The sequence below is a fragment of the Nannobrachium achirus genome, assembly GCF_963921795.1.
Source record: "Nannobrachium achirus genome assembly, chromosome: 19".
Taxonomy (NCBI): domain Eukaryota; kingdom Metazoa; phylum Chordata; class Actinopteri; order Myctophiformes; family Myctophidae; genus Nannobrachium; species Nannobrachium achirus.
The window spans coordinates 42,871,770-43,097,805 of record NC_137826.1 but is presented as its reverse complement, the minus strand read 5'-3'; the positions used below and the strand labels follow the sequence as shown (position 1 = coordinate 43,097,805).

Sequence of the window (226,036 nt, the reverse complement as noted above, 5' to 3'; positions counted from 1 at the left end):
TGCAGGCAACATTTGTGTCCCAACCATCCAACAGCAATGTAGCCTGAATACATTTAGTGAAACATTTACTGTATAGTCAAAAAACAAAAACATGTCAGGCAGAAGCATGGAGACATAAAGGATGCTTACCTCATGTCTTCTTCTTGACTTGGTCTACATGTGCAGCTAAATCCATTATTCAGTCAAATCCCACCAGTCACTCATCGAACATAAGAAACTGTCTGACATGATTAACAATGTTTATAGGTCCGTTCCATTTAGCATCTCGGCTTTGAGGTTTAAATGAGGTTTACCTGTGGGTCCTCCTCAGTGGCTTTCTTTTGGTCTGTGATTTACACATGTGCCACTGCTGCATATGAGTAAGTTAAATACTTAACACTTGCTGTTTGACCAAAACAACAGCTTCACTTTCATTGTTTCAGAGGTGGAAAAAAGCCAGGTGATTGCAGAGAAGCAGGCAGTCAGTCTAACTTCAAGAAACTATCAGGTGCGTCTAAAATAGCCTAATTTAGATATAGCCAATGCTAGGCACAGTTCATCATTATTTGTATTGCACCAGACTGTGTGTTTTGTTGCTTTAGCAAGAAAACTTCCAATGCTAGCATTGTAACATTCTCTGAATGTAAACAGGGTGCATGTATCCCATGAGCCCTTACGTGAAAGTTAGGCATCACTTCCTGTTCCTCTTAGCTGTTTCATTCTGATTGGTTGCTGTGAGCCTGTGACACCTGAATCTCTGCATGGTGATTACTTGGTGATTGTTAAGTGATTTGAATCAGCTGTGTGGAGAAAGTGAAGCCCACATGAACACACACCCTCTACTAAGTAGATTTACCTGAGTACTGTACTTAAGTACAATGTTGAGGTATTTGTACAGTACTTGAGTATTTCCAATTTCCAATACTTTTACTTCTACTCCACTACATCTCGGATCCAAATATTGTACTTTTACTCCACTACAATTACTACTTTTGGTACTTGAAGTACTTTTTGAAGCCAATACTTTCATACTTCTATTCAAGTACATTTTTAATTCCAGACTTTTACTTGTACCAGAGTACATCTACTCTCTTGCATTAGGGTGCCCTCACACCAAAGTACCTATGAGAGTGGAATCTGCGTTCCGCCAATGCATTTCAATGAGAGTGAAGCGGTTTCATGCCAGCAGAGGATTTCTGCAAAAAACGCTCCCTTGTCATTGAAATGCATTGGCGGAACGCGGATTCCACTCTCATAGGTATTTTGGTGTGAGGGCACCCTTATTGATTCTTTTACTTAAGTAAAGAATGTGAGTACTTTTTCCACCACTGCCCTTTTCCCCAGTAAGCTTGTTGGGATTGGGAACTTGTGGATGTATAGGCTTGTATTCCCCTCCTGTGGTGGAAGAAGTACTCAGGTATTTTAGTAAAAGTATAGCAATACACTATAATATACAAATACTCTGTTACAATTAAAAGGCCTGTGTTCAAAATATTACTTGAGTAAAAGTACAAAAGTATTGGCATCAAATTGTCTCTAATAATGTGTGTCTGCAAAGTAACGAAAGTTTTCAAATTATTGTAGTGGAGTAAAAGTACAATATTTGCCACTGAAAGGCAGTGGAGTAGTAGAAGTAAAAGTATAGAAGATTACTACTACTAAAATACTCCAGTAAAGTAAAAATACCTCAAAATTGTAAGTACAGCACTTGAGTAAAATGTACTCAAGTATTGTACTGTACTCTATTAGAGTAATGTTAACTCCATAGACATACTGTATACTAAACAGTACAATGGAACCACCTCTTTAACTGTGAATGTGTTTAGTTTAGTTTTACACTGGTACAGTATACCAGCATGGACAGCTTATGTACAGTTAAAATTCATGCGGGCATAAAAGTGAAACCCAATTAACATTAATACTAGTAAGACGCCTCAGGGCGACCAGCGACCTCGAGGTCGCGCCATAGTGATGTGGACATCAGGGCTGTGGACATCAGGGATCTCCATATATGGGCATAAAAGGGATTTGTTCCCCTGGCATCACAGAGATCTCCATATCTCCATATATGGGCATAAAAGGGATGTGTTCCCCCTGGCATCACAGCAATCTCTCTAACAGGGCATCATTAATATTGGTGACATCATGGAACTCCATATATGGGCATATATGGGATTCTGTGACATCACAGTGAAGCCAGAGCATGATGTCAGAGCGGCAAACCCATTCAGAGTGGTTCCCCTGACATCACAGTGACATCAGAGCATGATGTCAGAGCAGCAAACCAATAGACCGTAAAAATGTGTACACGTCTACACGGATGGACGGACGCGGACAAGCTGTGCCTTTTCTCATCGTAAACTGCGACCTTTGGTCGCAATTACCTTCCGGAGTGTTTACCAGTCAAACAAAGAACCAATTCCACCTGTTGAGAAAAGCCAGTTTGTACATTTTTTACATAGTTCTCTCTTTCAGCGAACCCTGCTGTTATTAATAATTGATAGAAAGTAGCTCACCAGTGTGAGCTGTGCTTCTAGCTGTCTCCTATCAAAGAGAGACTTACGTTTCTCATTTTGTATTCATTCATGCAACCCCTGAAATACTCACCTGCCCTCAAGAAAAGAACATTGACTTTATTTGACGGGGGGTCCATCTGCATCATACAGCCTACTGTGTACAGACCCACTTGCCGTTATCAACCTGATAATTGTGTGTGTGCGGATTGACTATTCTATGACTATGATGCCTTTTATTTTTCTGACAATCCTGTGAAAAGCTGAAGGTCATAAATAAAAGTACAAAGAGAAAAACCAAGAGGCAGATCAAATCAATTACATGGACGTCAGGTGGGGAATTATAAAAAATGAATGCCAAGTGCCAACATAACAAGTTGAGTACACTGAAGCATTGTGAGCCAGATAACAAAGTGCTTTGAACACACTTTCTTTGATAAAATACTTTGCCATCTAGAAGTTGGTGAAGAATACCCACATAAGTAACGTTCTCGCACTCACATACACGTACGTGTAGCTTTTTGTGATACTATGACGTACACACGTATAATAGATATTTGTGTACTTTTGCCTATCTGTAGAAATAGGCCTCTATGCTTATATAACAGGCCCATGTAAGGCCTATATGTGTAAGCACGCACGTACACGCACACACGCAGAAACACACATAGACACACACGCGTGGCAATGATGTGAGTCGTGTACAATCTCAGTGCACCTGCAAAACAAGGCGGCACTGACGATTGAGCTGCTGCAATACTTTGTTCCTCATGGCCATCAACATGTCATTCTCAATGGCTCCCGCGTCACTACAAAAGCCTTGTGTGCAGATTGGCTCCCGTCCTGCCGGCAGACAAATCTTCCATCATTCCATTACAGGTTACAAAGGTTCGGTACAGTTATTTGTGAAAGCAGAGAGCGTAACTCACTCTGTGTCTTTGTTGCCCAGTCGGACACTCAGGGGAGACGCTCTCTTGGGCATGGGCGGTGGAGGTGGGCCCATAAACTGCCACACACACTCTCCACCCATCGCACATGGCATAGCATGTGAGCCATGCTGAAGGCAAAGTGGGATCCCCAGCGATTGTGGAAAACAGCAGCACATCCATCAGAAAATAGAAAATATGATGAAACAAAGCAAACTGGGGATGGGGGGAGATGGAGAGACTATGAAAAAAGTGGAGAGAAACTGATGTAGAAGGGGAGGGGGTCAGGAAGAGTAGAGCGAGAGCGAGAGAGGCTCAGAAGAGACAGAGACAAAGACAGATTCAGACTCGGAGGAATGTTAACATGGCTCTCTTTTTCCTCCTCTCCCTTCAAGCCACAAATGCTATGCTGGATGTACAAGACGAGGGATACACCCATACAGTATACTGTAAATTATTACCACAAGTTCTGAGTTCAGAGTACGTGAACAATATGCTGGACGGGATCGACAACTTCTGAAGCCTCCTCCCACAGGAAGGGACAGGGCAAGCTGTTCTTCCCGAAGAGCCTCACATCTTCCAATTATGTGCAGCAGGCTGCTGCAGATGTTCCACTAGTCGCTACTAGCCACTAGGCAGTGTCCTCTTCCTTTGCATGGTAATTATATACATTTGTGCAAATCGTGCCTAGATAGCTATCAGGCTTTTGTACACCTTTCGGTCATGACCCACACATTTGGTCCCTATCCTGTCACGTCATGTGGGTCTATCATCATCATCATCAGCAGCAGCACCGCTCATTTCACACTGGTGTGATTGTTTTTTTTATGCATAAGTATCTTGTACATTTATACCTTATTGATATATAGGATATAGGCCTACATACATTATGTTAACTTAGTCAAATCTTTTATTCTTATCTCTCTCTTATTACCTCTCCTTTGCTTCATGCTTACTGTTGCTGCTACGACGCCTGCATTCACCCACAGGGATAAATGAATGTTTGTCTTATCTCATACACACAGTGCCAACATTGGAGAAATGGAAACTATATGTATGGATGATTCTGTTACGCCTAAACAAATTGACTTTATCCTTACTTTTTTATACACTTACATTTGCTCTAATTGAATACATTAGTAGTATCCTGTACTTTGAATATGCTAGTGTAAAAAAGTATTCAAATAGTTTTCTTTTTCTTTTTAAATCTTCCTGATATCCTAACTGGAGAAAAAACAATTATGATAGGCTATATTGTGTAGCTTGTTCCTGTAACCCAAGCAACACGACACACACACACACACACACACACACACACACACACACGCACACACACACGCACACGCACACGCACGTGCACGCACTCTCTCTCTCTCTCTCTCTCTCTCTCTCTCTCTCTCTCTCTCTCTCTCTCTCACACACACAAACAGGCACACATGTTAACTTGCTGACAGTATCATCACTCTAATCAGAGTCCTAATTAGTCTGCTAGCGGCGTCCTATTAACATATATTCCTCCTAATTAACCAGACACACACACACACACACACACACACACACACACACACACACACACACACACACACACACACACACACACACACACACACACACACACGCGCGCGCGCGCGCGCGCCACACACACACACACACACACACACACACACACACACACACACACACACACACACACACACACACACATACGCACACGCTAGAAGATGCTGATATACATTATTGCATTGGAGTTGGGGGAAAACATGCAAAATGGAGGAAATAAAAGAGCTTTATCCTGTGTAGATGGTGCTATTCTACACAGAAGTTGCAGTTTGAATTCCTCCGTCTACACAGTGTTTTGCCACAGTGGCTGTCATGAGGTGATGTGATTGAGAGCCTACCTGGAGCTAGCAGCTTGTAGCACACGGCTCAGTGCCTGGCAGATGGTCAGCTCCACTAAGATAAGATAAGATAAAGCTGTACTGATCCAGGCAGAGGAAGATGCAGGTGTCACAGCAGAGAGGAGTGAGAATGAAACACAGGAGAGGTAATATAGCGCCGTTGTCGGGTGAAAAACGTGTATGTCCAAAACCGTTCGTTTTGCATTTATCATTTTAAAAATGATTTAAACTAGTGAAAACAGCCGATCTACAAGCACACAATGGCGTTGTGTGCTTGTAGATCTGCTGTTTTCACTACTTTTGTGCGACGGCCTTGTACGATGAAGCAGGGATTTACTTTGCGAAAAAGCGTACACATTTGAAACTTGGAGATACGAGGTTTCTGCCCCACAACGACGTTAGGTAAGAGTCAAGAACCAAACTAAGATAGATAGATTGAATACAAATAAAAATTGAGAATAAAGGTCAAATAACATACTGAGCTGCTGGCCCTATATGGATACTATTAACGCACTCACTTTATCCCTTGTTATAGTTAATAGTTAAGTATTGTTAAAAGTTTGATACTAGTTATTATTGTAAAGTTACTTACTGTACCAAGTTACATTTCCCCATCATTATGGTCAATGTCAGTTCAATTCAATAATTAAAGGTATTGTAAGTGGTTTCATTTAATTCAAATAATAACAAAATGGGTCTACTGTATGTTCTGATAGTACTAGTTACTATAGAGTGTTTGGTCCATATTTTGACTTCAGCCTTAAGGCCTCTCCATACTTCGACCGAAATGTTCGGTGAGTTGTGTTTTCCGACGTGCAAATTTCCGAACTCTCGTTCGGTCCAATGCTTTTCAGAAGTCCCGAGGGATTTAATTTTATGGTAGAAAAGGACCTTTTGACCGAAAACGGCGGTTTCGGTCAAAGTATGGACAGGCCTTTATCCCCTGTGAGGAGAAAAAAGCAGTTTCAGTTGCTCCACCAAAACTGTGGATAGAGTGGGGCCTTAATCCTCCAATCATGGTCGAGTGGGCACTGGGCACCAAGGCCCGCCTATCACCTACATGAAAACTGAAACTGAAACTTAAGTGAAATCACTTACCCTACCTTTAAACATATACAATTATCATATAGTTCATGTGCATAGGCTTAAGATTAACAAAACACACATGTGGCACACCGCACATATGTTTGTACATTGTGTGAAAAAGAAAAAGAAAACATATCGTCACTGTCGGGCAGAAACCTTGTATCTCTAAGTTTCAAATTTGTATGTTTTTTTTTTCATAAAGTAAAGCCCTGCTTCATCATACGAGACGGTCGCACAAGCCTAGTGAAAAAAAAAACAGATCTACAAACAGATCTACAAGCACAGAACGCCTCTGTGTGCTTGTAGATCGGCTATTTTCACTAATTTAAATATTTTTTAAAATGATAAATGCAAAACAAACAGTTTTGGACATACAAGGTTTTCACCCGACAACGACGATATTGTATATATATTTTATATTTGTATCACTAAATGGAAATGCATTTGCCTTAATTTTAGACTCCTGGTAAGACTCAGATGCTCTGACACTGATCTCTTAACACTGGTTCCAAGGCTAGAACAAGAAGGCACGGAGAAACAGCAGCTTTTAGCTATTATGGTCACATTATTACACCGCCTTCAGAACAGCCTGAAGAGTGCTTAACTATAGTGATTATCAATTCATTATTCCCCACCACTCAATATCATTCCATCACTGACATTTCACTGACTTCCATTCCTTTGCCAAAGAAAAACCAATCATAGTTTTAAATACGCCAAATTATTTCCATTTACACCATTTCACCCAGGTCAAATGCATTTTTTTATTTCCATTTACACCACTTCGCCCAGGTCAAAGGCATTTTGTATCGACATTGACATTGAGCCAGTGCTTACGATATCAGATAAAACAATGTTCCTCCATTCCTTTTATGACCCTGAGAATATCTTGCAACCCACTTGAGGAGACTGACCTTCAGGTATAGTGGTCCGGAATGAAATGCCAACCAACCAACCCTGAATGAAGAGAAGACTTCACCGGTTTGCCTTGTCAGCGTCACTTTTCAGAAGCTTTCCATCACTGTCAAGTCAACCAATTTCTCAGGCTTATAATTCCTTCAAGTATCTGTTTGCTGGAGCAGTCAAGTGTGGAGTGGATCTATTCGGTATCTGTGAGAATTCTAAGTCTGTGAAATGATATCGCCTCACTGTGGATGGGTGAGTTGGGTGACCCTCACAGCGTAAATTATAAAATTGGACTTGATGTGGTGCAAAAGTCGTGTTTTCCAATAGGGAAAGGGGGTTTTAATAGTCCCCAGTGGAGAGGACATTGCCCTTTTCTGCATTTACCCAGCACATGGCTACTAGATGGCTCAGATGGGTGGAACTATAAGGGTCTTGCTGGGGCATTCTGACATGCATATTGAGCGAGCCATGGAACAAACTGACCAGCCTCTCTCAGCAATATGGACGCCTTATAACCAACAAATCCTTGTTAGAATTACACGTTTAACATTTTCCAAGACACAAGCCTGTCATCCCAGTTCTCCGGTACATCTGGCCAGCTCGTTGGTACTTTGCACTCCTGCGTCTTTCTTGAGTACATGACATCCACGTATGTTAACGTGGGACTGCCTCGTGGCCGATGCCTGCGTGTTGGTTCCCACAGCAGCAACACTGGCTTTTGATGTCTTCAATGCCCTCTCCTGTTAGAGCCCTGTTGCATAAGAAGATGGCGATGGATCGGTCACACACTACGCAAACCATTAATGTTCAAGATAAAATAGCACAATTGTGTCTCTTAGGAGAGCTGTGGACACTTCAAAAACCTTTCTGCCAGTGAGATCATCGTTAGGCAGAATTTATTTTAAATATTTTATTATCACGAGAACAATGGCTTACATTATAACATTACAACTTTTCAGGAATTGAAAGCCTGCTGTTTCTATTAGCTTGGATTCCCCATCGATGGTGTCACTGGTAGACGGGTTTCTGAACTGCCCCACACAGCCCTCCTATCTATGAGACACAAACAGAGTAGAAAAAGATCGTGCTATTTTATCATGAACATTAATGAGGACAAATTATATGAAGATAGGTTGAAAAGTGGTGAAGTCCTCCTTTAACCACTTATACTTACACAAACTCCCAACACGTGTAGATCGGCAGTTTTGCTTTAATTAAACATATCCCCACACCGGTGATAAAACTGGGGGAGGGGGTTGGGGGAATATCGAAAGCAAATAAATGGATTTCTCTCCATCCACCCCAGCAAATCAAACCCTGTTAACATTCCATTACACCCAGCATGGATTATACAGTAGGAACTAGTAGAGAGAGAGAGAGAGAGAGAGAGAGAGAGAGAGAGAGAGAGAGAGAGAGAGAGAGAGAGAGAATGTGTGCATGTGTGCGTGCGTGCGTGTGCGTACGTGTGTGTTTGTGTGTATGTGCGTGTGTGAGAGATGCAAATTAGGAGTAATGCTGATGTATTCAGTTTCATGATTACAATCCACAGTGTACTCATAACTGAAAAGTTATGAGTCTCACGAGAATTTTCTACTTTCGGAATTAGATTTACACTCCAGATAGGAACTGTGCATGAAAAATAATGCCTCTATAGCAGTGGTAAGTTAACCAACCTTTTTAAGCCCACAAGCACTTTTTCTTCGAAAGTGTAAGCCGAGATCTACCGCCACAATATGCTCCAAAAAACACAATTGTAAGACATCATATTTACTTTTGCAATTTCTGACAGGCTTAATCTATTTACATACAGTACATCTCTCCCTCTCCTCCCAGCTGTAGCAGAGTTCTGTTTGGCCGTGTGGTTTGGGTTCTATTTAGATTTCCTTTTCAACTTACCGGTATTATAACTTTACATTCTGTGTCACATTTTATTCACCACTGAGTATACATTTTTGGGAGAGAGAGATAGATAGCTTAGTTAGGTATAGGCCTACTGTAGTGATGCGCGGGCCGACCCGGTGCCCCCACCCGCCCGCCAACCCGCCCGCGTGCGGGTGGGTGGGTCAAGGTTTGAGACTCAATATTGGCGGGCGGCGGGCGGGCGGGTTATCACCACTCTCATGTGCAAAAAATAAATAAGAATAATCACCTGTTCTTATTTGCCTTTTATTCTTAACTCTTATACTGCTTTGAACGTTCCTGTTCGCCCCAATCCCCAAGAGACCTCTGTGCCAATACGCCCGTTCGTTCGTTTGATGTTTTTTATGGATTATGATAAAAGTCGTCCTTGCGCAACTTTTGAATGCATAATTGGTCGTCTGTGTCATTTTGAGGACAGCCGGAAACCTTTCATAAAAAAAAAAGTAAACAGACTGTCCTGGCTCCGCCTGCCCAGAGCGACTAGCTGCCAGGGGCGTCAATTGGGTATGGCAGGGGTATGCAGCTGCCATACCTTGACAGGGGGAAATAATAAAAATGTACTTTTCATCGTGCCTGTTGCTAAGGTATGGCAACATGACTGGTGTCTTCACCAGACACCAGTCATGTTGCCATACCTTAGCTTGTTCTGAACTGACGCCACTGCTAGCTGCTAGCAGCATTGAGGGACTATATTGTTTTATGCATCGGGCTGTTAGTAGAGAAAGAGAGAGAGAAACGTTGGTAAAAGCGATCATTTTGTCGGAAATCAGTTGTTTTATAGTATTAGTAGTATAGTAATTGTAGTAGGTAGTAGTATTTAGCAGTACTAGAATATTGAGATGTATTAGGCCAACTCAGCCTCAACTTGCTGGTATCATTCCGCCGAAGTGCGACCCAACCCCCCCTGACCGATAGAAATAAACTTTGTTAGAATTAGGATTACACAACCTACCCGTGTTGGTGACCCAGGACCAGCGCCCATGGTGGTGGTGGTCGTGATGATGACGATGATGATGATGATAATGATGATGAAGAAGAGAAAAAGATCACTGTAGCCATTGTTATTGAAGATAAAAAGATTGAAGAACGTAGGACGTCATCCGCTCCCGACCGGATCAAAAGCCCGAAATTGGAAGCGATCCCAGACTAAGATGGTGCCAGTCGCGAAGAACCGGGGTCCAAAAATGGATCAAGAGCCTCGTGATATTGTGGAAACCGATCCCGACGGAGCTCGACCCCCGTGTAGGATGGATCCCCCCGCCCGGGGGCTCACATCGCCGCAGCAGCAGAGACCCATGTACCGCCGCGAAAAGACGGACAAACTGGGCGATTTGGCCAATGAAGAATGGCTTCCGCGTAGAGACCCCTCGGAGAACAGAGGCCACGATTCTACTGTCCAAAGTAAGACTTCCAATCCAGTGCATGTATGTATTGTATAGTTGTATACTGTATATAGTTGTATACTGTGTGATAACAGAGCATCCGTGTGGAACTGGAAGCCTGGGATGGGGGGATGGTCAGTGGGTAACGGTTTTCCATTGCGACGTGTTGCCACTCCGACATTGGGATCCGGTCTAGAGCCCGCCTACTGCATCCGGCTATTTACACGTACACATACATGCAAGAAATGTTTCCGTATCCGGACCGGATCAGTAACTTGATCCAAGCAGTTAGGATCCACGTGCTTTGTTTGTTTTTGTCGCTACTCAGGACACACGTGGAGTTCCTATCACGCGCGTGCACGTACCGCGTGTAGTGTACGTGCACTGCACAGCCTACTAAGATTATTTGATGGGAATTTAGGATTTATTGGCTTAGTTTGTGTGTGCGTGCGTACGATGCGTGTGTGTGTGAGAGAGAGGGAGAGGTTTCTTTTTATCGTCATCATCATCATCATCATCAGTAGCTGATGATGTAGCTTTTCAGTTCAATTCAAAGGAGCTTTATTGGCATGAGAAAACATACGTTTACATTGCCAAAGCAAGTGTTACAAATAAAAACTGTTGAAAATGGGGAACATAGTTGGAGGGAGTACAGCTTTGTGTAAACAGAGCTATGTTGCATTGTGACATTTTATATAGGTATACAGGGTATAAAGGGAATTTCACTGTGACAGTAAATGCATGGTAACTATTTACTATAACTGCATTTTATGTTATATATGAACTTATTGTAAGTCATTTGCTAAATGTCAAAATTGTAAATTGATTTGTTTAGATATAAACTATTTGATATTTTCCTGGCTATGATTTTAGATGATGAGTCGACGATGATGATGAGCCTACTTCTTCATTTCCACATCGTGGTCGTCCAAGGACAAGGATAGGTAAAGAAAAAACAAACTTTTTTCTGTAAATCAGACTTAGCACCATGCACATGCTCACATAGACATCAAAGGGGGCTTGAGCCCCTGCCCTTTTATCCATCTGTAAAAAGTGCCCTCTCCAGACCATGAATGCTGTTTTTACATAATTACTATATATATATATATATATATATATATATATTTGTGTGGTAAGCAGGAAGTGCATAGAATGTTAGAGAGGCAGGGGTTGACATTTCTAAAACGGCCTTTTGATGAAAATAGTAGGCCCCCAACCTCCACGCATTCTGCTGTGACGCGTTGTGAGCTTGAAGGTGTACTATTTTTCATGTATTTTATAGTAATTATGTATTTGTATAATTTACAGATCGACCATGGGCTCGTGTACGAGTCACACAAGGATGTGTGTGTGTGTGTGTGTGTGTGTGTGTGTGTGTGTGTGTGTGTGAGAGAGAGGGCGTCACGCATTCTGCTGTGACGTGTTGTGAGCTTGAAGGTGTACTATTTTTCATGTATTTTATAGTAATTATGTATTTGTATAATTTACAGATCGACCATGGGCTCGTGTACGAGTTCAGCAGACCCGGTGGAGCCCTTCCGGAGGAGCCTGGCTGGAGTGAAACAGAATGGAGCCCCAGGCCCTGTGCAGGCTGAATGACACACACGCACGCACGCACGCACGCACGCACGCACGCACACACACATATACACTCTGTAGACATGTAGTGTCACAGTGAGATAAAGAGAACCCTGAAAGCTGAAGCAGGATTCAGGCTGAAGCTCATGTCACTGTGTCAATGTTCTGCACTGCTCTTACTACTGCTCTTACTTCTCTTACACACTAAAAGTGTGTAAAAAGACACTTTTTCTTGTTTTTATTTTTTTGAATTTGTTTGTAAACAACCACTGATCATAGGTGTGATGTTACTGAAGCCAACAATAAAAGGCTAAAGAGAGATTTCTGCCTGAAAATGTATTCTTCACAAAAATGCATTTTTCTCAGCTTTATGTTCTCAAAGAGCTGTTTTTAGGCCACATTCTGCAGCTTCTAGCTAATGAACAGAACAAGATAAAAGCTCGAAATCTTTTTCTGTTGCAAAGTAGACATTCTATTCTACGTTGCCATATAATTGTTGTCTTTATAGTCGAAACCAAATTTCTCCAGTAGGCCTTCAAAGATGAGCGACAATTCTGGCAGTGGATGGAGCTTTTTGTTAAATTCTGTGGCAGTAAGAGAGTTAATAAGAGTAGTCCTATAAGAATAAGAATATAATGTTTGAATACGAGCATGAGCGAGCGAGCATGTTTTAAAATGCGCCAGAGAGGAGCGAGGTTTCTCCTCCGCTCCTTGGTGCGAGGACCGTCCCAATTCCGCTCCTGTTGGGCCCGCGAACCGCATTTTGCCAACATTTGACACAACGTGAGCACAGCAGAAGAATGCACAAACAATTCAGCAGGATTTCACTTACCGTATGTGTCTCTGTCATCCACACAAGTCCGTTTATAGCTAAATACTTTGTGTCGGGTAAGTTATAGACTATAACCAGCCAGTCAACGGATACGATTTGAAACACAACTTTCGCAAGTGAGACGGATTTTTTGACTGAATGAACCAACCACGCTCGCCTCGAGAATTAAAAAAAGTATAAAAGCTATTTGAGATGTTTATAGATTAGAATCTTTACACACCTGCTCCCAAATAATTAATTATATAATTCCAGTTCACTGCGCATATATTATGTAGGTCATTTCAATTAAGCTCTCGCACTCAATTGTGTCAGCGCTCGTCTGAAAAGAGTCGAGCAGCTCCCGCCTCCCTTAGTTTAAACTAGGTTATAAAATGACATAGGCCTATAGGCTATATAGAATAGATTTTCAGCCAAGAAGTGAATGAAAACGTAGGCCAGTGCTTTCTTATTGTCCATGCTGGATTATTATTTCTTCAAATTGACTGCATCCATCCTGGATCACACAATAAGAGGTAACATCCAGGTCTTTATTATCCATCATGCTTTCAAATCAAACAAAGTAATCACTCATAGGCCTATGTGTGATGTGTGAGACCAAGTTTAACATCTTAAACATCACATGCTGCGCATCCAAAGTCAGCCGCCTCTCCTCCTCTTTCTCTCCTCCTCCTGTGTGTCTCCGCTCTCATATAGGCTACTAAATTGAACAGCCTTTCGGACTTTAAGTCACTCGGACTTTAAGGCCATCGAAAATCACCATGCGCCCACCTCGAGTCGCTCCCATGATCCCATCTCTCCAATCTGGTGAATCAATAACCAACAGAATGTAATATTGTCCGTCTTTTGCTGTCTGCGCTGTATAAATATGATTGACATAAAACCTGAAACGCCATTCTTCCCCGACGATGCCCCAGAGAGAATGAACTTCTTTGAATGAATGTCTTTTAGGCTAAACCCCAATTTGAACAACACGTTTGTTTATTTAGCCCATGACAATATTGTGCTACTGTAAACCTTTCTGTAAAGCGACGTTGGGTACTTAGAAGAGCCGTAATACAGATGAGCTATTCTGGAGATGATATACCATCTTTTTTTTAAAATGCGGGTTGCGGGGCGGGTGGATTCGTTGATTTGTATATTGTTCTGCGGGGCGGGCGCGGGCGGGTTACGTTTCGTGCGGGCTGTGGGTCGTGCGGGTTATGAAAAAAACCTGACCCGCGCATCACTAGTATACTGTATATATTTTTTCTATGTTACCCACTAAGTGAACCTTTTAATTTCTTTACACACAAATCTGCCATACATAGCCACCCCCCCCCCCAACACACACACACACACACACACACACACACACACACACACACACACACACACACACACACACACACACACACACACACACACACACACACACACACACACACACACACACACACACACACACACACAGAATAGAGATTCCAGGGTTCAAGTGGCTAAATGAATAGCCCTGATTTTTGGCGTTATATTCCCTTGCTAGGTTTCACACAGCAGGGAATACGTTGTTTGAATAGAACGTTCTGCTCGGGAACACCTCAGTGGTTTCTGGGGAGGGGTCACTGCTTTAAGCCCTCCCACCCCAGGGAGTGAACAACAAACACAACAATTTATCCAAATGTGGCTGGAGTTCCGACCCGTACTGTATGGGCCACAGAAATGCTTCTGCTCAAGGTATTAACGTATTCAATTAATCAAAACCCTACCACAAACCACTGTCCCATGCACTGTAATACGGCGTGTTATGGGCTCGTAGATCGTCTATTTTATATGGGACAAATAGGGTTAGAATGGTCCTTGGACCCCACTTTGAGAACCACTGATGGTCGGGTAGCAGGAGGACCATGTGCTACAGGCTGCAGCTCCAACTCTCCTATGTCCTTTCTGAAGGCCAAAATTAGCATTGCTGTTGTGCAGACTTTCTTTTGAACTCTTCATGTGGGAGGCATACGTTGTGGAGGAACACACAGGCCAAGGGAACTTCTGAAAAAAGAAGAAATCAGGCGTAACCTCCAGTGCCTTGAATAAGTTGGCTTTCCTGACCCCAAATGTTCTCTCAGTAAAACAACGGGCCTTGCCACGCAATTTGTATTAAAGTACTCTTGCATCCTCCCTTCTAAAGGGCTTATGATTGTAATTGGAAGCTGAAGACAGCGCGTAGCAGTCTCCATCTCCCAAGAGAAATAAAACAGGTGTGCAGGGGAATGAAAATAAACAGTTCCGTCTCTCAAAATGTGTGTCGTAACCTTCATAATCAACAGAAACGTACACAAAGCTCTCAGAGAGGTCACAGGTGCCTTGAAGTTGAACGGGGTGAAACTGTTTGCGATACAAAAAAATATAATCTATCTGATTATGTTTGGGTGGTTTAATGTGTATGTGACAGCCATCTATGGCTTAGTGAAGGCCTCGTGCTGTGCCAGCTGTCTGCATCCTCTGCCAACATCCTCCAATGTGTTTGGACCATGGAAGCTGATCTTAGACTTGCATCTGCAAATCTCCTTGGCAATCCATTATGCACAACTCTAAAAATGATTGACTTTGGCACATCAAAAACCCCATGCTGTCACATTGCAAGACATCCACGAAACACAAATACGGAGCTCTAAATGATTGAAAGCATGCATGCCTTAATCCTGAAGCCAATCTTCACGTCTTGCTTCACATCTGTGTATGCATCCTGAGGACACCTGGCATATAGGGCGTGTGCTGATATTATGTCCACATTTACAAAGAAACAATACATTAACAAGGATTCAAGAGGGCATTTGTATTCCTCCACAAATCAGAGGAATACAAGTGGTAATGTTACACTATTAGATGTTTTCAGTAGTTTGTTTCGCTTGTGTTTTGCAAAAAAAAAAAGTAAATTGTCCACTCTGTAAGGCAAGAGTGTAAAATATGTGCTGTTGCAGCCTCAGAAATGCTTCTGCTCAAGGTGTTTTGTATGCAAGCGCTTACAAGGTCCATCACCTTATACTGTAGGTTAGTCAAAGTGGCTTTGAATATGGGCTCTCTAGTGTGTAGGATTCTATTCAGAATCCTTCAGTGGTTATTGGATCAGTGTACAAAGGATCAATATTAAAGAATGCTGAGCACTTTGATATTGAAGTTTCTGATAAACACTTGCATTAAACAAAATGTGGAAAACTCTTCTGAAAAGTAAACTGGCAGAAGATGAGATTGTGTCCGATGAAGATGTAAATTATAAATGAGGTAAATTATAAATGATACTGCATAAACAATATGAGTCATGAAACCAAAAGTAATCGAAACTGGAACACTGTGAATTAAAGCTGATAAACAAGGGAAAGACGTATGTACAGTATGTACTGTATATGTATGGATTTTTGTGCTGTTCGGGAAGAAAAGTGACATGGTTGATCCGAGGTATTGTAAGATTTAATGAGCTTCAAGGATGAAGAACTTCTCTCACCTTTAGCCAATGTCACAGCGAGAGCGAGAAGATGCACCCTGAGAGCTATGCTCAAATTGGGGTAGATGTCAAGGACATTTTCCTCATACGTAACCAAGCATCTCAAGCATGGCGATAAGACGGGTGTGAGGAAAGCTCTGACAGCACCCATAACCTCCAGCACCAGATCCTCTGCATCAATGTCAATCTATTGTTTTCTCCAGTCTGTGGCAGCCACTCATCCAGTTTCCCAGTGCACACTGCTTCTCATCATGTCAAGGATGGGAGTAGAGAAATCCATACAGTTTATAGAAGTGTTTCCAATATAAGAAAACCTCTCTTCCACTGCGATCAGAGTTGTCTATAAAGGGCAGGGAAAACTCCCCTTTTTGAAGCACTTCTCTGCAGTTGACACAGTTTCTCTTCCTTCGTACTCAAACTGTCTCGCTCTTTTATTTTTGCTGGCACACTTCTGGCCAACTCATGTCCACCTCAAGGCATTTCGCTATCTCTCTGGCATTTGTTTTGGCAGAGGTGAGACCGTGCTTGCGATATTCCTGTAGGTTTTCTGACACTTCCATGGTTTTCTTTTTCTCAGTGTCTCGATTGAAACTTTTGGGCCCTGCAGGGACTTGACTGCACTTTGTTGATATGGAACAACATATCGCACTAAACCACGGTTCCTAATCAGAAAAGGCCATGTCTGCCTCTCCTGGCAGATCTATCTGCTGAAACAACATCTGCCTCCAGTTTTCTTGCCGCATGTTTCTTAAAACCCATTTAGGCCTAGAATTATTGATTGCTTTAACTATTGAAAAATAGCAGATATACAAGCTCACAGCGCGGCACCGAGTGCCGCGCTGCGTGCTTGTAGATCTGCTATTTTTGAAAAAGTCGTGAAAATGTGTGCAAATCTTTGAATATATGTATTTTTAAAGCGAACGTTTGTAACTCAAATTTTGCTTCTGGGTGGGTCCCTGGAACTAGATATTTTGAGATGGGGGTCCGTGGCCAAATAAATATAATTTTGGGGTCCTTCACATGAAAAGGTTTGAGAACCACTGACATAGTAGTCTCTCAAGAACAGACTAACTGAGCTCCAGTTAAGTGAAAAGGACCTTTTATTTGACGATGGCTGGCCAGATTGCTGACATAGAAACATAGGTTTTTCAAAAAAATCTTAGAAGGATTCAAAAGACACTTATAGAATCGGGTCAAAATTCAAATTTTCACAATAAAAAAAAAATAGCAGATCTACAAGCTTGCAGCGCGGCACTCGGTGCCGCGCTGTGAGCTTGTATATCTGCTATTTTTCTATGGTTAAAGCATAAAATAATGATATAATAATATATTTATTATTAATAATATAATAATGTGTACTCGTTCTAAATGGGTTAAGGTATAAGTGTCCCTTATCGCTTTTGCCTCTATTCTCCACAGAGGACAGAAACACTTTGCATCCTCAGGCAGAGTGAAAGCCTGATTGGCCGAGGTAATGCGTTAGTTTGAGGAACAACCAAGAGGGCCCTTGTCTGATTATATCTCAGTTTCTTTTCCGGAGACAACAAGGATATCAAAAATGTAATTATAGCAGCCTGGCCTTCCAAGGCTTTAAAAGTCAAAAAATCTTAAACTGAATTTTGACTCCCTCCCTGGCAACGAGTGAAGAGAAACAATAGGAGTGGTGTAATATGGTCATGTTTCATAGAATTAGTTAACAGTATAGCAGCTGACTTTTGCGGCAGTTGGACTTGGAGCTTCTTCTTTTTTTTTTTTAACAAGCATTATTTCTGTAAGCTGATTATGCCTGTATCTTGAGTGGAGAGGCCAGTCGTTAAAGAAAAATGTTCAATTAATATCAACTGAACTGCAAGAGGCTCTTGCTTGGGGATTGCAGCGTTTTGATATGCTGCAGTGACACGAAGAGAATGTTAGAGAGGTAGGGTCTGAACTTACTTAAAGGGTATGGTGAAAATATTGAAAATAGCTGATCAAATAGCCACTCGCAAGCTCACAACGCGTCGCAGCATGACGCGTTGTGAGCTTGGGGATCGGCTATTTTCGGTGCGTGATACCACACTGAGCTAAGCGTATAGTCAAACCAATACTCGAGATGTGTCGTATGGCATGGATTTCATCTACACAAGGCAGTTCTCTTGAATGCTGCCTTCAGATATGGCATGGAAAGGGGGGGGGGGGCATCAGCATCTCTTTCACCATAGAACAATGTGGAGCAGTGCATTTGAGCAGTTCATTTCATTGAACTATCCCCTGTCTCTCTCTGTGTGTGTGTGTGTGTGTGTGTGTGTGTGTGTGTGTGTGTGTGTGTGTGTGTGTGTGTGTGTGTGTGTGTGTGTGTGTGTGTGTGCTGCACCACACAACACACATAGGGACACGGAACACACTAAGCCACGAGTAGGTCTGCATTCATGGTCTGGAGAGAGGGCACTTTTTACAGACGGGTAAAGCCCGGATCATAGTCGGGTGTAGTCTTTTCGAGTCTTTTTGAGTCATGAAACTACAACGTTACATCATTCCTCGCGGTGGAGAGCTTTCCACCGCGAGTCCCAACACATCTCTCTGTTTTTACTATCAGACAGACAGGCTCTACACCCCGTTCACTGATTGGTCGACCTGAACTGGTCTAGACGGGGTAAAGGACTTCACCGTGGGCCGTGACTATGATGGCCTGCACTCATTTTCTGACTTGAGGTGGAAAGCTTTCCACCTCAAATTTGCGGTGCATAGCTCTCCACCGTAGACTCTGATCCGGGCTTAACAGGACGGGGGCTCAAGCTATGATGTCTATGTGTGCACGTGCCTGGTATGCTGGTTCTGGGGGACCCCCCCCCTCTAACAGTGCACACAGACATAATCCCATTCCCTCTTTGCAGACTTTTCATTGCATATTTGCTGTTCCCTCCTCACATGTTTAATGAACCATGCCCACAAGCTATTTTACAGAGTTAAACACTGCAAACCTTTGACGAGACCCCTTGCTCAGGCCAGAGGATCACCGCATAATGTTTCCGTCAAACCAACTGTGCCCTCATTTGACCTTTACAACAGTACGTTTCATTCAAAACAACATTGTCTCTGACCTTTTATGCCAGAAGTCATCTTCTGCTTGCGCTATATATACAGAAAGTGACAGTGGCTGTTAGCCTGTCACCATGAGCCTGAATCCCATGCACAGGTGCCTACAGATTATCAACAGCACTTCCACAGCCACTGATTAGACACAGGGGTGTCATTTCAGAAAAAAAAGGGGTGGCAAAAAAAAAAAAAAAACATAACACTTACGACCTATTTAAAGGTTCGCAAAATGAGCCGGTGTACAAGTTCACAATGACGCAACACATTCCCAAAATAGGGACACCAGATTGAAAGTGGCAAATAAATGTACCGGTATGGTTGCAGACAAGAGAACGCGTGTCTATATAACTTGTGTCGAATGTCACATGATTTATTTATGTGATCTCTCCTCCCAGCCCCTTCCCTCTCTTTCTCACCAGGGGGCGGAGCAGAGGCGATGATTGACAGGCAATTTCTTTTCAGTTAAAACCAGTGGTGGAAAAAGTACTCAAATGTTTTACTTAAGTAAAAGTATCAGTACTGCAATGTAGAAATACTCTGCTACAAGTAAAAGTCTGGAATCCAAAAAGTACTTGAATAAAAGTATGAAAGTTTGTCATCAAAAAGTGCTTAAAGTACCAAAAGTACAACATGTTTGAAAATAGCAGATCTACAAGCAACGTCTACAAGCAACTACGCAAGATCTACAAGCAACTACACAACGTGTCGCATCAACTAGCCTAGGTATAAAATAGGGCTAAAGTGGTTAATGTATGTTTTATAAAGTTATAATTTTGTACCTGCAAAGTAACTAGTAACCAAAGCTTTCAAATAGTGGAGTTAAAGTACAATATTTGGATCCAAGATGTAATGGAGTAGAAGTAAAAGTACTGGAAATTGGAAATATTCAAGTAAAGTACAAAACAGTATTGTAATTAAGTACAGTACTTAGTAAGTAAAATCTACTTAGTTAGATAACACCACTGGTTAAAACCTACTCGTTTAAAGGACCATGACTTTTATGTTTAGTTAAAACAGCATGTCATGAGACCTTTATTGGAAAAAAAAATGTAATGCTCCCCATAGAGAAAGATCAAAAAGCAATACAGATGAGCAGTTAAGGGTACCATGTGTTGGTCAGATATTCACTAAACATTTTCAGAGAGATGAGAGTCATTGGTAGATATCTCTCCAACCCTGATGTAAAGCAACACATGGTGCATCTGCAAGGCTGCTTTGATCATGTTCATGCAGGGGAACGGACCCACCTTTGGTGGATGTATTAGTATGTATTAACATACTAATACACACGCGCGCGCACGCACGCAGACACACACACACACACACACACACACACACAGGCGCGCATGTGCATGTTTGTCTGAGTTGCTTGGCCGAGGTACAATCTCCTACATAGCAGAAGGGCACATATATTGTTGTCAATGCTGTCCTGTGTCTATAATATGTGTGTGTCTGTGTCTTAATATGGAAAACCACTATACCAATCAGCATCATGTTTGATTTGTACGCCGTCATTAGAGCCAAGGAACTCAATTCCCGAATACGGAGTGGGAGTCATGGAACTAGCCAATCACTCCTTCCTTCGTCTGAAGCCCTGCATCTATTGCCTCGTGGTTGATTATCTGTGCAGCATGTAAAACATGCATTCTCAAGTGTTTGAACCTCCAGCTAATCTCTTAGTTACACCAATATCGATGTGGCCAAGCAGTGTTTGCCTCATTGGTCAAGCTGATAAAGATGCCTGTCTCCCACTGACAGCACCGCACACCTATGACACTTGGGTGCACAGTCTGCACTCGGCTCTGTTTCAGATTTTCAGAGCCTAATTTGGGCCTGCATGCACGCCTATACAGTATGACGCGCACACATCTGCACGTTCTGTACAGTTCTGTAGGAGACAGAAGCAGATACTGCGTCAAACACCTGGTCAAGATTCCACACAGCTGAACTCCCCTTTCTAATATTATCTATAGCAGGGGCCTTCAACATTTTCAGGCCAAGGACCCCTTAGTTGAGAGAGAGAGATGAAGCAGGGACCCCCCACAACCTTTCCGTAGATTCCATATAGTTTCATCGTTTAACAGCACAATCATCAGTGCATTTTGGATTCCTGTCAATTTGTGTTTTCAGATATTTAACCACTTGAACTGTCATTACTTAATACACTTGACCTTTCACTCTATAGTTTGCTCTTTTACCACTCTACACCAATAAATACAAACCTCTTTGCTGAAAACAGCCGATCTACAAGCAGCGCAAGGCGTTGTGAGCTTGTAGATCTCCAATTTTTGGCTAAAGTTCTCAGAATATGGATGCTATGCTAGAGTTCAAGCGTTTAATATAAAAAAGGAGAACAAAATGTTCTATCACACAAAGATTTGGAGGACCCCCTTTAGTAACTCTGAGGATCCCTTAGGGATGTTGAAGCCCTGATCTACGGTATAGTGTATGCATGTAGACTGCTATCATCATCAATTCACAACACAAGGCCATGAAACTTCATAATTTATATTACCTGTTCAATATCTATAAGGGTCTATTCAATGTAGAAGCATGTTATGTGTACTTGTCTCAAGCAATTTCACATTCCCTCTGTCTATACATTATGCAAAAATAATGATTTACTGTCAAATTGCTGTTATGGTTTGTCATTTTGTGGCTCAATTCTTTTGCACTCTTTTTACACTTACTTGACCTTGTCTAGTTTTCCTAAAAGTTGAGGCAACCTTTCTTTATTAGTGTACAATAGCTCATAGTGAAGTCAGGCACTTGGTGTGACTCATTTTGAAAACAAAGTTGTTAGATTTTTTACTGTTTGTTTTATGTTCTGTGTTGAAACTTTTAACAAGAACAAGAATGTATGCTCTTCCCCATTCTCTCTGCCTCTTCTCAGCAAATCAATTGGGCTACAGAGAGAGAAAACATCGACCCACAGGTTTTAGAACTATGTACAATATTTATTGACAACATACTCATCTCCATAGTTTTTTTCCATGTAGTAAAGACAGACTTTATTCTAGGGTATATATTTTAGGAAGGTACAGCTCTGGTTTGTCTGGGAATGTTCTTGTGAGCGGCACATAGAAGATAGGTAAAGGTGTTGTGGAGGGGAGAGGAGAGGGTAGATCCTGCTTGGGAGTGAAGTCCGGGGCAGCAGGAGGCTATTGCTTAATTTATACTCTGTTGTAAGACAATATCGCACCCCCAACAAATTGCTGATCCACAAGCTCACAATGCACCGCATCGATGTGCTTGTTGTGAGCTTGTAGTTGAGCTATTTTCGGCGCACGATAGCATCATACAATGAAGTATAAATCCAGCTTAAGGCTTCTTTAGTGAGTGTGTGCAAACATACACTGGAACCAGGAGGTGTCATTTAGTCAGTCCATCCATATCTTTCACCCTAGACAAGGACTCTTTTTACTGCTGCCGGGCAAAAACCTTGCATTTCCAAAAATATCAACATGTTAGCCTATTGCGGAAAGAAAGAAAAACAGAAGAAGTCATATTTTTTTATGATTCACATTTATAAGTTCTTGATGATGAGTGACGCAAGCCAATCGTCAGAGAAAAAAACATTACTACGTTTATGCAAACCACTGGTTTGTCGAATGTTTTAAGGCAATGGTTCTCAAAGTGTTGTTCCAGGGGGTCCCCAGCAATTCTTTTAAATACAATTTTACCCTACAGTATGTACACCGGCTAGATCTGGAAGTTGCAAAATGCAAGCTGAAAACACGTCGCATCGTGAGCTTGTATAAAAACATTGAATACAACTCAAATCTTGTATGGGGTCAAAAAAAAATTCAGGTGGGGGTCTCCCAAAATTATATACAGTATATAAGTTTAGGGGTCCCTGACTTAAACATGTTTGAGAACCACTGCTAGCCAAACGATTGCCCATGCCGAGCAGAGTTATGGCACTGACGACTCAATGCCATCTGATTTGCTAACAGACAGGATGGAAATCAGTTATAATCTACTTTGAAATGATACAAAATATTTTGATCCAGGACGAGTTGACATGATCCGCATCGGGAAACACTCTGTCAACCATATACTGGACGACGAGTCAAACTGAACTCGGCCCAAAGGGGAGGACTGTGTAAACTTTCTGTATCGAGCAAAACTGAACTAAAAGGTGGAGGCGCTATAGTCTTTTTTTTTTTTAGCCTGACAACAGTATTGTTGCTTTGATACATAGGAGTATAAGAAGTATAAAAATATCTGACAGAAATAAAGTGGTGAGGTACAAATACAAAGTGAAGAGCCTTGTTTTATGAAACACAACAGTTGTTTTTCTGGCCGACATACATACAATACACTCTCTGACACTCTCAAACACACTGCATACAGTATAATAATAATCATAATCATAATAATAGGCCTAATAATAATAATAATAGTAATATACTGCAAATGCAGAAATAAATGTAGAAATAAAACAACAGTTAATACAGTAGCATTACTGGGCAGTGATTGAGATTGGTCTATGGCAGGCATGGGCGTTACTGTATTTGGAAATCCATTTAAAGCAAATCTATGTTTAGTCGTCGTACTCCCATAAATTACTTCCATTTATACCATTTGATCCTAAATTAAATTTCTGGTTTTGTTAGAGTGACTCATGCTAACCTGAGATGGGAGGATTTAATGCTCTGTGTGTGTGTGTGTGTGTGTGTGTGTGTGTGTGTGTGTGTGTGTGTGTGTGTGTGTGTGTGTGTGTGTGTGTGGCTCTAGATTGTGCCATATTTAGCTGATCATTGGTAACAGAAATGCTTATATTTTGCACATTACAGCTCATTATGTTATGTTTGACAGCTCATATTAATATCAACTACATTCTTGATAACATTTTATGATTTGGCAAAACTAAAGATGTGGTTAGACTAACAGTTATGTAGAGCAAAATTAAAAAGAATATATTTCCTCTGGGTGATCACGCTTTATAAAATATGTACATTATTTGTTTTACAACGTCTTCGACCATGAAATTGCTTTGCATTCCCCTTACATTACAGTATAGTATAAATGACTTGGAAATGTCCTTGTATCTTTTCATTAGAAATCTCTGGTATTTATTTACAAAGCTGCTATTCTCCAATTAACGATTAAGACACTATTTCATACAAACCTGGGTTCGACCAGTTTTGGGATGCGTTATGAGACAGAGTCCAACACGTCCCTATGGGTAAAAAATGTTAACATTTTACAATACCAATTTTTTTGAAGAATCTGGAATGTCGCTAGCTATATGGGTGTAACTGTGACAAACAAACAGAAAGAATATCAATGATGATGACTGTTCAAATTATAATGTTCACTATAATTGGTTTGTGCGGTTTGCTATTAATCGCGATCAACACATTGTATTAGAACGGGAGTCGCTCTCCATTCGACATGTCGCCACTCCGAAATTGACTTCTAATTGTCGGAGTGGCGACACTCCCATAGGGGTTAAGTTTAGGGTTAGGGTTAGAGATAGGGTTAGTGTCGGAATGGAGACATGTCGGAAAGGAGACATGTCGGAGTGGCGGGATGCACCCTATTAGAACTGTGATGTATCCGTTGAAAAAAGAATGTGTTGGTTGCCGAGTTGATTTTAAATCATAATGTGGAGTACGTTTGGTTTGTTTAATCACAGCAGACGTGAGTGATGATGTATAAAGTACAACTGTTACTGTTACAAAATGGCAACAGTAGGAAACAAAGTAGCTATTTAACTTGTATGAGGAGAAAACATTAAACAGAACAATCGATGAAATATTTTGCTATGCCACACTTGAAACAGATTTATTTATACTAAATTCTTATGATTTGGAATTATGAATGAATATATTATCATAGATCTAATCCAAAAAACAATTCATACTGTGGTTTATTTTAAGTAAAATACAAATATTTATGAGTGTGTGTGTTCCTCTTTTGTGATTTTGTCTCAATATGTTTGTTACTGGTTAAATAAAGGTTAAATAAAATATAAATAAAAAATGAAATGGTTAACGGCTAATCTGCTATGATAAATCCCTATTGTTTTAGGTATAAGAATCATGTGAGACAAGGCTACAGTTATAATTGTCATTTCAATGCAATTTTGTAAAGACCTGATGTCCTGATGTCTATTGATTACTCACCCAATGGATACTTGAATAAATGGATATAGTTTTTGTCACATTCCTAAACCAATAATTTGAGGAGACTCTTTGTGTCTCCATAAGGAACAAAACAGGCTCTTTGTGCCTCCATAGGGAACCACTGTCATCAAATTATTGGCCCATGCCCACATGGTACCCAAGTAGCCCACCTCGTACCCATGCGGGGCCCATGTGGCTGGGTTAGTACCCATGCGGGACCCATGTGGCTGGGTTAGGAAGTGACAGTTAGGAAGTGACAAATACAAATAAATATCCATGAATCCAAGTCTCCATGGGTTAGTAATCGATAGAAAAAAGGCACATTTTTGGGAGAGCTATCCCTTTAAGATGAACTGAAAACACATGACTTCTCTCTTCTCTATTTTTCCTTTCAATGTCACACGAATAATTCCAACGTTTTCCATGTTGGCGTGAAGAACCACTTGCGCTGTGACAAAATTCTGAATTTGGTGCCCCCAGGTTATGTTAAAATTGTGGTTAAAATATCAAGTGTAACCGTAGCCATGTTAAATCATGTTTATTTCCAGGCGGACGCCATATTGAGGGCAACAGGCCAAGGGCTCACCAGCACCAAGTATTTACAGTGGTGTAAAGTAACTAGGTACATTTACTTAAGTACGGTACTTAAGTACAATTTTGAGGTATTTGTACTTTACTTGAGTATTCCCAATTTCCAATACTTTTACTTCTATTCCACTACATCTGGGATATGATTTATCCACTACATTTAGTTACTCGTTACTTTGCAGATATAAATTATAATATTATAAAACATACATAAACCACTTTAACTACCAGCTTGTAGATCTGCTATTTTCAAACATTTTGTAACTTTTTGTACTTTAAGTCCATTTTGATGCCAACACTTTCATACTTTTACTCAAGTACATTTTGAATTTCCAGAATTTTACTAGTATATCTACAGTATAATGCATGTATTGATAATTTTACTTAAGTAAAACATCTGAGTACTTTTTCCACCACTGAGTATTTAGAACAATTACCATACAGTACAGCCACTATGGCTTTCAGGAATTTATGTGCAATGTGTGTGCAAAATGTTATATAAAATCTACCTATCGTATAGTCAAAGGCAGAGCATCACTATTCATTAGATCACTCTCTCAGCTGTGAAAACTGTCATTTTCATTTGGGTTACCAACCCCAACTGTAATTTTTAAATAGCAGAACAAACAATATTACCATATATACTGGCTATAGCTAATTATTATATAAGAATTGTAATAATCTGGCAGGAGAAGAATATATATGACCAACAAAAAGGAACGTGTCACCTTGACATAAAAAGATGACACTTTCTTGTCAGTAGATATAAGAAATATTGTGCTTTTCCGTGCACTCTGGTCTTTCTGTGGATCAAAAACAGGCTTTACCTTCCATAATGTGTACAATAATATTCATTGGGACATATTTTAATTGACTCTGTAAATCACAATTTATATCCAAAGTTAGAGCTGACATAAACTTTACGGGTTACATTATCAATATTTATAAAAAATCTTAGACAGAGGATATTTATATGTACAGTGGCTCAAGGAATGAGGAAATTAATTTCTTTCACATTGTTAAGTGCTGGCGCAATGGGAATTAGTCCTTTGAAAAAACAAAAACAAAAAAAAACACCTATTCTAATGGTTGAATGAAGCCAAATTTGGCTTGATAGGATATACTGTGAAAATTAACAATATAGGTAAAACAATGTGTCACATATAAATTATGTTTAGTAATTATTTCCTATAATATTTTCTATATACTATTATTTATGTAATTTATTCTTAGCTTTATAACAATTTGACACAGTGGACAGGATCACCCTTCTCTAAGTAAATAGATAACTAATCAAACAATGCAAACATTGTTTTGTTTTCTATTCATCTCTTGGCTTTTCTGTATTGAGGCAATTCATTTGTTGGCCATCAATGAGCTTGTATGCTAGTTGCACCTACACCTGGAATGTTTAGTATGGTCTTTGTTTTGTTAACTAATGTCGTCATAAAACTATTCAAAAGGTTTTATGGAATCCTGATAAATGTTAGAAATAAATTATGCAGTGTACGTGTCTTCATTATAAGTAGAAAATAAATGTGCGTTTCACAATGATATAACTTTACATGGCATTGTAAAATGCAAAACAGCTTCAGAATATCAAGAAGAAAACAATTCTAATATAGATTTTTTTTCTGTCTTTTAAATAATTAATCTTAAAGAAGAAAATACATCAACTTGAAAATTGTTGTACTTGTATTCTCAAGTGCTGATTAAAAAATATTGGATAATCTAAAACCAATATCTGTGTAACTTATTCCTTACTAAGATTTTGGCAACAGATTATCTTTTCTGTAGAGTTAGCAAAAAAGAAAAGAAAAAGAAAAAAGAAAATTTATGCAAACAAACATTTTAAAATGGCAAAATACACAATTCACAAAAAATAATCAAATTATAAACAGTTACTCAGGAACAGGCACCATGTAATGTTTTTTAAATCTCTCCCTATAAGGTTTCTATGTGTTAGCCAGCAATTGTGGTGTTCCAACTTAACCCCTTGAACCCCATCATGCCTGTATTCTGGGGGGAACATTCGCCAAAATAAAGAAAATAGCACATCTAAAAGCTCACAACACGTCCCAACGTGAGCTTGTAGATCGGCTACTTCTTTGAGCGAAGAGATTTGGTGTAGACGGGGAGAAAATAAAAATAAAAGTCCAACTACAGATGCAACTCGGGTCCGTTTCCCTAAGACTTCAGGGTTTAAGTGGTTAAGGTGGATCCAGTCCTGACATTAACCTATAGTAAATACGTCTTGTCTTGCAAGATCGCACGCAAACAAAACAAACCAGATACAAAATGGAAACGAATAACATTTTCTTGTTTTTTTGCCCTTATGAAGTGATTGTTCCCCCCCTCTCTTCCCTAATTAACATAATAAAGCCAATAGACAACATTGAAGAAGGAGAAGACAGTGGGGAAGATGATCCTCGACCACTTGTCGATAGAGTTTACGTCGGCCAGGTCGGGGATGTTGACCTTGAGCTGCGAGGCGCGCCTCCGTAGCCGGCTCTTCTTCTGGGTGACGTGGCGCTCCATGGCGTTGCGGCCGAAGTTGTGCCTGGCCAGCCCCGCCTTGCGGTACTGCAGGGTGGAGCTGTCGTACGTCAGCATGGTGTTCCGCGGGTCGTTGAGGCCGAGGGCGAGCTCTGATGGCCCCATGTCGTTCTTAATGTCCAGGGTACCCAGGAGGATGTTCTCATGAGAGTCCATCTGTGGGTGGGAAATCAGCTCATTTAAAGGACAACTTTGGTTTTTTACAACAAAGTAGGTCGGGAGTGGCTTATTGTCGGTATCAGCCGGTAACACGCGGGAGTCTGTACCCGTTACAATGCGCTAGACCCCTGGGAGATGGACTGCCGAGGTGGAGCGCCACACCTACCATCAGCTCCCAGTACTTGCCGCACGACTTGCCAAGCCGTGCTACTCATAAGCTGAGTTGGCGGTGCCCGGAATCTAACCCATGACCTTGTGGGCCAAAGGCGAGAGCTCTACCGACTGAGCTAACCGGGCACAAGGGTACAACAAGGGTTCATATTTTAGATTGTAAATAAAGAATATAAAAGATGAGAAGTAAATGATTTCATTTTACTTCTGCGTACAAGTACTAAATATGTCATTTTACACAGAATAAGCCCATTACCAAGATACAACGCAACCTTTCATGGTTGGATGTGACTTATGGGGGCTAGTAGTGTTACTGTAAATAGCAATAAAGAAACTGCTGGCTTATTGTGTCTAAAAATACATATTTAGCCACTTGTACGCATGCCCCCAACCCCCATGCTACGCATGCCCCACATTTTAGCACGGTAAATGCGATAAAACGATACAAATGAAAATATTTTAACACTCACCGTTTCTTTTCCCTGATTACTATCTAAAATATGAACCCTTGTTGTAAAAAACCAAAGTTGTCCTTTAACAATCATCACTGAATTTGCAAATGGCACATGCAATCACTATCTACAGTAAGAACAAGAATACAAAATCAGTTTAATCACAGTTTTAAGACCACAAGTTACGTTGCAAAGACACTGAAATAAAAGGGACATCAATTCACCCTTTGTCAAGTCCCGCCCATTGTCACATCCCACACCCATTGGTTGCTGTGTCTTGGTGGTTGCTTCTTATGGTTATTTTGTGGTATTCAATTCTCATTTTAAACTTGGTTTCAGTAAAAAAGGAGCCTCTTAGGTACAGTATAGTGACTTCGCATAAATGTTTTTATTTCTCCTAAAATTATGTTTTAGCTAATTCAACATAAAAGGGGCAGAACCAGGGCGGGACAAGGCAGAAAGAGCCTGCTGGTTGGTCAGTCAGGGACCAATCAGAAGGCTGACAAAGGGTGAATTGTTGCTCCAAAACACTGGCATATTACTGTATGTGAAAACATTATCACCACTGTTGGGACAATTGCAATCACTGTGGGACGATAGTATTTTTTAAAGATTCATGTCTCGCATTAGGCTTTAGGCTTTATTTCAGATAGGTCATGGTAATTAGAAAGGGCACGGAAAGAGGAGACACATTTGAGACAAGGGTCAGATTCAAACCAGACTTCATCGATGGGGTTACAAAGATTATGGTCTGTGCACTCACTGAGCCATCAGGTACCCTGGACAAAACCTCTTTTGAGCTTGAACCAATACCTTGTTCTTTGGATCGCTTAATCCTAGTCCTGCATCGTCCATAAAGATTGGCTCCCACATTGAGTCATGACCATCCAGGTCCCTCTGTTTCATTCTGGCATACAGAGTATCATCCCGCCCGACCACATTCCCCACCAGCCACTGTAAGCATACAAAATTGTCATGGTTATTTGACGTTGCAAAGGGTAAAGGAATGGGGATGAGTTCGGTGAGCTGTAGTTTAGTACAGTGATATGAATAAATTCAAAAGGTAATCACTTTCTTCATCATCTCCGACACACTGGGACAGGCAGGTACGGAGATTATGTTTTCACGCCTGTCTGTCTGCGCGACTGTGCGCGCCTGTTTCCGAAGTCATTCTTGAAAACCACTAGACCAATCAACAGCCGATTTTTTGTGTTTTGTGCACATTGCCAGTAGCCCAAGCACAACTCACAATATACTGTATACTGTTTCCATAACTCAGGCAGGCAGCCTTACTACATTAAAATTGCCTAATGGGTGGGTGGAGGGGTGAGTCATTCAGTCTGCCCCCACAGGCCCATATGCACATATAATTATGGAGGCAAATGCTACATGCACCGACATCAGACACAACATAAAGCTAAATGTTGCCGTTGGGGGCCCCATTCACATGCACAAATATGGACTCCAATGCATTGATGTCAGACAACAGAAACCATTCAACATGGACTGATGTCAGACACAACAGAAACTCCTACAAATAGAAGGATCGATGTTGCAACAGAGGTGAACTCAACCCCCATTTGGAAATGCACCGAAAAGCGCTTTCTTTCACTTCTGACCATAGGCTGACAGAGACGATGCACAGTTATAGAAAGATTATTCTCCGTCTGTAGTGGGTGGGCGTTGCTGATAGCACATACAGTATACTGAGCACAGATTCAAAATCAATGGAAAATCATTTAAAACGGTGTAAGCATAATCAAAGTAAAACATAAATACAATGTAAAGAAAACCACACTGAAAAATGTGATACAGAATGTTCTTTGCAAATGCATTGTTTTGATTCTAGATTTCAAACTAACTACTACAGTGTACTAAATCACAATAACTGCTACAGGATCCAACGTTTTCTTCTTCAGACTTTTTTTTACGGAAGATTTAAAAATGTAGGCTAGGTATTCATCCATTATATATTTAAGGTCCATGGGAGAAAAGTAGCCGCTCTCTGTATTCAACAATAACTTGTCAGACCTACAAGCTCACTGTTTTTATATAAACTTCAGTACAGTAGACATTGTAATAATGTTGCTCTCATGAGAGAAAACTCACATTTCTTACAGTTTTCTCTAGGGTTCTGCTTATCTGCACACTTTTAATTCTATCCTTGCATAAGCTGTTAGTGTTTTGTATCTACAGTATTGTTTTTTTAAAAGAACGTATTTTGCTTCAGTTCAAATCTCCCTTATGTCTTGGCTTATTGTTTTAGTCTTTGCTCAGTTTTAGCCTTTTAACTTTGTTCTCTCTTAATAAAGTTGTTTATTGTGTTTGGGGTTTGGGTTTGTTAAGAGACTTTGGGTACAATGAAAAGTGCTTTAAGTCCGACATTTTGACTTGTTATTTTGTTTAGCTCCAAAAGGAATATAAAAATGACTATGAGCGTGATACATTAAGACAAAGTGTCAGACAGAACTCTCTTTCAGATCCCAGTGTGTCTCATCAGTATTTCAAACATGGGCAGTAAAAGCTTATTATACTGTCTTTTCTTGGCACAGGGGGACAGTCACTAATTACTACCGCATAACTTGGTTTTACTGAACTCCTTAGACAGTTGTGCAATGAAAAGAAAAACAAATACATTTGATTAGTGCTTAATGAAGCCAAAACACTGCTTTAAAAAAATAAGAAGAAAAAGAAGGGAAATAAGACAAAAATAATGTAAATTTCTGTGCTAGAGTATCTTTCTTCTTGCCGGCATGTGTATATTGTTAATAGTTTATTTTATATACTTTGCAAGAACAAAGTGACACAAAATCTTTAACCCATGACCCAAAAGATAAATGAGACGTTTGCCCGGGACCCAAACTAGTGAAAATAGCCGATCTACAAGCTCACAACGTGTTGCTTCGCGCCACGTTGTGAACTTATGGAATTTCAGATGTGTGTGTTCTTTTTTTTTTTTTGGAGGAAAATACTTTTAGATTTTTACTCGAGTCGTGACCCATAGAAATTGGTCCGTGACCCACAAATGGGTCGCGGCCCACTATTTGGGAACCAGCATACAGTACTGTATTCATGAGAAAGAAGCTTTGTTGCTACCTGGTAGGAGCTAGGGCATTCACGAATAGTGATTTTTAGTATTCGGATTATTCAACCTCAAAGTATTCGAATAGTCGAATATTCGACAGGACTGGCCAAACTGACAAATATTAAGTAAGCAAGAGGCGAACATTGTGAAAATAGCCGATCTACATGCTCACAACGCCCCGAGGCGTTGTGAGCATGTAGATCTGCTATTTTCACAATATTTATCTGCGGAACCGAGTCACATTAAATGTAATACCTACAATTCCAAGTGCTTGTCAGGGTGGGGGTCCCCAGTTCAAATATGATTATTTTGGGGGTCACGGACTAAAAAGGGTTGAGAACCCCTGGTATAAAGCATTAACAAATTCATCCACCAGGGGCATTGTCAACTCATTCTTATGATTTCCTATCTAGCCAAGCTTTATAAACTATATAAAAACAATAAAAAAAAGAAAAAAAAGCGAATATTCAAATTCGGTGAACAACGTCGAATAGTGACTTTGATATTCGAATATTCGAATATTTGGTGAATGCCCTGGTAGGACCTACCTTGTTTGGATCCATCCTCAGCTTCTCGTTGTTGGCCAGTGCCGTCTTCTCCGCTGCCTTCTTCTGGCGCTGGGGGCCGCGTCCAAAGAAGATGTAGTTGACAAACGCGTACTCCAGAAGGGCCAGGAAGACGAAGACGAAGCAGCCCATCAGGTACATGTCGATGGCCTTGACGTAGGGGATCTTGGGGAGCGTCTCTCTCAGATGGGTGTTAATGGTGGTCATGGTCAGCACCGTAGTGATACCTGGGAGGGGGAGAGGAGAGAGGCAAGGCCATGTTCATTTCAAAACAGGAGAGGTTAGAGAGATTTAGGATGTATCTGTTTGTTTGGGATACCAACTGGCACAAAGAGAAATGGGACACTAGCCAGTTAACTAGCCAGTAACTCATCAAAATGCAATAGAGGACCAGGACTGGATTAGCCATTGGGTCGGTGGGGCCAGGGCCAGGGGCCCTTGGCTTTCAGGGGCCCTTGGGGGAACTGGGTCGCGTGGTCATCGACAATTTACTAAAATGAAATGTACTGTATACTGTAAGTTAATCAAATATCAAATGTGTGGGCCCCTCCACTGTTGTCTACAGGTGCTTTCTTGACCCACAGATGATCATCATGGCTTAAAAGTTTCGGCCCGGGGCCCTCACAGGGGTTAATCCGTCCCTGTAAGGACATAAAGTAGGCAGTGCATTCAATTTTTTTCCCCTTGAGGAAGAAGCGTAACTTTATGCTTCATTAGGAATGGGTTCTCTTCAACCTTTTCCGTTCTAAGTTAATGAGATGTTGACATTGCGGAGAACTTATTTTCAAGCTCAGTATATGAACAGCATACAGTAAGACACTCCTGAATGTGAAGCACCTGCGTGGTCCACACAATAATAATTCTCCACCTGATTAAGTCTGCCACGGCCAGTGTAATCCCTCAGTGTTGCCCTGTGAGTTTAAACTCTGCATGCGAGATAGGGCATTGCCGTGGCGCACCTTAAGTGATTAAAGGATTTGAAATTCATATCTAAACCTTGGTTCTATGCTCATTAGCAGCAAACCCCTGCAGAGAAAATGTGTTGCTCAAAACCTTCAAAAGCCTCAAGCTCGCCCTCAGTGAGGGCGAGCTTGAGGGGATAGTTACTGTCAGCCTGTGTCTCTGCGATTCAATACATTGACTTTGTAGTTACTCTGACTGACACCATATGAGCCCCCACTGACTATCAGAGGGCTGTCGAAGGCCTCAGCTTTAATTAATCTGTAAAAATGAAAACTGAGAAGAGGAGCAGCTTGTCACTGAAGTTTGTGAATACTTAACAAATGTGCTGTAGTCATCAAAACTGCCTCATTACTGTATTTGTTTTGCCAGCTTTAGGTTTTTTGGGATGAAAGTATTCCCTCCTGGCTGCCCTTAATCCTATATCTCGACTTCCAAAAGCTGTGCCAACTTCATCAGTGGCTATAAATGTCATGATAAACCTTCTTCAAGACACTGTCATAGATAAAGCTACCTAATCCATTCCAGTGTTTTCCATTCCAGCTAAATCAAAGCAACTTTTTTGTTTCACCTCGACAAATGCGAACGTGTGTGTGTGTGTGTGTGTGTGTGTGTGTGTGTGTGTGTGTGTGTGTGTGTGTGTGTGTGTGTGTGTGTGTGTGTGTGTGTAGGCCTATATAATATCCTGCCATGCTTTATTATCATCTGTGTCCGTGTCATCGCTGCTTTAACTTTCGACAACTCATTTACACATGAAAGCAATGCACTCTCAAAAAGTTCAGTTTCAAACGAACCTTTGATGCACAGTTCTCCCTCCTATGCCGCCCGCATATTGTACTGGAAGGCATCGAGCACTGTGTACTGGGTGTACTGGAGCTGTCAGTGGAGTGTCTGAGCAAACAATGAATGTCTCAATCTTCCCATGGTTGCCATTCAGCCAACAGGCATCAATCTTCAAAAACAGGATTCAGGCAACATTCCCGGGCCGGCTGTGTCTGTGACAGCCCAACAACGACAGCAACAATGAAGTTGCGGAGCACACTGCGTGCCACGTGATCCAGCCTCCGCCGAGAGGCCTTCTAAACGCCTTGAAAACTGGGTCAAAACAAAGTGGCTCCCGAAACATAGTTTGGATCGGAGGTGACCCAGCGTCTCTCGATATCGCTCCGTCCACCAACCCGCCCCACATTAATAGAGCATTACTGCTATTATTATTTTTCATTAAATCCCAATGCGTGGCCTCTCTCTCAGATCACTGAATGCAGGCCAGTCTTCAATCAGCGAGATTGCCTCCTCGTCTGAAGCGAGGCCTGGATGGAAGTCCGGACGGACAGACGGAGAGGCGGGTGAAGGGAGGAAAGGAAAGAATCTTCCTATAAACACAGAGCCAGAACAACACAGAGCTCACGGCCCGGGCTACACGTGCAGTTCTTACATAATGGCGGATGGCCGGGGTGTGTGCTGGTGCGGGGGATGGTGAGGGGACAGGGGACGTTTGAGTCTTCCAAAAACCCATGTACAGTATATAGCAGAGTCCCAGATGGACTTTAGTGACCTCACTGTCTGCAACATGGGATCTTTTATGCTGTTCATAAGAAGGTGAAAGGAAAGCATTTTCTTTTCTTCCGACGAGCTGAGGTACATATGCACAAAGCATGTATATCTGCTATTTTTGCAAAATCTTCACCCCAGAATAGGGACACTAGGGGTCATGTAGTTTAGTTTAAAAATGTATTTTTGTTTAGCTTATCTTATCCTCAATCCGTGTTACTGATAACTCTCGCTGTCGGCCTGTGGAGGGTGTACTGTGTAGTCCAGTGGTTCTCAACCTTTTCAGGCCGTGACCCCCAAAATAATCATATTTCAACTAACACTGCCCCCCCCCCCCCCACACACACACACACACAGTTTAATGCCTCAACTCTTAGTGCTCGTCAGGGTGGGAGGGTCCCCAGTTAAAATATGATTATTTTGGGGGTCACAACCTGAAAAGGTTGAGAACCACTGGTGTAGACAACTACAGAGTCGCCAGCTGCCTCTCTTCAGCCGACAGCGAGGGGTTTCATAGGGAGAGTGTAAAATGCACTCTCACTCTCCTTTCCCCAGTCCTGAAAAGCAGAGACAATTTGAAGTGGAAGTGCTCAGAGGTGGCTGCGAGCGCTCCTGAATCATTGAAAACCGAATGCCTCGTGGACACATAGCCTTAAGTGTTTTTTCTTATGACCTGCGCTGCGTTTCAAAAGTGCACCGCAGGAAGCTCACCTAGAGCCACCCTGGCGGCTGATGCATCGTAGTTGATCCAGAAGGAGACCCAGGAGAGGATGGTGATCAGGATGGAAGGCATGTAGGTCTGCAGGATGAAGTAGCCGATGTTCCTCTTCAGCTTGAAGCTCAGGGAGAGACGAGGGTAGGAGCCTGGCCGAGGAGGAGGAGGAGGAGGAGGGTGGAGGAGGAGGGTGAAGGAGAACACGAGGGAGGAACACGAGGGAGGCAGAGGGAAAGGGAGAGAGAGCGAAAAAGCAAATAGAATCATCGTTAGATGAGGGAACATTTCCCCTGACCTCGGGTCTCATGGGCTTCACGTATCCAGGTTATGCAATCTCAGACCCCTATCGCTCTCAATATATCGTCGGGTTGTCGGGTGGAAACCTTGTATGTCCAACACTCGTTCGTTTTGTATTTATCATTTAAAAAATGGTTTAAACTAGAGAAAATAGCCGATCGGCTATTGTCATTCGTTTTGTGCGACAGTCTTGTATGATGAAGCAGGGCTTTACTTTACGAAAAAACTTACACATTTGAAACTTGGAGATACAAGTCTTTCTGCCCGACAGTGACAATATCCAACCTCTCAGGAGCTGTTATTGACTTCCCTATACTAAAATAGTCTAGGGGTGTAACGTTATATAAACTGCATTGAAATATCGTTTTTTAATTAAAAAAATCGAAGTATATCGAAATGAAAACAGCTAAAATCGAATCGTATCGTTTGATTTTGTATCGTATCGAATCAGTAGTGCAAATAATCGATTGTATCAATACTACCTACTTGTGCATTGTATTTAGCATTTTTAAGAAGAAAAAATTAAAAAGAGGGGTTTAATTACTTTCCATATAGCTACAGTACACTGGTATATCGATAAATGTGTGTAATCTCTGGGTTCATGTCAAGGTGCAGGTTTGTCCATAATGTGTTCAAATACGATGTCCATGTATTTGCCAGATAATCACTGTGTTTATCCATAATAATACATGTTTCCCTTAAAAACCTGCACTATCCACACTTTTCACATATATTTAATTTCTCTGCTAAATATTTACTATCGATTTTAAATCATTGAATCGAATCGTATCGCCATGAATGAAACAATATCGTCCATATATCTTATCGTTAACCATGTATCGTGATGCGTATCGTATCGCTGTTAAAATGTATCGTTACACCCCTAATAACCAGTGTTTCGACTGTGCCTGCCCACCCGTGCCCTCCTCACATCTTCTCTTATCTCATTTGCAAAAGGCGTGACACAGCAGCAAGGTTTATTCTCTCCTAAACACAGTGGCATCAGCACTCAGCAATTTCCGCCAATACTTGCGCGTTTATGTACAATATTGTGAGAGAGGGCTGTGGGCTTCTCTCTCTCGAGGGATCCTTTTTTTGTTTTTCGCTTATCTGTGCTCTATCTGAAATATGTCCCTCGGCAGGTCCTCCTCGGTTAAGGCAAATTGTGTAAGTTCGCACCTTTTCTGTCCCGTGGGAATTGATGGGACTGTTGGTATCTCTTGTCTGATCGAGTCAACCGAGCAGAAATCCTCACAGGGAGTGCATTTTTTTTAAAGGTGTCCAAGCGTGGCCCAACATAAAGTCAGTGAGCTAGGCAGAAACAGAGGAATGAGCACGACTAGAATTAAATGATAATTAATAATAATTACCTTTGGGGTAATTTGTCACTGGGGTAATTGTTCATTTAAACATACATTAATGTGTCCCCTGCATTTACCCATTCCTAAGTGTATTGCTCAGGGACGCACACTTTGGAATTGCACATCAGTTCAGGGCGGAGCCGCTCGTTTTCAACACCGTCGGCAGGTAGCCTCGCGTAGCCAGGCTTACTCATCTGTGATGAGAAAAGCCTGGTTACGACCATAGGCTGATACGGCACAGAACGGTGCTACTTCCGCCGGGAGAATTTCACCAGAAGTTGTATTTCGACCAATCACAGTGTGGTGTTGCTGAAAATCTATTCCTCGCAGAGACGTTTTCTGTTCTCCCTCACGCCTTTGTCCTTTCTGCTCTGAGTTCTCGCACAGTAAGCGGCAAACATGGATTCTACCAACGTTACACGTTTCTACTAAACGTTTAGGCTTCTACTTAAGAGCGAGTTGACTTACGAGCTGGTCAATGGAGCTATGTTTTGTTTCACCGGGGAATGTAAACAGACTGCAACGCATGATGTAACTTCCATTAACCGCAGCCCTTCCGCCACTTTCGGTGTCTACAGGTTCATGCCATTCACATCACATATTGTTGCCAGGGTGGTCGGCAGGTTAGTTAGTCACCGCCGTCAGCAGGTTAGTTACTCACCAGCGTTGGCAGGTTTGCTACTCACCAGCGTCGGCAGGTTAGCTACTCACCAGCGTCGGCAGGTTAGCTACTCACAAGCATAGTGTCACTGAGGTTAGGGTTAGCGTTAAGGTTAGGTTTAGGTGGTCACACCACTCAGCACCTCTGCACGGTCCAAGCAAAGAAAAAGGAGTGCTCCCTAGCTCCGGTTCAGCCAATCAGAGGCTTCCATGGGTGGGGTTTGCCCAGAACTGGGTGTTTCCCAAACAGTGTTTCTGGACCTATTTGTTAATGTAAATAAGAACAAATAAGAACTAACAAACTAATAATAATTCAGAAATAATGAAAATAGACGCAACAAGGCGCAAAGCGACGTGTTGTGCGCTTGTAGATCTGCTATTTTCTAATGTCTAATGTCTCTTTTGGGTCTCGATCTGAAAAGTTTGGGAACCACTGCTTTAGAACACATAATGGGTGGACCATGTGGTGACCCGGGGATCTTCTGATTTCCAAGACCACCTCTCTACCCATTCATCTATGGTCCTCTCTACCTATTCAGCTATGGTCGCCCCTCAATCATGTCTGTGACTTGAATACATATTGATGACATATTTAAGGTCTTCTGTATCCACTTTTATGTAAAATCGAACTTGTCATGGCATTATGCAGATAACTCATGAGCACCACAGTGGAAATAAGTCTGCGACTGTATTAAGTCATTCTCTGTTTTATACTGTATGTGTATTCTATTCACATATCATATTTTTGAGAGGTGCTAACCGCTACATCTGTCTTTGTCCGTTTGCATTTACGTATGTATGTCCAACACTTGGCTCGTTGGCCAAGCGGCGCGGGGCGCTTAATGACAATAAGTCATAAATAGCACCGCTCACTTCACACTGGGTGTGATTTTTTAAAATATGATTAGCTTTTAATTTGTACAACAAAATACAATCATGTCAAATATACTTGAAAGCAGCTGCAAACTCCGGTTCGGCCCTACCAGTTCATTCAGCTAAAATATCACCACTTAGCATTTGTCGTTTGGGTTTGTCGTTTGGGTTATAGCCATGCTAAGCCACCAGCTGCATCGCTGAATGATGTCCCGGCGAAGGTAATGGGCCAGTGGGGACAGAGAGGGTGGCTGTGGATGCAGACGCAACAGCAAAACATTATTATTCATGAGGCAACAAGGACATCGTCTGTCCTCAGAGTCAAACAAGGCTCAGGTATTGGATAAATGCCAGAGTGCTTCTGCTGATGCCTGCCTTTCTGCGCGACCCCGGGGTCGGTCCCTTCACTGTCGCAATAGACAGCACGCTAAATGGGAATACCCCCTCCCCTCCTCCCCCTCCCTGCTCTACTCCACTCCACTCCATTCCACTCGCCCGCTCAAGGGTGTCGCATCAATTTCTGGGCCCTGGGTACAAGGATTCACTGCGGGCCCCCCATGAATGTTCTTCAAAGGGGGAGGAGGTTTAACCCATTTAGACTGGGAACGCATCGTTAAGCATTATTGTGTGCTTTAACTATTGAAAAATAGCAGATATACAAGCTCACAGCGCGGCAGTCGGTGCCGCGCTGCGAGCTTGTAGATCTGCTATTTTTTTTTTTTATTGTGTCATTGAATATTTCAAATCCTTCTAAGGTTTTTTGAAGAAAAAAAAAAAGGTTTCTATGTCAGTGGTGCTCAAACTTTTTCATGTGAAGGACCCCCAAAATGAGATGTATTTGGCCACGGACCCCCATCTCAAAATATTTAGTTCCAGGGACCCCCCGGAAAACAATATTTGGGTTACAAATATTCACTTAAAAAAATACATACAGGGTATATTCAAAGATTTGCACACATTTTCACAACTTTAAAAAAATAGCAGAACTACAAGCTCGCAGCGTGGCACTCGGTGTCGCGCTGTGAGCTTGTATATCTGCTATTTTTCAATAGTTAAAGCATAAAATAATTAAGGCCACTCCACCTTGGGCCCTATAAGTCCCACTTTCCTCCCCCTTGTGACGCCCCTGTGCCCGCTCTCCATCCATATCCTGGCACAACATAATAGAGACAGCCTGGAACTATACACACAAGACAAAACAGGTTCCACGCACAAACAAACACACACGTGTCCACATAAACGAGCACACACATACATGTACAGCACGCACATTTTCCATGCATCCAGAAGAAGCATCATGTTATTAATGTGAAGGGGGTGGGGGAGGTGATGGCTGTGCATAGTGGCGGTGGTGGAGCCAGCACAAACGAGGTTAGCCCTTGAGACTTTCAGAGCTGGAGTGCGGTGCCGCGTTGTTGTGCCGAATTTATGCTCCGTCGTATGCCAGTGCAGCAGTGCGGGGGCGAAAATAGCCGATGTACATGCTCACAGCGCGTTGCGGATGCGACGCGTCGTGAGCTTGTGCATCTGCAGTTGCTGGCGTGCAGTGTTGTTTTTGACAGCAAATTTTGATTTAGTTTTAGTCAGTCTTTTGAATAACATTTATTTTAGTTTTAGTCATAATTTAGTCACCTGAAAGGTTTTAGTTTTAGTCTAATTTTAGTCAACTAAATACCATAAGATTTTAGGCGACTAAATCTACAGTTGATTTAGTCACCTAAAATGTATTTTGGCAGGCCTTGATGATGTGGTAATGGCTGATTTTACACTTGGTCGCATGATGAAAATAGACGATCTACAAGCTAGTTGTGAGCTTGTAGATCAGCTATTTTCAGCAAGCAACACCTGAGAGCAACCTAACATAAAATGACTCTCGAAATTGTCAATATATGTAGTCTTAGTTTTAGTTATCACAGCTTAGTTTTTTTTTTCTTTTTTTTTCTCGTTTTTATTCAGTGAAAAAAACGCAGTCGACAAATATTTTTCGTCATAGTGTTAGTCGACGAAAGCAACACTGCTGGCGTGCGACGCCAGTGCGCAACAAGGTATGGATCTGCCTTTATTGTATTAATGTGTCGCTTTCATCCAATAAGAGTACAAACGTTCCCATACTGCGCTCCGCAGAGGCACTGACCCTCTCTCCCCACAGCCTGTATGATAAATTCATGAATATGAAAATGTAAAGGGAGATGAATAAGTCATGGTGTCAGACAGCATTCTTTTTTTTTTTGTTTATTGCTGTTAAATAAGTCATGAAGGTCCTCCTGTCTCTGAGGCGGACTGCTTGGAATCTAATCTACATTCAACGCAGGATTTCAACTCTTAGGTAATTAGCCGACGCTCTCATCCGGGGCAATAAGTGCAAATGAATATGGAGAATGAGTAAGCATTTGCATACTGCCATCTTTGCAAGCAATCTGATGGTAACAACATTACCAAGCATAATGTGACGGGTGGGAGGAAAGATTATTTGTTGAAATGAAGGGAGACCATGAAGAGAACTGTGTGTGTGTGTGTGTGTGTGTGTGTGTGTGTGTGTGTGTGTGGGCTAGTAACTAGTTTGTGTACATGTTCATGGTCACTGAGCAAGCTGCAAGATTACACACACACACACACACACACACACACACACACACACACACACACACACACACACACACACACACACACACACACACACACACACACACACACACACACACACACACACACACGTTTAAACCATGCATCAAATGCTTGCCCTTGCCTCTGTCTAGGTGCACAGTGTTGCATAATACATTGAACATGACGCCTCAATTTCCACCAGCGTCGCTGAACGTACGGGGCGCGCCAGACGCTTCCGATACACTTCCACTCTAGACAACGCTAGTGATTCAAACACACGTTTTAGACTCGTCCCAGAAGTGACCTTGTGTGCACCTTTTAACTCATACAGTGCCTCTCCCGAACTAGTTCGGGATATTCGGGATCAAAAACAATTTTTTATTTGCTATTTTACTTACCCCGAGCTGCTTGGAGCAACGTGGGTGGTCCCGGCTCGCTAGCCGCTAGCCAGCAAGCCATTCTACTCTGTCCGACGATATATTCCATTGAAAATGGTTTAAAATAAAGTTTAGACCCCCCCAATGTTCACCCAATGTTCATTGTAGGCGGCCTATCCCGAACTAGTCCGGGATATTTAATGAAATGAATAAAAATGATAAGAGGCCTTCTGAAGCCTGGCCTGATTTTTGTAGCTACTAGCCGAAAGCTAGCAACGTCCCGGCCGGACGTTATTTGCGAACGCAATCGCCAATCTCCGCCTAATCCAATGAAAGACCACATCTTTAAAGGCTTATATCTCTGGATTGTGTCATAGGGAAGCGGCGCGAGGTTTATTTACGGCGAAATCGCCCAAAAATGATCTTTTAGATGACAAAATGGGAATAGCCATTCTGTTAGCATCTTCATCCGGGACATTTCCATGCCGTGCATGAACGTGAGCACGTCAGGTCCTGGAAGGTGAAGTCCTGGAAGCTAAAGCGCTCGCCTATGAGAGATGCGCTGGCATTCTTTGGCCCCTAGAGGGCGCTGGCACTCAATGAGTTAATTGCTTAATTGCTCCCTTTGAACTTCAAAGGGGTTTTGAACTGTGGTAATTGATTGAGCCATACAAGTGTCAATAGCTCGTTAGTCACTGAAAGCATCAAAGACTACGACCTGTCTAATGTATGTAATGAGAGTGGAGGGGGGATGTGTTTGTATTCACACAGACTCGCCTGATTGGCTGAATGGTTTTGAACCAGGCCACCACCCACCACGTGCCCCAAGCCTACAGCCCTGATTGGCTAACCCTTTCTGGTGGCTGGTGGAAATAGAATCTCAATCATGAGGGGCCAGACCACACTACACCACCACTACCACCAGGGGGTGGTGTCGTGCGGTCTGGTTTATTAACCAGGCTAGATGTAATCCGTTACAAGTAAATGTCCAGAATGTAAAATGTACTAAAAGTATGAAAGTATTGGCGTCAAAATATACTTAAAGTACCAAAAGTAAAAGAACAGAATGTTTGAAAATAGCAGATCCACAAGCTCACAACGCGACGCGTTGTGAGCTTGTAGATCGGCTATTTTCAAATAGCCAGGTATAATATAGTGGTTAAAGTGGTTAAAGTATGTTTTATAATATAATGTACATCTGCAAAGTAAAGTTTTCAAATAAATGTAGTGGAGTAAAAGTACAATATTTGCCTCTGAGATGTAGCGGAGTAGAAGTAAAAGTACTGAAAACTGGAACTACTCAAGTAAAGTACAAATACCTCAAAACTGTACTTAAGTACAGTACTTAAGTAAATGTACTTAGTTACTTGACACCACTGTACACACCTGGATGCGGAATGCAGCCAAATAAACAACACTTGGCATATTGACATTGATATTGCCTTATTTAGCCTATTACTTATCACTACTCTTTGAGTACCTGTATCAACAGAATGTCGTAGGTGACTGAGAAGTTGCTCCAATTTGGCAGTGGTGGAAAAAGTACTCAATTTCTTTACTTGAGTAAAAGTATCAATACTGCAATGTAGAAGTACTACGTTAGAAGTAAAAGTCTGTAATTCAAAATGTACTTGAGTAAAAGTACGAAAGTGTTGGCATAAAAAGTACCAAAAGTAAAAGAAAGTACAATATGTTTGAAAATAGCCGTTCTATAAGCTCACAACGCGTTGCGATGCAACACGTTGTGAGCTTGTAGATCTGCTATTTTCAAATTGCCAAGGTATAAAATAGGGCCACAGTGGTTTATGTATGTTTTATAATATCATAATTTATATCTACAAAGTAGATAGTAACTAAAAGTACAATATTTGGATCTGAGATGTAGTGGAGTAAGTAAAAGTATTGGAAATTGGAAATACTCAAGTAAAGTACAAAATACCTAAAAAGTGTACTTAAGAACAGTACTTAAGTAAATGTACTTAGTTACTTTACACCGCTGCAATTTGGTGCAGTAAAACCTGAAATGTGTTTGCCAGTGATAGAATTATGACCTTCTGACATGGTTTGAAAAGAAAAAGTTAACTGACCTACTGATGAATTTGTTTTTCGGGAAAGGCCAAAGTTCAGATAGAAATGTACATGTGTTGAGTTTTGTGGGTGATTATGAAGGGAGAGTTTCTCCAATTTGGTGCAGTAAAATGTTCCAATATGTTGAAAGGATATGACCTTCTCTCATGGTTCGACAAGAAAAAGTGAACTTTTTGTTTGGCCCAGCAGAGAGGCAGCTTGCTAACCCCAGGGGGTGAGAGCGCACGGTGCACCACATTTTGGGAATCCCTGTAGAATCGAAAAATGCAATTTTACCACTTATTTTCCATTGCTAATTCGCTCTCCAAAATGTTTTACATCACTTTGAATCGTGCAGGCTGCTTTCAGTGTCGAATATGAGCCAGGCAGCAGCTGCTTAAAATGACAAAAATAAAGTTAAATAGACCTTTATTGATCCCGCAGGGGAATGATGTTTCCAGAGACAGCACGGCATTCAGAACACAGGGGTAGATACGTAGGAAAAAGTAGGTGAAGCTACATTAGGCCCACTGATGTGCAAAACACTGTAGGTGGACTAATTCTGCAACTGTGTCAAACTTCAAAACCCACTGATTGTGTGGGCTGATACATATTAATGCTTACTGCCCTCAAACCACAGGCCACAAAGTGTTCCTTACAAGAAATAAACACGACAAGGCTAATCTAGTTGAACGTCACACGTCCTTATTGATTATTAAGGAGACAACTGATAAGTGTGTTTCGTTTTTGCTGAAAGGAAGAAGGAGGGCCTAAGATATAGTTTCACTCAGCACTCAGTACATGTGATTGCCAACGGGAAAGTCAGATCCACAACAACACGGGGGCCAAGCAAGCCCTGGACCTCAGCCTGACCCATAAATGAAAGCCGCTTTAACAAGGTATTATTGGAGTGGGCCAGGGGGTCTGCACACAGGCATGCGCACATGCACTCTCCAATGTCCATTTTGCTTCCATTTGCACTGAGAGTTCAAGGAACACTTGTGATTTTAAAGTGTACTGAATGACTATTAAACGGCTAATTTAAAATGGCATTTCATAACACATAGCACAGAGACCAGCTGAGCCACAGGAGAGAGAGGGAGAGACCTCTTTGCATACGCACAGTGGTTTATGGATATCAACATTCAATATGCGTATCATGTTAGTGTAGGGTGACCAGACGTCCCGTTTTACCCGGGACAGTCCCGTTTTACCCGGGACAGTCCCGTTTTACCTGGGACAGTCCCGTTTTCAAGCTACGTGTCCCGGTGTCCCGACAAATATCTCTAAAACACTATTATGTCCCGGTTTTCAACATTCACTACAAAATTGTCCCGGTTTTCGCCAGAATTAAAATAATAGTAGCTGTTTTCAGTGGTTGCATAGACATTTATCATGTTCTTTTCATGAAAACATGCTCACCTAACCAATCAGAAAAAAGGAACAAATTCATTGCGTGTCTGAAATCACTCACTGCCTGTTTGCAACCCTGCGGTGCGTGTGTGCGCGTGCACGAACGTTAGAGAATGGGCACGCGCTGTGCGCGGTAACGTGCGCATTGCTTTTAGGGTCCCAGTTTTAGGCAACCAGCATTCTTGTGACATCACCTTTATGCAGCTTCCTCATTGGCTAAAAGCAGTTTAAGCTGCTTTCTCATTGGCTAAATGTTACTCCAAAAACAAATCGGTGACGTATGCCCACAACATCAAAAGCAGTTTTTGCTGCTTCCTCATTGGCTAAAAGTTCCTCTATAAAGTAACCCCATTGACTTGAACGGGAAAATGCATACTATACTTGCAACATCCCAGAATTGCACCTTTCTAATTTCTTTTTAGCTGCTTGCGCAAGCAGAGGGTGCAATAACTGCATTTGGTGTTTCCATTTCTGGCGGTATCTGTGTGTCCGTGTTTACGCCCGTAGCCAATCAGGGAGCAGCGTTCTTGGTGACGTTACCAGCAACAAGTGCGACCTGATATAAATAACAAGGCACAAGTTGGCACCTCGGCAGAGTGCCAACTTACCCACCCACATACTGTACATACAGACAGCACCGGTCGCAGTGCTTGCGCGCCTTGCTGGCGCACAAGTAGGCCACGAGTGCACATGGTGCAAGTTGGCACATCAACAGACTGCAGTCTAGTTTTGTATTTGGCACAATTTCAAGGACTACCAGTTTGATATGCATTAGATCACAGACCCCATTTGATACAATGTGTTATTGTTGGGCCCCAAATGTACAAGTTGTTCATTTAACTCCACGAGTGTACAAATGGAACCTAATGGCTAATTTAACAGTTGGTTGTATTTCTTCAGTCTCAGAGTTACAGTCACATAAGGGTCTATTTGGTTCACATCAGGCATTTAGCCGGGGACTACCTGGAACCCCTCAAGGACCCCTGGGGGGAGTCCACGGAAACCACATTAAGAAAGTGTGTCTATAGCTGCATGCCATCCGGTAGTATATAATGTACAGGGTAGACGGTAACTGTGAGGGGAAAAAACAACAAAATATTTGCCATGGAACATTACCTGTGGAAAAGACAACATTCTTGGAAATGAGATTGTGGCCCACTATAGAGAACTGGGGCAGCTCTATTCTCTCCACGCCGGTCACGGCGCTGTTCCCGCCTCGCCAGTAGAACTCGATGTCGTCTGTGGTGTAGCCATCTGCGGACGGAACACACAGAGCAGGGCGATCAATACATGAAGACGCTACTGGGTATTGTGTTCGTTCATGCACGTCACAACATAACAGGGAGATGTGGGTGAAACCATCAGAAATATAATGAAAGACATAATAAAAAAAATAAAAAAACATAATTCCTAAATGGCTTAACCATTTTCTGCCATGTGGACCACAATGGAAACAAGCCCTCAGGTATTTTTGTGTTATACCTTTAGCATTGCAAACTGCCTAGAATTATTGACTGCTTTAACCAGTGAAAAATAGCAGATATACAAGCTCACAACGCGGCACCGAGTGCCGCGCTGAGAGCTTGTAGATTTTTGAAAAATCGTGAAAATTAGAATTTTGACCCGACTCTATAAGTGTCTTTTGAATCCTTCTAAGCTTTTTTTGAAAAACCTATGTTTCTATGTCAGCAATCTGGCCAGCCATCGTCAAAGAAAAGGTCCTTTTCACTTAACTGGAGCTCAGTTAGTCTGTTCTTGAGAGACTACTATGTCAGTGGTTCTCAGACCTTTTCATGTGAAGGACCCCCAAAATGATATGTATTTGGCCATGGACCCCCATCTCAAAATATTGTATCAGGGACCCCCCAGAACAAAATATTTGAGTTACAAATGTTCACTTTAAAAATTAGATATTCAAATATTTGCAAAGATGTTTATGATTTTTCAAAAATAGCAGATCTACAAGCTCGCAGCGCGGCTGTGAGCTTGTATATCTGCTATTTTTCACTGGTTAAAGCATTCAATAATTCTAGGCCTAAATGGGTTAAAGTATTTCATGCTCTGAAAATATCAAATCTTCAGTGATAGTATAGCGGTGAACTATAAATCAGGATTTTCATTTCCAACGTTAATCTATCACACAGGATGGGCTCACTTCAAAGAGAGAACATTCTGTGCTGTTGACACCCACTTGACCCCTTCTAGCCTGGCTCCAGACCACTCCACTGAGTGGGCCAGCGCTAGACACAGCTGAGGGGGACTCAAATATGCAAGGAAGAATACTTTAGAGGGAATTACTGTATAGCACAACCTGAGAGGAATCGTTATTGTCAATATTGTTATCGCCGTCGTGTCCACCATCATCGCCATCTGTTGTGGTGTTGAAGGGCATATTCAAGGCTCTGAATCAATTTGGTGATTGAGCCGGGGCTGCCGTAGCCGAGTGGGTTTCCCAGACATTGGGTCGGGACCCATTTGTGGATCGCGAGTAAATATCCCCTTTTAGTCCTTAGGCTCAGACTCAACATTTGACATATCGGTACCACCTGGGGTGGCAAATTCTAGTTGTGATTTTTTTATTCCTATACATCTCTAGATTAAGTTTTGATATGATAGACCTTGCAGACAGGTAGCTTAAGTGGTGCTATCAGCTGCTAAAGTTACCATCCCCCTTTGAAAATTTGCATTTTAGACACAGGTACATATATTTTTATTAGCTCATGTTCAGGACATATTGTAATGTTTTATATTATATGTTTGGTATCATTTTTAAGGGGACACCTTGAGCTTTCATTCAAGGCCTTTTGTGAATATGTATGATAAGTAGAGTGGTCACTGGAGCTCTTCAAACCTTTAATAAACAAATACAAATAACTATTTCCGCCTAAACCATATATTTTCTTTTAGTTCTGTGCCATCAAGAAACATCAGAGACTCAAAACACAACAACTGGAATACAGAATTGACCATAAGCATTCAGGAAATGTATAATTTACCCTCAGTATTTCATTCTGAGGTGGTAATCTTCAGCCTTATCTTAAACAAGCACTTTTTATGAGAAATAGACAGGTCAATAGGCCTATATGAAATAATAGCACTAAACCTCCCTAAACATTGATACAAAAGGGATACAAATTGATTCTGGTACCTTTAGGCATGCCTGAGAACATCCCAAAAATCCAGGAAAATATATTTACCATAAAGGCCACATTTTCAAGATGGCACCCAGGATGGCTGCCAGCAGCTTAAAATGGCTATATCTCAATTGTTATGCAACCTAGAAAGGTGGTTTTGGTGTTTAACCCAAGGTTTTGGGGTTCAAGGAATGTGACTGAATCAGTGAAATTAACACCAGTTAATCATTTATTGCCAAATGCAAGATGGCGTCCCATTATACTATATTACATAAAAACAATAAATAACACTAACTCTCACATTTAATGTCAAAAGTAGGAAACACTTTTGGAAGCATGTATAATATGTATTAGTATTTTAATCACTTAAATAACCACAAAGTAGTCAAGTTATCCTGTAAGCCAGATCTACTAGCCCTATAGGCACTTATGTCTTATGTACGCACTGTTCGTTGCCATATTCTGACTCCACTGGAAAAAACCTATACGGATTGTCACATTTCTTAAGAAGTTGACATGGTCCACATACAGTAGTACATTTACATACAAGAGCAGCAGATATGAATGACCTTCATGAGACCGTCTAGGCTAGAGAAACATTCATTCAGGTTTCAGCCCCAGCTCATGGCTACCATTTCCCTCTACCTTTCCCATCCAGACCATAATGGTAAATGGACTGCATCTACATAGAACTTTACAATGTACTTAACATTCAAACATTTACTCACACACTGATGGAGGAGGAAACCATGCAAGGCACGAACCTGCTCATCAGGTGCAATTAGGGGTTCAGTGTCTTGCTCAAGGACACTTCGATACCAACTCCGGGGAACCCGGGTTCAAACTAGGAACATTCCATTTCCCAAGCTGCCACTCTACCTCCTGAGCCACTGCCGCCCAATGATGTGTTAGTATGCTCTAAGACAGTGGTTGTCAAACATTTTAATGTCAATAACCTCAATAACTCTGAGAGGGTACAATGTAACCATATTGTGTTTCCATTAGGTTCTATTTGCACATTTCCAGAGTTACAGACATAGAAGGGTCCATTTAGACTCCCTCTGTGGACCCCACTTTGAGAACCAGTGCTCTAAGAAAGTTGGTCATTTGGGGCAGATGTTCAGGTGTTATAATGCTAACCTTCTGGGGAATATGTGGACTTTCCACCCAAGAGGGCATGGATGAATTCGAACCCACAACCTCTGTGGTGATGGGCAGGGACTTTACCACTGTGCCAGCCAAACACCTCCGGGCCGATGTCTTTTAAATGGTTGCTGTCATACAGTACACTTCAAAACTGCCATCTACTTTGGACAAGACTACTTTCCATAAGATTGTAAACAGAGACCCTGTTCTCCATCCATAAGGCAATGGATGGCCATAGCTGAGAGACCACCTGGGACACTGAAGGTCCCACGTCCGATTACTGGCCCCGGCTATGTGGTGTGAATGAGCAAGGGTGTAGCTGGAAACAGATTTTCCAAGTGGACTTAACCAGGTCTCCTCTTTGTGCCAACACATTCACTGTACCAAACCAGACTGGTGATTGATCACCTTGGGTGCCAAAGTAATGGCTCATATATTCAAACAACCATGCAATATAACTCCTTCTGTAACTCTGGGAGTGTGAAAATGGATCCTAATGGACACATAATGTGGTTACATTTGTACCCTCTCAGAGTTATAGAGGTTCTTGAAATTATACATTTTGAGAACCACTAGTTTAGAGCATACTACCAGACAGGGCAGGAATTTCAGGGAGGCCAAGAAGGCCATGGCTGTCGTTGCACCTCGGTTTGGCTTTGTGCCCCTCAAAAAAATGGCATTCCCTGATCCCAAGTGTCCTAAAATGAGGAAATTCCAAGCCTGCTATCTAATGATGGGGCGGCAGGCTCAGGAGGTAAAACGGTAGCTTGGGAAACGGAAGGCTCCTAGTTCAAACCAGGGCTCCCCCAGAGTTGGTGTTGAAGTGTCCTTGAGATATATAAGATATATATTATTCTATTTTTTATTCTATAAATGGAATAATTGAGATATAGCCATGTTAAGCTCCCAGCAGCCATCCTGGGTGCCATCTTGAAAATGATGCCTTTATGGTAAATATATCTTCCTGGATTTTTGGGACGTTCTCAAGCATGCCTAAAGGTACCAGAATCAATTGTAAAACCTTTTGTATCAATGTTTAGGGAGGTTTAGTGGTATTCTTTCATATAGGCATAGGCCTATTGACCTGTCTTTTTCTAATAAAAAGTGCTTGTTTAAGTTAAGGCTGAAACCACCTCAGAATGAAATACTGTGGGTAAATTATACATTTCCTGAGTCCTTAGGGTCATGTCTGTATTCTAGTTGTTGTGTTTTGTGTCTCTGATGTTTCTTGATGCCACAGAACTAAAAGAAAATATATGGTTTAGGCGGAAATTGTGGGGAAAAAATGAGTTATTCAAGTTTGAAGAGCTCCAGTGACCACTGTACTTATCATACATATTCATAAAAGGGCTTGAATTAAAGCTCAAAGTGTCCCCTTAAAAATAATACCAAACATATAATATAAAACATTGCAATATTTCCTGAACATGAGCCAATACCAAGATATGCATGAATGAAAATCCGCCTATAGAGGAAAATAACAAACTGGCAAAAAATATGAAAAGCTACTCCTATGGAAAGTCTATCATATTTTAATTTACTTATATTGACCCTAAAAACAATTTAGTATAGGTAAGGTTTTGCCTCCTCAGCGGTACCGATATCTCATCCAGCCCAAGGACTATTTAGTTTCGTTTCCTATATCAAACTTTTTAGGAGGTTAAACAGAAATGACTAAAACTTCTCATCAGTTAAAAGGCTACTCTGCCATTTTTCAAAAGTATTTCATGAATAAAATCAGAAAATCGAATTTAAGAAGTGGTGAAAATATGTCTAAATGATACAAAAGGTTTGGGAACCACTGCTACAGAGGCCATAGGAATCGGAATGTTGAGCGCTCAAGGGGTCACTTAACCCCTAACAGCTCCCCCTGAGCGGTGTGCGTTCAGTCCTGGCTACCAGTCCCCGGCCAGTGAACACTCCCCTGGCCTGCCCTGAATAATAAATAGCCGGGGATCCAGTCACCAAAATGGGAGGGGACCTGTGATGTTCTGCCGCACTTTTTATTTCTGTTTTATCTATTAGTTTGGTCATTAAGGTCCACAGAATGAGAGGCCTGCTCTGCCGGAAACATCGCAAAAAAAAGTTATGGACATTTGTATATTTCTGTCCCATTGACTCCACTAGAAATATTTAAAAAATAAAAATAAATCTGCTTTAAGTAGCATGTCAGGGGTCAAACTAGGGGTTCTTCATGATTCTGAATCCATTGCAAGCATTTGTTTTGCATGAAGAACATTCCTTGGGCAAAATGTTGCCACCCAGAACTGTGAAAAGTGGGAAAAAAGTGATGACTCATCACTTTTCACAGTGTTTAGTTGCCAATATTTTGCCCAAGGAATGTTTTTCATGCAAAACAAATGCTTGCAATGGATTCAGAATGACGAAGAACCCCTAGTTTGACCCCTCACATGCTACTTAAAAGCAGATTTATTTTCTTTTTTTAATATTTCTAGTGGAGTCAATGGGACAGTGAATATACAAATGTCCATAACTTTTTTTCGCGATGTTTCCGGCAGAGCAGGCCTCTCATTCTGTGGACCTTAATGACCAAACTAATAGATAAAACAGAAATAAAAAGTGCGGCAGAACATCACAGGTTCAACCCTATTCCTTGAGCTTTTGGGCATGTGGATCCCCGACTAAAAGAAACAATGTCAATTGATAATTTATTAAAGCAGCTTTCATACGGTAGGTGCAACCACAGAAACGCTGCAGGAGCCGTGAGGGCTACAACATGACCCAACGCACACCACGGGAACCAATCTGTTTGTCTTTTGCCCCGCGTGCCACTAAATGTTTAAACACCAAAACCGAGCGTCTATTCTCACATCTGAAAAAGGAATGAAAGAAAGAAAGAAAGACAGAGGAAAAACAACCAAATCAGTAAAGACACGCGCATAGTCAGTTCCCCCTCTCTCTCCACCCCCTGTGCTTAAACTTTCACTTGTTTTCACCGATTCGGTGGTGGACATGTCAGGCAGGCTGAACACACACCGGGAACAATAAATGATTGAGTGAACGCGCTGCAGCGTAGAATCACCGATGATGATGATGTACTGTAATAAAAAATAAATAATAACACGCGTCGGGGGGGGCAGTGAACTTTCATCGGACCGTGAAACTGGGCTCTTGCGTAATCCGCTGGAATTTCTTAACCCCATTAAGACCTAAGGGCCGCGATTCAACTTTTCTGGAAAAAAATCATGTTGCTGTATCAGTGGTTCTCAACCTTTTTTCATGTCAAGGAGACAAGGACCACCCAAAGGTATGTAATTGCCTGCAGACCCCCATCTCAAAACTATTTTGAGAATCCAGGGACCTCCAGAAGCAAAGACATGAGTAAAGGTCTTTGCACACTGCATGCGTTTTTGGCCGAACATTGGAGCGAATTTCGGAGCACCTTAAAAAAAAAAAAAAAAAAAATCATGTTATGTCAATCACGTTTGCACAACATGCATTTCCGCCCGCTTCGTATTTATTTTCGGACCAGGGTTGATTTTTTTCCGATTTTCGCAACTGTTGCCACTGGTTCCCTTGCTCTATCACCCTCTGATCTCTCTCTCCTTGGCCAGAAAAAGGTTTTTGCATAATTCGAATTTCCAAAACGCAACGAAAAAAACACAGCAGTGTGCAACCAGCTTTAGAGTGTAAAATATACATATATTCAAAGATTTGCACAAATCTTCAAGATTTTTCAGAAATAGCAGATCTACAAGCTCATAGCACGGCACAAAGTGACAGGCAATGAGCTTGTAGATCTGCCATTTTTGAATAACCAACGTATTAAAGTGGTTAAAATGACCATGATGGAGACTTGAGTTCAATAATACTTTTTTGTATTTGTCGCATTCCTAAGACAAAAAATTGATTATAGTACATTTACCGCCATTGATTCAGGTCCCCATCTGGAATCAATGGAGGTACATTTATTGTAATCAATTTATTGTCTTGGGAATACGACAAAAACTAAAAGATATCCATGAATTCAAGTCTCCATGGCGTGAGTAATCAATAGAAAGAAAAAGTCATTTTGGGTGTGAACTACTCCTTTAACTAAAATGACACAGATGCTTTCTGTGTTTTTAACGGGTTAAAGTCTCCCACACAGAAAGGCAAATTATGCATGTGAGTTTCACTGCAGCCTGTATGTGTGGTTGTGCAATGTGCATCTGTGCTGGAAGGGATCAAATCAAATAAACTGACACATAAAGAGGCAGAAATGTGGCTGCAGAAACCCTCCGTGGCAGTGTAATTTCCTCTATGCTTATCGTTGTTGTCGGGTGGAAAACCTTGTATGTCCAAAACCGTTCGTTTTGTATTTATCATTTTAAAAATGATTGAAAATGGTGATCTATAAGCACACAACGCCTCACGATGCGAGGCGTTGTGTGCTTGTAGATCTGCTATTTTCACTTGTTTTATGTGACAGTCTCGTATGATGAAGCAAGGGCTTTACTCCACGAAAAAGGGTACAAATTTTAAACTTGGAGATACAAGGTTTCCACCCGACAAGGACGATATGCAAATGTACAACTGTGTTTTTGTTCCATCCCTACTGTACATGTAAGAAGGAAAAAAACGCATTTATTTGTCACGCTTCTGGCAGATATAAACATTGTGCGTGCTGCTGTGTTGGCATGTTTGCCGTCGTGTGTGTTTATCGAATTGCCCGAGTGAATATTTGCTTTAATGTTTTAAAGCTTGTGTTGTGCACGTGCCACGTGTGTGTGTGTGTGCATGCAGCAACGCATTACTGTACGTTTTTTATTTTGTTCTTCTTCTATTAGTGCATGTGTTTGTGAGGCGTGTCGTGTGTCAATTATGTGAGTGTTGTTGTGTGTGAGGAAAAGATAAAACAGAGAGCGTGCTGTATGAATGTACAGTACATATATTATGCACACGTACAGCGTTGTGGGTGGATAAAGAGGCGACAGATGTTTGACGTTGAACTCCCATATATACACTGTTTCAGTGATTACTACTGAATGCACATCTCCATGCCTGCCTTTATCATTTTATCTCCATTTCCCTGTCTCTCTCAATCTTTAGCCTGCCTGCCTCCCTCCCTCTATCCTTCTCCCTCTATATATCTCTCTCTTTCTCCCTCTATTTCTCTCCTCCCCTCTCTCTCTCTCCCCCTCTCCTCCTCCTCCTGCCTCTCACATTGCCTCCGTTCTCCTTAATTAATACTTGTGTGACCCATTTAGCTGCTTTGAATTATTAAAGCCACCCCTTCGCTGACTGCATCCGCCATCCTCCTCACGCTATATGGCTGCCTACGGTTCCTGTTGGCTAGCAATGAAAGTATAGTGAAATCCTGGCACAAAGCTTCTTTTATAAGTGTCCCTTTAATACATTAACCGTGGTCGTGGTGTCCCTGTTTTAGTCCAATATTCAAAAAAATGTTCACATTTCAAACCCTGACAAGCTCACACTGCATCTCCATGCGATGCACTGTGAGCTTATGATGTCTTAATTACATGCCAAAGGTAATTAGCCAGGAAAAATACCCATCAATTGATACATTCAAAATACTATTAAAGTATTCTGAGGCACCCCTGGACTGGTGTCACGGCACACCCTAGGGTGCCACGGCGCCCACTTTGAGAAACCCTGGTTTTCTGCACAACAGTGCATGTCTTGCGGTATTCACCACAGCATTGTCATGAGTAAACAGGCTGGGGGTTGAAGAGTGACACGTGTGTCATCCGTATTTGGAATCCAGGCTGTGATAATGATATGGCATATTTTCAAAATGTATTTAAGCTTTCATTGGAAAAGCTTGCTGTAAAGCCTTTTCGAGGCTTGAGAAAATGCAAAGTCACCCACCCATCTGTTTTCAAAGCGTCCATAGGGAAACTCTCATGACCCAAGGCATTAGATCCAGTAGCTACTGTATAAGTTCCCCCGGTAGCGTAAAATGCTGACAACATCAGTTACCCTGTAACCGTGACATTTTACACAGTCGTCTCATATTCAAACTGGCTTAAGGGGGGACCGGCCGGGGGGCCACTTTGTCACGCTCATGTCATTATTATGACTCAGCTATAACCATGTAAGGAGTTGCCATGGACTCGAGGAAGTGGTGCCTGCCGTCAATATGTGGGCATATACTGTCTGATGACATCATTGATCTCCATATATGGGTATAAGAGGGACAAGGACTGCCACATACAAAGATCCCCATATATGGGCAATGGGCATGAAAGAGACACAGGTAGACAGACAGATAGAGAGATCTCCATATATGGGAACAAAAGGGACACAGGCAGACGGGTACAACGGTATAGTGTTTTGAGAACCATTGCCATAAACAACATGGTATTGCCCCCTTTCTACTCTAAACATGGTGCCTACATGACGCTATGCCGAGCTACTGTAGGCTAGCTGCTACATCACGTCTTGTGTTTGATAATTTAAGTCTCGGTTCATTGCAATGTGGTGCAGGTTGTTTAGCTCACTAGGTTAGCGCAATGGGGTAAAAACAACTTGTCGATTACAAGCGGACACTTAATACACATAGCACTATACAACAGATGCCAATGTTGATTTGATGCCAGTGATGATAAACAAAATAATGTGTCTATGAGATAATTATGTGCTGTCTGTTTTTACAAGGACAAATCACTTTCATTAACTATTCTTAGCCACCAGCAGGGAACAATTATTATGAGTAATTTCCAAATAATGAGTGAGATATGAAATTCTTCCGACTCAAAAACCCCTTTCTTAAAGATCTTCCCCGGTCTTTGGGCTTGAATTGTTGAGTTGCACCCCATGCACTTGATTCCATTGTTGAGCTGAGCCTGACTAAATTACCTTTTGCCTCCATTCCCTCTCATGGTTATTATCAATCATAATATCAATCACAGATTTACAAAGAATCACACCTGTGTGAAGTGAGCACAGGTATCAAACACGACACACATGCATGCATATCTCCTTGTATGGGCCGGTTAGTTTACTAAGTATAGAGGGTTTAAGTGGTTAAGGGGGAAGCTGAGTGAAAGCGAGAGAACTCTCCCTGATATGTACTGGTAGCCTATAATGCACCTCAGTCATTGAGACTGCAAAGTCAGACTGTGAACAGAATGACAAGTGATGACAGATAGGAGAGGGAGTGGAAGAGAGGGAAAGGAGAAGGCAGAGTATTGCAGAGTAGCCCTGCTTGAAGACTAGCCTTAATATCTCCCTTGACCAAAGGGCTTTGGCTAAGGCTTGGTTTAGGGCTTGAGACTCAAAATGGAATTCAGGTAGTTACTTTGGGGGTCCGGGAAGAGAATAGTTCAAAGGGGGGTGAAACTCCCTTGGCTAAGGAGGAATTTTGATGTTTGGTTTCCAGTGATGTAAAGTAACTAAGTACATTTACTTAAGTATAATTTTGAGGTATTTGTACTTTATTTGAGTATTTCCAATTTCCAGTACTTTTACTTCTACTCCACTAAATCTCGGATCCAAATATTGTACTTTTACTTCACTAAATGTATTTGAAAACTTTAGTTACTAGTTACTTTACAGGTATAAATTATAATATTAAAAAACATACATAAACCACTTTAGCCCTATTTTATACCTTGGCTATTTGAAAATAGCCGATCTACAACGTATCGCGCCACGTTGTGAGCTTGTAGATCAGCTATTTTCAAACGTTTTGTACTTTTACTTTTGGTACTTAAGTACATTTTGATGCCAATATCTTCGTACTTTTACTCAAGTACATTTTGAAGTACTTCTACATTGCAGTATTGATACTTTTACTCAAGTAAAAAGAAATCTGTACTTTTTCCACCACTGTTGGTTTCCCATGTAGGAGACCTGGGTTCCTGCTGTACTTCCAGACAGGGTATGCTTGAGTCTGTCAGTGGCAAGAGATTCAGAGCCAACCCAAGACATGATGAACTCAGAGATGTGATCAGGGATATGCTGGGCCCCTGATTCAGCCCGGGAAAAACAGTTGTAGAGGCCCTCACTGCGCGCTATAGAGAGAGAGAGAGATCTCTCTCTATAGCGCTGCTGCTACTCAAAGATTTGCCATTTCAGATCATGACAAGTGACAAGCCAGTGGGCCAATTTCATGAGTTATATTTCGTCATTTTCGGGTGGAAACCTTGTATGTCCAAAACCGTTTGTTTTGTAATCATCATTTTAAAAATGATTTAAACTAGTGAAAACAGCCGATCTACAAGCACACAACGCCTCGCACCGCGAGGCGTTGTGTGCTTGTAGATCTGCTGTTTTCACTACTTTTGTGCAAACAGTTTAATTTTTACTTTTGTGCAAACAGTTAATTATTTTCCTAATGGCCGGCCTGGACCGGCCGGGAATGAACCGGCCGTTCGGGAGTTGTCCCGCTTTTCCCAGTGGCCAGCACGTCCCTGGATGTGATGAAGCAGTATCCAGTGTTGCAGACCAGAAGCCTAATAACTACCATGGCCAAGGATAATTCTGCATTTGGATGAACATTAGTTCATGTTTGGTTTCCCATGTTGGAGACCTGGGTTTAGATCACAGTGGTTCCACCATAGCGCAAAACCTTCCTCTCAAGGATTCCAGAATCTAGGCTAGGGGAACAATGAATGGGACCTAAAAATAAATGGATTTGTTCGCGATAGCATCAGCAGAGATAACAAAATAGGAAAGAAAAGAAGAGGGGGAGGGGAAAAAAAGCAATTTCACTGGGATTCTGGCATATCTCACTTGGTAAATCTAACTGCAGGCTTCTTCTACAAAGCTTATGAAATAATGTCTCAATTGATTTGATTTAATGGGCAAAGGATGGGTTTTAAATGGAGATAAAAATGTTGTCTTAAATGATAATGTAGCTTGGGGGGAATCAGATTTTTTGAAGACACTTGACCACATTTCCTCCTCCCCAAAATTAAAATTAACCACATTGAGATATTGACAGATTACTTATTGTTATGCGATAGCATTTTCAGCGGTAGTAAAACAGATGCAACTCTTCTTCCCTTGCAAACATATGGCCTTTTTTCACTCAAACAACAATCAGCAGAAAACAACAACCCCAAAATCAAAGACCCACAACTGGCTTGATTCTCTCTAATCTTAACATTTGTATGCGGTGCCAGCAACCATGCAACTCCCTGAATTCATCTGGATAAGTGCATTGGAGATTCGGGGCGGGGAGAGCCAGGGGCAGATGGCAAAAACACGGCGAACAGAACAAGAGATGCTGTTGAAACCTCCCAAGAAGACATGTTAACAGTGAATGCACCGGGAAGGTTTGTTGTTTCCACAGTAACCTGAATGCGTGGCAAGAGACTAGAAGTGCACACAGACATGTGTGTGTGTGTGTGTGTGTGTGTGTGTGCGCGCGCGCACACAGACAGTCAGACAGACACACACAGTCAGTCAGACAATGCAACAAATCAAACTTCTGACTAACGGTTCTTGTGAGTGTGTGGCCGCGCGTGCGTGCGCGCGCTACGGCGAAGGATATGCCACTTCTAAACAAGGCTCAAATGAATGTTTTATCAGCATGCAGTTCAAAGCAACTTTAATGTTATTCCCGGTGTCCAATTAAAAAGTATCTCCAAACTGTGTTGCAATGTGCGCGGTGGTGAGCACAGCCTGGTTCGTGTGCCTGGCTGCCTGGGCAGGAACAGGAACATCTAAAGCCAAAACAGATAAATAAATAACCCATACAAGCCCCAGGGTGTGAAGCATTCGCTCTCCGAGGACGTCTGCAGTTTCCAAAAAAAAGAAAAACTGTGTCTGATAGCGATGAGATAGCAGGCGGGGAAAAGCGGTGGAGGATCTGTCCATATGATGTGGGTCACTGGTGTGGAAAATGTGACTATTACTTTGGTGGGGATGCTGTGATGAGATGATAGTTTCACGGCAACAACATTGACAGCCGCTGTAAAATAACCATCATAATGTGGCAAAGATAGAGATAAAACAACACACATGTGCGTGTGTGCGTGCGCGCGCGCGCGTGTGCGTGCGTGCGTGCGTGCGTGCGTGCGTGCGTGCGTGCGTGCGTGCCTGCGTGCGTGCGTGCCTGCGTGCGTGCGTGTGTGTGCGACTGTGCGTGCGTGTGTGTATGTGTGTGTGTGTGTGTGTGCACGCACATGCTTGTGCTTGTGTTTATGTGTGCAAATGTGCATTGTGTGTCCATGACCTTGTTTGTGAGCTTGTACGATCGTTCATGAACAAGTTCATATTCTGGGCGAATGTGAACTGAACGTTCTTTGTTTCCGCTTGATGAACGTTATGAACGTTCATTCTGACGTCCGTGAACGGGCGCAACGGTTAGAAACTTCTGCCTTCACAATAAGGGTGTAGGAAGACTGGGCACTGGGCACCTAAATATTGTGGGCACCTCAATATGGTGTAATTGCTGGGTGTTGTTCTATACGGGCTGTCACTGTGTCAATGATTTTGACAATTAATAGCTTGCAGCAACGTCTAAAAAAATAAATACATTTGAATAGCCAAAAGTATAAAAAATGTATGGTTAAAAAAAGAACTAAAAAGAACTAAGTTAGTTCATTTTGGGGAACCATGAACTTTAGTTCAAAATGTTGAATTATGAACGATGAAATGAGGTAGTTTATTTTAGAAGTTTTGAACTTGAACTAGTTCATATATTAAGTGAACTTTCCCAACACTGCCGACACCACTGCGGTCCGACTCCTCACTCTCCACTTGTTCAAAAGCAGTGGTATTTGAATGTCTCCAACCACATGAACGGCAGCGCGGCCACAACTCAGGACCAAACACGCCTCAGTGTTCTGTTGTTAATGCTTGACTGACCCGCAGGCTCATGATGATTTATTGAACAGGTTGCCCCCAGCTGCTAGACTTGTGAAATCAATGTTGCATCCACTTTTTAGAGCCAGCCTACTGTGAAGGTGGAGCGACAGCGATGCATATTTCTTGTAAAACTACGTACATTATCGTAACACTGACCCAGACCACCAGGAGTTTGACATTTTTGAATGATGCATGTGTGTGTGGGGGGGACTTTTGCCTGCAGGCAAAGTCTTGTGTGGCCTACTGCACTCAGTGGAGCCCCCAAATGCACATGCATTATGGATATTCTGGGTAAGGCGAAAGTAAACAAATGCAGACTGAGAAGGCTAAGCATGTCACAGCTTCTCTCTCGGTCTTGGTTCCATAGTCATTGTGTCAAAGTTGCAATCTGCACCTTATTTCAAAGACAAATATGCCATTTTAGCCAATCTGTATGGTAGAGTATGTTATTAACTGTTTACATACAGTTTAGTATGTGAACCGTCACAGCTCGACCGTATCTCTGTCTGTCTGTAATGCCTGACACTGTGGTTCCTCTGACACATCACTGTGACATCACAGGTGACATCACACTGATCACAGTGATGTCAAATACTCAGGGATCTCCATATATGGGTATAATAGGCTGAACCTCACTGTGACATCACAGGTGACATCACAGTGATGTCAGATACTCAGAACAGGGATCTCCATATATGGGCATAAAAGGGATTATGTATGACGTCGGACAACACAGAATCCATATATGGCCAAGAAAGATGGCACGACCTCGCTAACTGGTATAATATCTGTAGTGGTTACTTGGGGGTGATTTCCCTACTCTTCCATTGGGAAGTTTAGACCCTGGTGTCAGGTAGGACTCCCACTGGTTAACAAGTAGTACTGCTTGAAGCTCATAAGTGCAATATGGGGATTCCTTCTTAAAGGGGAAGACCACTCAATTTCAACATTGAACTATGTCATTAACACAATGGAAGCCAAGGTTTCTAAAATTTCTAGCTGTTGCTGCTGCCGTCGTTCACTCACGCTTTAATTTTGAAGAGCCTCGGAAGCTTCGTGCGTGTGCACGTGAGTGTCCACTGACGATTGAGGAAGATAATCCATTTGTTTACAAACGCTCGCGAAACTAAAATCCAAACCGGGGCCGACCATCGCGGTAAAGTGTCGCCGTGAAAACAGGCAGATCTCTGGTTCCCTGGAGTTCTTTGCACCTTATTCATAGATAAAGCTGTCTTTATGTTTCAGCCTAGAATGGAAGTGTATGCAGCCTAGATCCTCCATTTTGTTTCTGTGCGAGCCAAGGTATGACGTATGGACCAGGGTCTTTCACAGGGTACACAGGACGGATGCAGCTGCACGTAACCAAGTTAACCCTTTGTCTCGTTGAGGGACGAGACAAATTAGTTTTGGCACAGCGACCTCCAGTGGCCGTATCTCGTTACTGAACGAGTTTGGCCCCCAAGTTGTTAATATACCTTTAGAGGAGTTGTGTGTAAAAAAAAAAAGAAAAAAGAAATCCCCCCCCTTCAGTGTTGCCTAGAACTGGAGGATTGATTTGGGGTTTGTATTGTAAATCACACCGAGATGACATCACACCGGTGTGATTTACAAACCCCAAAATCAATCCTCCAATTCTAGGCAACACAGAAGGGGGGAACTTTTTTCACACAACTCCTCTCAGGTGTATTAATGACATAGTTCAATGTTGAAAATGGGTGGTTTTCCCCTTTAATTGAGCGTTTATGTTTGGTCTTCATGTGTTCAAATCCCGGGTAGGACATACAGCAACACTTACAGCTTAAATCTATATCCAATCTCAGATTATGCTCTGCCTGTCAAGTGTTTACACTAGCTTGCCTATTTGGACTGCTTACCTGGTTTTGACCCTTGCCTGCCTCACTAAAACGTTCATTGTCCCCCTTTTGCCGTGTCAATAAGCTTACTGTATTTGAAGCAGCTCTGCCTCCAGCTGTCTGCCATAGGGCAAGTTCACAACGCGTCGCATCGTGATCTCACCACTGACAGCTGGTAGATGTGCTACTTTCTAAACTTTTCAAATTATGTTGGAAAAGATAGAGACAGCAGGTTGAAAGTGGTTACGCTTTGCAAGGTCACACACTGGATGTCAGCTGAGGTATCATCTTCTTTGGCACATAATAAATACACCGGTGTTGTTTGTCTTACTTTTTTAAATGAAATAAGAGAATCTTCCTGACAGAGAGAACACAGATCGATAGGTCTACCCGCTGTGTAAATGTTGAACACAGTACACCCAAACACATCAATAAACAGGAGGAGTGAAAATAATAACTCCTCACGTCAATTTCTAGTCATTGTTTATTGATGACTCCATTTACGGTTCTTGTGCGGGAGGGAGCTACGATAAACATGGACTACATCTGCTGTGCATTACTGCATCCCTCTATATCAGGTCAGTGTATTATAGGCAACCCTTTTCATTTCAAGGATGCAGTTTTATATGCAGAGACACACATTGTATATGGGTCTTTATCTCTGGGATCCCAATCTACACTGTAAAGTCTTGATTCATACAGGTCCATTTGGGGTTTGAGAGTGTACAAATGGAACCAAATGGACCCAATGGATCGTCGCCAGCTAAATGATTGACAGTTAGGAACCCAAAAGGACCCTTACGGGAAGTGTCTGTTTGGTTCCATTTGTACACTCTCAGAGTTACATAACTGTAAGGGTACATAACTGTTCGGTTAGACTAACTATCAATCATTTAGCTGCCGATACCCTGCAACCTCCTCGAGGACCCCCGAGGACCCCCTCTAAGTTAAACATCAGAACGTTCCACAGGTCAGAAGAAGCAGAGCGTTAGAAAGATGTGTTTAGAAAGATTTATGTGGAGAAAGGCTGGTGTTTGTACTGCAATAGATCAAAGCTACGTTTTGTATATAAAATGTAATATCTAGGTGTCAACAAGTTCAATCTATGATTAATTGTCTGAAGTTTCAGGTGTCCCTTTTCAGACTTTTCAGAGAGAAATGTTGTTTATTGATCCTGTGCCAAACAAGTAAACTTTAAAATTGAGTCGAAATCCCTGTAACAGTTGCATCACTGTTGTTTTGGGCAATGTGTATTGATTGCGACCGTAGGTCGCTACTTACTGTAGAAACCACCACAAAGTGTAACTCCCTCCGTCTGTCTGTCACACCTCACACGTCACACTCTTGCCCTGCTCATATCTCCGCAACCGTTGCCCCGATCCATGCCAAATTTTGCACACACGTTCCTTACCTGCCAAACTACAACCTCCAAGGACCCCCGGAGCTCCAGGGACCCCCAGGTCCCTGGGGGACCCCCAGATGTAAAAAATGACCAAATGTGCTAAACTGACCAAATGACCACCCCAACGGGGCTGCTCACGGGGAATTCCCGGGGACCACCCACTCCTGGTGCTCCAGAATGGATGCAAAAGTGGTGGCGCCCCCAGTGGAGGACCCCCTACACTGCAGCTCACATAAAATGCCGTAACTCCGGCTAGGAGCGACCGGGACAGCCGGGGCCGGTACCTATTCGTCCGCCTTGCCGGCGCGGAGACCCCACCCCTCATTTCTCACATGGCCCTCTTCTAGCGCCACCATGAGGCCGATTCTTGCAAAACACATTTTTGGACACTGCTCCTACAATTTTTGCCCTAAAATCACGCAAATCGGTACACAGTATGTCTACACTCATCCCATCAACATGAATCTCTCCCATATAGCGCCACCTCCAGGCCGATTTTTAAAAACACATTTTTGGACACTGCTCCTACAGATTTTGCCCTCAAATCACGAAAATCACTACACAGTATGTCTACACTCATGTCAGCAACATGGATCAGGAAGATTTTGGCAAAACACATTTTTGCCCTATTTGTGGAGATAAGTGACCTACGGTCGCTTATCTCCCGATTAGGGAGTCTTACTGGTAATAATTGGCGATTAAAGTAAAGTTTATTTGTAAAGTACCTTTCCAGAGTAGTGTCAGAAAGTGCTTCACAAGAATATATCTAAGAAAAGGCAATAGAACAATAGAAAACAGGACATATTTAACAAATACACAGATAACTATGCAAAGATTTTTAACCACTTATCATACCACATTAACAAGACAAGGTCTAACGATTGCATGGCTTCCCTGTGGATCTCTGATGTCATGTGCATACGATGTCAATCATCTAGTGGGTTGGCTTAAGAAAATTATCGAAACGAAGCGACCCCTCACATCCTACTTGAGGCAGATTTTTTTCTGGGTATTTTTCTCCTGTATAGAAAGTCGATGGGAGCCCAACTTGATATGGATAATTCTATGGGTAAACTTCAAAATAAAGTTTGGTACCCAAGGCTAAAATCCATCGTTAGGTCCTAAAGAAGCCTCAAAAAAAGTTTGGCGCTTTTATCCGCTTCGTTTCGAGTGACTGACTAACGTCAAGGACAGAAAGGTATCTATCTGTCTAGAACGGCCCATACAAGGAGATATTCACGTGTGTTGTGTTTGCACCGCTCACTTCGCACTGGTGTGATTTCTTTAGTCAAGTTTCAGCCCATATCAAACCTCCATAGATTTCAAGAATACTGTCAAATTGAAGTTCTCAAAATAAAAAAAACATTCCAAATATTGAGTGATTTTCTTCCTCAGCCTATATAGTGTATAGGCCTTACAGTGTGCACAATAAATGTGGCTCCGTGCAGGGGTTTGCAAGATTAGCTGAGGGCACACATGCACAATTGGTGGTCTATGGCTCTCCAAAATTGGGATCAGCATCGGACTCAAAACTCTGACATCAGTCGGGCAGTAATAATTATTAAAAGAAAAAGAAAAGTTATTTGAGGTGAAGTTGGAGATCCAGGAGCTTTTGGGATTGCCAGAAAACGCTACATCCTTTGACATTTGTGCCAGAAGCAACAAATACAGTCATTCATCCATGGGAAAGATTTATTAGGGGCCGGGGGGATCTAATCTAGTTTTTAAAAGACGGCACTACTAAAGCTACATCACCATGAGAAATCAGAACCGAGCTTGGATCAAAGGCTGAAGAACATTTCCCAGCAGAGAGGCGGTTTAGGATGTGAGAGCGAGTGTAACCCATTTACAGGGTAGATCGTCCAAATTAAAAGACCAATATCGCACAGAACACATTAATGGTCGGTAAACATCTCCTCAGAACAAAGTGCATCATGGTTGTATGCCGCCGCCAACCAGTTGCACTCAACATCACATATCTGTCCAGACTAATTAATTGTAATGGTGATGTTAAGACATTTAGCAGTGAAACTGCTTGTAGCATCTCCCACATGAAGGTTGTTAAAAACACTAACAAAAATACATTTAGCATAGAGGGCAGTCTCTGGGTTCACGCAGGAAGGAACGATGTGAGCCGGGAGGGACAGTAAATTAGAATGCGATAAAAAGGATTTAATGTCCAACTTTAGTCATCTGTAACTCAGACGAGGAGAACAGCCCACAGCTCATCACCCAGCATGCAAAACAGCCCCTGGGCAACACAGCACGTCCTCCATCCGTCCTTTGTTTCTGGGAGTGCTGCTAGCACACGCATGACTGAACAGGTCATTTTGACCTTTTTTGAGATATAGAAATGGAATTAGATTGCTCCGGAAACACTCAAAAATATTTATTTCATATTTACAAAAACACTTCTCAAATGGTATAAAAAAAAATCGAACCTCTGTTCGAAGTGGAGCTGTGTGTGTGTGTGTGTGTGTGTGTGTGTGTGTGTGTGTGTGTGTGTGTGTGTGTGTGTGTGTGTGTGTGTGTGTGTGTGTGTGTGTGTGTGTGTGTGTGTATTGCAGTTGATGCTCAGGGCAGGCTAGACTCAACAGCACCTCTCTGGTCACCCAGGGTTACTACATACAGGCTACATACAGACCCACCCACCCACATACCCACATACCCACCCACATACCTACACACACGGCCACGTATAGGGAGCTTGTGTTCCACACAGCTCCAAAAACAAGACTTGGCTTGTGTAGAAAGGGCAAAATTCTGAGAGTTTCCTGAGCAAACCCAAACCACCTTCAGCCAGGTTTTGACTCAAATAGATCAGTGATACTCAACTTTTACAATTTCAAGGATCCCAATTTGATATGCATTAGGCCAACATCGTTTATTGCTGGCTCCCTTCCCAGTCTATTGAACATATTTGATTGTTAGATATGATTTGGTTTGTTATGGTCTGTCATTTGGTCAAAAATTCCTTTACTATCTATGTACTTTAGGTATAGACATGTGTTGTCCTGGACAGTCAGCTCTCATTCAAGACACACTTTGCATCAGGCACGACCCGATCCTGTAGGTTCACCCTTCCTCAGCCCCGTCAGCCCAGCTCCTCATCCAGACATCAGTCATATCAAAACTCGACCACTGTAACTCTCTCCACACCGGCCTCCCAGCATGTGCACTTGGGCCTCTCCTAATAATCCAAAATTGGACACGATCTATTGGCCGGTTGAAGACTGTAGATCTAGCAGATCTACAATCTATCTCACAATGTGTCGTGATGCAAATAATTGTGAGCCTGAAGATCTGTTATTTTCAAAATATTTTGAGAATTCTCAAATATTTTGAAAAAAAAATAACTTCTTCCACACTGAAGAAAGGCAATCATCAGGAAGGACAGGTCAAAGGCAGGGCAAGCTGCCTGGGAGAAACCATCCACTTTAATCCAATCAAAACTCCCAGGAAACGATGGGCCAAGTTTAACAATACTCTTCACTTCCAAAGCCTCCTCAGCCTCAAATTCACCTTGCCAAACCAATGCGCCGCCAGCCCCCCCTCCCTTCCCCAAACACACACACAAACACAAACACATCCTCCTAGGGCAGAGGCTCATGCAGGTATCCAAGCAGAGGGCATGTCAAGAACAGTCTGGTCTGGTGATCAAACACCAAACACACCAACAACAGTATACATACATCCTGGACAAACAGCAGTGCAAACAACACAACGACACAGAGGGAGCGTAGGCCCAGACGAGGCGGGGCAGCCACAGGAGCCATCATCATTGCCGACATCAGCAGCACAGCAAGAAACTGCAATCCCCGAATACACTGTGCAAACAAACAGTACAACAGTACATCTGACTCCATCCCACAGGGACGAGAAGCTAATTTTGATCTTTTAAACTCATCTGCCCAAGCGGAGCAGGAGTGTGCTGTTGTGGCAGATGTAAAGTATTTTATTACAATGGAATCACACCCTAGAGAGGGCTTAGTTACTCTAGATAAAATAGACAACGCATTCTAATTGTGTTGTTCCTTTGAGCGCTCTCATAATGCAGATTACCCAGAGACGGACGGTGGTCAGTGATTGCTACCGCCGTGGGCAACACTTCGTTCATCATCACACGTATTCTGTAAAATCTACTTTAGAGATGCCATTTGAGTATGTTAAACTCAACTATCACATCATCTGTAGTGGTTGGAAGTGGCATTTCTACTCAGTTTCTTTCTAATCTTGACCCGATAATAACTGGCAGTGGTATTTTGGTACTTGGCACTTGGCAGTGAATGTGTTAAAAATAAGAAGAAAAAGAAAATCTCCGCCTAGAACAGGGGTGGGCAACTTTGATGATGGAGTGGGCCACTATATTTTCACACTCACTCCAGAGGGCCATAATGTACAGATAGCCAATATTCAAGCTCAATACGCGTCGCAGTGTGACACATTTCGAGCTAGTTGATCTGCTATTTTTAGCTATTTTTGAATTGGAACCCTGAAAAGTAAAACTTTTATTGAATTTCAAATGCATTTATATGTTCTTATGTTAACTTTGTGAACTTAAATACAAATGCATTCAACATAAAAAAGCACTAGTCATTAAGCTACAAATATAGATGAAGTAATTAAAGCGGGCCATGTTTGCATGTTTGGAATTATAACAACTGAAATCTATAATATATCACACTGGGATGGGCATGCCGATATTAACCTGTGGGCCACATTAAGTGAAGGTGGGTGCCGCATGTGGCCCCCGGGCTGCCAGTTGCCCATGTATGGCCTAGAATGACATGCCCATAGGGACACCAGGGTTAATATATGCATGGTTAACCCTCTAAGGCCCACTGTTGTAATATTACAACGTTTGTATTTTATCCAAAAAAAGGTTTAAATCGTTTTAGTTTAGCTCCCCCTACCACCTAAATATCACCATTGGATTCTATTGTTTAGTATTACAATGCCATTGGCCACAATATTTGCATATAAATACCCCCCACAGGGGCTGACATTCACACATATATTTGGGCCTTAGAGGGTTAAACATTATTCTTTGGGGCCTGTTGTGTCTGGGAGTTACTGAGAGCACATGGGCAGTCTCCCAGGGGTATTTAAGACCTGGCATGTCCTGTCCCAATGTGTCCCATGTGTATGAGCTCTCCTCTCTTCTCTTCTCTTCTCTTCTCTTCTCTTTCTCTCTCTCTCCTCTCCTGGCATCATGTTCCTGTTTGGCTTCAGTCATCTTACTAGTTTAGGTTTAGAACATTCAACCACTCATCCATCTGTTGACACACTGGTGGTAATACTGATTGAAACACCTATTAGCTTTAGTATGTTTTTGGTTATTGTATGTTAAAGCTGAAATCTATAACCTTTTTTGTGTCAATGAAATGTTATTTTAATCTATCAGTTTCGACATAATAGATATTTCGATATTGTGGTTATTATATTGTGGTTATTATTCACTTTAAAAACTGCTTCTCCTGTTTTTCCACATAAGATAAGATCATTGCAGGGTGTCAGCACAGACAAATGAGGAACAGGCAATGCAATGAAGGCAGGACATTAAAGCTACCGTTATATTACATACAGTAAATTAAGGAAGAAATGATATGGCTGCTTATATCTAACCTTTACATTTTACCATAATACTTCTACAATACATTATGATACTGTATTTGGCAGCTTGTAAAAATCTACATGTCTCCACTAGGCCTGTTTATGTTACAGCCTATCTTATTATGGTTCAGTTGGTAACATATCGGCACTCCGACACATTGCTATTTCGACCACCTAAACCTAACCTCACCCTAACCTCAGTAAAACTAACGCTGGTGAATGCTAACCTGGTGAAATGCTAACCTGCCGAAGCTGGTGAATTCTAACCTGGTGTTCGGAATGGGGTTTGTGTCGGAATGGAAACCCGTCACCGAACAGTTTACCCTCGAAGCAACTACAGTATATGTTCTGAGCCCTGTGCCTCTTGGAAGAACTACCGTACCACTGACATGAGTGTTATTGTACTTCTCCATTAAAGCTTAACCATGACCATGCGTCACCAGGCACCACCATGGCCTCATTAATTACGGCTTGATCCAGAATTCCACTACAAAGTTCTACTGGACATTATTTTATGCTCTTTGGCTCCATCTACTCTATACTGTGTAATGGACAATGTGCCCTTTGAGTTGTTTTTGACATTTCTTTTCCTCCTCCACGCCGCCGCCTGAGAGCAGGACAACAAGGACATCTTCAACATGATTAATATTCCATTCCTATGACTTTTGTTGCATATGCGGTAATTTGATGATGGTAACAAATGCGTGAACTTTCTTGTGGAACTGAAACGTGGCGGACTCATCGCTATCCGTTGCACGAAATACCGTTGCTGATTCAGCCACAACCGCGCTGAGACAGCTCGTTTTCAACTTTTGTCTGACTCTGAAACAACTGGAAAAGGTCAGAAGGGATGGATGAAAAGCCTGATCCATAACCGAGAGTGCATGGAAGTTATACTCAACTCAACCTGTCAAGGCTTGTTAAAACAGACATTCAGTGCATGGCTCAACTCCAGTGGCTCAACTCCAGACTGAAGCCGAGCAAAGTGTGTGGGCTCATCAAAAGTTAACCGCATGAACCGCTAGTGTCCCTGTTCTGGGGCTTGTACTTGTGAACGTTCTTCGAAAATAGCAGAACTACAAGAACACAAATCATAGCGAACGTGTAGATCTGCTATTTTAGGGTGAACGGTTTAGGTGTGGAGGGAAGAAACTATGGAGAGAGCTATTCATTCTAAACGGGCTTGAACATTAAGGACCGTCCCTAACTGGGCCCTAACTGGGCCCTAACTGGGCTCTAACTGGGTCGGGTATGGTTGGGTTTGGAACAGTAATACAATAATAACAAATATATATTATTTTCGATTTTAAAAATATATATTCAAAGAATAAAGTCACGATTTCTCAAAAATAGCAAATCTACAAGCTGTACAGATCTACACTGTGGCACACAGAGCTTCTATATCTGCTATTTTTCAATAGTTAAATTAAGCCTAAAAAAAAAAAACATACACAGTGCTTAGGGAGCAGAGCTAGATGGAGAGTTGCATATTATGTAGAAAGTCCACCCTCAAACACTGGTGTCAGAAAAAGGTTGAGAACCACTGCTTTACTTGACTATTTCCATTGATACTTGTACGTCTATCCCACTACATCAAAGGCAAATATTGTAGGTCTACTTTTTACTCCACCATGATTATTTGGAATCTTGAGTTAATAGTTACTTTGTAGATTGGGATTATTAGAAAACGTACATTAACCACTTCAGCCTTAGTTACACTTTGGCTATTTGAACATAGCCGATCTACAAGCTACAATGTGTTGCTTTGAGACATGTTGTGAGCTTGTAGATCTGCTATTCTCAAAAGATTTGTATACATTTTATACATAATAATTATGATGACTTGTGAAAGGATACGTTCTGCATAATGAGTACTTTTACTTTTGGTATATTTTGATGCCAATACTTTTTTACTTTTACTCAACTAAATTTGGAATTTGGACATTATAGTATTGCTACTCAGTGGTGGAAAAGGTACTCACATTTTATACTTAAGTAAAAGTGTTGCTACTGCAAAGTAGAAATAGTCCGGAATTCAAAATGTACTTGAGTAAAAGTATGAAAGTGTTGGCATCCAAATGTACTTGAAGTACCAAAAGTAAAAGTACAAAATGTTTGAAAATAGCAGATCTACAAGCTCACAACGTGTCGTGATGCAAAGCATTGTGAGCTTGTACATCGGCTATTTTCAAATAGCCTAGGTATAAAAGCCTATGCTAAAGTGGATAATGTGTATTTTATAATATTATAATTTATATCTGCAAAGTATCCAGTAACTAAAGTTTTCAAATAAATGTAGTGGAGTAAAAGTACAATATTTGGATCTGAGATGTAGTGGAGTAGAAGTAAAAGTATTGGAAATTGGAAATACTCAAGTAAAGTACAAATACCTCAAAATTGTACATAAGTACATTACTTCACCACTTTTCAACCTGTCTTCATATAATAGGTCCTCACTAATGTTCATGATAAAATATCAAAAAGAATTCTACTCAGTCCAAGTCTCCTAGGAGAGCTGTGGGAAGTTCAGAATCCATCGTCTTGTGACATCATTTTCCCAAAAAAAAAAAAAAAAACAATATTTTAGAAAAAGATATTTTTATTTTTATTATTGCGAGAACAATGGCATCCACTTTAAAATTGCAACTTTTCAGGAATAGAAAGTCTGCAGTTTCTATAAGCTGGATTGGCAATCGATGATGTCACAAGACAATGGGTTTCTGACCTGCCCACAGCCCTCCTCTGAGAAAAAAAGAAAAAAAAAAGGAAAAGCTATTTTTGAGTGAGGACCAATTATATGAACATAGGTTGAAAAGTGGTGGAGTGCCCTTTAAGTAAATGTACATAGTTACTTTACACCACTATTGATACTTTTACGGAGTATGTCTGTATTGCAGTATTGATAATCCACCACCACTGGATATTTCCATTTCTCTTAGAGAAGAGCGCAACAAAACAAACAAAACATCGTGTGAGCAGCTGACCTCGACCAGAGGCTGCAGCACTCCTAACCTACCCAGCTCACCAGGGGATTAAAACAAGACTAATAGGAAAGCGTAGTTCAGCCGGACCCTGAACACAGTTGTTGTTTTTTGATCTAATTCTGTTCGGCTGGCAGGGCTTGTTGTATACTGGATGTTGAATCATTCTTTCGAAACTGTCTAGAGCAGGGGTGGGCAATTATTTTTTTCCATGGGGCCACATGAACAACAGAAAATATTGTGGAGGGCTGGGCAAAAAGGCAGTGCTCCCCGCAAGATGTGCTCCCCGCAAACTAAACACACGGCTTTACCTTTGACTTCAGTAAATACGGTAAATACTTAGCAGTCAAATTTTTTTTTAAACTCGGCATTCAGCATCGATTTTTTGCCACTTAAGCCATTTTTGATGCGTAAAGTAAGGCAGGTCGTCTTGACTTGTGATCAGTCTGACCACCTGCTTGTTATTGAGACAACGATCCAATAATATAGAATACTTGTTGAAGGAATCGCATGGGTCTTTTCAACAATTTAACATAATGTATAAATTGACAAAAATCGAGAATTAACATGTGTAACGCCCGGGATTCTAACCCGGGTCTCCCGCGTGAAAGTCCAATATCTTAACCATCCCTTTGGATCAATGTTTAAGATATTGGATATCCCACTTTCAAGCAGGAGAGCTGGGTTCGAATCCCGGGCGTTACACAAGTGCAGTTTTATACTAAGCGCTGTACTGTACAACAGTGTCAACTGTATGAATCGAACAACTCATCAAGATTTATTTGTATGCCTGCAGGGGATAATGATCATTAATTGAGTTTAATTGGGATACAGGTACTGTGCTTCAACAGCGGGCATCAGTCTGCCAGTAACATAACAGACATTCAACTTTTCTAGGCCAGCCCCAGGGTCTGGTTTAGCAAAGGAAAGAAAGGGAATTAAAAAGAAGGAAAGAAAGAAAGAGACAGAATGAAGGAACAAATGGAGGGATGACTCACAGCTCTCTATCTCCAGAGTGCAGTTCTGCTCGTCCAGTGGATATCTCCTCAGGTCCATCATACAGGCAGCTGTGGTGGTGATCCTGAACACAGACAAGCACACACTTTTAGGACTAAAATACAAGTTTAAAGTTAACAACATGAACTGGGAACATTGCCATGCTGGCTTGTGGTGGCCATTTTTGTAAAAATTAAAAGACTCTCTAAATTGGGAGATAAGCGACCGTAAGGTCGCATACACAAACTTTAGAAGGCAATGGTAGCCAATCAGGAGGGAATATGGGAAATGGGACAGATCCATGTTGATGACATGACTTTAGAGATACTGTGTACCGCTTTGTGTGATTTTAGGGCAAAATCTGTAGAAGCATGCAGTGTCCAAAAATGTGTTTGGAAAAAATGGGCCTGTTTGTGGCCCTAAAAGGGACAGATCCATGTTGATGACATAAGTCTAGACATACTGTGTACCGCTTTGCGGTGAAAAACAGGCGAGCATTTAGTGAAAACAGCAGATCTGAAAGCTCATAAGCTGCTGCTTGTATCTGTCATTTTCACTAATTGATGTACAATGAAGTATACGTAGCCTATAGGAGTGAAATGTTACATCAGACTGACATTTTGCTTACACACAGTAAAATGGACCCTTATGAGCCCATTTGTCCACTAATTAGCACTGTGCAGGGGTGCAACTGTGCATCAGTAATTTACCTTCAACCCTCCTGGTCTGCAAGAAACCTCAGCATTGATGTGCGCGCGCGCGTGTGTGTGTGCGTGCGTGCGTGTGCGTAGTGTGGGCCAAAGTCAGATACTTTGCTAAAACACACTGGATTTCATATAGTTAGGCTTGGTTTTAGCTGTCAAATGCAGTGTGACACAACTAATGTACTGTGCATAACAAGCACTCCAACTAAAACCAAAAGGCGTTCACAACAAGTCAACAAGTTGCTCGAGTTGGTCGAGTTGTTCTCCGGTGATGACAGAAACACCAGGCCTACGCTGTAGTTACTCCATAATTGCACAAGTGAATGGTCATAAGCATAAGCATAAGAGCCCCCCGACCTCCACCTCCACCCGCCTCCACACCGCTGACTCAATCATTATCTCAAGCCTGGCAGCCCTGGGCAGATAACTGCACCCTCAAGACAAGGGCACATACCGCATATACTTAATCGCTTCCTGCTTTTTTTTATAGCCTCGTCGGCATTGGCCTCCTTAGCGAGCCGGGGCCCATATCTTGTCATTGCATATAGATAAAGTTAATAGCATGATGGGGAAGATGATAACGCTGCATGGCGAACCTCAGCTGGATCATCATCGTTGGGATGGCAGTTAGACACGTTTAGATAATCGCTGCCCTGTTCCGCAATCACTGTCTGCCGCGACAGACACTTAGGGACCCAGTCACAATTAATGAGATAGCAGCCTTGGAGTGAGTTTAGACACGAGCGCACGCTCCTTCCCTCAAGCTCCTCCGACTGACTGGCTGCCATGTTTTACGAAATCCTTAAACTTTGCGTCGAGTGATGTCGACGGGGCGAGGGAGAGGGATGCAAATCCATGTCTACCAAATCAGAGGAACGTGCCGTATCCGTGAACGTTGATACTAAGCAAACAAGCCTTGTACACGGCTCATGCTACATTCACGTGGAGGCCCGGGAGGGGGGGCCTTTAGGGATTACAGGGCAACAGCTAATCCCTGTCCCAGTTCCAGCATTGTTTGGATAATCCCACTGGTTCTCCGCAGGGCCCTACAGTACCTGAGAGGTATGGCTCAGCTGCACACAGCAGGGGGGAAACTCCCAGGGACAGAGGCACGGGAAATCAGGACTGGAGATATCTGCCAGCCGTGATGATACCACTATTAAATCATGCTCTGATACAGCGTGCACACACACACACACACACACCAGACCATGGACAGGAGAAGTGTTCCAACATAGTGACATTTTGTGGGTGGGGTTTAAAAGAATGGATTATTGGAAGTTGTGTATTGGACAAATGTACTTTCCAGGAGTCGGCTGACTTTACAGTTTCACTTCTAAGCACTGCCTAAGGACTGCCTGTCCTCACTAATATGCGGGATGTGTAATAAACATTAAGAGGTTGGCACTAGTATCCCTTGGCTATAATGCATATTTTATGACTCAGCAACCTATGTCTTGAATTGCTCGTTTGTTGGTTATTTATGATTAAGTCAATTTTGTCTGTGACATTTTGTCGAATAAGATTTATTGGAGAAGCATGATTACAAAATGTTAGGTTATGTGGAGTAGACATTTCACAAAGTGCCTGTGACATTGCGAATGGGTGGACGTTTAATTGTAGTGTTGTCTGTTTGACCAAGTGAGTACGTCACATCCAATTAGGAGCATGAGCTGACCGACTGGTTGCACCATGAGATCTCTTGCCTCTGTCTTAAAGCAATTATGACATGCTGTTTTTACCAAACATAACAGTCTTTGTCCTGGTCCTTAGAATGTGTGTTAAAATTTTAAAACTGAAAACTCCAAACCAGTGAGCCATGGTAGTTGTCTTTCTCTCTGTGTTCTGTTGCATATTGACTTGCAAAGATAATATACCTACTGTATATTCCTGTAGGTGTCGTAGTTCAGAAACGTTCCAGTTAATCGTCACTTCTTTTGGAACGCAACAACCAAAGTGGTAAATGGTAAATGGTAAAAATGAGAATTGGAACGATACAAACAGTGGAAAGTAACAGGTAAATGTTAAATGGTGCATTGGAACGATACAAACAGTGGAAAGTAACAGCAAAGGTGATGCAACCAGAGGCCCAGAGGCCAATGAACTCACTTTTTTTACCTAATTATTCAAAAAACTACAGATACAGAAAAACCACTGAATGTTGAAAGTTATTTTTTTTGTGTGTAATTGAATTGTCAGGAAACATGGGGGGAAAAGCCTACAAAACTGAAGATTATGCTAGTAGTAGCACTGATTATATTATAGAGTTTTTAGTTTTTTTTATATATTCACTGATTTGACAGCACTGATGTCTAAAATCAACAATAAACATTTTTCGCATTTGGACACATAATAAAAAAAACGATCTATCTGAAAACACATGACACTTCACAGTTCCCCGCACCAGTCCTTCACAAACATACAGCACGGCAGAATTAAGTGTCTCTTTTGTCAGTAAAAGGTTTGCATTAGTGACGAGAACTTAAAAGCGGCACAGCGGCTGCATAAACAATTTGGCACGATTGTCCATCATCACTCCTCCATCTGTGACTCACAAAGTTTTGCTGCGCTTGTTGTTTGTTTATGTGTGAAAACCCATGGAATATGTGAAGGTAAAGAGATACAAGCCGTAGTGGGAGGTGTTCTTTGTTATGTTGCTTTTGGGCTCAGAGCTGAAGCTCCTTTCAACTGCCAAAATGACTGGAGGAGGGAGATGAGCGACTGAGGCGCTGTAAACTGCTGGCACAATACTATAAACTATACATAGTCGCAGTATTATGAAGTGAATTTGCGAAGGAACAATCTTTGAGATCTCAAGACACTGCAGAAGAGTTATTTATAAAACAGTAGACGGTACTGTATACTGTATGCATATATGACACATGCAGTCCCATTGAGTGCCTCTACTAGATTATCTTCGTTGACGGGTGGAAACCTTGTATGTCCAAAACCATTCGTTTTGCATTTTTCATTTTAAAAGTGATTTAAACTAGTGAAAACAGCCGATCTACAAGCACACAACGCCTCACGGTGCGAGGCGTTGTGTGCTTGTAGATCTGCTGTTTTCACTTTCATGCAACAGCCTTGTATGATGAAGCAGGGCTTTACTTTGCGAAAGAAGAACATACACATTTGAATCTTGGAGATACAAGTTTTCCAGCCGACAACGACGTTATGGTAACGAGATAAATAGTCTACTCTAAAATAAACATGTTTTCAAAAACACCTAAAGTAAAGGCACCGTGTATGTGGGGATAAAAAGAGGAAGAAATTGTTTGCCTGTCTGTTACGATGCACTACCTTACTTCTGTAGGGATGTTTTTGGCCACAATAAACTGTATATTGCTGTTAATAATTGTATCCAACTTTGGAACTTGAAGTTTGGTCCAAATAAAATAAATAAATAAATAAACGATGGGATTTTCTTTCTGTCAAAGCTTTCAGTGAATCTAAAGAATTGGGAGAAATGCTGAGGTGCGGTAAAAGCCTGCTCCTCTCCCAAACAACTGTGGAGCTCGCCTCAATTCAACACATTTGCAATCATTTCCGCGTTAACACCTGGACCTAGTTATCACAACCCTGCAGTGTTAATTAACAAAATGTCTCAGAATTATCATTTTCTCGTCAAGTTTTCATGGCGGAGGCACTCAAAATGACGAATGGAAATCCTATTATCCCAGGCACGGCCGAAATGGATCTGTCATCTGAAACAGACCCGAGGTGCCCATTAAAAACCCCGGTACCTGAATCTATGAAGTGTGCGGAGAAAAACGATCAATATCAGTCTCTAGATGATTATCTTCATCTCAACTGGATCGCCTGGAGGGGGATTGTATAGACAGCTCCTACAAGAGTTTGACCCTATAAGGGACAACGTCCAGTGAAGTTGACCCCTTTGACCAAGCTATTTTACTTTCTCACTGACAGACCACATCCTGGGGCACACGCTATAGGTCTTGTGGGCTAATAGAGAGGTCAACTCAATTTCTGACCGGGCAATTATGAGCAGACTGGGGTATTGCTTTTTTTAATACTCGCACCAGAACAATACAATACACCTGCGGGAGGTTTTATTTTTTGCCCTGATGTACAGTAATTTGCTTGTTGATGCTGCCACAATGGAAACAAGCCCCTCTGGGCTTTTTGTGTCAAACCTTATCAAACATGTTAATAAAAGCTGCCCACCACCACAGAGTCTGGATTGTTCGAATCCACCGCGGGCAGGGGTGTTGCACCAAATTCTGGGCCCCATGGGTACAAGGATTCATTCACATATTGTGCTTTAAATATTGAAAAATAGCAGATATACAAGCTCACAGCGCGGCACCGAGTGCCGCGCTGCAAGCTTGTAGATCTCCTATTTTTGAAACAAATCTTGAACATTTGTGAAATATGTGAATATTTCAAATCCTTCTAAGGTTTTTTGAAAAACCTATGTTTCTATGTCAGTGGTGCTCAAACGTTTTCGTGTGAAGGACCCCCAACATGATATGTATTTGGCCACAGACCTCCATGTCAAAATATTTAGTTCCAGGGACCGCCCAGAAGCAAAATTTGAGTTACAAATGTTTGCTTAAAAAATACATATATTCAAAGATTTGCACACATTTTCACGACTTTTCATTGTATATCTGCTATTTTTCAATAGTTAAAGTATAATATAATTAAGGCCCGTCAACCTTGGGCCCTAGTAACTCAGTCCCAAAAGATGTATCTGGGATTTGTTTGTGTATTCTATTTGCGTGAGACCATGAACTGACCAAGTTGAAACAAAACATTATCCTGACCCTTGTGCACCGAGCATACCCCCCCCCCCCCCCCCTTCTCTCTCCAAAAAGGTTTATATAATCCAAATGCCTAGCCTGCTTAGGGATATCATTATTTCATCCAGCTTTCCTGCGTACAACACTGTAGGGTCTTTGGAGGTTGACCTTAGGATACACTGGACTGAAAACAGCATCACATTAAAAGATTTTAACTTGCAGCCCTGAAATTAAAGGCTAGTCGTGGGTAGTTTCGCAAGAATAACTTCATAGTAATAATTGATTGATACGCAATAGCAACTCTAAATAGATTTAACTAAAATTGTTGTTGCAAGCAAATTGCACTGCACATGTTAATTGATCAGCAGTTACTATGTTAATACACAAGGAGACCCAATCTACTGCTCAATATCTACTGATTCAAGTTATGTAGCGTTAATTACATTTATTTATTTGGCAATTTGCCAAATAAATAAATGTAAAGTCAGCATGATTCTGAAGCTAATTCACACAAGCCGGGTTACGACCATCAGAAAGTAATGTTCTGCTCAAACCAAGGCCTAAAGTATCTGCGGGGAATGGGATCTGTGCGTTAGCACGGCAAATACGACTAACACTAAAGCTGGCTAATAACTCCCCTATATAATATTATCTGCATAAATATCGGCATTAAGGTCATTAAATCCGCTCCATCGTTATGAACGCAAATTGTCTGGGATGACTGATAAGGGATAATAACTCCGTCCGTCCCAGCCGCGAGTCAATCGATAGACAAGTTTGTATTGTCCATCAGGCTTTGTGGGGAGAATATAAGGCAGAGGAGGAAGAGTGTGTGAGTAATAGGCTGCCATTCTTCTCTCCCCGGCTCTGGACTTGTGTGAGAACTTGACTCCCACTGTGAGAGCTGCCACGGAGCTGCACAGCATGGTGGGTAATCGTCTAGGCACACCTGACAACACAGATAAATTCGTGCCAGAGGAGAGGCTCATCTTGAGTCCAATCCTCTGTGTTACACTGCAGAGATAATCACCCTGCAGTCTTTCTCATTCCCCGGTATTCCATCTCTTATTCTCTCTCTCTCTCTCTCTCTTTCTCTCTCTCTCTCCCTTTTGCTCGTCCCGTCTCATCATCTGCACACCTGCGTCCAGAGAGCCACCGTCACACGGGACACTCTTTTACACACCTGTTTTACCTATTATATCGTCGTTGTCGGGTGGAAACCTTGCATCTCCAAGTTTCAAATGCCGCGTCCTTGTAGATCTGCTGTTTTCACTAGTTTAGTTAATTTTTAAAATGATAAATGCAAAACGAACGGTCTTGGACATACAAGGTTTCCACCCGACAACGAAGATATAAAATAACTGCACATGCCATAAATACTAGGAAGGTGTCTGGTTTACACCATGGCACGCCCAGTCTGTGTGTCCCTGAGCAACTATGAACCCCTAACTGCTCCCATGGGTGCTGTATTAATAGTACCCACTGCTCTTAAAGGTTAAGGGACAACTCTGCATTAAATAACATCTGGACTCATTTTCCTACTTATGTTGATCCCAAATGACTGTCCATGGTATTAGGTAACACATGCCCTGTCGTCCAGTTTCCTCAGCAGACCTCACAGCATAGAGTGGAGCCCATAAGCCTATTGCTGCTTCCACTATGGGGCCTTCCACCGGCAAAGAACCGGTTCTGGTTCTTTCTCCCGCCTATGGCATGAACCAGAGGTGTGCTTTTCCACCGAGAACCAGAGTTGGGTCCGAACCGTAAAAGTTGGTTCCGAACGGGAACCACAAAATCATTGGTTCCTTTGGTTCAATCATGGTTCAATCTGGTGGAAACGCAAGCCGGTTCGCAAGAACGAACCACGGTTCCAAGAAAGTTGAACCGGCACTGGTTCTGGAACCAAGGTTCTTTTGGTGGAAAAGGCCCCTATTTGCTGTGGTCACACGAGCCGCCACAGTCTCGTAAATCATGTTTTGGGATGAGCATTCCACACAACTGCCAATCAAAGTGACTGCACTGGCCAATCAAGCACGTCCTTTCCGGGACTTGGCAAAACACATTACAGCATAACATCTGTTTAGCAGACTATGGCGGCTTGTGTGGGACAACCAAGGCATGGGTGTGTGTACAATGACAACTAATAACAGATTCATGAAAAATAGGCTTATGGGCTCCACTCTATATGAGGGCTGCTGGGTTCTGCTGGGGAAACAGGAGCATTTCTGCCTAATAGATGCCATGGTCAGTCATTTGGGATCAATATACACATATAGGAAAATCCGCCTAGATGTTATTCAGTGCGTAGTTGTCCTTTAAGCTGGCTACAAGCAGAGGACAAATGTCCCGTGACAAATGGCCCAACAACAACTCAATTACTACCATTAGTATTGAGTGATTCAGCTCTTTACTATAGACATCTGTGGCATATATCTGCCAAAGAGAAACACATTTATGTCTGGGCTTTCCACAAAATAAAATGGAGGGAAAATCCTTTTTTAAATTGGCTTGTGGGAATGTGTTACGTTTTATTGCTTTGCTCTGTAAGAGGTGAGGTGAGGTGAGGAGAGGAGAGGGTGTCAGCAATACGAGATGAGAAAGTGGCAATCCCATCGTCACTAAGCCAGTTAATAGCACTACAGAAGTACAAATTACACAGCGCCAGGGTCCCTGTCCTGACGTATGGAGGCAGGTGAGCTTCCTTGGAGGCTATAAAAAGCAGTTAGTCTTGCCCTCTCTCTCTCTCTGGTGTCCCCCGGTCTTTGTCAGCGCTTACTTCCACTCGGGTGCATTTTGCTGCAGGTGACGCGGCTGCCTGACTTCCAAGTGTTTAACCAAGGAGCAAATTGCCGCTTTACTTTCTGGCAACTTTCTGATCTCTGTGTCAAGACGGAGCCAGTGGAGTAGAACTTTAGAGCCAGCAGCGCGCTTCTGGCAGAGGCGTCGCAGTGGCTGCGTGTGTGTGTGTGTGTGTGTGTGTGTGTGTGTGTGTGTGTGTGTGTGTGTGTGTGTGAGAGGTGATGGTAAAAGTAAATAAAGATTCAGTGTGAGCATGTGTGTGTCACTGTGTCAGTGAGCATGTTTGTCTGTGTGTGTGTGTGTGTGTGTGTGTGTGTGTGTGTGTGTGTGTGTGTGTGTGTGTGTGTGTGTGTGTGTGTGTGTGTGTGTGTGTGTGTGTGTGTGTGTGTGTACTGGTTTTTGTATGTTTGTGGGGACCAAAATCTGTATACACAGTCACGTCATGGGGACCAGGTACGGTATGGGGACCAAAAATCAGGTCCCCATGAGGGAAACTGTTAAAAACCAACACAGGAGCTGCTCTGATGTGCCTGTAAAGTTTTTAGCATTGGCCCATAAGTCACGTTTTTTGGTCATGGTGTGTGTGTGTGTGTGTGTGTGTGTGTGTGTGCGTGTGTGTGCTCAGTAGCTTTATATGTTTTGTGGGGACCAAAATCTGTATACACAGTCACGTCATGGGGAATAACTTCATCAATTCTGATATTTGAAGTCGTGTATAAGCTAACACAGCCATAGTTGTTATACCTGATTTTGTTTCATAGCTGTATAACATTTAGAAAGGGTGGTCCCCACATGAGATGATTAAAATCATCACATGTGGGGACCACCCTTTTCATCATTGTGGTCCCCACAAATCATAAAAACCAGTATGTGTGTGTGTGTGTGTGTGTGTGTTTCTTGAGGTCGTCTGCTCTCACAGCCATGCATGCAAAGTGATCTTTATTTACTCTCTCTTCTACCGTTCATTATATGATGGCTGTCAGGTGGAAACCTTGTGTGTCCAAAACCATTATTATTATTTTTTTTTACTATTAAAAATAGCTAAAATAGACAATCTATCACCCGGCAGTGAGCTTATAGATCAGATATTTTCACAACCTTTGTGCGACACTCTCGTATGACTAAGTAGGGCATTCATTTACCAAAGAAACAGAATACGGGGATATGCACTAGGGCCGTCACAATTATTACATAATCGTCTAATCGCGATTATTTGACATAATCACGATTATTTTGCATAATCATCATAATTGTTTCCATGTTGAAAAATGTTAATATATATATACATATTTTTTAAGAAAAAATAGTGGAAATAGCAGATCCACAATCTCACAACGCGTCGAATCGCGACGCGTTGTGAGCTTGTAGATCGGCTATTTCCACTATCAATGTTCTTTTTCAAGTGTAAAGTTGTCAAATATATCAGTAATTTCTTTGTATATTTAGGTTATGTGTCATATCTACCATGTGCAACTTCAAAGCCTAAAACCCAAACAGAAATGTAATTGTCAACGACAAAAACACAATTAAATCGTTAATCGCAATTATTTGAGTGACAATTAATCGTCATGTAAAATGTCATAATCGTGACAGCCCTATAATATGCACGGTTTCCGCCCAACAGCAGCGAATGATACATGGCAGCATCTTCTTGCACAGTCCTGGCACGATGCTCTCTCTCCGTTGCTTGGTTACTGGCTTGAGTCGAGAGCGCTGCCAACACCGCGCCCAACGTCGGCGGGCCATATGTTGGATCACCTGCAGTGACCCGGCGTGTGTACCAGACTCTGTTCTGCCTCTCGAAGGCCCCCAGGATGGTGGAAAGTTTGCAGGGGTCAAATAAGGGCCCAGCTGCCCCGGGTAAGTCCTGCAGGTATTGGGGTGGAACGCCGAGGTTGAAGCCCTCACTCACCGCTTTGGAACGCAGGCGTGGCCGTGCATTTATCAAAAGTTCTCAGCCAGAGTAACTTGGGAGTGAGTGAGTCGAGACAAGATCACTCACAGGTTGCAACGGATCAGGCCAGACAGATCTGACCCTTTGTCTCTCTCTTTCTCTGCTGCTATCGGCTACCCTGTTTGGGGGCACACAGTCTCCGGAATCACAGAAAAGTTCCAGTGTCCTCCTTGGCATATTTATTGGAAGTGTGCACAAAAGGTTCGACGCTAATCAGTGGTTTGCGAGATTAGCTTCACACTTTACTGTTTACTATCCACAAAATACAGTATTGTGGAGTAAGACACCCTGGACAGCATATCGTCGTTGTCGGGTGGAAACCTCGTATCTCCAAGTTTCAAATTTGTATGTTCTTTCGCGAAGTAAAGCCCTGCTTCATCATACAAGGCCGTCACACAAAAGTTGTGAAAACAGCAGATCTACAAGCACACAACACCTCGCGGTGCGAGGCGTTGTGTGCTTGTAGATCGGCTGTTTTCACTAGTTTAAATCATTTTTAAAATGATAAATGCAAAACCAACGGTTTTGGACATATAGGGTTTTCACCCGACAACGACAATATTTACTTTACGCTTTGGACACTTAAAGGACCAGGTCACCTCTGGGACCTTATTTTATTGTTGTGTGGGACCCGATCAACACAATCCTGAATTATTTTTTGTGTTCAATCTGTGTTTTATAGATATGTTAGTATTTCAGCATGCTACAACTGGTCATATGATGCATTTTGCATCATATGACCAGTTGTAGCATGCTGAAATTGGCTGAAATACTAAAATATCTAAAAACACAAATTGAACACAAAAAATAACTCAGGATTGTGTTGATCGTGTCCCACACAACAATAAAATAAGATCTGGTTGTCCCAGAGGTGACCTGGTCCTTTAATATACTTTTGGAGTATCTTTGGTTCCAGGACCTTTATGGCTAAATTCACACTTTTCCTGATCAGAATAACAGTAGAACCATTTGGGTTAAAGTTCCCTCTGCATCCAACATGTAAAGTCTTGTTAGATGAAATACCGTGCTGGTGCATTTCACAACGAAACTGATGCATCCTTGTTTGTTTATCGACGTTTGCCGACTTCTCATAGTGCCTGTTGTTTCTACTCGTATTTCCCCTACGCCTGCATGCTATTCCTCTGTGACACATGATGAATCCCTTCAACAAAGGCTAGTTATGCATATAATATACAGTTAAACTCAAATACCTATGGAAAGCACAAATACAGGACCTCTTTTATATGCTGGCTACAGGCTAGCCTAGGGTGGAAAGTTAAAGAGCTGCACTTTTCCTTCTAACCAGTGGCTTTTACGCAATTAAAATCCTTTCAGAAGTAAATCACTGCCATTTGGTTACAGTGGGGGGAGAAAAAACCTTGAAAGGGTTTATGCAGCTTTGAATATCAATGAAATGTGTAGGGGAAAAAAAGTAAACACTACTTTGTACAGTCAGTATGTCGACAGAAACATGCATATGAATACACTGCAGATAATAAAAGAAAATCAGTGTTGTTTGCCTTGTAGCTTCCATAATGAAGCCTCAGGCTGAATTGGCAGCTGAATAGCAAATAAATGTAAATGAGTTTGTCTGTGTGAATATTCATCGGTTGTTATTATACACTCTCTGTGTGACTGGCTATGTCCGTTATCGGCATCTATGGAACCAACGAATTCAATTGCACCTTAAGGGAAGGGGCTTCAATGAAAAGATTCCCTTCTCCCTGATGTCATTCTCTGTGCATGTGGATAATTAGACTACGGTTTCCTGATATTGTGCCTATATTCCATTAACAACCTTCAACCCCTAGTCCCTATTGTGGGAGTGTCTTTTTTTTTTCTACACGCTCACAGTGCATCACATTGCAAACTGTTGTGAACTTGTACTGTAGATTGGCTAATTAATATATGTGTTAAACTATGAACTACACTATATATGGCCTACAGTAAGTGGTTAATGTGGTACGAGTTCACAACAAGGGACACAATGGTTTAACAATCGTGTCGAAAACACATAAAACGCTAGCACACTGTGGGCTCACATGCGAAACAAGTGCTTTTATTGCACCAAATACAGGTTGTGTCGTTTCGAGCACACTGCTCTCTTCTTCAGAGCAGTGCTCGAAACAGTCACAACCTGTATTTGTGGAAAAAAGCTAGTCGACAGACATTTTTTCGTTGACAAAATCAACACTTTGTACATGCATGGGGATGTTTGAGATCAAGCGCTACAGCCTGCTCTCTGTGACATGTGTTCAAGTACAGTATGGCCCACTTTTTAGCATTTCATTGACCGTTTAACATTCAAAATCTCTCTCTCTCTCTCCCCCTCCCGTAACTTCCAGTGACTTTGCCAATGTTAATGTGCTGTTCATCAGTGGTTCTCACACCTTTTAATTTCAAGGACCCCCATAACTCTGAGAGTGTACAAATTGACCCATCTAGGGGTCTTGTTTGTACACTTTCAGAGTTACAGACACTATGAGAAGTCAGCAAACGTCGATAAACAAACAAGGATGCATCGGTTTCGTTGTGAAATGCACCAGTAGAACGAGCACGGTATTTCATCTAACAAGACTTTGAATGTTGGCTGTAGAGGGGACTTTAACCCATATGGTTTCTCCTGTTATTCTGATGAGGAAAAGCGTGAAGGATATGTGTCTGTCATGTAATGTCTCTATATAGGCTACTGTTTGAATTGAGTACAAATATACTCAATGTAAACAAGCCATAGTGCTTTCCTGGAAAACTGTCCTGTGCTTTTCCTATGCGAACTGCTAATAAAGTATTCAATCAATCAATCAATCAATCAATCAATCAATCAATCAATCAATCAATCAATCAAAAAGACCCATTTGGTCCGCTGCGAGGCGTTGTGAGCTTGTAGATTGGCTATTTTCAGCAAAGAGCTTTGGTGTAGAGGGGAAAAAGAGCAGACTAAGTACAGAGTGAAAGGTCAAGTTTTTTAAGTATTGACGGTTCAAGTGGTTAAATATCTGAAAACACAAATTGACATGAATCGAAAATACAGTGACGATTGTGCTGTCAAACGATGAAACTATATGGAATCTACGATAAGGTTGTGGGGGTCCCTGCTTCATCTCTCTCTCAACTAATGGGTCCTTGGCCTGAAAACGTTGAAGACCCATGTCCTAAAGGATCCCATAGCAACCAATGCCATGGCTAAGCAATTCTGGCCTTTCATTTGCACACCTGTGATTGACAGTTGGCACTGGGACTGCCCGTCACCTGTTTGGACTCAGATGACCCATCACGGGGGCCAGCCCACGCTGTCACACTTCTATTCCAGTACGGTCCGACCTTCATCCAGCTACCAGTGCCTCTCTATATTCCTCTCACACGTTCATGTCCACATTTTGAACTTGCAATCAGTGCGTAGATTGGCTCTGAAGCCAGAGAGGAGCACTTCAACAGATTGACAGCTCAGTGCACTGTACCTGAATGGCTAATATCGGTTGCTAGGTAGCAGAGGTTACATTGATGTCCCAAGGTATATTAAATTAGGGCGGGGTCTTCAACGTTTTCGGGCCAAGGACCCCTCAGCCCCCCCCCCCCCCCCCCCCCCACTACATATTGTATAAAATTGTGTTGCAGATTAAACATTTTCATAGATTTCTGAGACAGCTTAGACTTGTTTGACAGCACTAAAATCATCGTAGGTAGTTGGTTTAATGTGTATTTTTAGACATTGAACCACTTGAACCGTCAATACTTAGTCTGCTTTTCTTTTCACTCTACACCAAACCTCTTTGCCAAGAATAGACACAACGCCTCGCAGCGCGATGCGTTGTGAGCTTGTAGATCGTCTATTCTTGGCTAATGTTCCACACAGATTAGGGATACCAGGGCTCAAGTCGTTAGCGTAGAAACAAATAAAAATTCTGGCACATAAATGCAAGTGTCTTGGCCATATTAGGAGCATGAGGTGTGACAGACAGACAGACAGACGGACATGTGCTGCAGGTTTTCATTCTAATAAATGTGTAATAATTTTGTTTCAAGTAATACCTGTTACTGGGTAAAATAATATTACAGTAATATATTAAAAGTAACTTGTCACTGCCCAACACTGCTCCTGAGCATTTTGTTTGGCTGCATCCTCTGCTCTGCTAACTACACGCTACATGTTTTTTCATCACTGGACAATAAGCTATTCACTTGAGTAATGGCATATACTATAAGTAATCCCCAATATATCTTTGAAAGCAACTGCATCTTTCAGAGACCGCACAGCAAACCCATCTCCTGCACACATAATAACAAAACCAAAAAAATGTGAGAGAGACACTGCATCATTGTGAACACTCAAGTATAATTGGACCTCTTTGCTAGATTATATAGTGTGAGCTCCGTTCCCCCTTTTCAAGGATATACATGATTAAGGGCCCCCAGGGGCCAATTACCATGCCTTTGTTTGGCACATAAGTCCTCAACTGGCTATAAAGTGATTGTTAGAAATGCCCTTGTTAGAGATACAGCAACACAGTGTCTTTCTGAAAACAAGCTGTCGACGACTCTTGGCTCTGCCACTTTTCCCATGAAAGCTAACATTTAGCTAGTCACTGTTGACAGTGAAAGATTAGGAAATTAGTCAGGCGGAGTGTGAGATTACGACCGAGCAAAAGGGCTTCCCCTCGGCCATTTTTTTTCTCTCTTGCTACTTGTAATCGCATTCTTCCTTTATACCAATGATGGAAAAATTACCGGAATTCAAAATGTACTTGAGTAAAAGTATGAACGTGTAGGCATCAAAATGTACTTAGAGAACCAAAAGTAAAATGACGAAATGTTTGAAAATAGCAGATGTACAAGCTCACATCACATGCTTTGTGAGCTTATAGATCGGCTATTTTCAAATAGCCAGGGTATAAAATAGGGTTAAAGTCGTTTATGTATGTTTTGTAATATTATAATGTATATCTGCAAAGTAACTATAGTAACTAAAGTTTTCTAATAATAGTAGTGGAGTAAAAGTACAATATTTGGTTCCGAGATGTAGTGGAGTAGAAGTAAAAGTATTGGAAATTGTAAACACTCAAGTAAAGTACAAATACTTAAAAAGTGTACTTAAGTACAGTACTTGAGTAAATGTACTTCATTAATTTACACCACTGCTTCCTTTCTACTCCTCCCCCTTCACTATCTCTCCTCTTCCAATCTTACCGTAAATTCTTCATCTATTTTTCTTGCATCCTCCTTCTACAATCTACTGATCTGTTGTCATTGTCGCACACAGCTCGGCGCGAGCAGCACGAATCATCTCGGACCCTCAATAGCGCTCATTTGTCCTACGTGGGCAGATGATGACGCTGCGGCTGATATGTTGTATTAAACAATTAAGCGTTCCCTGAAACAATCAGCTAATTACTCTCCCTCGCTAATGAGGGCAGATAAAAGAGACGTTATGCAACAGCGAGGGGAGAGCCCTGAGCAGTCAGGAAACACATAATTTAGACAATGTCTAAACTTCCAAACCCATGCCTTATCAGAAATCTCTATCCCTTCCTTCTTGACTCGAATATACCAGGAACTCTCTCGTTCTTCTTTATCTCGTTCTCTCTCTTTCTCTCTCTGTGTGTGTGTGTGTGTGTGTGTGTGTGTGTGTGTGTGTGTGTGTGTGTGTGTGTGTGTGTGTGTGTGTGTGTGTGTGTGTGTGTGTGTCTGTGTCTGCGTGCAAGTGTTTAAATTGACGCCCCTCATAGCAGCAGTGCCAACAGTCCAGACCATTATAGATATTATGTTATGGTTTTCAATATATTTTTTATAGAGTTTGGGCATCAGAGGGCCATTAGCAAAATGAACTGACGAAATGTCGATGGGGACATTCTGTGGGAAGCACGCCTTCTTCAAATTGACTTTTCAGGGGTCAAAACTCAGTGTAATGCCGTAATGGTAAATGGTGCATTTATATAGCGCTTTTATCCAAAGCGCTTTACAATGTGCATTACAATCACCCATTCATACACCAGTGGCGGTGGAAACCATATAAAGCACCACCAGCTCACCGGGAGCAACTCGGTTTCAGTGTCTTGCCCAAGGACACTTTGACATATAGATAGGAGGAGCCGAGATTTGAACCGCTAACCCATGGGTCATTGGCCAACCTGCTCTACCTTTTATGTCCAAAACCGTTTGTTTTGTATTTATCATTTTTTAAATGATTTAAACTAGTGAAAACAGCCGATCTACAAGCACACAACGCCTCGCGGTGCAAGGCGTTGTGTGCTTGTAGATCGGCTATTTTCACTACTTTTGTGCGATTGCCTTGTATAATGAAGCAGTGCTTTACTTTGCGAAAAAAATTCAGAAGAAGAAGGCTACAATGTATTGCTTTCTTAAAAAATGAAGAAACAAAGATAAAACACCCCCTTCATGGATGAGGTGCTTGTAGATGACAGCTGTCTGGAGAAGTCATCTATTGCAGTTTGAGGAAGAAAAAAAACGCACCATCTGCTCCCAAAAGTAGTTTCCTAGTTGAACCAATGACTAAGATGGATGGCGACGTCAGTCACCTCACGCTCCAGTCTTTACATCTAACAGCATGCTTGGTTAAACTCATCTTTTGTGTGAGTTTTGGTTTTGTTTAGGTTTAACATTATTTAACCGCGCACGTACGCACGGCGTCGCACGCATGCGCACACACGCACACTAGGGCATTAGCGACTTGTGATTTTTGTATGTCGACTCGACTCAGTAAAAAGTTGAGTTGAAGTCGACTTTATCGTTTGATGACGTCATCACATCACACACGTCCCCCCCAATTATTTTGGGGGGTCCCCAGATGATTAACTTAAAGGAGCTATAGTCAACTTTTTCTTGAAAAACGGATGCTAAAATATTTTCGAAAATATTTTATAAAACAAAAATAAGCTTCATATATGTGTTTCCATTCAAAAATTACCACAAAAAAAGTAAAATAATGATAAAATAATCATTTTGGCCATCGTCAGACCGACACTTTGTTTACATTCTAGTCTATAGACTAGGATGTAAACAAAGTGTCGGCCCTACAATGAAAAAGTTGACTATAGCTCCTTTAATGTGAAACATTGTTTTCTCACTCAACAGTAAACAAACCAACATAAAGTTTAAGTATATAGAGGGTATCTTCACATTTCCAATTGTGCCAATTTAAGGACTTTTTAATACCTCTAAAATGGCAAATTAAACATTGTCCAAATTGTCAAATATATAGAGGCAGAAATTGTGAAAATAACTGCTATTTTCACAATAGAACCATGTTATACCAAATGTAATGTAGCAGTGTAATATTGGATCATTATCTTGACAATAAGCAATCCTACTGTTTGTTTGCTGTACAGACGCACACATGGAGCAAAAATAATGATAGAAACAATACAAAGGATTTCTTTTTTTTTCAACTTCGACTTTCGACTTTCTCTGGTGGGAGTCGACTTGTGTAATGAAGTCGACTTTTTGAGCGGTGGTTACACCGTCTCCTATACGTGGCCGTGTGTGTATGCGTGCGTGTGTGCGTGTCTGTATGTAGCCTGAAGTACCTTTTTTGACCACACATGTTAAGGGAGGGGCGCTGTTGTTCAGGCCAGGCCAGGCCAGGCCAGGCCAGACACACACACACACACACACACACACACACACACACACACACACACACACACACACACACACACACACACACACACACACACACACACACACACACACACACACACACACACACACACACACACACACACACACACACACACACACACACACACACACACACACGCACCCCCCCCCCCCCCCCCCCGACCACCGCTCAGTTCACACGGGTGTGATTTTTCGTTAATGCCCTAGCACACACACTATCTATATAAATTCAGCTTGCATGTCTCATTACATCAGAACCTTCGCTTTACTCTAGTTCCGCCTTTGATGAGAAATAATAAATACAAGCTTATGCCCAGGATAAAGAAGGATATACCGAAGTCTCAGTCTGCACACAGTTTCAAAGTGTACAGACTCATTTCTTATCATCATCCGTCTGTCCTGTGTGTTTATGGTGACTGGATCCACGGATCTGGATCTTCAAACAGTGTATAGCATATTTATGTGTTCAAATAAATGTGAGGCCCGGGCCGCTGGCCTAGTGTTCCAGGCACCTAGGCTCCAAGCAGCCTGGTAGCATGTTGGGGGTTCAAGTCCGTTACTGTGTGTCACTCCCCATCTCACTCTCCACATTTTCTGCTGTTATATGCTATTAATAAAGGGCTGATCAATTCATTTCTAAATTCTAATTTAAAGATCCACCATTTAAGATAATCTGACCAACATTTGGAATTACTTCATGGCATTTAAGGTGTATTTATTTTATATTTGGTTAATATATTCAGTATACAGAATGTACCGGTATAAGCATCTTCTTCTTCTCACCTGAGGCCGTACAGTACTGTGCCATCCGGGTGCAGACGGATCATCCGGTTCTTCACCGTGACGCCGTGGACAAACGATTTCTTGTCATTGAGGAAGTAGGTGTCAGGCACCCACAGTGAATCAGCCACCCGGTTATCTAAGGTCAGGTTGAGGGGAATCTCTGAGTAGGACAGGCGCTTGTCTCGCCAGGCCTGCTGGAAGTACATGGTCAACGTGTAGTCCTGTAAGGGCATGGCGAGAGGACGAGAGAGAGAGAGAGAGAGAGAGAGAGAGGGAGAGAGAGAGAGGGAGAGAGAGAGACAGAGAGACAGAGAGACAGAGAGCGAGATGAGACAGAGAGAGATGAGAGAGATGAGAGAGATGAGAGGGAGGGTGGCAAAGAACAGGAGGGAAAGACAGAGAATGAGAGTAAGAATAGAGTTACAATACATTACAGACATTCCTCAACTTTTCTCTCAGACTACAGACTCAATATTGGATGAAACACATTTAAAAGCAAACCAAACACAAGTGTATGTGACAGAGCGGGGCGGAAAGAAAGGCTCTTTGTGTCTATCTGGACCAGACACTGCTTTTCATGCACGTCCACAAAGTGTTGACTGATGTTGAGCTGCTGGACTTTAACGAGGTGCCGAAAAAGTCTTCTGTTTTAGGAACAAAGTACTTTTAGGAAATGGGGGTGAAACCAGGACTGCGGCTGCTGTCCATGGTGCTGAATAGTTTGGCTTTAATTTTGTTCATTCTTCCTTCTTTCTATTCTTTTTCTCATTAGAGTAAAGTTGCTCCCCCCCCCCCCCAGGCAGACAATTACATTTACAATCTAGGCATCCATCTGATGGGTCTTTATGCAGAGCGACTACCAATAGGCTCTATGCACAGCGGACATTTTGGAGAGAACTTGGGCATCTTCCTTTCTTCCTTCACAGGTGTTACCAATTATTCTAATGCAGGCTCTGTTCCATTTAGTGTAGCGGCAACAGTGGTTCTCAAATGTTTTGATTTCAAGGACCACCATAACTCTGAGAATGTACAAATGGAACCAAATGGACCCGTAAGTGTCCATTTTGGTTCCATTTGTACAAACTCAGAGTTACAGACACATAAGGGTCCATTTGGAACCCCCTCAAGGACACTTTGAGACCCATTGGTGTAGCAGAGTGTTTCCAGTGAGCCAACATGCACAATATCAGCACCCGGACTCTGTTTGACCAGAATGGAACAGAGTGGAACATTAGTGGAACATAAGTGTCATTGTTAAGATAATAAGATTCTCTTAACAATAAGACTCCGCGATTTGGAAATGCTCCCGTCATAGTCTGGAATAACATAAAAAGAACAATGAGTATCCGGTTAAAGTGGAAGTGAAGCCTCCTCCCCACTTCCACGCACATTTATCCTAGCAGAAATGACATTTTAAAATATATTTTCATGAACGGAAATGCCAGCTTCCATTACTCGCCGTTCAGGAGCTGTAGTTCCAGACTCTATATAGCATTCGGAGATTGTGGAATAGTTGTCTGGCTAAGCGAGACTATTGTTAAGACCTGTGAAGGAAGTAAGGAAGAGCCCCAATGTCTTTACAATAATGGCTGCTGTGCAGAGAGCCTATTGTTAATTAACAACACATTAAAGTGCTTAGTAAATGAAACTCTGAAGAGACCAACTGTACCCTTACAGGTTCCTTTGGTTACATTTGTACCCTTACAGGTTCATTCCTTACCATTGGTAAACCAATGGTAAGGAATTTCACGGTGAACTCAAGTCATGTGATGCACTGGACACACCCTAATGACCCTGAGGTTATACATGTAATGATTCACTCAACTCACGATACAATTCCAATCACGATCCTATAGGTTCAGGTTCACAATACGATCTTTCTATAATATTGTCTCGTCTTGATTGCTCCCTCTGCTGTTTGCATCGCAATAATATCTTTATTAAATTGATTTAAATAGTCACCAGTTTGAATCGATTGTAATCGATTTACGATAAATCATAACATGCCTAGTAGGAGGCATATTGGTGAAATGTGCTGCACTAGGCTACATTAGACATGCTGGGTCGCTCATGTGCCAAAAACATCCGATCTAGAAGCTCACAATAGCGTGTAGATTGGCTATTTTTTGGTGCACGACTGACTAGTACAGGGGTCTTCAACGTTTTCAGGCCAAGGACCCTTAGTTGAGAGAGAGATGAAACAGGGACCCCCACAACCTTTTCGTAGATTCCATAGTTTCATCGTTTGACAGCACGTTGTGAGCTTGTAGATCTGCTATTTTTGGCTAAAGTTCTCCGAATATGGACGCTAGGCTTCAAGTGATTCATATAAAAAAGGAGGAAAAAAGCTTTCTATCACACAAAGATTTGGAGGACCCCCTGTAATAACTCTGAGGACCCCCTAGGGGTCCCGGACCCCCTGTTGAAGACCCCTGCACTAGTACAACGAAGTAAGAATCAGGTTTAGACAAGTTTTCAATCATTTCCCATCGTTGCATGATTGTCTGCCTGCAACCACAGTGGCTGTAAAGCATGTCCTTGTGCTCTGACGTTCTGTGCACTGCACTCTGCGTCGCATCGAGTCAGATGCAAGACAGCTCAGTTACACGTGTACGTGTGTGTGTGTGTGTGTGTGTGTGTGTGTGTGTGTGTGTGTGTGTGTGTGCTGCGTAGGGAGCCCCCGCTTTAACTGTGCTATATGTGCCACAGTGGTTACATAACATGCATGTTTCTGTAAAGAAGGGAGGAAAAAAATGAAATGGAAATCCTGCGTCACAGTGCCGTTCCCCCCTCGGTTGTAAAGGAGAGCAAAGCCGCAGTCTCAGAGCTCTGGGAGCTTTCTTTCTTTAAGAGATGTCAGGAATGCTGAGAGGAGAGGAGAGGAGAGGAGAGGAGAGGAGAGGAGAGGAGAGGAGAGGAGAGGAGAGGAGAGGAGAGGAGAGATTCTGGCAGTATTTAGCCCTTTTGCAAACAGGGGTATGAAAAATGTACTCTTGATTGTGGATGACATTTGTCAAATATCCCTGGGCAGCAGAACAATCTGGTCAGAGAGAAACTCCCACATCAGCACTTCTCCTCTGACAGCATGGATAATGGTTTGTTGTCCCTCCCTGTACCTTCTTGTGCCACGGTGCACTGGTGCTTCTGCCTTGTTTGACACACACTTCCCTGCATTCGCTGAGTATTTATTGTATAGCACTTGGCATTAAGTGACTCTGATGTACCAGTTCTACCATCAACTTTCAAGCCGGGCATTCCTATTTAGTGTGGTGGTTGCCCACAGGGCATCTTCGTCTGTCTGTCCAATGTCTGTCTGATACACCCCCACCCGTTCACTTAGATCAGCCAACACAGGGATGCTGACAGAACCCTCGCTTAAAACTCCAGGGCAAAAATCCACTCGTCCGAGACAGTTTGCCCTCCTGGCCCCCAAGTTGTGGAATAAACTCCCTGTCGCACTTAGAACAACGGACTCACTCGCTAGCTTTCGACTCACCTCTTCAGACTCCACCTAAACCCTTAGCGCTACAGAAAAATCAATGACCATACGTGAAGCTAGTTAGCATTTTGTTTTTAGGTTTTTAGAACTTTGATTATATTGTGTTTTTTTTTCTAGATAGATATATCCATTTGCACTTGTTATATTGCTGTTGATGTACTGACATATTATCTTGTGATGTTTTGTATCTGCTTATTGTAAGTCGCTTTGGATTAAAAGCATCTGCTAAATGCCTAAACTGTAAACTGTAAACTGATATACCCGCATGCTGAGATCACTGATACTAAACAGTGCCCAAATTTGGAGATAATCACTGATACCGCCGCCTGAACTGAGCACGCGTCTCCCGTCTCTCGCATACTGAAACAGTGCCCAAATTTGGAGATGACTGACATCACTGATATGTCTGGGTTCTCCAACATTACTCTTCTAGACGTGAGAGGCCGAGATTGGACGGGTAAGGATCCCTTAGCATGCTTTTTATTGTGGGCTCGATGAAAAGAGAGCGCACATATGTTATCTTCATTATTTATCTATCAAGTTCTCCTCAAAAATGACGTAATCTATCAGTCAAGTTCTCCTTGACAGTACAAAGGCAGGGCGACAGCGACAGTTCAGATATCGTCGTTGTCGGGTGAAAATCTTGTATGTCCACAACCGTTTATTTTTGCATTTATCATTTTAAAAATGATTTAAATTAGTGAAAACAGCCAATCTACAAACACACAACGCCTCGCACCGCGAGTCGTTGTGTGCTTGTAGATCTGCTGTTTTCACTACTTTTGTGCGACGGCCATGTATGATGAAGCAGGGCTTTACTTTGCAAAAGAACATAGACATTTGGAGATACGAGATTTCCACCCGACAACGACGATATACTAGTGTTGTTGCTGCTCTTATACCACCATTATTACTGGGGTTGGTGGGGGCCAGACAGTAGCCCCCCGCGGGCCGCAAATGGCCCGCAGGCCGCCTATTGGGGAACCCTGATCTACAGTATGGAGCCATGTGGACCTCCACGTCAGGTCAAGGTCAGAACTAACTATGATGTCATGCTGCCAATATAAGCTTGTGCAGTTGATTTAACTTCACTCTTCCAGCCCCCTTGTGGATGTGCACACACACGGTAGAATTTATTTATCCCAGTGTGATAGCTTTTCTTATTATTCATTATGGCTGGAGAAGATCTCTGCGAGATCTTTCTTGCAGACAAGATGAGTGAATGTCATGTAGATGAAAACAAAAAGGTTGGAGCTGGTAAAGATGGAGGCAAGAAGAAAGCCAAAGATGCTGCAGGAGACTCTGGAGTCCGGGCTGAGTTGACGCCTCCGCCTCAGTATATCGGGGAGCGCATGTCCCTCTACACAAAGCTGAAAGCGGAACACGATGCCCTGTTGGCCGAGAGGGCTGAGAACGGCGCTCTGCCCATCAAGGTGACCCTGCCTGATGGGAAGGTGGTGGACGCTGAGTCCTGGAAGACCACACCGTACCAGGTTGCGTGTGGAATCAGCCAAGGTCTTGCTGATGCCACAGTGATTGCTAAAGTGGACAACTCTCTGTGGGACTTGGACAGACCGCTGGAGAATGACTGTAGCCTGCAGCTGCTCAAGTTTGACGACGAGGAAGCTAAAGCAGTGTACTGGCACTCCAGTGCCCATATCATGGGCGAAGCCATGGAGAGGGTATACGGAGGCTGCCTCTGCTATGGTCCACCCATCGACACTGGTTTCTACTATGACTTCTACCTCGAGAACAACGAGTATGTATCAAGCAGTGACTTTCCCTGTTTGGAGACCTTATGCAAGAAGATCATCAAGGAGAAGCAACCCTTTGAGAGGCTGGAGATTAAGAAGGAAACCCTCCTGGAAATGTTCAAGTACAACAAGTTTAAGTGTCGTATTCTGAACGAGAAGGTCACCACCCCTACTACCACGGTTTACAGGTGTGGTCCGCTGATTGACCTGTGCTTAGGACCTCATGTGAGACACACCGGAAAGATCAAGGCCCTGAAGATTCACAAGAATTCTTCCAGTTATTGGGAGGGAAAGGCTGACATGGAAAGCCTCCAGAGAATCTATGGAATCTCTTTCCCTGACCCCAAGATGCTCAAAGACTGGGAGACATTCCAGGAGGATGCAAAGAACAGAGACCATCGCAAACTAGGCCGGGAGCAGGACCTGTTCTTCTTCCATGACCTGAGCCCAGGGAGCCCCTTCTTCCTGCCTAAAGGGACATTCATCTACAACACCCTGTTGGACTTCATCAGAAGTGAATACAGGAAGAGAGGCTTCCAAGAGGTGCAAACGCCCAGCATCTACAACAACAAGTTATGGCAGATCTCTGGCCACAGTGAGAACTACAGCGAGAACATGTTCTCCTTTGAGGTGGAGAAGGAGAAATTTGCCCTCAAACCCATGAACTGCCCGGGTCACTGTCTGATGTTTGGCCATCAGTCACGCTCCTGGAGAGAATTACCCATCCGCTTTGCCGACTTCAGCGTCCTACACAGGAATGAGCTGTCGGGAGCCTTGACCGGCCTCACCCGGGTTCGCCGCTTCCAGCAGGACGATGCTCACATCTTCTGCTCCATGGACCAGGTCCAGGGCGAGATCAAAGGCTGCCTGGACTTCCTACAGACCGTGTACAATGTGTTTGGATTGACATTCAAACTCAACTTGTCCACGCGGCCGGAAAAGTTCCTCGGCGAGCCTCAGATCTGGGACCAGGCAGAGGAGAAACTGAGAAACAGCCTAAATGAATTTGGGGAGAAGTGGGTTGAAAACCCCGGCGACGGAGCTTTCTATGGACCAAAGATTGATGTTCAGATTAAAGATGCCCATGGTCGATACAACCAGTGTGGCACAGTCCAACTCGACTTCCAGCTCCCCAAACGCTTCGATCTCAAATTCGTCGGTGACGATGGGAAGAACAAGGAGCCGGTGATCATTCACAGAGCAATCCTGGGATCAGTGGAAAGGATGTTCGCCACCCTGGCTGAACACTATGGAGGCAAGTGGCCTCTATGGCTCTCCCCCCGTCAAGTGATGGTCGTGCCCGTGGGACGCACATGTGACGAGTATGCCCAGAGGGTCCATCAGGAGTTCCACAGCAGCGGTTTCATGACAGATGTAGATCTGGACGCCGGGTGCAGTTTGAATAAAAAGGTCCGAAATGCAGAGCTGGCCCAATATAACTTCATCCTGGTGGTGGGAGAGAAGGAGAAAGCAAGTGGCACTGTTAACGTGCGCACGCGGGACATCAAGGTCCACGGCGAGTGCAGCATGAAGGAGTGCATTGAGCGTCTGCAGAAGCTCAAGTCCTGCAGGAGTCCGAATGCTGAAAAGGAGTTTGTCGCCGGCTTTCCCTCAGGTGAAAATGTTTGAAAATAGCAGAAAATGGGGTCTACTGGGCTCTGGGTTTGCTGACAACCTCCAGTTTGAGAGCTCCATAGCAACAAAAAAGACACTCACAGCAAGTTGGATGAGGAAGTAATGGTTATTCAACTTGGGTGCATTGTCAGTGGTGTAAAGTAATTACTGTAAGTACATTTACGCAACTACTGTAAAAATCAACTGTAGATTTTGTTGACTAAAACTAGACTAAACCTAAAATCGGACAAAAATTTAACTAAACTAAATGGAATTATATTCAAAATGACAAACGAAATCAAAAATTTGAAAAACCTTCAGACACATTAGGCCATAATAGGCAAACTTTCAGCGCAAATAGCAGATCTACAAGCACACGGTGCATTGTGAGCTAGTAGATTTTTTTTGAAAATGTAATGAATTCGCAGTCAGTTGACTCTTCATATCCATGAGTCAAACCGCCGGGATCATTTGTTTATTTTTGACGCAATATAAAAAAAAAAGAAAAGTGTATGGGAATTCAGAATGGGAGAACAAAAACACAACCCAGGTAGGATGTGTAAATTATGTCAGACTTCAGCACTCTATGGTTTAAGGATATCTCAGGCTCTGTGATCGATGCATGCCTTATTCCATCTGACATAGGCCTATACTGTACGGTAAGCTACAGTTACCCTACGTGATTTGAGGTTAAGGAAAAAGGAACCGTGCAGAAAAGGGAAACCAGTGGACACCACAGGCGAGTGAAACGGTCTCTTCTAACTTCTATTATTCATCAGGTCTTTAATTATGATTCTGCCCGCGTTGACCTTTTCTGGAGCTCCAGTGGTAGCTTGATTTGCACACAAAAAAAACCTCTAGAAAAGAATTTTGAGCGGCTTCCATTTACGGGGACAGATCCTTCAGCTTGTCCTTGGCCTGAAGGGACCTATTGTAGACTCCTGTGCAGTGGAGCCCCGTGGGATGCTGGGAAAAGACCTTATTAGGACAGCGTGGTGGGCCTGAAACACCCTCGCTTCCTCTTTGCAATTAAACTAGGATTTTTACACAGCCCCGAGAACAAGCTAGAGTGCATAAATCTGCCAGGGAAAAGTGACCAGCTTCCCCTCGTGGAGTAATAATATTATACCTCTCATGTTATCAGAGATAGAATATGGGTGGACAGTGACTTGTAAGAAGCACTATTGGTTTGAGGTTTCCACAGATAAAAACAGGACATCCCTTTAAGCTCTTGTGAGGCTAATTGCTAATCTGCACTGCCACTGACACTAATGCCAGATTGCCCCGGGCAAGTGAAGAAAAAAAAAAGATTTGGGCAAATGTAGTTTCTTTCTGGTTGCTCCCCTCTCCCTCTTCTCCCCCTCTCTAAATATGCACCAGCTGTCCAATCATCCACTGTCAGATGAGATGGCAAACTCTGGGCACAAACAGAGAAGACCAATTAATTAATGTCTTAATTGCCAGTGGCCAATTTGGATATGATCATTGCATAACACTATAGATATATAAAAACAAGAAGCATCAATTGGAGGGCTCAACAGTATAGCTGGGAAACGTTAGCTACAGTGGGAAAAGAGCAAGTATTACCCATTGTTATTGTTGAATTCTATTCTTCACACAGCAAACACGACCTTTGGGCAAGTAGACTAGAACATATGACCCGTACTTGCCCGATGGGTAAGTGCTTTTGAGACCAAAGTGTCGACCCCTGCCTCTTTCAAAAGTCCTTTAATATGAGAAAAGTTCTCGTGAGCAAATTGACCCTCAGCTCTCCTCTTAGGGGAAAGACAGGCAGTCCTCTGTACACCTCTAGCTCTTTGGCAGAAATCCCTCCTTTCCCCGCCCCGGGGAGTCTCTGTGCTCCCCCAATTATCTGGCTACCATGTGAGGCACGTGCACACATAGACATCAAAGGGGGCTTGAGCCCCTGCCCTTTTATCCTCTGTAAAAAATGCCCTCTCCAGATCATGAATGCCAAATGCCCTCTTTCCATGCCATACCTGAAGGCAGCATTCAAAAGTTAGTTCAGTGTTTGTATCACCAAGTACCGAAAATAGCCGACCTCCAAGCTCTCAACGCGTCGCGCTATTTTCGAAAAAAAAAAAAGGCCCTTTTCGTAGTTTCAGCCCCTGCCCCTCTAACATTCTCTGCACGTCCCTGACAACAGGCATGGGATAGAATGCGAGCAGTGGTGAAAAAAGTACTCAAAAGTAAAAGTATCACTACTGCAATATAGAAATACTCTGTTACAAGGACAGGAAATATTGAAAATATTCATGGGTAACAGTACAAAAGTATTAGCCAACAAAATATACTTTAAGTACAAAAATAAAAAGTACTCATTATGCAGAATGTCCCATTTCACGTTTTCAAATGTGTGTATCTATCTAGCAGATCTGTGAGCTTGTGGATCAGCTATTTTTCAAATGGCTGAAAGGTATATAGAGCTGAAGTGGGTTATGTGTGTTTTGTAATCAAATAATTTGTTCAAATAATTGTGGTGGTACAATAATTGCCTCTGAGATGTACTTAAGTACAGTACTTAATAAATGTGCTTAGTTACTTTACGGGATAGAGTGCGAGCACTGGTCTCTGCAGCCATCCCTCACCTGATTCTACACGCACGCACATACGCACATGCTGCCTCCCGGACACTGTACCACCTTGATATCCACCTTGTACTCTGCGGTCAGACAATGAAGCCAGCGGTTCTGTTTTTTTGGCATGCAGGGCACGTCAACATGTGCTCCTGGGGCCTGGGCAAGAGAGAGACACTTGTTGCCGTCTATAATTCCTCACTGTCTAATTCCTTGTCATTGAAACATGAAACAGGCCAAGGCTTCCTTATGATGTATTAAATATCAAAGACGCTTCGCCGTCTCCAACTCTTCATCTTGCTGTCTGTCTAACATACACACAGGAATTCTCTTTCTTCCTCTATGAAAACCTGTCGTTTTAGAGAGCTCTGTCTCTCGGGCATGGGCCTCCTGTTTCAGTGTAGTACTTACATCACTGTGACCCTTTTTTTGAGAAAGACCCCAAGCTGTACGTTTTAATAGTGAGCAGATTTTGGACACAAAACCAGTTGATTGGTATTGGTCTCCACGCGTGATTTTACTGCAGTTAGGCATGGCTTAGAATAGATTGTTTAGATTTAGGGATAGGGTAAGAGCATATGGGATGACTGCAAGTCAATGCAATTGTCCCTGAAAGTATGTGATTCATGCACGCATGCATGTCCACTTTCATCATGGCATCCCTACCACATCTATGCTGATGACACCCAGCTGTACCTTTCGGTAGCTCCGGACGACCCCTGTGCTCTAGACCCATTGCTGACGTGTGTGTCTAGCATAAAATGCTGGATGAGTGAGAACTTTCTCAAACTAAATGAGGACAAGACAGAAGTTCTCATAATTGGTTCTACTGCGCAGAGAGAATCAATAATAAGTAGACTTGGTAACCTGTCTAAAGAAAGTAACACTTCTGTAAAGAACCTGGGAGTGATCATTGACGCTGAATTGAATTTTAATACACACATTAATCATGTCACCAAGATTGCCTTCTTTCACCTTAGAAATATTGCGCGAATTAGAGCCTATCTAACATTGGACGATGCAAAAACGCTGATCCACGCTTTTGTTTTCTCTCGGCTTGATTACTGCAACGCACTTCTCTCTGGTCTGCCAAAGAAAACAACTGACAGTTTGCAACTTGTTCAAAATGCGGCAGCCAGAGTTTTAACTAAAGCTAAGATGAGAGAACATATTACTCCAGTCTTAGCGTCGCTACACTGGCTCCCGGTTGTTTTTAGGATTGATTTTAAAATTATTTTACTTGTTTATAAAGCTCTAAATGGTCTGGCACCTTCGTACCTCTATGACTGCCTGCATAGATACGTTCCAAACCGCCCACTCAGGTCTTCTAGTGCTGACCTACTCGATGTGCCTAAAATGAAATATAAAAAATATGGTGAAGCAGCTTTCTGCTTCTACGGACCGACAGTTTGGAATAAACTCCCACTACACCTAAGACAGGCAGCCTCTGTGGATAGCTTTAAAGCACAGCTCAAGACCTATTTCTTTACTCTTGCTTTTAGCTGAATTATTTTTTTATCTCTTTGATGCTATTGACGTCCACACTGTTCTGAAATTGTTCTTCAATGTTTTATGTTTTTATTGTTCTGCTTTATTGTATTCATGTGTATTTTATTTTTTCTGTTAAGTAACTGTGCTTCATTTTCTGCTCTGTAAAGCACTTTGAGCTGCATTTCATGTCATGAAAGGTGCTATACAAATAAAGCTTTATTATTATTATTATTATTATTATTTCATTCATCTTTGAAGATTTTCAAAAACGTATAAAATAAAATAAAAATAGCCACAATGTGATGTGGTGTCACAACATGTTGAGAGATTGTAGATCAGTTGTTTTTTTCCCCCCCAACAATTAAATATAGGCCTATAGGGCCAGCCGGCGTAATGGGGATGCATATGTGCATGCTGTACATGTGCAGTATGTGCAGTCAGGCGTGTGCGTCCAGGTGAGCGCAGGTGGTTTGGACGCATGTGGCTGTGAGTGATCCAGAAAACAGGAGCTGTCAGCCAGGCACTCTGATGCAGCCCGGGGAGATTGCACCAGCACTCCCCTCCGTTACGAAATGGCTCGCAATGTGGAACAGCCAAGGATTGGATAACAACCATTGTAATAGTCACTGTTACATCACATCCATGCAGCTCTGGGTTTTTCTGCTAACGAGCTTCATTACGGCGCTGGATGCAGGCCATCAGTTGTCCTGAACTCGTGCACATTTCCGTCGCGCGGCAAGAGTTCAAATGTCTTCTTTTTCTCTCCTCCCCGGGGTGCCCTCGAGTGGCTGTCAAAACTTTGCAGTAGACCACGTACAGCCGAGCTGGAGATGAAAACGCAAGTGCCTTGTGACGTGTGTGGAAATGAGGCACGCTTGTTATACCTAGGCGAGCGTCCCTGCAATTGTCATCTCTGAGGAGTTATTGCGGGGAAGGGGGCACACACCCCGGTTTGCCTTGCCGGCACGGAGGCCTGGCGTGGTGCCACTGTGGCCAATTTGCTTCGGAGTGCACGGTGGAACAGGGAGGAAGGCGCCCGTAAGAGCCCCGCTAGCTTGCATTTTCCTCTCTCCCCCACTTCTTCCTTCTCTTCTCTGTGGGAGGATGAGGCTGTAAATCAGCGGAATAACTGTGGCGGCCCCTGTGCATGCGTAAGTGTGAGGGAGGATGTCATAACAGCAGTCATAATGAGCATCAGAGCGAGGGAGAGAGCCGAGCTGCCAAGGAGAGCACAATGCACAGCATTCATTACATTCTTACACCCACACTGAAAGCTGTTTAGTCGCTGTGCACGGATCTTTTTGATAACTCACTTCCTATGCCTCAACATGCTCCATGCTCCTCACGTATAGGACCTACTTTTAACCACATGCACCCCAGGGTCACTATTCTGTAGACTTTGCATATTTGTTCAGGGAGACTTTGGAGATGCATACTAATGGGGTGCATATTGACTGTTGGCAGGCATATACAGCCTCGTCGCCTTTTAATTCCAGGGAAGGCCACTCCCTGACCCCTCTCAAGACTGGTGGCTGCTCTCAATTCTGGTGGCTGTCTCCTCTCCGACAGTGACTTCTTATTGTCGGAGTGGCAGCACTTCCATAGAGGTAACCTCAAAGACTGTCCACACCAAGAAAGCCAAGGATATGAGCATCCTTTCTGCACTGATGAACTATACCGAATGTGACAGCCTTTACAGCCTTTGTTGGATTAAGATTGGCTATCAGTGTTTACATCATTCATCGAATCACTCTCAAAGTGCATGATCCCAGACACATTGTTCAGCGCTGTCGTTGTCGTTATAGTTGTGGTGTGGACTCCACTTTGAATTAAAATGTTTTAAAACAAGTTATAGTCACTGTTCTCTGTGTGCAGTGTGAGCACTATGACAAAAAGGCTATAAGCTAGTGTATGGTAAACTAAGACTAAATGTTAGGGAGGGACTAGTGGAGCCGAGATCCAGTAGAACTAAAAGACAAGTCGTTTTAGGTTTGGTTTTGTGCAGGCGTCCAAAAATAGGCGATCTACAAGCTCACAACGTGTCGCAGCGCGACATGCGAACCCTTATGGAGAACACTGATCCAGTAGAACAGATGAGCATGAAATTAAGAAATAAGGGCCCCAGGGACTCATTTCAATGTGTTCATGCAGCTCCCGCAGGCCTACATTATGATGACCCTATGGAATCATATAGGAATATGCTAATAATAATCAAACAGCAAAGTCAGGTGAGGTTGCTGCTCATTACATGGTCCAACACACAAAATCACTATTTCATCTACAGCAGGGGTCTTCAACAGGGGGTCTGGGACCTCTAGGGGGTCCTCAGATAGAAACCTTTTTCCATTTTTTTTACCCCCAAAATAGCAGATCTACAAGCTGAGCTTGTAGATCATCTATTTTTGGCAAAGAGCTCTAGTGCAGAAGGAAAAAAGAGCAATGTTGAAGTTTATAAAGTATTGACGGTTCAAGTGGTTAAATGTCTAAAACACAAATTGACATGAATCCAAAATACACTGATGATTGTGCTGTCAAACAATGAAACTATGGAATCTATGAAAAGGTTGTGGGGGTCCTTGCTTCATCTCTCTCTCAAGGGTTCCTTGGCCTGAAAACGTTGAAGACACCTGATCTACTGTATGTCTATTGCAAGAGTGGTCAACAACTTCTTCTTCTTTCGGCTCAGCGGTCACCACAGCTTCCATCTGCTTCTGCTTCCTGCGTCTTACTAGATAGGTTACTCCCAGGGTTGTTAAGTAACGGATTACATGTAACGGGATTACGTAATCAGATTACAAAAAACAGGTAACTTGTAAAGTCTCAGGTTACATTTTAAAATGAGTAATCTGGATTACAGTAACGGATCTGAATGATGGGGGTTACATGCTGGATTACATTCTCCCCTTTGCCCTCATGAATTTTACAAATAAGTTATAACGCCAAACAATAAAATATTCAAGTCGAATCAGTGTAAAGTACTGCCACATCGCTTAAGTAAGATTCTGTTGTCCTTTTCCTAATTTCATTGGCTCAATATTCTTGTCTAGTTATCAATGGTAAAACTTGTTTTATTTAATTAGAGAGTTTTGCTAAACAGTAATCCAAAAGTAACTGAAAGTAACTAGTAGTTACTTTTTAAATTGTGATAATCAGATTACGTTACTGACTACATTTTCTTTGCAAGTAACTTGTAACTGTAGGGGATTCCTTTTTAAAAGTAACCCTAACAACCCTGGTTACTCCAGCCACCTGAATGTCCTCTCACCGCTTCCAGGAACCTCCTCTTTGGACCTTCCTCTTCTCCAATTGTCTGGCGCACCGCTCCATCTGCAGTATCCTTCTTCCAAGGTATCCCTCCTCCCTGATGTGCACGGGTCGAAACTAACCATATCGACCTCGCCTCTTTTGTTTTATCCCCAGACCTTCTAACCTGGGCCGATCCTCTAATGTAGTCATTTCTGTAGTCGATCTTCCTTGTCACTCCTAATGAGAATCATAGCATCCTCAATTCTGCCACTTCCAGCTCCGGCTCCTGTCTTTTCATCCGTGCCACCGTTTCACATGGCCCGGTATCACTAACAGCTTATACATCTCAACTCCCATTCTAGCTGGTACTCCTCTCGTTCTGTCGCAAATCAGTCCTGACACTTTCCTCCATCCCTATGGTCAACTAGTTGATTTAAACGGGCAACATGGTCAGCTATTTGATCTAAATGGTCCCTATGGTCAGCTATTTGATTTAAATGGCCACAATGGTCAGCTCAGTATTTGATTGAAATGGATCGGAGTAGTGATTTTGTTCACTTTAAATGCTCACAAGTCAAGACATACAGTATGATATTACTGTTGCTGTTTTAATCCAGTAACTGAACCCTGGATGCTCTATTGAATGTGGACAAACAAACTAACTTCTGAGGTGCAGTAAACGCCCACACAAGAAGTACTGTATATAAGCCATAGGTCAGGGCAGGTCAGAGTTTGGACAAGTTACGTTGTCCACAGTGGGATTGAATTAATGGATATTATGTCACCAGTGGTGTAGTACATTTACTCAAGTACTGTATTAAGCTCAATTTCGACATACTTTTACTTAAATGTAGTATTTCCAATTTTCAGTACTTTCACTTCTACTCCTCCGCATCTCAGAGGCAAATATTGTACTTTTACTGGACTATAATTATTTGAAAACTTTAGTTACCAGTTACTTTTAGATTTTGATTACAAAACATGCATTAAAAATTGAAAATAGGCGATCTACAAGCTGATAAAGCGATCTGCTATTTTTAAAGGATTTTTATACATTCATACATTTGAAAACTTGTGAAACAAGACATTTTGCATAATGATACTTTATACTTTTGGCACATTTTGATCCCAATACTTTGGTACTTTTACTCAAGCAAGTAAAGTAAAAGTTAAACAATTGAGTACTTTTTTCCACCACAGCTAGAGAGCAACAGCGATCTGTTTTCCCTTTTAGGACAGGGTTGAGTCAAGTATGATTAGTATAAATATAACAAACATTGAAATAGAATAGATTTACTTTACTTTTTAAACAGGAGAACATGAGATCACAAAAGTAAATGGCCCAACCAGCTTCTGCGCTGTTTCAGAAAAGTGTTAGCCTTCCATAACACAGGCTGATTTTGGTCTAGAGGGGGCGGATTCACCGGCTGAAAACAGCCGGTGGATCCTAATGGTTCACGATCTGTGCCATGGCCCGCCTCCCACTTCCTATGCCAGAAATTGCAACAGGTTACCCAAGGCTTTTATTTTTCTTCGCCAAAATACAGTAAAAGCCTGGGTTTCCGAGGCTAGAAAAGTGTTGACTGGTTGTCTTGACTTACTGTAAGCAACCTGCTGCTATAGAGCCACATGTGGCTCTTAGGCCCTCTCCCGTGGATCCCTGTTGCTTGGACAAAAAAGTATTGTATATATAGATTTTTTCTTTTAGTTTTCCCCATTTTAAATCATAATTTATTATTGTAGTAGGCATAAAGTTATTCTTACATTCGCATTGCCTATACACCAGACAAAAAGAATGCATGATTGGAGTATGCTTGGATATATGTTTGCTTTCACCAACAACCGTGCCAGCTTTACTGGTATACTTGATCTGCCCAATAGAGTCTGACTGCAGTACGCAGAAACCCGATCTGCTTAAGCAAACAATAAAAATAAGTAATATAGAAAGACATTTCCAGAAAAAAGCACAAATAACTTGGCGAATATATTTTACGGCTCCAGACAGAATTTTCATTACTTCTTGGGCCAAAATTGGCTCTTTTGATAATAATGGTTGCCTACGCCTGACTTAGAGGAACCAAAATGAATCATTGCAAATGAAGCCTGGTAAAATCTCCCGGTCGCGGAATTTAATTTAATTTTCATTCAGCAGACCTGAAATCATATGAAATGTGAATTCCGTGACCGGGATGGTCTACCAGGCTAACATCAATTGCCGATGATACTAGGGGAAAAGCACAACATTATGTACATGCTCATGAACCCTAAAATACAGCCCCAAATAAACAAAAGTCAGAAACCTCTCCACCAGTGCGGTGTTTCCCCTCATTATGCAAACTGTCAAACTTTAAAGTAATGAGAGGCAATCAGACTTTCATTATCTGTCTGCTTGTTAGGACGAATCACACAGTCAAATCATCTACAAACACACTTTACAGCCTTGTTTTTGCCATTTGCACATCCAATGTTCAATCTTCGAATCCTATGCACCAACTGATTTCAGAAAACCTTGGTAACTCCCACATTGTTCGTGTAAATGCATTCACAAGCAATTTGCTTTAAATTGCGCGGCTCACATTTGATAAATGAGGACCATTATATATATGATGCCAGTAATTTTATTTTATTTCACTTCATATCACTTAATGCAGATCCACTTCATCATAAACATTAAAACCAGTAGTCGTGTTTGCGCTTCTGCTAGTGAGCCAAAAACTATTCCATAAGAAACTTTTGTAAAAGATAAGCGAATAGGTAAACAGAAACTAGGCAGACAGGAAACACTGGGACCAAAACTACAAAATAAGATACAAAACCAAAAGGCACAACTGTAACAAAATACAAGACTAAATACAAAACATACAGAACAAAAACCAAGGCATAAAGTCCAAAACTAACGAAGTCCAAGGGCTGCGAAAAGCAGACAGAGACAAGTAATGATAAGTAAGTAAGTTAGTAGGAAGTAATAGTTAGTAGGAAGTACAGTCTGTGTGGTATGAAGCGCAATATCAATGGGGACTGCCCAATAAGTCCGACATCTCATTAGTCCTACATTGGTTAGGGTTAGGGTTAGAATTCACCAGGTTAGCATTCACCAGTGTCGGACTAATGGGATGTTGGACCTACCGACACTTCATTGTCTTGACAAGAGAGAAAGTACAAGCTACTACAGTGCAGCCAATAGGGTCAATAGGTCCACCTTGTCTTAAAATGTCAACTGTACATTGAGTGTCCAGTGTATGAGAGGACTGAAAGTCTGCGTGGCGTTACTCGGGGACTGAGCATTGGTTCGAGGGTCTGTTGGTCCGACCGGGTTAACATTCACCAGGTTAGCATTAACCAGCGTCGGCAGGTTAGCATTTCACCAGGTTAGCATTCACCAGCGTTAGTTATACTGAGGTTAGGGTTGGTTAGGCTTATTTAGGTGGTCAGAAACACCGGCCCGTCGGCATATTGACGCAGACCCCGCGTGACTCCACGTAGCCACAAGGGGCTGCGTGGAGCGAACTGTGACACACCTCTAAAGTACTGCAGAACAGAGCGTCAATTGTTTTCTAATTATACAGTATCTTCTAATACTGTGTATTACTTGTCATATAGTTTCTGCATATAAAATCAGTGCAGAGAACACGACTGTGCTGTCAGGTGCACAGAGCGTGCCGGAGACAGCGCGGTGACTGCCTCATACATGCTGCCTCCTACAGTCACTTCACCTGCCACATCCTCACCACCTGCACACGATGAAATGTGTTAATTAGCCAAGTCTGGAAATAAAACCAGTGACATCTCTCACTAAATAATTATACTCTCCATAATCTCAATATGAGTCCTAATCACAATGCAGGGCAACTTCACCATAGCAACACTTTAGATTAGAATGCACCGTGTTCAGCTATCAAATTTCCTTTTTCAAATTACATCCCACGGTGGGAGAGATACCACTAATTGCCATGATTATTTTGCCAAGGTGTGAAGCAATCAGTCCAATTCAACGTTTTAGGCTCCCTAGAGCCGAATCCATGGGCTGGACAGGAACCAGACTCACTGAAGACACACAACCACAACAACGGAGGCAAAAAGTGACTTTTCTTTTAGTAAAGATTTTCATTCAGCAGACCTGAAATCATATGAAATGTGAATTCCGCGCCTGGGATGGTCCCCCAGAGGTCAGAGAAGAAGTTTAAGAACAAGGAGAACACACAAGGGAGTTTAAATACACAGCTGAACTCAAACATACAATCACTGGGATTGGCTGGGGCACAACAGGACACAGGAGGAGAACATAACTAATCAAAAGGAGGTGAGACAAGGCAGGTAAACAGAAACTAGATAGACAGGACACACTGGGACCAAAACAACAAAATACAATACAAAACATACAGCACAAAAACCAAGGCATAAAGTCCAAAACAAACTAAGTCCAGGGGCTGTTCTCTTGAATCCATGGGCCGGACAGGGACCAGCATGAAAGCCTTTGCACAGAGAGTCTGATGTGATTTTGTATCGGTCGGTTCAATGGTTCCCAAACCTTTCAGCTCAAGACCAAAAAGAGACATTAAGCCGTGTACACACTACAGATATATAGTTATAAAAATAAGCGAGCTAAACAACCAGGCAGCTTGGTCAAAACCATGCAGCTTTATTTCTATGCAAATGAGGTACCTGTCACTCGACTCTGCCGGTCGGTCAGCCTGCTTTCAACTAGACAAAACAGGTCGTTTTAATTCGGAAACCTATAATCTAAAATAGCGTCTCTAGATGGGAAATAAGTTACTACATAAGCTTTTTCTGGAAAAAAAATAAGAATAGAACATTCAAACAAACTGTTAAATAACTTAACGAGCCGTTTTGGTCGGTACCGTTGCCTACGTGGGCTGGGACACACACACACACACACACACACACACACACACACACACACACACACACACACACACACACACACACACACACACACACACACACACACACACACACACACACACACACACACACACACACACACACACACACACACACACACACACACACACACACACACACACACACAGCTTCCCCAGACCGGTCTCCTCTCCTCAACCTCTGGTCTGGATGCAGGGGGGTCTCACGGGAGGCTATTCTTCCAAACGTAGGAGACGGTGGTTGTGACGGTGGTTGTAACACCGTCTCCTACGGTAGGAATACTCGCTCACGGGAGGACACAGGGTTTTCACGACTTGTTGGTTGTATATCCTTTCATTACAGTCCACATATATGCCAAATCATCATTAATATTACATATACAGCCGTTATTTAAAAAAAGTTAAAATATTTATGTCGCAATTCTGCAGCTCCGTGTCTGTGGCCAACAAGTTGATTCGGGGGGCTGAATGCCCGCCTACTCAGACCACACTGTGCTCTGATTGGTTGAGCAAAACAAAGCAAGCTATGTTGCAGTGTGAACGCTAAAAAAAGCTGATATAAAATTGAGGACTAGTGAAAAAAAAGCAAACTTTTCATTTCCAAGCTTTTTTTCGAGCATGGAAGCTGGTTTCCATAGAGATAACATTGAATTACCAAGCTAAACTTCAGATATATCGCTCCCATGCAATGTGAATGAGGCATTAGACATTTGCCCGGGACCCAAACGAGTGAAAATAGCAGATCTACAAGCTTGCAACGCTGCGCAAAGTGACGCGCCGTGAGCTTGTAGATATGCTATTTTCAATATACTTCTAAAACCGTATTTATGTTTTTAGAAAAAGGCAGACGCACCTCAAAGGTTGGTGACAGGTGCGTAGGACAAAAAGTGCATAATATATTCAGAAGGTGATCTCTGATAGTGACATCAAAGGAAAGGACCCAGCACACGGTCAGGAAGCTTTTCTTTGATGTCATTATCAGAGATCCCCTTCTGAAAATGTTCGATTTTTAAATACTTTTGAAAAATGTTGGAATTGTTTTTACTTGATGAAAGGTCTTTTATTTATTTATTTACTTAAACTTTTGTATAATGTAGGAAAAAGAATAAAAGCAGGTATTTACTGTTTGGGAAATGCACCAAAAAAAAAGAAGAAAAGACAAACATTAAACCATCGCAGCCACTGGGCTTTTCACAGACCAACCCGATTGAAATGCACCGTTCTGTTCTATAGCTGTACAGTGTACTTGTATGCACTCACTGTCCCCATGTTGGCAGCACAGCCCATTCTGTCTTAAATCACTTTCTCCCTTTTCCCTCTCTCTCACTTTCCTCACTCGTTCTCTCGCCCTCCAACGACGTACTAATGCTCATTACAACTGCTGTTATGATGACACCCTCCCCCTTACTGAGACTTATTATGACTGCTTTTGACGCCAAGGGGAGACACAAGCCTCATCTTACAGAGAACTGAGACCATCTTCGCCAAATTCTAGGAGAATTCCTTACTCGACAACCGTTGACAAGCATTTCATACAGTGCTACTGCTGAGAAAACTGACAGCAACAAAGACCAACTGACATCACTGACTGACATCACTAAAGTGCCCAAATTTGGAGATGACATCACAGACTGGCCTGGACACGGAACTCTATATATGGGCATAAAAGAGTGCCAGACAGACGGATACAACGGGTATTGCACAATTGGACATCGATGGTGACTTTCTGACCAACAGGCACCGGTCTTGTACACCCCTGGGTAAAGTATTAGTATATCGTCGTTGTCGGGTGGAAACCTTGTATGTTCAAAACTGTTTGTTTATCATTTTTAAAATGATTTAAACTAGTGAAAACAGCTGATCTACAAGCACACAATGCCTCGCATCGCGAGGCATTGTGTGCTTGTAGATCAGCTGTTTTCACTAGTTTTGTGCGATGGCCATATGATGAAGCAGTGCTTTACTTTGCGAAAAAACGTAGAAATTTGAAACTTGGAGATACGAGGTTTCTGCCCGACAGTGACGATATACAGTATATATCTGATTGGCTAATTAGTCATTGTGGGGTTATGAAATAGGCCGACCCTCGAGGTGTTTGATTGCTAATCAGAGTCTGGCATAACTTGAACGCTGTAAACGGTTGGTACATGCCAAAAGACAGTACCATCTGCAGGATGTCTTGCAAGCACGAGTGCCAAAAAGCACGCAACAAACACGTATCATGTGCGATAATTAAATATTCATCAGGCCTCGTCTTGTCTGAGCTCAACAAATTTGAAGGCCTCCACCTGTGGCTGTGTTTTGGTAACGGATAAGACAGAACAACAGTCCAATTTTGCTTCACCTGAGAACCCTGTGTTAATTTTGACAGCAAATTTTGCTTTAATTGTGGGCTCGCCTAAAGGCGAGCACACGTATGTTATCTTCATTATTTATTTCTATACTAGTCAGTATCCTAAAACTTTGGCGCGCTTCATCTCCTAAACGCTTACACCTTTCAACACCATTCAAATTTTTATGTGTTCAGCTTACTGAGGACAAGTGTGCGTGTATTTTTCTTTTTGAAATGTTTTGTAGTTTAATTATAAAAAAATAAAAATGTTTAACTTTAAGCACCCAATGCATTTCCAATGGGTCCCCAGAGTGGAGAGAAGGATAATAGACCCATGTTTATGTTAAGGCGCTGTGGCTGCAGTGTTCACACTTCAGATATGCTATCTATATCATTGCGTTCACACAGGTCTGCTCTCTGATTTGATCCAAATGTCTAAGCTGTGTGATGTATAAAACTATAGTTATAGTTAAAACTATAAATAAATGTCCCTCTCCACTCTACTGATTACACAGCTGTGATCAAGAATCAAGTCCGGGCGATGGGATGTAAATCCCATAGCCATATATCCTAGAGCCCGCAGGGACAGTCAGCCATATTAGTGGTTGTTGTTGGTTGTCAGGGAGATATCAAAACCAATGCATTTCCAAGTCAGATCCACAAACACAATAAAAGCCATGCTCCACTCCTCAGTCTGGAGTGGCCACATAGAAGAACGCCTTGGTTATAGACATAGTGGAGGACATATGTGATCTGGGATTGTTAGCCTACAGTATATGCACTCAATATACTCCACTACAGTTGGAGTCCATTTGACAGTTGCTGGTTCCCAAACACAGAATCAAAAATGTAGATCTAGAACACATATAATATGTACAGTACAGTAAGGTTCAGTAGAGTACAGTAAAAGTACAGTAAGGTTCAGTAGAGTACAGTAAAGTACAGTAAGGTACAGAAAGGTACAGTACAGAAAGGTACAGTAGAGTACAGTACAGTAAGGTACAGTAAAGTACAATACAGTACAGTAAGGTACAGTAGAGTACAGTAAAGTACAATAAAGTACAGTAAAGTAGAATAAAGTACAGTAAGGTACAGTGGAGTACAGTAAAGTACAGTAGAGTACAGTAAAGTACAGTATAGTAAGGTACAGTAGAGTACAGTACAGTAAGGTACAGTACGGTACAGTAGAGTACAGTATAGTATAGTACAGTAAGGTACAGTACAGTACAGTAAGGTACAGTAGAGTACAGTACAGTAAGGTACAGTAGAGTACAGTAAAGTACAGTAAGTTACAGTAGAATACAGTAAAGTACAGTACAGTAGAGTACAGTAAAGTACAGTAAGTTACAGTACAGTACAGTACAGTACAGTACAGTAAGGTGCAGTACAGTATAGTAAGGTACAGTACAATACTGTAAGGTACCTTAAAGTATCCTATTTGTTGGGTTGGAACCGAGCCCACACTGTTTCGAAGGAACAGTATTTCTAGTTTTGTCATAATATTTTGATTAAAATTTCATTTAGTTTTAGTCATATTTTAGTCATCTGAAAAGTTTTAAGTTTTAGTCTAGTTTTAGACTACTAAATATCGTAAGATTATAGCCGACTAAATCTGCAGATGATTTTGTTGACAAAAAAAATATTTTGGCGGGCCTTGATGGCGGCTAATGGCTGATTTTAAACTTGGATGCAGGCGGAAAATCTCTTGTGAGCTTGTAGATCTGCCATTTTCAGAGTGCAACACCGGAGCGCGACCAAACATAAAATGACTTGTCCTTTAGTTCTACTGGATCTCTTCTCCACTAGTCCCTCCCTAACTATTTGTCTACTTTTTATTTGTTGAGGAAATTGTCGATATATTTAGTCTTAGTTATAGTCATCATTGTTTAGTTTTTATTTTAGTTTTCGATAGTGAAAAAAGTGATGAAGATTTTTCGTCGTAGTTTTCGTTGACGAAATTAACACTGAGAACGAGAATTTATGGAAATATGTGGAGAGAGAAATGGAGACAATATAGCCACAGGAGGAGGCCAAGGAACATGAGGGACAGTCTTCTAATCATTCATTCACACACACACACACACACACACACACACACACACACACACACACACACACACACACACACACACACACACACACACACACACACACACACACACACACACACACACACACACACACACACACACACACACACACACACACACACACACACACACACACACACACACACACACACACACACTAAAATGGCACATTTTCAAGCAGCAAGCAACAAAAGTCGCAAGAAATGGTAGGTTGCTATTATAGATCACCATCAGCTGGACCCAAGGGGACACACAGAGAAAGGTTCAGAACTATTCCAACCCAGCCCAGAATGCTTTGCTGTTTTTTTTGTGACCCGACGAATTACAAAAAAACACATTTTGTCAGGTTTGCCCAATAACGGTGTTTATTTCAGATGCTCACTTTGTCATCATGTTGTTTGTTCTCTGGCAGTCACTGGAATAGCAAAACCTTGACTTGAACCAACCGTATGAAGTCAAATCACACAATGGCTCTCCTGAAGGACTGCTATAGCCCTGTCAGCCGTCGCAGGAGCTTAGGTTGGGCTTTCAGAAAAGAGGCGGTTGATTGAAAGGGCAACGACACGCTAACAGTGGATCAAGAGTGCTCCAGAATAAGGAATATGTTTACCGACAATACTAAAGGAAAGCCTAGTGAGCTCAGGGACATAAAAAAAGTATAAACATGAGAGAGAGAGAGAGAGAGAGTGTCCTCAAGAGATTATTCTTTCTTTGTGTTGCTTTCTACACAGTAGTGGCTATACCAGTAGCAGCAGCAGTATGAAAAACATCAAAAGGAATGATAATAGCAATGACAGCAACAACAAACACATTTTCTATAACAAACTATAAACGTTCTTATTGTATGTGTAATGTTATCCTGTGTATAGTGTGTGCGTGCGTGTGTACACAGTCTGTTAGTACGTCAGTAGTGTTTTTGTTGGAATGACGTGTGTTATGTTGTTGTCAGAGAGAGACAGAGCAGTATGCAGTATAGCTATATATCCACGTGTATATCTACAGTTAGGTATTCAGTATGCATATTTATAACAATGTTTGAAGTTAACTGAACTGAACATTAACAACAATAGTAACAACAAATACCCATACATCACATGGATGGCCAATTCTGCAGCTTCCTTAGAATGACAGATACTGTAACAGGTTGCTGCACGCAATTATACTTAACATAAAAATGGCATTTCCAGAGCAATTTATTCCATTCTTTGCAATGCACAGAAGCTCAAGACAAAAAATAATAATAATAGCTACCAACAGATAAACTACTTTAACTGTGCTCATGTTGGTGACCAAACTGGTATCCTATAAGTTTGAGAAACGCATATCGAGCGTGAACCGTTCTAAGACACCACTAAATCGGGAGAAAGCGACGGATTCTTTCGATGGCTCCCCGAGCTGCTGGATGGATTCTGAGGGGGCGCGCCAAAGAGATTGGATTTTAATATATCATTTGTAATTTATACAAGTCAATGCCGTCGGTTGAAAAGATGACATAACGTAGCGGTGAAATTGGTGATGCGTGGACGAGCAATGTTTAATGTGAAGTTTGTACAGCTGAAAGCAGGTCATGATTTCTATTTAAAATGACAGCGTCTATAGTGTGATTGAAGCCTTCAGAGGGGCATGGGGGGAACGGGATGAACTGTAATGTCCCTTTAAATGATCTCAGATGATACAGTATGTGATATGTGTGCTCTGACCTTGAGGAGGCACAGTGAATCCTAAAGCGGTGTCCAGTCCACCATTTGCTCACTCTCTGTCTGTCATGCTCTTTCTCGCTTTGCCTATTTATTTATTTTTTAAGTTTTTATTTGTCTCTCCTTCCTTCTAATGTGCAACATTGTTTTCTCACTCTACAGTAAACAAACCAAACAAGTTTTAAGTGTATAGAGGTTATCTGCACATTTCTAAAAGTGATTTGCCTCTAAAATAACAAATTAAACATTGGCCAAATTGTCAAATATTAGAGGCAGAAATCGTGAAAATATTATTTTCACAATAGAACCCTGTTATACAAAATGTAATGCCTCAACTCTCAGGGTGTGGGGAAAATAGCAGTTTTTAGTGGCTATTTTCGCTAGTTTAAATCATTTTTAGAATGATAAACACAAATACAAGGTTTCCACCTGACAACAACGACATTGAGACACTGCTCCCCCCCCCCCCCCCCGCCCGCGTCGGATGAAGACTGGCCTGAAGCCATCGTTGCCTCAGACATACAGTAAAAGGTGCATCGCTTGCAAAGTGGCTTTAATAATAATAGCCATATAGCTGTGTGACATTATTTCCACTCCCCTTGGGATATAGCATCTGCATAGGCACATGCACACATAGACATCAAAGGGTGCTTGAGCCCCTGCCCTTTTATCTGTCTGTAAAAAAACTGCCCTTTCCAGACCATAAATGTAATTTTTTTTACTATGGTGAAATAAATGCAAAGGCCCTCTTTCCGTGCCTGAAGGCAGCATTCAATAGAATTGCCATGTCAAAACTCTCTTGAACTTGAATGCAGCATCTTAAAGAATTGCCCTCTCTGTGTAGAAATCAGTGCCACATCTCCAGTATTGACTTGGTTTCACACACCAAAATAGCCGACCTCCAAGCTCACTGGAGGTCTGCTATTTTCGGTGCTTCCACCAAAAGGCCCTTTTGGAAATTCTAGCCCCTGCCTCTCTAACATTCTCTGCACGGCCCTGCATCTGCATGACTGTACTCCTTTTTTTTCAACAGCTTGACCACAGTGTGTAGTAGATCTGCGATGGGAGGCCATATGTCGTCTCCTCGCCGCCCTGAACGCACACCCTTATTCGAAAGGATAAATGGAGGACGCCATTTGCCAATACACATTATCCACTATGCCACCGTTAATGACTTACAACACCGATGGACTAGACTAGACGGTCACCAGATAGTGTATCTGTGTGCATGTGTGTGTGTGTGTGTGTGTGTGTGTGTGTGTGTGTGTGTGTTACGATTCACCAGGTAACAATTCCATTCCATTCTACGATGCATTAATTGCAAAATTTGCAATGCATCACAATTTTCAATATTACTGCAAAACATGGCAAATTCTTCATCAGTCAACACAAGCAGTCAGATATACTGATTTTTACTTAGAATTATAATATATATATTAGTATTATAATTAGGTTACAAATAGTATATCATTATATTTAGGCTTCGATTGAATTATATTTCGATGCAATGCATTGCTGAATCGATTCTTTTTGACACCACTAGTGTGTGGGTGTGTGTGTGTGTGTGTGTGTGTCATGATACCTAACAAAGGCTGGACAGTGAGAGCTTGTTGCTGTGTTGTGTTGTGTCATGTTGTTCAAATTGAATAACCAGAAGGGCGTGACTCTAAGACAACAGAAACATCTCTTAAAGTCTGTCTACTCTGTGTTTGTCTGATCCCCCTTGAGACCATTTGCTTTGTTTACGACATGCCAAAATGACCGAGCGCAATAAATCGCGTACTCTTGTTTGTTTACTTAGGTTTGCCCAGTCTCTCCCTCTCTCCCTCTCTCTCTCTCTATCTCATTTTGGAGCCGCTTTCAAGTGAGTCTCGCCACTGAAGGTGAATCAAATTTAGGAAGGCATTCTTTTTTTCGCTCCCAAAGGCAGAAAGTCCACCACAGCCTGCAGTTGGCAGCTGTGCAGTTAACTGACTACACCGCAATTTATTAGAGTCGATTGGAGCATCTTGCAGACCCTTTCTCAGTCCCCATGGAGAGGAGAGGAGAGGAGAGGAGAGGAGAGGCAGTGGCGTCAGTTCAGCAAAAGCTAAGGTATGGCAACATGACAGTCATGTACCTTAGCAACAGATATTATGAATTTATTTTAAGAAGTACATTTAATTTTTTCCCCCTGAGCCATACCCAACTGACACCTCTGAGAAAAGGAAGATTGAGAGTGGACGTGTTGAGATTATCGGGTTGCCTTTTGGGCCTGGCTGGGAAATGAAAGCAGAGAAGTTGAAGCAGAGGGGTCATCTGTCCAAGGAGACATGGGAGCGTCCATTTCACCTCTCGCATGTTGTGTGTCCCACTTAACTGCTTCTCTCATCCACAGTTTGCTGTCTGTGCATGCTGTGTGTGTGCGCGTGTGTGTGTGTGCGCGCGTGCGTGTCATTGCAAGGCTTTGTCTGCGTGGCTGTTTGTGTGAACACGTGTGGGTGTTTGTTTCTAAAGACTATTCTGCCAGTCCTATGCCTCCCCACTGCTGCCAAAACACCACACACGCACACACACAAGCACACACACACACACGCGCACACACAGTAGGAAAGGAGGTGGAAAGTGAGTCCCTCACCTCATGCATTATGGAGGACGGGTAGAAAGTGAGGAACTGGCTGATTGCTATTCTGACAGCGTAGCGAGAGGCACAAGGCACATCTCCACGTTGTCAACACTGAAACGCTGCCATATATAGACACGCTTGCTGTGGATCGATGCCAGGTTAGGCTGTGCAGAAAATAAGTTATCAACAATCACAAAGAAGCATCTTGACCTACAAAATCTGGTGCGCACTGTATGTGCGTGTGCGTGCGTGCGTGCGTGTGTGTGTGTGTGTGTGTGTGTATTGTCCAGATTTGATGGCCCACATACATCCTTGAGCAAGGACACCTGAGAAGAAGCAATATCCTCTCTCAGTTGGAGTGACCTATAACAGACACAGGGGTGCTTTAGGAAGGTGTGATTGTGGGGATGAGTGTGTGCGTGCGTGTGCGTGCGTGCGTGCGTGCGTGTGTGTGTGTGTGTGTACGTGCGGGTTGCGTGTGGCAATGACGTACAAGGATAATGCTGGAGCTGTGTTATTGTAAAATGTGATTCAATCTATCTTGCTTCCTGTGCACCTTTCAGCCTCGACACAATGCACTGGCAAGTAGCAAGCAGAAAGCAAGCTTGGGTACTGACGAGAGGGCACTTAACACAAGCTATACACAGCTTAAGAGTCACTCCCCCTCAAAGCAAAGCTGCAAAACAAATCTATTTCATTGTACATGGGCAGAATGTATAAGGAAATGTACTACATGTCAGTACAGTATGTATACAACAATTGTTTTTTTTGGTACACTAAGGAGTTGACAACAAATCTCTGCTCTTCATAAGGTGCTTGTTCGCTGGATAAAACAGCTACAGTACATGTAGGCCTGCCTTACACACTGGGACACAAATAAGCTCATGCTGCTGCTATACGTCCTCCCTGTGTGAAGTGAAAAGTACTGTAAACCGGGGACAAGAGCTGTGCACAAGTGGGACAACACGGTGACTAAATGGGTCAATCTTCTGTTTAAAAAGGGGGAAGTGGTCACATGTCACGGAACGCAAATCAGGTGGAGGCTCATTTTGTCTACAGTCACTTTCGGGGCCTTGTTCCAAACCTAAAAATACAGTAACCCTCACTCCATTCCGTTCCACCAAATTTTACATTGTGTGAGGAGTCTAAAGGGGAACACACATCGAACACAGCTAGGCGGCTGCGCAGCGCAGCGCAGCGCCACACCACACCGTGTCGCCACGCAGTATTGATGCCGTATGCGGTAACACCAACTGGATGTGGCGGGGAGAACATTTTCACCACGCGGCAACACTGGAAAAATAGAATAGCAGCGTATTGGCACGGCGGGCGAGGTGGCAGACCGGCGCCTGCGCGCGTCTGACGCCGCTGGTGTGGGTTAGTTCATTGAAAATAATGGGGGCGTATGTTTGGACGTGTCATGTCCGCGCCGCCTCCACGTCACCTCCACGCCACCTCTGTGGCGCCTCCGTGTCCGGTGTGTGCTCCCCTTTAGAACGAATCTAGACCAGTGTATTGTAGTTCAGCCGGATCCTGGATATACTGTAACAATACATTTTTTGACGTTGTCAGGCGGAAACCTTGTATTAGTCGGGGGTGTTAGGGATATTTTGCGCTAATCAGTCTAAAAGTGCAAAATTTTGCACAGATGTAGCCCAGGGCATGCTCTAATGATTTAGCTAGGGTGCCCGAGTCGGCGACCTTTGGGGTCGCCACAGCGACCAAATCAAGTTGGGCTCACATTGACTTTCTATACAGGAGGAAAATAGTATTTAAGTAGGATCTGAGGGGTCTAACTAGGGGTTTGTCATTATGCTGAATCCATTCCAAGCATTTGTTTGGCACAAAAAAAATCCTTGGGCTACAAATGGCCTCAGAAAATGATGCATATAATATAAGCATCATTTTCTGAATGCTCACCCATATTATGGGTGAGCATTCATGTTAGTCGGAGGCCTTAGGGTTTTTTTTTTCTCGTGCTAATCAGTCTAAAAGCGCCAAATCTTGCACAGATGTAGCCCAGGGCATGCTCTAATGATTTAGCTAGGGCGCCCGAGTCGGCAACCTTCGGGGGCGGTACAGCTCCAGAAAACACCCACAAAACTCTGAAAAGTGATGACTCATCACTTTTCATCACTAAACCATCGTTTTCTTGGGCCATTTATAGCCCAAGGAATGTTTTTTGTGCAAAACAAATGCTTGCAATGGATTCAGCATCATGACAAACCCCTCAGATCCTACTTAAATACCCAGAAAAAAAGTGTTTTTCTGGGTATTTTCCTCCTGTATTGAAAGTCGATGGGAGCCCAACTTGATTTGGCCGCTGTGGCAACACCGAATGTCACAGACTCGGGCGCCCTAGCTAAATCATTAGAGCATATCCTGGGCTACGTCTGTGCAAAATTTGGCGCTTTTAGACTAATTAGCACGGAATTACCATGTCATCTCCCTAGCGCCCCCGACTATATGTCCAAATAGAAATTTATACGAGGTATCAACTGAGAGACATTTCTCACCTATCACTGGTCCTTCTCCAATTGGACCAGCTGATCTGATTAACAGAGTCCCTTTAAGGACTCACCTTCTTCCTTGTCTCACCCATGCTCTCTGTTCAGGTCACCCACCACCTCCCCAACACCGCCCAGCAGCAGCACCACCAGGTTGGCCCTGTCTATGGGGGGCTCCTGAAGAGCCCCCTGCCTTCAGCAGACAGGATCTGAACAGGACGGATCCGATCTGATTCTTCTTCTGCGATGGGGCCCGCGCCAAAGTGTTCCAACATATCAATCAAATATAATTGTATTCATAATTAACTGCATTAATGTCTTCATCATCTGTATTCATTATTAAATATACTTTTATATTCATGTTGTCTCTTTTAAGTTGAATTGTTTTTTTTTGTATTATTATTTTAAGGAAATGGAATAAAATAACTTGAGTCTCAGTGGATCCAATGCACTTATTTAGTCACAAGGCGTATTGTGAGTGCACTGACAGTGTGTGTGTGTGTGTGTGTGTGTGTGTGTGTGTGTGTGTGTGTGTGTGTGTGTGTGTGTGTGTGTGTGTGTGTGTGCTTAGAGCGAGAACATACGTGTTCGGCTCAGCTGACCTATTTCAATTTCAACGCTTTCATATCCTGCCAATAGCCTACCTACGAAGAACAACAAACTCTGCTGCTTCTCTGCTCTGTGTAATTACCCGGACAGCTGGATTTACGCTCTGTCTAACGGGCACAGCAAGCAGCGCGAGTAAAGCTTTACTGTTAGTTAAATAACATAGATTCATGGAGCCGACAACATTCATGGAGGCATGCAGGACTAATTAAACAGTAACTAACACCATTGTGGAGAGCCCATCACACAATCGGACTAAATGAGTGCATTCCCAGAGCCCCGTCTCTGATTAGCTTGATGAGCCATTTGATTTGAATGAACTCGCCCGGTAAAAATAGGAAATGCCTGCATATCGCTGGCTATGGGATAAATGACAAGCCTTATGTCTCTGTGTTGAATTGAACGGGAGAGCCAAACCTATATGAAGAAGATACAGAAGAAGATGTTCCAGCTCAGTGGCCTGGTGGTTTGAGTGTCTGCCCTGAGACTGGAAGAACGGGGTTCAAACCCCGGTCGGGTCATACCAAAGACTCTAAAAAATGGGAGCCAGTGCCTCCCTGCTTGGCACTCAGCATAAGTCCTTGCGACATACTAGCGTCATGTCCAGGGGGTATACTTGTACATCAAGCTGCCTCACGCTACAGAAACAGGAGATAGGCTCCTGTGAGCCTCATGGCTCAGCCGAGTCATATGGGCCTCATGGCTCGGCAAGGCTTACTTACTTTACTTTACAGAAGAAGATACAGTGGCATGCCTTAAGCAGAACAAGGAGTGATCGCTGTTTGAACAATGTCAGTCAGTCATTCATTACCAATATAGAGTATCCCCCCCCCCCCCCCTCTAGGGTACAGCCAAAAAAGTCCTCCCCATTGCCCATTGAACTTGTAGGGGTGTAACGATACATTTTAACAGCGATACGAAATGCGATGCGAAATACGATACATGGCTGACGATACGATACATGAACAGTATCGTCATTCATGGCGATACGATTCAATGATTTAAAATCGATACAGTAACTATTTAGCAAAGAAATTAAATCTGTGTGAATAGTGCAGGCTTTTTACGGGAAACGTTTATTACAGTAAAAGTAATTAAACTCCTATTTCTCTTTTGTATTCTTATTTTAAAACATGCACAATATGTACATAATGATATGAGATGTACATACTTGCTAAAAAAAACTATTTTATTAAGTATGCAACGTTTCTGTCAAAGACCTTCTTCAGGCATCTGTTGGAGGTGATCTGTTGAAGATGCCTGAAGAAGGTCTTTGACCGAAATGTTGCATACTTAATAAAATCGTTTTTTTTGGCAAGTGGAAGATGATGTGCAGGTCATTATGAACATCTTGTGCAGGTTTTAAAATTCGTTGATCCCTGCCTACGCACCCATCTCTAAGCTTATATCAGGTGTGCATAAGACTCTGTTGCTTCTTTCGTCTTCTTAACATTGCTAAATACAACGCACAAGTAGTATTGATACAATAACTGATTTGGATGGTGAAAACTAAAAGCTTAAGACAAACAATCTGCATTGTGGTTTTATGATGAATTGCCAAGTCTTCTTACAGGATATAGTTCAACTTAAACCTTTGTTCTGCTCTGTATTCACTTATGGGCTTTATTCCTATCCCATCCAATTCAATCTGCTCCATTTTCTGATTGAGAGGACATTTGAGATAGACGGGAATCAGGGTTCTGCACGTGTAACGGCATGCATCATATCTGCAGAGAGAGAGAGAGAGATGTGGGGAAATAATGAGCTTGTGATGGGAAGCCCTTACTCACAGACCCACTACTCTGGTGCGATGAAGCGAACTCTCCAGCATTACACACAATACACGCATCCTCTCCATTTGATTCGTTGTTCCAGGTTCCAGCTACTGCCCATTCAATCTCACCCAGTCTGACCTCCTTTACTAGGGTAGGGAAACTGGATAGAATGGCAGGCATTTCACTATTTCCATTGTGTGCGGTCTAACATAATACTATACAATTTAACACAGGGGTCTTCAACATGGGGTCCGGGACCCCTAGGAGGTCCTCAGAGTAACTACGGGTGGCCCGCCAAATATCTATGTGGCATTAGACAATAGGCGATAGGGCCTATTGCATGTTCTCCCCATGTTTCCTAGGGTAGATACCCTCACAAAAACATGCAGTAATCCTTGTCTCTATAATGCCTCCCCCTGGCCAGCCGGGGCGCCTGATGGAGGGGAAAGGAACTGGTTGGAATAACGTGTTCCTTCCACCCGCTACGTCCAAACCGGGGAAATCCCCACTGTCAGGTGAAAAGAAGCAACGTGGACTACTCATGCATAGAAGGAAGCATGAGGTCAGTCCGTTGTCTCCCCAGGCGCGGCAGAGAGAGAGAGAGCAGAGCCCAGGATTACATAGGCAATTGGCACTGGGTGAAAATGGGTTACAAAATCGTGGGATACAAATTATAAAAGAAAGAAACAAGTCTATAAAGCTATTCATGACATCTATGAAAAATGTAAATCTGCAACACAAATTTATACAAAAGTGGGGGGTCCCTGCTTCATCTCTCATCTGTGTAATGTGTGTATTGTGACCTTTTCATCCAAGGCAATTAGCCACCCTATACTCATCTGCTGAAGGACAGAGGGAGAACAACTTTAACAAATGCCATGGTCTGTTTCTCTGTCTTTCTATCTAATCCGTCTTCTCTCCCCTCTGCTCACTCCCTCATTCCATCCACTTCGCCTCAGTCCAGTGTTGATTTAGTTTAGTTTTAGTCGACTAGATATCATAAGATTTTAGCCGACTAAATCTACAGTTGATTTTGTCAACCAAATAATTTGGCAAGCCCTGAGGTGTGACCGAGCGAGCCGATAGGCAGTGTGATGGCTGCACTGTTGAATTATCATTGCTCGGAGTTGCATACCGCACATACAATAGTAGGCTACTTGACAATGATAGTTGCATATCGCACATACGATAGTACTTGACAATGATAGTTGCATATCGCACATACGATAGTACTTGACAATGATAGTTGCATATCGCATATACGATAGTACTTGACAATGATAGTTGCATATCGCACATACGATAGTAGGCTACTTGACAATGATAGTTGCATATCGCACATACAGGCTACTTGACAATGATAGTTGCATATTGCACATACGATAGTACTTGACAATGATAGTTGCATATCGCACATACGATAGTACTTGACAATGAAAATAGGCTAAATAGACAAATGTAAACTGCTGTGTCTGTCCCGCCTGGAGTGAGGGGAACCAACCAAATGGCAAAGAGATCAGAGCAGAACAAGTACAGAGGTCTGTTTCACTATACAGGGGTCTTGCTCAAGACACTTCGACACATAATACTGTAGCCGGGGACTGGGGCGTGAACCGGGGACCTTCTATGTCCCAGGCAGCCTCCCAATACAGTACATTCAGATGAACTTGTAGTTCTAGCAGCATGTCTAGTCTGCTTGTGTCTCCTTTACACCATGTCCAGGGACGTGCAGAGAATGTTAGAGAAGCAGGGGCTGAAATTTCTAAAAGGGCATTTTGTGGAAATATCGAAAATAGCAGACCTCCAAGCTCACAACACGTCACGCTGCGACACGTTGTGAGCTTGGAGGTCGGCTATTTTCGGTGCGTTATACCACACTGAACTAAGCATAATCAAGTCAATACAAGAGATGTGCATGGATTTCTACAGCGAAAGGGCAATTCTCTCAACATTAAGATGCTGCATTCAAGTTCAGGAGAGTTTGGACAAGTCAATTCTCTTAAATGCTGCCTTCAAGTATGGCATGGAAGGGAGCTGGCATTTGTATTTCTTTCACCATAGTAAAAACTGCATTTCATGGTCTGGAGAGAGCACTTTTTTACAGACAGGTAAAAGGGCAGGGGCTTAAGCCCCCTTTGATGTCTATGTGTGCACATGCCTGACCATGTCTATCCGGTCCAGGGCTATTCTAGCCTGCTCTGGCCTGCTGCCACTGGTGTGTGTGTGTGTGCACGCGCGCACGCGTGCGTGTGTGCGTGCGTGCGACCGTGCGTGTAGTCCACATTTGATGGCCTGAGCTTGACATTTCATTTTGTCAAATAAAACAACAATTGAACACGGGACTTTTGAACACTTTGGAACATTTGTGAAAATCGTGGCCTAGAATGACATGCCCAAAACAGGGACAGAGTGGTTAGACTGCTTTGCCAGTGCAGACTGCCTATACCTGCGGTTGACCCCTGTGTCTGCTTCATCACGCTGTAAGCCTTGTCCCACCTGTTGTTTATTTAATACATTTCATCCTTTGAACGTGCTCTGCCTCTGGTTGTCTGCACTTGGGTCCTATTCTCCTGACACCGCCCATAACAAGAAAGGCTTTCTATATTCAGTGTGCACTACTTCCTGCACTTGGTTCTTTGCCGACGCCAACTTCTACTGCCTCTGGTCTAAAACATCCACTTGTGATTCAGCAATCCCACAGGCATATAGGGCAGACATGGAAAAACTTCTAGAGTCATTGTGCATCAGTGTTCGTCACATTCTTGTGCACATAAATAGTGAAACGGTACATGCACACACACACACACACACACACACACACACACACACACACACACACACACACACACACACACACACACACACACACACACACACACACACACACACACACACACACACACACACACACACACACACACACACACACACACACACACACACACACACACACACACACACACACACACACACACACAGGGGTGTCACAAGGGGGGAGAGATTGGGACTGAGTTACTAGGTCCCAAGGTGGAGGAGCATTCATTACTTTATACTTTAGTCGTGAAAATCTTTGAATATGTGAAAATCTTTGAATGTATGTATTTTTAAGCGAACATTTGTAACTCAAATTTAGCTTCTGGGGGTCCCTGGAACTAAATATTTTGAGATGGGGGTCCGTGGCCAAATACATATCATTTTGGGGGTCCTTTACATGAAAAGTGCGTGGCACTCGGTGCCGCGCTGTGAGCTTGTATATCTGCTATTTTTCAATAGTTAAAGCACAAACATAATGTTTTCCCAGTCTAAATGGGTTAAACCCCCTCCTCCCCCTATGAAGAACATTCATGGGGGCCCACAGTGAATCCTTGTACCCAGGGCCCAGAATTTGGTGCGACACCCCTGCACACACATATATCCATGCGCACGCTCGCGTGCACACACAACTTCCGCGGCTCGGAGAAGCGGTGAGTGAGAGATTCTGCGCACAGAAAAGAACAATTTCTCAACGCCACTATCCGGCTAACCTCCTCTCGTCTTTTTTTTTTTTTTTTCCGCTCTTCATCTTTATTTCCTTGAGTACGCTATTCCCTGGCTGCCGGTGGAAGCAGGCTGAATAATTAATGAGGTGGGAATTTCTGTGGGAATCTGACTTATAGCCTTCAGCTGCTGTGCTGATGTAGAAGCCGACGCTCCATCCTTACAACTCAGCGCCACTGCCACCAGGGGTGTCGCAACAAATCCTGGGCCCTGAGTACAAGGATTCACTAAGTTATTTTGTGCTTTAACTATTGAAAAATAGCAGATATACAAGCTAACAGTGCGGCACCGAGTGCCGCGCTGCAAGCTTGTACATCTGCTATTTTCGAAAAATTCTTTGAAGGTTTTTTGAAAAACCTATGTTTCTACATCAGTGGTGCTCAAACTTTTACGTGGAGGACCCCCAAAATGACATGTATTTGGCCACGGACCCCCATCTCAAAATATTTAGTTCCAGGGACCCCCCAGAAGCAAAATTTGAGTACAAATGTTCGCCTAAAAAATACATATATTCAAAGATTTGCACACATTTTCACGACTTTTCGAAAATAGCAGATCTGCAAGCTCGCAGCGTGGCACTCGGTGCGCTTGTATATCTGCTATTTTTCAATAGTTAACGCACAAAATAATTAAGGCCCCTCCACCTTGGGCCCTAGTATCCAAGTCCCACTTTTCCCCCCCTTGTGACGCCCTTGACTGCCACTGTACTGTACCCGTTTCCACTGCTTCATTTCTTCCTCCATTTCTTGCTCTGCGTACCCTCTTATCTTCTCTCAAGGGAAGGAAATAAGCACCACAGGAGGATCTCTGAAGCTATATACATCTGCGTCACCCGGGCCGTAGGTCAACGCATCTGAGACTGTCATGACGCTTTCCATTTCCCATGCATGACGTCTTTTATAGGGCTGTGGGCAGCAGTGCTGACAGAATCCCCATTTTCTGGTGGCATTTGACTTGCGTTGGGGTTTTGGGTCATTAGAGGAAAACTACAGTGGAATGGCTGCTAAGTGCGTTCAACGCAGTTGGGCACTTGGTCAAGGTTCATCAGTGTTCAACCCATCACGTTTTTAGTGTGGGCAACCAGACTATAGTACTTTATTCCATCCTTTACCCCCTAGATAAACTTTTTTATCTACACGCTACTCCTCCCATAGTTTTGGTGGCTTCATCAGGAATGGATTCCTTGCATTTTGCTAAGAGATACAAGAGTTACATAGTTTAATTTATATAAATGTATTCGTGAATACATTTTCTCCATTGACTTTAAAGACCCAATGAAATGACTATTTTGGGTATTTTATTTTGAGGTTTCAGTTTGAAAAGGAAGCCTGTGTGTTTCGGAACCAATCCGAGGGGAGCAGCCCTTCAGGCGATGGGATTTAAAATCTGAGTAATGGGAGTAATGGGAGCCAGCAATGGGAAACAAACAGGTGAATGTAATCAAAGGTTCATTTATATGCAAGCGGACCTGTCTATGTCATCACTTTTTGAATTTCTGTTCACAGGGTAATTAAGAATGGCCTATTTAGGGACCTTTGATATAAATAAACACAAACATTGTTTATTTTCTATTTTTTTGGCATCTAGTGTTAGGTATGGCCATATTATCACTACAGATATGCTCTAAAAGTGTGAAAAATATGTTTTTGATTTCACCCTGTCTTTAATTAAAAAATTAACTTTCGATTGATGACAATTCTTTTTTTTTAAATAGAGTGTCTGCCAAAATATGTTTTCATTCCATTTCTTCATTGAGACATTTACTGTATGTTATGCCTATTAACTATTTTAAGTTAAGTTCCAAGTTCAGTGGTCAGATGGGTGGAAGACTTGAGATTCTCAAGTGGGCCCTGATCCAGTAAAGGTTGAGAACCACTAAGCCAAGCTCACTCTATTTGACTTTACTTTCTTGTGCTGATTATTAATGAAAACACAGATCAGTGAAGTGAGGGGAGCGGAGAGCAGAGTAGAGCCGGGGACCTCATGAAACGGCACGGGCCGGCGATTAAGCCCTTTTGATTTGAGAATCAATGTAATCCCCACCGCAACCATGCCCTGGCTTCAAGTCATAACAGAAAAAACAGTTACTGTGTTTATGTGTGTGTGCGCGCTTGCACGCAAATGTGCACGTGTGTTTGTGTATGTGTGTAAGGCAATAAGCCTTGCTCATCTTTATTGCCCAATGGAGAGTCAGGCTCGAAAAAACGCAAACGTGCACACAATACGGGCATGCATGTGTGTGTGCGCACGCGCCTGAGTGTATGAAAGCAGTGGTGGAAGAAGTACTCACTCTTTTTAGTAAAAGTATGAATACTACAATGCAGAAATACTGTTACAAGTACAAGTCTGGAATTCAGAATGTACTTAAAGTAAATGTACTTAAAGTAAAAGTACTCATTATGCAGAAATCTTCCATTTCATGTTTTCAACATGTATAAAATCATTTGAAAATAGCAGATCTAGAAGCTCACAACTCGTTGCATTGCAACGCGCTGTGACTATTTGAAAATAGTCGAAGTCTATATAGGGCTGAATCGGTTAATGTATGTTTTGTAATAACATTTAAAACCTACAAAGAAACTAGTAAATGGTGCATTTATGTGGCACCTTTATACAAGGCGCTTTACAGAGATTGTGCATTACATTCACCCATACACACACATTCATACACTGATGGCCGGAGGAAACCATGCAGGGCACCAACCTGCTCAACGGTAGCAACCAGGGGTTCAGAGTCTTGCTCAAGGACTCTTTGACACTAACTCTGGGGGAGCCCGGGATCGAACTGGAAACCCTTCGGGAACCCTCCGTGTTCTAAGATGGCAACTCTACCCCTGAGCCACTGCCGCCCAGTGGCTCAGGGGTAGTGACTAAAGTTGTCACTACATTTGCTTCTGAGATATAATGGAGAAGAAGTGAAAAGAAGTAAAAGCATAGAAAATTAGAAGTCCTAAAGTAAAAAAAAAATAACAAAAAATGAATGACTCAAAGGACAACTTTGTTTTTTTACAACACAGTTTCATATTTTAGATTAGAGAAAAAAAAGATGTTAAAATGTTTTAATTTACTTCTTTCTATCATTTTAGTGATTTTAATTTTGATTTGCATGCATGCCCCATGCAAGTGGCTAAATATGACTTTTTAGACACAATAATCCCATTCCCAAGATGCACCGTAATATTTCATGGGCAGATGTGACTTATGGAGGCTGTTGTAAATAGTAACAAAGAAATTGCCAGCTTATTGTGTCTAAAAAGACATATTTAGCCACTTGTACACATACCCTCACCCACTGAAATCAAAATACTAAAATCGCTAAAACAATAGAAATTGTAAATGAAAACATTTTAACACTCATCTTTTCTTTTCTCTAATTACAATCTAAAATATGAACCCTTGTTGTAAAAAAAACAAAGTTGTCCTTTAAAGTACAGTTGTACCTACAGTAGTTACTTGACTGTATGAGAGACATGAGCCACAACGTAGTTTGGGTGGAGAGCAGGACAGGTGTGGATTATGGCGGCGGCAATGAGCTAACAGTGCCGCGCGGCAATATGTTGTCAATTCCCCATGCGTGGCCGCGTAACAAGCAAACAAGATGTTGTGCCCTGATGCTGTGGGCCTGCAGCTGGAGGGAGGAAACATCCACCTCATCACTCACTGTCACCGGAGAACAGCAAGTCACAGGGCCTAACTAGTGCACTGCTTTAACCTGGGGGAATTCATGACATGTCAGCCTTCCTCTGACATTTGGAGCGCTGTCGCTAATTGCGCAATATAAGCAGCGTTCCCATAATTGACGATGACGTCAGCGACACGTCTTTCGCGCTTTTGTCACAGCTTGTGAACCCGTGTGCAGGAATGATACATGGCCCGGACCGGTGGCCTAGCGGTCCAGGCACCTATAGGCTCAGTGTAGCCTGACAACGCGTCGCGGGTTTGAGGCCACGATCCTGACGGCCATTACTGCGAGTCGGCCCTTGTCTCTCTCTCTCCCCGTTTCCCGGCTGTACTGTACTATCAATGAAGGCATAAAAAGGCACCCAAAATACATCTTTTTTATAAAGTAAAGAATAGCGTACATGTGATGCATGCTGGGAATTATGTGTGTACTGCACGGTCAGACCATTCATTAGGAAGGCAGATTAAAATTTGGCGTCCAGCTCCTATCGTTAATGTTAAAAACCTCTAGCCAAGTCAAAAACCTTGGGTTTGAAAGCAGCCACATTAAAAAAAACACAAAGTCGGCCTACCATCACCTCAAAAATATGTTTCAAGGACTTCTGTCTCTGCAGGATCTAGATTGGATGGATTGATTCAATTCCATTTTTATTAAAGTGTCAAATCACAGTCTCAAGACACTTTACATGTAAAGCAGAGACCCGAAATTGTCCCACCGTACAAGCAATGCCTGAGAGAGTCGAGTAACTTTGATCAATACATGTCTGTGCTGTGGGACACGGATTTGAAGCGGCAGTTGATTGTACAAGAGACAAATTGAGAAAGCATATTGTCGTTGTCGGGTGGAAACCTCGTATCTCCAAGTTTCAAATGTGTATGTTCTTTCGCAAAGTAAAGCCCTGCTTCATCGTACAAGGCCGTCACACAAAAGTAGTGAAAACAGCAGATCTACAAGCACACAACGCCTCGCAGTGCGAGGTGTTGTGTGCTTGTAGATCGGCTGTTTTCACTAGTTCAAATCATTTTTTAAATGAAAAATGCAAAACGAACGTTTTGGACATTACAAGGTTTCCACCCGACAACGACGATATACGAGAACGGTAAGTCATTAGCAAAGTTATTACAAACAAAAGTATAGAGAAAATGATAGAGGGAGATGATGACCTGCGGTGTAACTCGCGATGGAACCTGGAGGGCAATGCAATTTTTAAAAGATCATCCGAGAGAACAAATGGGAATTTGCAGGAACTTGTTTGGACTACTGATGTGATCCAGCGGATCCCACAGCTACCTGCTAACAGAACAGAGTTATGACGGGGTCTGAGCCCTCCTTCAACATCACAGCCCAGGCAGCTTATGAGTTTTTGATTGCAGGATTGGCCCATGGGTACCGGCGGTGATCTTTATGCAGTGCTGTGCTTCGTGTTCCCATTAAAAATGTACACCTGTATTTAACCACATTGTTCTACTCCGAGTCTTAAAGTAGTTATTAAAATGTGTCTGTTTCGCGCAATTCAGCATTGTACAAATGCATTCCGATGGATTCGCCAAGAATGAATCGACTCGGAAGAAAGGAAATTGTTCACCTCGTGTTAAACAGCCCAACAATGTATACAATATACATATATAGTATATGCTAACGTTATTTTATCAATTTAAGAAATTTCCATTGCAGTGAAAAAGGAATATCACTTAGCACAATGGGTCCCTGGCAGTAGCATCAATTAAATTCAAAGCTGCTTTATTTGCATGATAAAACATACGCTTACACTGACAAAGCAAGTGTCAATCGGTCCAACCTCTCACATCTTTCAAATGCTGAAAAAGCAAACACCCAGCTTCTATCTTTAAATGCTCACACCTGAATGGTACTGTAAGTGATATATGGTGGAGCATGGATGCTTTTAAAAGCAACTTCTTTTGTGTGAATAAAATGTTATCTTAACCGTATGGTAGAGTACTGTATGCTTATACAATATAACTAACACACGCAACTGTGGTGGTTGGTTGTACTTGGTCTCCCTTCTCATTTAGATCTTGTGGGTTGACCGCTACTGCTCGACAAGATCGAGGTATTGCATGCAGCATGAGGCTTGAAGCGTAATATCTACTTCGCACAAACGGCAGTATAGAAATATCAGTGCTCGCCCAACAACAACATAAATACTGTACATACAATGCTAACCCATGCATGCTACTGTAGTAGCCATGATGGGTGGGGCACAGTGTTGATTTCGACGACTAAAACTACGACGAAAACATTTCGGCGACTAACTACCTTTTTTTCACAGACGAAAACTAAATAAAAACGGAATAAAAGTTTGACTAAAATGTTAGGGAGGGACTAGTGGAGAAAAGATCCTGGAGTAAAACTAAAAGACAAGACATTTTATGCTTGGTTGTGCTCGGGTGTTGCATTCTGAAGATAGCAGATCTACAAGCTCACAACACGTCACAGCGCGACGCAATGTGAGCTTGTTGGTTATTTTCAGCATGCAACCAAGAGTAAAAGCAGCTGTTTTGACGCCATCAAGGCCTGCCAAAATACATTTCTGTCGACAAAATCAACTGTAGATTTAGTTGTCTAAAACTAAAACATTTCAACTGACTAAAACTAAATTAAAATGTATTCAAAAGACTATGACTAAAACTAAATCAAAATTCGCTGTCAAAATCAAGACTGGTGTGGTAATATACTGCAAACCAGTGGTTCTCAACCTGTGGGTCGGGACCCCAAGGGGAGTCCCCAAATTATTTTGGGGGTTCCCCAGATGATTAACTTAATGCACCTCTAAAATGACAAATTAAACATTGGCCAAATTGTCAAATATTAGAGACAGAAGGTAATTACCGACTTGCTCACAACGCTCGCGTTGCGAGGCGTTATGAGCAAAGCATGTAGATCTGCTATTTTCACAATAGAGGGTATGCGCGTGACATAACTGTTGCTGGAATTTATGGTGGGAACACGCCTACTGAGTGGCTAAAAACTCATTTCTGCCATTGACAGCCCATACATCCAAACAGAAAAGTCCTATCTGATTGTATTAAACAAAGTTAACTCACCAACATTGCGGCTGTACTGAAAGCTTGAATTATCCTCTTTCTATCTGCAAAGTTTTTGTTTCATAAAAATCCACCATAGGCATGTTATGAGCTACTTAGTGTCAAGACATTCTGTGCAGGTTTTTATTTTTCCAAGTGTCAGAGTTTGGAAGCATTCGTTTTCAACAACACAACATCCTGCTGCCTCCTGCATTACTGTATGTGCAAATTAGAAACAGGTGGTATGCAGGGCCGTTGAGTGATTTGCAACTAACATTTCCAAACTCCAATGCTCCATGCTGCTCAATGTTTTGCCACTCAGTCTAGATTAGGGGGGGCGGGTCCCAGTGGACGTGCATACCCTCTATAGAACGGTGTTATACAAAATGTAATGCCTCAACTCTTATAGTGCTCGTCAGGGTGTGGGGTCCCCAGTTAAAATATTATTTTGGAGGTCGCTGCCTGAAAAGTTTGAGAACCACAAACAAGCAGTTGCTTGTTGGCGCTGTACATTTGTAACACAGTGTAACACAAGTCCTGCCACAGGGTCACGCTGGACCTCGCATGGGGCCCCTGGAACACGCGCTCCGACTCTAATGAACTTTGACAGGGGTCCTCTCTCCGGAGCAGGCTGGACAAGTGGCTGCCCATGGCTATTGCAAGTCAAGTCGGTAATTACCGTCCTCTTCGCAAGAAGAGGCCCCCGGTGTGAAACGAGAGCGCCACGGGTGTTAAAGACATGAGGGATTCTGCTCCCACACATACTTCACACTAATTAGAATGTCACTGTTAAAGTGTGCAAGAATAATGTGGTGTCTAGAAATACGGCCCTGGTGTCCTGGTGCTTGACCCCTGTGGGTTTAAGTGGGGAAGGGGGTGTTTAATTGCAATAGTGTTTCACCGTTTGGGAAGATCAGCGATGTTTACCGCCTCCTTCTTCGAAGCCGCCATGAAATGCATAATGCAGTAGATGTAAACCTGTTTGCAAGATCTCTCCAGAGATTAAAGGTTTTAAAAACTTTCAATCTGACACCAAAATATCGAACCGTACATTTTGTAAACCGTTGCACCCTACAGTATGTATTATGTATGCATGCATGCATGTATGCATGCATGTATGTATGTATGTATGTGTGTCCGACACTTGAGTCATTGGCCAAGCTTTGAAATGAAATGAAATGAACTCATAAATAGCACCGCTCACTTCACACTGGGTATGTTTTCAGCAGATCTACAAGCTCTCAACGTTTTGCAATGCAATGCACTGTGAGGTAGATCGCAAAAACAAAGTATAGGGCTTAAAGGAATATTTCACTTTCAAAACAAACGTTTGGTCATTTTATCGTCTAATCATGCTTTTATGAACACCCTGAACAGTTTTTAATTTGCTTGATTCAATATTTAGATATTTGATGTAAATGTTAACAGGCCCTCGAGGCCCAGGGCCTCTCCCCACACAAACCCATTGTAACTTCAAACTTCATTTTAACCATGATAGATTTTCATTAAAAACACACATTATTTTTTCTGGTGACTCATTATACCCTCCTAATACGTGAGCAGGCCGTGTTTTTCCGATAACTTTTTTCACTTATTTTGAATAATTATTTGTTGTATTTCATTTTTTCCCAAAGAATTATTCAAAACAAATGAAAAAAGTTATCAAAAAAAAACACGACCTGCTCACGTATTAGGAGGGTAGTTTGAGACACCAGAAAAAATAATGGTTGTTTTTAATGAATCTATCATGTTTAAAATGGAGTTTGAAGTTACAATGGGTGTGTATGTGGAGAGAGGCCCATAAGTTGTTTCCCTGTTGAAAGTGGAATATCCCTTTAAGCGGTTGAATACTCATACTGAGAAATAGCTGAAGTGGGGTCCAGTGTTCTAGGGTGGGGGGGGGGGGTCTGTAAATCAGACAGTGTAATCCACTCTCAGGGTTATGGGGGTTCAATATATCATATTGCCCGTCCCCCAGCGTTGTGCTCGTAAATGGTCCATTTTAATAAACAAAAAGAACGTGCAAGTGAGGACCATTTGGGCCAGCGTTGTTGTGCCAAAATGACTTATTCATAACCAGCCTATCATATTATTCCCGCTTTTGTGCACAATGTTCTTCAAGGGTCAGCAGGCGGCCTGCATGTTCCATTAAAAAAGCACATAGTTGACTCCCCAATGGAAGAAACTTTTCAATTAACCACTGAGTGCAGCGAAGCACCACGCCGATCTAGGATCAGTGGAGATAGCATCATCTCCATATAAAATGTTCAGACCTCAAACAGTGAAAGCTACACAATCTGCGATCCAGGGAGACATGGGGAAAGGGTCCCACCGGGGCCACAGAAGGTTATGGTATCAATTTAAGAAATTTCCCTTACAGTGAAGAAAGGAATATCACTTAGCTAAATGGGCCCCAGGCTGCAGTAGCATCAGTGCAACCTCTCACGTCTTTTTTTAAATGTTGCTGAAAAGCCAAACTCCAGGGTTTCAGGCTTTTTTTTTTTCTCCTTTTTCTTTAAATGCTCTTAAGTGCACACACCTAAATGGCGAGTGGGAGGATGGAGCGTGGACGCAGTCTTCCTTTTAAGAGCTGCAATCAACAACTTTTTTTGTGTGTGTGTGTGAATGTCATGTCATCTTAACTGGTCCGTATTACATTTTACAGTTTAGGCATTTAGCAGACGCTTTTAATCAAAAGCAACTTACAATAAGCAGGTAATACATCACTATAATAAGCAAGATAATATGTCAGTACATCAACAACAATATAACAAATGCATAGGAATATCAATCTAGAAAAACAATAACATAGGTAGACCACGCACCTAATCAGTAAAAAGCGTTTCTAAAACCTAAAAAAATGCTAACTAGCTTCATGTATGGTCAATGAATGTTATAGTAGTGCTATGGGTTTAGGTGGAGTCTGAAGTGGTGCGTCTTCAGTCCACGGCGGAAGCTAAGAAGTGAGTCTGTAGTTCTAAGTGCGACAGGGAGTTTATTCCATAGTTTGGGAGCCAGGAGGGCAAATTGTCTAGGACGAGTGGATTTTTATCCTGGGGTTTTTAGCGAGGGTTCTGTCAGCATCCCTGTGTTGGCTGATCCGAGTGAACGGGTGGGGTTGTATGGGTTGATCAGGTTTTGGAGGTATGGAGGAGCCGTACCTTTGGCTGCTTTGAAGTAGGGATGGTCCGATCAGGTTTTTTGGAACCGATCACCGAGCACCGATCACAAAAGTTTGATCACCCGATACCGATCAATCACCGATCCGATCAAGTTATTATTTACATATTATTTATATTTTCTAAATGTTAATGTTTTAACTTTAATTAATTCATTCACTCATGAATTCATTTATATATTTGCCTTATATTTATTTACCAGCATTACTATGTATTTATTATCATAGCAGTAACTAATTATTCCTTCAGCACTGTGGAAATCAATACCCCAAAATGGCCTCAAGTGGGCATACTGAACGGCTGGTTGATCGGATGCACCGATCCGATCGGATCGGTGAATTTACCTTTTGATCTAAGCCGCCGATCACGCTTTGATCGGCCAGATCCGATCCATTGACGATTGATCGGTAAGTACGGTAACATCTCTACTTTGAAGGTCATTAGTGGGGCACGCTAATGCAATAGAACAGGGATCTTCAAGGTTTTCAGGCCAAGGACCCCTACGTTGAGAGAGAGAGATGAAGCAGGGACCCCCACAACCTTCCATGTAATTTCATTGTTTGACAGCACAATCATCAATGTATTTTGGATTTGTGTCAATTTGTGTTTCCAGATACGTAGTGAACCACTTGAACCGTCAATACATAACTTGACATTTCACTGTACTTAGTCTGCTCTTTTTTCCCCTCTACACCAAACGTCTTTGCCAAAAATAGCTGATGCGATGCGACACGTTGTGATTTTGTAGATCTGCTATTTCCACAATTTTTTACCTTCAAAAAATATATGAACATTTTTCAACATGGAAACGATTATGAAAAATAATCGTGATTATGTAAATTATTTGCGATTAGACAATTATGTAATAATTGTGACTGCCCTAGGTTTAGAACCCGGATAGGATGTAAATCTTATGCGTGTGTGTGTGTGTGTGTGTGTGTGTGTGTGTGTGTGGATGGATGAATTTACAGTTGCGCACAGTTGTAAAGTGCTTTGGATAAAGGCGCTATAACGCAGAACAGATCGCTTACAACCACTTCCCCATCATCCTTTACTTTCAACCCGCTGCGCTAGTGAACAGAAACCTTGTTATTAATGATAAAGTATCTTTATCGCCGTTATGAAAAAACAAACAAACAAAAACAAAAGAACAGTCTGTCGCCTGTCGTCTTTCTGCCTTAACACGCCACATCGGTGTTATCTAAATGGATTACTGAGGCTCTGCATGGAGATCTCCATGTACCCAAACACACCAGCAATGAATAATGCAAGATGGAGGGTGGGCCTGTTGCTGTTTACGCACTCTCTCCCCGCACAATCCATCTAGTTCTCTCTCGCTCCCAATATCCCTCCCTCCACACATCCCCTGTGACTCTCCCTCTGGAGGCCTTCCGAAGGGCTCGCTGCTACGTTCTCGCTGAATGATGTATGACCCGGCTGTATGTAATGTATACAGCTTTCTGCGCGCGTGGGCTTCACTTTCCTTTCCCAGCCCAATATGTTGGTAAGCCCAGCAGGTTGCCGCCAAGTTCCTCAGGTGGGAGAGAGAGAGAGAGAGAGAGAGAGAGAGAGACACAGAGAGAGACAGAGAGAGAGAGACTGCCTGTCCACTGTACCAAGACATCAGAGACACATACTTCCCACAGATCATAACTACCCAAGGAGAGTTTGAAAACATGACCAATGATGAAAAACTCCCATACCTTCTGGGTGAAGTTAAACAATGTGCAAACACAGCAGCAAGATTCGTGAGCTGCTGTGATAGGAGAAGGATATCAAATGGAACCCAACCACCTTAAAAAACATTCTATATATATAGTATATATCCCTGCTCTGCCCGCACGTAACCTTGATGCATGAAAACTGTTAGACTATTTTCACCTGTACATATTTTGTTCCGATTGTATTGTATTATATTGTGTACACTTCTGCTTCGGCAATGTAAACGTATGTTTTCTCATGCCAATAAAGCCCTTTGAATTGAATTGAATTGAGAGAGAGAGAGAGAGAGAGAGAGAGAGAGAGAGAGAGAGAGAGAGAGAGAGAGAGAGAGAGAGAGAGAGAGAGAGAGAGAGAGATGCCCAAACATCCAAACAGAAAAGTCCTATCTGATTGCATTAAACAATGTTAAACTCACTGTTTCACTCTGTTGCCATTCACTTGACTTTATGCATGTGCATACCCTCTATAGCTAAATTCACAGGAAATTTGCACCATCTGAAGGGAGATATTTGCGTCACGATGATGGCCATGGGAGGTTCCTTCGTCATTAGCATACACCATTCTCTCTGCCAAGCGATGAAGGGAATGAGCTATGTTGGGTACTTGCTGGTTGGATATATAGTATAATGGACCAATCCTGGATGCTCACCTTGACACATATGCCACCCCGTGGCACAAGCCCCCATATCATGAGGGACGATATGGTCCACTGACCCAAAGTTCTGGGTGTACTCCCATGCCACATATAACCACCGGCCATCTGTGCACTTGTGGGGTACTGACGACTCACTGGCGACGCTACAAGTCTCTTCTGATTATGCTAGGATTACAAGGCTATTAATTCATGGCATTTCACAGCCAGTTGGCAGCAAAGATGGACCCAAAAGTGTAGAAAAACGGAGAGCAAACATTAGGATAGATGGAGTGACAGAAAAGCAGAATTGCTAATTGGATGGTGGTTGAGCCATCTCTCTCTCGCTCTCTCTCTCACACACACACACACTATTTGGAGGCCCACAGCCCGCCGCTGTGGACTCGCTTGAAAACAGTACAGTACAAAGCCAACCGTCTAGGGTCCTGTGATAAATGCATTAACAAGCTCATGGTCTCTACACACGCAAACGGTCCTGGTTGTGACGCAAGCAGTGCCTTGGAAATGGGTGTACTGAACTGAGACTAGTTGTCCTTGGCAAACCGTTGCCAAGCATTACGCAGTCGCTCGAGCAGAGAGAAACCAGCGCTGCAGGAACCCTGTTCCTATTGGTAGAGGCTGGTATCCCTCCAGGTATTCTTCATACCACAATCCAACCCCCCCCCCCCCCCCCTACCCTACCCGCCTGCCAACACCCCGAATCTCACCCAACCCCCATTCCCAAACCCTCACTGTAGCCGTTACATAACCTGAACAGCCACTTAACCGGAGGCTAACTTCACGTTATACCAAGCGCTTGTGACGAAACATGACTGGAGACTAGCGAGAGATTAGGGTTTATGTTCGTGTGTGTGTGTGTGTGTGTGTGTGTGTGTGTGTGTGTGTGTGTGTGTGTGTGTGTGTGCGTGGTACATGTGTGACCACAGATGCTTCCTTACTGTTCAAGTTCTTCCATTTCTGCTCTATCACTATGACATTCTTATTCAGAGCGAGGAGAAAAACGGTTCACAATATTGAATGGAGGCATGTCCTCATAATGTGTTTTCCCCTCTTGTGTTCTAAATTGCTTACGGTCTGTATATCTTCACACTGTGTGTTGACAGAGTCATTAGCTCAAGGTTCAAGCCAAGGTTATTTTAATGTGTCTCCCGGGAGAGATTTGTCTCATATGGAGACAAGGACCAGCTGCACTCAATGCAATGCAATGCAATGCAATGCAGTACAGTACAACACAACACTGGACAACACAAAACCAATAAGACACATGGTGACACATGTGACATGTACAACTCCTCACATTCATTCCGGTCGACCATACAACATAATGGATCACCAACATATCACCCCAGCCAATACAGCAGGGGTTTTCAAAGTGGGTGACGGGGCACCCTGGGGTGCCGTGACGGCTGTCCAGGGGTGCCACGAGATAATTTGATAATATTTGGGATTTATTTGGACACTTGAAAAAATATTTATTATCATTTTAAACTTGAAGTACAAAGTTATTTTCAGTCAGTTCTAACCAAAATGGCTATTATCTCAACGTTTTCCTAGCAACAAAATTACTAAAATATCGTCACTGTCGGGCAGAAACCTCGTATCTCCAAGTTTCAAATGTGTACGTCTTTTGGTAAAGCAAAGCCCTGCTTCATCATACAAGACTGTCGCACAAAATTAGTGAAAACAGCCGATCTACAAGCACAAGCACACAACACTGCTGTTTTCACTACGATATGCTATAAGATGCTGAGTGAAAATTATAATGTAGGGGTGCCTCGGATTAAAGAAATATTTATGGGGTGGCCTGAGACAAAAAAGTTTGGGAACCCCTGCAATACAGTATACCTAGTGCACAAGATCACCACCATAGCACCGCCTCAAAACCTGTCTACCCCCAAGGAAGAAGTCCATTGAGGAGTGTGTTTGACACTTGGTGTTGTTCTGTCGCAAACTGGATACCTCGAAAACTACTGGCTTGGCTACTGGCTGGATTGCTATGGAACCCTATTGATTTTGGTGACCTGATAGCACCTCTTGCAAAATCTAATATGACCCCATTACGTTCCATTGAGCGCCACCCCCACCCAAAATGTCAACTTGAGTGTCTTCTCAAAACCATCCTGGCAGACTGCCACGAAAGATGCCCATGAAACACTTTGGTCGCAAGTTCGCAACACTATTCTACTAATTGGGTGTGAGACAGCAGTGCAAACTCTAGGGGAGTTTTAAACCAGTACTGTTGTTTCTGATAATCACCTGGAGACATTACACACATCAACCAAACTACTGATCAGTGACAAACCAGAGTCAGTTGATCTTTCCAGTCCACCTTTCCAACCTCTACATCATTGGTTCTCAAACTTTCACATATCAAGGTTTCTCCTTAACTCTGACAGTATACAAATGGAACAAAATGGACCTGCTAGGGTCCATTTGGTTCCATTTGTACACTGTCAGAGTTACAGACTTGTATGTGTCAATTTAGACCCCCATAAAGGAAACCACAAAGTCACTTGACTCCACTATAAGAACCACTGCTCTACATCATTCACCGAATGGCCAAATTTTGGTTTTCGGAAATATCGACAAAAACTTGTCTAGCTATATCTTACTCAGCTTCTGCCTGCATCAGCCACAGGACGCCAGGCTGAATAGACTAAGATAACAGCACTACCAATGTGAATAAATAACATTTTAAAGCTCTCAGGTCAGGTAGAGATAGGGAGAAGTGCATTCAAATTCTTCACTCTTATTGACCATCCACATGCATACCATTCTGTAATCTCTGCTGATGTCCATTAGGACAAGGAGAAGGCGGCGTATAGCTTTCGATTGTGCCGGGGTCCTAAAATGGAGGGCTGTGAATTCCGAGCGCCTTCCTGAGCGATCGATAAACTCGTCTCATCCTTTGTTGGCACCAGTAACGGTGTTTCTGCTTTTTTTACAGGAGGATAATACGTTTGCTTCACCCTTAGACACAAGTATCTTTCTCCCACAAAAACGGTTGGCACAGTATTTAATCTGAAAGAATGTTCTTTCTTGTGTGAAGAAAACACAAAAACCAATTGGGCTTAAGTGGTTAACTGTCTATAGCCCACCACTTTCTACTATTTCCTCACCGAGATACATGGCTTCCCAAGCCGTCGTCCATTGAGTTGCATGTCTGACATGCTATTGGCATTCAGTGTGTGTGTAGAATGTACTCGTGTGCATGTCCACCTCTGAGTCATGTGGTATGAACCCTGAGCGCCGCTGGGTGCACGACCTTCCCTCCAACACCATCGCGACCTCTTCACATGACAGGGCGCGAATGTCAGGCCTCTCACACCGAGACAAATATGCATACCGCTACCGGGCCTGACCCCCCCTCAAGTCTAACATGACTGGGTCATACGCATCCAGCCCCTCGGAGTTGGACACCCAGGAGTGGAGGATCTTTCGTGGGTTATTACGTGACAAACCCGGCCAATGCATTCTCACTCTGCACCTGGCTCCCGGGCTTCGCTACATGAAGTCAATGTGTATCTTTCTGCGTGCCATATGACTCAGTGGAGCCGGTAATAACCTGAGGCCTGCTGCTTTGTACACCATAGCTCATTTACATTCATACATATTCACATGCTCTACTGTGCCCAGTCACCTGGAGGCCCTCCCTTTCTTGAAACTTGGTTTAGGGGTAGAGGTGAAATGGGGTGAGGATCTGCTTGCGCACTGCAGAAACACAAGCACCGTTTGTGAAGGCAGAGCATAGGCCATTGGTTCTCAACGTGGGGTCTGGGGACCCCCAGGGGTCCTTGAGAGTACCTTGATTGGGGACACCCAGGGGTCCTTGAGTGTACAAATGGTTCCATTTGTACACTATAAGAGTTAAATTAACATTGATTTTACATTATAAATTGGGGTCTCAGATATAGAAATGCCATTAAATGGGGGTCTGTGGCCTAATGCACGTCAAACTGGTGGTCTTTGAAATTATATTGGTTCAGAATCACTGCTAGAGCCGTAAAAGTCTTCTCTTATGGGGATCCTCGACATGAAAACGTTTGAGAACCAGTAGCTTAGCCACGTATCCTCTCGACACCTGTAAAACGTGCCGTTTGGTTGCTCATGACACTTTTTGGCGCCTAGCACTTATCAGTGCCACTTCAGAGTAACCCGTCAACCAATAGGAGAGGCGGGAACAGAGAAAGTTATCAGCAGTCTGACTGGTCTAAACGAACGTTATGAAGCAACTTCAAGCAACTGATGCCAACACCTCAACCTGATGACAACAGGTCGGCGCACAGCAGAGGTCGGCAGTTATTTTTTTGGCTGCAGTGCCAACTGCTCCAGCTCTAGATTGGTTTTCTATTCTTTGGCCGAAGCGTCGAGAGCACTACAACTGCTCTTCGCACTGTAATCTTTCAACTTAACCCATTTAGAGCTAGAATTATTGACTGCTTTAACTGTTGTAAAATAGCAGATCTACAAGAGCTTGTAGATCTGCTATTTTTGAAAAATCAAGATTTGTTTTTGCAAGTCTTTGAATATATCTATTTAAAAGCGAACATTTGTAACTCAAATATTTGCTTCTGGGTGGTCCCTGGGACAACATATCTTGAGATGGGAGTCCGTGGCCAAATACCTGCAATTTTGGGGGTCCTTGACAAGAAACGGTTTGAGAACCACTGATTTAGAGGAAGGATTTAGAAGTCGGGTCAAAGATCGGGTCACAGATATTCAAAGACTTGCACACATTTTCACGTTTTTTCAAAAATAGCAGATCTACAAGCTCGCAGAGTGCCGCGCTGTGAGCTTGTATATCTGCTATTTTTCAATGGTTAAGGCATAATATAGTGGTTAAAGTGGTTAAAATCTAACACGACTCGGGCACGTTCCAGGTATTTGAGTGTTAAAGCATGCCTCTGTCTGAATAAAAACACAAACATCGTCACTGTATTGCATCATGAAGCATGTCAAGTGATGTTGTTCAGGCACTGCTGCAGGGCACATGATGTGAGCCACATCTGAGCGTCAGTGTTGATCTGCTATTTTCACCCGAGTAGAGCAAACAGAAACCGACTTGTCTTTTAGTTCTACTGGAAGTCTCTTCTCCTCTAGTCCCTCCCTAACATTTTAGTCTAGTATTTATTTGTTGACGAAATTGTCATAGTTTTAGTCATCATAGCTTATTGTTTTTATTTCGTTTTCGCCAGTGAAAAAGGTAGTCAACAAACATTTGTCATCATAGTTTAAGTCGACAAAATCAACACTGCTGGACCTAGGCCTCTAACATAATGGTCAATAGTGTTCTGCTAGATCAACTGTACCCACTTTTGCTACACCTCCTCCATTATCTCCCTCCCGCTGTAGCTTCTGTGGTTATCCACAAAAAAAAGATAAGGGGGTGGCTCCATCTTTTCACAAAACTAAAGTGGCATAGAGAGAGAGAGAGAGAGAGAGAGAGAACCAGATGGGAGAAAGAAGAGAGAAGAAAGGAGAGTGCACTTCTTGCTATACACCAGCTGCTATCATGTGAATACATTACAGTCATAGAGAAGATCAAAGACACAGTATCCCCACACACACACACACACACACACACACACACACACACACACACACACACACACACACACACACACACACACACACACACACACACACACACACACACACACACACACACACACACACACACACACACACACACACACACACACACACACACACACACAGGCATCGAATGGACTCTCTTCGCACAATTGGAAGATCTCGACTTTGCAGATGACGTGGCTTTGGTCTGTCACACGCACGTCAACATTATACTGTATAAGAGAGAACATGTCGTCTGAACACCTTTGCAAAGCAAGCAGGTTTGAAAATAAACAAGAAGAACGAAGAGCTGATGATGCCTCACCAATCAAAGTAAATCAAATCCACAACCCATCATTTCACCTACCTATAGGTACCTTGGAAGTTGGCCCAGTAATAGCACCAACACCAAGCTTAGACTGTCCTGTCTAATCTCCACAAAATCTCAACCTTTCACACCAAAAGCCTACGGAAAATACTGAGAATATTCTGCACCCCAAATCATATCCAACCAACATCTTCTTAGCCTGTGTAAACAGGACATGGCTTCTAACTTATGAGAAAGTCAAAAGTTAAAGTCCTACTATTCGTCACACATAATTATATTGCTGTATGTATATGAGATTTGTTCTCTGAACTTGACCCATCTCTTGGAGCGGTGAGCAACAGCCGTGCCATGCTCGGTAATCAGTAGTGTTGATCTAACCCCGCTACCCAACCCTTGATGCTGAGTGCCAAGCAGGGAGACACTGGGTCAGATTTTTACAGTCTTTGGTTTGACCCAGCCAGGGATATCGAACCCCAACCTCCCAGTCTCATGGCGGTCACTCTAACCAAAAGGCCACTGAGATGGCAGTGGATTTGGAGTGGGCATGTAACCGCTATAGAGAGCAGGACAACATCACCTGAACTGCCCTTCACTGGACACCAGACAGTAAACGTGAAAGAGGCCGACCCAAGAGCACCTGGTTCTATAAGACAGTGGTTCTCAACCTTTTCAGGCCGCGACCCTCAAAATAATCATATTTTAACTGGGGAGCCCCCCACCCTGAAGAGAACTAAGAGTCAAGGAATTACATTTTGTCTAACACGGATCTATTGTGAAAATAGCAGATCTACATGTGTTGTGAGCATGTAGATCTGCCATTTTCACAGTTTCTGCCTCTAATATTTGACAATTTGGCCAATGTTTAATTTGTCATTTTAGAGGTATTAAAAAACTTTCTGTTGGTTTGTTGACTGTTGAGGGAGGAAACAATGTTGCACATTAAGTTAATCATCTGGGGACTAGGGCTGTCACGATATGACATTTTACATGACGATTAATTGTCACTCAAATAATTGGCGATTAACGATTTAATTGTGTATTTGTCGTTGATAATTACATTTCTGTTTGACTTTTAGGCTTTGAAGTTGCATATGGTAGATATGACACATAACCTAAATATACAAATACATTACTGACATATTTGACAACTTACTACTTAAAAAATAACATTGATAGTGGAAATAGCCGATCTACAAGCTCACAACGCGTCGCGATGCGACGCGTTGTGAGCTTGTAGATCTGCTATTTCCACTATTTTTCAACATTCACAATTATGACGATTATGACAAAATAATTGCGATAATGTCAAATAATCACGATTAGACGATTATGTAATAATTGTGACAGCCCTACTGGGGACCCCCCAAAATAATTTGGGGACCCTGGGGGTCTCGATCCACAGGTTGAGAACCAGTGCTATAAGACACACACACACTGACCCAGAGGTCAGAACAGGCAGGAGTGGAGATCCTTTGTTGCTGCCCTGCATCCCAGCCAGCAGAAAGGGCAGGAAGGCGCCGTACAGACATTTGCGTGAAACATCTTCTCCGTATCGTCTGAGAATGGCCACTGGGAACGCCGTACTAATGCATTGTCAATGGAAGGTTGTTTGGTGTTTTGTCGTTGCCGTGTCTCTTGGCCAAAAGACAGCCTGTGGTTGAGCTAGAGACACGGCAACGACAAAAAAACCAAACAACCTTCCATTGACAATGCATTAGTACGGCGCCCCCAGTGGCCATTCTCAGACGATACGGAGAAGATGTTTCACGCATATGTGTGAGTCCAGCCTAAGTAAGTATGTCCAATAGTTCAGATGCGATTTTCTTGTTTTACTATCACCCATGAACGTACTCTTACCTAATAAAGCGTACCTGAATCTGAAAGTGTGCCACGTTCACATCACACATGTGGACACAACACACCCTCCAACTCAAACACCCACTCTCAAAACAACATCAATGAGATCTCAGATAGGCTACAGTAGCTGTGATGGACATCCATATTGCCAGGGGGGTTTAGCTGTATGATCTTTTACAGGGTCCATTGAATGACCCTGCGGCAGGATGTTTTTGGTTACACAGATGGTTTGATCCACTGGTTCTCAACACATGGTCCGGGGACCCCCTGGAGTCCATGAGGAGGCCTTAACACATTCCCCGCCATTTAACAATACCTTCGTACTCTATAGTGCCACTGGTCTCCATAGACTTCCATGTAATTCATAGTGCACGGATCATGCACACCCATGCCTAGATAATGCACCATGTGTGTCCACATTGCTCACAGCTTTCAAACAAAAAAATCCGAATGGAAATCCGTTCAGGCATTCATGAGATACAAGCCATTATGTTTTCCTAAAATGTAAACAAAGATGGCTGCCATGTTTGATAGATGGGGTTGCTATGGGGGTTAAACATGCAATTTCGCGATTTCTATCATGCCTACTACATTTTTTGGGGTCCAAAAAAAAATTTGAAAAAAAATTTTTTTTTGATTTTTTTTTTTTTTTTTTTTTCAAAATGGCGGAAATTCTCGGGACTATCGGGCCTGGCAGGGAAAGACATTGAAAAAATCTCGGGACTATCGGGCCTGGCATGCAATGAGTTAAATTATTATGCATGGGAACCTTACCGAATCGACCCTTATAAACGCTCTTTAACTCAAGAGAGTGTACAGATGGAACGAGATTGACCCATAAGGGTCCATTTTGGTTCCAACACTCTCCGAGTTAAATTTCGAATGGGGATTTTACAGGGCAGATGGGGTCCTATAAAGATAAAATATAGCATCAAATATTTTAGGGCCATTTTAGATCTAATGCATATCAAACTGGGGGTCTTTTAAATAAATAAATAAATCACACCTAGTGTGAAATGAGCAGTGCTATTTATGCCAATAAATGCCAATGTGACCCTGGGCGTACAACAAACTTTGAGCGCTTTGTTCCAAGATGTAGGCCAGATGTAATCCAAATGTAGGCCACGCTTCAGAGCCTGGACAAAGACAGATGTTGGAGCTTAGCTCCTTCCAGGAGCACTGCTCTAAAAACGTTGAGAATCACTGCTTTAGCCCATTCAGGCCGGGAACACATTTTGCTGTTTGGGAGGGGCTTACAGTACATGTACAGTATGTAGCAACATATTTGTTTTGTAGGCTAATTTCTGATTTAGCCCTATTCTATAGGTTAGGCCTAAATGGGTTAGTCCAGTCCTTCTCAAACTTTTTCATGGACCCCCAAATTGACACTTATTAGCCTGTGTACTCGCGTTTGAAAAGATGTGCCAGGGAACAAATGCTTTAGTCCATATGAATGCATAGTGCATCCAATACCTGTGTACCTGAACCGAGTGCCGCACTGCGAGCTTGTAGATCTGCTATTTTTGAAAAATCGTGAAAACGTGTGCAAATCTTGATCTGAATATACTGTATGCATTTTTTTTTTCAAGCGAACATTTGTAACTCATATTTTGCTTCTGGGGGGTCCCTGGAACTAAATATTTTGAGATGTGGGTCCGTGGCCAAATAGATATCATTTTGGGGTTCCTTCGCATGAAAAGGTTTGAGCACCACTGACATAGAAACATAGGTTTTTAAAAAAAAAACCTTAGAAGGATTTGAAATATTCAAAGATTTTCACGATTTTTCAAAAATAGCAGATCTACAAGCTCGCAGCGCGGCACTCGGTGCCGCGCTGTGAGCTTGTATATCTGCTATTTTTCAATAGTTAAAGCACGGAGGCCCCACAGTGAATCCTTGTACCCAGGGCCCAGAATTTGGTGCGACGACACCCCTGTGAGAGTGTCTGTGTCCCCCTCTGAGGGTTTAGACCCTCCAACAACTCCTTCTACACGTCAATGCAAATACACATGCAAATGCACCGTCCTCCTCTCATCTCGCCACTCATCAACACGCTCTGCTCCAACACAAAGATAACAACGGGAACAACAGCCTTCGGGCTCCACTGCCAAAAATACTCTGGCGGCGTGTAATCACTCTCTGACATCACTTCATGACTCACATCACAGATAGAATTACACACAGAGAGAGAGAGAGCGAGAGAGAGAGAGAGAGAGAGAGAGAGAGAGAGAGAGAGAACGAAAGAAAGAAAGAAAGAAGAAAGAAAAAGCAAGTGCCATCTCCACACAGTTTGGAAAAACCTGATGAGTGCAACTCCAATAAATGTACGTCATCTGAAATAATAAATAAATAAACAAACAAATCCACGAAATTGTGACAGGATTTAGTTGACGATGGTCTACTCTTATGACCCCCCCCCCCCCCAACCCCAATACATTAGAAGGTCTTGAAGTGTCTTTGTTGACAATGTCAAGAAGAGTGACCTTCATCAGTAATGTAGTTTCAGCCTATTTATTTATTTTTTAACCTAAACTAAGGCGCAGTACTTAAAAACCATCACTGGGGGGTGCTCTTGTATGAAGCAAAACGACCTGATCTCCTCATGCCACTGTCACACTTTTCAAGTTATAGTGTGATAGCATGATGACATGTGAACAAGGAGACTGACAAACAGATCGTATTAATCTTGATCTTAATGTACATAACATATACCTGCATGCATGGCTGAAACGTAGGCGATGCTGAAATGTTATGAAGGGAGCCTATGCTATAAGACCCTTTTTTTTAATCTAGGACAGCCCAAAACCACACACAAAGTAAAAGCTCACTCTCTTAAAGGCAAACATCTGATGACACGGTTCGCAGGTGCATCTAAAAGAGGCTAAAAGAGATTTCAATCATAATCTCTTAGACCTGCCCTAAAAAATGGGGGGGAAAGGAGAGAGAGAAAAAAACAAAAGAAATGCGTCTAGAACTCCATCAAATCGAAAGTAGCCCAAACATTTTGACAGCCCAGCACTGGAAGGGGGGCATCCCGTGTTACCTGCCTGGTGGCAGCCAGGGCAGGGCAGGGCAGGAGGGGAGGTGTCGTGTCCCCCACCCACCCAGGCAGTGTGGTTCTGCACACTGCACAGAAGCCCAAATTGTCCTGCATGTAAAGCATTGATCAAGTAATGATTAAGGGATCTCAACTTACCATATTGACTTCTGATACCATGTCTATGCTTGCTATGTCTATATTCATCCCAACACCGACAGGAGGACCTGAAGCCACCAAAAAAAAAGGGAAAAAAGAAAAAGAAAAAAAACGAGAACAAACAAACACATATTTAAATAGGTCAGCGACACAGTATCACGACTCACTTGAAGACAATGGCACGTTTTTAATTAATGTGAATCACAATGACTATTGTTAGCCGGGATACACTTTAGTTTACACAGTGTCGCGCACAGCTGCTCCTGATAGTCGGGCATAATGCCCCGAGAAGTTATATCCCTATATGGGCTAATAGGCTACTCAAATAGCCTAGCCTATAATCTCAATTAAATGTCCCCCCGATCCAAATAATCTGCGACTAAGAACATTATTCTCACGTAGAGCTGCAGTGCGACTTGGTTGTCACATTGTAGTCCAATTCTTATCATCCAATAACAAGATGCACTTTGTGCATGCACAGGCTACTGTTTTGACCATTCGTCCAAAAGGCATGCTTTAATTGTGCTAGTAGGCTACATGGTGTCGAATGGCATGTGTTTATTAGGCTATTAGCACACGTGGAACGAGTTGTCCCCGATAGGTGTAAAAGCAAGGTCCCTGCTGTGCTGCACCTGCAAGAAATGTAGCCTACTTAAGCCTATTCAATGAAAAAGGCTAGTACTAAAGTGTTATGCCGGCTGACAATAGGGCACAATGTCAAATTAAAGAGTCATTGGTATAAGACACGAGTTCGTTTACCTCCGAAATCTGGCCTCAATCGAATATCATAACCTTTCAACAGTCTGTCCACCGTTTCTTTTACCACGGACATATTGCTCGGGTCATTGGCTTTGACGGTACTGTATAGGAACAAAAAGACACATCGAAAGAGAGAAACAACAATGTTTAAATGCGAAACGTCCTCGGATCTCTTCCACATGTGATGTCCATGTAGGCTAAATGTCCACAGTGACTACAGTGTAACAGTGGTCCTCAACCAGTGGTCCGGGGACCACGAGTGGTCCTTGAGGAGGGGGTTCCAGGTGGTCCCCAGATAAATGATGGAGAGTTGGTAACCAAATGGACCCTTATTATAGATATTTAACTCTTTGCGTAAAAATGGACAGTTACGGGTGCATTTGGTTTCATTTTACGCCCTCAAGGGTTAAATTAGTGTTAGGCATTTAGATAATTTACAAGAAGTCTAAACAATATAGAGAATAAATTAATTGATTGATCAACGTTTTCCTGTTATCTCTCCATTGACACCAACATCAATACAGCTGTCAGCATGGAATTGTGGACAAAATCTCGTCCAACGACAGCAATATATTCTATACGTTTTGGGGTCTGATAGTCTAAATGTCATCGTACGGTGCATGGTCCACGGCTAAAATGCCGAGCAAATAACGGACGTCGATGTGAAAAAGAGGCTGAAAACCACTGGACTATAGCATCACACACCAACCACACATACAAAGTGAAGGAGATTCATAACAGCCACTTACCTTCGTGGATCACACACCACGGCCACGATCAGAGGCAAGGACCAGAAGATGCTGCGGCCACACGCACGGCTCATCCTCCTTATTCTGAACACCGATGCCATTGTTGTTGTGATGATGTTGTGATTTTTTTGGGGGGGTGATTTTTCCCCTTTTTTTTTGGTGAAAGACACCAGACAGACGGAGATCTAGGCTACAACTTATTCTGGCCAGTGCGGTAATTCCAATGTCGGGCGCATGCGCGCAATGCCTCGACCCACAACATGCAGAAGGAGTGGTGGAGGAGTTGGTTTCTCCATGCACATGATGATGCACGGAGCAAGATTTAAAGGGGAAAAGACGAATGAGGGATTCCGGAGTTTGCAAGATATACAGTACACACACAGCGGTTAAATGCATGATGGGGGGGATTCCCCCGTTTTGCAGCCTAAATGTTTTCAACTATAAGCAGTGGTGTAAAAAGTACTCACATTTTCTACTTAAGTAAAAGTATCAATAGTGTATTGTAGAAGTACTCTGTTACAAGTAGAGGTCCAGGAATTCAAAATGTACTTGAGTAAAAAGTACCAAAGTATTGGCATCAAAATGTACTTAAAAGTACCAAAAGTAAAAGTACAACATGTTTGAAAATTGCAAAGATATATAAAATAAAATAAAAGGGCTAAAGTGGTTTATGTATGTTTTAAAATATTATAATTTATATCTTCATAGTAACTATAGTTTTCAAATAAATGTAGTGGAGTAGAATATTTGGGTCCCAGATGTAGTGGAGTAGAAGTAAAAGTATTGGAAATTGGAAACACTCAAGTAAAGTACAAATACCTCAAAACTGTAACATTACTTAAGTAAAAGTACTTAGTTACTTTACACCACTGCTATAGGAACCCCTCTCCTCCCTCCCCCACAAACCACTGCCAGTAAAATCCACAGTAGGTTGTGGTGGGAAAAGTACTTCAATCCTTTACTTAAGTATCAATAAAAAAAAGGATCAATATTGTAATATAGAAATACTCTTGTGACAAGTAAAAGTGAGGAATTCAAAATGTACTTGAGTAAAAAGTACTTAAGTATTGGCATCAAAATGTAGGCTAGGCCTACTTAATTTAAAAAGTAGGCTACCAAAAGTAGAACTCATTATGCAGAATGTCACATTCAAGTTTTCAAATGTATAAAAATCTTTTGAAATTAGCAGATCTACAAGCACACGATGCCTTGACGCAGTGTTGAAAAAGCTGAAGTGGTTGATGTATGTTTTGTAATAATAATCAAAATGCAAGTAACTAGGCTGACATAGTGTTCAAATAAATGTAGTGGAGTAAAAGTACAATATTTGCCTCTGAGATGTTGGCCCAGGAGTAGAAGTAAAACTATTGGAAAGGTGTCGGAAATAGGCCTACATAAACAAATAACTCAAAACTGTACAGTAGGCTACTCAAGTATGTAGGCTATTAGTTACTTTACACCACTGCCCTCTCCTCACAAACCCTGCCAGGAAAGATCCATGTAATTTAACTCGGTGTACAAATGTATCAGGCTACTAATAATATAGGTATACCCTCAGAGTTAGAGACTCATAATAGACTACACATGTAACATTTAACACTGATGATTTTACTGTGAACATTAAAACCACCTCGTTAACGTTACAAACGAGAATATAAGAGAAATGAAGGGATGCAAGAATAAACGAGGCGTTAATTGGCTAAAATCCACATTTATAACCCGCCTAACGGCTTATAATATTTCATTTGCACCTCTAATGTGCTGGACATTGATGTGTTTGCTCGCTGACATGAACTCCTTTTGTATGCACTGTAGCCGGTGCGCGTGTGTAACAATTGCATAGTTTTGATCAAAAGCCAATATTAAAAGTTTTGGGTCCTCCTCCTCGTGTGTGTGTGTGTGTGTGTGTGTGTGTGTGTGTGTGTGTGTGTGTGTGTGTGTGTGTGTGTGTGTGTGTGTGTGTGTGTGTGTGTGTGTGAGAGAGAGAGAGAGAGAGAGAGAGAGAGAGACACATATATAGTGCTTGTCGGTGTTGCACTATAGTGGTGGTAACCATGGACATAACATTTACAAGAGAAAGAATGAACTGCAGTGACAGGCAGGTGATGTCAGAGGAGATGATGATTGTTTCTGCTACTGTCAGGTTGGTGGTGACGTGTGATAAAACGCACTCAGCCTGAGTGCGTGCACTCACTGTTAAGACAGACCATTTACTTCGTCTTCAGATGCACACACTCAAAACCTCAATAACGAGCTATCCACCATAGCAGCGAAGAAAGACTAGGTTATAATTACTGGTAAGACGAGAAATAAAGACAATTATTATTATCACTGTAATGTGACCTTTCACTTTCACTTCCAGGTTTGAACGCTGTCCGTGGTGCTGAATGTGAGAACCCCCCCCCCCTCTCTCTCTCTCTCTCTCTCTCTCTCTCCCCCCCTCTCTCTCTCCCCCACTCTACAAGGGTATATATCAGGTATAGGCAATAGGCGTGCATTCCAGCTTCACTAATGGATGCCCTCGCATTCGAGCCTTAAGACGTAGGCAGTAAGTAAACGCAAGCGCGCAAAACGAGAAGCGTGGCTGAACGCCGTGCCTGAAGGCGCCAATGGAAGGCCCGCGTGGATGAAAGTAGAGATACAGTATATAGGCCTATAGTGTAGTGAGCGCTGACGCGTGTGTTCAGCCGTTGTGGCTCCACGCTGGATAAGCAGGATGTGCGCAACCGCGTGGACACGCATGGTCACGGATACTGTGGGGTGTCCACTGTCCACTGTCCAAGCAACTATACAGATGTACGTGTGTGGAAAGAAGGGCTTAATCATGAGCCTTCAGAACGCAGAACTGTACTGTAGGACAGCGTGACTGACAACCAGGGTAACTCAGTGGGTTGTCATGGTTTCTAACCCGGCATGTCTGTATTTCAGACAGACTGACTGGAGGTCTGGCTCACCTGGTTCTCCCTCTATATAAGAGGCCGCAGGGCCACTCTCAGGCTCTCTCTCACCATGCACCTCTCTGGGAGCACTCCGACCGTTTTCCTTCGAGTTGGTTGGACTATGGTTTGTTCACCAGCACAACATGCTACACTCATCCATCCACATGCATACACACTGATTCTACTCACTTCCATGGTTACATATATGAGATTCCTTTTTGTTACACATTGAGCCATTTGTAACAACTAGAGGCCCACTCCACTTCAACTTACAGTGTATTGTAGTCTTCAGGACCATGGACAGCGTCACTCCACTTCAACATAGTAGTGTATAGTCTTCAGGACCATGGACAGCGTCACTCCCTTCAACATACAGTGTATTGTAGTCTTCAGGACCATGGACAGCGTCACTCCCTTCAACATACAGTGTATCATAGTCTTCAGGACCATGGACAGCGTCACTCCACTTCAACATAGTAGTGTATAGTCTTCAGGACCATGGACAGCGTCACTCCCTTCAACATACAGTGTATTGTAGTCTTCAGGACCATGGACAGCGTCACTCCCTTCAACATACAGTGTATTGTAGTCTTCAGGACCATGGACAGCGTCACTACACCTCAACATACAATGTATTGTAGTCTTCAGGACCATGGACAGCGTCACTCCACTTCAACATACAGTGTATTGTAGTCTTCAGGACCATGGACACTCTATCCACAACTTTCTCACGTCCCGTCATGCATTGCGCAGAAGCTGTGCGTCAGTTTCCGGCGTCGCAGCGGAGAATGATCTACAAGCTCACAACGGTTGCATCTGTGACGCGACGTGAACTTGTATGTCTGCTGTTAATCGGAAGTGTCCCACATAACAGATAATGCTACAGTAAATTCTCACGGAAACAGGTGGATAGGCCTACAGTTAGGACCATGGACAGCGTCACTCCACCTCAACATACAGTGTATTGTAGTCTTCAGCACCACAGACAGCGTCAGCCTGCACTCCTTCATTTAACCATATGCATTTAACCATTTCAGATTATTTATTTATTTTTTACTTTGGGACCCCAATCTACACTGTAAAACCCTCGGTTCATTAACTCTGATATATGGAACCAAATGGACCATGCAGGGGCTGAAGGTTCCCCAAGGAATCCACTTTATACGGAAGTCAGTATTTCAGGGTGGCCAGTGTGGTGTGGAGGTAGTTGTGTTGAGGGGCTAGGTGTGGTGTGTAGGATGCAATATCCACTTTGGCCTGATGGGGGCTTAAGCCTATACGATTACTGCCAGTGCCAGTACCTCGCTCACATTTCATTAAAAAAAAAACATGGCCCAATGATTATACCGATAATTATGACTTAATGACAGTTGAAGAGCCAGCACTAGGCACCTCTGAGCAATTCCAACAAATATAACATTTGTTTGGAAAATGTTTTGGATTGAATAAATCTTCTGAATGTAGTTCATTACGTATGCCAGACAGGTGCAAAACATGGATACGGACCCTGAGACTAAGGGCACTATTTTCATCCATGCCTTACCCCTTATCCCTAAACTCTACTTTCATGTTTTACTATTTTGAAAAACATGTTTAAATATTTCAAATAGCTGATCTACAAGCTCACAATGTTTCGATGTGGCTATTTGAAGTATTTTAAAATGTTTTTCGAAATAGTAAAAAAAAATGGCATAAGGGGTAAGGCATGGAAGAAAATATAACTGTATGTATTCCTGTTTTGGTGCCCAGATTATCCTGAGTGCCCTCTCTTCTGAGGTTCCCAGATGTCCAGATGCCCACTCTGTTTTGGTGCCCAGATGTCCATAGTGGCCACCCTTTCTAGGTGCCCAGTCTCGGAATCATTCAGCAGGGTTGGATGGATGCTAACAGAAATAGATTCTGTGCATTACCGTTGTGCCAGGTCCCAGAAGGCGACATCATACCCGTTTCCTGTTCCGGTTTGTTTCCCCCACACATTTGTTTGATTGGCTTGGCAGCAGGTTTGAGTCGGTCCAGAAATAAGTATGACAATTTCACGTTTCCGTTTCCATTTTCCACTCGTGTCAAGGTTTTCATTCCTGCTCAAAGCATCTAAGAATTAGGATTAGGAGGCAACATGCTGAGGAGTGAGGAAACAAGTGCAGTGCCAGGAGGTACCAGGAGGTAAGCTTAACAGCATGACACAATGATCACCCTGCCCCTCCAGCTGGTGATTATACGCCCCAACACCATGCCTTACTAGTGGGGGTTCAGCTGTATTGTTATCTGAAATGAATGTTGCTTAACATGACACTTCAGGGGAATTCATGCCTGATTTCCCTACACAATGTTTCTTTGTTTGCTCTCCTCCATGCATCCTCGGTGGGAGAGACTAAGGGCCGATGCATACTCATGCTCTTTTGGAGACGAATTTATTTCGGTTCGGTTCGAGGAGTCACAAAATCTCGGCAGCACCGAAACAGCCGAAATAATGCCGGTACCCTAAAGACTCCAGCTAGGGTCAGCGACCCTCCCCGGTACGCACGTCCCCTCCCTCCATTCATTATTCATCATTCGTTACTTATTCATGATTAATTTGTTCGTTACTTGTTCCATTAAAAACCCTTAAACTTTCATGATGGTGTGTCGGTCCCTTCACTGTTAGTGAAGTTGGGGAAATTGTATTTTATGGAACTGAGAACTACAGTTATGCACGGATGGACATGATTGAATTGAATTACCATCTATGTTGTCTATGCCTCGTCTGTTTGGTAAACGGACATCTTGGGATCAGAATGGAAAACAAACCTAATGACGTTGGAATGGGACTGTGTTTATCTATGTGTGCATGTGTGTATGTCTTTACCCTGTCTGTCCTTGTTTCTTTTCTTTTCTGCGTTCACGTCTGTCATGTGTATTTGTGCATGTCTCCGTGCCATTTGAGTGTGTGTGTGTGTGTGTGTGTGTGTGTGTGTGTGTGTGTGTGTGTGTGTGTGTGTGTGTGTGTGTGTGTGTGTGTGTGTGTGTGTGAGGGGGGTATCTTTGTTTATATATTCATGTGTTTGCATATCTACTTGCGTGTGTCTGTCATGTAAGCGCTTGTGTATCTGTGTGTGTATCAGCGTGCATGCGTGCGTGCGTGCGTGCATGCGTGTGTGCGTGCGTGCATGCGTGCGTGTGGACCCTGTGCCTGTGTGTACACAGATGCGATAGCACATTGCATTACATCCTCTGCCATGACATTGGCTTTGATTTGACAACACAAACAGGATGAGTAGAAGGCCCAACACAATACTGGAGCAGTACAGTGCTGCCTGCTGGCTCATACAGCGTGTGCTCCTGCTCTGCACTCAAAGATGTTTCAATGTCACAACTTCTAAGTTGGCCTGGGATGCACGCGCGCACACAGGTGCAGAACTCTGGCGGAACACTGTGTGACAGCGATCACGCAACACCGGAGGCAGCTCCACTAATCACGTCCAGCGCAGATTTGGCTCAAACAAGGGGTTAAATTAGTTCTCCTGCTATGCCCCCAAAATGTGGAATGCCCTACCGACGGCCTTAAAGGAGAGTAAATCCCTACCCTCCTTTAAAACCGCTTTGAAAGATCAGTTACAGGTGTCTGCAACTTGAAACTGGTAAAAAGACAAAGCCTACCCTATACTGTCAATATATATATATATATATATATATATATATATATATATATATATATATATATATATATATATATATATATATATATACATATATATATATTTGTAATTTCTGATGTTTTTCATTTAATGTCTCAATGAAATTAGTACAAAATGTAGACCTTGTATCTGAACTGTACTGTCCTGTGCTTTTCCTAAGCGATAGGCTAATAAAGTATTCAGTCAATCAAAATGACTGAATATTACCCTTCAGAGTTACATGGTGACCGCAAAATGTTTGTGTGATATAGGAACTTTTTTTTTCTTTTTTCTTTTCATTTTTTTACCTTAACCACTTGAACCCTAGCATCCCTATTCTGAGTGGAGCATTTGCGGAAAATAGCAGATCTACAACCTCACACCGTGACGTGTCATGAGCTTGTATAATATTTTCTATTTTCGGAAAAGAGATTTGGTGTAGAGGGAAAAAGAGCAGACCAAGTACAGTGATAATTGTATTGAGGGTTTAAGTGGTTAAAGTATCTGAACATACATTTATTAACATAATATTCAGTGGCTCAATTAACGTATTTTAGCGAGAACCAACCCCTCTCTGACATTAAAACACAGTTTTCATATCTATCATTTCATAATTACAGTACCTGGATGCATGGGTACACGCTGGGCATGCACATTCAGACAGAAAATTGCCTGCACCCACCCAGCATGTGGGGGGTAATTTATGAAGAACAGACCCAGCCAGGTCTCACACAATTAAGCCCGGCTGATGCCGCCATAAACCACCACCAAATATTTCAAATCCCATATAAACAACAAAGCAATGAGTCTTAAATTCCTTCAGAAGGCCCATTTTCGACTTTTTCAAGTTGTTTGTGCCTGAAGCTCTTTGTCTTGTTGTGCTATACAGGCACGTGCACACGTACTGTAGACATCAAAAGGGGCTTGAGCCCCACCCCTTGCATCCTTCTAGAAAGTGTTCTCTCCAGACCATGAATGCAGCTTTACTATGACGAAAGAAATGTATAATGCCCCCCCTTTCCATTCCATACCTGAACGCAGCATTCAAGCATTTTCCAAGCTCTCCTGAACTTGAATGCAGCATTTTATGTTGAAATAATCGCCCTCTCTGCGTAGAAATCCATGCTGTATGACACACAATAGTAGGGCAGGAGAGGCGCTCGACCAGCACCCGAAAAACGGACCCCACAAAACAGTGAAAAGTGATGACACTAAACCAGGGTTCCCCAATGGGCGGCCCGCGGGCCATTTGCGGCCTGCGGGGGGCTACTGTCTGGCCCACACCAACCTCAGTAATAATGGTGGTATAAGAGCAGCAACAACACTATAGTATATCGTCGTTGTCAGGTGGAAATCTTGTATCTCCAAATTTGTACGTTCTTTCGCAAATCATACAAGGCCGTCGCACAAAAGTAGTGAAAACAGCCGATCTACAAGCACACAACGCCTCGCACTGCGAGGCGTTGTGTCGCTGGAGTAGCAGGAACGTCGCCGTCGCCCCCCCCCCCCTTCCCCCCCGCAATGTTGTGGCCCTCGGCTTGGTACCCTAGACATAATTCGGCCCTTGGGGAAAACTAATTGGGGAACCCTGCACTAAACCATAGTTTTGAAGAGACGTTTTTAGCCCAAGGAATGTTTTTCATGCTACACAAATGCTTGCAATGGATTCAGAATAATGAAAAAACCCTAGTTAGACCCCTCACATGCTACTTAAAGAAGATTATTTTGGGGGGTCTTTTTTCCTGTTTAGTAAGTGAAAGGGTAGGTGCAAGAAATCATTAAAAATGAACACCATGGGACATTAGTTGATCACGGCAACAAGAAGAAATCATAACTAGACACCATAAGGGTCCTAAAAAATAGCCGATCTCCAAGCTCACTACACGTCGCGCTGCAATTTTCAGCTATTTATACATTTCAGCCCCTGCCTCTCTCACATTCTCTGCACGGCCCTGGTGCCATATAGGGATGGGACGATATGACCATTTCATATCACGATTATTGTGACCAAAGAAATCGCGATTTACAATATTATCCCGATAATCAAAATCCATTATCCCGGGGCGGAACATTTGCCAAAAAATAGCAGATCTACAAGCTCACAACGTGTCGCAAACGCGACACGTTGTGAGCTTGTAGATCTGCTATTTTTTTGACAAAGACATTTGATGGAGAGTGAAAAAAAAGACTGTATCAAGTATGTATATTAAGTACCTTTTACCAATCATAGAGGGTTTAAGTTGTCCCGGAAATGTAGCTCGGCAAATAAAAGGTGAATTGATCCCAGTGCATTACGGAGCACGACATCAAGATTAAATTAAATCTCCAAGATACGATTATCACAAGTGTTTTTTTTTATCACGATAAATAATAATAGCGCTTATCGCAGGGACGTGCTGGGCCCCTGATTCCGCCCGGGAAAAAGAGTTGGAGAGGCCCTCAATTTTTTATTTTTTTATTTTTTGTTATATTTCGTCGTTGTCGGGTGGAAACCTTATATGTCCAAAACCATTTGTTTTATATTTATCATTTTATAAAATGATTTAAACTAGTGAAAACAGCCGATCTACAAGCACACAACGCCTCGCACCGCGAGGCGTTGTGTGCTTGTAGATCTGCTGTTTTCACTACTTTTGTGCAACGGCCTTGTATGATGAAGCAGGGCTTTGCTTTGCGAAAAAATGTATACATTTGAAACTTGGAGATACAAGGTTTCTGCCCGAAAGTGACAATTTACTTTGTTGGCCGGACAGCCCCCAAAATGGAACGAAGGCCGACATTGTTTTTATTTTTTTTCTCCTAATGGCCGGCCTGGACCGGCCAGGGAATGAACCGGCCGTTCGGGAGTTGTCCCGCTTTTCCCAATGGCCAGCACGTCCCTGGCTTATCGTCCCATCCCCAGTGCCATACTGTACTACTGCGTGCAGAGCCTGCACCTGGTCAGCCCTCTGTAGGTGAGACCTGCAGCCCCACCCCCAGCAGGCAGACTCTCTGACAGGGCAGCAGCTGTCCAACGCAGAGAGACAGAGAGGACTTCTGCTGCTCAAACCACATGGCCAACAGGGCCAACAACATGCAGGATGAGCTATTTCTGATGCCTGATTATCATCAAGGCGTGAGGCAGGTTTGTTTTGTATAGAACACGGTTGGGATTCACTTGGAACCCATGAAAAGGTAAATATGCCTTTGGCGTTTTTTTCCCCCCTAAAGTTTGTCGTTAATTATTACTATTTTAGATGATTTTCTAAAGATTTCTACCAAAAACAAAATCACACATTTAAAACAAATTCTAACTTTTTTCAAAAATGTCATGTCATGATTAAAATAAAAATGATCAAAGTTGCCTAAAGATCTACATATCTAAAAGCTCCAAAAGCTCCACTATCTACAAGCTCCACTAACGCATCGCTTCGAAACCGCGTTGTGAGCTTGTAGATCTGCTATATTTCCACTAGTTTGGGTTCCGGGGAAAACATCTGCTTTTAGATCTTGATCTAAAACGCTGGGAACCACTGTTAGGCAATTCTTTCCAGGAAGAGACAACGTGAGAAATAAACACATAATAAAAGGACGTTTGAATTGAATAAAATTCAAACAATAGTTAGGATTAGTTTATGTAACAATGTTCAAGCAGCCTTTGTAAAATAACAAAGAAACTTAACAAGCCCACTCATAGTTGAAAAGTAATTAGCTGTGTTGAGTGAAAATGTGTCAAAATATTGTACATAACACATACTTTCCATACATTGGGCCTAGCTACAGTACAGTAAGCTGGTGGATGATGCATCACATTGCGACGTGTTGTGAGCTTTTAGATCAGCCATTTTCACTTGTTTTTTAAATGATTGAACATTTTTAAAAGTTTTAGATTAATGATAAATTAGTGAAAGTCTTTGCTTGTAATGACATGAACAAAATGGGGATGATGAAACTGAAAGTGGTTAAAGGATAGGTCCTATAATGTTCCTGATAAAATGGTACCATTTCTTTCTACTCTGTCTGTGTCAAATAGGGCTGCGGACACTTCAGAAACCCAACTACCAGTGACATCATCGCTACCCCCCCTTTCAATATTTGTTTATTTTATTTTTACTTTTATTAAAGCAAAAACGACTTTCTTTATACCATGCTAACTTTCTAGGAATAGAAAGTCTGCAGTTTCTATTAGTATGGATTCCTTATCGAATCGATGATGTCACTGGTAGGCGGGGTTCTGAACTGTCCAAAGCCCTCCCCTGAGAAACAGAATGAATAGACAGTAAATGGTACCATATTATAACCTATAATAAGGACCAATGATATGAAGATAGGTTGAAAATGAAGTGAAATGGTCCTTTAATCAATCAATCAATCAACTCATTAATAAAAGAATTGGGGCCCAAAGCCCAAGATGAAACGTCACAGTGGTGGCATGGACCTGTGAAGTGTAGATAAGCAGGACAAACTGAATCCATCAGCCAACCTTTATGCCTCATTAACCAGCTGTCACCAGAGGAGGCGCCAACACCTGCTGCCACCTCAAGGTTGCTGTGACCTTCACCACACTTCTACCGAGACGGACGGACGGACAGCCAACTCCCTCCCTGCCCGACATGTCCGTCTGTCTTTCTCCTGACCCCATTCTGTTCCTCTCTCTCTCTCTCTCTCTCTCTCTCTCTCTCTCTCTCTCTCTCTCTCTCTCTCTCTCTCTCTCTCTCTCTCTCTCTCTCTCTCTCTCTCTCTCTCTCTCTCTCTCTCTCTCTGTTGTTCTTCTCCTTGAGATTGTGGAATTCTAACAAAAACTGGCACTAGTGGCAAAGATTGTTCATACTTTCCAAGAACAAATCATAGTTTTTGTTCTTGGGGGATGAAGCAGTACAATTAAGGATTATTTTATTGGAGAAATGTTGTCTTGTAATTAATTTGGACGGGACAGCAGGAAGTGTGTTTCCACCTACCTACTACAGATCACAATGAGATTACACACCGTCTTTGTTCCCTTTGCTTCCAAGATTTAGTGTGTCTCTCTTTATAATTTATAATCTGTGATCACACACTATAATTAGACAGTGTCTCACCTTTCTTAATGCAGGGAGGGAATTTGCCAATTTGATGCCTGATCATGCCTCTGTTCAGTTGCTTATGGCATTCAGTTTCAGTTTCTGATTCAATTTCAGTATTTATATTTATATATTTGAATCTGTTAAAATGTGGGCCTTCTTTGGATCATGGCTCTGATTAAAGCTATAATGAGATTGGAAGATGGACCGCATTATGGGTGAGAATGTAGATTATTACACATTCAAGAGCACTTTGTATTTTGTCGAGTCGTGATATGAGTGATTCAAATGCAACCAGTGCATGCAGTGGTGTAAAGTATACCTAAGTACATTTTCTCAAGTACTTTACTTTAATAAGCAGTACTGTTTTGAGGTACGTTTACTTTATTGGAGTATTTCACATTTTCAGTACTTTTACGAGTACTCCACTATCTCAGAGGCAAATATTGTACCTCCACTTATAGGGCAGGAATTTCATGGAGGCCAGTTTGGCCTTGTGCCCCTCAAAAAATGGCATGCCCTGAGGCCACAGTGGCCTTAATGCCCCAGCCGACTGTACCACTTTCTCTTCTGTATCTTTCTTATCAATATGTAGACAGTAGACACAGGTATACGTGTCTCTTTCTTGTCATGTAGACACCAGTGTCTTTTGTTGAGATTCTGAAGTCACATTTTGGCCATTTGAAAATAGCAGATCTACAAGCTCACAATGTGTCGTGAGCTTGTAGATCCGCTATTTTCAAATTATTTTTGTACATTTTATAAGTCCTGAGTACTTTTACTTTTGGTACTTTGGTACTTTAAGTGGATTTTTAATTCCGGAATTTTACTTGCAACAGAGTATTTTTTCTACACTGCAGTATTGATACTTTTACTTAAGTAAAGCATGTGAGTACTTTCTCCACCACTGGGTGCCTGTCAGCAGGGGGTGTTGAGCAGCCAGGAGGAGGAGGGTGGAGATCAGGGACGTGCAGAGAATGTTGGAGAGGCAGGGGCTGAAATTTGTAAAAGGGCCTTTTGGTGAAAATATTGAAAACAGCCGACCGCGTTGTGAGCTTGGAGGTCTGTTATTTTCTGTACTTGATACCGCACTAAACTAAGCATAATCAAGTCAATACTGGAGATGTGGCGTAACGGCATGGATTTCTACACAGAAAGGACAATTCTTTCAACATAAGATGCTGCATTCAAGTTCAGGAGAGTTTGGACAAGGCAATTCTCTTGAATGGTGCCTTCAGGTATGGCATGGAGAAAGGGCATTTGCAATGGTCTGGAGAGGACACTTTTTACAGACGAGTAAAAGGGCAGGGGCTCAAGCCCCCTTTGATGTCTATGTGTGCACGTGCCTGTTGGAGGTGCTACTGTATGTCCTCCCAGTGAGGCCTTCAGGCTCCAGGCTCCTCACTGACAGGAACGCTTGTGGGGGCAGCTGTGACAAGACTAATTAGAAATGTGTTTGCCATTTATTATGAAAACCTGCAGATCATGTCCGTCCATCACGCCTCATGTCACGCTCCATACATGGCCAAGATCCCTGATGTCATCAATATTACGCCCATACCTGGGAATGAACATAATTGTTTCAGGCATCTGATGATAACCAGTGTTGTCGCAACGAGTCAAACTTGCAAATGAATTGGGAATGAACTGGGAATGCCCGTATATGGACATCATGTGTCAGTCTCTGTTGTTTCAGTGCAACCAAGTTCGCTTCTCGCCCTTAGGGCGTCTTACTGGTGACTAAATTGGGAGAAAATAAATTATAATTAGCTACTCTAATTTAAAACAAAAAAAATAAAGAAAAACAACATTAAAAAAGCTTTTAAAAGTACTGATGGAACTACATCTCTTGCTCTCATATTGTTAGGCTGGTCATTCCACTGATTGTTGGCTTTCACTGTGAAAGCTGACTGCAGTCAGCAGATGATGAGGCTGAGGTCGAGGTCAGTGATAAAATAATCCACCACACGGTGTCCTAAGCGCTTGTGCTTTGCTGGTCTGGCCACAGTGGTCAGCCACTACAAACAGACAGACAGAGTTGCAAGACCTGTTTCCCACTCTTATTGCAAATTCCTTCTTTGACTCAAAACTAAATGTGACAGTGATACCAACAGTATTGGAGAAAAAAAGCTATCCATCCTAGCAGGATCTGGTATCATGTATTCCCATAGATATCGTAGGTCGGGCACACACATTTGGTTGTGATGTCTCTGTGACAACCAACTCAACCTACCGTAAGAACTAATGTAAATTGAGATCCCATTGCCAGAACAAGCCATTTAGTATGACACAGTGACTGTTTCGTCTGGTGGTTGCATTTGGTGACAAGTTAAGATATGTGTGTTATCACAAATTACTGTTTCAGTTGGAGTTAATAAAATCAACCTCTATTAAAGTTCTGGACTAAAACCCCCATGATCAAAACACATCCCTGTGACAGTTTCTCTCTCTGTATCAGGAAAAAAAAAGGTAAAACCTTTTTAATAGGCTGAATCTCACGGTGTCAGTGGTGGTATTATATATAGTCTAGAAACCTGACACATCTGCCAGTGTGATTTTAATTTGCTCTGACGTAGTCTGGTGATGTCAGGCTAGAGTATATATAGTATATAGCACATATTAGTTTTGATTGTACAGTATAATCTATTCTCAGCCAGATGTATGAGTTGCCTCATATTATTAGCTCTATGACCTTCTCTAGTTCTTCTTTAGGCCATTATCAGGATTCCGCCCGAGTTTCTGCCACTTTTGATAGAAGGGTTTTTAAGTGACAGTGCTTGAATTTCCATCTAGCCCCGAGGACAATGGATGGATGTTTCACCTTGATGGCGCGCCTCATATAATATGAAGACATCAGTTGTATCTGTGAAAACGTCTGGGTCTGTACTTCTGTTAACAAAAGTGGCTGGTAATAAACCTTGAATGTTCCAGTTACTTAATCTTAAATTCATTCATTGCTGGCATATTAATATACATAATGTGCAGTGGAGTTTTAAATGTTATGTTGCTTCTCTTCCTGTTCAGTATAATCTACTATACAATTTCAATTATTTATCCATAATGTGCCTAAAACACAATGTTTACACATGCACAGTAAAGTTAATCTATCCATTTGTAACCCAGAGTGTACAAATGTAACCAAATGGACCCGTAAGCGTCGATTTGGTTACATCTGTGTACACTCTCATATAGTTTACTGTAAACAGCGTTTGTAGTTTGTGTACACTGCACATAGTGCTTTCATTCTTGCACTCGTGTCAGGGGCGTCAGTTGGGTATGGCAGGGGTACGCAGCTGCCATACCCTGGGTCCAGGGGGGAAAATAAAAGTTACTTTTAAATATAAATCCATGAATGTCTATCTGTTCTGGTTATTATGTTGTAACAAAATGGTCACTTTAACAAGGTATTATAATTATATTCTCCACACTTGTATTCTCCCCATCTTGACAAAATGGTATATTCCCAGGTTCCACAGGTCAGCTGCACAGATGCATTATTGTTAATGTGGCACGTTTACTAACATGCCAAGTTTAGCTGCACTTGAACCGTTCCAGGCTGCCATATCCAGCCCAAGAAACCATAGAAACGGGGGAAAAATAAAATGTACTTCTTAAAATAAATGTATCATGCATGTTGCTAAGGTATGGCAACATGACTGGTGTCTAGTCATGTTGCCATACCTTAGCTTTTTCTGAACTGACGCCACTGACTCAGGTGAACGTTATGTTTCTGGTGAAAAACAACAGCTTTAGAGAGTCACCGTGTCTCCGATCTGGCTCTGTGGGCGCTGTACAGGGATGCACTGACAGACGCTCGGCGCCACCACAGCGCCAGGACTGCTGACAGGGACCCGGGGTGGGCCTCGGCTTTACACACAGCCAGAGCGTGTGGGAGGGATGGAGGGAAGGATGGAAAAGAGGGGGAAAAAGATAGAGGGGGGATTATAGGAAGAATCCTGCCAATAACTTTCTCTTTTGGTGCCTTGGCATCGATTTGCGCGCGGGTTTACACAGCGACATGCGGCGACAAAACACCACTCTTGGCAAACTACAAAGATCACGACTTGCAGTCACAGTTACGCTTTCGATTTGACCGACTTGTGCCTCTTCCTATAAGCTGGAATTTGCCAGCCGCGGATCTGTGAGTGAGAGACCTACAGGCCTGTCGCATGTCTCCATCTGACACTGCACACAGGCACGCGCTGTGACGCACATACGCGCACTCACAGTAGCACCCCTCACACATCTATGTTATTTAAATACACTCCCACACTCATCAATCACACAGACACCTAACACTTACCACCTAACATTGCACACGTAAATGTACAAGCATATTTGTGTAAATACAGTATATGATTATACAGTCCATATACTGTGCGCAAACATGTACTGTGTACCTTCAAAAACTTCAAAGGATGCTGTGACTAATTGCGACTGTCAGGTCGCAAGTTACTATGAAAAGCTCCACCATTGTGTTATTGTTGGCATTGTTGTTACAATGTTGAGGAACTGAAACCAAATGTTTCTACGGATACCATACGGAGTCCACGTATGGTATCGTGGAGCCCCACAAGCCCTGAAAACTCAACTCCAAACAGCCCAAAACAAACTAATTATAGGGTCCTGCTTAACCTTCCCTATCAGACTCACCTCACTGCTACTCACCAGTTAAGAGTGGGGTGGCTCAGAGTAGATGACAGAGTACAGCAACTTGCAATGGGCCTGGTGTACAAGATACACTACACCACTAAAATACCCATGTACCTGTCAAAACACTTTATAAACATAAGGACATCCACAATTACAACACCAGAGGCAGCGCCACAGATCACGTTCAACCCAGAGTCAACTCAAACAAAGGGTCAAACTCGTTTTTCTGCTATACCACCAAAAGCTGGAACGCCTTACCGAAGGCCTTAAAGGAGTGTGGTTCCCTATAGCATCCTTTAAAATCGCCCTGAAAAACCACTTACAGGCGGCAGCCGTTCGCAACTGGCAATAACAAACTGTTTTTTTGTCTCTTAATTCATTTTATCCTGACTATATCTACTGCATAGTGCTGTGTTCTATCCGTCTGTCATTCAATGTTATATGAGATACTTCTATGGTTTCCTGTGTAAATAAGCCAAGTGCTTTTCTAGGATCTCCTTTTAGTTGACCTTGTACCAGTGAACTGTACCGCCATGAGACGGTACCTTTTTTCTATGCAAACATCTAATGAAGTCAATCAATCAATGATTTGGCTCTTGAAGTTGCGACTCTTATAATACGAGACATACAGTAACAAATACAAATACTTGAATTGATGGGCAGTAGGAAAAGGAGAGCGTGTGTGAAACTTAAAGGTCACTTATCTCCTCATGGGAGGACACTGGGAAACAACAAACCCCAGGTGGTTTCACTTCTAGAGCTGATTTGACACAGAATCACTCAAAAGGTACATCTACTGTGTCATGGCCCCAACGGGTGTGGGGGTAACTTTCAGTGGCTCGACTTTTATAAGTTCCACATGAACTCTCTACGTCCTGAAATGAAATCACTGGAGGGGTGGAAAAAAGAAAGAAAAAGAAAAAACTTGAGCACAACCTTGACAGATGAGCTGCGTCTGCAGGGGTGTCGCACCAAATTCTGGGCCCCATGGGTACAAGGATTCACTGCAGGCCCTCCCATGAATGTTCTTCATAGGGGGAGGGGGTTTAACCCATTTAGACTGGGAAGGCATTATTTTGTGCTTTAACTATTGAAAAATTGCAGATATTACAAGCTCACAGCGTGGCACTAATCGTGAAAATGTGTGCAAGTCTTTGAATATTTCAAATCCTTCTAAGGGTTTTTGAAGGGTTTTTGATGTTTCTATGTCAGTGGTGTTCAAACCTTTTCATGTGACCCCCCCCCCCCCCAGAAGCAAAATTTGAGTTAAAAAACACATTCAAAGATTTGCACACATTTTCACGACTTTTCAAAAATAGCAGATCTACAAGCTCACTGTGAGCTTGTATATCTGCTATTTTTCAATAGCTAAAGTATAAAATAATTAAGGCCCCTCCACCTTGGGCCCTAGTAACTCAGTCCCACTTCCCCCCCACCCCCCTTGTGACGCCCCTGTGCGTCTGAAATGACCATCGGGTCACTGTGAATCAGATGGGTTCGGTCAGAGACGTGGCAGCTGCAGTGAAGACTCCTGCACACTCACTGACTTTGACTTGACATTAGATGCCCTCTCTGCTTTTCCTCCCCGTAATGACGAGCGGTAACCATAGAGACTGTATAATACTACATCTCTATTCTTACATCTGATGTAGGAGGGGAGGGGAGGGGAAATCATATGCAAGGAAGCACAGCAGCAATGCCAACACACTTGGCTAATGGATTTGTTACATTTTTACATAATGAAGATTTCTAAATGCATAGAGGATGCATTGACCAAGTCATCTTATATTCTCACTGGAGACCTTGAGACCTGGAGACAATTATTGTAATGATGAATGTGAACCTAATTCATAGGAAAGTGATTTGTGGAGGGTATATTTTTCTACCATGGAATCCATCCAACATTGTGTTGCAGAAGTCGATACTTGTGTGCGCACGTAGAGTATGTGAGTGATTGTGTGCACGTGTGTGTGTGTGTGTGTGTGTGTGTGTGTGTGCACGCGTGCACAACTTGTTGAGTGTGTGTGTGCGCGCGTCCATTACATTTCAGCATCAATAAGAGACAAGGGCTTTCCACTGAATAAACTTCCCAGCACTTAGCACTACTTTATGTCAATGTTTTTTTGTGTGTGTACGACCATTGCATTTATTTTTCAACTTGCTTGTTGAGTCTATTTCAACAACTTCTGTAATCGTAAAGGAGTCGTTCAGATTAGTATTTGTGATTAGGAATTGTGTTTCGAATCACAAATTCCAATGGTTGAAATGGTTGAAAAACGTTTTGAAATGGCACTGCAGTATGTTTACTCATAAAAGTCCACGGGAAGCTTATGGTCATTATTTCTCTAGCGATGCTAACGGAACCAAATGGGGTCAGCATATACTGGCGAATCAGTACACCCACCCCCACCCACACCCTATAAAATAGGCTACGTAATTACTGTACGTGAACTATAAGTAATAAACCCTCTCTGCAAGGCTCCATGACATCCGGCTGAACCACAGCTACTGGCAGCAGTCCAGTCCAGGGAAGCAGAAGTTTTCCATCACTTTCTGTTGGTTAGGGTTACAACAGGTCAGCCGAGGCGGCGAGAAACGATGGAGGAAAGAAGTTATCTCAAATCAAACACCAACTTTGTCTTGCACTATAACGGGGGCTGTTACCATAGAAACTATATTAGAATATGAGATTTGATTCCACGCTAGTGTGTGTGGGGGTGCCGTGTTTGTGTAGCATTTGCGTACCGTGCATGTGCACAGCACACACGTGGGTTCATGATGTACAGAATAGTAGGCCTACGCGTGTGCGATGTGCCTGGGCCAGGGACGTGCTGGGCCCCTGATTCAGTCTGGGAAAAAGAGTTGCAGAGGCCCTCATTGCGCGCTATAGAGAGAGATCTCTCTCCATAGCGCTGCTGCTACTCAAAGATTTGCCATTTCAGATCATGACAAGTGACAAGCCAGTGGGGCAATTACATCAGTTATATTTCGTCGTTGTCGGGTGGAAACCTTGTACGTCCAAAACAGTTTGTTTTGTATTTATCATTTTAAAAATGATTTAAACTAGTGAAAACAGCCGATCTACAAGCACACAACGCCTCGCACCGCGAGGCGTTGTGTGCTTGTAGATCTGCTGTTTTCACTACTTTTGTGCGATGGCCTTGTATGATGAAGCAGGGCTTTGCGAAAAAATTTACAAATTTGAAACTTGGAGACACAAGGTTTCTTCCTAATGGCCAGCCTAGACCGGCCAGGAATGAACTGGCCGTTCGGGAGTTGTCCCGCTTTTCCCAATGGCCAGCACGTCCCTGGCCTGGGCCACAGGAGTACAGGTTTTTTTTTTTTGGTGTGCTCTTCCACAAAACCGCGTCCAAAGCGTGTGTGCGTGCCAACAAGAGCTCTGTGTCTGGAGAATTAGAGGATGAATCACGCGGAACCTTTTATTTATTTCTGGACCAAGCAATGACAAGCAGCGAGGGTCCTTTTCTTTTGTCATTGCCTGGGCACAAGCGCGCGCTTGCATCTCCATCTATTCTCATTCCCTTTGCTTTGTTTGCTGCCAGCAATTGGCAGCCGGCCACCCCGGTGAAGTAGTGAACTGACACTAAACTTTCTGACTTTCGGGAAAGAGGTCAGCTTAGGCAGCAAGAACACATAACTTAGGCACACACACACACACACACACACACACACACACACACACACACACACACACACACACACACGAAACCAACATTTACTTTATCGGCACACAAATCGCTGCGGTTGCCATAGAAACTGTACTGGAATAAAACTAGATGGCTTTTTTTCCCCTTTCTGTTCCTGGTATATCTACACTGAGGATGGTGAGGCGTCTGCTCATGAAAGCATATGTTTCTTACATGCTATATAAGCTCACATGTTTGTGTCTGTGTTTGTTTATGTTTGTGCGTGCGCGTGTGTGCGCGTGCATGCGTGAGAGAAACTGTGAGGGAGAGGGAGAGGGAGAGAGGGGGGAGGGGCTGGGGGCTGGGGGAGGGCAGTTGGTGTGCCTCAAAGTTTTCAAAGGAAACTTTTGAGGGATATATATATCTGTATTTTGTGCACACATGTGATAACTTGAACTTTCTCTCTTATTGATATATTGACATACACACACCCATCCATCTAGCATCTACCTACTCGCCCACCCACCCACCCACCCACCCACACACACACACACACACACACACACACACACACACACACACACACACACACACACACACACACACACACACACACACACACACACACACACACACACACACACACACACACACACACACACACACACACACACACACTTTCTACACAAGTGCAACAGTAAGCGGTTACCATAGATACCACATAGTGAGGCGCGAGGAGTGGAGAAGGTCCATCCCATGTGGGTGGTACATATTTATAGAAGCACTGCTGTATGTTCAGAGTTTGGTTATGATGACAATACTTATGCATACTTACTTTAGGTCGTTAAGTGTAGTGCCCCTCAAGGGGGTTCCAAGGGCCACCAAGCTAAATTATTGATAGTTATAGGGAACCAATGGATCCTGACGGATCCGTTTGTTTCCATGTCCACCCCCTCAGATTTAAATCAACACTGAGGATTTTATAGTGCATAATGGAGGCCCATGAAAATTGTCTCAAATGGAGGTTGATGGCCCTATAAACTGAGGGTCCTTGAAATGAAGAAGTGCAGGTTGACAATGTCCGTGGTGCTGTCCATCGTCCTGAAGTGAGCAGTTAGGCCAGTCAATCTAAGCCTAAAAAAGGCCCAACCCAAAATACATTGCAATAGTATAATGTGACATAGTCTTTATTGGTCGAAATACCCTCCTGCATCATATATTAAAAGTTGTGAATTATATATTTAGTGGATCAAGGTAAATTCAGGGGGTTTGGGTTTGGGTCCATTCACTTACTATACAGGGAAAAGAAGACCCCCCAAAAAATCTTCTGTAAGTAGCATGTGAGGGGTTTAACTAGGGTTTCTTCGTGATTCTGAATCCATTTGTTTTGCACGAAGAAAATTCCTTGGGCTAAAATGGACCCCACAAAACTGTGAAAAGTGATGACTCATCACTAAACCATAGTTTTGTGGGGTCATTTTTAGCCCAAGAATGTTTTTTATGCTATGTTTTTTGGGTCGGGACCCACAGGTTGAGAACCACTGAAGTAGAGTGGCGCTCTCTGTGGTATAAAAGTGGCGCTGTCAATGGTGCTGCGGACTACCATACACTGTATGCTGAAACGGAATGGCGCATAGACAGAAAGAAAAACACCTCCTGGCGGTGAGAGACATTTTGGGGTAGGGAAAGCTTCCGCGTGCGTCACAAAAAGTTTGGTAGGACCAGCATGATCTAGGTAGGTTTAGGTCAATCAGAGCCAGGTGGGGGCAGGTCTTTTCGTAACCCAGGGTGCGTTCGGATATAGGAACTGAGTGCACTGGTATGACCACTGGTCGTTCGTTTATTCGACCGCACCCCAGATTCTGACAAGTCTCGGAAAAGACGCACTGTGATTGCCCAGTAGTAGCCCACTTTGAGTGGCAGCATGCCTTCCTTAAATCTGCAGTGGCTCAGGGGGAAGAGTTGCCGTCTTAGAACACGGAGGGTTGCCGAAGGGTTCCCAGTTCGATCTCGGCCTCCCCCAGAGTTAGTGTCGAAGAGTCCTTGAGCAACACTTTGAACCCCTAATTGCTCCCGGTGTCCGGTTGGTGCCTTTCACGGTTTCCTCCGCCATCGTTGTATGAATGTGAAATTTTAATTTACCATTTGACCATTTACTTCCGCCCTCCTGTTTTTACAGGTCGCTCCAATGAACTGCAGCGGCAAATGAGGTGTCTAGCTTTTTATACCTATGGTCTGGCGCTGCCCGACAATGCACTGCATGCTGAAGCGGAGTAGCACTGTCCTAGCCTGGAACCAGACCAATCCGCCTGGGCAAAACAAAAGAAATGCCCTTGGCAAATATGGGTCTGGCCCAAGAGGGCGATAGCAAGAGGGTGCAAAAGACCCGTACTTCCCGTTTCTGCATGACGTAGGGGGGACACCTTTTTAGGAGGCGGAAGCAGGTTGGAGTCTATTCATTTACAATGAGAGAGCTAACGTGAACACAGATCAAAATAATAGTTCGGAAGCTATGCTCACTGAACTAAATATTGGACCTGATCATCACAAGCCACATAATATTAACAAAATTGTCATACTAAAGTGGCTTTTTTCAGCGACACAACAAAGGAGAAAATCAACTTTATTATTGCTCTTTAGCTGTCCCAGCAACACACTCTCGCGGGATCTATAGCACCAGTAAACAGGACGTGCGCGAGATTTGCAGTCAGAGCCGGCGCCCACTTAGGAGTCAATTTGTAGGATTTGTGTACCATGTCGCACTCTAGTGGATCCAATGAGGATGAGCTATCTTCATTAATTAAATATCTTTGGTCTGGCCCCTCTCAATTGTGAATCCATTTCCTCTCCCCCCAAATTTGGGGGAACCAATCAGGGCCCAGCATTGGTCTGGTCAAACCAATTGTGTCCAGAGTCATTTTTTTTAACCCACCCCATGGCAATGAAAATTCTGCCCGCGAGTCCAGATCAATATCCGATACGCAGTGAGGAATTAGTATGAGCAACGCCAGGCTAGCACTGTCCATGGCGCTGAAGGCCCCAGTGCACTGGACTCGGCGGTCTCGTCTGTGGTACACTCAACTGTTAGTTCAGGGGTGCCCAAAAGGTAAATCGCGATCTACCAGTATATCACAAAGGCTGTGCAGGTAGACCACATGATGACATGCCCCTAAATTAATTAAACAATCACAAACCCCCTCTTTTTGGCACCTATCACTTGAATTAAGGTGGCTTGATTGATTTACATCAAGAAGGGCCTGTCAGCTCCCTTCATGGCATCTAAATTAGTCAAACCTCCCACAATGCAATGCTTTGTTTTCAAGAGTCTGTATGTAGCATTACAAAGAACCTGAAAACCTATCACTTCCATACAGAATGGGATGAAGTTTTTTCCCTCCACTATTTCTCATAATTGCGTTGTCTTATACGCAACGCCAGTGCCATTATACCAAAGCCCCCTCAGGTCATTTCTTTGGTGGGTAGATCATGTCGAGCTGGTCATGTTAAGGTCCAAAAAGTGTGGGCACCCCTGTGTTAGTTGAAGTGGAGTGGCGCTGTCCGTGGTGCTGAACGCCACAAGTGCACTGCATGTTTAAGTGGAGTGATGCTGCCCATGGTACTGAAGAGTAGATCTGTTCTCATCTCAAGAAAAATAGATCTCTCTCTATCTCCCAACAGTATGTATCCTGTCTGTCTGTCTGTCTGTCTGTCTGTCTGTCTATCTGTCTGTCTGTCTGTCTGTCTGTTTAGTGTCAGTATACCTGTATGTATATATGGAATAACAAAAGTAAGGGTGGTTGTTACATCTTTCCACTTTTCCGTCAAAGGTAAATTTGTTTCTGCAAAGGTTTCTGGCTGGAGTCTGCCAGCCATAGTTTTTTTGTTTCATTCTTTCATCCCCCATGTAATGCAGCAGCACGTTCCACGGTAACCTATCCAAATGTGACGTGTGCATCACGGCCGACTTAATTAAATCCTATTCTGTTGAATGAAGAACTAATTAGCGGGCGCTCCTACCAGAGATGTGCTTTGTCAACACTCCTTGAGTTTCAACGGGCGTCCCCTTATCTTTTGAAGGCAATCGCACTTGCTTAACGGACATAATTGAATTGCTTCCAACCATGGGCATGCGAGGCATATTGTTCTCATGGAATAAAGAACGCCTAATTGCACGGTCCACCATTGTGACCATCCCATTTCCAGCACATTCCAGATGTTTATCCCCTAATGAACAGTTCTGGGAGCACACGTTTGTAGGAACGCTTGTCGATTAAAGCTAATGGTCTGTCCTCACTTAACACTTAAACATCAACTGGACACAGCACTGGAAACTAATGACCTTAATTGGTCAGAGAGAGGGAAGGCAGACCAGTAAATACAGAATACTTGCCACAGCAGTGTTGATTTTGACAGGACATTTTTATATAGTTTTTGAATAGATTTCTATTTAGTTTTAGTTATATTTTAGTCATCTGAAAAGTGTTACTTTCTGTCACATTGTAGTTATCTACAGTTGACTTTGTCCGCAAAAATGTATTTTGGCAGGCCTTGATGGCATCGTAATGCTTGATTTTACACTTGGTTGCAGGCTATCTCACAACATTGTGAGCTTGTAGATCTGCTATTTTCAGAGCGCAACAACCGAGCGCAACCAAACATAAAACGACTTGTATTTCAGTTACTGGATCTCTTAAGGCTTAAGGGGCTTAAGGCTTGGATATTGTGCCAAGACCCAGATCTCTTATTTTTGTTTGATGGTATTTTATTTATCTTAAATATGATTTTTTTAGAAATGATATTAAATGCTCCCTTTCCGAGATATTATTACCGCAAAGAGTGAAACAAAGCTTACGCTGATTATACCAGGATTATGGGTTATGTGCTACAGTATTTAGGCTGAAAGACAAGAGCACAGCAGGCTAAGGCCGATTTAGTCTTAATTGCATGTGGGTGTGCTCCGAAAAAAATTGCAAGCTCTGAGCTTGTAGATCTGCAATTATTTTTACGTGCGACACTCGTGTACAACTAACTCGGGCTTCAATGGCTCTCATCTTAACCCCTTTAGACCTGAGGCAGATTCTACAAAATTTCTGGAAAGACTTATGTTGCTGTAGGCCTACTGTATCTGTGGTGCTCAAACCTTTTCATGTCAAGGACCCACAAACGTATGTATTTTGCCACGGACCCCATCTCAAAATATTTTGGTGAGTGGGACCCCCAGATGCAAATATATATACCGTACGAATACGGCCTTTCTTTGTGGAGTTTGCATTTTCTCCCCGTGTCTCCTAGGGTAGATACCCTCACAAAAACATGCAGTAATCCTGGTCTCTATAATGCCTCCCCTTGGCCAGCCGGGGCGCCTGATGGAGGGGAAAGGAACTGGTTGGAATACGTGTTCCTTCCACGCCCTACGTCCAAACCGGGGAAATCCCCCCTCTCAGGTGAAAAGAAGCAACTTGGGCTCCGCAACTTGGACTCCTCATGCACTGAAGGAAGCATGAGGTCAGTACGTCTCCCCAGGCGCGGCAGAGGGAGAGCAGAGCTCAGGATTACATAGGCAATTGGCACTGGGTGAAAATGGGTTACAAAATCGTGAATTATAAGAAAAAAAAAACTCAGCTCATTCTAACTCTTCTAACCCTGCATGCTTGACTGCCCTCCACCTGCCATAGATATTTGACTGGGTGCCAAACGTGAAATTAAAACCACTCAGTCAGGTAGACAGGTACTATAATAGGAAGTAAGTACAGTGGAATTGCAGTCAATAACTCAGCTGGTCGGTCAGTCAGTCAGTCAGTCAGTCAGTCAGTCAGTCAGTCAGTCAGTCAGTCAGTTAGTCATAAATTATTTTAGCTGAACATCAGTCCATACAGCCATAAGTTGTGCAAGCCAGAACATGTTAAGTCAATTCACACATTCATTATCATACAGTGTCGTTCTGTGAAAATGACAATTTGGGCATTTAGCAGATATGCAGAACTTTCAAAGTAGCATTTCCGTAAATTAGCCATTCGTTTATTGGTCATTCTGAAACTATTCATCCTGCCAGTACCCAACAGTTCAGTTTGTTTGTCATCCCAATGGCCATTCTGCCACCCTGCATATCTCTCACACACACAGAACGTACAGACTAGAAACCTGAGATGGGAATTCAGACAGGCAGGCCTGCAGACGCACGCACGCACGCACACTATGAGGCAGGCAGGCAGGAATTGTGCTTTCAGTTGGCCGGCCACAGACATGGACTGGGGCCACAGCTATCCAGTCTGACCATAATGATGTCTAGTTCAAGACCATGCACTCTCTACATTATATTGTCTTGTGTGAATGGATGCATGCAGGAACAGCCATTCCTAATGGACGATATGCCTCATAAAAATGACTGAAAAATGCTTCTGTTTGGCAGTCATTACCCACTACTGTAGCAATGAGATGTCTTGTTTCCTAGGACCCCTCCTGGCTCATCCTGGACCGCGGCTAATGGCAGTTAAATGAATCAGGTCAGACACCCGCCAAGGGCCAGTGCCATGTGAACGGTCAGATAGGTCACTGCCATTGAGATCAAAACACCAGCTCGTCACGGGGGAAGGAGGCAATGGACACAATACTTGGCTCATTCCACATGCAAATTGACACAGAAATTGGAGATTGACACACAGAAATCTAACTAGAGCTGCACTCTGTCGAGGTGCCAACTTGCTTCTTCTGCACAAGGTGCAAGTTGTGCAAGTTTGTGACCCTTTTTTTCACAAATGCAAATTGCCTAATCTGTAATCCTGGGCGCTACTCTCCCTCTGCCAACCTGGGGAGTGCTCCGAACTGTGCTTCCTTCTATGCATGTGGAGTGAACAGCGTGATTCTTATCACACTGGGGAGTTTCCCTCGTAGGACAGTGCTTGGAAGGAACACGTTAATCCAACCAGTTCCTTTCCCCTCCATCAGGGGCCCTGGCTGGCCAGGGGGAGCCAGTATAGAGACCAGGATTACTGCATGTTTTATGTGAGGGTACCTACCCTAGGGGACACGGGGAGAACATGCTAAGTCCACACAGAAAGGCCTTTCGCCAAATCCCACCTAGGATGTGGGCAATTCTTTTACTGTATATTCCACACTCTTGCAACCTATTTTCCACCCGGTGTCAATTATCTAATCAATTATCTAATCCTGGGCGCTACACTCCCTCTAACAACCTGGGGAGACAATGGACTGACTTCATGCTTCCTTCTATGCATGAGGAGTCCAAGTTGCTTCTTTTCACCTGACACGGGAGAGTTTCCCCGGTTGGACTTAGCGCTGGAGGAAACACGTTATTCCAACCAGTTCCTTTCCCCTCCATCAGGCGCCCCAGCTGGCCAGGGCTGAGGCAGTATAGAGACCAGGATTATATGCATGTTTTTTGTAATGGTAACTACCTAGGGGACACAGGGAGAACATACAAACTCCCCACAGAAAGGCCCTTCCGCCAACAACACCTAGGGTATCGGTACTGGCGCGGAGGAGAGAACACGCCCCCAGCGCCCACAGCGTCCCCGGCAGTTTATCAAACCCAGGACCTTCAAGCTGTGTGGCGGCAGCGCTACCGACTGCGCCTCTGTGCTCCACTACAACTATTTCTAATAAACAGGAACGGTTGTCGGCTCTCTCTTGTACCTAAAGGCCGGTAGCACACCTGAAATGCCTACCCTCACTGTAGAAGTGCGCTTGAACAAGACACAGAACTTATGTACTGCAGTCATGCATTGCAAAAAATCCATTTATGCGTGTAAATTCAGTGGACTGACTTCTGTTCCCTTAAAAATGCAGATGGGTGATGTACTGTAGCTTGTTTTGGAAATGGTTCCATAGACTCAGCAAGATACTCATCCAAACTATGTTGAAAACAGAAACATCTGATACTACCTATAATCTTGTCATCATACAATGTGTATGCTAGCTATTGATACTGAGGTTATTTAATTGTGGCTGCAGGTTTGCATATGATTTAGATCGTATTCCCAGATCATTATATAACTTGACGTTTGTGATAAACAAGGAGGATTAGCCTCCGTTGCATAATCCACATTTTAATGCTGTCAGAAAGAATACCCTATATTTCTTTTCCTTACATGAATTATAAATAATGTGGCAATTGTACTCTGCTATGATGAAAAGGGAAAAAAGGAAAGGAAGTATTCTGACCCATTTAGCATTGGACCTACACACACTATCTGAAGAGACTTTAGTGAGTAGCATAGGAAACAGAAACAATATATTTAGAGTTTTTGGTGAGAAAACCCCAAGACATGCCCCCCATGGAACCTTTGGGAGGATAGATAGATAGATAGATACCTTTATTATCCCAAGGGGGAAAATTTGTTGCCCAGAGGCAGCACAGCAGTATAAGGTTATTTACAAAGTTACAGAGAAGTATGAAAAAGATAAAAAGAAAAAACAAGAACAGAGTACAGAGTACAGAGTACAGTAAGTACAGTAAGAGCAAGGTACAACAGGAAAGGGAACGAATAATATATATACATAAAGTGTCTTAAAGCACGACTATCAAAAAATAATACAGTGCCCAAATCAAAGTGACCATACAGTCAATGCTAGTTAGTGCAACAAGTATCTCTACATCATGTCAAACACAAGCAGAAATACTAAAAGAAAATTACTACCACAACCTAATAGTGCAGTGTCCAAAGGTCAGAGCGATAAAAACAACTAGCAAAAAAGAATAAAAATAAACAAGAAAAAATAAACAAGAAAGGGTGATGCGGCAAGACGCACAAAAAAACACCCTCCCTGGAAGGTCCTTAGAGGTCAAAGTCAGTGCAGATATAGTTCCAGTGAGGAAAAAAAGGCTACCGTCGTCCTACGTTAGGAAGGTAGTCCTTGTCAATCGACCGTTGTGTGTCTCGTTGTACAGCTTGAGAGAAAGCGGTACAAAAGACTTTCCTAGTCTCTCGCATCTCCGCCCTGGGTAGACAAAACGGTCATTTCCTCTCTTACTCCAGTAACTGAAGATCTCAAGATGGAGGGGGTGGGAGGAGTTGTTCAAGATGGAGTCCAACTTCCTAGCCGTTCGCACCTTGGCAACTTCCTCCACCCCCTGCAGAGAGGACCCAACAACAGAGCCCGCTTTCCTCACCAGTCTATTTAGGTTAAAGGTGTCGCCCGCTCTGTTGTTGCCACCCCAGCAGGTTATTCCAAAAAAGAGGACACTTGCCATGACAGACTGGTAGAACATCTGTAGCATCTTATTGCACACGCCAAACGATCTCAGTCTTCTCAGGAAGAACAACCTGCTTTTCCCCTTGCTGTGAATCGCCTCTGCGTTGTTCGACCAGTCCAGTGAACTGTTCAGGTGCACTCCTAGGAATTTGTAGTTGTCCACAAACTCCACCTCCTCTCCATTAATGGTGCTTGGCACCGGGGGGACTCTCTTGGAAGTGCGGAAGTCCACCACCATCTCCTTGGTCTTGCTCGCATTGAGCCTGAGGTGGTTGGCCTCACTCCACTGCACAAAGTCCTTAACCACACCATCGTGCTCAGCCGTGTTGTCACCCGAGATCTGGCTGACCACCACAGTGTCGTCTGAGAACTTCTGCAGGTGACAGGTCTTGGAGTTGAAGCGGAAGTCCGATGTATAGAGAGTGAACAGGAAAGGTGAGAGCACAGTGCCCTGGGGGGCACCCGTATTGCTCACCAGCACATCAGACCGACAACTCTGCAGCCTCACGTACTGTGGTCTGCCTGAAAGGTAGTCTGTGATCCATGCCACCAAGCCCTTGTCCACCCCCATCAGCGCAAGCTTCTCTGCCAGCAGAGGAGGTTGGATAGTGTTGAAAGCACTGGAGAAGTAAAAAAACATAATTCTGACCGTGCAGCCCAGATCTTCCAAGTGGGTGAATGCCTTGTGGAGCATGTAGGTGATGGCGTCGTCAACCCCAATGTCAGCCTGGTAGGCAAACTGAAGGGGGTCCAGGTGTTCACTGACCGCCGGTCTCAATTGGTTCAGTACCAGCCGTTCAAAGGCCTTCATGACTTGTGATGTCAGGGCAACTGGTCTGTAATCATTGAGGACCGAGGGACGGGTCTTCTTAGGCACCGGGACAATGCAGGAGGACTTCCAAAGTTGTGGTACCCTCCCCGTCCTCAGGGAGAGATTGAAGAGATACGTGAGGGGGACAGCGAGCTGCTCTGCAGCAACCTTAAGCACCTTAGGGTTGATGTTATCAGGTCCCGCAGCTTTCCTGGTGTTGATTTGTGCGAGTTGGCGCCTCACTTGCTTGGGAGGAGTCAAGTTTACTAGGCTAATGGAACCTATAAGGTGGATTCTGCTTTTCAAAGGGAATGGAGTGGTTTCTTGCCATTTGCGGGTTTCTGCAAATGGCAAATTCTGGAAAAGAGCAGTAAAGGCTGAAAACATGAAACAGCACATCTCTATATCTACCAGTCACAGGTTTACTTTGGACACAGCAGACATTCAATGTGTGTGAGAAGCTGTGTCCAAACTTTTACACACACACACACACACACACACACACGGGTCAGTGACGTGACGCCCCAAAAAATGTGTTTTTAAAAAAACTTTAAATTGCAGGCATAAAAGTTATTTACTTTTGTTCTACTCACTCTCAACCTTATGGAAATACATTTTGTTTTTAGATATTTTATTGGAATCAGACTTTATTCAGCAGTTTGTTGTACTTGTGCCTAAAATCGTCATATGGTGTGACATGAAAATAATTGTTCATAAAATGAAAATGGAGTACATCTTTCTTAAGTTACTCACTTTATCAAAGTCCTTTATCATAACTAACCAGTGATCCACTATAGTTTTTTGAAAATTAATTATATCTGTATATTTTTGAGCGGTGGTCACACCGTCTCCTTAGCGTGGCCGTGTGTGTATCCGTGTGTGTGTGTCTGTCTGTCTGTCTGTCTGTATGTAGCCTGAGGTGTATGTAGCCTGACCCTTCCTCTGTTTGACCAGAGAGGTGCTGTTGAGTCTAGCCTGCCCTGAGCATCAACTGCAATGCCAGTGGTGGCCTGAGTGAGCAAATATGTCTCTCTCTCTCTCTCTCTCTCTCTCTCTCTCTCTCTCTCTCTCTCTCTCTCTCTCTCTCTCTCTCTCTCTCTCTCTCTCTCTCTCTCTCTCTCTCTCTCTCTCTCTCACACACACACACACACACACACACACACACAAACCTGGGTGAAAACACACACACACACACACACACACGCACGCACGCACACACACACACACACACACACACACACACACACACACACACACACACACACACACACACACACACACACACACACACACACACACACACACACACACACACATGTTTTGTTTTGGAGAGAGGAGAAGAATGTGCGTGCGTGCGTACACACACACACACGCACACACGCACATGCACATGCACCACCGCTCACTTCAAACTTGGGTTTGATTTTTTTCATAATCGACACTCTGTGTGAGGCCCATGTTCATGATCTTACAACATATTTTAAATGTATTCTGTCAAAACTTTCTCTAAAATTACACAAATATTTGTGACTCTTCCTGATAATATTCTCTATGTAATCCATAAACATTTTTTTGGTTTAATCATTAATAAAGGTATGATTTTTCACTATTTGGAATGTCACACCAAATGATTTAGTGTCACACCGTATGATCATATCTTCATGTGTCAATGCAAACTGTGTTTTAACCTACCTATTAGTGAGTACTGAACTTTACTGATTGATTAAACAATTACCCAGGATAACATGGCCTTAATATTTCTGAACAGGATATTATTGTAGGGCTTTAACATGGGATAAGAAAGAATTGTAGTAGTAGATGGATGATGAGGATGTGCACAGGAATGCTACGCACACCTAAGTCTTCTGCCGGCCCACGGCAGAAGGATCCTAAAGAGACAATAAGGCGCATAGCCACACTTGGAGCCAAGGCAACATTTTATTAACACCAATTAGTGGAAACAGAACTCAGCATTCAGGTAAATTGCTTTTTTCCGAAGTCTCCTGAACTTGAACACAGCATTTTGTGTTGAACAAATGTAATTAGGAATCATGACATGACAACTCCGAAAATAGCTGATCTACAAGCTCTCGCAGCACAACGTGTTGAGAGCTTGTAGATCAGCTATTTTCGCTAGTTTTGTCTCGGGTCCTACCTTAACACTGTCCACTGTCCAGTCCAGTGAGTGAAAGTACAAAAGTATTAGATCAGATTAGATTATACATTTAGACTGTATTGTACATCAGCCAGTCGTATTTGGTGAGGGTAGCAAACCGGCTGCCTTGTTGCGGTTCTGCTATGCCACAGACAACCTCCTGCTCTTCGTAGAAAATGCAGTCTCGCCCCTTTGGCTCCTCTCTCCTTGCTGGGTCATTGTTTAGTTTCTCCCTGTACTTTCTCGTTCTCTCAGCACTTGTCATTTTCCAGCTGACAAAAGAAAATGGAATGTATAGTTTAAGACAAAGAGAAAATATTGTTTAGATTGAAACAATATGTTAAGGTTTCTGTGAAGGGGTTTCTGCTCTGTCTGATGAATTTGAAGTATCACTGAATGAAGCTAAATTACATTTTATGTAAAAATGTTTAAAACAAATGTTTAAATGTACAAAAGAAACATGGAACTTTGTTATTTATTGTTATATCTGTAGTTAAATACAGTATAAATCATATGGTGTGACAATCAAGTCATATGGCGTGACAAGCAGACATGTCACACCATTATGATTAAGTGTCACACCATATTACGTTTTCTGCATTTAGGTTTACCTTGAGGCTACTATGTACACATTAGCATGCTAACAGCATGCTAGCTATAACAAAGCAACCTAGATCTACATAGACCAAAACTTCAAATAACTTAAGCTTTTTTTAATGAAAAGGTGTCACACCAACAGACATCCAAAGTGGTGAGTTTGTCAAAGTTTCAACAAGATGGCATTTCATGAAAATGTTAAAATCATAACTCACCTCAGACACCTGTCTTGCAGTTGTGCTGGGAGTGCTGAATAGCCTTACAGAAGAAGGACCTCTCTAGCCAATAGGTGTCCAAATAATTGCCTGTTTAATTTGTCCAAACTAGTGTCACACCAAATGATTTTGGTTTGGGGGACAAAATGTTTTTGATCAGAAATGACTGAAAACATTATGCTTTGACTTTGAAAAGATATAGGCTCACAAATAGACATTTTTTTTAGCCTAAATTCATTTTCAAATGATTTTTAGCAATTCTTTTTCTTAGTTTTATTCAAGTTCCCACTTTGAGAAACAAGGTCAGGACAGTCACACCATATGAGTTTTGCCATGTTTGGTTGAAAATTCTGAAGAAATGAGGAATGAAATGTTTTAATCTTGAGTAAGTTCACATAAAGCTTAATGTCCTGCACAATATTCAGAAGGTTTTTGACAAATATATTTTTTATTTATACATGTTTGACACCGAGGACAGCGAAAACGTTACGTCACGTCACCCACCCCCACACACACACACACACACACACACACACACACACACACACACACACACACACACACACACACACACACACACACACACACACACACTTGGCTAGTATGTTATAGGCCAGACCGGCTGACCAATAGTGAGTGGGTAACTTCATAATGCATCATTTGCATGGCTACAATTGTCACATCTGTTGACAAAAGTCGACAGGTTCATGGTGCAGGTTCATAACTTTCCTAAAAACACATGTAGGTGTTTTAATCTTATCAGGGTCGATGGCTACACACAGCCTGGCTGCAGCTATACTGGGGCCTGCTTTCCGAAGAGAAATGTGAAAATGATTGAATTCCTCCAGTTGGACTGTGCATCAGAAGTAGACTGTGCTCTATGTTGTGCTCACTTGTTACAAGTGAAGTACAGAAGGCCGGTGGGTGAGCATCTGTCTTGCCTCCCACTCCATTCCCTCAGCCATTTACTGAATCGCCCTCCTTGCTGTGCTTTAGCTTCATCATTTATAATTCGTAGTACTATGGTGTCTATCTTGAAGAAAAAAAAAGAAAAAAAAAAAAGATTTAAGCTAACACGAGTGTCGTCACAAGTAGGCCTATTATTGAATCTGCTGAAATGATGTCTATAAGGTCACGGGGTTATAAACCATATATGATAGCAGGTATATGAGGGAGTCAATATGATAATATCGCCTAGGCCCTCTCTCTCTCTCTCTCTCTCTCTCTCTCTCTCTCTCTCTCTCTCTCTCCCTCTCTCTTGCTCTTCTCTGCTCGCCCGTTAGCCAAATAGAAATAGAATCCATCTCCTCTCCAGTGAATGGTAGCCTATCTATTTTTGATCCAGCAGTAACCTGTTCTAAATATACAAATGGTCTCTTTTTTGACAAAAAGGAATCCGGCAGGCACATCCCATGTATCTCCTATACCTTCATTGTTCAATACAACGTCCTCTCTTCATGTCGCTCTCCACTCTCTTAAAACAGTTTCGTTTTAGTTTTCTCTCTCTCTCTCTCTCTCTCTCTCTCTCTCTCTCTCTCTCACTCTCTCTCGTGCTCTCTCTCTCTCTCTCTCTCTCTCTCTCTCTCTTTTCTTTACTGAGTGATTCAGGCTGAGTCGGGCGCAACCGCACTAGAGAGCTGCTGGGGAAGTCAAGCCGTGCTGGACTGGCGCAATAGCCTGGCGCGCTTCACAACTACGTTACAACATTAAAAAAACAACCTTGCATTCACATGATGGACTATGTTGATTTTAAAAGTTGACCAGGGTTTTTTAGTTGTGGGCTGCTTGCGAGGCATGGCTTTCGTTTTCACCTGCTTATTCCTGTCCTGGTGAGTAGCCAAACTATTCTTTTTGTCCGACTTTTACGCACGCGGCAACTAAAGGCTGTTGTTGACGGACGCAACGTTAAGAAACATCGAAATGACAAGTTTTAACAGTTGAAGTGAGCATTACTGATATGAATGTGTATACTTTGATTGCAGTATGAGCAGCGTTTGGGGGAATCAGTCGCCTGATACTGAGAACGGCAGCAATATCTATTTGGACAACATAACGCGCATATTGGATAGATTATTGGATGGCTATGACAACAGGCTACGACCTGGATTTGGAGGTAAAAAAAGAAGAATCCGTCTTATGTTTTAACAAGTCGTTAACTTGAAATGCTTTAATAACTTTATTATTAATTATGCAATGAAGTCCTGTTCCCAAGTGCGCAAAGTTTTCACTCCGCATGGATATGTGTCTCTTTGTCTCGCAGGTGTCCCATCTTCATTGAGTGCTTTTGGTGAAACCGGTTACTTTATAGTACAGATTGTACTTCTTAAGCAATTTGGGGAAATTTAAGACCACATCATTTATATTTTACTTTAACAGTATGGCTACAGGGAGCGATGGTTTGGTCACTTCAGAATCGTGCTTCATGCTTATTTTTGTTCATTTTGATTTTCATATAACTTTAATGTAACATTGTTTTAGTTTTAATATCTTATTTTAATTTTTAATTCTTTTTTTCCCTTAAAAATATATTTAAAAAATGTTTATAATAATCTGTATCAACCTTATCATTTCTATAGGTCCAGTTACAGAGGTCAAAACTGACATCTTTGTCACCAGCTTTGGACCAGTTTCAGATGTTGAGATGGTATGTACCGTACAAAGCAACAGCTTAACTTTGCATATAGCGCTGGCGTATAATATTATGCACACGCTGCATGATATAATTCCCCCACTTGGTCTCAAGAGTGTTATTGCATGTTATTGTCAGTCTCTATGGGGCATAGGTCTGTGCAGCTGGACATGCACAGCTCTCCCTGTGCAATACCTCCAAGTTGCAGACCGCCCAGCTCTTCATTATTACAGCATTTGGGCTGGATGTCATTAGTGCAGCTTAGTATTTTAATCTGGTTGACAATCTCCCCCCATCCCAGAGAGAGAGAGAGAGAGAGAGAGAGAGAGAGAGAGAGAGAGAGAGAGAGAGAGAGAGAGAGAGAGAGAGAGAGATACATGGCTGATCTCTCTCTGTCCCCGGATAGGCTGAGCGCTTTATTTCCCTAACACACTATAATGATATATATTTTTTTTTCTACAGCACCTAAAGCCTGCTTGCCCTACACCATGTGATCTACTGGTGGGCAGCCCTATAGGCAGGCGTGCGTATATGGCTCTTCGATGCAGGCACTAAAGCCTTCCATTTGATCTAAAAGCATCAGGGATTGAATCACACCGCATACTTCCTCCTCGTGCTGGACTTGTTATGTGCACACAGCGTCGATTGAACTCCGAGAGGGTGTACAAATGGGCCTTGGTGGTGGGTCCATTAGGGTTACATTTGTAAACTCTGAGAGTGACAAATGGATACATCAACAGAGGGTTTTGCTTTCGAGCAGTATTCCTTGATTCCTGAGCGTAACCTTTCTTTTCCTTTTCTTTGTTCCCCTCTGATCAAGATATCAATCTTAACCTGAAAACATTAATGGGTGTGGATTGGTGTGAATATACTGTACTGTCAAATTCGATACATGTAATATACAAACATCACCCCCGGGTGACTCTGAAAAGATGACATCATGCAGGAATGCTATATATAGAATCAAGGAGCCAGTAGTAGTAGATATGACAATGCTGACAATCAATGCAATCTGATTAGAACCTAACTCTGGGTTTAAGACATGGTAAGTTTATAAGACCAGTAGACCAGTTAAAGTCTGAGGGTGAGTTGTTGCACTGATAATGTTAACACTATGAAACAGTATTTGTTGTAGTAGCAGCAGCAACAGTAGTGGTGGCTGTTGTAGTTGTAGTTGTACTTGTAGTAGTCATACAGAAGTACTAGTACTAGTTGTAGTTGTAGTATGAGTACAAAATCAGATATCAACACAACCAACAGATCACCCAGGCCATGTAGTTGAAATGAATCCACAGACCCATGCACTCCATCTGATATAGGTAAATGTAAGTTAAGTAACCTGTGACAGTGTAGACGTGCACCTTCACAGGTCTATTTTTACACATGGTTAAATTAACCCTCAGTATTTGCACTGCACCCACAGACTGGTGTCATCTGTCCCCTCTCTCTCTCTCTCTCTCCAGGAGTACACCATGGACGTGTTCTTCCGGCAGACGTGGATCGACGAGCGGCTGAAATTCGAGGGTCCCATTGAGATCCTGCGGCTCAACAACCTGATGGTCAGCAAGATCTGGACGCCGGACACCTTTTTCCGAAATGGCAAGAGGTCCATCTCGCACAACATGACCACCCCCAACAAGCTGTTCCGCATCATGCAGAACGGAACTATCCTCTACACCATGAGGTACAGTATAGCACTGGACCCTCCCCAAGCCAAGGACCAGAATAGAACACAGAAACCCGGGAAACAAATCAAACCCCATCGCAGCATCTGAGAATATACGGCAGGTTTTGAAATACCATGGGAGAGCCTTGTGCCAAAAGAAGTGAGATGGCCTCTGTTTGAAAGCAAAAAAATGGCAGCCTGTTCAGAGAAAACAATGAGAACAGGTGATTTAGAATAGATAAGGCTTTTTCTTTTTAAATCATGAGGTTTTCTAAAACATATTAAATGCTAACCATGGGTTCTATTAATATACTTCCTGGTGGTATGACAAGTAGCAAATTAAGCTCACAGCACTATTAGAATGCTGTGAGCTTGTACTGTAAATCTGCCTCTTTTTTGTTGCCTTTTTTACATTTTCGGATTTTTATTTTTAGAAATACATCGAAATCGCATGAAAAAGTGTGACTATAATGGCATTCCCAAAATAACAAAATAGCGATACTTTTTATGAATTGTGAACAATACAACTAACTGGCACACCTAAATCACATAGACCCATTATTATTATTATATTTTTTATCATACATCTTTTTATTGTTTTCCCTATTATATAAAAAACAATAACAACAACAACATAAAATAATCAGTCAACCCCCCTCCCAACCCACCCCTCCATCGTTCACATACAACTCACACATTTGATCCATAGAATTATCTATTCAGCAGGTTTTTCAGTTCAGATCCGTCCACAATGTCAGTGTTCCTTGTTGTGATTGATTAATCCTTGCAGAAGAAAATTATTATTATATATTTTTATTATTATTAATTTAGTTTATCCTGCTGACACATCCGTTGAAATGGTCTATGATTCTTTTCTTTGACGTTGATATTACAGCATGAGCACATGCATTGGACAATGCACCCTTTCATACTCTCTGTACATAGTACTGAACATGCTTTTCAGCAGGGTGGCACTGATACCCCAGGGGGGGTTCAGAGAATGTTGGGGCAGGCGTTAGAAGCAATATTTATGAAATGGGGGAACTGAGGTGCTCTTGGCGTCATTTCAGTTTATTATTATAATATTAGTATTATTAGTAGTAGTATTATTAGTATAATATTAGTGTTATTAGTATTATTTATTCATGTCATCGTATCAACATTAGACTTCCATTCATTATCTAAGAACTGCAGTCAAAGGAGGCGTATATTTTGTGAAGTCAATGGCTGTAGGTATTTAGCTGCAAGTCTATTGGTGTAATTATGGTAGATGTGTACCTGGGAGTCTGATTTGGGTGACCTTTTTCAGCCTTGATTAATTCCACACTACTTTTGACAGCTTGTCGACAAATGCTTTGGATTCTGGATACCCAATTGTTTGTGTACTTCTCACATTTTTACTTTGACTTAGCACATTTCGTCGCTGTCGGGTGGAAACCTCATTATGTCCAAAACCGTTTGTTTTGTATTTATCATTTTAACACATTCCCCGCCATTTAACAATACCTTCGTACTCTATGGTGCCACTGGTCTCCATAGACTTCCATGTAATTCATAGTGCACGGATCATGCACACCCATGCCTAGATAATGCACCACGTGTGTCCACATTGCTCACAGCTTTCAAACAAAAAAATCCGAATGGAAATCCGTTCAGGCATTCATGAGATACAAGCCATTATGTTTTCCTAAAATGTAAACAAAGATGGCTGCCATGTTTGATAGATGGGGTTGCTATGGGGGTTAAACATGCAATTTCGCGATTTCTATCATGCCTACTACATTTTTTGGGGTCCAAAACATTTTTTGAAAAAAATTTTTTATGGCGGAAATTCTCGGGACTATCGGGCCTGGCAGGGAAAGACATTAAAATAATCTCGGGACTATCGGGCCTGGCATGCAATGAGTTAAGAAATGATTTAAAATAGTGAAAATAGACGATCTACAAGCTATTTTCACTAGTTTCGTGCAACAATATGGTATGATGAAGCAGGGCTTATCTTTGTGAAAAAACATACACATTTGAAACTTTTTTGAAACAGTGACAGTGACGATTTGCTATAGCTAGCTAACTCACTGCCATACTGTAGACATTCGGCCTGACCTGAATATCAGCCAGAGAGCACCAGTTGATCAACGTATTTGAATGGAGTTCTGTGCAGATGAAAGCATGTCTGGGTTGGCTACTAGGCTTGAGGTGAATTTCCCAGAAGCTTTATTGTCTAACGCAGTAGTTCTCAACCTTTTCAGCGCGACCCCCAAATAATCATATTTTAACTGGGGGACCCCCCGCCCCCCACCCTGACTAATAAGTACAAAGAGTTGAGGCATTCATTTTGTATAACAAGGTTCTATTGTGAAAATAGCAGATCTACATGCTCACAATGCCTCGCGTTGCGAGGCGTTGTGAGCATGTAGATTGGCTATTTTCATATCGGCTATTTTCCTCTAATATTTGACAATTTGGCCAATGTTTCATTTGTCATTTTAGAGGTATTAAATAGTCCTTAAATTGTCACTTTAGAAATGTGCAGATACCCTCTATACATTTAAACTTTATGTTGGTTTGTTTACCGTTGAGAGAGAAAACAGTGTTGCACATTAAGCTAATCACCTGGGGACCCCCCAAAATAATTTGGGGACCCCCCCTGGGAGTCCCGACCCACAGGTTGAGAACCACTGGTCTAATGTAGGTACAGTAAGCTACCCAGATAGCAGAACATTACTGGACTGGAGCCAGGCCAGATGTATGCCATGATCCGGCCCACTGTCTTTTTTATGGGCCAAATCCGGTGTGGAGTCATATTACAGGTCAGGAGCAGTTTGAGGCCAGAGTTGGCCCAGGTTAGCATAAAACAAGTACAGTACATATCTGGCACAGATACAGAACCCAAATATTACAGTCAGAACAGTACTGGAGCTGGGCCAGATTTGTATAAAAGCCTCTTTCAGAAAAAATGTATATTCACTTCAAAATGTGCTAATAACGAGTGTCTGCCCATTTAGGCCTAACCTATAGTTATGCCCAAATCAGAAATTAGCCTACAAAAACAAATATGTTGATACATACTGTGCATGTACTGTAAGCCCCTCCCATACACTAAAATGTGTACCCGGCCTGAATGGGTCAACAGCAATAATTAAATTAAATTCTGTTGTCTCGGGAAAATGTAGTTCAGATGAACATTCTTCTCAAACACCACCACGAAGTTGTGTGATCAGCACTACAGCTCTTGTCCTGGCCTGTTGTTAGTTACGGTAGATGAATTATCATTCCTTATAATATCATGTTGACGGTACCATCAGCGTCTCATCATTCGGTAGGTTTCTGTCTTCCCGGCAAAAAAGGCATTATTGTTTCAGGCTAACATTATGGAAACCTTTTGGTTTGGTTTCTTATTCAGCAGCTGGGCCACATGCACCTTTCTATAGTTTTTTGACAAATGCAATGGATTCAGCATGTCTGTGTATGGTTAATGGTGCATTTATATAATGCCTTTATCCAAGGCTCTTTACAGAGATTGTGCATTACATTCACTCATACACCGATGGCAGAGGAGACCGTGCAAGGCACCAACTTGCTCACCAGGAGCAGTTAGGGGTTCAGACAGAGTCTTGCTCAATAACTCTTCGACACTAACTCTGGGGGAGCCCAGGATCGAACTTAGAACCCTTCGGGAACCCTCCGTGTTCTAATTGCGGTTTCTCTATCCCTGAGCCACTGCCACCCATGCATAAATAGCAAAACTGTATAATAACCTTGAGGGTGAAACATTTTTTAATTGTTAGTATTTGTGTTTAAAAGTACAACATTATGCATAATAATAATTATAATAAAGGCAAATGGATAATCACAAAAAGCCAAAGACTTGTTTCCATTATGGTACATTAACTATGGACCACAACCTCTTGATATGTTAAGAACATACACAGCCGGGTACCCTGAAAAGCAATCCTTTGTGGCTGGCCAGACATGGATTCACAAACCACAGCTCACTGGAGTGCAGTTTACAATGCTCTTCTGCATTTTATGCCGGAACCATTAATAAGAGAATGCTTCTTGTTTGGTAATAATGGTATACTGCTACTGGAAATGCTTTGCTTAATATTTCACATCAAACTATGAATTTGGCATTGCCTCATTCATACAGGTTTCCATTCGCTGTGAAAAATAGACCTCGTTTTGAGAATGAAATCTGTCGCTTTACCACATAATATTCCTGTTCAGCGTGGATGTAACTATGACACAAACAACATTTTAATTTAATGCAAATGATGCCCACTAGACTCTCTGCACTACTTTCAAAGGCGTGAGATTGTCATCAGATTGCTTTGCTGTTCACACAATATGTCACAATATTTTCTTCCGTATCGGTTATTGCTTTAATGCTTTCATGTTTGTTTTACTTGATGAGAGCAACTCACAGACAGACAGACAGACAGACAGACAGACAGACAGACAGTAACTGTGCATGAAGTACTAGTAAGACGCCTCAGGGCAACATGCCATTCTTGGCCATCTGACCAGTGATGTATATCGGAATAGTTACCCATGTATGGAGACCCCCTGGTACCCAGTACTCAGTTCTGGTCTTTTTTTCTCTCCTGCAGACTAACTATAAATGCAGAGTGTCCCATGCGACTGATGAACTTTCCCATGGATGGCCATGCCTGCCCGCTGAAGTTTGGGAGCTGTAAGTTATCTCTCATGTCATTTATATGCTTTATATCGAGCCCTGATGTTATATATATATATATATAGTATATACAGTAATAATGGAACTTCACTCTCAAGTTGTGCATTTCAGCGTTCCTCTGGCCTACTATCCTTTATAAAGATAGCCGAATTTGATTGGCTAAACGTGGGCAATCCATCATTTCATAGGAGCACATGTCACTTTTTTTCCCCTTATTTTTTTTTTTTTAAATATGGAACACATGTCTCTGCTCCTTCTACGCGTGGTGCTCATCATCCCGTGGCTGTCCTCTCTCTCCAGATGCTTATCCCATGAGTGAGATCGTGTACACGTGGAAGAAAGGCCCCCTGTCCTCGGTGGAGGTCCCCCGGGAGTCCTCCAGCCTGCTCCAGTACGACCTCATCGGTCAGACGGTGTCCAGTGAGAGGCTGAAATCCAACACAGGTGAGCGTGGATTTCTCTAAACCAGCGGTTCTCAAACTTTCAAATTTCAAGGTCTCCCCTTAACTCTATGTAGTGGAAGTATTCGCACATCCACTAGATTCAGGTGCAGGTGCGTAGGACTGTGAATACTGAAGAAATCATGAAAATATATTTCATGAACAAAAACTCCCGCACTCTGCTCTTGCTCAGCTGCTCCCCTTAACTCTGACATGGTACAAATGGAACCAAATGAACCAGTTAGGGTCTTAAAAGTCCTTCATTTGTCACTTTAGAAATGTGCAGATACCATGTATACACTTATCGGTATAGTGTATGTTGGTCTGTTTACTGTTGAGTGAGAAAACAATGTTAACGTTCTGGGGACCCCCCGAAATAATTTGGGGACCCCCTGGGAGTCCCGACCCACAGGTTGAGAACCACTGCTCTAAACCAGAGGTTCTCAATGTGGGGTCCGCTGGCTTGGTGGGATTCCAGGGGTTCCCCGGCTAAATGAGTTAAAGCTTTTTTTCTGTTTTGTATGTGTCTATGTCTAATAGACCTCCAGGTATTTTTGGTTTCTTCCTGAAAGCTGAAAGCTCGGTCAAAATACACCACTTTAGTGACACACTAAAATCATCCCCTCCACTTATTATCATACGACAACAGCTGTGGGCGTGGCTAACTTCAAGTAGTTGTTGCTGGTGGGTGTGGCCACATAAAACATAACTTTTTTGAAAAGGAATCTTGCTCCTAGTGTAATCATATACCTGATGATCATGTTTTAGGAAGGAACCCGTCTTTAAAATAGCATACAAATCTGATCTACAAGCATTGCATAGTGACACGTGAGCTTATGAATCTGCTATGCAGTCCCCATTTTTAAAAGATTTTAGAAAATACAGAGTCTAAACAGCTAGTGTGCTTCTGCTCAGGAATCAGTGAACACTGTCTCCTTATATAGGCTTAAATCACAACCATTCACTTATGTAATGCATGATTGGCTTCATGCATATGCATGTGGTATAGCCCGATTCTTTCAATTTCTTAACACGTTTGATGTGTACAATTGGATTTATGTAAGGTAAACCCTGCATGCATGAATATAATACAAGGTGTTGCTTTTCATTTTCCCAATGCCGTTTAATCCTATACTAAGCATTGTCGGCACTTGATGCCAGCATCTATATATATATATATATATATATATATATATATATAATAAAGGGCACAGCCTTCACACTGTACAAAATACTGCACAGTTCTTCAACATTTGATGAAGAGATGAAGAAGAATAAAGGATGCAACTGATTGTGACTGTATACATGCATAGATTTATGTTCAGGCATAGGCTATCGAACTCATTATATTCTGTATTTCTTAGAATAATATCACTCGGAATAATCTTTGGGCTCAACCTGAATATTTCCATGTGATCAGTCGTTGTTCCGATAAGCCTCACATTGTTTGATGTGATGATGCGTTTGACATGCCTGTATAGGCACGGCGGCATGCATCATTCACCTGACGCTGTGACAGCATTCTGACATGTAATCTACAAAGATCTTCATTCAAAACAAAGGGGGGCAAAAAACATTGATCGCATCAAAGCAAAAACTAGGCCTACTGAAACCATGCACATGCACACACGCTATATGATGTAACTGAGTCAGTGTGTGTGTGTGTGTGTGTGTGTGTGTGTGTGTGTGTGTGTGTGTGTGTGTGTGTGTGTGTGTGTGTGTGTGTGTGTGTGTGTGTGTGTGTCAACTGCTGTTTGTTTGATTTATCGGTGGGTGATATGAATAATATAGCATTGAGACGATGCAATGTCTCCACAATATGCCTTTTCAGAGATATTCTATTATACAGTATATTGTGATACAATGAGGGAGAGCCTTATTGAATTGTTAATACAGAGATTCATTGCCGAATTCATTTAAACCTGCATTTTGGTCTAAATCAGTAGTTCTCAAACTTTAAAATGTCAAGGTCTCCCCTTGTAAGGGTCAAATTGGACCTCCCAAAAGGAACTCAGAGTCCCTAGACCCCACTTTGAGGACCACTGGTCTAAATGCTCTGTTACTTCTTTTTCTTGTAGTTGTTGTTACCCTGTAGGTGGTTGTACTGTTAAGTAACTTGAAAAACAACCATAAAAAACCAACATGAAAAAGAATTGTGGAAAGATCGTGTATCGTGATACAGCTTGGAAGAATATGGTGATATTGTGTTTTTCCATATCGCCCACCCCTATTTCCTCTGTATCAGGTGAATATGTTATCATGACCGTACACTTCCACTTGCAACGGAAGATGGGCTTCTTCCTCATCCAGACCTACATCCCCTGCATCATGACCGTCATCCTGGCACAAGTCTCCTTCTGGATCAATAAGGAGTCCGTCCCGGCACGCACCGTGTTTGGTAGGCCCCACTTTAAACAATATACTGTTGTACAATATACTACCAGTAAGACGCCTAAGGGCGAAGGGCGTGGTCGCGCCATCTGTCTTGGCCATCTGTCTTGGCCATCTGTCTTAGTGTCTTGGTCATGAATCCCTTTTATACCCATACTGTATATGGAGATCCCTGCTCTGAGTATCTGACATCACAGAATCCCTTTTATGCCCATAAATGGAGATCCTGCTCTGAGTATCTGACATCACTGTGATGTCACCTGTTTTTATGCCCATATATGGAGATCCCTTCTCTGAGTATCTAACATCACTTTGATGTCACCTGTGATGTCACAGTGATGTGTCAGGGGAACCACAGTGTCAGGCGTTACAGACAGACGACAGACAGACAGACAGAGATATGGTCATGTTGTGACGGTTCACATACTAAACTGCAACCTACGGATGCAATAAAAACCTTATACTGTACACTGTTGACCTGAGTCCCTCAGGGCTCTATACTAGTGACTTTTCTGTTCTCGATCTACATTTGATATCGTCACTGAAAATAGCAGATCGACATGCTCGCCATGTGTCGCAAACGTGACACATTGTGAGCTTGTCGTTCTGCTATTTTCTTCCCTGCAACATGGATGCTGGGGTTTAAAGTGGTTAACCCCCTCAAATTCAGTAATGTAATTTTACAAGGTGTGTTTAAAAGCAACTCTGTAAAATGATCACAAGCTAGATAAAAAAAAAGCTATACAAGATAGGTAGATACGTAAGTAAAACAACAGAGCTTGTAACCTCTCCAGAAGAAATAGCCTAGAGCAAGCTGGATGTATATCAATGTAAACAAAGTAACCACTGCATTGCCTGATCCACTATAGCCTAGCAATGATGTAGGATTGTCAGGCATTATCCCTCACATAGTTCAAGTTCAGAGGTTGACCTGATTGGTCGGGAGTGATGAGCTATCGGATAGAGAAGGAAAAACACAGGTTGTGTTTTGAATCATTGATGGCTGGCAGAGAGCTACTGCAGGGGGTTCATAAGGTGGGTTGCTGGGACCCCCAGGGGTCCTTGAGGGGGTTCCAGGAGGTCCACAGAAAATGTGTTAATACAGCATCAACATTGGCTTCTATCCTCTATACATTGGCTATTTTCAAATAGCCGATCAATCTAAAAAAAATAATAATAATAATTGGGGTCCCAAACACAAAATCATTTCAGATGGGGAGTCTGCGGCCAAATACATATCAATTTGGTGGTCCTCGACATGAAAATGTTGGAGAACCACTGGCTTACTGCAGCAATTATGAAACAGGCTTGTCAAAGTGTTTCCAAGCAACATGTTATATAAACAGAGAGAAAGCAAACGCAGAGCATAATGCAGGACTTGTTGGGAGGAATTGTTTGTAGATTTCTTGTTCTTGTTCTTAAAGCTGCCAAAAGACCGACTTCCATGGCCAAACGAAACAACTGGCTGTTAAAGATAATTATGTGCTCTAATGTTCTGGTTTTGATAAAGGCAGGAAGTAAAGTGGGAATCTAGTCAATAATGACAGAAAAAGGCTGCATTGAGCTATCAATCAAATTCAAGACATTTTGTATGTTGATTAAAAAGTTCCACAATCACAGAAAGCCTTTGCAGGGTCTGAGTAGAGTATGTACCATGTTGGGTTATTGTATTTTTAGAAACAAGACAATACAATATATATATATATATATATATATATATATATTTTCTCATGATGTAGTAGACAACATATCATCACCACAGCAAAAAAATAAAGCTCCCACGTGGGTGAATAGCACCGGCAGCGTCACATTTGGGGCAGTATTATCCGCCAAACCTTATTTGTTTGGAAGAACAGAACACTTATAATATTGTTATTGAATATTGGAAATATATTATTTTGTTCTAAATTGGTTGACAAACTACTGTAGAACAAGCTAATGTACTGGACTCTATATATTATATTATTATTATTATTTATATCCAGACATATCCACCAGGAAATACCACCTTCCGGAAATACCACAATATCGTCTTTGTCGGGTGAAAACCTTGTATGTCCAAAACCGTTTGTTTTGCATTTATCATTTTAAAAATGATTTAAACGAGTGAAAACAGCTGATTTAAGTGCTTGTAGATCTACTGTTTTCACTACTTTTATGCGACGGCCTTGTGTGATGAAGCAGGGCTTTGCATTGCGAAAACATTTACAAATTAGAAACTAGGAGATACAAGGTTTCTGCCCGTGACGATATGTTTATTATGCACATTCTAATTTTGCACCAAGATGTTTAAGCTCTTGACTTTAATTGCCAAGATTTCACAGCTAACGGTCTTTTAGTTGTTTATTTTTTTCTCTCCAAGTATACAACAAAAAAGAGATGTGGATTCACTGACTCACCACCCACAGCCTGACCCCAGTGTGAGCATACTGTTGCTCAGCAGCAAGCAGACAAAGCTTATACCAGCTCTCCTCCATTTCCACGCTGCTGGCCACAAACCTTGTTCCATCTCCATATTTCCATGTTTTTATGTTGTTGTTTTTTTAATACACCTATGACCATGTCGTGTTGAAGTTGCAAAACAGCAGATCTGCAAGCTCACAATGCGTTGGCGACATGACACGTTGCAAGCTTATACTGTAGATCTGCCAATAATATCATGCCCAAATTAAGGATGCCAGCCCAGGTTGAAAGTCATTTAGTCGGTTTACAGTATAAATATTTAATCGCTGATATATTTAATCACTGAGACATTAACAGGAGCTTGTCACAGAATAATTACAACATTGGATCAACATTGGATCATTTCCTGAAGAGTAAGGGCCGATGCATAGGCCTACTCCACTTTTATTTCAGTTCAGTTCGGGGAGACACAAAATCTCGGCAGCACCGAACAGCCGAATTAATGACGGTATTTATCGCTCAGTGATTTTTTTGGGGGGAGAAGAGGCCTGGCAATGGATTGAATGCCATGGCACGGATGCTGTAACCTACCAGCAGAACAAAGAAGTATAGTGTCACAGCCACAGTGGCTTATAACTTATTTTTTACACTTCCTTATCTCTGTTCGTCCTCCACTGCAGTGAATTAATTGGGAATAAATGTTCCTTTCTGGAACTGGTCGTGCCAGGGCAGCAGGGTAGGGTGGGGGAGGTTGGGGGGAGGGGAGAGGATGTTTACTTGGCCAGCCTCCGAACACTTGCAGGTTCCGCTTGCTAACATTACATCACGCTACACTTGACACCGAGCTCTAGCCTCGGGTGCCAAGAGTGAGTGAGAGGAGAGAGGAGAGGAGGCTGGGAGAGAGAGAGAGAGAGAGAGGGAGAGAGAGAGAGAGAGAGAGAGAGAGAGAGGAGAGAGAGGGAGAGAGACAGAATGGGATTGAGTGAAGTTAAGAGACTGATGAGAGAGAGACAGAGAGAGGAGAAAGGGAGACAGAACGGGATTGAGGGAAGTTAATAGACTGAGAGAGACTGACTGAGAGAGAGACAGAGAGAGAGAGGGAGAGAGAGCGAGAGAGAGAGGGAGAGAGAGAGATGGAAGAAAGAAACAAAATAGCGAGACACACACTTTTTTTAGGGTTGCTGAGAGAAATAGCAAAATTAGGGCGAGGGAGAGCAGCGGAAACAAGAGAGAAAGGGAAACAGAGGAGGTCATTAAGACTGGGAGACGGACAGAAAGAGACACAAGTGTCCATATCCGTCCTTTTCATTGCCCCGATTCCAATTTATTTTCCTTCTTAAGAACTTTCAGCAAATGAGAGACAGCTGAGTCACTCTAGCTGGCCTTTGTAGATTCTATAGCCTCACATCAGTGGAGGGCTGCTGCCAGCGCAGCGGCATATAGCGCCCGCACTCCTTCAGAAGATGGTTCCCAATCATCATTTGCCCAAGTTGAGGCCCCCATGTGGACCGCACATCTGTGTCAACTCATTAACCTCGCCCTCCCGGTGTTTTCATTTCACACCACGTTGGGGATCAAATATTAAAGCGCACGTTCCACGGACTGGCTGGTGTGTACACAGGAAAGCGGGGTTAACTTGTTAGAGCACTGGGCCCTTTTAAGAGTGGCTGTGTTAATGGTGTGGCCATGAACTATGATGAAAGACCACCGTGAACCGACGTGAACTTTATGGTCACGCTTCGCGGAGCTCTGGCTGTGAGATGATAAATGGCTTCTGTGTTTTAATGCTTTGCTGCTGGGATGACGAGAAGTCACATGGAAACCAGGAAGCCAGCAGCTCAGTAATGCTCTGGCTGATGTGGGTACATGATTAGTGCTAGAGAGGACTGTGAGAGGAAGGGAAGGGAAGGGAAGGGAAGGGAAGGGAAGGGATGGTCATTGTGAAAGGTTTAAGGGGGGCATGCTGACTATGGCTAGGGGATATCAGTATAATATCTCTTGCCCAGGGGTCATTGCCATGCTGGCTTGTGCTGGACATTTTTGTCAAAATAATATATTGCCACGGACATATAAATGAGTGGACATTACTGGACAATAATATTGCCAGAAACAGTGATCTAGCCCTGAATGGCCGTAACAGGTATGTAACTCTGAGAGTGTAGTGTACAAATGGAACCATTTTGGAAATGATTCCATTTGTACACTCTCGGAGTTAAGGGGGACGTGTTGATGACCCCACTTGCTATTTGAAATAATGGTGATACAGTAGGTGACTACATCACATCAGGAAAAGGTTATTTATATATTCTTTGTATAGTATATTTTATTCTGATGTGCAATACATGCATGCATGAGTAATACAATAGTCTACCGTCTACTTTACACCAGTGTTTCTCAAACTTGCACTCTGACAGTGTACGAATGGACGGGTCCATTTGGTTCCATTTCTATACTGTCAGAGTTACAGACTTGTAAGGGTCAATTTAGACCCCCATAAAGGAACCTAGAGAATCCCTGAAATCCACTTTGAGAACCACTGACTTACACTATCAATGTGTTTACCACAATTTCTCCACCAACTATGTTTACTAGCATATTAACTTAACAGTTATTTCGATTTCCAGAAAGAGCAAAAAGGAAATTAGTCCATGCAGATCACGCAGCATAATCCAAATGTTAACAATTTAGTGGAAAAGACCCATATTTCTTCACCACTATCCCCCTGATATGATAATATATGATACTAAAAAGCAGCACTTACTCAGTGCTCCCATGAGATGTTGAGGATGTTAAAACTGTTGTATAAGTTGTACTGTAAGTGCTGCCTTAGGAGCCTTACAAAAAACAAAGCGACAAGGGCTAAATTAATCTGATTCATGGCATGATGTTTTAATACAACGTATGTAATTTTAAGGAAAGCTCTAGAAGGGGTTTTGATCATAATTGTTTTAATAGGCTTTGCTAAAACACTGTAGAAGTCATTTTAGAAAAGATTAATTAGCTTAGCATCAATTATTTCCCCCAGGCATATTATCGCCTGTGAAGGACAAGGATCAACGTCATAATGTTTGCCAACTATAGTTGATGGTCGATTACAAAGCATTCTGGAAGATTCACAAGGGGAAAGAGTGTTTCAAAGCCAACTTCAAATGAATATCCTGCTGATGATGACCTTAACAGCATTATTGTAAGTTACTCTGTAATTCTTGCCTTACATCAGAAATCCGCTTAAAGGAGTAGTTCACCCCCAAAATGACTTTTTTTCTATTGATTAGTCACGCCATGGAGAGTAGAGTAGATTTTCTGGTTTTTGTCACATTCCTAAGACAAAAATTTGATTCGAGTAAATTTACCCCCATTTACATTGATTCCGGATGGGGATCCGTTTCGAAAAGGGTCCCCATCCGGAACAAATGGGGGTAAATTTATTGTTATCACATTTTTGTCTTAGGAATGCGACAAAAAACTAAAAATATTATTGAACTCTAGTCTCCATGGCGTGACTAATCAATAGAAAAAAAAGTCATTTTGGGGGTGAACTACTCCTTTAAGTCAAAGCAGAACTATTGATTTTAGACTCCATGAGAAAGCTACACAGTTGCAACAAGAGGAAGAACACCTGAAATATGTTACTTTACACCCCAGGAGAGAGGAGAAACAGGGGCACAGAGCTGAGAGGGAGAGGTGAGGCCAGGGGAGGAGAAGGATTCAAAGGTTGATGGAGAAACAACAGATAAGAGAGGTGGGAGAAGATGAGGCTATGGCTAGTGTTGGTGAAAAACTGAAAAGGTATAGAACAGGTGTCTTCAATGTTTTCAGGGCAAGAACCCCTTAGTTGAGAGAGAGATGAAGCAGGGACCCCCACACCCTTATCATAGATTCCATAGTTTCATTGTTTGACAGCACGATCATCAGTGTATTTTGGATTCATGTCAATTTGTGATTTCAGATATTTAACCACTTGAACCGTCAATACTTAATAAACTTGGCCTTTCACTCTCTACTTAGTTACTTTTTCCCCTCTACACCAAACCTCTTTGCCGGAAATAGCCGATCTACAAGCTCACAGTCACAACGCCTCGCAGTGCAAGGCGTTGTGAGCTTGTAGATCTGCTATTTTTGGCGAAAGTTCTCAGAATATGGACGCTAGGGTTCAAGTGGTTAATATAAAAAAGGAGAACATTTTTTTCTATCACACAAAGATTTGGAGGACCCCCTGTAGCAACTCTGAGGACCCCCTGGGGTCCCGGACCCCCTTTTGAAGACCCTTGGTATAGAAGCAGCACAGAAATGAGGCAGGGAGAGCGGAGGAAGGAGGGAAACGAGGGCACGACAGAGCAGGAGGAGAAGAGCCAGGGAAAATAGCTGTATAGTGGCACTCCGGCCCGGCATGGTACATTAAGCCATTGTTGTGCAGCGCATTGTCAACAACCTCTCTTAAGAGCTCAAAGTCCCCTGAGCGCAAGACTCACACAGTCTTAATTGAGAGTGGCCTAATTTGTACCTTGCTTCTCCGCCTATAAAAGCACACACATGCCCCTGAGTACTTCTTTTCTGTCCCGTCTTTATGCTTCAAACCCCCCCCACCCTGCCATACCCCGTCCCTCCAGCACTCCCTCTTTATCTCTGTTTTTTTCCTCATAATACCTTCTTCCTCCTAACCCAGGGGTCGGCAACCCAAAATGTTGAAAGAGCCATATTGGACCCAAAAAACCCCAAAACAAATCTGTCTGGAGCCGCAAAAAAATTATAAAAGCCTTAAAAATCGTCGTTGTCGGGTGGAAACCTTGTATGTCCAACACTTTGTTTTGTATTTATCATTTAAAAAAATGAACTAAACTAGTGAAAACAGCCGATCTACAAGCACACAACGCCTCGCGCCGCGAGGCGTTGTGTGCTTGTAGATCTGCTGTTTTCACTACTTTTGTGCGTCAGTCTTGTATGATGAAGCAGGACTTTACTTTGCGAGAAAAAAAAACATACAAATTTGAAACTTGGAGATACAAGGTTTCTGCCCGACAGTGACGATAAAAACAAATCGTTAAAACAAAAAATATTTTTTTTCCCCCCATCTTTTTTTCTTTTTCATAATTTTTTTTAAAAAGCTCCAGGGAGCCACTAGGGTGGCGCTAAAGAGCCGCATGCGGCTCTAGAGCCGCGGGTTGCTGACCCCCGTCCTAACCTGACATGCCCATGTCTCTCCTGCCCTGATGCCATTTAACTCAAGCTTGTTTTTAGATGGTGTATGCGTCGGTCTGGGGCGGGTTGGGGTGGGGGGGTTGGATTTGAATGCTATGTTGTTGGCTCTGCCTGCTTGCCATTATCAGGTGCATTAAAAACGCCATTGTTCCCTTTCTGCTAATGAACTGCGCTCTGCTACAAGAGTGGTATATTTGACTTTCAATGGGCCTCTTCTCCCTGCTTGCTTTAGCTTGATGGAAGTGAATTGGAATATGTGTGCCGATAATGGCCCATTAAGTAGGATGTTCATTGTTGGAGTCATTATCTGACCTCATCTACTTGAATGAAGATGGAATCCAGGAAGAACATGCTTTTTTTTTTTTTTCATCGTCAGTGATAGAGCCATCTCACCCCATGAGAAAAAAATGACTATTCACAAATCAAATACCTGGAGCTGATTTGATCCAGTGGTGATGAATGACGAGTGTGGAGGGGAGAGCTATTTAATTATTTGCCTCTTTGACTAGAAACTCAGTCAGGATACAGATTGAGCAAGTGAAAATGGAAGCACAAAGAAATGAGCAGACAAGATTTGGAACTGGAGCTGATAACTCTCTCTCCTGATTGGCCGAAGGTTTGTCACCTACCCGAAAATGGATTTTCTGTTCATTAAAGCAGTGGTTCTCAGAGTGCATTTCTGGGACTCTCTATGTTACTTTAAGGGGGTCTGAATTGACCCTTGCAAGTCTGTAACCTTGTCAGTGTACAAATGGAACCAAATGGACCCTACATTTGGTTCCATTTGTACACTGTCAAAGTTAAGGGGAAGACCTTCAAATGTCAAAGTTTGAGAACCACTGCATTAAAGAGTGACGGTGCTGACTGAACAAACACTCTATAGCAATGATTATTATCAGAATATAATTATTTTACCTTTTAACGAAAAACTTTTTGTTTTAACCAAAGAAATATCACTTACCCTACCTTTAATTTAGATTTTTTTAGACAATTAGCCAATTACTTTTTCTCCACAATTTAGCAGTTATACAGTCCCCGCTGACACGTACCGCCCCCAGCCCGTAGGATTACGTACAATGACAAATATCACCCTGCCCACCCGGCTTACCTCCCCTCGAACACAGACCAATTGTGTTCGCACATTTGACATTCTGCACAATGAGCACTTTTACTTACTTTAAAGGAGCTATAGTCAACTTTTTCATTGTAGGGCCGACACTGTGTTTACATCCTAGTCTATAGACTAGAATGTAAACAAAGTGTCGGTCTGACAATGGCCAAAATGATTATTTTATCATTATTTTATGCTTTTTGTGGTCATTTTTGAATAGAAACACATTTTTTATAAAATATTTTCGAAACATTATCTTTATTTTAGCATCCGTTTATCAAGAAAAAGTTGACTATAGCTCCTTTAAGTATTATTTTGATGCCGATACGTTTGTGCTTTTACTTGTGTACATTTTTAATATGGAACTTCTACAGTACTCGTAATGGAGTCTTTCTACATTGCATTATTGATACTTTTACTTAAGTAAAACATTGTAGTACTTTTTTACACCACTGACGTCCTCTGCTCACTATAGACCCCAATAGACTCCAGGCTCCATTGATCTGCAATTGGCTTGTTGTGAGGTCAACTAAGGATAGACTGCACCCCCTAACCTGTGACTGGATCTGTTGTTTGTCTAATTAGCTGATGAATGCTGTGACTTCCTCACTAAGTGACAAATGAACTGCTTTGCTCAAACTATGAATTTGTTATTGCCTCATTCATTAGAGGTTGACACTTTCATTTGCTGTGAAAAATAGACCTCGTTTTGAAAATGAAATCTGTCGCTTTATACCACCACATAATATTCATGTTCGACGTGGATGTAACTACCGGTATGACACAAACAGAGGTTTAAATGAATGCAAATTATGCTCACTAGAGTAGACTCTGCAGTCTGCACTACTTTCAAAGTCGTCAGATAGTCATCAGATTGCTGTGCACAATATTTTCTTCCTTATCGGTTATTGCTTCCATGTTTGTTTTACTTGATGAGAGCAACTATGGTCCATCATTTCTCCTCCGTCTGTTTCAGATAAACAGACAGACAGACATTTATGGGTGATCCTTCAGGTCTAGCAACAGTTTGTGATCTGATGTGTAGAATACACAAGTTTGAGGCATTTTATTTCAACTCCACTTCTTTGTTGTTAATTAAAGGAGCTATAGTCAACTTTTTCTTGAAAAATGGATGCTAAAATAAAAATAATGTTTCGAAAATATTTTATAAAAAAATAAGCTTCATATATGTGTTTCAATTCAAAAATGACCACAAAAAGCGTAAAATATTGATAAAATAATAATTTTGGCCATTGTCAGACCGACACTTTGTTTACATTCTAGTCTATAGACTAGGATGTAAACAAAGTGCCGGCCCTACAATGAAAAAGTTGACTATAGCTCCTTTAAGCAAGTGCATGCTGCACAGGTATACATTTCATTATCATGCATGGCAATTGGAAAATGTATTTCAAATTCATTTTGGGACTTGAGTGAAATGGCTCTGAATTTATAGAAAAAGGAGTTTCTCGTTTCATAGATAGATAGATAGATAGATAGATAGATAGATAGATAGATAGATAGATAGATAGATAGATAGATAGATAGATCTGTGTTTTGAGATATTTTAGTATTTCAGCATGAATGATGATGCATTTTGCATCACATGATGCAGCATGATGATGGGAAATGCATCACTAGTCATGCTGAAATACTAAAATATCTGAAAACACAGTTTGAACACAAAAACATAACTCAGGATTGTGTTGATCGTGTCCCAAACAACAATAAAATAAGATCTGGTTGCCCCAGAGGTGAACTGGGCCTTTAAGGTTACAAAGTTAAAGGTAAAAGTATGAATGCACATTGTGAGTGATATCTTCAACAGATATCTCAGCCGCCATGTCAACCCTAACCCTAACCGTCATCATCATCATCATCATCATCATCATTCCACTGTCCTAATCACCCTGGTTATGCTCACTGACCACAACTCACTAAAGTGTTAGCCAACATCATCTATCTGCCCACTCATTAATCCCATCCATCCATCCATTTATACCCAGGCCTTCAATAGATATCAATCCTCCCAACGGTTAGAATTGCGCACAAATGCACGTGATTATAGTGTCATTCGACATAACCAGGCAACAACAGACAACTTTTAAAGGCCACAATGTCAAACCAAGCTGATGTGATCGGAGACTGACTGAGTTACACACTGCACAAGCGCATGCACACTCACAGCCACACACACACACACACACACACACACACACACACACACACACACACACACACACACACACACACACACACACACACACACACACACACACACACACACACACACACACACACACACACACACAGTACTGTACACAGTACACACACACACACACACTTGCGGCTTAGCACACAGTCAGACAGAGCCAACTTGCAACACAGGCAGCAACAAAAATATATAAAACGATCAATCATCAAAGCGAGTACAAAATAATAGCCTTTAAACAGCGATTAAACTTACCATGGCTGCTAATGTGTCCATCAATGCCAAGCTTTTTTTAAGTCCTACTCAAAAAAGGTTTGCCAAATTGTCCAGTAAATCCACACCAAATCTGTTTATTCTCCTCCTTCAGACCTGTTTCATTATTTGTGCATTTGTTTGTGAGTTAATTTAGCAAACTGAACGCATCACTCATCACTGTCAGCTCAGAGTAAAAAGAAGAACATGAATCAAAAGAGGAAGTGTTTTCTGTTTCTCATTGAACAGTTCATGGGATGCTAGCAACGCCAAAATAAAAGCCATGTCCATGATTTAAACTCTATCTGGAACAGCATGTACTGCAATGTTTCTTTGCTGCCACGTTGTTAATTGGGTCCACTTTATGTCCTAGCTCTAAAGTAGTAATTAGTCATTAGACAGATCAAATAAAAAGTAGTAGCACTGGACACCAGTTGCTGGTGAACTCCTTTACTGTCTTGGAGTCATGACAACTGGGGGAAAAAACCTTCTGTCTTGTAGTGGAAGTCTATCCGTCCAAACTGTACCTGAGAAAATTGGAAAGTACTCTTCAGGCACGTGCACACATAGGCATCAAAGGGGGCGTGAGCCCCTGCCCTTTTACCTGTCTGTAAAAAGTGCCCTCTCCAGACCATGAATGCAGTTTTTACTATGGTGAAAGAAATGCAAATGCCCTCTTTCCATGCCATATCTGAAGGCAGCATTCAAGAGAATCTTTTTAAATACTATACTACCAGGGCTTGCAACCTATCTATTATCATCCTACAGTACAGTATGTGGGAAAACCTTCATATTATCTACTGTATCAATCAGAATCTGATTTTATTTCAAAATCAGAATGCATTTTATTGAGTCATGCAAGGGAATTTTCTCAGACAGACATGGTTGACATGAAATGGCCAACGAATGAATTTTGATGTCCAAAAATGTGAAAAGATCATCTCTTGAGTGTGTGTCTGTCTGCACAACACGATAGTCATAAACAACATAATTGTAATCTGGACACCTCTATGTTTTCCAAAGGATGAATCCTGATGCTTTTCGTGACTCCATGGCCATAACTGCAGCGCCACCATTCGGACAGAATTTTCACTTGTATAAGATATCTCAAAACCCAATGGTTGGATATGCTATGACAGTGGTTCTCAAACTTTTTCAGGTCAAGGACTCCCAAATTGACACTTATTATCAGCCTGCGGACCCCCATTTGAAAAGATATGCCTGTGACCCCCATAAGAGAAGATTTCTACGTCTCTAGCAGTGATTCCCAACCATTTTCAAGGACCCCCAGTTTTGATTGATTGATTGAATATTTTATTAGACAAAAATAGTTTTCGACATGTATTAGGCTACAGACAGAACCCCATTTAATGGTATTTCTATCTCTGAGACCCCAATCTATATTGTAAAATCTATGTTAATTTAACTCAGCGAGAGGGCAAATGGAACCAAATGGACCTGTCCATTTGGGGTCCATTTATGGATTACAGATCCATAAGGGTCCATTTTGTTCTTGACTATCATTTAGCTGGGGACCCCCTGGAACTCCCTCAAGAACCCCTGGGGGGTCCCCGGACACCACTTTGAGAACCAATGTGCTATGAAACTCACTGAGCCCTCTTTATAGATTCTTCATGTTGTTTTCTTGGTGTAGATGTGAAATGGCACAGCTTAGTATCCGTATGCTCCGATTAGTGTGCTCTGGACAAAGGACAAAGGAGGAGTCAAAATGCTACATGGCCTGACACTCTTATCTACTACATGGCACGGAACAGAGGCTAAGCTGTAAGCTGCCAACATGGCAAATCCACGCTTCTAGAGACTGGCTATCACCACTGGATAGATTTAGTTGGGTTAGTGTGTTTTCCTAAGTGTGGAGTGTTTCAGTATTAACAGCTTTGTGGGTCATAGGATTATGCATTAGTTCTTTACATCCATCCATGATTGCATGAGCAGCCATGTTATTTACTGTAAAGTGTCATACAGTAGAACTAATAGTCTACTGCATAGTCACATGAGTTTCGCTGGGAAAACGCAGCGAAACTCGCTGGGTTCTCCGAGTTTTACTGGCTGTAACAGCAACCATGATCACATCTTATCTTAACAGATATCTAACAGCACAGCACCGTAACTTTTACTCGCAGCAGAGTATTTTTTACATTGTAGTATTGATACTTTATATCTAAGTAAATAAACATAGTACTTTTTCCATCACTGCGTCCTTCATTTCCTGGGTTGGGATGAGCAAGTCATGGTGCTTTCATTAACATTTTAATAGCGCCATCTTGCACTGCCCATTAGGAGATGCACGGTTTGAGAAGATGCTGTAAATCTTGAGTTTTACCGCAGATCCAGACTAATAACAAGCATGTCAAATTGAAGACATGATAAACTTAACTTCCCCCCCTTTGGCAAAGCAAGATGTTTCAATTAACGTTTGAATTATGGATGAGATCTCAATATGCTCTGTGCTTTCGAGGGGGAACTACAAATCAGTTCTTTTTCCTATTTTGTATTTTGATATGCACCCTGCAGAAAATGAAAAGATTATTCTTGTTCGGAATGAAATATTCTTGTTCGAAGTGATACGCCGGCTTTTTATTCTTTCTGTGAAAAAAAAGTGAACCGTCCCATTTATGTTTTAATCGAAACTAGGGAGGCTGAGAGGGATAGTGGAACATTCTATTTTTTTTCTTGTAAAAAAAAAAAGAAAAAGTATTAAATAGCTCTATTTTTGCATAGCAACCATTGCTATGGAGCAGGGGTGGGCAACTTTGATGATGGAGAGGGCCACTATATTTTCACACTCACTCCAGAGGGCCACAATGCATAATGCAGTGATAAATAGCAAAACATTGCTGATCTACAAGCTCAAAACGGCCGCCAGTTGCCCATGTATGCTAGAGAGTAAAGTCAAGGATCCACAGGAGTGGAAAAAGCAGCACAGGCCCAAATGCAGTGTTCCATTTTATTCTGAACGCTAACGTGTTTCGGCACGAAGCCTTCCTCAGAGCAGGTTAAAGATTGCTATAGAGTCTTTGTCAAGTACAATTTATTTATTCTAGACACCCAGGTGTCTAAAATAAATAAATAAATAAATACTTGCACTGACCCTATGTTTTAACTGCGTCCAAAAGATAAACTATTTCATGTTTTTGGGCAGCGTCGCCTAATCGCCTGCTAACGCCAGTAGTTGCCGGGTCCTATTGACAAATAACACTAGGGCTGTCACGATATGACATTTTACATGACGATTAATTGTCATTCAAATAATTGCCGATTAACGATTTAATTGTGTTTTGTCGTTGATAATTTAACAAAAAGGACGATCTACAAGCTCCTAGATCGGAGCTATCTAAAGTGTTGTTTTGAGATAATGGACATTAAAGATGAGATCCCCCGTCTGCCTCAATGTTATGGGATTACTATTTTGTGCTCGTGGATCCGTGATGATGATAAATCAGCGACGGAGATCGGCTCGGAACCTTCCGCCATTGTACCCGGTAGGATAACCGCCGTTACAGTAATATATTACTTTTCGCGAGATATCTCGGGAATGGCACTCGAGATACTCGAGTACATTTCGCGAGATATCTCGGGAATGGCACTAAATCGGTTAAAATGCACCGTAAGGGCTCCAATGCCACAGATGCTTTATTGGACCAAAGAAATAAGTGATTGTATAAGTCGCTTTGGAGCTCTCAGTGTGCAAGTGTTTATTTATTTCATCTCCTGCATGCTGTTGGTCGCTCTGCACCCAAACCTGTGTTGGGGATGTGCATGTTGGTTCTCTCTTTTCACTAAGCAGGTGTCCCCATCTCCCCTGCTCTTTATAGTAATCAGAAACTATGTTTTCAGGTCAAGACACCAATTTCACCCAATCAGCAGAGAGAGCCCATACAGGGCGTACTGCACAGGATAAACAAGTTAAATTCGAAGTGATAAATGAGCGGACAAAATTGGCACTGGAACACGATAAAATTGAAGATGATAAATTGTCCGTGCGTGGTTCTCTATCTTCTGATTGGATAAAGTTGGTCACCTGAGATGAAAATGTGTTTTCTGTTTGCCAAAGTGCAGGAGAAACCCCTGTTGCTGAACAAACCCTATGGCAAGGATTACTTGCCACCAGAATAAAGCTTTATTTTTTTTTAACAAAAAGGACGATCTACAAGCTCCTAGATCGGAGCTATATAATTATATAAAAGTGGGTTTTGGGGGGGTCCTCCAAATTTGTGTGTGATTTTTCTTCTCCTTTTTTATATTAACCACTTGTGTAAAAAACATCACAAGGATGCAGCTGGGACGTATCATCAGTGATGTAGCCTGGGGTCGACGGGTGTTTTGGGTCTCGCAACATCATACACCCTCGCCCAGGTGACCCAGCCGGGGTTGATCAAGTCCCGACTTACGTCCCAGTAGCTATCCACGATCAGTCCTATTAGGGAAAGACAGGGTCACTCAATGTGCTGCACCGGAACTACTCTGCCGGGATTGGGGGTACTATTCTGGCGCGTGGAAGAACTAGGCTCTATGGGTTGACTCCTGGCCGGGCTCCTCCTACGTCTCACCAGGTCCCCTCCTGCTCTCACCAGGTTCAGAACCTGTGCGTTGCACCAGACCCCAATCCAAACATTCCATTCAGCTGCTGCAGTTGAATGGCCCTCCTAAAGGCCTCACCGTGGATTTGTTGGGCTTCTTCCTCACGGAAGACACAGGCTGGGGCGCTAACCCAACCTGCTCCCGGGTGCCGTCTAAATTCCGGCCGTCAACCGAGTCTCCGGTGGTCACCAAACTATTCCTGGTTGTCACATAGTCTATTCCTATGAGCCACTATAAATAGAACTAATAGTGTAAAAAACATCACAAGGATGCAGCTGGGACGTATCATCAGTGATGTAGCCTGGGGTCGACGGGTGTTTCGGGTCTCGCAACATCATACACCCTCGCCCAGGTGACCCAGCCGGGGTTGATCAAGTCCCGACTTACGTCCCAGTAGCTATCCACGATCAGTCCTATTAGGGAAAGACAGGGTCACTCAATGTGCTGCACCGGAACCTTGAATCCTAGCGTCCATATTCTGAGAACTTTAGTCAAAAATAGCCGATCTACAAGCTCACAAAACCTCGCGCTGCGAGGCGTTTTGAGCTTGTAGATCGGCTATTTTTTTCAAAGAGGTTTGGTGTAGGGGGGGAAAGAGCAGACTAAGTACAGAGTGAAAGGTCATGTTTATTAATTATTGACGGTTCAAGTGGTTAAATATCTGAAAATACAAATTGACATGAATCCAAAATACACTGATGATTGTGATGTCAAACAATGAAACTATGGAATCTCTGAAAAGGTTGTGCTTCATCTCTCTCTCAACTAAGGGGTCCGTGGCCTGAAAACATTGAAGACCCCTGGTTTAGCATACAAACTCTATCAGGATTCTCTTTTTTATCAAAATTTTTATCCCACGATTTTTTTAACCCATTTCTTTTCGCCCAGTGCCAATTGCTAAGTGTAATGGGCGCTGCTCTCCCTCTGCCAACTTGGGGAGAGCAACGTACTGTGCTCATGCATGCTTCCTTCTATGCACGAGGAGTACAAGCCGCTTCTTATCACCTTACAGGGGTGAGTTTCCCCGGTGGGACGTATTGCGTGGAAGGAACACGTTATTCCCACCAGTTATTATCCCCTCCTTCAGGTGCCCTGGCTGGCCAAGGGGAGGCAATATAGAGATCAGGATTACGGCATGTTTTTCGTGTGGGTACCTACCCTAGGAGACACAGGGAGAACATGCAAACTCGCCAACCCCACCTGGCACCGATGCGGAGGTACAATCATTCTCTCAACCCATTTAGACCAGGAACCCCTACAAGTTAAACTGTATACCTTTCAATCCGGGAACATTTATATAATCGGCCTCAGGCCTAAATGGATTAAAAGCGCATATACCGTCAAAGAAAGATGCAAGATAGAAAACGCTGATTTTGCCAGACAGCAGGGAAATACCTTGTTAGCCAAAAACTCAAATGTATTACGTTAAGGGAACTGACATTCCCTGGGTTCTGTGGAGATTGTAAGGTTGCGATTTCCATTTAAATGATAAAATAGCTGACATGGTGTCATCTGCAGGGAAGGCATGATCATCTTTGATATATTGGGTTCAAGACAAGACCATTTGAGAGAGAATGTAATGCCTGAATAGTACGTTAACCATTCACCCCCAAGCATTTCCCTTGCATGCAACTATCTGTCTGTCTGTGTGTGTGTGTGTGTGTGTGTGTGTGTGTGTGTGTGTGTGTGTGTGTGTGTGTGTGTGTGTGTGTGTGTGTGTGTGTGTGTGTGTGTGTGTGTGTGTGTGTGTGTGAGAGAGAGAGAGAGAGTGAGTGAGAGAGAGAGAGAGAGAGAGAGGGAGATATTATGCATGTTTTTAACGCTGTCTGGACTTGTGAAATGGGACATTCTGCACAATGAGTGCTTTTACTTTTGTATTTAAAGTGCATTTTGATGCCAATACTTTTGCACGTTTACTTAAAGGGTTCATATTTTAGATTGTAATTAAATAATATAAAATATGAGTGTTAAAATTATTTCATTTACTTCTTTCTATTGTTTTAGAGATTTTTATTTCAGTGTTTGGGGGCATGCGTACAAGTGGCTAAATATGTAATTCTACACAGAATAAGCCCATTCCCAAGATACAACTCAACCTTTCATGGTTGGATGTGACTTATGGGGGCTAGAAGTGTTACTGTAAATAGCAATAAAGAAAATGCTGGCATATTGTGTCTAAAATGACATATTTAGCCACTTGTACGCATGCCCCCATACGTACGCATGCCCCACATTTTAGTACGATAAACGCGATAAAACAATAGAACGAAGCAAATGAAAACATTTTAAAACACACTTTTTCTTTTCTCTAATTAGAATCTAAAATATGAACCCTTGTTGTAAAAAACTAAAGTTGTCCTTTAAGGTAAATGTTGAATTCGGGACTTGTTAAAGAGGCCCGTTCTCTCCACCACCACACATGAACTATAGCTGTAATGACTCTGACCTCTAAGGACCTTTCCAGGGAGGGTTTCATGTTGCGTCTTGCTGTGTCACCCTTTCTTGTTTTACTTTTTTTTTTTTTTTTTCACTGACCAATGGACACTTTTGTTTGGCTCTGCACTATTGCGTGTGACTGATTTTCCCCCTTGGGATAATAAAGGTATCCATCTATCTATCTATTGCAGGCATCACCACCGTGCTGACCATGACCACGCTCAGCATCAGCGCCCGCCACTCGCTGCCCAAGGTGTCCTACGCCACGGCCATGGACTGGTTCATCGCCGTCTGCTTCGCCTTCGTCTTCTCGGCGCTCATCGAGTTCGCCGCCGTCAACTACTTCTCCACGCTGCAGGCCAACCGCGAGCTGAGGAAGGTCGCGGCCCAGAAGGCTGCGCAGGAAGCCGCCGCGGCCGCTGGGACAGCCGGCGTTGCCGGCGCAACGGGGACCGACTCAGAGCTCTCCTCGGTGAGTGTACCAGTGTTCATTTCGTAGACTAAAACTACGGATGTATTGTTGGGCCAGGGCCCAACAATTGTTGTAGCACAGTGGTTCTTAAACGTTTTGATTTCAAGGACCCCCATAACTCTGAGAGTGTACAAATGGAACCAAATGGACCCGTATGGGTCCATTTGGTTCCATGTGTACACTCTCAGAGTTACTGACCCAAAAGGGGTCATTTGGAACCCCCACAAGGACACTAAACCTGAGACCCACTGGTGTAGCAGAGTGTTTCCAGTGAGCCAACATGCACACCATCAGCAGCCTGACTATGTTTGACCAGAATGGAACAGAGCCTTAATCAGTATAATTGGCAACACCTGTGAAGGAAGTAAGGAAGGGGTCCAATTTCTTTCCAATATGGTTGCTGTGCATAGCGGCTATTTCGCATGAACCCAAAGCAATGTGAAACGTGTACATTGTATACGTATATATATTTTGTTTTTGAAAGATTTGTTTTTGGGCTTCTATGCCTTTTTTGATAGGACAGTAGACGACAGGAAATGGGGGGAGAGACAGGGAGTGACACGCAGCAAAGGTCTTCCCGGATCGGGAATCGAACTGGCGACACCGCCAGGCATCCATGCCTATGTGGCAATGCCTAAGTGGTATGCGCCCCGACCAGTAGGCCAGCGGGCGCCCCCAGATATATATATTTTTTTAACAAACAGAGGATCATCCAATACAAACACCCAGTTGGAGAGCTATGCAACCCTCTTGAATAGACGAGTGACAGAGAGAATTGTCTGTCTCTGGAACACGTTGTGCTCGCTCGTGTTATCCTTAACAAACATGCTGTTGACATACACATAGTTGACGCAAAAGAATGTCACTGAATAGGGCCGTGCGGCTCCCGTAGATAAAAGTGATGTGATTATTTTTATCGTGTCTGGTGTGAATACAAAATCTTGCTGGGTGCATGTTCTCACGTCTCTGTTTCCATGTCGTAATCTGTCTTGGTTTCAGTCACAATGCCATGCTCCTGTGCCTTCATGTGTGCCTCATACAGTGTAGGCCAGTATGTTAAAATCATACCAACATCGTATAGGATCCTGTGTGTGATACACACGCGCACGCACACACATACTGGTAGATGTGGTTTAGCAGGACCCTTTAGCTCAAACCTGCGGTTTACAACATTAGCAGGACACCACTTTCCACTTGCTTTACTAATATGTGGAGCATGTCAAAAAATCTATTTTGAGCCATAGAACACATATTTCACTTCAAAAGTTGAATAAACTCAACACAACTCAAGTTTTAACAATCTGACAAAATCCTACATTAGGAGGACATTAGATAATTAGGTTCTAAGCTCCGCCCATGTGAATTAACAGGACTAACTACATTAACAGGACAGCTGCAATTAAACACATGAAAATATGTCACTGCAGGGTATTTAAGGGTCAAATGTGATTAAATGTGACATAGCTAAACACAAACAAGGCATTCTATTGATGTTTTTAAATCTCTTCCTAAGACACATTTGTTTTTTCGCTGGCTTTTAATGTTCCTTAATTTTCCTGCGCAAATCGCTACACAGTATGTCTACACTCATGTCATCAATATGGATCTGTCCCATATAGCGCCCCCATCAGGCCGATTTTTTCGAACACATTTTTGGACACTGCTCCTACAAATTTTGCCCTAAAATCACGAAAATCGGTACACCCCACATTCTCTGAGCCAACCAAAACTATACATTGTCCACACAACTAGGAACCAATGCCAGTTACATCCGTCTTTGTGTATACATGTGACCTGACGGTCGCTTATCTCCCGATTAGGGAGTCTTACTGGTAGGCCTGTTTGTCATTTATGCACCATGTACAGCACTTCGGTCAATGTCTCTTGCCTACAGTGGTGTGTTACTGTTTCAACACCTGACTTGCCCTCAGGATCAACCATACAAGTGGAATATAAGCCAGTAAACATGCAGGACTGGAATGACATCGATACAAAGCTCACTAACTAAGTGTTGTTGGTGCCACTGAGATGGTAAACTACAATTCAATGCAATATGACTACTGTGTGTGACTTAGCAGGCCTGAGAACAGGCTGAGAGATGTGATTTCAACATCTTCAATGTTGAGCTACTGTTAATAAAGTTCTGCAGTGAACAAACTAGCATTTTCATCCATCTTGGTCGAAGGGGGACATTGAAAATGTCATGACTGAGGGGTCAATAGACTTAAGCTTTGTGAAGTTAACTTTACAGCTCGTCTGTTATTCTTGACTTCTTTAGAGATTTTCATAAGAGATTTACTGGAAGGGTTATAAGACAAAAAACTATAGCTGAAAAACACACCAATCATGAACAAGGTTCAACATTTATTTTTTGTAGGACACAGGAATGTAGCCCTGCCCCGCTGTAATCAGACAAAATTCGGGGAAGACCGCCAAAGCACCTCAGACCGTAGGGATGGGACAATATACGATATTATCGTTTATCGTGATAAAAAACACTCACAATAATCATATTGTGGAGATTTAATTTATCGTGATATCATCCTCTGTCATACACTGGGATCAATTCACCTTTTATTTGCCGAGCTGCATATCCAGTACTATTTAAACCCTCTATAATTGGTAAAAGGTACATAATATATGTACTTGATACAGTAGTTTTTCACTCTCTACCAAATCTCTTTGCCAAAAAATAGACGATCTACAAGCTCACAATGCTTCGTGCTGCGAGCTTGTAGATCTGCATGATTACTGCATGATTGATCTGTCGCAAAGCCCTCTCCCTAACTGTGAGGATTGGACGACAGCGTAGCAAAACACTTCCACCCAAAGTTGGCTCCCATAACCCGCTAAAAAGCCCGTACCTTGGCCCCCCATCGACCGGGAGAGACGGGGCCAGCACCCAGGGGGTACCCAGGGGCCCAGCCACCGCCAGGGCTCCCCACGGACCCCCTGGGAAAAAAATATGGGAAAATAGTCAAAAGTAGCCGATCATAAATGTGACCCGATTAGGGAGTCTTACTGGTATATAGGCAAATTAATATCAAAAACATTTATATTACATTATTACGGCCATGGTGAAACGTTGCTGCTGGGGGACCTGCTACAGTGATTATAGCTACCCAGAACATTTGAAGGGAGCATTTTTCAAATCATTTTCCGAAACCAAAATCTGCCTTAGACTGCAGCCTGTCGATTGTAGGTATAAATTATCGATACATTTGTTGTTTTTGGGTCAGTTTTAAGTGCACTGCAATTAAGCAATGACATTGTTTTTTCCAGCGGGTAAATGCACAGGAAGAAAAATTAAGTGAATCTTTAAAATATAGCAGATCCACAAGTCTAGGTATGCAGGTCGCCGGTTCGATTCCCGATCCAGACGACCTTTGCCACATGTCATTCCCCATCTCTCTCCCCATTTCCTGTCTGTCTACTATCCTAACAAATAAAGGCATAAAAAGCCCAAAAAACTAATCTTAAAAAAAAAGAAAGTCAGGTCTGAGATTTATCACCCAGCCCTACTTTAATGTTGAGTTACATGTTGTATGACATCATTTTTGTAGCTGCAAGGAATAATTATGGCAATTATAATTTGATAATTGATTTGCAGTATCTCATAAGCTACAGTGCGTTACTGCATCCCCATTATTCAGTTGCCTGCAAATGTATAAATAGGCTACTTTTTCCAGAATTATGTTTAATACCAGCGTTAGTCCAGAAACCCCCACATTTACATAAATCAAAACATCTATTTTCAATAAAGTAGTAAATGAGGATCTCCCTCAATTGATCTTTTCGAGAAATTAAATAAAGGTTGAATGAATGCAAATCTTTTGTATTGCTAAATGCTCATGATGTCCCCGAACATGCCATGACAAGGCAAATGTTTTCTTTGGATATTAATGTTATCACCACCGGCACCACCAAGATGGTTACTTTGTCAACTATCATTATTCTGATATTGCTACCATGCTGTTATGTAAAAATGTTCATATTCTGTTCACACAGTGGTTCTCAAAGTGAATTCCAGGTTGGAATCCACTTTGAGAACCACTGTTCAGGCCCAGGGACTCTAACACTGTTGTTTTTGACAACAAATTTTGATTTAGTTTTGAATAAAATGTCATTTAATTTTAGTCATAATTTAGTGACCTGAAGAGTTTTAGTTTTAGTCTAATTTTAGTCGACTAAATATCATACATTTTTAGGCGACTAAATCTACAGTTCATTTAGTCAACTAAAATGTATTTTGGCAGGCCTTGATGGCATCGTAATGAGTGATTTTACACTTGGTTGTGTGCTGAAAATAGCAGATCTACAAGCTCACAACGCGTTGCGCGACACGTTGTGAGCTTGTAGATCTGCTATTTTCAGCACGCAACACTTGAGAACAACCAAACATAAAATGACTCTCTACTCCACTAGTCCCTCCCTAACGTTTTAGTCTAGTTTTGATTTTGTTGACGAAATTGTCAATATAATTAGTCTTAGTTTTAGTCATCACAGCTTAGTTTTTATTTAGTTTTTGTCAGTGAAAGAAATGCAATCGACAAATACTTTTCGTCATAGTTTTAGTCAACAACATCTACACTGCTCTGACAGTACAAATGGAACCAAATGAACACTAAGTCTCATGATGCAAGGTGAAATTAACATTATCTGTCTGTCTGTCTGTCTGTCTGTCTGTCTGTCTGTCTGTCTGTCTGTCTGTCTGTCTGCCTGCCTGCCTGCCTGCCTGCCTGCCTGCCTGCCTGCCTGCCTGTTTGTCTGCCGATTGTTAACCAATTTGAGTTAAGCTCTCCTCCACTCTTTTCAAAGATTTCACCTTATGCAGGGAAACCCTTTCACTCATTCTTTCCACTGTAGCCCACTTGCTGATTACTAGCTTGCAATGCAATCAGCCACTGATCAAATTCACCTGTGCTGCCTGCCCATCCCCCATCCCCCATCTCCCTCACTGCACTCACTCAAAACTGTGTGAGTGAGAAGCTGCCCCTCCCCCCACAGTCAGTTGGTTTGTTTGTATGCAGTCTGTACAAGGCAAGGCTTTAAATACTGTGAATATGTGTGAAAGTAAATCCTACGTGTTACTTTATGCTTAGGGTAGTCTTACTAGTGACTATATACAAATGGAACCAAATGGAACTCATAATCTGTGTAATCTATGCACATGGCTTATTTTTTTGTTCTGGTTAGTTAAAGCAGTGGTTCTCAACCTCTGGGTCAGGGAATTATTTTGGGGAGGGGGTCCCCAGATGATTATCTAAATGACTGTGCACCATTGCTTTCTCTCTGAACAGTAAACATACAGCATAAGGTTTAAGTGTAAGGGTATCTTCAGATTTCTAAAGTACCCTTCCGTAATCAATGGGGGCAATTTACCCCTTTTTGTGCAGATATATGACCGATTTGTTGCATGTCTGAGTCATCATGACATCACTGAGATGCCATAGACTCCTACCTACCCACTGTCTGACGTGACCTACCACTGCCGGATGCACCCACGCACACGCGCACACACGCACCTCATCCCGGATTGTATAACAGATTTCTTAAGCCCGGTTCACAACGCAACATGCTAGCCCAGATGATCCTTTTGCCGTCCTATAACCTAAAAGCCTAACATGGGTTGTGACAGCACTGAGAGTAGAGACGTGCTACAGCCAATCAGAGAACAGGACAGGTGGCTTGTTTGATTTAATTCACACATTATTTTCTTTTATATAATTAAAAGACTGTTTGTCTGTCTGGATCAATCCAGTGATATAACTTTAATAATTCTCGTGGGCGAATCCAGGTGTGACAGAACACTCTCAATGGAGCTATTGTAGTCCAGCCTGAGGATGCAGTAGCCTAGACTCCGAACCTCTTCAGGCGATAAAAGCAATATAGTTGCAAATTCTTTATCCTCACGTGCGTTGTGTCCCACTTGAGCTCCTCTTTATTGTGTACTTCAAGGAACTTGTGTACTTCAAGGAACTTTAAATCCCTGCTCCCTCAAGCAAGGAGATGAGGATTAGATTTGAGTCTGGAGGAATCAAGCAGGTTAGACTGATTGTAGTCCGAGCATTTCAGGCAAAAAAGTGCGCGATTCCATCAAAATACTGCACAAACTGGCCGGACTATAGTAACATTGTGTCACATATGAGGAAATGGCATATTCGGGACAACCTTGGTAGTAGGCTAATAAGGCTATGCTTTATTCAAGCCAAACGAGACACTCTATTTGGTGCTTTATGATCCCACAGGGAATGCTACAATTTGTCAATCAGTGTCATCACCGATAAACAAACTTTTACTGCACTGTTTTTACAGTACAGTAAAAGTACAGACAGTACAGTACAGACAGTACAGTTCAGTGATAAAAGTTCAAGGTCACAAGCTTATTTAGAATAATTTGACCTTAGAATTGTAGTAAGCTACTTTGGTGTCATATACTGTATCTGAAGGCTAGTGAAGTCACTGATCTACAAGATGTACACACAATTCGTAACACAAGAATTTTGCCTATACTGTGTAATACTGTGTAGAGGAATAATTCTAGAATCAGTATCGGGATTTAAAGGGATATTCCATTTAAAAAAACTCTGCCTTGCATGGGTCTGCCTCCCCAGGCTCAGGGCCTCTCCCCACACACACCCATTGTAACTTCAAACTCCATTATATTTTTTTCTGGTGACTCATACTACCCTCCTAATACATGAGCAGGCCATGTTTTTTTTCGATACAATTTTTCATTTATTTGTAATAATTTTAATTTTTCAAATTTTCCCAAAGAATTATTAAAAATAAATGAAAAGGGTTATTGAGAAAACACGGCCTGCTCACGTATTAGGAGGGTAGTATGAGTCACCAGAAAAAAATAGTGTGTGTTTTTAATCAAGTTTGAAGTTACAATGGGTGTGTATGTGGAGAGGCCCTGAGCCTGGGGGGAAAGATAACATTTACATCAAATATATAAATATTAAAAACTGTTCAGGGTGTTCATAAAAGCCTGATTAGATGATAAAGTGACCAAAATGATCTGTAGGCTTGAACTTAATTAGCATTTTTACCCAAGGGTAAAAATGGTGCCTGGGTGCCTGCCTACTCCTGTATGTCGGAGTTAACTTAAACTCATATGTACTGTACATGATGTCATGGTCATGATGTGGTCATGTGATACTGTATATAGGAGCTACGCTGATCAGCATACATGACTGTGCAGAGCTGCTACCAGTGGTGCTTTGGGGTTTTCTTTTCAGGGCGGACGGTCATTTATTGACGTCACATGCACGAGCGCCTTTAGATGTGTGCGTGCTAACTAAAAGTTTGCTTTGAACAAATCTCATCTATCACAGTAATGGAGCCAGGTAGCCTGAGACACGCACAATGCACATACAGTCACCGCTGGAAACCTACAGTAGGTGTTAAAGTAGCCTATCCATATGAATAGGGGGGTATGTGCAAGCCCACCACTCACTGCCTGCCTGGTAAACCTGTTATGCGAATAGCCATTTGATTACCATGGTCATCACTTGTATAGCTACACATTTTTAAAGTGACAGTTTAAGTACTTTCTAATACCTCTAGAGTGACAGTTTAAATTAAACATTGGCCAAATTGACAAATACTACGCAGAAATTGTGAAAATAGCCAATCTACATCCTCGTGAGCATGTAGATCTGCTATTATTATTAATTTAGGGGGTTGTGTCCTGAAAAGGTTGAGAACCACTGCATTAATCCATTTAGGCCTGGGGCCGATTCTAAAAATGCCTTTTAAATCCGGCCAAGATTTTCATTAAGAAAACAAATGCAATTCATTAATAAAAAATAGAAACATGTAAGAACCACAAAATGTACAGTCAATTGGATGAGTGGTTTGTAAAATATGCATAGCCTCCTTGGAGTGAGCTAAAATGTTGGCAAACTTGGAAAATGGACATTAATATAAACGTGATTTTTTGGGACGTTTTGATTAATTATTACACAAAATAACAATACAACAATTGCAATATCTGGTTAAATTTGTATAATTAAGAAACATTGTCTGTATGTTATGCAAATCATGTTGCAGGCCCATGGTGTGGCAAACCACCAACATGGTAGACCCCTGAACAGTGTTTATGCCAAGTTTAGTGTGGATTGGAGCAACGGTGTGCCTGTGGCAGCCAGGGGCCCCTGGGAGCCACATTGGGCCCCTTGTGTTGCTATTATAATGGCCGACCCCTGAACGGTGTTTGTTCAATCAAGTTTAGTGTGGATCGGAGCAATGGTATGCCTGTGGCAGCCAGGGGCCCCTGGGGGCCACATTGGGCCCCTTGTGTTGCTATTATAATGGCCGACCCCTGAACGGTGTTTGTGCAATCAAGTTTAGTGCGGATCGGAGCAACGGTGTGCCTGTGTCAGCCAGGGGCACCCGGGGGCCACATTGGGCCCCTTGTGTTGCTATTATAATGGTAGACCCCTGAACGGTGTTTGTGCCAAGTTTAGTGTGGATCGGAGCAACGGTATGCCTGTGGCAGCCAGGGGCCCCTGGGGGCCACGTGGGGCCTGTGGTGTTGCTATTATAATGGCAGACCCCCAGAACGGTGTTTGTACAATCAAGTTTAGTGTGGATCAGAGCAACGGTGTGCCTGTGGCAGCCAGGGGCCCCTGGGGGCCACATGGGGCCCTTGGTGTTGCTATTATAATGGCAGACCCCTGAACGGTGTGTGTGCCAAGTTTAGTGTGGATCGGAGCAACGGTGTGCTTATGGCAGCCAGGGGCCCCTGGGGGCCACATGGGGCCTGTGGTGTTGCTATTATAATGGCAGACCCCTGAAGAGTGTTTATGACTAACGTTATTCACCCAAAATGCTATGTCATTGAAATGTTCATAAAAACATGTATGTGCATTAACAGGACTCTGACACCCAGCCAATCAGGTGC

The 226,036-nt window shown here is 42.5% G+C and overlaps 3 protein-coding genes across 4 annotated transcripts; 2 read left to right on the top strand and 1 right to left on the bottom strand.

The window, feature by feature from the left end:
* Window positions 1–28,653: 28,653 nt before the first annotated feature.
* On the bottom strand, window positions 28,654–153,030 carry gabrb2b (gamma-aminobutyric acid type A receptor subunit beta2b; the record flags this gene model as incomplete). 2 transcript variants are annotated; one of them, XM_080748389.1, is made up of 9 exons in its annotated part: window positions 152,946–153,030; window positions 152,187–152,254; window positions 92,702–92,922; window positions 74,066–74,148; window positions 47,273–47,410; window positions 36,501–36,653; window positions 33,261–33,505; window positions 30,441–30,581; window positions 28,654–29,001 (listed from the first exon to the last, which is right to left on the bottom strand). In XM_080748389.1, the coding sequence occupies exons 1-9, from the start codon at window positions 153,016–153,018 to the stop codon at window positions 28,654–28,656; spliced, it is 1,470 nt and encodes a 489-aa protein (XP_080604515.1). In that variant the 5' UTR covers window positions 153,019–153,030. The 2 variants fall into 2 exon arrangements, with proteins under 2 accessions (XP_080604515.1, XP_080604516.1); XM_080748390.1 differs by lacking the exon at window positions 30,441–30,581.
* Window positions 97,373–99,583, top strand: LOC308304073 (threonine--tRNA ligase 1, cytoplasmic-like; the record flags this gene model as incomplete). The annotated part of the gene is made up of 1 exon (XM_080748632.1): window positions 97,373–99,583. The coding sequence occupies one exon, from the start codon at window positions 97,373–97,375 to the stop codon at window positions 99,581–99,583; it is 2,211 nt and encodes a 736-aa protein (XP_080604758.1).
* Window positions 153,031–188,356: 35,326 nt separating the features above from the next.
* Window positions 188,357–217,152, top strand: gabra6b (gamma-aminobutyric acid type A receptor subunit alpha6b; the record flags this gene model as incomplete). The annotated part of the gene is made up of 8 exons (XM_080749477.1): window positions 188,357–188,445; window positions 188,599–188,729; window positions 189,193–189,260; window positions 190,709–190,929; window positions 195,522–195,604; window positions 195,908–196,051; window positions 198,293–198,445; window positions 216,845–217,152. 8 exons carry the CDS (start codon window positions 188,357–188,359, stop codon window positions 217,150–217,152), a joined length of 1,197 nt encoding a protein of 398 aa, XP_080605603.1.
* Window positions 217,153–226,036: the final 8,884 nt, after the last annotated feature.